At 43.4% G+C, this 288,358-nt stretch overlaps 4 protein-coding genes across 6 annotated transcripts; 3 read left to right on the forward strand and 1 right to left on the reverse strand.

The window, feature by feature from the left end:
- The first annotated feature begins 15,882 nt into the window (after positions 1-15,882).
- On the forward strand, positions 15,883-28,486 carry znf593 (zinc finger protein 593). Its single transcript, XM_063034916.1, has 4 exons — positions 15,883-16,023; positions 20,752-20,965; positions 22,746-22,808; positions 25,900-28,486. The coding sequence occupies exons 2-4, from the start codon at positions 20,766-20,768 to the stop codon at positions 26,027-26,029; spliced, it is 393 nt and encodes a 130-aa protein (XP_062890986.1). The 5' UTR covers positions 15,883-16,023; positions 20,752-20,765; the 3' UTR covers positions 26,030-28,486.
- A 5,568-nt stretch (positions 28,487-34,054) lies between these two features.
- Positions 34,055-79,838, forward strand: selenon (selenoprotein N). Its single transcript, XM_063034682.1, has 12 exons — positions 34,055-34,683; positions 37,243-37,360; positions 39,811-39,941; positions 44,900-45,112; positions 52,441-52,565; positions 54,517-54,654; positions 56,372-56,453; positions 65,096-65,284; positions 66,137-66,242; positions 69,834-69,946; positions 71,747-71,848; positions 75,471-79,838. Exons 1-12 carry the CDS (start codon positions 34,480-34,482, stop codon positions 75,636-75,638), a joined length of 1,689 nt encoding a protein of 562 aa, XP_062890752.1. The 5' UTR covers positions 34,055-34,479; the 3' UTR covers positions 75,639-79,838.
- Positions 79,839-79,908: 70 nt separating this feature from the next.
- Positions 79,909-190,222, reverse strand: si:ch211-15d5.11 (nuclear receptor coactivator 7). 3 transcript variants are annotated; one of them, XM_063034679.1, is made up of 16 exons: positions 189,746-190,222; positions 186,777-186,878; positions 169,375-169,554; positions 162,577-162,647; positions 161,662-161,769; positions 160,458-160,571; positions 156,685-156,822; positions 155,358-155,542; positions 147,300-148,069; positions 125,453-125,621; positions 95,262-95,421; positions 88,246-88,368; positions 85,067-85,219; positions 84,210-84,305; positions 82,179-82,252; positions 79,909-80,065 (listed from the first exon to the last, which is right to left on the reverse strand). In XM_063034679.1, exons 3-16 carry the CDS (start codon positions 169,487-169,489, stop codon positions 79,930-79,932), a joined length of 2,412 nt encoding a protein of 803 aa, XP_062890749.1. In that variant the 5' UTR covers positions 169,490-169,554; positions 186,777-186,878; positions 189,746-190,222; the 3' UTR covers positions 79,909-79,929. The 3 variants fall into 3 exon arrangements, with proteins under 3 accessions (XP_062890749.1, XP_062890748.1, XP_062890750.1); XM_063034678.1 differs by lacking the exon at positions 186,777-186,878; XM_063034680.1 differs by lacking the exons at positions 162,577-162,647; positions 186,777-186,878; positions 189,746-190,222 and adding an exon at positions 162,379-162,530 and having other exon boundaries at positions 169,375-169,497.
- A 129-nt stretch (positions 190,223-190,351) lies between these two features.
- On the forward strand, positions 190,352-221,758 carry mtfr1l (mitochondrial fission regulator 1-like). The gene is made up of 7 exons (XM_063035075.1): positions 190,352-190,476; positions 200,216-200,320; positions 208,876-209,000; positions 213,853-214,079; positions 216,508-216,835; positions 218,891-219,048; positions 219,727-221,758. Exons 2-6 carry the CDS (start codon positions 200,216-200,218, stop codon positions 219,003-219,005), a joined length of 900 nt encoding a protein of 299 aa, XP_062891145.1. The 5' UTR covers positions 190,352-190,476; the 3' UTR covers positions 219,006-219,048; positions 219,727-221,758.
- The last annotated feature ends 66,600 nt before the right edge of the window (positions 221,759-288,358 follow it).

Below are 288,358 nucleotides of genomic sequence, written 5' to 3' on the forward strand. Positions count from 1 at the left end.
TGGTTAATGAAAATTGCCTGGTGCACGTTCAGATGTATTCTGGAGTTAGGGTATATAACAAATATTAAGTTCAACAGCAGCCATTGATCAAACATGAACATGGATTGTAGATTAAATTTAGAATGCAGCCCTGAACATGCTTTCTTGAAGCTGTGGACACCAGTTGATTGGAAACCAGACAATGCTGATTAGCATTCATTTTAGGTGACTGGAGTGTGGGTGTGAAGAAGGTGGTGTGTGAAAACTATATGTAATTCAAAGGAAGCATTGTAGATACATTGTAACGATAGAATTGACCTGCTGTTCCCTTTGATCTTCAGCATATAAAAGGTTGTGTAAAATTGGGTCAGTCAGGCCTTTTTCTCCAAGAGTGTCTCATTTTGTTGAATAAAACACTTCTGTATCCACTAACTTCAGTGTCTCTTCGATGACTTTGTCCACGTTACTCCAGCGCAGAATATACAATTCAACAGTGACAACACTTCTAAAATACTTTGTTGGCTGAAGGGTTCTTTGAGATATTCTGAATGGGATGTGAAAGACTAAATATTTTCTTTCTTATGAATTGGCTCCATATAACCTTATCATTTGTTTTAATTTTGCTTCTGAAGCAGTACAGCAACAGTGAAAACACCATTAGAGTCATAGTCATAGAAAAGTACAGCACAGAAACAGGCCCTTTGGCCCATCTAGTCCGCACCAAACCACTTAAGCTGCCCATTCCCATCGACCTGCACCAGGTCCATAGCCCTCCATACCCCTACCATTCATGTACCTATCTAAACTTCTCTTAAATGTTGAAATTGAGTTTGCATGCACCACTTGCACTGGCAGCTCATTCCACACTCAGAGTGAAAATGTTTTCCCTCATTTTCCCCTTAAACTTTTCACCTTTCACCCTTAGCCCACGATCTCTAGCACTAGTCCCACCCAACCACAGTGGAAAAAGCCTGCTTGCATTTACCCTATCTATACCCTCATAATTCTGTATACCGCTTTCAAATCTCCCCTCAATCTTCTATGTTCCAAGGAATAAACTCCTAACCTATTCAATCTTTTCTTATAACTCAGATCCTCCAGACCCGGCAACATCCTTTGTAAATTTTCTCTGTACTCTTTCAACCTTATTTACATCTTTCCTGTAGGTAGGTGACCAAAACTGTACACAATACCCCTAATTAGGCCTCACCAGTGTCTTAGACAACTTCAACATAACATCCCATTTACTGTACTCAAAAGTTTGATTTTTGTAGGTTCATTCTGATTTATTATTGAGATTCATTCTGAACCTCTGGGTGTAACTGGAACACTGTGATGCTTATTTTTACTGGTTATGTAGATTTGCAACTTAATTAAAAAACACAGAATGTCCACAAGGCCATTTTAGCAACACACAGATCTTTTCACCCTATATTTGAAATTTTCTTCCACGGTAAGTTTGAAAATTAGGAAGGGAAATAAGATGGGATGAGCACTGGTAAAATAGGAAATAGTAAGGATTTAAAAAAAAAGTTTCAGAATATTTCCTGAAGGAGGATGGTGGGTCTATATATGAATGTTTTTATTTCTCCCATGATTTGGCTCCAGATCACTTTACCAATTTTTATACTTTGCGAAGGATGTGATACAGCAACAGTGAATAATATCATTTTATACCCGACAACAGAAAGAAAGAAATCCATGTATTGAACACAGGAGATGCAATGTTATTTAAAGTTGTATAAGACTTTGGTGAGGCCTAATTTGGAGTATTGTATGCAGTCTTGGTCACCTACCTACAGGAAAGATGTAAATAAGTTTGAAAAAGTATAAAGAAAATTTACAAGGATGTTGCTGGGACTGGAGGAGCTGAGTAAGAGGAGAGATTGAACAGGTTAGAACTTTATACCTCGGAACTTGGAAGTTGGAAGTGAGGGGAGACTTCATAGAGGTATACAAAATTATGAGGGGTATAGATGGGGTGAATGCAAGCAGACTTTTTCTGGAGGTTGGGTGGGACTACAACTAGAGGTCATGGGTTAAGGGTGAAAGGTGAAAAGTTTAAAGGAAACATCTTCACTCATAGGGTGGTGAAATGTGGTACGAGCTGCCAGCACGAGTAGTGCATGCAAGCTCAATTTCAACGTTTAAGAGAAGCTTGGATCGGTACGTGGATGGTAGGAGTATGGAGGGCTACGGATCTGGTGCATGTCAATGGGATCAGGCAGTTTAAATGGTTTGGCACAGACTAGATTGGCCAAAGGGCCTGTTCCTGTGCTGTACTCTAAGATTCTAAGATTAAAGATGGTGCATCAGGGCAGGAAGGTTGGGGAGAAGTTATCCTGGACACAGTTTCAGGAAGTAATTATATCCCTTAGATTAAGTACTGCTAACACCTACACTGGATCCCCTACAATTCACCTATTGACAGAGCCAGTCTAACAATGATGACATAGCTACAGCACCGTTCTCACTCACCTGGAGAAGAGGGATGCATATGTTAGAATGCTGTTCCTGTACTACAGTTCAGCATTCAACACCAGAATTCCCTTCCAGACTTGACAGGAAGCTCAGTGACCTCGGCCTGCAGCTGCATCCTAGATGTCCTAATGGATCACCGACAGGTGATAAGGATGGGCTTCCTCAACTCTGCCCCTCAACACGGATGCCCCCCAGGGTTCTATTCTGAGCCCCCTCCCCTTCTCCCTTTATATTCATGACTATGCTGTCACACTCAGCTCCAATCTGCTGATCAAATTCGCAGATGACACAACTTTTATCGGCCTTATTTCTAACTGTAATGAAACAGCCTACCGAGGAGAGGTTGCCATCCTGACACAGTGATGCCAGGATAACAACCTCTCCCTCAATGTCCAAAAAACAAAAGAGTTGATTGTGGATTACAGGAGGAACAGAGACAGGCTCGGCCCGATCAGCATCAATGGGTTTGCGACTGAGAGGGTGAGTAATTTCAAATTCCTCAGTATGCACATCACTGATGATCTCACCTGGACTGTACACACTGGCTTTGTGGCAAAAAAATTTTAGCAGCATCTCTTCTACCTCAGGTGACTGAAGAAATTCAGCATGAGCCCCCAAATCCTCAAGACCATCTAAAGGGGCACCATGGAGAGCATCCGGACTGGCTGTATCACCTCCTGATATGGGAACTACACCGACCTTGATCACTGGGCACCGCAGAAAGTGGTATGGACAGCCCAGCACATCCATGGAGGTGAACATACCTCTATTGGGGACATTTACAGCAGCAGATGCAGAAAGAAGGCCTGGAAGATCATCGGGTACACCAATCACCCCAACCATAAACTGTTTCAATTGCTTCCGTCTGGCAAACATTACCACAGCATTAAAACCAGGATCAACAAGCTATGGGCCAGCTTCTTTCTACAAGCCATCAGTCTTATACATTCACATGTCTATACATTGCAACAAAGTCATAACACAACGATTTTTACTCACTTACGTTGTGGGATGGATGTAAGAGTTAAATGAATTTTTTTTTTGGCGTGTGCCTGCGTGCGTCCATGATGATGTCTTTTTCATGGCTTTTACAAGGCGCGGAGTGAGAGAGAGACTGTGTGGCATGCCACTCCTCACATGGACATTTTCACAGTATCTTCCCTTTATTTTACGGGTCAAGTTGCGATCTCGACACTCAACCCGGCACGGATGGAAAGTGTACTCGGGAGCGGACCCGACTAGTTTCGAACCCGGGAATCTCCGCTCCCAGGTCCGGCGCTGATGTCGTTGCGCCACCAGCCGGCCCGAGTTAAATAAATTCTAATTCTAAGTTCTAAATCATGCAGAATTTGTCAGTCAAAGGGAGAGGGGAAGGAAACTATAAGTGAAGCTAATAGGAATCCAGAAGGCGTCACTAGAGGAAAATCAGTCTTTTTAGTTGGCCAATAGATTTGGAATTCTAGTCTATGTAATCAAGAGCAGAGAAATACGTGCAATCCAATCACCAAACCATGAAAGATTCATTCAAGACAAGAGAATGTAAAGGACAGCAATGATATGGGATTGTTGATTGAGAGATAGCTACCATTCTAAGCAGCTATGAGTCCTGAGCCAAGGTTAAGGGCATCTCTGTGGGACTAGAGAGGAACTTTAAGGGGAAGGGAAAACATCCTGTTGATGTGGTCATGTGGAAACCAACACCAAAGGCAAAAAAAATGAGGAAGTCTACTCAAGTATAAAAGGCTGGAGCCCTTATTAAAAAGAGATTAACACAATGTGTTCTGCCTTACAATGTGAATCATGCATAAATCAGAGTTGGATGCATGATTCAAAGATTGGTGTGGGAGATTTACTGCCACTAATGCCATTGGCACTTAAGGCAGTAATGAAAGTCCTTCATCTGTCTGTTGGTAGGTTGTGACAACGCATTTCTGCAGTTAGTTCTGCTAGCTTGCCGGTGTTGTACAGTTTGTACATCCCAAAGAAAAAACACTTGACAGTGTTCAGGGCTTCCTTCATCGTGCCAGTAGCTTTCTCTTGGTTTTCACTATTGTCAGTCATGCAAGTCCCAGGTAGAGTCTCCAGATTACAGATTATTGTTATGGGGGACTTCAACATGCAGGTAGACTGGAGGAATCAGGTTGGTACTGGACCCCAAGAAAGGGAGTTTGTGGAGTCCCTCCGAGATGGATTCTTAGAACAGCTTATACTGGAGCCTACCAGAGAGAACGCAATTCTAGATTTTGTGTTGTGCTATGAACCGGATTTGATCAGGGACCTCGAGGTAAAGGAGCCATTAGGAGGTAGTGACCATAATATGATAAGTTTTAATCTACAATTTGAGAGGGAGAAGGGAAACTCGGAAGTGTCAGTATTACAGTTGAACAAAGGGAACTGTGGTGCTATGAGGGAAGGGCTGGCCAAAGTTCGATGGAACAATACCCTAGCAGGGATGACAGTGGAACAGCAATGGCAAATGTTTCTGGGAATAATGCGGAAGGTGCAGGATCAGTTCGTTCCAAAGAGGAAGAAAGATTCTAAGGGGAGTAAGGGGAGGCCGTGGCTGACAACGGAAGTAGTGGACAATATAAAAATGAAAGAGAAGAAGTATAACATAGCAAAGACGAGTGGGAAGCCGGAGGATTGGCAAACTTTTAAAGAGCAACAGAAGGTAACTAAAAAGGCAATACGCGGAGAAAAAATGAGGTATGAAGGTAAACTAGCCAAGAATATAAAGGAGGATAGTAAAAACTTCTTTAGGTATGTGAAAAGGAAAAAAATAGTTAAGACCAAAATTGGGCCCCTGAAGACAGAGGCGGGTGAATTTATTATGGGGAACAAGGAAATGGCAGATGAGTTGAACAGGTACTTTGGATCTGTCTTCACTAGGGAAAACACAAACAATCTCCCAGATGTAATAGCGGCCAAAGGACCTAGGGTAATGGATGAATTGAAGGAAATTTATATTAGGCAGGAAATGGTGTTGGATAGGCTGTTGGGTCTGAAGGCTGATAAGTCCCCGGGACCTGATGGTCTGCATCCCAGGGTACTTAAGGAGGTGGCTTTAGAAATCGTGGATGCATTGGTAATCATTTTCCAATGTTCTAGATTCAGGATCAGTTTCTGTGGATTGGAGGGTGGCTAATGTTGTCCCTCTCCTCAAGAAGGGAGGAAGAGAGGAAACAGGGAATTATAGACCGGTTAGCCTGACGTCGGTGGTGGGAAAGATGCTGGAGTCAATTATAAAAGATGAAATTATGACACATCTGGATAGTAGTAACAGGATTGGTCCGAGTCAGCATGGATTTACGAAGGGGAAATTGTGCTTGACTAATCTTCTGGAATTTTTTGAGGATGTAACTATGAAAATGGACAAGAGAGAGCCAGTGGATGTGGTGTACTTGGACTTTCAGAAAGCCTTTGATAAAGTCCCACATAGGAGATTAGTGGGCAAAATTATGGCACATGGTATTGGGGGCAGAGTACTGACATGGATTGAAAATTGGCTGGCTGACAGAAAACAAAGAGTAGCGATTAACGGGTCCCTTTCGGAATGGCAGGCGGTGACCAGTGGGGTACTGCAGGGTTCAGTAGTGGGACCGCAGCTGTTTACAATATATATTAACGATTTAGATGAGGGAATTAAAAGGAACATTAGCAAATTTGCCGATGACACAAAGCTGGGTGGCAGTGAGAAATGTGAGGAGGATGTTATGAGAATGCAGGGTGACTTGGACAGGCTGGGTGAGTGGGCAGATGCATGGCAGAAGCAGTTTAATGTGGATAAATGTGACGTTATCCACTTTGGTGGTAAGAACAGGAAGGCAGATTATTATCTAAATGGAGTCAAGTTAGGAAAAGGGGAAGCACAACAAGATCTAGGTGTTCTTGTACATCAGTCACTGAAAACAAGCATGCAAGTACAGCAGGCAGTGAAGAAAGCTAATGGCATGCTGGTCTTCATAACAAGGGGAATTGAGTATAAGAGCAAAGAGGTCCTTCTGCAGCTGTACAGGGCCCTGGTGAGACCACACCTGGAGTACTCTGTGCAGTTTTGGTCTCCAAATTTGAGGAAGGACATTCTTCCTATTGAGGGAGTGCAGCGTAGGTTCACAAGATTAATTCCCGGGATGGCGGGACTGTCATATGTCGAAAGATTGGAGCGACTGGGCTTGTACACGCTGGAATTTAGAAGGCTGAGAGGGGATCTTATTGAAACATATAAGATTATTAAGGGATTGGACATGCTGCAGGCAGGAAGCATGTTCCCGCTGATGGGTGAGTCCAGAACCAGAGGCCACAGTTTAAGAATTAGGGGTAGGCCATTTAGAACGGAGTTGAGGAAAAACTTTTTCACCCAGAGAGTGGTGGATATATGGAATCCTTTGCCCCAGAAGGCTGTGGAGGCCAAGTCTCTGGATGCTTTCAAAAAAGAGATGGATAGAGCTCTTAAAGATAGTGGAATCAAAAGTTATGGGGATAGGGCAGGAACTGGATACTGATTGTGGATGATCAGCCATGATCACAGTGAATGGCGGTGCTGGCTCGAAGGGCCGAATGGCCTACTCCTGCACCTATTGTCTATTGTCTACAGTCGCACTCAGAGGTAGAAGGATTCCTCACTGTAGTTTCCGTAACAATTTTTTTTGACCTGTCAGAGTTGTTAGCCCTGAGATGAACCCCTGAACCTGTTGGACCAGCGGACCACTCCTAGTCTGGCCTCTACCCTTTGACCTGTTTAGCATGGGTGACCCTACCAAGAGCCAAAGCACAAGACCCTGACTCCAGCCAGCATAGCTCTCCGGGTCACTGAAGCACGCAAGTTTCCAAACCCTATGGCAAGGTTGAGGTCCTCTTGGATGTGGTGTAAGAGAAATGGGTCTCAAATCATCTGCCTATTATTAGGACAAGGGAGGGCTTCGTAGATCAATAAAAGGCCATGGATAAAGATTCAAAGAATCAAAGTACAGTTATTATCAAAGTATGTATAAGTTATACAACCTTGAGATTTGTCTGCTTACAACTAGCCACAAAGCACGAAACTCGAAAGAAGCCAATTTAAAAAAGAAAGACCAACACCCAATGCACAGAGAAAAAAAACACAAATCACACAAACAATAGAAGCAAGCAACAGCATTCCGAAGCAAACTGAGTCCATAGACACAAGCCCCCGGAGCAGCCAGAGTAGGCCCAAAAGCCTCGGTCTCAGTCATCATATTAGTGGGTGGGTGAAGGGAGGGCTCTCGTGAGGAGGAATTTAGATTAAAGAGAGTGTACGCAATGATGGGTCATGAAATGGGTATTGAGAACGTAAAACAATCAAGATTTTACCTCCATTTATAATCAAGAAGGATGAGAATATGGTTTAAAAAGACAAAACTGAATGCTGTACCTTTGTAACAATATAGATTAGTTAATGACACAGATTTAAACAAATTGCTTCAATAGCCTGTAGGAAAACATGAACACAAAGTGACTGAAGTTGGGAGTCGGATATTTAACGTAGCTTTGAGAAGGGATGGGATGGGTAGTAAAGGAGGAGCAGTATCACAAATAATAAATGGCAGGATGGAGGCAGAGGAAGGATTTTACCTCAGAAAATTATGGAGTCGGTTCGGGAGGAGCTGAGAAACAGCAAAGGGCAGAGCACATTTGATGGGAGTTGTCTATAGGTTGGCAAAGGGCAGCAGTGATCAGAGTATATAACAGGTGGTGGGGTACCAAAGGAGGTGTAAGGCGCTCCCTCCTCCGCTAGCCTGCAGGTCACCCTTGGGCAATCTGCTTAGCCTCCCCTCCCCTCAGTCAGAATCACATGAAGCCATGGGAGCAGGTGGTGACGGTCATAGGAGCATATCACGTCCTGGTAATATAACGGTTGATGCCAGTCAGACAATCTATGAAGAGTATTGATATTGGCTGGAGTCACCCGTCTTGTAAAGACACTGTCCAGGAGAAAACAATGCAGAAAAACTTGCCTAGAACAATCAAGGTCAAAGACCATGATCATCTACCTCATATGAGGCGGAACATAATGAATAAATGAATGAATACATCAGGAAATGAAAAGGCTAATGTAACAAACATAATACAGTAATGTTGAGAAATTCAATCTGCATATAGATTGGGCAAACGTGATCACCAGTAATCATGTGGATAATGAACCCATGCAGTGTATATCAGATAGTTCTCTATTGGTATATCGCAGAACCAGTGGCACGGTAGCATAGTGATTAGTACAACGGTTCACCGTACAGGAGACGGGTTCAATTCCCGTCGCAGCCTGTAAGGAGTTTGTACGTTCTCCCCGTGACTGTGTGAGTTTTCTCTGAGAACTCCAGTTTCCTCTCACAGCCCAAAAACATATCGGTTAGTAGGTTAATTGGTCATTGTGAATTGTCCCGTGATTAGGCTAGGGTTAAATTGGGGTTTGCTGGGCAGCGCAGCTCGAAGGGCCGTATGCACCTACTGCACGCTGTATCTCAATAACTAACAAATTAGATTGATAGGTAAACAAACGAACTGTACATTATGTACCACTTCGTATCAATGGGTGATCATGGTCTTTGACCATGATTATTCTTGATAAAATGTTCTTCTTCTGGGCAGAGTCTTTACAAGATGGGTGACACCAGCCATTATCAATACTCTTCAGAGATTGTCTCCCAGGCATCAGTGGTCGCATAACCAGGACTTGTGATATGCACCAGCTGTTCATACCACCTCCTCCCATGGCTTCATGTGGCCCTGGTCAGGGGGCTAAACAGATGGTACACCTTGCCCAAGGATGACCAGTAGGCTAGCAGAGGGAAGGAGCACCTTACACCTCCTTTGGTAGAGACGTATCTCCACCCTGACACCCAAACAAGAATAGAGATTGTTTTAACACTGCACAATGAGAAGTGGTTAATTAGGTTTTGAGTTAATGATCTTTAGAAGAGTGATCATAATATTATAGTAATTTACATTAGAAAGTACTGAAAACTAAATGCTGGAAGAACTCAGCCAGTCAAGCAGTATCTATGGAAGAAAATGGACAGTCTCTATTTCATGCCAAGACATTTCATCTGGACTTGATCCAAAACATCAGCTGTCCATTACCCTTCACAAATGCTACCTCCAGCATTTTGGTGGTTGCTCAAGATTCCAGCAGCTGCAGTTTCTTGTGTCTTCATTTTAAATAAAATGATTTAGCACTAAGAGTCGACCTTGGCAAGCAACTAAAGTTCCCGGATTTCATCACATCATCATCCCTGAAGCCCGAGATGGTCATCCAGTCAGAAACCTTGAAGCAGGTGGTCAGCATCAAGTTTAATATTGCCGGCATATTCCATGAAATTTGTCATGGTAGAACTGGCAGTTCCTCGTGAGACCGCATTGAGGTGGTATTTGAGCGTGAGAAAGCTAAATACCAGGAGCTGGCAGAGCAGTACCAGAGACAGTTGTGGAGGGCATGACGTGAGGCTATAGAGGTGGGGTGTAGGCGTTTTGCTGGCTGCTCACTGAGCAGAACATACTCTCTCCCTGGCAGAAAAGAGCCATCAGAACCGTCACAGAGGCTGCTGAGCGAGCCTCCAGATGGCGATGGATCGAGAGGTGTGACCCATGGATCAATGGTGCTGGGACACAAGCCAGAGCCCGATCAACCCTGGCTGGGTCGCCTGGGTGAGAGTGTGTGATGTTGAAAGACTCCTTGCTCCAAAGACTACATTGCTGATGATATGCCCCAGTGCATCCCAGGATGTGGCTCAGCATCAGAACAGGCTGAAAGCAGAGTTCAAGTCTAAAGAAACAATTATAAATGTGTGTGCTGTTTCTTGGCTAAGAGAGACTGGAATATCACTTTGAAACATAACAGTAAACTAGCCACGGCTAACGTTGAAGGAGTTAATACAAAGTTTACAGTAAATATATGCTTTAAGGTACGAAACAAAAAACTGCTGATAGTATTTCACTCAAGGCATGAGAAGTTTGGTAGCTGATGTCCTCGTTGTGTTCTGTTATTTTTTTGTGTGTGGGGAAGGGGGGGTTGCAGGTCGATGTTCTTGGTGCGTTATGTGCGAGGGAGAAAGAGTTTGGGAGTTGACGTTCTTGTTGTGCTTTGTTATTTTTTTTGTGCTGGGTTCCGGGGGGGTGGGGTTGGTGGTCAATGTTCTTGTTACGTTTTGTGTGAGGTGAGGGGGGGTTTGGTGCAGGGTTGATGATCATGTTGCCTTCTTTTCTTTGTAGGGTGGGTTTGATGTTGCTCTTTGAATGACTTCCATGTTTTTTTGTTTCATGGCTATCTGGAGAACACTGCATACATACTTTAATAAATATAACGACAATAATAATAATAATAAATTAGCCTTTGAATCTTTGACTGGGAATATTTTAGATTTCAACAATGGAGAACCAAGAAATTGAGGAGGGAAGGGAAATTTGGATGGAAGGCTCATTTAATCAATTAAGTGGGAAACAATGTAAACCCTTCTGGAAATTTATTAAAAGGGTGGTGGTGGGGCGGGGGGGAGAGAGAGATAATTGCTGACGTTAACACAGGTCTCTCACAGATTAGAAAAAGGAATATTATTTTATGGAGGAAATGGCAGAAATATTAAACAAATGTTCAAAGTTTAAAGTACATTTATTATCAAAGTATGTATCCTTTATACAACCTTGAGATTTGTCTCCTTACAGGCAGCCACAAAACAAGGAAACCCAATAGATCCCATTTCTGTATCTTTACAAAGGAGACAGAGATAGATAACCTTCTGGAAAAATGTTCAGAGTGAATGAGGGACAATAAATTAGGAACACTACATTTTAAGAAATTAAAATCTTTGATAAGCACTGTAACTAGCAATCACCGAGCAGAACCAACAAGAAGTCATTAGTCAAAGTTAGAGTATAAAGGATTCATCATCATTGTGTTCAAATTACAAAGTATTGTAAACTTTATTATCAAAGTACATATATTTCACCATATACAACCCTGAGATTCATTTTTCTGCGGGCATACTCAACAAATCTATAGAATAGTAACTGTAACAGGATCAATGAAAGATCAACCAGAGTGCAGAAGACAACAAACTGTGCAAATGCAAATATAAATAAATAGCAATAAATAACAAAGAACAGGAGATAATGAGATAAAGACTCTTTAAAGGAAGGTTATTGGTTGTGGGAACATCTCAATGGATGGGCAAGCGAGTATAGTTAACCCCTTTTGTCCAAGAGCCTGATGGTTGTGGGGTAGTTACTACATTGAATGATGTGGGCGATCATGGTCTTTGACCATGATTGTACTTGAAAATTTTTCTGCAGAAGTGGTTTGCCATTGCTGCCTTCTGGACAGCGTCTTTACAAGACGGGTGACCACCCCCCAGCCATTATCAATACTCTTCAGAGATTGTCTGCCTGGTGTTAATGATTGCATACCCAGGACTTGTGCCATGCACCAGCTGCTCATTCGAGCATCCACCACCCGCCCCCATTGCTTCATGTAACTCTGACTGGGGGGGAAGGGGGGAGGGAAGGTGCTAAGCAGGTACCCAAGGGTGACCTGCGGGCTAGTGGAGGGAAGGAGCACCTTATGCCTCCTTTGGTAGAGATGAATCTCCACCCTGCCACCCAATAGGATTAGGGGTAACATACTGCTCTACATACAGAATTTGTTAATCTATATTAAAAAAAGGAATAAACTAGCAAATAGCATTTGGTGGGAGAGATTAAGCAGACAGGATCCATCCACATTTTCATGAATTGGAATAGAACGTCTTACCTTGCTCGACACAATAAATACCGGACGAAGTGAGGAAGATCATAATGCCTAAAGGAATCTGATATTCACAGGATTGAGACAAGAATTTCTTCACTTATGAGCTTGTGGAGGCTCAGTTGTTGGGGATAAGCAGTCTTCAGATTACATAACTCTTCCATTCCTGAGAACTATCAATGAATGTGGAACAAGCTACCAGCGCAGGTGGTGGATGCAATTTTGATTTCAATTACAAGAGAGGTTTAAATAGGTACATGGATGGGAGGGGTATGGATGGCTGTGGGAGCAGGTCGATGAGAGTAAGCAGATTAAAAGGTTCAGCATGGACTGGATGGACCAAAGGGCCTATTTCTCTGCTGTAGTTTTCTACGACTCTCAGCTAATTTCTCCACAAGTCAGAAACACCAATTTTCCATTGCTACCTATACTGTAATGATCTCCACACAATGGCTACAATTAATTCATTGCATAATTACCAATAACTAATTTAACGAAATATAGCACCCAGACATCCAGTTAATGCTTTTTTTTTGAGAAGGAAAGATTTTGCAATAAAGTCAGATGATTTGTAACCCAGGGAGCCTCATTACATTCAAGATAGAAATGGGCAGATTTTTAAGACCATAACACATAGGAACAGAATTAGAGGCCATTTGGTCCATCAAGCCCACTCCGTCCATTTCATCATGGCTAATCCATTTCCTTCTCAGCCCCAGTCTCTTGCCTTCTCCCTGTATCCCTTCATGCCCTGAGGAATCAGGAATCTATCAACCTCTGCCTTAAATATACCCAATGACTTGGCCTCCTCACGGATTCACCACTCTCTGGCTAAAGAAATGTCCGTTCTAAATTCTGTTTCCATAACAATTTTGTTGTACCATTCATGGTTATTAGCCTGAGCTGAACCCCTGGACCTGCAAGACGGGTGCAGGACTCTCAGACTGGTGTCTACCCTTTAACCTGTTAGGCACAGGTGGCCCTACCAAGAGCCAAACTATAAAGCCCCGACTCCAGCCAACATAGCTCTCCAGGTCATTGAGGCACGCAAACCTCCAAACCCACGACAAGGTTGGGGTCCTCTTGGAGTCTGTTCTAAATCGTCAGGACGTCCCTCTATTCTGAGGCTGTGTCCTCTGACTCTTAAGACTCTCCCATCATAGGAAACATCCTCTCCACATCCACTCTATTGTGGCCTTTCAATATTTGATAGGCTTCAATGAGATGCCCTTCCATTTTTCTGAATTTCAGTGAGTACAGTCCCAGAGACATCAAACACTCCTCACATGATAACCCTTTCAATCCTGGAATCATTTTCGTGAACCTCTTTTGAACCCTCTCCAGTGCCTGCACATCCTTTCTAAGATGCCCAAAACTGCTCACAATACTCCAAGTGAGGCCTCACCAGTGCCTTATAAAGTCTCAACGTTATACTCTTGCTTTTATATTCTAGCCCTCTCAGAATGATTGCTAACATTGCATTTGCCTTCCTCACCACAGACTCAACCTTTGGGTTAGGAAAATAAGGAATATGGGGAATGGCACAGACATAAAGATTCAGTCATGATTGTATCTGTTCTATTCAGTTAGAGTGATTTCGCTCTTTTTTAAGTTGAAGTGAAGGGTTTGATAAGGAGATTCAAAGGTCACAACAAGATGAGGTTGGTGGAACTAAAAGTAGAAAAGGCATTAGATCAGGATGAAAACTGACATAGAAACTTCAAAGAATCCTTAGCACACATTAAGGCATCCAACTACACTCAGACAACAGGAATTCTGCAGATGCTGGAAATTCAAGCAACACACATCAAAGTTGCTGGTGAACGCAGCAGGCCAGGCAGCATCTATAGGAAGAGGCGCAGTCGACGTTTCAGGCCGAGACCCTTCGTCAGGACTAACTGACGAAGGGTCTCGGCCTGAAACGTCGACTGCGCCTCTTCCTATAGATGCTGCCTGGCCTGCTGCGTTCACCAGCAACTTTGATGTGTGTTGCAACTACACTCAGAATAGTTCTGATAAAAGACAATCAATTTGAATATCAAGCCTGTTCTCTTTATCTCATCTGCAGTGAGTTTTACTGCACAAACAAAAATATTCAGTAATAGAACAGTTCCCTGTTTGATTTCTCACACGAAAATTAGTATTTTCCAGCTGTGTTGTACTTCATCGATTTCATTCTGAAGTGCAGTGTCTCTGGAGTGAGATTTAAACTACAAAGGCAGGCTTTTTTTCAAATTTCATTACAAATTATTCCAAAAGTTTTATGTAAAAGTACACTGAATGCACCAATAGCAATGCTTGGATACTTCACAACTTTTCACTCTGAAGACACTCAACTGTGACGACAGCCATGACGGAATCAAATATCCTACTCTCCGATGAGATTTTAACCATATTAGCTAGGGCAACCGGGGAGGAGCTGAAAATATAATTCAACATCAAACCTTTTGTTTGTAAAGGTGGGGAGGGAATGTAAAACAAAGAAGAGGAGACTTTTACATTGCAGGGTCTCCAATTACACCAAAAACTTCCTTGTAACTACTTTGTAAACATTGTTTTTTTTGTTTTGGAGACACAAGAGACTTCAGAGATTGGAAACAACAGAAGGAAGACAGCGGGGCCGGTCAGCCTCTGTGGCAGCAGAAGAATGGTCCATACTGCACAACAGAAGCTAGGATTGTTGGTGGAGGGGTCAGCAGGGACAATGAGGTGTGAATGAATCCTGAAAGGGAAGGAGAGCCTGCAGATGTTGGAAATCTTCCTCTTCTTCTTTGAGTTTTTACGGCATTTAGCATCCACATTGTTGCATTGCTGCCATCTTCAGGATTTATTGTCCTTCAATGTCCTTTCAGCTTAAAGCCGTCCTTCCAGTCCCATCGCCCTTAAATAACTAAACAACCCCTGATCACTCTCCCCACATTCCAATAAACCTTTAACACTGTTCTCTACCAGTCCTATTTTGCGTAATTGTTGTAACATTTGTTGCCTTTCCTATGCAAATTTCCGGCAGGAAATAAGGATATGCTCTACTGTTTCAGTCTCCTGACACAGATCGCAAAAACCTGTTGGATGCTTATTTATGATGGCCAGTGCCATTAAGGTTGCTGTGCCCAATTCTCAGTCTACTTATAATTACTTGCTCCTTCCGCTTTACTCCCCTACTTCTTCCCATATCTACTCTGTTCTGAATTGAATGTAAATGTCCTCCTTTTATTGCTCTATCCCAATGCTGCTGCCACTGTTGATTTATCCTTCTCCACACTATGCTCTTCCCCTCTGATTTTGATAGTTTAATATTGACCTCTACAGATCCTTTTTTGACTGCTGCTTTTGCCAGCCTATCTGCTGTCTCATTTCCCACAACACCCGAATGTGCTGGAACCCACATGCTGGAAATCCAAGGCAAAACGGGCACAAAAATGCTGGAGGAACTCAGCAGGCCAGACAGCATCTATGGAGAAGAGTGAACAGTCGACGTTTCGGGCCGAGACCCTTCCTTCATCAGGAGAGGCCTGCTCTTGGTAGAGTTTGTAGTTTATCCTCCATAAATCGTTGCGTGGCGGGAATCGGCGCGACTCCCTCACCTCGGCTCCGGAGCGGGCGCTCACTCCCGCGTGACCCGGTGAACTTGCCCTCGGAGCCGCGCGGGAGCGCGCTGACCCCGGAAGGAGACGCTTCTCCTTCCTGCCTTCCTTTCCCTCCCGCTGTCGGTGGCGGTGGCTGTGGGTTCGCTCTTGTCCGGTCTCGCCTCCCCGCCGTCTCTGTCCCCACCCCAGCCGCTCCGTCCCACGGGCGTGACTGATCGGACGGTGAGTGCGAGAGGGCAATTTAACAGATCAATTTAAAAAACCGGGGGAACTCGGCGCGTCAGGCCGCGTCCGCGGTGTGGTGGTGGTGGGGAGATGGACAGTCGACGCTTTGGGTCGAGACCCTTTATCAGGACAATCGGCCCGAACTAGCGCCTGTCCATTTCCCTCCACAGAGGCTGCCTGACTTGATTCGGTTCCTCCCGCATCTGGTGTGCGTTGCTGTAGATTCCCAGCCTCCGCAGTCTCTCTTGTGTCCGGTCAGGCAGCCTCTGTGGAAGGAAATGGGTGGTCAGAAACCCTTCATTTGGTCTGAGAGAGGGGAGGTGGTCAGTGTAGGGAGGTGAGGAGGACGGGGAGAGTTGGAATAGCCTCAGAAACTGGGAGGGGAAGGATGGGTGGAGGCGACAGAGTGTTGCAGATGGTGGAATCTGATGAGAAAGTACGGGGGAGCGTGGCATCAATGTAGGGAGGGGGTTGGAAAACCAAGTGGGTTCCTCTGAATGGAATTTAGGCTTTGTCAGATTCCCTATTTGGCCAAGTGTAGGTGATGATGGAGTGGGTGGCTGGGAAAGGTGCAGGGTGAGGGGGGCTAGGATAGTTGTAGGAGTTGGTAGGTTAGGTGGAGAGGCAGAGGGGGAACATTTTAACGAGTGTTCATGCTGTCCAGCCTCTGTCCCCATCTCCACTTGCTCCTTCTCCATCTGCCTATCACCCCTCATTGCCTGGATCCACTTGTCATTTCCGAACCCTTGCTCCATCCCTGCCTTCCACCTTTTATGCCCGCCATCTCCCCTTTACCATTCAATCCTGACAAAGGGTCTCAGCCCGAAACATCGACTGTCCGTTTCTGTCAGTAGATGCTGCCTGACCCGCTCGAGTTCCTCCATGTTTTGATAGTTGCTCCAGATTCCCACATCTGCAGTTTCATGTGTCTCGAAAGGCAACTGAATAACGAGAAGCTGCACATTTCATTATGAACTGCATCAATGCAACTGTGCATAAAATGGGAGGGAGAATCGTTCCTGCCTTAACCTGCTTAATCCTGCTAAGGCCTGCAATGGACCATTTTCTAGCAGAAGATTCACACTTTTGGGAGTTAAAGAATGTTTTTGCTGATCTTATAACTTTCATGTCTCTAGGACAGGGTCTCCACCCAAAAACATTGACCATTCCTGTCTCCTCAGATGTTGCCCGACCAGCTAAGTTCCTCCAGCAGTTTATTTTCTGCTGCATATTCGAGCAGCTGTGGTAATTTACCTCATCTGGACCACCACTTCTGCATTGTCAGTGGTTTGATCTACTTTAAAGCCATTGACCAAAGATTTAAAGATTCATGATCAAAGTATGTGTGCAGTCCTGAGATTCATCTTCCCAAGATGGCCACAAAACAAAACCACCATGGAACGCATTTCAAACACCCAACGAGCAAAAAAAAAAGGAACAAATTGTGCAAGCGTTGAAAAAATGAGTGAAAAACACACAGAACATAAAACATCAGACCGCAGAGTCCTTGAAACAGTCTGGGAATGTTCGGCTTACCTTAGTTCAGGTCTGTTTTTCATTGTCTGCAGGGGATAGAGCCAGTCGTCTGATCAAAATCGCATAAAATAGCAATCAAAAAGGAGTAAGCAGTAACGTGCAGCCCTGCCAAGGGGTCTCAGCCCAAAACGTCAACTGTTTTTTTTTCCCCATAGATGCTGCCTGGCCAGCTTAGTTCTTCCAGCATTTTGTGTGTGTTGCTTGGATTTCCTGCCTCTGCGGGGTTTCTCTTGTTTGTAACATGACTTGCATTATCTGCGGAGTCTAATCCACAAACTGCGTCGATTAAACCTTGCCCGAGACTCTGGCAGCCGTGAGCGAGAGGGAGAGAGGGATTGCTCAAGCGTAGGCACCTCCTTCTGGCAGGACAGAGAGAGAGAGAGATCAGTCACACGCAGGGTGATGGCACTGAATACTTGCTGGCCTTCCGCTCTTGTCCACATTGATTTCAGTCTTGCTCGACACTCTAATCAGCAAGTAGGAGCGAAATACTGCAGTTAATAGTAAGTCAAAATAAAAACAGGAAATGCTGGGAATACTTTGCAGATCAGGCAGCACCTGTGGAGAGAGAGGGGAAAAAAACCCTAAAGATTATCAGCTTAATGAGTAGAAAAAGTTAAAAATAAAACATGCTTTTACATTTCAAAGGGAGGAGGGTAGTGAAAACAAAATATCTGATGCGAGGTTGGAAGCTGAGTGACGGGGTGGTGGTGGCTGAGAGGAAATGTTTAGTGCCTGCTGAATCACTGCTAATTGGAGGAGACAAATAGTGGGAAAGATGGAGAGATTTAAAAGATATATCTCTGTCTGTGGGTAGCAGGGTGGAGATACGTCTCTACCAAAGGAGGTGTAAGGCATTCCTTTCCTCTGCTAGCCTGCTTTAGAATGCTTTAGAACAGAGGGATCTAAGAATAATGGTGTATAGTTCCCTGAAGTTGGAATCTCATGGGGATAGGGTGGTGAAGAAAGCTTTTGGTTTGCTGGCCTTTATTAATCAGAGCATTGAGTATAGGAGTTGGGATGTAATGTTGAAATTGTATAAGGCATTGGTAAGGCCAAATCTGGAGTATTTTGTACAGTTCTGGTCACCGAATTATAGGAAGGATGTCAATAAAATTGAGAGAGTACAGAGGAGGTTTACTGAACTGTTACCTGGGTTTCATCTCCTAAGTTACAGAGAAAGGTTGAACAAGTTAGGTCTTTATTCTTTGGAGCGTAGCAGGTTGAGGGGAGACTTCATAGAGGTGTTTAAAATTATGAGGGGGATTGATAGAGTTGATGTGGTTAGACTTTTTCCATTGAGAGTGGGGAAGATTCAAACAAGAGGACATGGGTTGAGAATTAGAGGACAAAAGTTTAGGGGTAACATGAGGGGGAACTTCTTTACTCAGAGAGTGGTAGCTGTGTGGAACGAGCTTCCAGCAGAAGTGGTTGAGGCAGGTTCGATGTTGTCGTTTAAAGTTAAACTGGATAGATATATGGACAGGAAAGGAATGGAGGGTTATGGGCTAAGTGCAGGTCGGTGGGAATAGGATAGGGTAAGAGTTCGGCATGGACTAGAAGGGCCGAGATGGCCTGTTTCCATGCTGTAATTGTTATATGGTTATAGGTCACCCTTTGGCAAAGTGTGGCACCTACTTAGCCCCCACCCTGAATCAGGGTCACATGACCATGGAAGCAGGTGGTGGATGGTCGTACGAGCAGTTGGTGCATATCACGAGGCCAGGTTATGCGACCACTGACTCCAGGCAGACAATCTCTGAAGAGTATTGATAATGGCTGGGGGTCACCCGTCTTGTAAAGACACTGACCAGAAGAAGGCAGTGGCAAAACACTTCTGTAGAAAAATTTGCCAATAACAATCATACTGAGGACCATGATTGCCTGCATTATATGATACAAGGTGTAATGATATGTAGGTTTGATCGCAAATGTGGGGAGAGGTGACTAACATATATTGATGACCCATCCACATTAGAAAGGTTGGCTGACTGTTGTCTGTTATGGTGGAGGGACCACTGAAGTAAAAGGAAGCCATTCAGAGTGGCTAATTGTGAGCTTAAGATTAATTCCTGTTGGTGTGTATATCAAACTTTGACCCTACACTAACCAATTTCAAAAAAACTAAAGAAGTTAAATAACTGAGCAAGGACATGTTGTAGAAAACTTAGTTGAGAAATATATAATGAGAGGATTAGTTTAGAGAAGAACTGTTTAAAATGGAATGTAAGAACCGAGGTTTCAAGATTCAGGTACATAATTTTTACAAGCAATAATGTATAATTATCACTTATAATTATGATGTATTAAGAACTGAATATGCCTGGATTCTTTCGATTTTGTGTTTTTCGCTTGTTTTTTGTTTTGTTGCTGTTTGCGTAATTTGTTTTTAGCGCGTGTGGGGTTTGATGTTTTTCTTTCAGCGGGTTCCATGGTGTTTCTTTGTTTCGTAGCTGTCTGAGGAAGGTGAACCTCAGGGTTGTATACTGCACACATACTTAGATAATGTACTCCGAAACTTTGAAGAAAGGCAATCTTTGAATCAAGTTGAACACTTCGCATCTTTGACATTCTAAATAGGGAATTTTGCAAAGCCTAAATTCCATGCCAAGGAAATCTTTGGGGCTTACTGTCTACTTAATCAAGGAAAGTACCAGATATACAAGTTGGAAATAATGTGGAAAGTGAGTAGCTCAGTTGGTTGGTGGTTGGGTTGAGTTGTTCTCTGATCTTGGCAATCCAATCTTGGAGAACTACTCAACCCAACCAGATACCTAGCTTTGACTCATCTGGTCTCTCTTGCATCAATTAATTATTTCTCTTACTTGTATGACTACATCTTCCTATGAAAATATATCCACGGTGAATTTAAGATCTGACAGTTTAAGATAATTTTAAATATGACAAATTGAAAGGCAGAACAGATTCAAGGGGCCAGATTATTTATTGATTTATTTTCCTTGTGTTATGAAATAATGTGATTATTTGCTATATACTACCCTGAAAGTTAAGAATTTACTTCTTAAATTGAGTTCAAACCGATGTCAAAGCAACTGGGGATCAAGATTCCGGCACACCATTGGCAATTGAAATTCAAACCTCAAAAACAAATTTTGAGGTTCTTATCAGAAGCAGTGGTGGAAATGGAATCGAAAACAAATGTTAAAGTTAAGTTTTTTTTTGTTTCAGGATTGCTGGTGGAGATGACTCGGTCAAAGAGGATTGGCAATCATAACAGCGACAAAAAGAAAAATGTGTCAAAGCTGTGGAAGACGAAAAGGCGAACAAAAGACTTAGATCAGATCCATGATGATATGAAACCTGAAAATGCCAGCAAGTTACTGCACCAGGAAGTAGATTGTGACGTCACTGGAAATGCACAGTTTTATTGCTTGCACTGTGCGTAAGTAGCTGTCATTTGTGAACAATATGTTCTCTACTTTTATGTGCACCCTACCAACGATGTACATCTGTGTCCTGCTGGAATGGTACTGTACTCATTTGCAGTGGAGGGTCTGCTGTGGACAGTTCCATTCTGCTCAGGTCTGTGCTTAGAATTTTAACTGGTTTTACAGAAGACTGAGTTGTTACTCACCCGTAACTCGGTCACATGGAGTAGGTTACATGGTTGGCACGACATTGTGGGCCGAAGGGCCTGTAATGTGTTCTAGCTATCTGTGTTCTATGAGCCTGCTTGTAAAGACACTGATGATATGCCCTGGTAGTTTTTCTATAATTATAAATCAAATATATCTACAACCTTTAACTTAAAAAGCCTTTTCGGACCTTAAAATAATTTGGGTGGCAAGGTGGAGATCCTTCCCTCTGCTAGCCTGCAGGTTACCTTTCGGCAAGGTGTAGCACTTATTTAGCATCCTCCCCACCCCCACTGATCAAGTTCACATGAAGCTATGGTCGTATGAGCAGCTGGTGCATGTCACAAGTCCTGGTGATGCGACCACTAACGGCAGGCAGACAATCCCTGAAGAGTATTGATAAAATCCAGGGTTACCTGTCTTGTAAAGACACTGCCCAGAAGAAGACAATGGCAAACCACTTCTGTAGAAGGATTTGCCCAGAACAATTGCATTCATGGAAAGACCTTAATTGTCTACGTCATTCGACACAGGGCACAACAAACAAAAAACTAATGAATGGCTTTAAAGTCAATTTCTCCATAAATTGTTTTGATCTCAAGTTCAGAAAAGAAGCTGACAAAGCAAAACAACTAAGAACAGTGAAAATGAAAAAGTTTTTTTAATATACTACTAAATCTCATATATTCTGTGCACACTTGGAAAATGGTGATAAGCTTTTACACACAAGTTTGATGTTCTCAATCACCTGGCTAACTTTATATTGAGCTTTCCGCTTGCTGCCTCAGACAACGACTGTAGGGAGATGAGAGCAGAGGTGTGTTAGTTACAGCATAATGGCCAAAGCAGAAGTTTCTGAAGAGATAATTGGCAAAAAGTTTGATTGGTGAATGGAATAAAATAATGTTGTATCTCCCTTTATTTTCTGATCCTTACGGTTCTACCAGGAGTCAAGAATGGCAAGGAATCCTAATTCTAAGATTTCAGTTTATTCTAGAGTACAAACAAAATACAAACACTAAGCAAACTAAATAAAGAGCTGAGAAACGATGCTAAGGGGAATTAACATTAATGGGTGTAAGACAATGTAATAAAAGATGGTGCTTCTGAAAATTCTATCACTTTTATAGATAAGATGAGGGAAATTCCTTGGATAAAGATGAATTAATTAATAGGCTACATAATTAAAACAATTACAAGATGTGGGTGATGTGCTAATACTTCCCCAATGAAAAATATGTAGGGTGATAAACCCGACAAAATCTGCAGAAGCTGGAAATCCAAAGCAACCCACACAAAATGCTGGAGGATCTCAGCAGGCCAGGCAGCATCTTTGGAAAAGAGTAGACAGTCGACATTTCAGGCCGAGACCCTTCACCAGGACATAAGGTGATAAACTGTTAGTTTAGCTGCTATACTGCTTTCTGTCAGTGAGTGTGAAAAGTACTTGAGTTTGTTAAAAAGTACAAATCTCACAGGAAAGTGTAATTTAAAAATAACAGTGGTTTCCAACAATATTAAAAAAAAATTATGGACGTCCACATGGGTTTAATCACTTCAGTAACTTTTCTTTTGTTCCATTTGCAGGCGATACTTTATTGATCAGAGGACTCTGAAAGAACATTTTAAGACAAAAGTTCACAAACGAAGGTAATTGTCTTCAAACACGGTCTTAGGCTCAGTCACGATGTAGGAAGATGAGTGGAGGAGAATGAGGCATTGAATTATAGAACCATACAGCCCACCTTGTCTATGCCATTGGTGATACCTATCTATGTTAATCCCATTTGCCTGTGAAAACTTGCCCCTTCTATATCCTTTAAATATCTCCCCTCTCACATTAAACCTGTACCCTCTAGCTCTAGGCTCCCGTGCCCTGGGAAAAAGACTGACTGTGTATCCTATTTATGACCCTCAGAATTTTATAAATCTCTATAAGGTCATAGAGTGCTACAGCACAAAAACAGGCCATTCGGCCCATTTGGTCCGTGCTCAACTGTTATTCTGCCTAGTTCCATTGACGCACACCTGGACCATAGCCTTCCACACCCCCCTCATCCATGTACATCCAAACCAGTCAGCCCTCCATGTTCCAGTGAAAATATATTCAATTCAATCTCTCCTGGAATAGAGTCACAGAAAAGTACAGCATAGAAATGGCACCTATGGCCCGTCTAATCAGTGAACCATTTAAACTGCCGACTCCCATCGACCTGCACTGGGACCATCGCCCTCCATACCCCTACCATCCATGTACAGTAACTGGCAGTTCATTCCATACTCTCACCATACCCTCTGAGTGAAGAAGGTTCCCCTCGTGTTCCCTTTCAACTTTTCATCTTTCACCCCTAACCCAAGAGCTCTAGTTGCAGTCCCACCCAACCTCAGTGGAAAAGGTCGGCTTGCATTTATGCTATTTGTATCCCTCATAATTTCATACACCTCTATCAAATCTCCCCTCAGTCTTCTACGTTCCAAGGAATAAAGTCCTAACATATTCAATCTTTCCTTATAACTCAGGCCCTCCAGTCCCAGTAACATCCTTGTAAATCCTAATCTGTAACTCCCTTTATACCAGGCAACATTCTGGTGACTCTTTCCTGTACTATCTGTGTTGTTACCGCACCCTTCCTCTGAAGCAAACAGAACTATACACACCCAAATGTGGTCTGACCAATGTTTTCTTCAGCAGCAACGTGATGGCCCAACTTTTACCCTCAATGCCTCGGCCTATTAATACAAGCTTAGCAAACACTGCCTTCACTACCCTATCCACCTTTGTGCATTGATGCTCCCAAGGTCCCTGTCATTCATTCTAAGCTGTATGTTTCACTTCCAGAGGCACATTATTACTCATTTGTCTGGATTAAATTCCATCTGCCTCTGCACCATCCAACTATCCAGCCAGTCTATACCCCACACTATTCTCTGACAAACTTTTTTGATGTCTACAACTCCATTACTTTTCATGTCATCTGCAAACTTACTAATCATACCACTTACCATTCTCATCCAAGTTGTACATATACAAAAATCAAAGATCTCAGTACCAACTCTTATGATACCACACTTGTTATAGACTTCCAGTCAGAAAAACACCCACTTAACCTCTGACTCCAATCACCCAGCCCTATTCTGAAAGTTTAAGATGTGCAGTAGTCAGGAATGCTATTGAAATTGAGTTATATTAAATCATCATTTGGTTTTGATTAATGATGAGTCTAATTGATGACTTAGCTGGCTGGTGGTTAGTGGCATCTGCACCAAGCTGAGGCGAGTGGTCCCTGTTTCGAATCCGGCTGGCTACTTGCACGCTTTCCATCTGTGCTGGGTTGAGTGTCAAGTTAGTCACTCAGCCTCGTAAAAAAAATCCTAAAGAAATGGCAAGGTTGCTGCCTGATGCGCCATAAGGCGCAGAGAGGAACAACAGCTTTTGGATGATGCAGTTCAGCAACCTTCTGCAACTTTTATGCATTTGGCCACCCTGGCAGCATATGGCTGGGGGGGTCGTAGATTACCTGAATCTTTATGCCTCTTTAGGAGCCATATATCTATTTTCTGTCTGCTTTGTATTTATGTGGCACATTTATTTTGGTTAATTTGTCATGTGGGTTGGGGGTGGTAGGAGTGAAGAGTATAGTTATGTATTTACGTTTTGTCTTCAGTTTTTTATCTGGTTGGAGTTGGAAGCAGCTGGGAATGATATTTTTTTGAATGTTTCGCTTATCATTTAAATACATTTGAGAAAATGCTTGGCTTACGTACATTTGAATACTCTTGGGCTGCTTATTTCATTATATCATTAGTTTCATCGTTACAAGATCGTTTGTCTTTGCTGGTTACTCAATAAGGGATAAGATGTACTTTCATTGACTTGGAACTTTGTTGTTTGTGGAGAGAGCATCATACGGTGTCAATCCTTCCCTCTTCCCCCCCCCCCATCGTGTTTAGCCTCTGAGGGGGGGTGGGTTTGCTTGAAAGTAACGATTACACTCCCTTTTGACTGAAGGTAAGGTTACAGATAAGTTTGGGGTATCTTGTACTGTTTGTCCACTTTCTCAAACCTCCTTCAACAAGGCAACAAAAGTTAGCTCCACAACGTCTGTACAATAATTATTTAGGTGAGCTTTGACCATGAACATTTGAACTGAGGAAGGCTCCAAATTCAAATGCGATCTCACTATTTTGTGATGTTTGTTAAAGATCAGTTTTATTTGTCACATGTACATTGAAATGTGTTTGCATCAAATCAAATCAGCGAGGATTGTGCTGGGCAGCCTGCAAGTGTCGCCACGCTTCTGGCGCCAACATAGCATGCCCACAACTCACTAACCCTACCCCATATGTGAAGGGAAACCGGAGCACCCGAGGAAACTCAGGGTGAGACGTGCAAACTCCTTACAGACAGTGGCAGGAATTGAACTCTGATCTTTCAGCTGGATTCCGTAAAGCGTTGCAATAATTTAATGATTGATTATTTAATTTCTAGCTTGTCTTCACTTTCCAAAGCAGGTATTGTGCTTAACAGAATAAAAACCCAACTTCACCTGCATCAGGGGATTTGTTGAATAAACTGACTGAGTTATTGGGGTAGTCTGCTTTGATTTAAAGTGTTAATTTCAGTGCCTGAGGTGCAACAAATAACATTCACTAGTTGAATAAAACAATGAAAAAAAAATTGATGATCAAAAATCAAAGACATTGAGTCTTCATCCTGTATTTTTGTATGCTTGTTTTCTAGGCTAAAGCAATTGAGTGAAGAGCCATATACCCAGGATGAAGCAGAACGAGCAGCAGGAATGGGCTCCTACGTACCAGCAAAGAAAATCAAAGTCGAGACACAGGCTGTAGAGGAGGATATGAACATATAATAATTCACGGATTTAACCTTTCAATGAGATATGTTTTGAACTACTTCCAAAGACTAACTGTTGATTTAGCTGACCTTTGTATTGTTAAAATTGTAATACAAGTTCAATTGTCATTCAGTCATACATGAAAACCCATGATTCCAGCCAAATGAAACAGTGTTACTCTGGGGCCCAGGTGCAAAACACAGTACCAACAGTCATACACAGCACATATGAAAGCAAGCACATATAAGAGATCAGTAAAATACAGTCACACTAAAAAATACAGTCCAAGTCCCTGTGTCCATGAATGTTGCAGCAGTCTGCAGTCGAACACAATATTGCTTGTCTTCCGCTGAGCAAACACTGGGGGGCAGCACTGACTCCAACGCCTCTCTCCTTGTGCGGCTTGAGGCTTTGTCCTCACTACAACCAAGACCACGCAGCTCCCCCACCACCAATAAATCAGCGAATCAGACTTGCAGCATTCAGCATTAACAATATCCAACAGGGTCTTATGATCGCAAGAAAAGCGACTAAGACGATCGCTCGCTGTTAGGGTGCACACTGACTCCTCTGAACCCTCTCCGATGCAGGCAGCAGGGCGAGCCGCACTAAGACCAGCTCCTTCACTTTCTCTGCTAACAAGCAACTCGCTGATGGGGTAGTCCTGCAGTACTCTAAATTCTTAATGTCCAGCAGGGTCTTGCAATCATAACAAATACATTTAAAAAAGACAATAGCCCCTTTGGTTGGCCCTCTAGAAGCCACTGCGACCAAATGCGACACCATCTTATTGGAAAAAATAGACCCAAAGCCAGTAGCTTGAAGTTAGGCTGTCTTGCTTCATCTGCTGGCTGTGGTATCTCTTGTGTTAACTGATTAACTCCAGTCTACATTATTTTGGTGATCAAGATCCATGCTTGATTGCATTTGCACTGCCAGATATCAACTAATAGCGGAAGATAGGAGTTCAGCTCTTGGGTCTGCACGACAGCCAGCTAGGAAGGAGATAGAAGGAAATTACTATTTCATACCGACTCAGTTATAGTGTATCGTGATATTTGAATGATGCTAGGATAGAAGTGTAAAGGCAAGCATGAGGAATTTTAAAGGATGTATGTTTGCAGAGTAACAACTGTGGGCAGTACAGTGATGAGACAGCAGACTAGAATCTGGACAAGCAAAAAAAAAATCGGGGAATGTGTGGAATTGAGCAGCATCTGTACAGGGGGTGGGGAGGTGGGGAATTGTTTGTCCCTTGGGTCAACACCCTGCATCAGGTTCATGGAAAACATGAACAAATGAAGACTGTTTAGAGCAGGGGCTTACAATCTCGGGTCCACGGACCCCTCGGTTGATGGAGACAACAAACTGAAGATTGTAATATATAGGAGCAGGGCTAGGCCATTTGGCCCATCAAGTCTGCTCCAGCATTTCATCATGGCCGATCCTTTTCCCTCTCAGCCCCAATCTCCTGCCATCTCCCCGTATCCGTTCTTGCCCCGACTAATCAAGGATCTTATCAACCTCAGCCTTAAATATACCCCAATGCCTTGGCCTTCACAGCCATCTGTGGTAACCAATTCCACAGATTCACCACTCTTTGGCTAAAGAAATTCCTCCTTGTCTCTGTTCTAAATGGACATCCTCTCCACATCCACTCTATCGAGGCCTTTCATGGTTGAAGACACTTAATGGGGGTGGGGGGGGGAGGAAGAGGAGGATAAAATTCAATGAGCTGGAGATACCTGACCCAGGAGACTGAAAGCAAAGAGCTGAGAACGGAGACCCTCCGATGAAGGCCAACGAGGTTCACCGGGCCATGCCTTTATTCATTGGAACTTTGGAGAATGGGGCGGGGGGGCAGTGCAACCCTATAGAAATGTTTGAAATTATGAGTGTAGGATAGGAACAATCCTCCCTGGGGTAGAGGAGTTTAATTTGGGTTGAGAGGGGAAACTTTCTCTCAGTATGTGGAATGATCTGGGAGATTGCTGGGCGGCGTGGTTAGAAGGGCCTGGGAAGGGTCTCGGCCTGAAACGTCGACTGCACCTCTTCCTACAGATGCTGCCTGGCCTGCTGCGTTCACCAGCAACTTTGATGTGTGTTGCTTGAATTTCCAGCATCTGCAGAATTCCTGTTGTTTACTGTAGTCAGAATCAGGTTTAATATCACCAGCATATGCGTGAAATTTGTTTACTTTCCAGAAGCAGTACAATGCAATACATAATTAAAAAACCATGAATTACAGTAAATATATGTAAATAGTTAAGTAGTGCAAAAAAAAGGAAATAAAAAAGTGAGGTAGTGTTCGTGGGTTCAGTGTCCATTCAGAGTGGAAGAAGCTGTTTCTGAATCGAGTGTGTGCTTTCATGTTCCTGTACCTCCTCCCTGATGGTAGCAGTGAGAAGAGGCTTAGACTTGGATTGTATTTGTGCTATGACCATAAATGAGTTAATTGTCGTTTTTTCAGAATTTCTTGTGCTTTGATAATGATTCTTTTTCATGATAGCTAAGTTTCATAAGTCAGTGTGTATATTCAGCGACAGGAGGCTACAAAGCTGATGGGTGCAACATGAAGCAATATTCAGGAGGTTTCTGCATCTCTGCCGAACTCATGATTAATAGGACCAGTTACATCAAAACATTAAAAAGCTCAGGATGACAAACAGTAGGAAAAAGGCATGAAATAACTTTCCAAGAATTACAGGAAGCCATTCAGATATCTAATTTCTGACTCCCTATTGCATATTTCAGGTTCCACAAATCAAGCTTCTGTCTTCTGCCTCTGAATTCTATTACAGAGTATCTGGATGGCTGACATAAGCTGTGGCTGCCAAATGTTTGAATTTTTTTTGTAGTATTTAAAGTCGACAATTAACTTATTTGTAAGTTGTCCTCAAGGCTCTGTAAATCACAGGATAGGAGAGTTTTAAATGGGAATAATAGGTTTGTTATTTTAAACAATCCACTTTCTGTAATTTAAATATAGACATACTGTCAATTATTTATTCAGTTGCTAAAATAGATTCTGGCACTTCATTTCTCCATTATTTGACATACATAGAATTGTGAAACTATAAAAAAGTTATAAGAATATTGTTAGATTTACATTATTTCTATATATTTTGCCCCTTTTGTCCTTTCCTAGTTCCATTGTCAATCCCTCCCTCTGTTCTAAGGCAGATGTTGACAACGAATTATGGAGAGAGAGGCAAAGTTAAAATATTAACGTTTCCTCTCGCCTTGACCTCCTGATTTTTTTTGTGTTACCTTATATTTCTGGCATTGCTTTTTTAAAATCAGTAATTTCAGACCAAGGTTCCTTAGATCCGACATTGAGCACAAATGGATTATTCGTGTACGCTCTGGTGTGAGCCTTCTCTTGTCATTTGGTGTCAAGATGGCGCAGGAATTTTGTCCTGGGCTGAATTGTAAGCAAGATTTTACTCCTAAAATCTCATTTAGTGCATGCCACTCAGAGTTGGAGCCTCAACTTTATGTTAGCAAGACGCCACCATATCAGGTTACGATCAGATCAGCTCATGAACTATCCAAATTTGTGTGAATTGGGTTTGCAGAAAGATAGAGAGAGGTTGGTAGAGAAAAGGAACTATTGTACTGGTTGGTGAGAAGCAGAAAGATATTGGGCAGGCCAATCTGAATGTATTTATATTCACGTGAAGTTCCAGTCGATAACTAAAGTATGCATGCCCATTGAATTCCTTGTCTCCAGCAGGGTGCACAATCACGAGATGACGAGCTCAAATAGAGTCTGCTTATTTATACAAGACTTCATAGATTGCTTTTGGAGCTTTCTATAAATATTATTGCAGCCCATGAGTTGAAATGACAAAATTTAAAAGGGGTGAGAGCTTTAAAGTAACCGATATTACATATACTACTCTTCTGGTAGAGGGAAAGAAAACACTGATTCAATGCATTTTCAACTTTAAAAATTTAAGCAAGTCACCAATTTTTAAAATTCTCTGCACTCTTACCAGAGATGCTGATTTTGCCTTTGCTGAACTAACAGATTCAGTCATACAGCATAGAAAAAGGCCCTTCAGCCTATCTTCTCAATGCTGACCTGATCTGCCTAGTCTCATCCACCTGCACCAGACAATATGCCTTTAAATCTCTCCCATTCATGTACCTATTCAAACTTCTCTTAGATGTTACATCTGAACCCACATCGACATCTTCTGCTGGCAGCTCATGCCACACTCATACCACCCTCTAGCAGGGCTTCCTAACCTGGGGTCCATGGACTCCTTGCTTAATGCTATTGGTTCATTGCATAAAAATGGTTGGGAACTCCTGCAGGTTCCCCTCAAATTTACCTATGCAAGCAAAGTAACATCCATTTACTAACTTTCATCAGAAATACTATCTGACAATTCTTAATGAACAATTGTTGTAGCTCCTTTAGGATCATCTCCTGACTTAACTGCAATTTTCCTGGGCCGTACACACTTGGATCAAGTGGTCTCCACACATCTCTGCGCGCGTGTGTGCACACACACGGGTTAATTATTTAGAACTGAGGTGTGTACAAATTTCTTCTTTCATGGGGTAGTGATTCTCTGGAATTGTCCACCCCGAGGGTACAGAAGGCCAGATCATTCAAAATATTAAATGTGCGGACAGATAAAGATTGAAGAACTGGGGTTCACAGACTTAAGAGAAAATCTGCAGATACTGGAAGTCTGAGCAATACACACAAGATGCTGGAGGAACTCAGCAAGCCAGGCAGCATCTATGGAAAAGAATACAGTCGACGTTTCGGGCCGAGACCCTGCAGCAGAACTGGAGAAAAAAACATCTAATGAAATGCATTGTGAGTGTCAAATCAGATCAGTAAGGATTGTGCTGGGCATCCCGCAAGTGTCAACATGCTTCCAGCACCAACGTAGCAAGCCCGCACCTCACTAACCCTATAACCCTTTCGTCTTTGGAATGTGAGAGGAAACCCGAGCACCCTGTGGAAACCCATGCAGTCACAGGGAGAACATACAAACTCCTTACAAATAGTGGTGGGAATTGAACCCTGATCTTACAGCCGCCACAGTAGAACATTGTGCCAACCGCCACACATACCATGCCTGGGGAATCGCAAGTAATCAGTGCTGCCTTTTAAAGCCCTTAAGTTTGGTCCGCTGTGTCTACTCACCTGCCTTATTGCTTTGATTCGCCATCAGTGAATTTTCCAAAGTAGACTTTGTTTGCAGAACAAAGAGGGTGTGGTGTAATCACTCTTCCCAGCAAGATTTAATGAAACTTTGTAACTCCAATGTCACCTCCTCTATATAAGTGTATTTTTCTTTGTTTTCAATCAATGTGCATGTGTGTAAGCAATAGGGTTCAAAGGGCCACAGCACACAACATGGTTAGTTAGTCCAACTCTGCGTTCAGATGCATGCTTTATCTCGAGTTGGTGTGGTACACCCAAAGGAATCATTATTAAGGCTTATTTATTTATTGAGATACAGTGTGGAATAGGTCTTTTCAGCCCTTCAAGCTGTGCCACCCAGCAACCCCTGATTTAACCCTAGCCTAATCACGGGACAATTTAAAATGACCAATTAACCTACCAATCTTTGGACTGTGGGAGGAAACTTTACACAGATCCCACATCTTCTTGATCTTTCTTCCCATCTCAGTGGTTTCTCTTCCCTTAATGGTTAATAATAATAAAAATAAAGGTATCTGTTAGTCTTGCGAGACCATGGACCTGCACCTGGAATGTCTTCACTCACTAGGGCGCAGGCCTGGGCAAGGTTGTATGGAGGACCGTCAATTGCCCATGCTGCATGTCTCCCTTCTCCCACGACAGGGGAGCGAAGGGCAAGGGCCGATACAGCTTGGCACCAATATCGTCGCAGAGCACTGTATGGTTAAGTGCCTTGCTCAAGGACACAACACGCTGCCTCGGCTGGGGCTTGAACTCATGACCTTTGGGTTGCTAGTCGAATGCCTTAACCACTTGGCCACGTGGTTAATAAAGTGCAGTTAACATTGAGGCAGGTTTGTCTGGAAGTCAAGTGTAGTATTTAATCAAGTTCAGAAATGACTGGAGCCTAGTGACATCAAGTTTTCAGGTTCTGATAAAAGTTGCAGTCCAACTTTGCTCAATGATAGACCAAAATAAGTCACCTCTTTCTGCAAGGCCTGCAGGAGGACCACAAGTTTGACATAGGGTTTGGAGGCTTGTGTGCCTCAATGACCCTGAGACCTACGTTGGCTGGAGTCAGGGCTTTATGCTTTGGCTCTTGGTAGTTAACACAGGCCAAGCAGGTCAAAGGGTAGGGGCTAGACTAAAAATGGCCCACCAGTCCTCCAAGTTCAGAGATCCAGCTCAGGGCTAACAACCCTGACTGGTCAAACAAAACTGTTATGGAAACAGCAATGAAGAATCCTTCTACACCCAAGTGCAATGAGTCCATGCCTGGGATTTGCATGACTGACAGTAGTGAAAACTGAGAGGAAGCTACTGACATGATGAAGGAGACCCTGAACACCACCAGAGATGGTCCTTCATTGCTGCCCCTAATGCCAGTGGTATAATGGGCAATTGCTTGCTTTCTGCAAGGGAGGCACATCATTTACATTAAAGATTGACAAAATTCTGAACACCTTCTCAGGCAGATAAAGGCGTCCTTCCTCCATGGTGGTTCCTATTAGTAAGTCACCGCGATTCGCAGATATTACTGTGCCCTTCGCAGCAACAAAGCCATGGTTATACACCATACATCTGCTTTCAGGGTCTCAGCATCCACAGATGCTGCCTGACTCTCTTGAGGTTCTTCCTCAGTCTGCTTTGCAATTAAATGAGTACAACTTATCTTTGTTCATTGTCAAGCCATGCTTTATTTTGTTTATGCCACTAGACACAAGTGTTCATTTGTTATATGCCATGTTGTATGATGTGGGCAATCATGCTCTTTCCATGACCATGACTGTTCTTGGCTAACTTTTCTACAGAAGTGAGTTGCCGTTATCTCCTTCTGGGCAGTGCCTTTACAATACGTGTGACCCCAGCCATTATCAATACTCATCAGAGATTGTCTGCCTGGCATCAGTGTTGCATAACCAGGACTTGTGATCTGCACCGGCTGCTCATATGACCAGGTGCTGTTCCCCTGGCTTCATGTGACCCTGATCAGGGGGCTAAGCAGGTGCTACTCCTTGCCCAAAGGTGACCTGCAGGCTAGCGGAGGGAAGGAGCACCTTACACCTCCTTTGGTAGAGACGTACCTCCAACCCGCCACAAGGGAAAGAAGCTGTTCCTAAATCGTTGAGTGTGGATCTTTAGGCTCCTGTACCTCCTCCCTGATGGTGGTAACCAAAAGAGGGCTTGTCCCACCCCCATGGTCTTTGGTGATGGATGCTGCCTTCTTGCGGGACCATATCTTGAAGGTACCCTTAGAAGGTCATGCCCACGAAAACCTATTATTTGCAAACATAAAGCAAGTTAGAATAATACACACAAAATGCTGGAGAAACTCAGCAGGCCAGGCAGCATCTATGGAAAAGAATGCTGTGGATGTTTCGAGCGAAGGTCGAGGATTTTGGCCAGAAATGTCGACTGTACTTTTTACCATAGATGCTGCCTGGCCTGCTGAGTTCCTCCAGCATTTTCTGTGTGTGTGCTGTATGGATTTCCAGCATCTGCAGATTTGCTCTTGTTTGCCAGTTAGAATAATGTAAGGTTTCCTTTTCCATCAGTATTTTCTCTCTTTTTTTTAAAAGCATTAGCGATTCCTGACTCCCCTGGGACGGTGTGATGCGCTCCCTCCACACTGTCTCGCTTCAGAAATCAGAGTTCTTTCAAAAACGGGACGAACTCCAAAACTCAGCGGCTATTTTGAAAATGTAATGCGACAAAGTAATACACACAATCACATTCGCAACCCACTGAACGCAAAGTATCTCAAAGCAAAACTGAAAAGCGCCGACCCCCCCGCCTCCCCCGACGCCGATTTTCCGCCAGCAGGCTGGGTTTTGTTCAGAGAAACACAGGGATTGAAGCCATATGTCCCACCGGATGTTCGGCCTTTGCTTTTTACCGCAATCGGATCGGAGGCAAAAATCTGCTCCTTCCACGGAGCCGCTGCCTACGATTTCGGACTTTGCAGAACAGAGCCGCGCACAACGCTGAATTTCCAGAGCTCTGCGTTTATTTTAAGAGGGACGGGGGTGTGGATAATCGGGTAACGGAGCAGCTGTGGGAGGGATGTGGAGGATTTGGGAGAGTTTCCCGGCTGCTGATTGGTAACCGTAACGGGCCCCATTCCACTGCGATAGTTCCGCTCCTGTTGCGGGCTCTCGTCTCGCTTCGTTCCCGGCGGCACGTAACCCTCTCCCGAGCAGGGGTGATGTGAGGACGGGCGGAGAGCCGAGAAACCAGCTCGTCCGATGCGGCCGGGAAGCGGCGAGGGCTCGGGCACGGACGGACAGCGGGACAGATGGCGTCGGATGTAAGGCAGCGCAAGAGCCCGCGGAACGGGCAGCGGGACCGAGGTCCGGCCCCGTGGCGAGCGGTGGCCGGCGGAGAGCTGGCAAAGAGCGGCCGCTCGGGGCTCCTGCTGCTGCTGGGGCTGGGACTCGGGGTCGGAATCCTGGCCGCCGGAGGATGGAAATATTACACAGATTCCCAGCGAGCGAAGCAAGTGAGAGAAACCGCCGGCTTTATTTTCCCTTGTTCATTTTATTGCCGAAAGCAAACGGACAAACCTTGAAATTAAATAAAACCTGGCGGATTGAGTCGATTAAGGGAAGAATGAGGGGATTTGGGCTGAGTTTTCTGCATTGCATTAGCCCGCCGGCTCGAAGGGCACTCGCCGTGTCTCCCGCCCGCCCCCATTCGCCGTGTTTTTGCCATTAGATCACACGGAGTCTTTCTCTGTTAAGTCATAGTCACAAGAGTCTCACGGCACAAAAAGGCCCTTCGGCTCATCTAGATCTAACCAACACACACAAAACGCTAGCGGAACTCGGCAGGCCAGGAAATGAATAAGCAGTCGACGTTTCGGGTCGAGACCCTTCCTCAGAACTGAGAAGGGTGGGTAGCTGTAAGGTGATAGAAGAAGGCAGGTGGGTGGGGAAAAGATCAAGGGCTGGAGGAGAAAGAATCTGACGGGAGAGGAGAGTGCACCTGGACCATGCCCCTCAAGCCCATGTACCTATCTAAATTTCTCTACAAAATGTAGTAGATTCAGCGCAGTACATCACCGGTAAAGCCTGCCCAACCATTGACATCTACAGGAAATGCTGTTGTAGGAAAGCACCATCCGTAATCCGAGATCCTCACCACCCAGGCCATGCTCTCTTCTCGCTACTGCCATCAGGTAGAAGGTACAGGAGCCTCGGGATTTGCACCACCAGGTTCAAGAACAGTTACTACCCCTCAACCATCAGATTCTTGAATACAAAGGTGATAACTACACTTGCCCATCCATTGAGATGCTCCCACAACCTATGATCTCACAAGGACTCCATCTCATTATCTCATGTTCTCATTATTTATTGCTATTTATTTATATTTGCATTTGCACGGTTTGTTGTCTTCTGCACTCTGGTTGATCTTTCATTGATCCTATCCTAGTTACTATTCTATAGATTTGCTGAGTATGCCCACAAGAAAATGAATCTCAGGGTTATATATGGTGATGTACTATACGTATATGTACTTCGATTTACTTTGAACTTTGAAATCAAACCCACATCCACTGGGAGATCTTTCCACCCTCTGAGTGAAGTTTCCCTTCAGACATCCTTTAAGCATTTCACCTTTCACCCTTAACCCATGACCGCTCTCCAGCCAACCTCAGTGGAAAATGCCCGCTTGTGTTTACCCTATCCATACCCTCATAATTTTGTATACCTCTATCAAATTTCCTCTTGATCTTGCTAACCTTGTTGCCAGTTACAGGGAAAAGTTGAAATTGTCTACTTGAAACTGCAGAAGTTGGGTCTGGTGTTTAGTGCAGCTGGAACCAATTTCAGGGAGGATCTTTTACCCACCGGTGACCCAGACTGCCAGTGAGTTCCTCCCAAATTACAACCCTTGCCTTTCACTCTTGTAACATTGCCTGCAACCGCCCCATTTTGACACCATAGGAAGTTGTCAATATGTACTGTAGGACAGCAAACAAGGGCATTAATCTCATTTCAGAGTGGTCAAGTATGGGTGGACACCAGGGTTGGTATAGTCCCACACCACCAGCTTCAGGAGCACCCCTTAATGATCAGGCTGCTGAACAGCGTGGATAACTTCATTCATCTCAACACTGAACTCATTCCACAAACTATGGATTCACTTTGAAGGACTCTACAACTCGTGTTCTCAAAATTATTAATTTTTCATCTGTTATTATTTTGTTTTATTTCTGTACTTACACAATTTGTTGTCTTTTGCACATTTAGTTTTTCATTGATTCTATTGAATTTCTTTGTATTTACTGTGAATGCCCGCAGGGAACTGAGACTCGGGGCTGTGTATGGTGACATATATGTACTTTGATAATGCGATACCTGGTATGGTGATAGAGGCAAACACATTGGAGGATAAGCTCATGGATGTAAGGAAGATGGAGGGATATGGACATGGTGTGTAGGTAGGAGGGATTAGTGTTTGATGGGTGTTTTTGATCTGCTTTTTAGCTGGTTTGGCACAACATTATGGGCCGAATGGCCTGTTCCTGAGCTGTACTCTTTTTCTAAAAAAAAACTTTTTTATGCTGAGAAGTCTGTATCCCCACTGCCTTGCTCCAATACTACCATCTAGAATCTGGGGTAACGCACACAGACCATAGGGCATAGGAGCAGAATTAGGCCATTCAGCCCATTGAATCTACTCTGCCATTCCATCATGGCTGCTTTATTTTCCTTCTCAACCCCATTCTCCTGCCTTCTCCCTGTAACCTTTGATGCCCTTACCAATCAACAACCTATCAACCTAACGGCTGTGGAGGCCAAGTCATTGGGTATATTTAAAGTGGAGGTGGATAAAGTTCCAGATTAGAAAGATTATGGGGAGAAGGCAGGAGACGCAGGAGAGAGGGATAATAAATCGGCCATAATAGAACGGTGGAGTAGATTTGATGACCCAGTTGGCCTAATTCTGCTCCTATTCTTGTCTAAAATTTTATTGCAAAATACTTAATGCTGTTTATTATGTTGACTTTTTGATCAATGGTTTGATTTTTAACTGGTATTTATTTTTATAGGATAATGCTCTGAAGTCACTCGGCAATGAAGGCTTGTTCTTGTTTTCCTCATTTGACGTTAACAACGACTTGTACCTCAGTCCAGAAGAATTTAAGCCTTTAGCTGAAAAACTAACAGGTACAATGTGCTGTCTTTAGTGTGGAAACTCACCGATGCAATATAGATATTCAGCATTTAATGGCGTATGCTGAAAATCCGATAAATGTATTCCTTTATTGTTTGATACAAAAAATTCTGATTTGAGTCCAACCCAGATCAGCACTTTAATTAGTTGTGTAGGAGCCATGTATCTATTTTCTGTCACGTGGGTTGGGGATTGGTAGAAGCAAATGAGTTATAGTTATGTACTTGTTTCGTTAGTTGTCTAGTTTATTTGAGAGGGGGTGTGCCCATTATTAAGGACCTCCAGCACCCAGGGCATGCCCTCTTCTCACTGTTACCGTCAGGGATGAGATACAGAAGGCTGAAGGCACGCACTCAACGATTCAGGAACAACTTCTTCCCCTCTGCCTTCTGATTCCTAAATGGACACTGAACCACTACCACACTTTTTTTAATATGCAGTTTTTCTGTTTTTTGCACTTTTTAAAAATCTATTCAATACATGTGTACTGTAATTGATTTGCTTCTTAATTTATCATTACTTACTTTATTTTATTTATTTATTTTTTTCTCTTCTATATTATGTATTGCATTGAACTGGTGCTGCTAAGTTAACAAGTTTCACGTCACATGCTGGTGATAATAAACCTGATTCTGAATGATTTTTTTTGGTCGCTGTCAGTACGTTTAAATACGTATAGAACTCTTGTTTAGTTCAACTGCTTAGTTACGCCTTTTGGGATGTTATTGGAATGCTAACTTCGCTTAAGTACATTAATTGGAACATTAACTTCGTTACTTTGCTAATTTGAATGTTACACCGCTAATTTAATTCCATTGGTTTTTGCATTGCTGCAAAGTCATTCCTCTTTGCTGGTTTCGTGATAAAGGATCGAAAGTTCCTTTTCTGACTTTGGAACTCCGTTATTTTGAAGTGGGTTACACAGTGTCGATCTCCTGGCTTCGTCTCTCAGCGTTTTTGGTTTGTTTTGGGGTAACCGCTACCAGTTGATTGCACGAGAGAGAGAGAGGGAGAGGGGGAGGGAGAAAGAAAAAAAGAGAGAGGTTTACCCGGTCATTATAACAGCAAACGATGGAGGAACCCAGCAATCGAACAGCATTTGTAAGGGGGACGGAGTGGCTGTAGGAATCGTTGCTGTTTTGGGTTGAAACCCTGATATGCCGACAATTCCTTTCCTCCCACCGATGCTGCTTGACGTGCTAAGTTCTGCCAGCAGATTGTCGCTCCAAATTCCAGCATCTTGTCTGGAACAGAGGACTTCAGTAGTCATGGGGCAAGATTGGGCTGGCTGAGACTGTCTTCATTGGCGTGATAGGGAGATAGAAAACTATAAGGGGCATAGTTAGGATATTTTTTCCATGGTAGGGGTATCAGAAACAAGATTTAGGGTGAGATGATGGCATGGTGATGGAGTGGTTAGCACAGCGCTGTACAGTACAGCCGAACCTGGGTTCAATTCCCTTTGCTGCCTGTAAGGAGTTTGTACGTTCTCCCCGTGACCGCGTGGGTTTCCTCCGGGTGCTCCAGTTTCCCCCCACAGTCCAAAGACATACTGGTTGGTAGGTTAACTGGCCATTGTAAATTGTCCTGTGATTGGGCTAGGGTTAAATAGGGGGATGTCAGGACAGCGCAGCTCGAGGGACCTGCTGCATGTCATATCTCGATAAATAAATATAACTGGATCTCAGATTTTGCAGATGCTGGAACTCCAGAGTAACACGTGCAAAACACTGGAGGAACTCAGCATCTATGGAACGGAATAAACAGTCGACGTTTCGCGTGAAGTGTAGGTGGGAAAAGGCTAGCGGGAAGGGACCCGAAATGTCGACTGTTTATTCTACGCTGTAGATGCTGCCTGACCTGCTGAGCTCCTCCAGCGTTTTGTATATAGTAAAGGCATCTGTTAGTCTTGCGAGACCATGGATCTGCACTCTCCAGGGCTCAGGCCTGGGCAAGGTTGTAAGGAAGACCAGCAGTTGCCCATGCTGCAAGTCTCCCCTCTCCACGACACCAATGTTGTCCAAGGGAAGGGCATTAGGACCCATACAGCTTGGCTCCAGTGTCGTCGCAGAGCAATGTGTGGTTAAGTGCCTTGCTCAAGGACACAACACGTTGCCTCAGCTAAGGCTCGAACTCACGACCTTCAGGTCACTAGTCAAATGCCTTAACCACTTGGCCACGTGCCCACATGTGGTGTATATATGTTCCTTATAAATGGGTATGAGCGCTGCTGATATCTGGAGTGCTCTGCTAGAGTTATAGACTCGGATGTAATCATTACATTTAAAAGGCATTCGAACAGACCCTTGAGAAGGCCAGGCAGAGAAGGATACAGTCCTAATGCTTGCAGATTGGAGCAGACAGACTGAGGGGTCCGCATGGGCACGGTGGGTGGGAGTACTGTCAGGCTCTCTCTGATCCTGTGTGTTTTGTATGTGTACAGGAATTATGCAATCCCCTGTTTATGACAGTGATGTGGAGACGGACCCTGATGCGGAGACGTTGACGATCGAAGCTGCTTTCCAGCCACTGCTCCTGGAATCAATGACCAAGAGCAAAGACGGATTTCTCGGAGTGAGTGGACTTTGTTTCCTACTTTTTCTTTCTTCATCACCATCTTTATGTGCCGTGTCGTATGATGAGGGTGATCATGGTCTTTCCGTGTTTTTGGCAAATATTTCTACAGAAGTGGTTTACCATTGCTTTCTTCTGGGCAGTGCCTCTGCAAGATGGGTGACCCCCAGCCATTACCAATACTCTTCAGAGATTGTCTGCCTGCCGTCAGCGGTCGCACAACCAGGACTTGTGATGTGCACCGGCTACTCATACAACCACCAACCATCTGCTCCCATGGCTTCATGTGATCTTGATTGGCGGGGTGGGGGGGTGGCGGCTAAGCAGGTGCTACACCTTGCCCGAGGGTGACCTACAGGCTAGCGGAGGGAAGGAGCACCTTACACCTCCTTTGGTAGTGACATATGTCCACCCCACCACCCACATGTGTTCTGACCGTGGTCTCGTATTTTGCCAGAAGGCTGTGCTTTGGAAGCCATCCCCATTCGGGACACAACTAGGAATATTCTGGGCCATTTTCTCAGGCAGTCAATGATAGAGCTTTGTATGCATCCAGTGCGATGCATCATCTGCATCAATGACCTAGTTCAAAGTTCAAAGCGCACAGTCCGCGTAGGTGCTGGGGGGGGCAGCCCGCAAGTGTCGCCAACATGGCGTGCCCACAGCTGAGCTATCCATAAACGTCTTTGGAATGTGGGAAGAAACCGGAGCACCCGGAGGAAATCCACGCGCTCATATGAGGAGCGTACACACTCCTTATGGACAGCGGCGGGAATTGAACCCCGATCTGTCATTGCTGGCACTGTAAAGCGTTATGCTAACCGGTAATTGCACAGTTATCTCATTTTGCACTACTTCTGATTGCATGTCAATCTTTGCACCTTTCTGTAGTTTTCTGCTTGTTTTAATTATTATTCTGATATATATTAATTATTTTTGTTATTATTCTGATATACACATAGTTTATTCCGTGAGCTTCATGTGAACAAGGAATTTTATTGCACCCCAGTGGATATAACAGTAAACTACTGTGATCTATTTAGCCGGCTGGTGGTGTAGTGACATCCACGCCAGACTTCAAGGTGAGCGGTCCTGGGTTCAAATCCGGCCGGCTCCATCCGTGCTGGGTTGAGCGTCGGGCAAGCATCTTGGCCTCATTAAAGGCATCCATTAGTCTTGCGAGACCATGGATCTGCGCCTGGAAAGTCTTCACTCTCCAGGGCGCAGGCCTGGGCAAGGTTGTATGGAAGAGCAGCAGTTACCAGTGCTGCGAGTCTCCCCTCTCCACGACACCGATGTTGTCCAAGGGAAGGGCATTAGGACCCATACAGCTTGGCACCAGTGTCGTCGCAGAGCAATGTGTGATTAAGTGCCTTGCTCAAGGACACAACACGTTCCCTCGGCTGGGGCTCGAACTCATGACCTTCAGGTCACTAGTCCAATGCCTTAACCACTTGGCCACGTGCCCACTTGGCCTCATAAAAACAGATAAAAATGCTAAAGAAATGGCAAGGTTGCTTGTGCGGAGGGGAACCACCATCTAATCTGTTAGTATTGGTTTATTAGAATTGGAATTGGTTTTTTTGCCGTCACATGTACTTAGATACAGAGATAAGTGTATAAAAGAACTAGAAGTTATCTGGTCATTGTCACACTGCTGTACATGGGATCTTGCTTTGTGCAAGGTCAGTGTTAAATTTTGACTTCATCACAACAATAGTTATGTTTCCACATTCCCACCGTGGCTGGAGCATTGAGTGGTTGTAAAAGGCACCAAATAAACACCAGGTATTTTGGAGAATTACACGGGACTAGTCAATTGCTTAAGAGCTTTATTTGTTTAGTGGTTTCTTGAAAATCTCTGAGAGTCTGAGCAAGGGACTTGGCACTGTATGACGTGATTGCAAGTAACTGAGTTCCAGGTTGTGAGAAGGGTACAGTGCCTATAAAAAGTATTCACCCTCCCCCCCCCCCAGGAAGTTTTCATGTTTTATTGTAGTGAGAGATAGTGAAGTAAGTGTAACAGTGGAAGTCAACATATCAGTGATCAATAAAAACAATCCATGTCCCCTACTCCCCCTCTCTTTAACTAAAGGAGTAAATACGTGACTATACTCAGCATCTGCCATGGCCCAAACTTTCAGACCATAAGATATAGGAGCAGAATTAGGCCATTTGGCCCATTGAGTCTGCTCTACCTTTTCACCATGGCAAATCCACTTTCCCTCTCAGCCTCAATCTCCTGCCTTCTTCCCGTATCCCCTTGTGCCCTGACCAATCAAGAATCTATCAACCTCTGCCTTAAATATACCCAAAGACCTGGCCTCCACTGTTGCCTCTGGCAGCGAATTCCACAGATTCAGCAAATCCGTAACTGAAGCTTTTTCTCTTTGTTTTGACCCTCCGTCCACATTGAAACAGCGTTTTCCTCCCCCCGAAAACAGAGCTTTTCTAAAACACTCTCCAGAGTGTTTAAATCCGAAAACGCCGGTTGGCGGTTGTAGTGTGTACGGGGTATCCGGCTAATTTTAAAAACGCTGTCATGACGTGTCGGGACAAATGGTGGCAACAGCGCGGCATTTCATTGTTTTCCTGAACGCAACCTCCAATACCACAGCAACATCTGACAATAGATGTGTAACAGCCTAATGTAACATTGTATGGAAATACAAGATAACACTGATGCAGACATGCTTTATACATTTAACAAGGTGCTTTATTAATGTATTGCTTGTGCAAACATTCAATAGATGTAATTGTCACTTTTGCCCAGTAACTCGTTTTATTGCACATGTTAAATACAGCAAAATAATACATGGCAAAAGTAAAAGCAAACAAATGAGCTAACAGCAAATTTCACTTTTGCCCAGTAGCAAGCCTTATTGCATTTAGTTGTAGCTGTCATCCCTTTCATCGGTGAAGAGACGATGGCTGTGGGAAATGTTTCTGGACAAACGCGCACCAAGTCTTTCGTTTGGCAATGTCCTTTTAAGTTTTTCTAGTGTGTAACTGGACAGATGCGCACCAAATACACCGTTTCCTCTTCGCTTGTTTTCTGTGTGTCCTGCACATGCCCAGTAGGAGGAGATTCGCCCAAATATTCGTTCTAATGTGGACGGAGGTATTTTCAAAAACGCCTGGTGTGCACGCCTATCGTTTATATGTGAAACCGGCGTTTTCAAAATTATCCGGTCTAGTGTGAACAGGCTAAAGAAATTCCTTCTCATCTCTGTTCTGAAAGGACCTTCCTCTATTCTGAGGCTGTGACCTCAGGTCCTGCACTCCCTCACCATAGGAAACATCCTCTGCACATGCACTTTATCGAGGCCTTTCTGTGAGGTTACCCCTGATTCTTCTTTTGTTGCACGTCACACAACAAACAGCCACAAATTCCTAACGCACAAGGACCTGAGTAACAGGGAAAAGTTGATTGACTCCTGAGTCCCCGATAGCAGCGGCAAAAGCCAACTTGCCGATGCCTTGGAAGCAGCCGACCACAGCCGACACTGAGTCCGTCCGAAAACTTCGAGCCTCTGACCAGCCCCTCCGATACAGTCTCCCGAGTGCCATCCTCTGCCGAGCGCCTTCAACCTAACCCCGGCCGCCGAAACAAGCAAAGCCGAGGATTGGGGGCCTTCTGCTCCGGAGATTCCGGTTACCACACGGTAGCAGCGGCAGCGAAGTGGGCATTTCAGAAGTTTTCCAGATGTTTCTCTGTACTCTCACGTCCGTCTCCATCAAATCAGAATTGTGCACGGTCCCCTACTTTACAGATTACAGATATTCATCACCGGACAGGCTGCGCGCACTGCCGTTGTGCTGCCATCTTCTCCTCCATCAGTAAGAATATATATATTAAATAATTAACCAAAATAAGTAGTGCAAAAAATTGGAGATAAAAATAAGAAAGTAGTGAGGTAGTGTTCATGGGTTCAATGTCCGTTCAGAAATCGGATGGCAGAGGGGAAGAAGCTGTTCCTGAATCATTAAGTGTGTGCCTTCAGGGTCCTGTACCTCCTCCTAGATGGCAGCAGTGGGAAGAGTGCATCTCCTGGGTGATGGGGTCCTTAATGATGGACGCTGGCGTTTTCAGGCACCGCTCCTTGGAGATGTCCTGAATACTACGGAGGCTGGTGTCGGTGATGGAGCTGACTGAGTTCACAACTCTCTGCAGCTTATTTTGATCCCGTGCAGTAACACCTCCCCCCACACCAGACGGTGACGTAGCCAGTCAGAATGCTTTCCGCAGCATTGTTGTCTTTGAAGAGACTTCAATTTCGCAGTGATTTAAGTTTTGAATATGAGTATAGCTTGGCAGAGTTACAAAAAATATAGAACCATTTCCATGGATTGGCAACAAACTGAACTTTATTACAAGTACCTGATAAGATAACAACAGTTTACAAGCACTGAAAGGAATGCCTGACACTGGACAAGCAACAGCTTATATTCCGTCTGGGTAGCCTCCAACCTGATGGCGTGAACATCGATTTCTCGAACTTCCGGAAGTTGCCCCCCATCCCCCCCCAACCTTCTTCCCCATTCCTGTTTCCCTCTCTCGCCTCATCTCCTTACCTGCCTATCACCTTCCTCCGGGGCTCCTTTTTCTCCATGGTCTTCTACCCTCTCCTGTCAGATTCCTCTTCCTTCAGCCCTTTATCTCTTTCACCAATGAACTTCCCAGCTCTTTACTTCACAACCCCCCCCCTCGATTTCTCCTATCACTTCCAACTTGTACTAATCCCCTCTCCTCACCTTCTTGGTCTAAGAGTCCTTCCACCCTTCCTTTCCAGTCCTGATGAAAGGTTTCGGCTTGAAACGTTGACTGTTTATTCCCGTCCATTGATGCTGCCTGACCTGCTGAGCTCCTGCAGCATTTTGAGTGTGTTGCGTTAGATTTCCAGCATCTGCAGATTTCCTCTTGCTTCAGAAATCGTGACTATCTCCTTGTGTTTCAGGTCTCCCATGGCTCTCTGTCGGGTCTGAGGAACTGGAAAACTCCAGAACTTTCCTCCAGTGTGTTCAGTACCAGCCTGTTTAAAGCCTTCCTTCCCGTCAAGGATAAAATGGCGCTGGGAGAGGTGTGGTGGATAATCCCCAGTGAGCTCAACATCTTCACGGGATACCTCTCGAACAATAGGTTTTACCCTCCAACGCCGCAAGGAAGAGAGGTAACGTAAGGAGCTTTATGAAAATGATTTCAGGATTGAAAGGCTTGTCTGGTGAATGCCTGATGACTCTAGGGCTCTAATCACTGGAATTCAGAAGAATGAGGGGTGACCTCATTGAAACCCATTTATTGAATATTGAAAGGCTGCGAAAGAGTCGATGTGGAGAGGATGTTCCCTATGGTGGGGGAGTCTTAAGACCAGAGGACACAGCCTCGAAATAGAGGGACGTCCTTTTAGAACGGAGATGAGGATTTTCTTTAGCCAGAGAGTGGTGAATGTGTGGAATTCTTTGCCACAGGAGGATGGGTATATTTAAAGCGGAGGTTGATAGATTTTTGATTAATCAGGGCATGAAAGGATATGGGGAGAAGACAGGAGATTGGGGCTGAGGGAAAATGGATCAGCCATGATGAAATGGTGGAGCAGACTCGATGGGCCAAATGGCCTAATTCTGCTCCTGTATCTTTTGGTTTTATGGTCTTTTACTGCTTCCTGCCCCCAACTCGCCCTGGCCATCTGGACTGCAGAACTGCAGTCTTCACTGTGACAAGGAACTGGAGTTAACTAAGTTGTCTGATTATGTGAAAACAGTTACAGGCGGTGCCCCCCCCCCCCACCCCCGTGACGATTCACACTAAATTTAGCTCAGTTAAAGATAAATAAAGTGCTTAACAAAGTATTTGTTGTGTATGCAGCAGTCTCCCCATTATGACTCAATGCCTGAAGATCGAGTGGTTTAAAAGTACTTCTATTAATGTAGTATTTACACTGTTTCAAGGCTGTTCTTCAGCTCAGGCTGTTTATGCTCTCGGTAGAGTAGTGATTCTAAGGAATTTTCATTCCTGGAGGAAGATGGAAATGGGGATTCCACTGGCAGTGGCAGAAATCCATTCCACTGGTTGACATCCATCTACTTCCTTAGAGGTTTGTGGAGGTTCGACATGACATCTAAAACTTTGACAAACTTGTATAGTTGTGTAGTGGAGAGTAGATCGACTGGCTGCATTACAGCCTGGTATGGAAACACCAATGCCCTTGAACAGAAAATCCCACAAAAAGTAGCAGATACGTCCCAGGCCATCACGGGTAAAGCCCTCCCCACCACTGAGCGCACCTACGTGAAACACTGTGGCAAGAAAGCAGCAGGGTCCCCCACCATCGAGGACATGCTGTCTTCTCACTGTTGCCATCAGGAAGAAAGTACAAGAGCCTCAGGACTCACCACCAGGTTCAGGAACAGTTATTACCCCTTAACCATCAGACTCTTGAACCAAAGGGCATAACTTCACTCGCCCCCATCAGTGAAATGTTCCCACAACCAATGGACTCACTTTCAAGGAGTCTTCATCCCAGGTTCTCAATATTCATTGTTTATTTATTTTTCAATAGTATATCTATCTGTCTGTATTTGCACAGTTTGTTGTCTCTTGCGCTCTGGCTAAACGCCCTAGTTGGGCGGTCTTTCATTGATTCTGTTATAGCTATTACTCTATGGATTTTTTGAGTATGCCTGCAAGAAAAGGAATCTCAGGGTAGTACATGGTGACATATATATATGTACTTTGATAATAAAATTTACTTTGAATTTTGACTGTTTTGAACTGTGAAATCCATTATCCCAGGTAAATTCATTGGCAATGGATTTACCACTGGTTTATCTATTAAAATTGGATTCACCACTGGTTAATCTATCGGATTTACCACTGGTTATCTATCAGCATTGGTAATTCCATTAGCCCTGGCGGAAATTCCGGGGAGCTTTCATTCTGGGAATAAGGCTCGCTGGTGACTCCATTGGCATCGGCAGAAGTAGGATTACTAGCAAAGCAGAAGGTGCTGTCTGCTCAGCCTGTTTGTGCCCTTTTGGAGGGCCTGGTTTGAGCCCCAGGGCCTCGTAGGGACAGAGGTAAGTGTTCATATTTACAAAACCCACACTGTGCAAAGAAACTTGCATTTGAATCTCAAACAAGAGAAAAATCTGCAGATGCTTGAAATCCAAACAACACGCCCACAATGCTGGAGGAACTCAGCAGGCCAGGCAGCAGCTATGGAAAAGAGTACAGTCGGTGTTTCAGGCTGAGGCCTTTCAGCAGGGCTGGAGAAAAAAAAAGATGAATAGATTTAAAAGGTGAAGGGAGGGAAGGGTGATAGCTGAAACCAGGAGAGGAGGAGGGGGTGAAGTAAAGAGCTGAGAAGTTGTTCGGTGAAAGAGATACAGGGCAGAGAAGGGGGAATCTAATAGCAGAGGACCGAAGGCCATGGAAGAAGGAAAATGGGGTAGAGCACCAGAGGGAGGCGATGGGCAGGCAAGGAGATAGGTGAGAGAGGGAAGAGGGGATGGGAAATGGTGGGGGGGGGGGGGCGTTACCAGAAGTTTGAGAAATCGATGTTCATGCCAAAAGGTTGGAGGCTACCCAGATGGAATACCCCCCATTTTCCCTCTCTCACCTTATCCCCTTGCTTGCCCATCGCCCCTCTCTGGTGCTCCTCCCCCTTTTCTTCCCCCCTCACCCTTTTCTTTCTTCCATGGCCTTCTGTCCTCTCCAAAGAGATTCCCCCTTCTCCAGCCCTGTATCTCTTTCACCAATCAACTTCCCAGCTCTTTACTTCAGTCACACTCCTTCCGGTTTCACTCATCACTTTGTGTTCCTCCTTCCCCTCTCTCCACCTTTTCAATCCACTCCTCAGCTTTTTTTCCCTCTGGTTCTGCTGAAGGGTTTCGGCCTGAAATGCCGACTGTCCTCTTTTCCATTGATGCTGTCCGGCCTGCTGAGTTCCTCCGGTATTTTGTGTGTGTGCGTTGGAATCTCAAATGTGGGAGGCAGCTGTTTGCCCGAGTTCCCCTGATATTGTAGACCAGAAATAATTTATTTTTTTACTGCCTGTTGTGCTACTGGCGATGTTCAGGGCTTCCTTCATCAGGTCAGTAGCTTCCTCTGGGTTTTCACTACTGTCAGTCATGCAAGTCCCGGGAATACCGTCACACTCAGATGTAGAAGGATTCTTCACTGCTGTTTCCATAACAACTTCGTTTTACCAGTCAGTGTCGTTAGCCCTGAGCTGAACCCTTGAACCTGGAGGACTGGTGGACCACTCCTAGTCTGGCCTCTACCCTTTGACCTGTTTGGCATGGGTGACCCTACCAAGAGCCAAAGCATAAAGCCCTGACTCCAGCCAACATAGCTCTCCGGGTCACTGAGGCACACAAGCCTCTAAACCCAACAACAAGGTTGTGGTCCTCTTGGAAGATTCAAAATAAAACATCAAATTATTTCGAAGACAGGTTTTCTAAAAATCCATAGAGCGGAAACATTGGTATCTACCAACATGGGGTTTCGGCCCGAAACATTGACTGTTTCTTCATTTCCATAGATGCTGCCAGGCCTGCTGAGTTCCTCTAGCATTGTGTGTGCATGTGTGTTGACTTGGATCTCTAGCATCCACAGATTATCTTGTGTTTCTGCCTCGGTCCGAACCCACTCCTTAGGATAATCCCTCAGTTACTGGGCTGGCTCACCTCTCGGGCAGAAGGTGTGGGTTAGAATCCCACTGGATCACATAAACTCGCAAGCAACTCCATTAGTGAAGGGAGTCGGTGGTGCTGTCCTCTGGATGAGAACTTTAACCCCAGGCCTTGCGTACTCTGTCAGGTGACGTTAGAGATCCCTCAGCCCTGTTTAAGGAAGAGTGCGGCAGTCCCCCCACTCTCAAAGAAATGTCACGTTGCTGCTTGTGGGATCTTGCTTTGTCTGATTTGGCTGTGCCCTTTCTGTCGGGCAAAAGCCACGCTTCAAAATGTTCGTTAGCTGTAAAGACCTTTCACTTCTACTTTCCCAGGGTCGAAATTTTTGGTCTCTTTATTTAAGAAAGGACGTGCTGACGTTGGAGAGGGTACAGAGAAGATTCACTAGAATGATTCTGGGAATGAGAGGGTTAACATATGAGGAACGTTTGTCCGCTCTTGGACTGTATTCCTTGGAGTTTAGAAGAATGAGGGGAGACCTCATAGAAACTTTTCGAATGTTAAAAGGCATGGACAGAGTGGATGTGGCAAAGTTATTTCCCATGATGGGGGAGTCTAGTATGAGAGGGCATGACTTCAGGATTGAAGGGTGCCCATTCAGAACAGAAATGCGAAGAAATTTTTTTAGTCAGAGGGTGGTGAATCTATGGAATTTGTTGCCACGGGCAGCAGTGGAGGCCAAGTCATTGGGTGTATTTAAGGCAGAGATTGATAGGTATCTGAGTAGCCAGGGCATCAAAGATTATGGTGAGAAGGTGGGGAGTGGGACTAAATGGGAGAATGGATCAGCTCATGATAAAATGGCGGAGCAGACTCAATGGGCCGAATGGCTGACTTCTGCTCCTTTGTCTTATGGTCTTATGGAAATGGCAAATACTGGTGAGCCTGAGGTTGAGAGAGCGAAGTTCAAAGGTTATTTGTGGGGCAAGAGCATGGCGAGTGTCTGGAGGTGTCCAGGAGGCTATCAGATAGGCAGAGGTTCAGTGAATGTGGATATTGTGTAGTCAGGCGGGGGTAGCTGAGTCGGCTTCTAATTACTAGTTTAATTAGTTTGGTACGTCGTAAAAATAAAGTTGTTGTTCCTCTCCGCCTTCTGGCACAACAGGCGACAATCTTACTGGTTCTTTGGCGTTTGTCTGTTTTTCCTCGAGGCCGAGTGGCCAGCTTGCCGGATGGAAAGTGTGTAAGGAACCGGCCGGATTTGAACCCATAAACATAGGGATTAGCTTTATTTGTCATACGTGCATCAAGGCGTACAGCAAAATGTACCGTGTGCGTCAGTGACCACCGGCGCAGTCCGAGGATGTGGGCTGGGGGCAGCCCGCAGGGGTCGCCATGCTCCCGGCAGCAACGTAGCTCACCCACAACTTACCACCCAGCCCGTCTCAGGGATGTGGGAGGAAACCGGAGCACCCGGAGGAAACCCACGCAGTCACAGGGAGAACATACAGACTCCTTACGGGCAGTGGCGGGAATTGAACTTGGGTCACTGGCGCTGTAATAACGTTGTGCTAAGCGTGCCGCCATTGTGGGCTGAAGGGCCTGTTTACTGTGTTCTATGTACGTTGTTAACTAACTTCCGAAAAGTACTTTAAATCAACACTTAGTGAAAACTCTTCATGTCTTTGTTCCTGATTATGATGAGGACATTGTCTTGTGATCAAGGAGGCACTGAAGTTCCAGAGAAAGAATGCTGTTCCTTTGTCTCGGGCAGCTGTGTTGTGTGTGTCTGTGTGTTGGGACAGGGTTTGTTGAAAGTTCAAAGTATGTATACTATACACCAGGGGTCCCCCAACTTTTTTTGCACCACGGACCGGTTTAATATTGACAATATTCTTGCGGACCGGCCGACTGGTAGGGGGGAGGTTGTTCAAGTCGGGTTAAACTCACCTCAACATGTCTTTTACAGCAACACACATCAAAGTTGCTGGTGAACGCAGCAGGCCAGGCAGCATCTCTAGGAAGAGGTACAGTCGACGTTTCAGGCCGAGACCCTCTACCTCTTCCTAGAGATGCTGCCTGGCCTGCTGCGTTCACCAGCAACTTTGATGTGTGTTGCTTGAATTTCCAGCATCTGCAGAATTCCTGTTGTTTATGTCTTTTACAGTTAGGGTTGCCAACTTTCTCACTCCCAAATAAGGGACAAAAGTAGCAGTCAAATCCCAGGACACTTTACCCCGGGAAAGACTACCTTGACCATGATGCCTTGCGCGGGCACCTGTCTGCGCATACGTGCCGTGCACATGTGTGTACGTGCCGATCTTTCCCCCCACAAATCGGTTTTTCCTTCATCTTTCTGACTACACTGTACATACATTATTTCTACTTTATATAGGCTGTGTATTTATCATATCATTCCTGCTTTTACTATATTAGTGTTATTTATTTTTGGTTTTATATGTTATTTGGTATGATTTGTTAGGTTAATTTTTGGGTCTGGGAACACTCAAAAATTTTTCCCATATAAATGAATGGTAATTGCTTCTTCACGCTATTTTGGCACGAAAGGTTTCATAGGAACGCTCTACCTTAGCGGGGAAATACGGGACAAACCAATTTAGCCCGATATACGGGATGACCCGGCTAATACGGGACAGTTGGCAACCCTATGTTCAAGTTCAACAGTGCGTGACAGGGAATGAGGAAAGGTGCAGCTGACTCATATCGTTCCCTCGCGGCCCGGTAGCGCATGCTTTGCAGCCCGGTACCGGTCCGCAGCCCAGTGGTTGGGGACCGCTGCTATGTACAACCTTGAGATTTGTTTCCTTACAGGCAACCATGAAACAAAGAAACCCAATAGAAATCCCATTTCTAAAAAAAGAAGACCGTCATTCACCCAAAGTGCAGGGGGAAAAAACCATGCAAACAATAGAAGTCAGCAAATAAGATTCAGAACTGCAGTTCACGAAAGTGAAACCACAGTCACAAAGCCAGTCGTCACTGCAACCGATTCAGGAGCACGTTAGTTGCAGGCCATGGCCTCAGTTCAACGCAGAAACGAGTAAACCTCACGGGGTGGTGAGCTATACTAGACCGTCCATCACCTCCGGACCCAACACACTGACCTTTTCAATCTGGCCTGGTGTTTAAACCGTCCAAACCTTGGGCTATTCTCTGCTCTTGGACTTGGGCCCTACCACTTCAATATGCTCTTGGGTTCAGGCCGTACTGCCTTGATTTGGCCCGTACCCAACCTTTCCAATTTGGTCTGGCACTTAAATCAATCAAATTTGGGTCTTTCTTCAACCTTGGGCCTGGGTTGGGCCCCACTACCTCAACTCTATTGTCTCCGCTCGCCTCAGTTCTGCCGTATTGAATCGCCTCCAAGTCCTCTCCAGCAATGGCCAAACACTGGGTTATCCCTCGCTCTCAGGCCTGGGCCCTGCCGTCTCAATTCAGCCCCTACCTGACTTTTTCAATCTGGCACGGTTCTTATATCATTCAAACAATGGGTTGTTCCTTGCTGGGGCCCCGCAGCCTCGACTCTGCCTCACCTCGCCTCAGTTCTGCTGCATTGAATCCCCTCCCAAGTCGGCTCCAGCAACAGCCAGGCATTGGTTCACTCCCTGGCCTCGGGCCCGTAACCGCCACGCCGCAGCCTTTCCGCACCTTCGAGACTTCAGTTCACACCATAAAAATGCCGGGTCGTACAGGCGGTTCAAAAGCTCGACTCCGAAAGGGAAGTTGCAGGCTGTTGGTTGCAGTGATCGTTTCCGAGGGATAGTGTGGTTAATACAGTAGTTTTTTGTTTTGCTTGCTACCAGCAAGTTGTCGCATCACCTCAGAGTGTCTCCTTTTTAAGCAGGTCCTTATTCATAAACTCCTTGGCATGTTCCACCCTCGGCCCTTTGTGAAGACGCGATTCGCTCCACAGGGAGCAGTGGCCTGTATCCGAGCCGTCAGCGACTTCTACTATGACATCGTGTTCCGGTGGGTACAATTCCTCTGTTAGTTAGCTTTTCGCTTGTTTATCCCTGTGCTCAGGTGCGAGCAGAGTGTGCTTGGGGAATGTGAAACACGGAGCCACCTTCGGGAGATGTGGGTGCAGCTGCTAGAGCTGCTGCCTCACGGGTCAAATGACCCGACCTCTGACCCAATCCCTGACCTCTGACCCCAATCCTCCTCCGACCTCTATCCTGGCCTCCGATGCTGCCTGTTCTGGAATTTTCCACATGGGTCCCTTCCAGGTTCTCGGTTTCCTCCCACACCCGAAGACACAGGTTGGTAGACCAATTAGCCGCTGTAAGTTGCCCCGAGGGTGTAGGTGACTGGTAGAGGGATGGGGAAAGACCCTTCATAAATCGGGGGAATGCTTTGCCAAGCACCTCCGCTCCATCCGCCAAAACCGGAACTTCCCGGTGGCCAAACATTTTAATTGCCATTCCCATTCCAGTTCTGACACGTCAGTCCACGGCCTCCTCTTGTGTCAAGATGAGGCCACCCTCAGGGTGCAGGAGCAACACCTTATATTCCGTCTGGGTAGCCTCCAACCTGATGGCATGGATATTGATTTCTCCTTCTGGTAAAAAAAAATCCCTCCTTTTCTATTCTCCACCCTGAGCTCTTACCTCTTCTCACCTGCCTATCCCCTCTCCTTGGTTCCCCTCCTCTTTCCCTTTCTCCTCTCCTATCAGATACCTTCCTCTCCAGTCCTTGACCTTTCCCACCCACCCGGCTTCACCTATCAACTTCTAGCTAGCAACACACATCAAAGTTGCTGGTGAACGCAGCAGGCCAGGCAGCATCTCTGGGAAGAGGTACAGTCGACGTTTCGGGCCGAGACCCTTCATCAGGACATGATGAAGGGTCTCGGCCGGAAACGTCGACTGTACCTCTTCCTAGAGATGCTGCCTGGCCTGCTGCGTTCACCAGCAACTTTGATGTGTGTTGCTTGAATTTCCAGCATCTGCAGAATTCCTTGTGTGAACTTCTAGCTATCCTCCTTGCACTTCCCCTAGCTTTTTATGCTGGCATCTTCCTCCTCTGTTTCCAATCCTGAAGAAGGGTCTCGGCCTGAAGCATCGACTGTTTATTCATTTTCGTAGACACTGCCTGACCTGCTGAGTTCCTCCAGCATTTTGTGTGCGTTGCTTGGAATAAAATGGGATTAGTACGGGAGTGGTGTCATTGGCCTCACTGGACTCAAGGGGGCTCTGCTGCTCCACTGCAAGGTGCCTGCCCTGAAGAAGTTGGAGTTCAATGAGACCCTCCCTCACTGCTCCCCCTCGGTCTTCCAGGCCGGTGATCTTTCAGGCCGCCTTTCTGCACCTGCTGCTGTAAATGCCCTCAGTGGAGGGAAATTCACTTCCACAGATGCTCTGGGCTGTCCGTACCACTCTCTGCAGTGCCCAGTGATCAAGGTCGGTGCAGTTCCCGTCCCAGCCGGTGAAAGAGTCAGTCAGTATGCTCTCAATAGTGCTCCTGTTGGAGGTCGTGACGAACTTCTTCAGTCGCCTGAGGTGGAAGAGACGCTGTCGTGTTTTTTTTGCCGCACAGCCTGTGTGTACAGCCCAGGTGAGATCTTCGGTGATGTGTATACCGAGGAACTTGAAATTACTCACCCTCTCAACTGCAGTCCCATCGGGGGTGAGCCTGTCTCCGTTCCTCCTGTAAGCCACGATCAGCTGTAATATTTTTTGAACATTGAGATTGAGATTGTATGGAAGGTTGGATTAGTTACAGTAATTGGGATTTCCGCCGTCAGCTGTGCATGAGCGGAAAACCCTTCACCCCCCACCCCCAGTTTCAACATGCAGAAAGTTTAATCCTTGAAACTGACACGGTGACATTGGTTTTACTGATTAATGAGTGTCCACGGTGAGCGTATCTTGCGAGCGGTGGCCATCAGTTTAACTGACCGGGAGTTGCAATTGTGTTTCAGGATCCACGGAGAATTTCAGCTGAACGAGCCTCCGGATTTCCCCTTCTGGTTCACACCAGGACAGTTCACTGGGCACGTCACCCTCTCCAAGGATGCCTCGCACGTTCGAGACTTCTGGATGTATGTTCCCAATGGCAGGTTGGTGTAATTTCTCTCTCAGGTTTGTTTCTCGGTAAGATAGCAATGGGCGCTCTCCAGAAGTCCCACCGCTTGTCATCACGCTGCAGGGAAGCTGGCCATTCAGCCCATCACATCCATGCTGAGGAGGCATTTGTCCGTATCAATCCCATCTTGGCCTGTAGCCCGTGTGCCTAGTGAATTTGTATAGGATTGGTGCAGGAACTGAAATAACTTTTTCTTAAACCGTTATCCACAAACACATGTGCATCCCTCATTTCCTTAATCGTTAAAGGGCAGGTCAGATATGCGTGTAACTGTTGCTTTGGTTAGTGGCTTAATATAGGGGGTGATAGCCCCTGGCCTGGCCAAACTTAAGAATTTATCTCGTTTGGGTGGATGCTGCGCGATGTGTCCCCTGTTACAAATCAGTATCCTGAAATAACAAACAGTACACAATATGCGATTAAACGATTGAGCTTTATAATTCTTACTTTGACTATATGGTTAGTAAAGAAAACAAAAAGAAAGAAAAAGGGCCCACTCGCAGGAAACAGTCTATTGCACAATGATGGAGCTCACTGATAAGCCAATCACCCACCATCGATCTCCTCCGATCGTCGCTGCCCTTCGGACCCTCGCTCCAAGTCCATTCCGTCCAGCGGTCTACCAACTCTCTCCATTCACGTCTTCTGTCCTCATCTCTGCCCAGCAAAAGACCGCGAAAATCTCTCTTCCAGACTCACAAGAAAGAACATTCGGTAGCCCCCGCATTCCAAAATCCCGTTATCCCTAGTCATAAACCAAACATTGCTGCTACAGAGAAACCATTACATTACTTTACTTTATACTTTATTGTCGCCATTGATATTAGAGCGTACAATCATCACAGCGATATTTGATTCTGCTCTTCGTGCTCCCTGGAGTACAAATCGATAGTAAATATTAAAAATTTAAGTTATAAATCATAAATAGAAAATAAAAAAATGGAAAGTAAGGTAGTGCAAAAAAACCGAGAGGCAGGTCCGGATATTTGGAGGGTACGGCCCAGATCCGGGTCAGGATCCGTTCAGCAGTCTTATCACAGTTGGAAGGAAGCTGTTCCCAAATCTGGCCGTACGAGTCTTCAAGCTCCTGAGCCTTCTCCCGGAGGGAAGAGGGACGAAAAGTGTGTTGGCTGGGTGGGTCGTATCCTTGATTAGCAGTGAAACCTTACAGCAAGTTACATGCATACACCGGACTGGCTGTAAAGTGCCCTCTAAAGACATTGAAGTGCTGTACAGTACAGCTCAGAATCAGAATCAGGTTTAATATCACTGGTATATGTCGTGAAATTTGTTGTTTTACTGCAGCAGTACATACTAATAAAAGCGCTATAAATTACAATAAGAAATGTATATAAAAGTCAAATTAAAATAAGTACTGCAAAAAAATACAAGGTTGGGTTCAAGGGTTCAATGTCCATTCAGAAATCAGATGGCGGAGGGGAAGAAGCTGTTCCTGAATCGTTGAGTGTGTGTCTTCAGGCTTCTGTACCTCCTTCATGATGGTAGCAATGAGAAGAGGGCATGACCTGGGTGATGAGGGTCCTTTCTGAGGCATCGACTTTCGAAGATGTCCTCGTTGCTGTGGAGGCTACCGCCCACGATGGAGTTGGCGGAGCTCACAACTTAGCTGCAGGTTTTTATTTTCCCCCGACCCCGCGCAGTAAATGGCTTATGTTTGTGATCCTGGCCAGGTCTCTGAACGTGGACATGGAGTGGCTGTACGGGACGGGCGACAGCGGAAACATGGAAGTGGACATAGGTTACCTGCCCCAGGTGCGCTCTCGTGGCCAGGTTGGACAGTGGTTCAGTGGACAATGAAGTAAATCTCTCTGAATGAGGTTGGACCTTTTTCCATTAGAGTGTAAAGAGTATGACCTTATGAGGTGTATAAAGTTATGAGGAGCACGGACAGGATGAATGCGCCGGTTAGGGAATCAAGAATTAGTGAACATGGGTTTAAGGTAAGAGGGGAGAGATATCACAGGAATCCGAGAGGTAATTTTATTTTTTTGCCCAGAGGGTGGTCTGCATATGGAACCGGCTGTCAGTGGAAGTGGTTGGGGCAGTTACAATTACGAGCTTTAAAAGGCACCCTACCAGCCGGCCAGTGGTGTAATGGCGAGCGGTCCTGGGTTCGAATCCCCCAGCTGCCTTCTCACTTTCCATCTGTGCTGGGTTGAGCGTCGGGTTAGCAACTCGGCCTTGTAAAAAAACCCCACAAAGTGCAAAGGAAATGGTGAGGTTGCCGCCCGATGCGCCACAAGGCACGGAAGGGGACAACAAGGTACTCTACTGCCCGTTACACTGCCAGCGTTTAGGGCAGCAATGAAGGTCCTCCATCTCTAGTGGTGGTCAGGGCTTCCTTCATCGTGTCGGTAGCTCGGTTTTCACTACTGTCTGCCATATAAGTTCTGGGTGGAGACTCAGGAATACCATCACACTCAGATGGAGAAGGATTCTTCATTGCTGTTTCCATAACAATTCTGTTTGACCAGTCAGGATTGTTAGCCCTGAGCTGAACCCCCAGACCTGGAGGACTGGTGGACCACTCGTAGTCTGGCTTCTACCCTTTGACTTGTTTGGCGTGGGTGACCCTACCAAATCAGAGTCCTCACTCCAGCCAGCATAGCTCTCCAGGTCATTGAGGCACACAAGCCTCCAAACACTACGACGAGGTTGCCATCCTCCTGGAGGACTTGGGTACATGGAGAGGAAAGATTTAGATGGATATGGGCCAAATGCAGAGAAATGGGCCCAGCGTGATTTGGAATCTCAGCTGGTCTTTCTGTGCTGTATGACTGTTGATGTTCCCAATAGGAAGACCGATAGACAGCAGAAACAGAGTTAAAATGGATAGATCGATAGATAATTTATTTATCCCAAAGGAAATTACAGTGTCACAGTAGCATTACAAGTACACAAATATATAAATATTAGAAGAGAAATAGAAAGAATAAAAAAAGTTAATTCAAACTGTCTAACAGGAGGGTGAATCACTTCCCCACCTGAAGGTTGACTCATTATAGAATCTAATGGCCGAGGGTAAGAATGGCCTCATATAATGTTCTTTGGAGCAGCACAGTTGTCTTAGTCTACTACCAAAAGTGCTCCTCTGTTCAGCCAAGGTGGCACGTAGAGGGTGAGAAACATTGTCCAGAATTGCCAGGATTTTCCGTAGGGTCCTTTGTTCTACCACAGCCTCCAGTGTGTCCACTTTGACTCCTATAACAGAGCCAGCCTTTCTAATCAGTTTATTGAGCCTGTTGGCATCACCCGTGTTGATGCCATTGCCCCAGCACACCATCACATAGAAGATTGTATGGGCGATAACAGACTGGTAGAACATGTGAAGGAGAGGCCTGCATATTCCAAAGGACCTCAGTCTCCTCAGGGCGTAGAGGTGATTCTGGTCCTCCTTGTACACAGCCTCTGTGTTGGTGCTCCAAGTAAATTTCCTATCGGGAATGTCAGCAGTCATACAGCACAGACCTTGTTCTCCCTGGACTCGATGTCCAGAAGAACACAAGAAGACTGAAGCAGGCGTTACCCACCTGGCCCTGTTACGTCTGCCCCAACGTTCACTGTGATCACGGCTGATGACCCCCACACCAGAAACTCTGCTAACCTTGTAAAGGTCGGCTGGCTGGCAGTAGGCAAAGAGTGGGACTAAAAGGGAGCCTTTTCTGGTTGACTGCCCATGACTAGCGGTGTTCCACCAGGGTTGGTGTTAGAACCATTTCATTTTGTGGCACATGTCAATGATCTGGATGACGGATTTGATGGTTTTGTGGCCAGGGTTAGACCATAAGACATAGGAGCAAAATTAGGCCATTCAGCCCATCAAGTCTGCACCACCATTCAATTATGGCTGATTTACTATCCCTTTCAACACCATTCTCCTGCGTTTTTCCCATAATCTTTGATGCTCTAACCTATCAACCTTTGCTTTAAGTAAAGCCAATGACTTGGCCTCCACAGCCTTCTGAGGCAATGAATTATATGGATTCACCATCTTCTGGCTAAAGAAATTCCTCTTAATCTCCGTTCTAAAGGGATGTCCTTATATTCTGAGGTAGTTTCCTCTGGTCCTAGACTCCTCCACTATTGGACACATCCTGTCCACGTCCACTATCTAGGCCTTTCAATATTCAATAGGTTTCAATGAGATGTCCTCTCACTCTTCTAAACTCCAACAAGTACAGGCCCAGAGCCATCAATCGTGCCTCATGTGTTAACCCTTTCCTTGCCTGAGGCCTTCCGTTGGTTGGGATCGACCATGGATATTGCGTCCTAGTTGTCTACGTGATACGCAAGTTGGTACCTAAGCCAGGGTGGTACAATATGGAGAGCAAGCTGTTGCCCGTGCTGTAGGCTCCTCCACCCCATGCAGCTGAAGCATCTAAAGGAAAGGCAGAGACTGATACAGTTCAGCACCAGTGGTGTCGCAGGAGAGTTAAACTCAATGTTGGACTGCCTTAGAAATTCCAGCTCTGGGTGTTTCCTTCGGGGTTTACACCCAAAGCCTTCCCCAGGAGTGGGTATAGCCGCAAGGCAGCGGAGGTTTCAGATCTCCTAGATGAGCTGAGAAACCTCACCTTCCCAAATCAGGGGGACAAGGAAATGGCGGAGTTTGGTGTTTGTCTGCACTGTGGAATACACGGGCAGTATGCTGAATGTTTGAGAGTGTCTAGGGGGGCGTGCAGGAGCAAAAAAAACCATTGTTAATACTGTGGAGAAGGAGCTTGGGAAGCTGAAAGGTCTGAAGGTGGATAAGTCACCTGGACCAAATAGACTAACCCTAGGTTCTTGAAGAGGTGCGGAGGCATGAGTAATGATCTTTCAAGAATCCCTAGATTCTGACATGGTTCCAGAAAACTGGAAAGCTACAAATGTCACCCCACTCTTCAATAAGGGAGAGACGCAGAAGAAAGGAAATTATGGGCAAGCCAGTCTGACGTCTGAGGTTAGGATTCAATTGCTAAGGATGAGGTCTCTGTACTTGGAGGCAAATGATAAAATAGGCTAAAGTCACCATGGTTTCCTTAAAGAACAATCTTGCCTGATAAATCTGTTGGAATTTGAGGAAATAACAAGCAGGATAGAGAAAGCAGAAATGGTAGATTTGTGTACTTGGATTTTCAGAAAGCCTTTGACAAGGTGTCACACATGAGGCTGCTTAATAATTTAAGAGCCCATGATAGTACAGGAAAGATACTAGTACGGGTAGAAGGTTGGCTGATTGAAGGCAAAGTGTGGGAATAAAGGGAGTCTTTTCTGTTCGGCTGCCGGTGAGTAGCGGTGTTCTGCAAGGGTGGGTGTTGGGACTGATTCTTTTCATGGTATATATCAATGATTTGGATGACGGAACTGATGTCTTTGTGACCATGTTTGTGGACGATACCAAAATAGGTGGAGGGGCAGATAGTGTTGAGGAAACGGAGGCTGCAGTAGGACCTAGACAGATTAGGAGAATGGTCAAAGAAGTGGCAGGTGGAATACAACGTAGGGAAGTATGTAGTCATGCATTTTGGTAAAAGGAATAGAAGTGTAGACTATTTTCAAAATGAGAGAAAATCCAAAAGTCCAAGGCGCAAAGGGAATTGGGAGTCCTTGTGTAGGTTAAATTGCCGGTTGAGTTGGTGGTGATGAAGGCCAGTACAATGTTTGCATGCATTTTGAGAGGACTAGAATGCTAAAGCTAATGCTGAGCCTTTATAAGGCATTGGTCAGACTACACTTGGAGTATTCTAAACAGCTATGGGCCCCTTACCTCAGCAAGGATGCGGTGGCATTGGAGAGGGTCCAGAGAAGGTTCACAAGAACGATTCCAGGAAAGAAAGGGTTATCATATGAGGAGTGTTTGATGGCTTTGGGACTGTACTTGCAGGAATTCAGGAAAATGAGGGGGAATCTTATTAAAACCTATGAATGTTGAAAGGTCTTGGTAGAATGGATGTGGAGAAGATGTTTCCTATAGTATGGGGGGGTTGAGGACCAGAAGATACAGCCTCAGAATAGAGGGACATCCATTTAGAACAGAGATGTGGAGGAATTTCTTTCGGCAGAAGGTGGTGAGTCTGTGGGATTCGTTGCTGCAGGCGGCTGTGGAGGCCAAGTCATTGAGTGGAGGTTGATAGATTCTTGATTAGTCAGGGCGTTAAAGGTTACGGGGAGAAGACAGGAGATTGTGGCTGAGAGGGAAATGTTTCAGCCATGATGAAATGGCAGAGCAGACTCAATGGGCCAAATGGCCTAATTTTGCCCCTATATTTTATGATCTTATGGTCTTTATGGAAGTGACAGGTTTCAAGATGCCGGTAGCTTGCCTTTGCTCCTTCTCCTGTCGGTGGAAATGGTTCTGCTGGGCTTAGTAGCTGGACTCGGTTGTTAGAGGCTGTTTGAGATGCACGCCATTGGAAGCATTTAATAGGTAGTTGGGGCTTATCCCCACTACTGTCCCTGGCTGTGACTACCTTAAGGAACCACCCTTTCATTATGATCTGGATCTACTGGTGGAAGAAGCTTCAAAAGGGACTTTCCCCAAAGGGAATTGTGTACATTCACTCAAAGCATAGCATTTCCTTTCCGGAGGTGTGGAGTGGTACTCAGAATCTGAATCTGTACCAGGTTTGTTATCACTGACATGCATTGCAAAATGTGTGGTTTTGCGGTAGCAGTACAGTGCAATACATAATTTTTTTAAAAAACTAAGTTACGACAAGAAGTATTTAAAAAGCACTGGATAAACAGATGAAAATAGTGAGGCTGTGTTCATGGGTTCATGGACCGTTCAGAAATCTGATGGTGGAGGGGAAGCAGATGTTCCGAAAATGTCAGTGTGTGTCATCAGGCTCCTATACCTCCTCCCTGATGGTTGTAATTAGAAGAGGGCTTGTCCTGTATTGTAAGTGTCCTTAATCCTGGATAGGCATCGCCTTTCGAACTTGTTCTTAATGCTGGGGAGGCTGGAGCCCATATCGGAACTGGCTGAGTTTACAGCCCTCTGAAACTTTTTCTGATCCTGTGTGTTGGCCTCTCCACACTAGAGGGTAATGGGACCAGTTCAGAGGTTCAAAGGTCAAATTTAATGTCAGAGAAATGTATACAATATACATCCTGAAATGCTTTTTCTTCACAAACATCCACGAAAACAGAGGAGTGCCCCGAAGAATGAACGACAGTTAAACGTGAGAACACTAAAGTCCCCCCCCAGCTCCCCCCTCCCACGTGTAAGTGGCAGCGAGCAACGAGCCCCTCTCCCCCAACAACAAAAAAAAGCGCATTGTTACCATCATCGAGTCCAAGCGTGTGCCAAGCAATAGCGAAGACACAGACCAAAGTTACCCCCAAAAGCTTCGCATTTCATCCGAAATTTGACAACCCACAGGTTCTCTGTCTCCCTGGCAAGGGAGAGGGAGGGGTCCCCCATTTTCACAGTAAGCGGAAGACATAACAATAACCCGCTGGTTTACGATGTTAACAGTCCATTTTGTTGTTTTTTTTCTGAGCTCTGTGTCCGAAGATCACAAAGACCTCGGGTCTTCGGGCCCACAGCGAAAGATTTTCCGGCCTCCCCAATGACACAAGAGTCTGCTGCCATGACACCGACCCTCGATCCGCCCATCTCCAGAGCCCCGAGATCTTAGGCTTCCGAACACGGATTGAGATTCTCAGGCCAAACCCTTGGCATGTTGAATAACAGCCAGTCATGGAACCCCAAGAACAGGTCCCATTCCTGCAAAGAACCGAAGCCCGCGTGTAACTCCAGGTCAGGGTCTTCAAAAGAACCCTGAAAGGGAAAAATAAAGATATTAAAGATGGAAGTAGAGCTGTTTCTGAAGATGCAAACAAAGGAGTCATTGTTAGGTGCCATTATCCTTCCTAAGCTCCACCTTCAGAATGCTCTCCATGGTAGATCTGTAGAAATTTGCTAGAGTCTTTGTTGACATATGAAGTTTCCTCAAACTCCTAATAAACTAAGTCACTGATGTGCTTTCTTTGTAATTGCATTGATACGTTGGGCCCAGGATAGATCTTCAGAGATATTGACACCCAGGAACTTTGAGCTGCTAAACCTTGCAAGAGTGGACCGATTGAAGAGGACTGGTGTGCGTTCCCTCGTCTTCCCCTTCCTGAACTCATCAATCAGATCCTCAGAGATGTTGACACTCAAGAAGTTGAGTTTGCTCACCCTTTCCTCTTGACAGGGGTTGGTGTGTGTTCTCTCGTTCTTACCCTGTCTGAAATCCATGATCAATTATTGGGTCTGACTGACGTTGAGTGCAAGGTTGTCTTTGCAGCACCACTCAACCAGCTGATTTAGCTCTCTCCTGTACCCCTCTTCCTCACCATCAGAAGCTCTGCCAACAGTTGTGTCATGGGCAAATTTGTAGATGGTGTTTGAGCTGTGCCCAGCCACACAATCGTGGGTGTAGAGGGAATAGAGCAGCAAGTTAAGCGTATTTTCTTGAGGTGGGCCAGTGTTGGTTACCAGCGAGGAGGAGAAGCTATTTCCGATCCTCATTGACAGTGGTCTCCCGGTGAGGAGGCTGAAATCTATGGTCACAACCGCAGGTACTGTACTTCAGTAAGAAACTTTGTTTTAAAGGCTCATTGGACCATCCTATCAGACTGTTGGCACTGGAAATGCAGGGTCATGCAGTGACCTGAAGTCCATGGTTCCGTGAAACTACGATCGTTTCAATGAACATGGGGTCGGGGGGAGAGGGAAAATGAGTCGTACTTTTAAAGTTTATTTCTGGAATCGTGATCTAGATGTGTGCAACTTTACCTGGAAAACTTAAGGTAAATCTTCTGGAGGAATGAGCATCATTTCTGAAGAACAAGCGTTTGGCAGGGTGACCTTCCCTATGCTGGTTGTAAATACTGTCGTCAGCTATCTGATTCAGATATGGTTTCCTCCATGGATTCTTTACCCCGAAGAAACTGACCTCGCCTTTCACTCTCTTCACTCGTTAGGCAAGGGATTGTACAACATAGTCCAAAACTCTTCTGTGAAGAACAACTCTAGCCAAGTGTGCAATGAGGAGATGACTGGGGATGAAGGAGATATTTGTGTAATTGAGGAAAGGGACTCAATAGTTGGATTATCTTCTCCTTTTCAGTCATACTTCCTTACTGCCCATGATGCTGCTGGCTTTCAGGACAGCAATGAAGGTCCTCAGTCTCTCTCTGTCCTTGGCCATCTTCTCTGTTGTGTCCCAGGTGTGATTGAGTGTCCTTATTCCTGTCTGTATGGTACGGTGCCAAGTTGTTTTTGGTCCCCCGCATTTCCTCCGCCCCTCAGGGGTCCAGTGAAGTGCTGTCTTGATGATGGAGTCCTCTCTTCTCATCACGTGCCCAATCCATCTCCAACGTTTCCTCCCGATTTGATTGTGCCCCTGTTCTCTTGATGACACGTGGCTGGAGATCTTTCTTGGCCAGAATATATGCAGGATCTTCCGGGGGGTCGGAGTGTGGAGTGACGGTGGCTTTGCAAGGTTTTTTGAGTCATAGAGCACAGGAACAGGCCTGTCAGCCCATCTAGTAGGTGCTGAACTGTTATTCTGTCTCGTCCCCTTGACCCACACCTGGACCCCTCATTCATGTTTCTGTGCAAACTTCTCTTAAATGTTGCAATCCTCCACTTCCACTGGCAGCCCGTTCCACACTCGTATCACTCTGAGTGAAGAAGTTCCACCTCAGGTTCCCTTATTTCACCTTCCGCACTTAACCTGTGACTTCTAGTTTTAGTCTCACCCAACCTCAGTGGAAAAAGCCTGCTTCTCTGCCCCCTATCTATACCCCTAATATACCTCTATCAAATCTCCCCTCATTCTCCTACGCACCAGGGAATAAAGTCTTAACCACTCATTCAATCTATTGATATATTTCCTGTAGATATAATTTTGGGTGGGGATTGGAATGACCTCTAGTTGATCTCAGTGGCGCCACCTATCTTTATACTTTATTGTTGCCAAACAATTGATACTAGAACGTACAATGATCACAGCGATATTTGATTCTGCGCTTCCCGCTTCCTGGATTACAAATCGATAGTAAATATTAAAAATTTAAATTATAAATCATAAGTAGAAAATAGAAAAATGGAAAGTAAGGTAGTACAAAAAAACTGAGAGGCAGGTCCGGATATTTGGAGGGTACGGCCCAGATCCTGGTCCGTCAAGTTTTACCAGACGATAATGGCAGAGGTTGTGAGTGATAACCCGGTTAACTTTGCAAATGTTTGGAAATGCTGGATGAGATTGTCACTCTGTACATGTGACTTGAAAGTAACAGCTGGGAAGCGTTTTGTGTCTGGTAGCAAAGCAAATTGTCACGATGAGAGGCGTCTTGTGTTGCCTCAGACATCTGTCTTTCTCGCTCAGTGCCCTGTCCCTCTGTCATCCATTCAGATGGAGCTCAAAGCCGCGGGCCCCTCCTTTCCGAGTGTTATTCTCGATGAGAATGGAAATGTAATCGACACAGCCGACCCATCGGGGGAGCCCATTCAGTTTGTTTTTGAGGAGATTCACTGGCAGTCTGAAATCAGCTTTGAAGAGGCTGCCAAGAAGCTGGAGGCAACTTTGTATCCCTTTAAAAAGGTAATTGAGAATGGAACCTGATGCTGCGGGGGGGGGGCATGGTGGTGCCGCGGTGAGTGGGACACTATTACAGCTCAGGACGTTAAGAGTTCAGAGTTCAGGTCCTGCGCCGTCTGTAAGGATGGGGATTGGAATGGTCTCGGTGGCACCGCCTATCGGTCTCCTCACCACCATGTGGGTTTTCTTTTAGATGCTGCAACTTTCACCCACAGTCTAAAGGCGTACCAGTTAGTAGGTTAATAGGTCATTGTAAGTTGTTCTGTGATTACCGCTGGCGTTTAGGGTAGCAGTGAAGGTCCCCCATCTCTGGCAGTGTTCAGGGCTTCCTTCATCGTGTCAGTAGCTTCCTCTTGGTTTTCACTAGTGTCAGTCTCTGGGTGGAGACTCAGCAATACCGTCGCACTCAGATGTAGGAGGATTCTTCATTATTGTTTCCATAACAATTTTGTTTTACCAGTCAGGGTTGTTAACCCTGAGCTGACTCCTCCCCCTCCCCCCTCCCCCGCCGAACCTGGAGGACTGGTGGACCACTTTTAGTCCGCCCTCTACCCTTTGACCTGTTTGGTACGGGTGACCCTACCAAGAGTTAAAGCAGAAAGCCCTGACTCCAGCCAACAGCTCTCTGGATCATTGAGGCACACAAGCCTCTAAACCCAATGACGAGGTTGTGATCCTCTCGGAGGTGTCCTGCGATTAAATAGGTGGGTTGCTGGGTGGTGAGGCGCATCGGGGCCTGTTCCTCGCTGTATCTATAAATACAGAAGTTCCCAGCTTGTGACGGTTGCCTTGATCTCGGCTTTTCTGTTGATGGCGAAGGCAAAGCTAATTCTCGTTGGATTGTTCCTTTTCGAGGTTTCCTACCTTCCGTTCACCGAAGCCTTTGAGCGCGCCAAGGCAGAAGACAAGTTGGTGCATTCCATATTACTGTGGGGGGCACTCGATGACCAGTCCTGCTGAGGTAAGTCATCACCTTCAGTCTGCGCGTACGGAAATGGACCCGGCGGCTTGGCACACTGACCGTGAATAGTCTTTGGTCGCCATTGAGGGATGGGGATTCCTCCTTCTATGAGCTTGTTTGGAAGGTGGGCGAAGTCTGCCACAGCTGGTGTGAGGTTGCTCGCAGTACCAACCATGACTGAACAACAGCCCACACTCCCTTTTGCTTTTAAAGGAAGTCAAAGGCAACAGAAAAACAATGGAGAGGGCTTATAATAGAGCAAAAATTAGTGGGAAGTTAGAGGAAACTTTAATTAGTGGGAAACTTTTAAAAACCAACAGAGGACAATTAAAAAGCCATAAGGGAAAAAAAGATGAAATATGAAGGTAAGCTAGCCTGTAATATCAAAGAGGATACCAAAAGTTATTTTCAGATATATAAAGAGTAAAAGAGAGGTGAGATTGGATATTGGACCACTGGAAAACGACGTTGGAGAGATAGTAATTGGGGATAAAGAAATGGTGAATGAACTTAATAAGTATTTGGCACCAGCCTTCACTGTGGAAAACACCAACTGTGTGCCAGAAATTTGAGATTGTCAGGAAGTGGGTGTCGTTGCTATTACTAAGGAGAAGGTGGAAGGTCTGAAGGCAGATAGGTTGGCTGGATCAGATGGACTACATCCCAGGGTTCTGAAAGAGAGAACTGAAGAGATTGTGGAGGCATCAGTAAGGATCTTGCAAGAATCACTAGAGTCTGGAGTGGTTCTGGAGAACTGTAAAAATTACAAATGTCTCTCCACCCTTTAAGAAGGAAGGGAGGCACAAGAACGGAAATTATGGACCAGTTAGTACGAATTCAGTGGTTGGGAAGATGTTGGAGTCAATTATTAAGGATGAGGTTTTGGGGTACTTGGAGGCACAAGATAAAGTAACCCAAATTCAGAATGGCTTCCCTGAGGGGAAATCTTGCCTGACAAATCTGTTGGAATTTCAATTTCCTCAAAGACAAAGGGGAATTGGTGGACGTTGTGTACTTGGATCTTCAGAAGGCCTTTGACAAGAAGCCACACATGAGGCTGCTTAACAGGATAAGATAATGAGCTCAAACTGTTGCTGCTGCTGCAAATTTGGCTCAGGATGAGGACCCGCTCACCTGCAGGGAATTGCGACAATGCCAATTTCCGTATTTTCCAGCACCAGCGTTTCTCTCCCTCGGAGACAGAAGCCATTTTGAAACCTTGGTTTAGGCTTCCCCCGTGTGGTTTGGATCGTGAGGAAGGATTGCAGCTCCATCCCTCGGAGCCGAAGTGCTCTCCCAATAAGCAATGGAGGCAAAGTGCGAGGTTAATGACGGGATTCTTGGCGGGGTGGAGGAACAGAGGGATCCTGGGGTCCGTGCCCTTAGATCCCTCAAAGTTGCCGCGCTTAAGAAGATGTGTAGTGTATTGTCTTTTATTAGTCAGGGGTTCGAGTTCAGGATCTTGTGCGGTGATGTTGCTCCTCTATAAAGCTCTGGCGAGACCACACTTGGAGTAACAATCATCAGAGTTGCTGGTGAACGCAGCAGGCCAGGCAGCATCTCTAGGAAGAGGTACAGTCGATGCTTCGGGAGTATTGTGTTCATTTCTGGTCGCCTCATAGGGGAAGATTGGCCAGTTATAGGCAATAGATTTTGTATTGGCTTTTGTTATTCAAGGGATTGAATTCAAGAGCCGTGAGGTAATGAATTCCATAGATTTACCATTCTCTGGCTAAAGAAGTTCCTCACCATTATGTTTCAAAGGGATGTCCCTCTATTCTGAGGCTGTGCCCTCTGGTCCTCGACTCACCCACTACAGGAAACATCCTCTCTACATCCACTCTTCTGAGGCCTTTCACACAGTCAGAGACATTTTCCCAGGGTCGATATGGCTAGCATGAGGGACCGTAATTTTAAGGTAATTGGAAGGAAGTATAGGGGTGATGTCTGAGATAAGTATTTTTACACAGAGAGAGGTGGGAACATGGAATGCACTGCTTGAAGTGGTTCTAGAGGCAGATACATTAGGGACATTTAAGAGACTCATAGATAAACACACAGATAGAAAACAAATGGAGGGTTATGTGGGAGTAAAGGGTTAGATTGATCTTGGAGTAGTTTAAAAGGCTGGTACAACATTGTGGGCCAAAGGGCCTGTACTGTGCTGTACTGTTTTATGTTCTAAGCTATGGAATAATACCATTAAGCAAGGGGTCCATGACCCCAGGTTGGGAATCCTCGTTCTAAGCATTGAGCACTGATTATAAAAAAGGAGTGGCAGGAATACTCAGCAGGACAGGCAGCATCAATGGGGAGAGAAACGTTTTTTTTCATTGATGGTCCTTCAGAGCCTAAAAAGCGAGAAAGCAACTGCAAAGGGGTCTGAAATGGAGAGAACAGAGAGGAAGTCTGTGATTGGCTGTTGTTCGGGTGACACAATTGCTTCCAGTGGTCAAGCGAAATGATTGGTTGTAGCTGATGCGACTGCTCAAAGGCGGGGTGAGAGTGTTGAAGCAGAGAGATTTGACAAAGGAGCTGTCTTTGCTGAGGGACGATGACAATGTTGCTGATACCTGATCCACACCTTGCCCAAGGGCCAACACTGTCCATGGTAACAGAGTGGGACACACATTCCACAGTACCTGTGGGGCCCCCTATCCTGCCCTAGAATAAACAACAGAGGTCACCTATCCAAATAAAAGTGTGTGGAGCTGGAGCAGGCTAATGAAGGCTTGGGCCAGATCGAAGTGAGACTGAATCTCCAGTTATGAGATCATATCACTGGCATATGTTGTGAAATTTGTTGACTTTGCAACAGCAGTACAATGCAATACATGATGATAGAAAACAAAACTGTGAATTACAGTAAGTATATAGGTATTAAATAGTTAATTAAATAAGTAGTGCAAAAATAGGAAAAAGTAGTCAGGTAGTGTTCATGGATTCAATGTCCATTCAGAAATCATTTGACAGAGGGGAGGAAGCTGTTCCTGAATCGTTGAGTGTGTGCCTTCAGGCTCCTGTACCTCCTCCCTGATGGTAGCAATGAAAAGAGGGCACGTCCTGGTCCTTAATAATGGATGCTGCCTTTTTGAGGCACTGCTCCTTGAAGATGTCCTGGATATCACGGAGGTGACACAGCCAACTGGAGTGCTCTCCACAGTACATGTGTAGAAATTTGTGTCTTTGGTGACATACCAAATCTGCTCAAAGTTCTAACGAAATATAGTCCCTGTCATGCCTTCTTCATAGCAAGCACAACACATACACAGCAAACTTAAGAGGAGGGATTGTTTCTCTATTGCACGCAAACAGAATCCCTAAACCTGAGGCTAGGTAGGAAGACCGTGGATTATCTGTTCCATAATTTAGGCTTTGTGGCACTGCTGTAAGGAAATTTGGAGTGAAATGTTCTATTTTATGTTATCTGTGGGGAAAAATTCTACAGGTCTGCGCGAATAAGTTCACTTCACAGGTTATTGCCTTCATAAGTTTGAATCTCTCCTTTTTTAAAAATTCTGTGTAAAACAAAGCTTCCCTCTTGCTGACAGGCTCGTTTTAATAAACCTTCGTTTCTCTTGGCTCGTGTAGGTTCGGGGCGGACTCTGCGAGAGACAGTTCTCGAGAGTTCGCCCGTTCTCTCGCTGCTGAATGAGAGTTTCGTCAGCAGCTGGTCCCTGGTCAAGGAGCTGGAGGATCTCCAGGTAAAGGGATGGCAAAGCGGCAATCTTGTGGGACCGGTTCGAAACCGACAACCGGATAATAAATTATACAGTCTAGACTGAACTGGGACAGTGTAGGAAGTCTGAGAACGATGTGATTAAGTCCATGTGTGTTTGGAAGCTACCTTATTAAATACATAAGTGAGGGAAATGTTTAAAATGTACTGTTATTATTGATTAATGGTGTGGCGGGCTGGGGATACATCTCTACCAAAGGAGGTGGAAGGTGCTCCTTCCCTCTGCTAGCCTGCAGGTCACCCTTGGGCAAGGTGTAGCACCTGCTTAGCCCCCGATCAGGGTCAGATGAAGCTGTGAGAGCAGGTAGTAGATGGTCATATGAGCAGCTGGTGCATATCACAAGTCCTTGTTAAGCGACCACCGACGCAAGGCAGACAATCTCTGAAGAGTATTGATAATGGCTGGGGTCACCCATCTTGTAAAAGAAGGCAATGGCAAACCACTTCCGTAGAAAAATTTGCCAGGAACCGTCATGGTCATGGAAAGACCACGATCACCCACATCACACGACACGATACAGACCGAACTAACGAATGGTATGGGATGTAATAGCATGTCCAGCGTTTAATATTGATCCCTTTTTGCTCCTGAGAACTCAGCAGTGAGCTGTTGCCCTGAAGCAACACAGAGCAAATAGTAGTCTGAAGGAAGAATGGAGAAAGTGGGATTTCAGTGGGTGCTAAGGTGTGGAGGCCATTCAGCCCATCAGCTCCATTCTAGTTCTCAGCAGCAATCCCACCAGTCCTATTTGCTCTCCTGATTTCCCTGTGGTCATTCTTTGCAGGCTTTCCCTGTGGCTATCTGTCACTTGCCTTCACTGAGGATTAATTCAATACCAGTAGTGCAGAGGAAGTCAGTACCGTCACGGCAAGCGTGCGAACTCCACACAGAGAGCACCGTGGGTCAGGGACAAACTCGGCCCCTGGATCTGCGAGGCAGTGCTAGTAACTGTGTCTCTGGGTAACGAAGCTGGAGATCGAGTAGACAGATAATGCAGATTAGCTCCTACTACACTGGGTGGGAGAAAAGTGTCGTATCCCAATGTATTAAAATACGACATCTCTGAGGTTGAATATGAAGATCCCAGTAACCAGGCAAGTACCTAGTGAGGTCGGGACATGGTTGGGAATTTCTCAGATTAATGGGTTATAAACTCATTTGAGGGTTTCTGTGGTAGATGAGCCAGAGGGTGGGGTCAGGCTTTATGGGAGGTGGGAGAGTCAATCCGGGTGTCGTGGGAGCTTGTCTTTGGGGCCAAACAACATCAGAAAAATCTGTTTTAGTTTCAGCCAGCTAACATGAAATTAGTGATTAAGGAACAATTGGGATGGAGATGGAGCGTAGTTTGAGAAGGTGCAGTTCAGAAAAGGCAAATAAAATACAAGAGCAGAATTAGGCCGTTTGGCCCATCGAGTCTGCTCCACCATTTCACCATGACTGATCTGTTTTCCCCTCTCAGCCCCAATCCCCTGCTCTGATTAATCAAGAATTTATCAACCTCTGCCTTAAATGCACCCAATGACTTGGCCTCCTCAACCGCCTGTGGCAATGAATTCCACAGATTCACCACTCCCTGGTAATGGCTTTGTTTAAATGGAATATATCACTCTAATGTGTTAACACACTGTGAAATTCCTGCAATTAGTTAGTTTCCTGCTCCGATCTTTGATGTTTGACCAGATGGTTGGTGTTGGGGGTCAAGGAAGAGTTGGGTCCTTGAAGTATTGACATCGGTGAATCTGATTTCTTGTTCTCTCTCTCCAGAGCAAGCAGGAGAATGAAGAACATGCCCAGTTAGCGAGCCTGCATTTAGAACACTATAACTTCCCTGTCGAGATGCTCATTGCTTTACCAAACGGTGTGGTGGTAAGTTCGGTAACCCGTTGTGGTCAGTCAATGGCAGCTGGCCATATTATCGGACTGTCTTAGATCCCAGGACCAACTGTATCTCATGGTCTGAATGCACAATGCTTTTTTGGGGGTGGGGGGGGGAATATTCTAGGATACAAGTTGGTTGCAGAGGAAAGTTCAAGTTTATTATTCAACTGTAAACACAAAATAATCTGCAGATGCCGGGGTCAAAGCAATACTCACAACACGCTGGAGGAACTCAGCAGGTCGGGCAGCATCCGTGGAAACAATCAGTCAACGTATCGGGTTGGAACCCTTCATCAGGACCTTCCTCCGGCGTGTTGGGACTGTTATTATTCAACTGTGATGCTTTGTCTTCCTCTCACAGCCCAAAGATGTACCGGTTGGTAAATTAATTGGTCATTGTAAACTGTCCCATAATTAGATGCGGATTAAATCGGGGGATTGATGGGTGGCATGGCTTGAAGGGCCAGAAGGGCCTATTCAGCATTGATTCTCAATAAAATATTTTTTTAAATCATCTACATTTGTACCACCAAACAAAACTTCCCTCCAGACCAACGTGCTCAATACAGTACATATTACTCACACACAACACATAAAAGTAATATTGCCACAAATAAATAAATGTATGTATGTATGTATTACAGGAGACTGACACCTAGCCCAAGGTGCATTTGCAACACAAGTTAAAAAGGAAATAGTATAACGGCTACCATATGCGATGAAGCGTAGGTGGTGGCAGGCAGTTCAGGAGCCTCTCGGCCTAGGGGAAGGAGCTGTTTCCCATCCTAGCAGGCCTTGTCCCTAATGCTGTGGTACCTCCTGCCCGATGGTGGGGGGTCAAAGAGATTGTGCAGACTGAAGTTTGTGTTGTAGTGTTCCCTCCTACTGCAGCTCTGCTGTCCAGCTGTTTGCTGTCGGTGGGGTGGGGGTGGGGGCGGAAACTAATTCAAAGGAAGGTGCCACTCCAACTGAGCAAATGGTTTTGTTTAAATAATGTCGGCGTTTCAGACAAACGTGTTCGCACTGTGTCAGCTAGCAACAAGCAGATGGCAGAGGTCACCAGAGGTTAGGTGGTGATCAGTTCCTTTGTTGCAAATCCCTTCCCTCTTCGCTGCTGAAGCTGTTGGTGTTCCAGTTCTCAGAGTTCAAAGTGAATTTATTATCGAAGTGCTGATTGTGTATCTGACTGTATACAATCTTAATGTCGGGGCAATATCCTCCCTTATTTCCCTTCTTTATTGCTCGTACATTGCGTTGGAGATGCAGCAATAAGATTTTTACGCCCTTGGATGTAACAAATAAAATAAGTACAAGTATAAGACTAAGATATAGCAGCAGTATTAGGCCATTTGGCCCTTTGAGTCTGCACCGCCATTTCATCATGGCTGATCCATTTTCCCTCTCAGCCCCAATCTACCTTCCCCGTAACCTTTTACGCCCTGACTAATGAAGAATCTATCAATCTCAATGACTTGGCCTCCACAGATGCCTGTGGCAACACATTCCACAGATTCACCACTCTTTAGCTAAAGAAATTCCTCCTCATCTCTGTTCTAAAAGGACACCCATCTATTCTGAGGCTGTGCCCTCTGGTCTTGGACCCCCCCACCAGAGGAAACGTCCCCTCCACATCCACGCCATTGAGGGCGTTCAACATTCGATAGGCTTCAATGAGATCCCCCCTCATCCTTCTGCGTTCCAGTGAGTACAGTACAGTGTTACCATATACTACCCTGAGATTCATGTCGGGAGTCTCAGTAGAACAGAGGAAAATAATGAAGTCAACGAGTTTAAATGTGAAATGCTAAGTCTTGCCTGAGGAATGCATCCAGGAGCCCTCCAGAGTTTAGAGGAATGAGAGGTGATCTAATTGAAAAATTAGAATGGTGGCTACGTACGATTGAGGACGGCCAGTCAGTCCATGGATGAGAAGGCACTTTTTCATTCAGAGTTAGATACGCTTCAACACAGAAGATGGGCAGCACAGCAGCGTAACACTATTGCGGCTTCAGTTCCGCCGCTGCCTGAAGGAGTTTCTGTGTTGTCCCCATGACTGCGTGGGTTTCCTCCGGGTTCTCTGATTTCCTCCCACATTCCAAAAGAGTGTGGGTTGGTCACCTGGATGTAAAGCGGCATCATGTGCTCGTTGGTCCAGACGGGCCTGTTACCGAGCTCCATCTCCAAGTAAATAAAATTCATGACGTGGGCAACCAGGTCTTTTGACCATGATTGTCCTGGGCCAGTTTTTCCACAGAAATTGCCATTGTCTTCTCCTGGGCAGTGTCTTTACAAGATGGATGACCCCAACCTCCTCCCCAGCCATTATCAATACTCTTTATACTTTATAGCCGCCAAACAATTGATACTAGAATGTACAATCATCACAGCGATATTTGATTCTGCGCTTCCTGCTCCCTGGATTACAAATCGATAGTAAATATTAAAAATTTAAATTATAAATCATAAATAGAAAAATGGAAAGTAAGGTAGTGCAAAAAACACAGAGAGGCAGGTCCGGATATTTGGAGGGTACGGCCCAGATCCGGACGGCGATCATCTGCCTAGCATCAGTGGATGCATAACCAGGACTTGTGATCTTCACCAACTGCTGATACGAACATCCACCTCCTGCTCTCATGGCTTCACGTGACCCTGATCGGCGGTGGTGGGGTTAAGCAGGTGCTACGCCTTGCCCAAGGGTGACCTGCAGGCTGGCGGAGGGAAGGAACGCCTTAAGTAAATAGGTTTCTTTCGAATATCTGAGGTAAGTGGGAGGTGCATAGTATAGAACACGGACTGCTGTATAAATCAGTGGGTTAAATGACATAAGTTTCAAATCCTGAAAACACAAGTCAGTCTGTGTAATTGTTTCTCAGCTTAAAATGTAGGAAGAAATGAGGTTTATTTTCGAGAACCAACTAGACATCTTCCATCGCCGTAAAGAAGTACAGCACAGAAACAGGCCCTTCGGCCCACCTAGTCTTTGCCGAGCCATTTAAACTACCTTCTCCCATCAACCTTCACCAGGGACCATCGCCCTCCGTATCCCTCCCATCCACGTACCTATCCGAACTTGCTTAAATGTTGAAATCAAAATTGCATGCACCGTTTGTGCTGGCAGTTTGTTCCACACCCTCCCAGCCCTCTAAATGAAGGTGGTTCCCATGGGTGGAATGCGATGTTCCTCTATGGTTCCCATAGATTAAGGTTCCCCTTAAACTATTCACCTTTAACCTATGACCTCTAGTTGTAGTCCCAGCCAACCTCAGTGGAAAAAGTCTGCTTGCGTTTACCCCATCTATACCCCTCAATTTTGTACACCACTATCAGATCTTCTCTCATCTTCTACATTTTAAGGAATAAAGTCCTAACCTATTCAATCATCCCTTATAACTCAGGTCCTCAACATCCTTGGAAATTTTCTCAATCTTATTTGCATCTTTAGGTAGGTGACCAAAACAGCACACAATACCCCAAATTAGGTCTCACCGATGTCTTATACAACTTCAACATAACATCCCAGAGGTGTCATGTCTGACGTGTTCCTGTTCTGATTGGGTTTGATGTGGTTATTTGACTCCAGTTGGTGACTCGTGTTTACTTTTAACAGGTTCACCACATCAATGCAAACTATTTCCTTGATGTCACTTCTATGAAGCAGGATGAGATGGACAAAGGCCTCTTCCTCTCTTCACGATTCGAGGACCCTTCCACGGCAGCTTATGTGCAATTTCTGAAGGAAGGACTGGAAAAGGCCAAGCAGTTTGTACCGTCCTAACCAAGAGGAACACGTCAGAAATGTGGTTCAGACTGACCGCACTGCTCCCTCCCTACAGGCCTTGATGCACAGTCTGCACTGATAATTTACCCAGGGAACCAGGTCGTGTGGGCTTCAGACATTTGAGAAAATGGACGACGTGTGTTGCTGAAGTGTGTGTGCGTGAGTGAGCAGAGGCATGGAAATGTTGGGATGTTCCCTGCTGCATCGGGTGATGAATCGATCATTTGTGTGTGGAAATGTTGCTGGAAGCTAGGAGGACTGTTGGTGAGAAACCAAATGATTTTTAGATGCTGAATGTAAAACTCTCCCTGTCCCAGTATTAGTCATCAAAAAAAAATGAATATCCCGTTTCAACACTTAGGGTTACTTCAGGAACATTATTTCCACTTTGTTTTCTGCTTACAATCAGGTGAATACTGGCAGACCCCAGAGTCTAGTGAGACACTAGATTAGATTATGAGGACACGCAGTCCTTTTTTATTGTCATTGACTGAGTTTCAAACTTGCAATACAATAACCTTAAATGTCTCATTCCTTGCTTTCACTTCCTGCGGCGCTGGTGATGGCCAGTTGCTGAAGCAGTTCTGGGGGGAGGAACTCATAGCCCCTTCCCATTCCCTCCTGTGAAACACTTCCATACTCATAGGATCTCACGGTTAGCTGCATCTTTGACTGATCGAGCTTGAATCTTCCCATCCGTCATCCCCGTAGCCATAAATATGATTGGTGGCCCGGCTGAATTTCTGGTCGTTATCTTGTCTCATTTCCTGTTTGAAGAAATTGTGCTCTTCCACATGCAAAAATTTAACCCAGTATGTTGTATCTTCTAGCATGTTAGCAAGAGGAGGGGAGGGAAAGACAGAGAACAAAACACATGGTGTCAAATGATCAATTTCCTTGAGACTTTCTAACCCAGGACCACTATTTTTTTTTTAAATAAGTGCTAAGATTCAGTTAAGTATGAATTGATGCAGAAACAGAATTCAGGCTTGGCTGTGGATACTTTGCTCATGGATTATTCAGAATGATAAGTTCCTCCAGGTTACTTTGTACCATTCTGGTAATGCCGTAATAATGAAGTCATTATCCAGTCAGGTTCAGGTTCGACATCAGACTGCATGCTGGGATAGGAGAACAAGAGTTGGAGTGCTTTGGGAACAGATGATCCAAAGTTCTTCATATCTGTCCCAAAATGGTATTTTTGACAGAAATCTTAACTGATTTAAGTAAATCTATACTAAGTGCTTCCACCACTGCCCTAAAGACTGCTGTGACCACATTAACACTTTTGTCTGTTAACAAGGGATCCCGGCTCACATTACAGGATGTTTAGAGTCAAAGAAAAGTACAGCACCGAAACAGGCCACCTAGTCCGTACTGAAACGGCCCACTCCCATCCGACCTACACTGGAACCATAGCACTCCACACCCCTCCCATCCATATACCTATCCAAACTCCTCTTTAAGTGTTGAAATTGAGCTCAACGTGCACAACTTGCACTAGCAGCTCATTCCACTCACAGTCCCGAGTGAAGTTCCCCCTCATGTTCTTATTAAAGTTGTCACCTTTCACCCTTAACCCATGGCCTCTGGTTGTAGTCCCACCCAACTTCAGTGGAAAATGCCTGCTTGCATTTGCCCTATCTGTACCCCTCAATTTTGTATACTTCTATCAAATCTCCTCTCAATCTTCAACTCAGGACAGACATCCATTCACCTGTCCTAATCCATCAGCATATACTAAATGGGATTTTATCCAAGGGATTGGGTCTTCAATGATGAACGTCAACTGGTTTCATAAAATCCAGGTACGCCCACTGCCGGTGTGGGTGGGTGTATGAAAGGCAAAGGCATACCACCATCCTACTTGGACAAGTAGGAAAGAGCAGCCAGGTCTACTTGCAACCAGAACAGACAGTGAACAAGGTAAATGGAACTGTGCCTCAAGGTTTTCTGCAGGCTGACCCATGTAATTTAAAGGCTGTTACCTGGCCAACTATTACTGTACCTATGCAAAGATTGCTTCTCTTTCAAACTATTTTATCAAGTCTACAAAATATTTATAGTCAGAAGTAGATAGGTTTGACATTTTGAAATTTGACCTCATTTTATACATTTACAGATGGTGTTATTTTGTATGCTGGTGATAAGGGTATCAAGGAAGTGGCAGTGGGGAGAATCTAGATCTGGTCATCTAGAAGCCAAGGTCAAGAATGGCAGAGGGTTGTTGTCCTTTTCTCAGGAGCCGCATTTATGAAGGCTCTTCCCCAAAGCCTGTGAAAGGATTGGGTTGAGCCTGATGCCCAGCGAGCTGCTCTCGAGAGGGAACAGCCTCATGCCATCCCTTGCAAAAGAAATTTAAAAAAAGACAAGAATCCTGTTCAAGGCCTTTTAGGAAAAAAAGCAAGAGCTGCCAAATGCTACAGCAGCTAAAAAGTTACAACAAAAAGTTACAATAGATTAGCCTAGGGAGGCTCAATTTGAATTTAATGCAAAATTTAGATTTATTTATCATATGCAAGTCAAAACAAACTCATTACTGCTGCCTCCTTTTGGGATTTTATCTCACTGGGCAAGGACAGTACATCCTCAGCTACATAACTGCAATCCATTGTGCCTAAGCTACTTGCTTTTAACTGGTACGCAACTCCATCTCAACACAATGTTTCAAGCAATTCTAACCACAGATATAACATCATTTACACTAAAATGATGAGTATTTGTCTCCTTTGAACTGCAATGAATGGTTTAGATTTACACTCAGCCACTTTATTGGGTACATCTGCTTGCTTTTGCAAATATCTAATCAGCCAATCACATGACAGCTGCTCAGTGCATAAAAGCATGTAGACATGGTCAAGAAGTCCAGTTGTTCAGACCAAACATCAGAATGGGGAAGAAATGTGATCCAAGTGACTCTCACCATGGAATGATGGTTGATGCCAGATGGGGGTGGTTTATGTATCTCAGAAACAGCTGATCTCCTGGGATTTTCAGGCACAGTCTTAGAGCAGGGGTTACCAACTTTACATCATGGACCCCTATATTTAACTGAGGAGTCAGTGAACCCCAGATTGGGAATCCCTGCTCTAGAGAATGGTGTTTGGGGGGAGAACAACATCTAGTGAGCAGCATTTCTGTGGTCTTAAACACCTTGTTAACGAGAGAGGTCAGTGAAGAATGGCCAGACTGGATCAAGCCGACAGTGACCCAGATGACCATGTAATACAACAAGGGTGTGCATGAGAGCATCTCTGAATGCACAACACGAACCTTGAAGCAGATGGGCCACGGGCAGAAGACCATTTCAGATTCCACTCCTGTACCCAATGAAGTGGCCACTGAGTAGGTCAACAGCTCAATAAGATTTATACAGCAACTATTTCTGCCGTTGAGGATGTACTGGTCTTAAATACCAAGTTATCAATCTCATGGACAGATGATAGTTACGTCACATAGCAAACATTTTCATTTGAAAATTGTACTTTTGGGATTGTGAGTTATTATTTCAGTAAAGCAAGTTTAAAATAATGGCAATGGACTCAGGTGGTTAAAAAGGAAAGGTTCTTCACAGCTTGGATAGCACACGTGTACATGTGGCTTTGGTACTTAATGCTTGAAGTTTATTTTTGTAGTGACTGCAGTTCCCAACATTAAATCACCTATACCTCTTCGATCCAATGCAGTGATGTATGATCACAAGGTCTTTATTATGAACTTACAGATACACATTTGACAATTCTCACATTAGTCTTCGGTAACAACAGGAGATTAAGGCCATGTAATCAACATGGAATACCTCTCCTGTAACAAAAATATACACAGTGATCAACTAGTGGCAAAGTGCAAGTCAGTAACCTTCCTCATCCCCATGCTTTGCTTGGATATTATATCAGTACTATGAATGGATTCACATATTGCAGAAGCACACTGATGCTTCATTTAAAACTACATCCAGTTTCATTTTGGCAGTGCAAACCCATCTTTCTAGATAAAGTGGGTAAATTGCATCAGGGTCTCCTGAGCTACTAGAGACAAGGTATCCACCTGCTCACGTACCAGGAGTTAACTTGTCCCTTCTTTACTAAAGAAATGCCCAGCTGCAGACAATAAAGCAGTCTGTTTAAAGTGGGAACGGCAGGTCCTGTTCCTTAAAACTATCAGTGCACAAATTGGAAAATGGGCCTTGTGCCATTTCCTGCAACATCTCCCCCCCCCCCACCCCCATCCCCAGGTGCTTCATGCATCAGTAGTCATCAGCCGGTAGACTGAGGAGGTTCCTGCACAGCTAGCGAAATGTCCACACTTCAAGATCCTGCACCATGAAATCTTCGGTTTTCGACAGAATGGAGTTGTTGAATGTTGTACAAGGTTTGCTCCTTCCATGATTGAGATCTTCATCCAACCACAAACCAAAATGTCCACTTAACGGAAGGAAAACATTACATTTGTTACCAAAAACACAAAAGAGTTTCTCAGTCAATTTGGATTGGAAATACTAAAAAAGAGAAAATATTGGCTCAGTTTGACCTGCCAGACATCTTCCTGGTCTGCATTTACAACTTTTATATTCTTCAGTTAATATTCTCACTAACTCAATGATCAGATATCCCCATTTACAGTTTTACCCTTTCAGACACATCTTTCCTCCCCACCCTTTCCGAAGGTTAAATGAGCTTTAAGTTCTGACAAGGACCTTGGACTGTTTCTCTCCCCACAGATGCCGCCTGGTCTGTTGAGCATTCCCATCGTTTTCTGTTTTTTAAAAAAATATATATTTCTTTAAACATTTTACTCCATTGATGCAGGTGAGCTCTTGTTTCAGAACTAAAAGTATAGACTGATTACACATTGTTGCCAGGATGAACTTACTGTTCATTGTGCCACTGGCATTTAGGGCAACAGTGAAGTCCTCCATCTGCCTGTCCTCGGCCGCACACAGATGTAGGAGGACTCTTCATTGTTGTTTCTGCAGCAGTTTTGTTTGACCAGTCAGGGTTGTTAGCCCCGAGTTGAACCCCTAAACCCAGAGGACCGGTCTTAGTCTAGCCTCCACCCTTTGACCTGTTTGGCAAGAGCCAAAGCACAAGGTGCTGCCTCTAGCTGGCAAGACTGCTGCATTTCAGAGGGATTATGCATTCTGCACATTCAAAAAGGCTGAAGGATTTTATGCCTTATAGTTGCTGATCGACTGGAATCTGAAGGGGGGAGGCAAACATCTGAATGGAATGTGGGCTTTAGACTACATTCTCTCCTCCTTTGCCTACTCCGCAAAGTGCGTCTTTCAAGCAATGCCCTGAAAAGAACTTGGAGAGGATGGTTTGTGGTAGGACACAGACAGTCTAGAGCAGGGGTTCCCAAACTTCCACCCCCCCCAAAAGATTCAAGTACATTATTTAAATTATTATGTAATATACAACCCTAAGATTCATACTCCCCCCCACCCCCCGTCACAAAACAAAGAAAACCATGGAACCTGTACAAGAAAACAAACACCTAATGTGCAAAAAAAATACAAAACACAAAAATCGAAAGACTCCAGACATTCATTTCTGCTCAGTGCAATTCACCCAAAACAGCAAAAACATGACCAGAAACACGTATGGCCCCCCTACCTTTAAATGAGGGGTCTGTGGACCCCAGGTTGGGAACCCCATTCTAGAGGCAAACTTATTCCCGTACCAGACTGAAGTTTAAAGGCGTATCATTCAAATTAAAGGTAGCAATAAATACACTTAAATTAATGCAGCAGTATATCCCAAATAATTAGACAGTGACAAATACCCAACAGGTCAGGCAGCATCTGTGGAGAATGTAACAGTTAACATTTCAAAGTCACTGATCTTTCATTAGATCTCCACCGATGCTGCCTGACCTACACCGAGATTATCTGTATAAAAATGGAAAATATCAACTTTCTTTTCCCGAAACTGGCCAAATGCAGACACTGCCCTTTTAAAAAGATTTTCCCAGTTAGATACAATCCTCCAAGAGGACCACAGCCTTGTCTTGGTTTTGACATTTGTGTGCCTCAGTAACCTGGAGAACCAAGTGGACTGGAGTCAGGGCTTAATGGTTTGTCTCTTGGTAGGGTCACTCACGCCAAACAGGTCAAAGGGTAGAGGACAGACTAAGAGTGGTCCACCGGTCCTCCAGGTTTGGCGGCTCAGCTTAGGGACAACAGTGACTGGTAAAACAAAACTTATGAAAACAAATGTAGAATCCTTCTGCATCTGAGTGTGACGGTATTCCTGAGTCTCCACCTGGGACTTGCATGATTGACAGTAGTGAAAACTAGATGAAGCTACTGACATGATCAAGGAAACACCAAACACAGTCAGAGGACCTTCAAAGCTGCCCTAAATGCAATTGGGATAACAGGCAGCAAGTGTAATAGTTGGTTAATGGTTTCAAAGGTATCTGGTGTCCTGAACAGGCAATGCTGGGGACTGAAAGCCTTCCTCCAGTTGCAGGTATGCAACTTAAGCACCTCCCCACCATCAAAAACAGCGGAAATCATTTTCCAGAGAAAAATACCTGCCACCTCCTAATGCCAGTGAGTCCAAGCTTCCTTTTATGAAGAAAGAATTCTCTCCAGTCCACTGGAAAACCTGGAAGACAAATGTTTCAGAAGCAGCTAGTTCTTTCGTGAAAGGAAAAAAAAACTTCCATCAGGACATTACACAAAATGCTGGAGGAACTCAGCAGGCCAGGCAGCATCTATGGAAAAGGGTACAGTCAGTTTCAGGCCAAGACCCTTCATCAGGATACAATCACATCACAGCCAATGAAACTTTTGAAATGTGGTCACTACTTAGCTAGCAAAATAACTTCTCTTTGCCAGTTATTAAATCTATGTTTGCTTGATATTGATCTTTTAAAAAAAAGACCCGTTTATTTTATGCCTCTCAACTAAATCTCCCACTCAATCTCCTTTAACTCCACCATGGATAGTCCCAAACCCAGATGTTAAAGGAGGGGGAGATTTAGTTGAGAGGTATAAAAACCTAGATCTATAAAAGCACCAACAGAAGCTCTGAAGACCTCATTCCTGGGAAGGGAAGAATCTTCAGTCTCCTTCATCAGGGCTGGAATTAGATCAGTCTCCCCTCAGTTTTAATTCCCCACTCCTGGAAACCTTTTAAAGACTCTGCACACTTATGCTACCATATCCTTCCTGTAATGCAGTGACTAGAACAGTACATCCTATTCATGTGGTGGTCTAGTTAATGTTTTACTAAGATAAGAATTACAGATGTCAGAATACTTCCAGCAGGTTTGTGTGTGTGTTTTTTTTTTAATTGAACAGTTCTAATACAACTGCATGTGTTCTGTATCTAAGCCAGAGAAAAGCATCCTCCATGCCTTCACAGTCACTTAATTATTTTCTTTACTTAGCGACAGAGCCAAGTAGGCCCTTCTGGCCTTTCAAGCCACACCAGCAACCCCACAACCCTGATCAACTCTAACCTAATCATGGGACAATTTGCAATGATCAATTCACCTATCCAGCAAGTCTTTGACCTGTAGGAGGAAACCAGGGCACTGGGGGGAAATCCCCATCTATTCCACTGGGAGGGCACACAGAGACTCCTTGCAGAACGGCGCCGGAACTGATCTCTGCACTCTGGAATGCCCCGAGCAGTAATAACATCACACTAACTGCTACCGTGGCACCCCAACCCATCCTGCCATCAGTGGCAACTTGTCAGCCGTGCACTCGGGGATTTCCTGCTGCTCCAGTCTGCTGGGTGTCGTCTTGGAGAAGAGAGACTGCAGATGCTAGGCAGTGGAGCAACAAGCAATTTAGAATCAGTCTGGATGAACTCAGTGGGCCAAGCAGGGAAGGAATGTTTTGGATTGAAATGCTGCATCACAAGTCCTGAAATCAAGGCTTTAACCTGGAACATCAATCTCCCCCTCACCCCATCATAGATGCTGCTCAACCCACCGACTTCCCCTAGGAGATTGTTCGCTGATTTAGTGCCTGGCCATGTTTGCCCTCCAATTGTATCATCTCCTTTTGCCCCTTCCATGTCCATCAAACTAGTCCCTCAATAGCTTCCAAGAGCCTAGAAACTTCCTCCCTCAGTCACACCGATTTTGACAAAAATGAACTTAAATATAACACATACAAATGCTGGAGGAACTCGGCAGGCCATGCAGCATCTACAGAAAAGAGTAAACAGTCTACATTCCAGACCAAAACTCTTCATCAGGACTGGAAAGGAAGAGAAGGATCTCGGCTCAAAATGTCGACTATTTATTCATTTCCATAGATGCTGCCTGACCTGCTGTTCCTCCAGCATTTTGTGTGTGTGTTGCTTTACATTCCCAGCATCTGCAGATTTTCTTGTGTCTGTGGAACAACTTAAATGTGGCCCCCATATGTAGATCAGATCATACATCACAAAGAGAGTTCAGTTTCGAGCCCAGTTGCAGTCTGGGCTCAATGCCAGACAGCCATCACGGATCTTTGAATTATAACCAGCAAGGAGTCAATAATGGAAAAAGAAATCCACATTATATTTGATCCAAATGTCTAGAACCTGACTTTGATGAACATACCTTAAAATCCAGGTTAAAAGTGTACAGAAATGTTTCTCCTGTCCCAAAGTAATGGTCACTTGGCCTTGGAGGATGTGAAGTCAAAGCACCAAACACCTGTAATTATAACAGCGTAGTTAGGCACTTATGTGCATCAAGTTCCTGGGAGTTCACATCAGAGAGGACCTCACCTGGTCCCTTAATGTCACCTCCCTGAACAAAGTGGTACAGCTGTACCTTCACTTCCCCAGGAGATTGAGGGAAGCAAGGTTTCCCCCCCAGCCCAATCTTAATTGAATTTTATAGGAGTGCCAGTGAGTGTCCTGACAAGCTGTCTCTCCACCTAGTATGGGAGCAGCCAAGCAATAGGCCGGAGATCCCACAAAGGATTGTGAAAACGGCTGAGGGGATCACAGGGGGCTCCCTACCATCATCAGGGACATTTATCTGCATACACAGGGCCCTTAGTATTATTAAGGATTACACCCATCCAGCCAGCATCCTCTGGCTTTCTACCATCAGGTGGGAGACTCCGATGCACAAAAACAAGAACATTCAGGATGGGAAACAGTTTCTTCCCTCAGGTCATTAGGCTTCTGAACTCCCTGCCACATCGCATTCACAGTGTCACCGGTTACTCTGTCCTACACTTTACAACATCTAATTTATGTACTTTCATTTGTTATGTGATTCATCTGTAGATTTTATCCTCACCTTCACAAGTTATTGTGTTATGTGTGTGATATGTACTACTGTGTTTTACGCCCTGGTTTGGAGAAACATTGCCTCGTTCAACTGTATACAAGCATGTAGTTAAATGACAAAATTTGACTAGACTTGATGCCAGAGGAAGGAGTTGTAACATCAATGTCTCTTACCTGGCCGCAGGTATCTTTTATAACCAGCAGTACTGGCGAGTCAGTGTTAGCTACTTTGCGGTACAAGGTCTTTAGGCTGAAGCCATGCAAGGACGTGCTGAATGCCAAAAGCCACGGATGGCCCACTGTGCTGGGTGGGAGATACTTGGAAATCTACAGATCAAGGGAGAATTAAAATTAAAGTTAATCTGAAACTCAAAAAAGACATTATTGGGACAAACATCACAGAACAGGTTGCTGGAACCTATTCACTTTCAGCTGCCATTAAATTGGTCATGGTCAAACTAACAGTTCCTTGGGAAGACCTGATTGAGGAGGCATTTGAATACAAGAAAGCCAGATACCAGGAGCTGGTAGAGCAGTACCAGAGACAGGGGTGGGCCCTATAGAGGTGGGATGTAGAGGTTTTGCTGGCTTCTCGCTGTGCAGAACCTACTTTCTCTTTGGCATTGCAGGTGCTGCAAAGGAAAGGGACATCAGGGCTGTCACAGAGGCTGTTGAGTGAGCCTCCAGATGGCTATGGATCAAGAGGTTGAATCATGGAGCAATGCTGTTGGGTCACAAGCCTGATCAACCTTGGCCGGGTTGTCTGGGCAAGAGTGTCTGATGTTGAAGGACCTATAACACCCGATGGCCCCAGGTTACATCACTGATCACATGTTCCAGCACATCCTAGGACATATCTCAGCATCAGAGTTTTTTGTAAGGAGCTTTCTATCATCTCCAGCTCACTACATTTATTCAGAGGAATTTCATAGCTCCAGAGAACCTTGCAGGTCTTTGGACCTTCCACAATTTTAGATAAGTATGAGTTGGTGGATTCTATCAGCAATTTCTGTCCATCACCTTCCTAGAACCTGAAGCAAGCAACAGGAACAGCTGATGTGCTCGCTTTCATTTTGGGAGGGCAGACATGAATCTTCAGATGGCAACCAGCAAGAATGAGATTTGTCAAATCGAGCCGCCAAGGAAATTCTTTCTAAAATATTGACAAACTGGGTTCAGAGGAGGTTCACGAGAATGATTTCAGGAATGAAACAGTTAACATATGAACAGGGGTTGAAGGCTCCAGGCCTGTACTCATTGGAATTTGGTCAAGTTGGGGGGGGGGGGGGGGAAGAAATTCTAATTGAAACCTTTTGAATTTTGAAAGGCCGCGATAGAGTGGATGTGGAGAGGACGCCTCCTTTGGTGGGGCAAGTCTAGGACCAGGGGCACAGTCTCAATAGAGGGGCTCCATTTAGAACAGATGAGAAGGAATTTCTTTAGCCTGGGAGTGGTGAATCTGTGGAAGTCATTGCCACAGGTGGCTATGGAGGCCAAATCATTGGGTATATTTAAGGAAGAGGTTGATAGGTTCTTTATTAGTCAGGGCATGAAGGGATACGGGCAGATGGCAGGAGCTTGAGGCTGAGAGGGAATATGAATCAGCCATGATGGAATGGTGCAGCAATATCAATGGGCCAAATGGCTTAACTCTGCTCCTATCTATAGGCATCCGTTAGTCTCATGAGACCATGGATTTGCACCTTGGAAAGTTTCCAGGGTGCAGGCCTGGGCAAGGTTGTATGGAAGACCAGCAGCTGCAAGTCTCCCCTCTCCACACCACCGATGTTGTCCAAGGGAAGGGCATTAGGACCCATACAGCTTGGCACCAGTGTCATCGCAGAGCAATGTGTGGTTAAGTGCCTTGCTCAAGGACACAACATGCTGCCTCAGCCAAGGCTCAAACTAGCGACCTTCAGATCACTAGACGAACGCCTTAACCACTTGGCCACGCACCAACACTATATAACTGCTCCTATATCCAATAAATAACAGGATACAGCAATGTTGGAACCATCTAAAGCAACACCACTATCCCACCCCTCCAACCCTTTTCCATGGCTCCTTTGACTTGTGCTAGTAAACCCCCAAGTTCACAATCATATTCCAAAAAATGAAAAATATTTACAAACAATGCTCTTATAACTTCAAGATTATTTCTGCCAGATTTCTCCTCCTCCCCAAAGTGCACTACTCACCTTGATAACTTAATGTGGAACTCTTTGACAGCAGTTAGCAAGTTTTTGATCTTTGGTCACAAGATACCAGAGCACAATTCTGTAATTTAAGAGTGGCTTCCCTTCTTAATTGAATCATACAAGCACTTTTAAGTCTGGCAGCGACTTTGGAAAGAGAAATTGAGTTAATGTTTCACACTGAACGCTCTTTTAATTCTGTTACTCTTTCCACAGGTGCTACTTGACCCAAGAGTTTGAAGCACTTCTTTTTGATTTCATTGCAGTGTCAGCAGTTTGGTTTTCAGGTTGAGGGCACAGTGCGAGCCTCTGGTGGTGGGGTGTAGAGGTTTTGCTGGCTGCCTGCCTGCTGTGCAGAATCTACTCTCTGCCTGGCATTACGGGAGCTGCAAAGAAGAGCTATCAGGATTGTCATAGAGGCCGCTGAGCAAGCCTCCAGGTGGCTATGGATCAGGTGGTGTGGCCCATGGACCGATGCTGCTAGGACACATTGGTTGAATCAGGCCCTGGCTGAGAGTGTCTGATGTTGAAAGCCCGATGACCCCAGGTTACATCACTGATGATGCCCATCCTAGGATGTATCTCAGGATCATGAATTCCTTCAGCAAATTTAACTACTTATCTTGACATTGCTCTGCCTGGGGAAGAAAGGAATATCAGGGCAAGGTGTTCAACGTGAGATAAAGCAGAGGGGAAGCTCACTCAATGGCCCATGGCCCATTTCTACAATGCAACTTAGACCAAGTCATACAGTATGGCTTTCACTTGCAATTTTCATTTTTCAATTTGTTAATTTCTTAAATTCTGAAGTCCTATTTCACTCCTCAATGATGCTGTTGATGTTTCCAACATTTTATGATATGCTGTTTCCTTGTTTAAACAGTGCACTCTTAGAGAGATGGACAAGATCCAGCAAAAGAACAAGAACATTAGAAATAGGGGCAGGAGTCGGCCATCTGGCCCGGCGAGCCTGCTCCGCCATTCAATAAGATCATGGGTGATCTGGCCATGGACTCACCTCCACCTACCTACCTTTTCCTCATAACCCTCAATTCCCCTACTATCCAAAAATCTACCCAACCTTGTCTTAAATATATTTACTGAGGTGGCTGCCACTGCTTCATTGGGCAGAGAATTCCACACAGTACTGTGTCATACCTTCTCAACGTGGAAAGATTCCATTAAGCTGCTTTTCCCCTGAAGGACAGGTGCCATGTTTCCAAAGTCTGGATCAAAAATATCTTTCAAGTGCTTCAAATGGTCATCTTCCTCCGTTATAATCTAAAAAAAAAAGCACGAATTTCAAGTGAATAGCTATTTACGTTTAGAACGTTCAGACTACCACACTTCCAGAGCGCTGCTGGAGAAATATTGATTATTGGAACCCAGAGAGACTTAGTTACAACTCTGTGGCTGCATTTACAACACAAGTATGACAATACTGAATTACTTAGTCCATAGATATTGTTACACCACATGTTCAGTGTAATTTCTTAATATTCACAGACCTAAAAGAGTCCATTCAGATGAAGCAGTATTTCACTTGCACTTTTCCAATTTAGTCTGTTATATTTAGTGCTCTCAATGTGGTCTCTACCCAGCCTAGTTTGACAACCCCATTGTAGAGCACTGCTATTGAGTCTACAAGGCACCCTGAGCTTCTAGTTACCTGTCACTTTAACACTCAACCCAACTCACTTCTACACAGACTCTGCCTTCAGCTTCCGACATTGTCCCAACAATGGCCAATGTAAGCTCAAGGAACAGCACTTCAGTCTTTATCGGGATAAATGAATTCCTGAGACAAGAGACTAAATTATATCCCCTCACCAACCTCCATTTTGCCAGAGAGATTGTTGTATGTTCCTGTTTTAAATTATTTGTTTCCTCTGTCTTGGGAAATTTTACTTTAAAAATTGTCAATGATAGTTTTTGGGATCTGCACCCACCTTAGGCATTCCTGTTCTCTATACGATCACCACTACAACCTATAACAGGCATTGCTTTCCCATTTTTCCAGGGCTTACAAAAAAGGCCTTGCCCTGAAACAAACTATTTCTCTCACCATTGACCCATTTATTGGGATACAGTACGGAATAGGCCTCTTCCGACCCTTTGAATTGCACTGCCCAGCAACTCTCGACTTAACCCTAGCCTGATCATGGGACAATTTACAATGACCAATTAACCTACCAAGTGATACATCTTTGGACTGTGGGAGGAAACCAGAGCACCTGGAGGAAACCCACATGGTCATACAAAGAATCAACAAACTCCTTACAAGCAACGGTGGGTATTGAACCTGGGTCTCCTGTCCTGTAAAACCTTGCCATTTCTACTTTAAGAATTTTTAAGCAGCATTTTCTATTTGTTTTGTTTGAAATTAGTTGATGAGAAATTCCATACACTTGCAGATTATGGACAGCGTTACTTTTCTGTGGTGAGATTTCTGGATCCAAGTGAATGCCTGCACATTAAGTCATAGTTCCCAAATACAACAGGTCAGAAATAGAGTCACAGAACACTACAGCACAGAAATGGGCCCTTTGAACCATCTAGTCTGTGCCAGACTTATTCTGCCTCGTCTCATTGACCTGCACCTGGACCATAGCCTTCCCCACTCCTCCAAACCTAAAGTTTGGATATACCTATCCAAGCTTCTTAAATAATCCAATTGAATCTCCATTCAGCACTTCCCTTTCTCACACCACACCGAGCAAAGAAATTCTCCCTCAGGTTGCCCTCAAGTATTTCACCTTTCACCCAATCTCAATAGAAAAAGCGTGCTTGCATTCACTCCATCTACATATCCCAATCTCTGTCAAATGCATACCTCATTCTCCTCTGCTTCAGAGAATAAAGTCCTAACCTTTTCGAAAGCCATCACTAGATATTCTGCATGTGCTGTTAATCCAGAGTAACATAGGAGGTCAGGCAGCACCTATGGAAAGAAATAGGGAGTCAACTGTTTCAGACCGAGACCCTTCAGGACACATGAAGGGCCTTGGTCCAAAACGCCAACTCTTTATTCCTTTCCATAGATGCTGCCTAAACCTTCTGAGTTCCTTCAGCAGTTTGTCTGGGCTAGCCTATTCAACCTTTCTAGGATTGAAAGGCTTGTCATATGAGGAGCATTTGATAGCTCTGGACCTGTACTCACTGGAATTCAGAAGGCAGGGTAGGGTAGAATCTCATTGAAAATTGAAAGCCCTCAGAGTGGATATGGAGAGGATGTTTCCTGTGGTGGGGAAGTCCAAGACCAGACGGCACAGCCTCAGAATAGAGGGACATCCCTTCAGAATGGAGATGAGGAAGGATTTCTTTAGCCAGAGAGTGCTGAATCTGTGGAGGCCAAGTCAAATGGAAGGCAGAGGTTGATAGATTCTTGATTAGTCAGGGTGTGAAGGGATACAGGGAGAAGGCAGGAGATTGGGCTGAGAAGCTATGAAGAAATGGCGGAGCAGACTTGATGGGCCAAAAGGCCTAATTCTGCTTCTATATCTCACGGTCTTTCCTTACAACTCAGATCCTCAAGTCAAACCTTATTGATAGATGGATTCCACACCCCCCACGTTCTTGATACTTATTGCTTATTTATTATGTGTGTTTGCACAGATTGTCATCTTTTGCACATTTGCTGCTTGTCCATCCTGTTGAGTGTGAACTTTCATTGATTCTATGGTGCTTCTTGTATTTATTGTGAAAGCCTCAGGGTTGTATACGGTGACACATGTACTTTGATAATACATTTACTTTGAACTCATTAGCTGAATGGCCATGCATTTTATTTTCAAGCAAGTTGTTCCCACATAGCAAAGTTCCAAGTAAATTTATTATCAAAGCACATACATAGCACCATTTACAGCCCCATGATCCATTTTCTTGTGGGCATACTCAAGAAATCTATAAAAGAATAACCATAATGGAATCAATGAAAGGCCACACTCCCCAACTTGGGCATTCAACCAGTGTGCAAAAGACAACATGCTGTACAAATATTAAAAAGAAAGAAACAAGCAATAAATATCAAGAACATGAGATAGAGTCTTTGAAAATGAGTCCATAGGTTGTGGGAACATCTCTATGATGGGGAACCTGTCACCTGTTTTGCACTGTTGGAGAGCTGCGTTCAACTTGGCATCACTTCCCCATCTCAAGCACTCCTTAAAAAGTCACTTTCTGATGTTAATTCATCAGATTTTCTGAACATTCCAACACATGAACCTCACGTTCAGGTGGATGCCACAGGGGACTCGTACTTTAGCAAATTTATTCCTTCAGGAACTTCATTGACAGACCTTCACTAATCATTACCGGCAATTTAGGCAAAAGGTCTCCAGCAGGCTTGCCCAGAGCTCTTGCCAGTGGAGTACAACTAAAGTCAGACAGTGCAACCAAATTACTACTTGGCAAAAATCCAAAATATTTACTGCTTTCAACTCAAATAGCAGGTGATTTGATTAAAGTCTGGAAGAGGACAGGTTGTTTTCTTGCCCTATTTTAAGTAACCCCTGCACAATAATTTACATTTTGAACCCATTGCCTTTGTTAAAAGCAATAGGAAAGGCCAGGTCATGCTCTGTTCTTGCTGCTTCCATCAGGAAGGTGGTACAGGAGCCTCTGGACTCTCACCACCAGGTTCAGGAGCAGTTATTACCCCCCAGCCATCAGTTTCATGCACCAAGGGGATAATTTCACTGCCCCCCCCCCCCATCACTGAAGCGTTCCAACAACCTCTGGACTCACTTTCAAGGACTCTTCATCTCAAGTTCTCAATATTTATTATTTCTTTTTGTATTTGTGTAGTTTGTCGTCTCTTTTACACTGGTTAAACACCCTAAGTAGGTGTGGTCTTTCATTGATTCTATTATGAAATTATTGAGTGTGCCCACAAAAAAATGAACCCAGGGTTGTATATGGTGACATACATGCACTTTGATAGTAAATATATTTGAACTTTGCAAATTACCAGAGACCTGCACATAGGAAGTGATAATTCAATCACAGACTTCCAATACCAAAGGCATATTTTAATGTGTCTGCTTATCCCAGTACTTCAATGTTAGTTGGTAGTCAGCTGTGCAACACTCTTACATCACTTGTGCGAAGATTGGATATTTACTGCAGTTCTGGCATTGAGGTAAAACACGGGACAGTGCTCACTCTGGTATATTGATCCGTTGCAGAGCTGGGCTGAGGAGTGGTAGTTCAGCCACAAGGTGATGTTGCAGCTCTGGTTAGACCACACTTGGAATATTGTGCTCATTTCTGGTTGCCTCATTATCTAAAGCCTCTGGGATGTGGAAGCTTCAGAGAGGCTGCAGAGGAGATTTATCTGGAGGCTGTCTGGATTGGGGAGCATGTCTTAGGAGGTTAGTCTGAGTGAGCTAGGGCTTTTCTCTTTGGAGTGATGGAGATTGAGAGGTAACTTTTAAAAAAAATGAGGTGTACAAGAGACATCAATTGGACATCGAAACATTTCTCTCTCCCCCAGCCCCCCCCCCCCACAGGGTGGAAATGGCTAATACCAGGGGCATAACTTTAATATGACTGGAGGAAGGAAGTATAGTGGGGGGGGGGGATGTAGTTTCTTTAAAAAGTGGAGGAAGATACATACAACACATTTAAGAAACTCTAAGATAGGTACCTGGATGATAGAGAAATGGAGGACTATGCGCCAGGGAAGGGTTAGATTGATCTCAGAGTAGGTTAAAAGGTTGGCCCAACAATGTGGGCCAAATGGCCTGAACGTTGTGCTGTAACACTATGTTCCATTATCCCTGAGGTTTTCCCACATTCCGGACAGTCACATCAGTAATAGCGGCTGCACTTTGCTGTAGCTGGTACTTAAATTACAACTCAGACCTTTTGTACCTCAAGCTTTCACAGTCAATTTAAAATTGGAGGCTTCAGGAGAATGAGAATAATATTTAAAACTGACAACACACCATGATATTTTCACTAACTAGAACACCTCAGATGTCAACTGTATGTGCATGAGAAAGTACATGAACTTTGACCCCTAACCAAAAGCTGAGAGAGTTACACTCTGGCCACTTTATTCAGCACACCTGCACATTAGTGCAAATATCTAATCAGCCAATCATGTGGAAGCAACTCCATGCATAAAAGCATGCAGACATGGTCACGAGGTTCATTTGTTCAGGCTGGGGATTCCCCATCAGAATGGGAAGAAATGTGATCTAAGTGACTTTGACTATGGAGTGATTGTTGGTGCCACACAGGGTGGTTTGAGTATCTCAGTGACTGCTGTTCTCTGGGGATTTTTTATGCACAGTCTCTGGTGTTTACAGAGAATGATGCAAAAAAAAAACACACACAAATCTGGTGAGTGGCAGTTCTGTGGGCGAAAATGCCTCATTAATGAGAGTTCAGAGGAGAATGGCCAGACTGGTTCAAGCTCTACAGGAAGACAGCAGTATCTTAAATAACCACACGTCACAACAGCAGAAGAGCATCTCTGAAATGCACAACATGTCAAACCCTGAAGTGGATGGGCTACAGCAGTAGGACCTCGATCAGAGGACACAGCCTCAGAATAGAGTCGTCAGTTTAGAACAGATGAGGAATCTCTTTAGCCAAAGGGTGGCAAATCTGTGCAATTCATTGCTATGGATGGCTGTGGAGGCCAAGTCATTGAATATATCTAAAGAGTGTTGTGCATTTAATATTTCATATATGTTTTTTTAAGTTAAAAAATACACGTGGACTAAGATGTTAACTGTCCTGTGCTATCACCAGCGGGATCATCAGTTGATCTGCCACCCGTCTTCAGGAGTTTCGGCCCGCTTATGATCAAGACTCCCTCGAGGTGGTGGGCCAGCAGTGCTAAAGCACCACCTCCCACTGGTGAGCTTAAAAACTTAGCGTCTGCCTCTATCAGAGTTGTTGGTCACTTCCATCCAACAGATAGTCTGCTCTTCAGAGGGGACACACACACTATTTAAGTCTTGTTCAAACAATTCATTGCAGGTTATATGTAAAAATACATGATTTGCATGATCACAATGCTACCATGCAGTATGTGCACACACTTCACTTAAAGTAAACATGAAGTTAGACCCACATTTCAGACTCCCATGTCTTTCTTTGAATTAGCTTAATGTTTTGAAGTTACAAAACATTAGAGGTTGCTCGGTTCTTGATTAGTCAGGGCATCAAAGGTTATGGAGAGAAAGCAGGAGAATAGGGTTGAAGCAGATAATAAATCAGCCATGATGGAATGGTGGAGCAGACTCGATTGGGCAAGTGACCCAAATCTGCTCCTATGCCTTGTGGTTTAACATATTTTGAGACTGAATAAATAGGCAATTTCACACACACAAAATGCTGGAGGAACTCAGCAGGCCAGGCAGCATCTATGGAAAAAAATTATCAACGTTTCAAGCTGAAATGTCAACTGTACTTCCCCCCCCACCCCCCAACAAATAGATGCTGCCTGGCCATTTTGTATGTGTCGCTTGGATTTCCAGCATCTTCATATTTGTATATCCAGCATCTCTGTTTGTAAATAGGCAGCATGATTAGATTAATCAGAACAGGAACACAGAACTGGTGTGTGAAAGTAGTTAGGCATTCTAGTTGGCAGAGAAGAAACTGCCTCACAAGCCAGATTCAAAATGAAATTTAATAGTTTGCCAATCGATCCAACATTTGGTTCATTTTACCATAGCTAATGTCATTATTTGACATGCATTTGTACACCTTACCCAAATGGTATATAATTGTCATGTGTACCAACACAGTGAAAGACTATTGTATGCCATCCATTATACAAATGACCTGAGGTAGTACAAGGCAACAGAATGTAGAGTAAAGGGTTAAAATTACAGAAAAAGTGCAGTGGACAGCAAGATGCAAGGGCATAAATGAGGTTGGTTGTGAGGTCAAGTGCCCATCTTATCATACCGAGTGGTTTTATAACAGAAGCTGTCTCGAGCCCAGCAGTACATGCTTTCAAGTCTTTTATCTACTGCCCTGTCAGGGTGGGGGAAGGAGGAGAGAATGTACAGGGCAAATTGTGTCTGATTCTGGTGTTCACAATTCAGCATCTTGCTGGTGCACTCTGGCCGGCAGTGAAAGTATTAACACTGTCTAGTGGATGGACATGAGATGATCTGTACCTATGATCCAGAGAAGACGATTTGACTCACCTCCCAATCATCAAACAGTCTATCGAAAAGCTTCTCATTCAAGGAGAATGGACACTTTACATCCAAGAGAACAAAGTCATCTGCATGAGTGTCTCCCATTCCTTCAAATAGATAAATATCAGGTCTCCACTGCTTCAGGTATTTGTGGAATTCAGACACCCTGAAATGACAGAACAGGAAGTGGAAGTTGGATACATTTTCTGTTGTAAAAGTTTTTAAAAATTAAAGTACATATGTCACCATATACTACTATGAGAATCATTTTCTTGCAGACATTCACAGTAGAATAGGGGTTCCCAACCTTTTATGCACCATGGACCAATACCATTAAGCAAGGAGTCCATGGATCCCAGGTTGGGAACCCTTGCCATAGAACAAAGAAATACAATAGAATCAATGAAGAACTACACATAAGCAAAGACTAACAAGCAAGCAAAGTGCAAAAGGTAACAAACTGTATAAATAAAGGCATAAGCAAACACAAATACTGAGAAAATAACTTGTAGAGCCCTTGAAAGTGAGTCCATAGGTTGTAGAATCAGTTCAGGTTTGAAGCGAGTGAAGTTATCCACACTGGTTCAGAGTTCCTGCAACTGGTGTTGTGGGACCCAAGACCGTACGAAGCAGAACAGAGCAGTACAGGCTCTGGCTCATGAAATTGCAACGACTAATACAAGCACAGTCTATGATCAATCCAAGCCTTCCCTCCTACATAACCCTCCATTACCCTTGCATCCATATGCCCATCCAAGAGTTTCCCAGATGTCCCTATTGTGTCAGCCTCTATCACCACTCCCGGTACCATTGGGAAAATGACGCTGGCTGTCCACTCACTCTACGCCTCTCAATGTCAGAGACTTCTATCAAGCAGCCTCACTCCCACCTTCATTCCAAAGAGAAAAGCTCCAGCTTACTCAACTCTCACCAGACATCCAGGGAGTATCCTGGTATCCCAGGGTGACAAGATGGAGGTACATCTCTACCAAAGGAGGTGCAAGGCACTCTTTCCCTCTGCTAGCCTGCAGGTCACCCTTGGGCAAGGGGTAGCACCTGCTTAGGCCCCTCATTCAGGGTCACTTGAAGCCATGGGAGCTGGTGGATGGTTGTATGAGCAGTTGGACCATATCACAAGTCCTGCTTATGCGATTACTGATGCCAGGCAGACAACCTCAGGAGAGTATTGATAATGGGGTACCACAAGGCTCAGTGCTGGGACCCCAGTTGTTTACAATATATATTAATGAGGGAATTAAATGCAGCATCTCCAAGTCTGCAGAAGACATGAAGCTGGGTGGCAGTGTTAGCTGTGAGGAACATAGAACATAGAAAATAGGTGCAGGAGTAGGCCATTCAGCCCTTCGAGCCTGCACCGCCATTTATTATGATCATGGCTGATCATCCAACTCAGAACCCTGCCCCAGCCTTCCCTCCATACCCCCTGATCCCCGTAGCCACAAGGGCCATATCTAACTCCCTCTTAAATATAGCCAATGAACTGGCCTCAACTGCTTCCTGTGGCAGAGAATTCCACAGATTCACCACTCTCTGCGTGAAGAAGTTTCTCCTAATCTCAGTCCTAAAAGGCTTCCCCTTTATCCTCAAACTGTGACCCCTTGTTCTGGACTTCCCCAACATCGGGAACAATCTTCCTGCATCTAGCCTGTCCAATCCCTTTAGGATTTTATACGTTTCAATCAGATCCCCCCTCAATCTTCTAAATTCCAACGAGTACAAACCCAGTTCATCCAGTCTTTCTTCATATGAAAGTCCTGCCATCCCAGGAATCAATCTGGTGAACCTTCTCTGCACTCCCTCTATGGCAAGGATGTCTTTCCTCAGATTAGGGGACCAAAACTGCACACAATACTCCAGGTGTGGTCTCACCAAGGCCTTGTACAACTGCAGCAGTACCTCCCTGCTCCTGTACTCGAATCCTCTCGCTGTAAATGCCAGCATACCATTCGCCTTTTTCACCGCCTGCTGTACCTGCATGCCCACTTTCAATGACTGGTGTATAATGACACCCAGGTCTCATTGCACCTCCCCTTTTCCTAATCAGCCACCATTCAGATAATAATCTGTTTTCCTATTTTTGCCACCAAAGTGCATAACTTCACATTTATCCACATTAAATTGCATCTGCCATGAATTTGCCCACTCACCCAACCTATCCAAGTCACTCTGCATCCTCCTCACAGCTAACACTGCCACCCAGCTTCGTGTCATCCACAAACTTGGAGATACTGCATTTAATGCCCTCATCCAAGTCATTAATATATATTGTAAACAACTGGGGTCCCAGCACTGAGCCTTGCGGTACCCCACTAGTCACCGCCTGCCATTCTGAAAAGGTCCCGTTTATTCCCACTCTTTGCTTCCTGTCTGCCAACCAATTCTCTATCCACATCAATACCTTACCCCCAATACCATGTGCTTTAAGTTTGCACACTAATCTCCTGTGTGGGACCTTGTCAAAAGCCTTTTGAAAATCCAAATATACCACATCCACCGGTTCTCCCCTATCCACTCTACTAGTTACATCCTCAAAAAATTCTATGAGATTCGTCAGACATGATTTTCCTTTCACAAATCCATGCTGACTTTGTCCGATGATTTCACCGCTTTCCAAATGTGCTGTTATCACATCTTTGATAACTGACTCCAGCAATTTCCCCACCACCGACGTTAGGCTAACCAGTCTATAATTCCCCGGTTTCTCTCTCCCTCCTTTTTTAAAAAGTGGGGTTACATTAGCCACCCTCCAATCCTCAGGAACTAGTCCAGAATCTAACGATGCTAAGAGGATGCAGGGTGACTTGGATAGGTTAGGTGAGTGGGCAAATTCATGGCAGATGCAATTTAATGTGGATAAATGTCAGGTTATCGATTTTGGTGGCAAAAAACAGGAAAACAGATTATCTGAATGGTGGCCGATTAGGAAAAGGGGAGGTGCCACGAGACCTGGGTGTCATTATACACCATTCTTTGAAAGTGGGCATGCAGGTACAGCAGGTGGTGAAAAAGGCAAATGGTATGTTGGCATTCATAGCAAGAGGATTGGAGTACCGGAGCAGGGAGGTACTACTGTAGTTGTACAAGGCCTTGGTGAGACCACACCTGGAGTATTGTGCGCAGTTTTGGTCCCCTAATCTGAGGAAAGACGTTCTTGCCATAGAGGGAGCGCAAAGAAGGTTCACCAGATTGATTCCTGGGATAGCAGTACTTTCATATGATGAAAGACTGGATTGACTAGGATTATACTCGTTGGAATTTAGAAGATTGAGGGGGGGGAATCTTATTGAAACGTATAAAATCCTAAGGGATTGGATAGGCTAGATGCAGGAAGATTGTTCCCGATGTTGGGGAAGTCCAGAACGAGAGGTCACAGTTTGAGGATAGAGGGGAAGCCTTTTAGGACCGAGATTAGGAAAAACTTCTTCACACAGAGTGGTGAATCTGTGGAATTCTCTGCCACAGGAAACAGTTGAGGCCAGTTCATTGGCTATATTTAAGAGGGAGTTAGATATGGCCCTTGTGGCTAAAGGGATTGGGGGTATGGAGGGAAGGCAGGTACAGGGTTCTGAGTTGGATGAATGGCGGTGTAGGTTCGAAGGGCCAAATGGCCTACTCCTGCACCTATTTTCTATGTTTCTATGTAATGCCTGGAGTCACCCATCTTGTAAAGTCACTGCTCAGAAGGCAGCAACGTCAAGCCACATCTGTAGAAAAAATTGCCAAGAACAATCATGCTCCTGGAAAGACGACGATCGCTCACATCATACAACACAGCACAACACAAACAAATGATCCAGGTAAATCTCCTCACCAAAGCTTCCTCATCTTTCCTATAATGTGACCACAACTGAACATCATCCTACAGTGTTATTTAAACAGCATTCTATAGAAGTGTAACATTCCCTCTGATTCTTGAACTGTCTCCTGACTAATGAAGGCCAGCACACCATATGCCTTCTTAACCCCCACCCCATTAACTAGCTCAGCAACTTTGAGGGATCAATGGACTTAGATCCCAAAATCCCTCCACTTCTCCACATTACCAGGAATCCTGGCATTCACCTTCTATTCCACCTTTCATTTTCCAACCGAGAAAGATCTCCAAACACACCCTACTCCTTCAGTGTCATCAAGAGGACATTGCCACAATGATCATGAGGAAATACTGCAGATGGATTGGGTACATGATAAGAAGAGACCAACTTCATAATCAAAACAGCACTTCAATGGACCCCTGAAGGACGGAGGAAATTCGGGAGACCAAGCACAACTTGGCTCCGTACTCTAGAGGCAGAAATGGGGACCCTGAACTACACCTGCGGCACTATAGGAAAGATGACCCAAGAACAGTCAGAAATGGAGGACCTTCATTACTGCCCCAGACACCAATGCATAACAGGCAATAACTGACTAATAGGCTTAAAGTTCAATCTTCCAAAGTGTAACACTTCACACTTCTCTCCGGACTGAACGCTTTTTGCCACTTCACCCAACTCTACATCCTGCTTATACACATCCCGTTGTAACCTACAGCAACCTTCTACACTATCTTCAACTCCAACCTTCAAGACAATTAATAATTTGTAATGAAAGTCTGCAAACTCTCTGCTGCATTTACAAAAGGGAAAGCAAAACAACTTTAGGTGGTTCGACAGTAAGAGGAGACCATATACAGAAAGTATTACATATTTAATCAAACATCAGACATTGCCAGGAGAGTCAAATGAGGGTAATAATAGCTTCCATTTAATTAAACATCAGACATTGTCAGGAGTGGTCAATTTCCTTAATAACTTCCATTTACATTGCTTGCAACAAAGGAGTTCACATTGTTATTGCAACAAGTCAATCAAATAAAATTCATCTCACGTCTAGACTTGCACAAAGTGCTTGGATTGAGTCCTTCCTGTAACCCTGAGTCAACAATTTATTCACTTCTTCCTAATGAGATACAAACTCAATTCACAGAACTTACGATATACTATACCAAGCAAATCTTTAAAGCCATGATACAACTGAATTAATGTAAGAATACTCCTTCCTAATTTTCTTAGAAACTGCTTGCTTGCTGGAAACTGAGCTACAAATAGAAGACTTGTGTCAATTTAATCACAATTAGGTTCAATATGTTGTGAAGTTTGTTGACTTTGAGGCAGCAGTACAATGCAATATATAATAGAGAAAAAACATGAATTTCAGTAAGTTTATATGCTTAGTTAAATTAAATTAGTGCAAAAATGGAAATAAAAAAGTAATGGAGGTAGTGTTCATGGGTTCAATATCCATTCAGAAATCTGATGGCAGAGGGAAAGAAGCTGTTCCTGAATCATTGAGTGTGTGTCTTCAAGCTTCTGTACCTCCTCCCTGATGGTAGCAATGAGAACAAGGCATGACCTGGGTGATGGGGGTCCTTAATGATGGACACCACCTTTCAGAGTAATGACTCCTTGAAGAGGTCCTGGATATTACAGAGGCTAGTGCCCATGATAGAGCTGAGTAAATTTACAACTTTCCGCAGTTCCTTTTGATTCTGTTCAGTAGCCCCACACCCCATACCAGAAGGTAATACAGACCGATGTAGATAAAAACCATTATTAGTACTATTAAAGTAATAATTATTAGCACTATTATTAGAACTTGCAACTCCACTTCAATTCACTTTGTATACATTCACATTCTAATAAAATACAACCAGAAATATTAACTAAAATGCTAATTTGTTCTTTCTTTGGATAGATCTATGCAGTGCTTACCAAACAGACTCTCCTCAGCCAAACCTCTCCAGTCTTGCAATTGAAGTAACCAGCAGAAGAGACTGGGCTTTGAAAGTAGGCTATGAACAGGGTTATAAATCTTTCACTGACTAATCAGATGCCTGTTCCAGTTAACAGAAAGATAACATAGGTAATCATTCACAGCCTCTGTTCTCAGTTTTAAGTCTTGCATACCAGCTGTTTAAACAATGCAGCAGGTAAGGTATTTAAAAGTCACTGCAATTTATATAAAAAGCATTGGACCACATCTTAAATCCTAAAAGCAGGTGTGTTGAAGATGAAAGATTCAACAAACAGAACAGGAAGCAAAACCACCCACTTATGCATATAACGAGCATGAGCAGTTAGCCAATCTACTTGGGGGATATGGGTGGGTCATGCAAATATGACAATGAGACTGATTTCCTTAAATTGAACAATTATTTTGCTTTTATACCATAAAAGAGCTAGGTATATCATCTGAGAGCTAACAGGCTGAATGCTTATGAGAAGTGCTTTTATAAGCATTCAAATCTTGTTAAAGCAATGTGAAGTATAAAGAAAATTAAATTTCATGCACAGTCCCTTTGCATTACAATCTGCAATAGGAGGGTTAATTCAGGAAAAACTGCCCATCCAGCTCCCAATTACTCCTTAAAAGTTTACACTACTGAATATATTGACCACAAGTGCTAGGTTTTTTTTGCAGTTTTACTTCAACTTCACTCGCCCCATCATTGAAATGTTCCCACAACCTATGGACTCACTTTCAAGGACTCTTCGTCTCATGTTCTCGATATTTATTGCTTATTTATTAATTGTTATTTTTATTTCTTTCTTTTCATACTTGTTATTTTCTGGCCCCATTTTAAGAAAATTTGGCACAATATTCTGCACTTTAAAAGCATTTCCTTTGTTAAAGGCATTAGGAAGAACCAGGACATGCTCTCTTCTTGCTGCTGTCGTCAAGAAGAAGGCACAGAAGTCTCAGGACTCGCACCACCAGGTTCAGGAACAGTTACTACCTCTCAACCATCAGGCTCTTGAACCAAAAGGGATAACTTCACTCAATTTCACTTGCTCTACCATTGAAATGTTCCCACAACCAAATGACTGGCATGCATTTGATGAGGAGAGCTGCCGATCTGCAATCATTCTGTGGCACCTCTGCATCAGCCTGGTGGTGACCGCGTCTTTGCTGTGGTCTCCGTCCCAATCCCTTGGGGCAGTGCAGATGTGGTGCATCGCTAACACCCCATTGGTGAGCACCTGTACCAGATGTGCTCTGCCCAGGGTCAGATTGCACCCCACTACTACTTTTTTACTACTTGATGACTACTTTTTTTTTCTAAATGTGTTCTTTCTTGTAAAAAGTGTGTTTAATTTATATTCACAAACACCAGCTGCACAAGGCCTTGACCCTGCCTTGTGCAGATGGATCTTGGACTTCCTGTCAGATCGCCGGCAGGTGGTAAGAGTGGGCTGTGCATGAAGTCCCCTCCTTTACTCCCTGTATACCCATTACTGTGCCGCCGTCCACAGCTCTAATCTGCTAATTAAATTTGCCGACAACACTACATCGATTGGCCTTATCTCAAACAATAACGAGGTGGTCTGCAGGGAAGAAGTCATCTCTCTGACACAGTGGTGTCAAGAAAACAACCTCTCCCTCAATGTTGCAAAAACAAAGGAGCTGGTTATGGATTACAGGAGGAATGGAAATGGGCTAACCCCTATTGACATCAATGGATCTGGGGTTGAGAGGGTAAACAGCTTTAAATTCCTCGGCATCCACATCACCGAGGACCTCACGTGGTCTGTGCACACCAGCTGTGTGGTGAAGAAGGCACCACAGTGCCTCTTTCACCTCAGACGGTTGAGGAAGTTTGGCACAGGCCCCCAAACCCTAAGAACTTTCTACAGGGGCACAGTTGAGAGCATCCTGACTGGCTGCATCACTGGCTGGTATGGAAACTGTACCTTCCTTAATCGCAGGACTCTGCTGCAGAGAGTGGTGCGGACAGTCCAGCGCATCTGTAGTTGTGAACTTCCCATGATTCAGGACATTTACAAAGACAGGTGTGTAAAAAGGGCCCATAGGATCATTGGGGACCCCAGTCACCCCAACCACAATCTATTCCAGCTGCTACCATCCGGGAAACAGTACCGCAGCATAAAAGCCAGGACCACCAGGCCATCTGACTGATTAACTCACACTGATTTGAATGTATTTTATGTTACATTGACTGTTCTATTTATTATAACTTATTATAAATTACTAGGAATGCACATTGCACATTTAAACGCAGATGTAACATAAAGATTTTTACTCCTCGCGTATGTAAAGGATGTAAGAAATAAAGTCAATTCAATTCGATTTCTGCATCAGCAGTCCTGCACCCAGCACATAAGCGCAATTGGGAAGAAAGCCCGGCAGCACTTCTTCTTCCTTAGGAGTTTGTGGAGATTCAACACAACATCTAAAGCTTTGACAAACTTCTATAAATGTGTAGTGGAGAGTATATTGACTGGCTGCATCACAGCCTGGTATGGGAACACCATTGCCCTTGAATGGAAAATCCTACAAGAGGTATTGGATACAGCCAAGTCCATCGCGGGTAAAGCCCTCCCTACCATTGAGTGCATCTACATGAAACGCTGTTTCAGAAACCAGTGTCCATCATCAGGGACCCCCACCATCCAGGCCAAGCTCTCTTCTCACTGCTGCCATCAGGAAGAAGGCACAGGAGCCTCAGGACTCGTTCCACCAGGTTCAGGAACAGTTACTACCCCTCAACCATCAGGCTCTTGAACCAGAGCAGATAACTTCCTGCAACTTCACTTGCCCCATCACAAATATTCCCACAGCCAGTGGACTCACTCTCAAACTCTTCATCTCATGTTTTCGATATTTATTGCTTATTTATTATTATTTCTTTCTTTTTATATTTATGGAGTTTGTTGTCTTCTGCACTCTGGTTGAATACCCAAGTTGGGCGGTCTTTCACTGATTCTGTTGTGGTTATTATTCTATAGATTTATTGAGTATGCCCACAAGAAAATTAATCTCAGGGTTGTATATGGTGACATATACTGTATGTGCTTTGATAATAAATTTACTTCGAACTTTGAACTTCTTTATATACTTTTTAATTATTCATAAAGTCAATTTCTGAGATAAGGAACCTCACTGGTGGATAACAATGACTCTTTATTTGTATATCCAATCTTGTAAAACAACAAAAACGCTGAGCTTCAAAGCATTGTGTTCCTGCTTGCAATTAGAAAAGGGTCTGAAGTTGTTCTTTTTAAGCATCGAAACTCCAAATATGTGAGAGATATGACAATTGTGGGGAATGAGAACTGAGGGGATATAGGCTGTGTGCTTGGCTTTAATCGAGGGTGATAGGGTAGGTTAGTGGTTAGCGCAATGCCTTACAGTGCCAGCAATCAGTGATCAGGGTTCAATTCCCACCCCTGCCTGTAAGGAGCTTGTACTTTCTCCACGTGACCACATGAACTTTCTCCGGGTGCTCCAATTTCCTTCCACAGTCCAAAGACATACCAGGCAGGGTTAGCAAGCCGTAGGCACGCTATGTTGGCACGGGAAGAATGGCAACACTTGCGGGCTCCCCCAACACATCCCCAGACCGTGCTGGTTGTTGACGCAAATGATGTATGTTTCCATGTACATGTGACAAATAACTTTAATCTTTATATCGTTGTCCCCTTAATCAACTCCAGGCCAAGTTACCCACCAGCATTTATTGTTGAGAATGAATCATTAGCACTGGACTTTGCAGGGATAAGGAGTAGAAGCACTGGAGTTTTGCCATCGCTTCCGAACTTTGCCAATTTTAGACCTGATGCGAGGTCAGGAAGTTTGCATGCTCTTCCTGTGCGCGTGTGGGGTTTCTCCCGGTGTTTTGGTTTCTTCCCACATTCCAAATCTTGCTGGTTAGTAGGTTAATTGGTCATTGTAAATCGTCCTGTGGTTAGGCTAGGGTTAAATAGGTGGCTGAGCAGTGTGGCGTGTTGAACCAGAAAGACCTGTATAGCGTTGTATCTCTAACGAACTAACTGACTAGATAGAGATAGGTAAATAAACCATTTTATACAACATAACCAAAACCTTACCCTTTCATCTAACTATTATATTATAGGTTGGACTAGATGCACACTACTTAAATAGTTTGACAATCTTCTTAATTTATTATAGGTTAGATCGTTACAGACATGACCACTCCCAGCAAGTTCAATATTAAAGACAAATGCTGCAATTGTTAAAGGAGGTCAGGATGATCTACAGTGGAAGAGACAAAGGCAAGGGTACAAATCCATAACCTTTCATCGGATCCAGCATGTTTTAAGCTGCAAAGTGAGAAGTCAGTTAGTGCTTTTGCAGGTACTGTTCAACTTACTGAGTTACATAACCTTACGCTGGGATTTTTGGTTCATTTTTTCTGAGCTTTAACGACCCCTGGGCACAGCTAAAGAAACTTTTACATTACAGATATGTCACCATCTGACAGCTGGTGTGCAGTGGGCTGGCCATTTCACACTGAAAGAATTTACTTAGAGTGTCAGAACTGATGAGTGGCGGGGTGGAGATACGCCTCTGCCAAAAGAGGTGTAAGGTGCTCTGTCCCTCTGCTAGCCTGCAGGTCACCCTTGGGCAAGGTGTAACACCTGCTTAGCCCCCTGATCAGGGTCAGGGGAAGCCATGGGAGCAGGTGGTGGATGGTCGTTTGAGCAGCTGGTACACATCACAAGCCCTGGTTGTGCGACCACTGGCACCAGGCAGACAGTCTCTGAAGAGTATTGATAATGGCTGGGGTCACCCATCTTGTAAACACACTGCCCAGAAGAAGGCAATGACAAACCACTTCTGTAGAAAACTTGTCAAGAACAATGTTGGTCATGAAAGACCATGATTGCCCACATCATATGCCACGGAACAAAGTGATGATGGTGACGATGTCAGAACTGAAAGAGAAGCAACCCATCCCCAGTCTTGAGTAATTGCCGAATAACATAACTCTTAATCCACCAGTTGTGCTTAAGACTCAGCTTAAATTAAGATTTTTTATCTTAAATCTTTCTGATTCTTTTGCAAGATGCTCCTTGAAATTCCTCTTTTAATCAATTACATCTAACTGCAAGTTCTTTAGTGGCTCAGAGACAAATTTTGTATGATAGAGCTCCTATGAAGTGCCATGAGTCACTTGGATATGCAAGTGTTATAGAAATGGAGGCTGTGTCAGTGAAGGAACCCATCTAAGGTAAAGAGATGAACAAAATGGAAAAGCCTGTTTCAATACAGGATGCAAATTAGTTCAAAGTTAAAAGTAAAATGTATTATCCGAGTACATACAGTGGTGTTAGAAAGTTTGTGATGGGCCGGCTGGTGGCCCAACGACATCGGCGCCGGACCCGGGAGTGGAGGTTCCCGGGTTCGAAACGAGTCGGGCCCACTCCCGAGTACGCTTTCCATCCATGCCGGATTGAGTGTCGAGATCGCAACTCGACCTCGTAAGATAAAGGGAATATACTGCGAAAGTGTCTGTGTGAGGAGTGGCGTGCCATACAGTCAGTCAGTCTCTCTCTCTCTCTCTCTCTCTCTCTCTCTCTCTCTCACACTCGTTCCACACCTTGTAAAAAAAGCCATGAAAAAGACATTATCACGGACGCGCAGACTCGCTGCATGCAGGCACATGCCAGGCTCACACGCACACGGGCACACGTCAAAAATAGGGAAGTTTGTGAACCCTGCATTATTTTCTCTATTTCTGCATAAATATGACCTTAAACGTGATCAGATCTTCATGTAAGTCCTAAAACTAGATAAAGAGAACCCAATTAAATAAACAACAAAAAAAATATACTTGTTGAGAAAATGATCCAAATTACATGCTTTTGTTGGAAGAAGTATGTGAACCTCTGGGGTAATGCCTTCTACAAAAGCTATTTGGAGTCAGGTGTTCCAATCAATGAGTTGAGATTGGAGATTGGAGGTGTGGGTTGTAGAGGTGCCCTGCCCTGTTACAAAGACACACAAAGTCAGGGCTTGCTCTTCTCAAGAAAGACCTGCTTATGTGCACCATGCCTCGATCAAAAAAACTTGCAAAGGACCTTAGAAGAAGAATTAGAGAGATGAATGAAGCTGGAAAAGGCAACGGAAGTGTTTCTAAAGACCTGAATGTTCATTAGTCCACAGTAAGAGAAATTGTCTGCAAATGGAGGAAACTCAGTACTGTTGCTACTCTCCCTAGGAGTGGGCATCCTGCAACAATCACACCAACAGCACAACGTGCATTGCTGAAGGAGGTGAAAAAGAACCCAAGGGTAACAGCGAAAGATCTGCAGAAATCTCGAGAACTTGCTAAAGTCTTCATTCATGAGTCCACTATATGAAAAACACTGCTTCATGGAAGGACACCATAGACGAAACCACTGCTCTCCCAGAAAAAAAAGCATTGCTGTATGTATTAAGTTTGCAAAAGACCATCTGGATGTTCTACAACACTTCTGGGACAATGTTCTGTGGACAGATGAGTCAAAAGTTGAACTTTTGGCAGAAATGCACTATGTATGGAGAGAAAAGGGAACTGCCCATCAACACCAAAACCTCGTCCCAACTGTGAAGTATGGTGGAAGGTGCATCACGGTTTGAGGGTGCTTTGCTGCCTCAAGGCCTGGACAGCTCGAGGGAACAATGAATTCAAAATTGTATCAAGACATCTTATAGGAGAATGTCAGGGTAGCAGTGCATCTCCTGAAGCTTAATGAAAGCTGGATAATGCACCAAGACAATGATCTCAAAGACAAGAGTAAATCAACAACAGAATGGTTTAAAAAGTAAAACATTTGTGTTTCGGAATGACTGAGTCAAAGTCCTGACCTTAATCCTATAGAAATGCTGTGGCAGGACCTGAAGCAACCAGTTCATACAAGAAAGCCAACCAACGTCCCAGAGATGAAGCAGTTTTTAAGGAAGAATGACCTAAAATTCCTCCAAGCCGATGTGCAGGATGACTCATTTATCTTGTTATTTCATGCTCGTAATTTATTGCTATTTATTTATTACCTGTATTTGCATGGTTTGTTTACAGTTTACAGTTTCTGTTCTATAGATTTGCTAAGTATGCCTGTAGAAAAAGAATCGCAGGGTCACCACAAACATGTGGTGCAAACACTGCTACCCTGACATGTTTGTACACTGATAATAATTCTTACTTTGAACTTTGAATTTTCATACTTGAATTCAAAAAACTTAAGTGGATTAAGGAAAGATCTTCGGTTTTGAGGGTTGCCAGTTCTCTACTAATAGGTTACAGATACGAAACACTGGACAAATTCATCTGAAATCCATTCCTTCAATCAACATTTTAAACAGCTTCTTATGATTCTTCTTCATCATCCAGACCATACTCTTTTCTCCTCACTGCTGCCATCAAGAAGAAGGAATCCCACCACCAGGTTCATGAACAGTTATTACCCCTCAACCATCAGGCTTTTGAAGCAGAGGGGATAATTTCACTCAGCCTTACTCACCCCATCACTGAAATATTTCCCTAACCTATGGACTCACTTTCAAGGACTCTTCATCTCATCTCATGTTTTTGATATTTATTATTATTATTATAATTATTTCCTTCTTTTTGTATTTTCACAGTTTGTTGTCTTCTACACATTGGTTGAATTGAATGCCAAAATTGGGCGGTCTTTCATTGATTCTATTGTAGTTATTATTCTATAGATTTGTTGAGTATGACCACAAGAAAATAACTCTTAGAGTAGTACATGGTGACATATATTGTATGTACTTTGAGGAAACAAATTGTAGCAGCAGAGATGTGGTTTTTGAGGAGGATGCAAAGAATATCATGGACGAAACGAATATCTAACGAGGATGTCATGAACAGAGCAAACACAAAAAGAGAAATAATGTATGAGGTCGTGAAAAGGCAACGTAACTTCACTGGACGTGATTAGGAAAGAGGAGTTAGAAAGCATGGTAATTATGGAAAAGATTGAAGGGAAGAAAGCAAGAGGAAGACAAAGACAAATGATGATAGAGACAGCAGCCAGAGAACTGGAAATGAATACCAATGAATTGATCCACTTGACCCGAAGCAGGAGTATTTGGGCCATGGCAGTCAAAGCTCAAACTGGGCATGGCACCTGATGATGATGATGATGGCTTTGATAATAAATTTACTTTGAATTTTGAACTTTGCTTTTTGTCCTTAAGACAGAGTTGGATATTACCCTATCACTGTCTGTATGAATAGCAAGAACTTCATTTGCTAGGTTTACAGAAGAACAGCATCAGCTTCCCCATGTTAGACCAGGTTGAAGTATACAGTCTCAATGTTCCCAGTTGCAATCTTTCACAGCTCTCTGCATCCAGCAAAGTTTGTGTGTTTTGGAGCCTGTTCTTAAATGGTAACTCACAGTGCAAACAGTTCCCCTCCATCCGTAGCAATGGTAATGGAGATGGAACTGTATTCCCAGTGTACCAAAAGGACTGGGCAGGTTGCTGCACGTAGGAAACCTGCAAGTTCTTTGTGCATGGGTTACTGCAGCAAGAAAACAGGCCCTTCAGCCCAACTGGTCCGTGCTGACCAAGATGCCCCATCCAAGATAGTCCTCACCTTAACCTTCTAAACCTTTCCAACTGTCCAATTGTCTTTATTGTACCTGCCTTAACCAGCTTCCTTTGGCAGCTCCTTACACATATGCAACAACCTTTGTGTTAAAAAAAAGTTACCCCTCAAGTTCTTATTAAATCTCCCCCTCTCACCTTTTAGATCTTGATTCCTTAATCCTAGAAAAAAAGACTGATTGCATTTACTCTAACTACACCCCTCATGGTCACCAGAACTTGCTATGATATATCATCATCATTATGTGCCATGTCATATGACGTAGGCGATCATGGTCTTTCTACGACCAAATTTTTCTAGAGAAATAGTTTGCCATTACCTCCTTCTGGGCAGTGGCTTTACAAAGCGGGTGACCTCAGCTGTTATCAGTACTCTTCAGAGATTGCCTGGCGTCAGTGGTTGCATATCCAGGACTTTCACCAGCCACTCATACAACCATCCACCACTTGCTTTTACCCTGTCCATGCTATTATTGTGAAGAAAAAAATTGGCTTTATTTGTTACTTGTACATTGAAACATACGGTGAAATTAGTTGTTTATACCAAATCAAATCAGCGTGGATTGTGATGGGCAGCCCACAAGCATCACCAAGGTTTTCAGCACCAATTTAGCATGCCCACAACTCACTAACCTCAACCGTACATCTTTGGAATGTGGGAGGAAACCCACGCGGTCATGGGGAGAACGTACAAGCTCCTTACAGGCAGCAGCGGGAATTGAACCCTGATCAGTGATTGATGGTCCTTTTGATGGTAAAGCAATGCGCTAGCCACGATGCTACCATGCTACCCACTCGAAAAAATATTGATGAAATACAACTCGATTCTGTTGAAAAAGAGTTAATTTGGAGTGGAATAATTTCACTTGAATTTCTGGATCAGGAAGTTCACCTTCTCATTTTACAGTGGAATTTTCATTCACTCTCACATGTTGTTATTCTTTTTGTGTTAAAAACCTTTAATATTGGTGTAACACAGAAAATTTTCATCCTCAGTGACCTGAAAAGTGAGCTTATTCACAAATCAACCAGGTTTTCCCAACCCCATTTTTCCTGAAACTGTTCTGTTTAAAGGATCTGTGACCCCAGATTCAACTACTGGTTTTCCCATGGGGGTCAGGTCCTGCTCATTCCTCATTTCAGGAGGGTCAGCTAAATTCCATGGGGATTGGGCAACATTCCCTCTAAATTTTTTTACAGCTGTGCAGACCAGCCATTGCTCCGAGCAGGAAACATTTACACGGCCTGAAAACTGCCCAACACTTTAAATGTTTTTTTTTGTAATATGCATATCAAATAAATACAACCCACAATTCACAGCACAAGTAAACGATGTCAGATATTCAGAAAAACTGACAGATACAATGGTAAAAGTAAAATCTTTTGACTAGGCGGCGTTGGCATTCAGCGGGCAGGCAGTTTATTAACAATGAGCTACCAACTTCCATTCTGTGTTTATTGTTAGAATTTGTAACTTGAAACACTGACAATGTAAATACATTGACGTTCTAAAATGCTTCAAAGTCAAGGTTGTGGGACGTTTATTATTTAGAAAATTTATGGATTATATTCATTAATATAATTAATTATAGGGTATTTCACAATTATATGAACATAGATTTCATTTAATATTAATATATTAACATAATATAAAAGAAAGTTCCAGCTGCATGGCAACAAAGGCTATGTGCGCAGGAGCATTTCAGTTACTGTGTAGCCATGCACCCACACAGCATAGAAGAAACAGTGGATTGGCGACTTTTCCTTCATCCTACAGGTGTGAGCAGGAATATTTGCCTGCATTGCAGACCTCCCCAGAGTGCATGCACTCAGAGACTGTGTTAAAGTCCTTACAGAGACCTCCCGGGATGACTATGACTCTGTGACCTTGGAAAGTCAATCCTTAAACGGTGTGAAGTGACTTCACAAGCCAGAACAAAAAATTCTTGGGTAGAACCGGCTTAAGGTAGCCTTGTGTCAACGTGGAACTGTTGTTTTCACACATGGGCAAACCTTCGTTATCATCTCTCATGGAAGCTGAGTTAATGATTAGGTTTTCATTGAGACTGTGTCCTGGAGCCATGAGCATCACTATCAGAGTGTCTGACGCCTTGAGACCACCAATTGGTTTACTGTGCTTGGTTAAATATAGCTTGCTGCTGAATGATCACGGACAGTACGGTGACAGACAGGTTTCCACACTCTAACCTGCATTATTTACCATTGCAGAATAGTTGATCACTGAAGAAATGGAAGCTCTTTTCATTCAGATTCCAGCCTCTAACCTGCATTATTTACCTTTGCAAAATAGCCCATCACTGAGGGAATGAATGCTCTTTTCATTCAGACATAAGGTAGAGTTGAAATGTCGTTAATGTTGTGAATATTTGGTGTGCACATCTCAATCTGGGCAAGGGTTTATGTTTAGTCCATCTGATAATTAAATTCATGTTAGCTCTTTTCAGGATGGAACATCAGAAACCTAATTCCTAGAGTGAGCTCCATATCAAAATTATTCATTGGGATGAGAAGATTTGCTTGTAATTCACTACTGAATAATTTCCATCTCTGGTTTACACCTTCAGGATCATAGAAAATAAATAAAAAATATCTACCCATTAAAGTTCTGTGGGTGTCACCCATATCTTTCTGACCCTCTTTTCACTTTGGCCCTGCTCTTCCAGATTCAGCGAAGGTAAAGATAGGCTTCAAAAGGCTTAGGCACACAGCATGCCACAGACTTTTACACAGTGCTGTAGTAATTTTATGTATTGCATTGCACTGCTGCTGCTGAAAAAAAAGATCTCATGACATATGTGAGTGACGATAAAGCTGATTCTGATATGGGTCTCTACTGTGGACTGAGAGTGGTAAGGGGGCAAGGAGAGGGGAATCATAAGACCATAAGACTACAAGACATAGGAGCAGAATTAACTCGATTTGGATCATTGAGTCTGCTCCGCCATTTCATCATGGTTGATCCCTTTGTCCTTTGGGGGACATGATTGTCAAAAATCACTCCCATTATGATTGGGTAGGTCAGAAACTGCAGCTGCTTTTCCCATTGATTAGCTCCAAACCTATTCTGGTACTGCTTCCCAACTTTTCCTTCGCTACGTTGACGACTACATTGGTGTTGCTTCCTGCACCCATGCTGAGCTCGTCAATTTCATCGACTTTACTTCAAACTTCCACCCAGCCCTCAAATTCACTTGGCCTATCTCGGACACTTCTCTCCCCTTTCTCGATCTCTCGGTCTCCATCTCTGGAGACAGACCGTCCACTGACTCTTCTACAAGCCCACTGACTCTCATATCTACCTTGACTATACCTCTTCCTACCCTGTCACATGCAAAAATGCCATTCTCTATTCCCAGTTCCTCCGTCTCCACCGCATCTGCTCCCAGGATGAGGCTTTCCGTTGCAGGACATCTCAAATGTCCTTTTTCTTTAAGGATCGTGGTTTCCCTTCTGCCGTCATCAATGATGCCCTCACCCGCATCTCCTCCATTTCCAGCACTTCGGCCCTCACCCCATCCTCCCGCCACCACAACAGGGACAGAGTTCCCCTTGTCCTTACCTACCACCCCACCAGCCTCCAGATCCAGCACATTATCCTCTGCAACTTCTGCCACCTTCAACAGGACCCCACCACTAAGCACATCTTTCCCCCTCCACCCCTCTCCACTTTCTACAGGGATCGGTCCCTCCGCGACTCCCTGATCCACATGTCCCTCCCAACGGATCTCCCACCCGGCACTTATCCCTGTAAGTGCAAGTGCTACACCTGTCCCTACACCTCCTCTCTTGCCACCATTCAGGGCCCCAAACAGTGCTTCCAGGTGAGGCAACACTTCACTTGTGAGTCTGTTGGGGTCATCAATTGCATCCGGTGCTCCCGGTGCAGCCTCCTCTACATCAGTGAAACCCGACGCAGATTGGGGGACCGCTTCGTCTAGCACCTCTGCTCCATCCGCCACAACAGACAGGATCTCCCGGTTGCCACCCACTTCAACTCTGCTTCACGTTCCCATTCAGATGTGTCCATACATGGCCTCCTCTACTGCCATGATGAGGCTAAACTCAGGTTGGAGGAGCAACACCTCATATACCGTCTAGGTAGTCTCCAGTCCCTTGGTATGAACATAGAATTCTCCAACTTCCGGTAATTCCCTCCCCCTCCCTATTTCACTCTTCCCCCTCCCCCAGCTGCCTATCACCTCCCTCATGGTTCCACCTCCTTCTACTACCCATTGTGTTTTCCCCTATTCTTTCCTCACCTTTCCTGCCTATCACCTCCCTGCCTCCCCTCCCCCACCCCTTTATCTTTCCCCTTACTGGTTTTTCACCTGGAACCTACCAACCTTCTGATTCCCACCCTCCCCCCACCTTCTTTATAGGGCCTCTGCCTCTTCCCCCTACAGTCCTGACGAAGGGTTCCGGCCCGAAACGTTGACTGATCGTTTCCACGGATGCTGCCCGACCTGCTGGGTTCCCCCAGCATGTTGTGAGTGCCCATTGGTTAGCTGCCTGATGTCCAGTTTCAAACATCTCGGGTATGAAACAGCACGTGGAGGAGGCTTGTTCTCTTCCTTTGTTTAAGGCAAGCGATGCTCTGCATGCACATTTATGTTTGTTGAATGTATGTTTGCTGAATATTCAGCTTTGCAGTTTCTGTAACTTGTGGAACATGAACGTCTGGTCTAATTTTTACTGTTTGTAAATAAATGATTAATATACTTCTTCGCAGTCGGTGTGTTCTGTCTCACTTGCCAGACCCGTGAACCTGATTCAATGTTACACCCTCTGAGCCCCGATCTGCTGGGTGGCAGAAGGAGAAGGGAGTGGGGAGGGAGCGGGCATCACCAGTAATGATCAATAAACCAATTATTTGGAATCAAATTACCTTGCCTGGAGTCTCAGGGCTGGGAGTGTCCACACCTGCAACAACCCCTTCCCCGCCCTGGCACTCCTTCTCTGCCAGCTGTCCCACACCCCTCCTGTGGCTCTCCACCCTCGCCATTCCCAACATTACTCCCGCCAGATTTACAAACTCATTCTCTGCTCCATGTTGACAAATAAAGCACTGCGCAAAATCCTTAGGCACCCTAGCTTTATATATATATCCAGTACTCTAATTACACCTGAGATAAACATAAAATGTTAATCTGTCTTCGAACTGTATTGCACCGTGATGCATTTCACTGTATGTTACAATATACACGTGACATAATTATCTTAATCTTAAATCTTAACAATTCAGCCTGAAATTGCCATTAAGCCACTTAATCACCTGAATGTGGTCAAGTGTGCCTTCAGGACAACATCCATACACCACTAATCTTCAGGTCATGTCACTCAGGGACTGGTAGCAATATTTTTTTGCGACTGTATGTGCTATTGTAACTATTGGTGCTGTGTGTGACTGCATGCACTGTTTTTTTCCACCTTGGCCTCAGAGGAACCATGTTTCGTTTGGCTGTGCATAGTTGAATCACAATTAAGCTTGAATTAATACCTTGTGCAGGAGCCACGCATCTATTTTCTGCCTGTATTGCACTTTGTCTTGCTTGTTTATTATGGGTAATCTGTCCCGTGGGTGGTAGAAGCAAATGAGCATAGTGAGGTTTTCACGCTTCGTCTTTTGTTCAGTTTAGTCTAGGTACAGCCAGGGTGATTTTTTTTTTGTTGACTGCTAAATTAAATTAAATACAGATAGAATGTTAATGCTACTGCTAGATTGCTATTATACCACTTAGTATCATTATATCACTAGTTTTAGTTTCGTTAGTATTTTATCGCTACAAGATTGTTCATCTTTGCTGGTTTCTTCATAAAGGATTGAACTTCATTATTGTGGCTCACGCGTCATACAGTACCAACCACCATGCTTAGTCTCTATGTGGTTTTGGTCCGGTTTCAAGGAACCACTACACCACGTGAGAAGATATAGACGCTGCCCCGAATGCCGAGATATCAGGCTCAGTGATAGTCCAGTCCATGTCGGAAATGTATAAAAGCAACAGAATCAGACAATAACCATCAATGTGAAACCAGCCTGAAGTCAAGCCAACAAGGTTCAAAGGAATCCATTTTTTGACTGTGTAACTTTATTTTGAAGATTCTACAGATACTGTAGGAATTTCTACAGATGTACTGTGGAGAGCATTCTAACTGGCTGCATCACTGTCTGATTTTGGGAGGGGGGTGTGGACTACCTCATAGGATCGAAGTAAGCTGCAGAGAGCTGCAAACTTCGTCAGCTCCATCATGGGCACTAGTCTCCGTAGTATCCAGGACATCTTGGGTTGGCATGGTGGTGTAGTGGTTAGCACAACTCTTTATAGTACAGGCGACCTGTATTCAATTCCCACTGTTGCCTGTAAGGAGTTTGTACGTTCTCCCCGTGACTGCATGGGTTTCCTCTGGCTACTCCTGTTTCCTCCCACAGTCCAAAGAAGTACTGGTTCGTAGGTTAATTGATCATCATAAATTGCCGCGTGATTAGGCTGAGGTTAATATCAGGGGATTACTGGGTGGCAATCAGGGGATTACTTCGTGCTATATCCAAATGAATAAATAAATCAATAAATCTTCAGAAAGCAATGCCTCAGAAAGGTGGTGTCCATCATTAAGGACCCCCACCACCCAGGTCACGCCTTGTTCTCATTGCTACCATCAGGAAAGAGGTACAGGAGCCTGAAGGCACACACTCAACGATTCAGGAACATATGCCATCTGATTTCTGAATGGACATTGAACCCATGATCACTACCTCACTACTTTTTTATTTTCATTTTTGCACTACTTATTCAATTAACTATTCAATACATATATACTTATTGTAATTCACAGTTTTTTATTATTTCATGATATTGGTTGGTTGGTATCCGTCTGCCTTGAAGGACAATGGGTGACGATGATCATCATCACAAGCCTGGGCAGGAGGTATGGGGATCCTGAGATGCCCAGTCGTCAAGATCCCCCTCTTGGCCTCACCAGTGTAGTCCAAAGGAAAGCTTATGAAGCAATACGTTTGGCACCAGCTTGGCTGCAGGAGCTGCCGGGAGGATGTTCAATGACGTCCGGCCGCCTAAGAGGCTCCACTCTGGACTTGCTGTCTGGGTTTACTCCCGTAGCCTTCGTCTCTCCCGAGGCTGCCCACAAGGCAGTGGAGCAATTTACCCACAGCTGGGGATCTGGTTCACGAGCACCAGGGCGTGTCCACACACCGGTGGGTCTGTGTGCTACATCTGCAGAGGCCAGACCTCCTCCCCGTCCTCTGTAGTTCAGCCTGAGTCCGAAAGGAGCTCAGTTTCCGTGTGTCGCCAGCGAGGAGGCACTACATGAGGCTTGCTGTTGGAGAGACGATGTACTGGCAGGGAGAGACTTACACACTCAGCTCTCCTTTTCCCGAGACAGCTAGCCAGCGGTGGAAGCTGAAAATGAGAGTGACAAGCTCTACCCACTACACTACCACACTAGACGCATCTCAACAACCATTTTGACACGACATATGCCGGGGATATTAAACGTGATTCTGATTCTTCTGCTACTCCAGCTGTTCTTAAGTGAAACTGCAGAAATGTATTTATCCCCCAGCAGTTGCTAGACTCGATATAACTAAACCCATTAATATGAATACAGCATGCAGCATGAGAAAAGATGCGCAAGCAGCTGTATTCTAGCACCTAAATATAAAAAAGCCATGAATGTAAGTCATGCATCTCCTAATAATGGATGTCACGGTAACGGTTGAAATATTGCCGACAAATATTCACATTACTTCCCAAGCTTGAAGAGGGCCTCGACGATGCTGCAGGTTTAGTGGGTTATAGTTAGAATTAGGCAGTAAAATATGAAAGTGGTGTAGCAGATAGAATTATTTGTTGAAGTTATTCAGAACTTCACTTAATTTTCTTTTACTTCTATATGAAATTTTTTTGTTGTTTGCTCTGGAGTGGCAGAGGCAGAGTTCAAGGTTCAAAGAATATTTATCATCAAAGAATGTGTATTACATGCAAACTTGAGAGTCATCTCCTTACAAGCAGCCGTGAAGAGACCTGATAGAAGTTTATATAAGACTATAAAAAGGGTAGACAGCAAATATCTTTTTCCAAGAGTCGAAATACCTAATACGAGAGGGCATGCTTTTGGGTGCGGGAGGTAAGCACAAAGGAGATGTGTGGGGGAAGTTTGTTTTTTGTACACAGAGGATGGTGGGCGTCTAGAATGCACAGGCACATCATTACTGATGTAAAGCTACAAGGTGGCCCACACAGCAGAGACCAGACCACTAGCTGGAATAGTCAGAGACTCTATATGAGCAAACAAATATCCTGGGACCACTTTCTGTGCTTCCATAGCTGATGTCACCTGAACTATCTAGATACCCCGTGACTGGCCGTCAATGACACTCTTCAAAAAATGCACGTGACCTGCGTCCTAGCTGCACACAATGTCCTACAATCACTTCTTGCTATCTCATGAATTGGATGAGGAGAGCTGGCAATCTGCCATCATTCTGTGGCACCTCTGCATCAGCCTGGCGATGAACACATCATAGCTGTGGTCTCCATCTAGATTTTTTGGGGCAGTACAGCTGTGGTGCATCACTAAACTCCATCGGTGAGCCCCTGTACCAGATGTGCTGTGCCTGGTGTCAGATTGCACCCCGACAAGTTATTGATGACGACTACTCTTCTTTTTAACTAAATATGTTCTTTCTTGTAAAAAGTGTGTTTAATTTATGTTCACAAACACAAGGATTTCTGCATCAGCAGTCCAGGGCCCAGCCCGTAAGTGCAATTGTGAAGAAAGTACGTCAGCACCTCTACTTCCTTAGGAGTTTGTGGAGATTCAACACAACATCTAAAACTTTGACCAACATCTATAGATGTGGAGTGGACAATGTATTGACTGGCTGCATCACAGCCTGGTATGGAAATACCAATGCCCTTGAATGAAAAATCCTACAACAAGTAGTAGCTAAGGCCCAGTCCATCACAGGTAAAACCCTCCCTACCATTGAGCACATCTCGTCGTCGTGGCTATCCCTCGAGGTCGAGGATGATGGTCTTCATTCTGTTGATCTACTTATGGGCTCTCAAGTGGCTTATGAGTCCAATCTTGGCTTTGAAAGTTCTTCCGCATTCAGGACAGGTAGTTCCAGATGGCAGATCGGACTTTGGCTGTTGCTGCCTCTCTTTCCATTTTCTTCTCTTTTCTTCTAATTCTGCACATCTGTTGGCTTCGAAAGTTGCTGTTCCTTCTCGGATGATGGCTTGCCAGAGTTTCCTGTCCTTGGCATTGGTTTCCCAATTGTTGATGTCGATGTTACATTTCTTCATGTTGGCTTTTAAGACGTCTTTGAATCTCTTCTTTTATGTTTTTATGTCCGCCTCTTTTATGTTTTCCTTCTTTAAGCTGGGAGTAGAAGATTTGTTTCGGCAGACGTTCGTCTTTCATCCAAACACCATGACCGCTCCATCTTAGTTGGTTCTTGATGATGTAGGCTTCAATGCTTGTTGTTTAAGCCTTTTGACTCGGTATCAAGGGAACTCCTATGAGATGTCCTATCCACCTATGGATGCCCTGAAAAGTACATTCAAATCCTGCGACGACTCCACAATGGCATGCTTGCCACAGTCATGAGCAGCAACAGTAACTGTGAGTCTTTTCAAGTTAGATCAGGAGTAAAACAGGGATGCGTGATTGCCCCAACTTTGTTCACCATCTTCATTGCGACAATCATCCACATTATCAAGGACGACCTACCCCTAGGAATCGAAATTGTCTACAGAACAGATGGCAGACTTTTCAATCTTGCCCGTCTCAAATCCAAAACGAAGACATCCACGAGTTCCCTCATCGAGTTCCAACACGCAGATGAGCACATCTACCTATCGCAGGAAAGCAGCATCCATCATCAGATACCTCCACCACCCAGGACATGCTCTCTTCTCACTGCTGCTATTGGGAATAAGGTACGAGAGCCTCAGGGCTCGCACCACCAGGTTCAGGAACCTCAAACATCAGGTTCCTGAACTAAAGGGAATAACTTTACTCAACTTCACTTGCCCCATCAGCGAAATGTTCCAACAACTCACTTTCCAGGACTCTTCATCTCATGTTCTTGATATTTATTGTTTATTTATTATTATTATTATTATTCTTTTTGTATTTGAACAGTTTGTTGTCTTTTGCACTGTGGTTGAATGCTGTAATGGGCAATCTTCCATTGATTCTGTTATAGGTATTAGTCTACAGATTTATTGAGTAAGCCTACAAGAAAATGTCCTAAACGCCAGTGGTGTAACAAGCAGTAAGTAAGTATGTTTGTGAATGGACTGTTCATAAATCTGACGACAGACAGGAGAAAACTGTTCCTGTAATGTTGAGTGTATGTCTTCAGGCTCCTGTTCCTCCTCTTTGATTATAATTATAATAAGAGGCATATCCTGTGTAACAGCAAAACCAAACCAAAACAAAACAATTGCTGCTGCCCACAACTGCTACGGATTTGTTATATTTGCATGATGTGTCCCCAGCTCCAAATGATTGTTCCAAAAGCCGAATCCTTTATTCGACCTTTCATTAGCAATTGACAATCCTGAAGTGATGAAACTTTAGCATACCCAAGAGTAAGCTGAGCATTATCTCAGGGATCAGCAAAAGATACACCTGCCTGTCCCAAGCTACAAGCTGCCACAAGATAAGCAAGAATACGGAACTTATTCCCTTCACCTTTACCACGCCTCCACTTGTATGACTAGTTACCATAATAACCATAATAAACGTGCAACACACAGAATACAATGCAGATAGAGAACAGATACATCCTGGACGGTGCGCATCCTTACAGATGGATGCTGCCTTCTTGGGGCATCATCATTGATGTCAATGTAAGGAGATGTATTACATGTGTCTGTCATAAAAGAGCAGAATTTCAGGATTCAAGCCTGAAGTTTATTTATCACATGTACATTGAAACATACAATGAAATGCATTGTTTGCGTTAACAGCCAACACACGCAAGGGTGTGCTGGGGGTAGCCCACAAGTGTCACCACATGTGCATAGCTGAACAGAACAACACAAATCACAACAAGTAACGGAACATCAACAGCCAAAACAAGTCCTGTTCCTCCCTCCTTCCCATGCTCATATACAGTCCTTTAACCACAGGGTAGGCCTCCAGCCTCCAACCTTCAGCGGACTTGAACTTGGGCTTGTAGACATTGGGCTTTGGTTTCCACAGTGGATTCACAGACTTGGCTTCGGCCAAGGGGTCTCGACTTCCGGGCTTCCAATTCATCCTTCGGGCCTTGACCCTCACCATCGATTCCAGGTCATGCCAATCACCGAACACTAGGCCTCAAATTCCAGACTCGCTAATGATGGGATCCTGAACGATAGGCCTCCAGCTCCAGTCTCACCGAATGTAATTGGGACTTGTTCCTCTTGCCTATATGGACCTCGGACTCTGGAACCGCTGACAACTCGCTGATCGGTGGGTGGGGGTTCAGTGAGAGGGATGTGGAGGAATTAGAGATCAGAGTCTAAATCTCGGCTTCATGTTCTAAGGCCAGCAATGTAGGTGTGGGACATCCCTGGATTGATGTAAACTGTTGGGCTCGCAGAAAGCAGACGAGGCCACCCTAATAGTCAACATCCAACCGTGTATGTACCTGGTCCGTGTCCCTGGTCTTTAAACGTGAAGTCAAGATTTAGACTCTGGCCTGATCTCTAATTCCCCCATATCCTTGTCCCTGAACCCTAAACTGATCCTTAACTTCCCTCTCTATCCCCAAAACCATCCTTAGAACCTAAAAACACAACTAAACTTGAGACATGACTCAGTGGAGGTCATGGCTTCAAAGTTCGAAGTAAATTTTATTATCAGAGTACGTATATGTCACCACATCCAACCCTGAGGTTCATTTTCCGACAGGCATACTCAGCAAATCTATAGAATAGTAACTGTAACAGGATCAATGAAAGATCAACCAGAGTGCAGAAGACAGCATACTGTGCAAATACAAATATAAATAAATAGCAATAAATAATGAGATAATGAGATAAAGAGACCTTAAAGTGAGATCATTGGCTGTGGGAACATCTCAAAGGATGGGCAAGTGAGTGTAGTTATCCCTTCGAACACAGAACATAGAACACATAACATAGAAATCTGCAGTACATTACAGGCCCTTCAGCCCACAATAGTGTGCTGACCATGTAACCTACTCTAGAACCTGCCTAGAATTTCCCTATCACATAGCCCTTTTTCTAAGCTCTATGTACCTATCTAAGAGTCTCTTAAAAGACCCTATTGTATCCACCTCTACACCTTCGCCGGGAGTGCATTGCATGCACCCACGTTCAAGAGAGGTAAGAATTGTTCCTGAACCTGGCGGTGCGAGTCTTGAGGCTCCTGTACCTTCCACCTGATGGCAGCAGCAAGAAGAGAGCATGGCCTGGGTGGTGGGCATCTCTGATGACGGATGCTGCTTTCCTACGACAGCATTTCAAGTAGTTGCGCTCAATGGCTTGGTGCTAACTTGGACGCGTTGGTGAAAAGCTCAGCTTCATATAACCACGGTACATCTAGTAAGGTCACGCAATTCCTTCTGGCATTGCAATCATTTCTATTCCTTCAAGGGATGTGGGCTTCACAGGCTGGGCCAACATTAACTTATTCATCTCTTATTGCCCTAGAGAAGTTGGTGGTGAGCATGGGCACTAGCCGCGATAGTATCCAAGACATCTTCAAGAAGCGGTGCCTTAGGAAGGCAGGGTCAATCTTTGAGGACCCCCACTCCCCACCAAGACATGTCCTCTTCTCATTGTTACCATCGGGAAGGAGGTACAGAAGCCTGAAGGCACCCACTCAGTGATTCAAGAAAAGCTTCTTCCATCCAATTTCTGAATGAACATTGAACCCATGAACACTACCTCACTACTTTTTTATTTCTGCTTTTCTTTTGCACTGCTTATTTTAAGTTAACTATTTAATAGACATATATATATACTTACTGTAACAGATTTTTTTTCTTCTCTATATTTATCGTGTACTGCTATTCTGAAGTTAAAAAATTTCTCGACGTAAGCTGGTGATATTATGCCTGATTCTGATTTTTGAACTGCTGCACTTCCTAAGGTGTGGATACACCCACAATACTGCTGTGGAGAGGGCTCCAGGATGTTGACCCAGTAACCATATAACAACCATATTACAATTACAGCACGGAAACAGGCCATCTCGGCCCTTCTAGTCCGTGCCAAACTCTTACTCTCACCTAGTCCCACCGACCTGCACTTAGCCCATAACCTTCCATTCCTTTCCTGTCCATATATCTATCCAATTTAACTTTAAGTGACAACATCGTAACAATGAAAATCTGCAATGCATTCCGAGTCAGGATGGTGTGGAGGATGGAGGAGAACTTCTAGGTGGTTATTCCTCTCCATAGATGCTGCCTGACCTGCTGAGATCTTCCAGTACTTTGAGTTTATTTCTTTAATGTAGATATATGTTTTTTTTTTCCTTTTGAATGCTGCATACAGGATCCTATGTGCCTGTGATGCTGTTGCAAGTAAGATTTTCATTGCACCTCTGAATACATGCGCTTGGGCATATGACAACAACCACAACTTTTAACCTTTACACATTGAGTTTCACTGTAACACTCTTCCCTGTAAAGCAAGGGTTCCCAACCTGAGTTCCACGGACCCCTCGGTTAATGGTAAGGCTCACTGGCATTAAAAAGGTTGTGAACCCCTGCTGTAATGTAACCTGATGATCACTTGCAGTGCCAAGTGGCCAAGATGGTTCTGTGGGGTATTGGGCACAAAGACGTACAACGTGCTTCATCGTGACCACTCCCACCCCCTTCGTCTCCTCTTCCCTCAGAAACCCCTCCATCTCCATCTTCTGGGTTGTATCCCAATAACCTGAAAAAAAAACTCATCATACACAGTACTCCAAGTGCAGTCCCACCAACAACTTCTGAAAATGCAACACAGTGTTCCAAATCTTATACTCAGTGCCATGACTGATGAAGGCTAATGTACTAATGCCTTTTTGTCCACTATGCCTACTTGTCATGCTGTTTACAATAGACTATGCATTGTACTTTGAGTTCCTTCTATCCCACTACACTCCCCTGTGCCCTCCTATTCATGATATAAATCCTATAAGACCATCAGAGCATAAGACAGAGGAGCAGAATTGGGCCATTCAGCCCATCGAGTCTGCTCTGCCATTCCATCATGGCTGATCCCAGATCCCACTCAACCCCATACATCTGCCTTCTCACCATAACCTTTGCTGCCCTGACCAATCAGGAAACGATCAACTATCACCTTAAATACACCCACAGACTTGGCCTCCACTACAGTCTATGGCAGAGCATTCCACAGATTTACTACTCTCTGGCTAAAAATATTCCTCCTTACTTCTGTTCTAAAGGGTTGCCCCTCAATTTTGAGGCTGTGCCCTCTAGTTCTGGATACTCCCACCATAGGAAGCATCCTCTCCACATCCATTCTATCTAGTCCTTTCAACATTCGGTAGGTTTTAATGCATTCTTCTAAATTCCAGTGAGTACAGGCCCAAAGCTGCCCAATGCTCTTCATATGTTAACCCCTTCACTCCTGAAACCATCCTCCTGAACCTCCTCTGGACTCTCTATTACGACAACACATCCTTTCTAAGATATGGGGCCCAAAACCATTGACAATACTCCAAGTGCAGCCTGATTAGTGTCTTATAAAGGCTCAGCATTATCTCCTTGCTTTTATATTCTACTCCCCTTGAAATAAATGCTAACATTGCATTTGCCTTCTTTACCACAGAAGCCTACCTTGGCTTCACTTTCCAAAGTGCATTACCTCACACTTAATTTCATTGAAATTCATTTGCCACTCCTCAGCCCAATCCCCTAACTCATCAAGATCCCCCTACGCCAGGAATTCCCAGCCATTTTCATGTCATGGACCAAAGCCATGAAGCAAGGGGTCTGTGGACCCCAGGTTGAAGACCCATGCCCTACGATAACCTTTTTCTCTATCAACAAACCTCCAAATTTTGTGTCTTTTGCAAACTTGCTGATCAAGCCTTGGGCATTCCCATCTATGTCCTTTCGTTTGTAATGTGCCGTGTCGTATAATGTAGCCAGTCATGGTCTTTCCTTGACTATGATCGTTTTTGGCACATTTTTCTACAGAAATGGTTTACCAATGCCTTCTCCTGGACAGTGTCTTTACAAATCAGATGACTCCCAGCCACTGTCAATACTCTTCAGAGATTGTCTGCCTGGTGTCAGCGGTCGCATGACCAGGACTGGTGATACGCACCAGCTGCTCATACGACCATCCACCACCTGCTTCCGTGGCTTCATGTGACCCTGATTGGGGGGTTAAGCAAGGGGGTTACACCTTGCCCAAGGGTGACCTGCAGGCTAGCAGAAGGAAGGAGCACCTTAAACCTCCTTTGGTAGAGACGTATCTCCACCCTACTATCTGCATTCCCATCTGCAAATAATGATTAACAAGAGCACCAAAACCGATCTTATTGCAAATTATATTTCTATTTCCCTCCATAGTTTAAAAGAGAAATCACAATTGAGAAATATAACATGTAATGTCAGCTAGGTTGTACTGTGTAAATCGTCAACCAATATTTAATTGTGGTGTATAGCAATGCAAGTTCCACAGGTCATGTTCTGAGACAAGGATTCCCGTCCATAAACTTACTTTTCTTGGGACATTGCAAACCAGTATTCCTCAGATTTGTTCCGGTCCATATCCCGAGATGTAGCCACTCCAAACTTAAGCAAACGTGTCTTTTTTACAGTAAGTCTGACCTTTAGGCATAAAAACATCAATCGTAGTTTATCTTCATCTTCTTTAGAAGGACACTTGTCTGCAATTTAAAAAAAATAAATTTTTATAATTCTTTAATTGGTATTGGTTAATGTGGTATTGATAGAGATAGGAGGAACATAAACATACAGTGTTCTAGATTATGCAATAGGATTTTTCACAAAACAGTTTTTGAACATTTAAAAGTAAACTAAAAATTAAAGCAAGTTACAATAAAATTCCAATTAGCTGTTCACTTGCATTTTATTTATTGAGAAACAGCATGGGATAGGCCTTCTAGCCCTTTGAGCCATGCCGTCTAGCAATCCTTCGACTTAATCCTAGTCTCCTCATGGGACAATTTACAATGACCAATTAGCCTACCGACCAGTATATCTTTGGACTGTGGGAGGAAACCAGAATGCCAGGAGCAAACCCATGGAGTCACAGAAGAATTCCTTACAGGCAGCAGTGGGAATTGAACCCAAGTTGCCTGCACTGTAGAGCGTTGTGCTAACCACTACGCTACCGTGCCGCCCTTGATGGTGCTGGGCTGGCAGATATTTCATGCTATTGGATGTCACAGCCAAACAACCTTTAACATACAGAACCTTGTCTTTGATGTTACACAGTAGTAAAATACCTTTTCCAGAAAACGAGGAATGAGTCTAAAGAGAGCATGGGAAACAGAACTGTTGATTTTGAGGGAATGTGGGAATCAGGACCCTGGTTATTTTATAAGGATTGTGGGAAGAAGGCTCTGTGAATTTAAAGGAAGTGTGGGGAAAAGTCATTTGGTTAGCTGGATGTTGAACTATCGTGATATTTGAACAATTACTAGATTACTGGAGTGTTACTTATTTATTTTAAACTCATTGTGTCACCTCCAAAGAAAGTAGTAGAGGTAAACTGGTAAAATCCTTCATTAAGATGACATAACAGGGGCCGGCTGGTGGCGCAACGACATCGGCGCCAGACCTGGGAGCGGAGGTTCCCGGGTTCGAAACTAGTCAGGTCCGCCCCTCAGTACGCTTCCCATTCGTGCCGGATTGAGTGTTGAGAACACAACTCGACCTCGTAAAACAAAGGGAAAGTACTGAGCAAAGTGTCTGTGTGAGGAATGGCGCACCACACGAGCTCTCTCTCGCTCTGCACCTTGTAAAAGCCATGAAAAAGACATCATCATCCCCGATGCACACACGGACACGCAGACGCACACACACACGCACAGACTCGCACGCACGCAGGCCGCGCCAAAAAAAAGATGACATAACTGACGTTATAGATAGGGATTTTCATTTAAATGATAATCTTCATAAGCAGAAAAATTGTTAATGAGCTGACATCCATGTGCTTTCCATGTGTCACGTGGCCATGGCAACTGGCATTTTGAAATCTTTATGAAATATTCACTTCAAAAGCAGCCTGTTGGGTTCATTATCAGATGACTTCAGCAAGTTGTAGGGCAACATTTGCGCTTTAGTATAAGTGATGTGCAGGATCAAAGGTATCAGTAGACTCAGTCACTTCCATCATGGGCACAAGCCTCCTCACCACCGAGGAAACCTTGAAGAGGCAGTGCTTTAAGAAGGCGGCATCTTTCACTAAGGACCCTCACCATCTGGGCTACACCCTCATCTCTTTACTACTTTTGTGACTGTCAATGAAAACCACTGGAGAAACATGTAGCTGGTAGTATAAAAGTCTTTACCTGTGTTGGGCACACACAAGCTGACAGCATTTTGGAGTCACACTTCCTGACCCAACGTTACATCACATTTTTATATGCTAACGATCAAAGGTAACAGCAGGACAATTTCTCTAATTACAATGCATTGATAATGCTTCCTTTGAGTTATATATAATTTTCAAACAGTCAGATCTTCACACTAACGCACCCAAAATAAGTATCAATCACTGGTGTCTCTGAGATGCATTCATGCATATGCAGACATCTCATGTCAATTGGGTGTCTCCTGGTTTGCAATCAACCCCAGTATGAAGCTCCAATGTCACCACTGAGCTGAGCTGCATTTTAAATTCAATCTATAATCCAAATTCAGATCTGAAAACTGGTTGCTGTTGAAATTAATATTTTACTATATTCCATAACTCCAAAGCAAATGACTCAAAGCACATTTTATCAAAGAATGTATAAATTATACATCTTGAAATTTGTCTGCTTGTAAGCAGCTACAAAGCAAGGAACTCAATTAACTTAAATTAAAAAAAGATAAAAACCACTGCGCAGAGAAAGAGAGGAAGAAAGAACACATTATTCAAACAATAGAAGCAAGCCAATAGCATCCTGACTGAGTTCCAGATCCAGTCCCGAAGCGGTCGGAGTAGGCCCAAGCCAAGCCTTGGTCCCAGTTTTCACACCAGAAAGGAAAAAATGCACAGCAGCCAGATCAGTTCACAGCCTGGGTGCCACGGAGAAAGGAATGAACATTCGCAGGAGGGCGAGCAAAACCAGCCCAGCCCTCACCTCCGTTCCCAACACCTGGGCTTCCAGTCTATCTGCACTAGTGCTGAAATGGTCCAAGCACCAGGCAGTGCTACGTTCTAGGACCTGGATCCCAGCACCCTGATATGCCTGGGCCGCCCCGCCCGAAGCTGTTCTCGATCTCACCAAATCAGCTCGGCGCTTGAAGCGAACCAACTTCGCACCCGGCTCAGGTGGACAGGCATCAGATCTCTTCCGCATCGACTCCCCGCCAAAACGCTCACTCCATCTCAGACAGAGATACAAACTCCAGCAGCTTGAACACATTGCGTCTCACAATGCCCCAGCGTGGCTCATCTCCAGAACCGGCCACGCCTCCGCCTGCCTCCTTACTGTCTGCGGCAATAGTTCACCACAATTTCCCTCATGAAAGATGTTATAAGTAATGTTTTTAGTCAAATCTCTTGCCTTATGATCTACCAGTGGGCTGTTGCACATCTTCGGTAATGCTATCTTAAACCGGAAGTATAATTCTCCAGAATATGCCCTAACAACTGCTATTATGGTGGAGGTACAGGAGCCTGAAGACCCACACTCAATAATTTCTTAATAGTCTATGAACCGAAGAATACTACCTTTATTATTCCTCTTCTCTTGCACTATTTATTTACTTTGGTAACATATAGGAATTGTATGTCTTTGCGCTGTATTGCTATTACAAAACAACAAATTTCATGTCATATATGTTAGTGGTGATAATACATCTTATTTTGATTCTAATTCTGATTGGCCTCATATTCACATCTAGCTATTGGCAGGGGGAGTGGGTGGGAAAGGAAAGTGTGAGGGGTGGTTGTAGAACAAAGAAAGCTATTAAATATAAAACATAAATGAACAAAATATGTACAAAGTAGCTAGAAATGAAATTTTAAAGGATGAGAATACCATGATAATCAATCTTCTATCCAGTCAAGATAATCTAAGATATAATAACGGGTGATGTAATAAAGTGAGTTACTGTTTCACAGATATTGTTAGTCATTTCTAGTTTGCCAGTAACAATTTCCTGTTACTTTGTTTGAAGGAAATGGTGGACAAGATTATTTTACATTTGTTTATACATGACTAACAATCTCTCTTTACATTTTTACGCTGCTGACGTTTATTGCGGCAATGAAGTTCCTCCATCTCTGTCTCCTTCTTTTCTATCGTGCCTCAGGTTTGGTTTTCATTTCTGCCTCTAAGGTACGGCACTAAGTTGTCTTTGGTCTCCCATACCGTCGCACACAGATGTAGAAGGATTCTTCATTGCTGTTTCCCTAACAATTTTTGCTTGACCATTCAGGGTTATTAGCCCTGAGCTGAACCCCCAAACCTGGAGGAATGGTGGACCTCTACCCTTTGACCTGTTTGGCATGGGTGACCCTACCAAGAGCCAAAGCATAGAACTCTTACTTCAGCCAACATAGGTCTCCAGGTCATTGAGGCACGCAAGCCTCCAAACCCTACGACAAGTTTGTGGCCCTCTTGGAGGGAGTTTCTGAGTGCATACAAATATGGAATAAGTGTCAATAGACAGGACAAATTAATTTTCCAAAAATAGACTATAAGTTGGATGATGTCATAAATCTGGTATGATGATGTAGTTCCATCTGACTGAACGTTACATTTATTAGCAGGATTGACTCAATTATAAAAGAACAACCAAATCACCAAGGGAAGTTTTACTGGTAGAGCATCACTTTATCCTTCAATATTCTCTGGTTGATCTGATAGAGGTTTACAAGATTATGAGAGGCATACATAGAGTAGACAGAGAGTATCTGTTTCCCAGGGTTGATATATCTAATACCAGAGGGGATGCGAGAGGGGGGTAAGTTCAAGTGGGATATGAGAGGTAAATTGTTTTACTCAGAGAGCAATGGATGCCTGGAATGTGCTGCCTGCTATGGTAAGTATATTAGAGGCAAATACATTAGAGGCTTTTGAGTAATATTTGGATAGGCACATGGATGTAAGGAAGATGGAGGGATATGGACATTATGCAGGTCGGAGGGATTAGTTTTTGGATGTCTTCAATGTACTCTTTTGCTGGTTCAAAAGGACTTTGTACATTCTCCCCATGACCATGTGGGTTTCCTCCAGGTGCTCCAGTTTCCTTCCACAGTCCAAAGACGTACCAGTTGGTAGATTAATTGTCCCGTGATTAGGCTCAGATTAAATTGGGGGATTGATGGGAATGAGTCACCAGAAGGGTTTATTTCATGCTGAATCTAAAAAAAAACAAATCTCAATAGATAAACAAATAAATAAACTAATGAAATTCTGTGCTATTTTGTGAGTAATAATTCATCTTATAACGTAAAGCAAAGCTGACTTCTGATGCCAGAATTTCTCGAAGACATTTTGGTTAAATTGAGCAGCTACACAAACAGCAGCTTAAGTTTGCTTAGGACAAGGGCAATTTTTATAGTCCTTTACAAACTTTGTAATTATGCTCCAGTTGTGTAAATATGCCTGGACCTTGCTGGATTTGAATATCTAGATAAGCGAGCTTATTGTGCTGCAACTGTAATTCAATGATGATGCTATTCAGACTATTCAGTTAAAGAGATTAAAAATCAGAATTTAAGAAGATAATCTTCCAATATTACACTTCCTTCTCAGGCCACACCAGTCAGTACTGCAAGATATTTTTCCCCTTCATTTTCCACACCATTTTAACACAGGGGTTGAACAGCATGGAAACATCTACTCCATACCAACCAAGATGCTTACTCCAAGCTAGTCCCATCTACCAGCATTTGGTCCATATCCTATGAACCTTTCCAATCTATGATGGTCTGATCTTCACTGACAATGATGAAGATGTCATCAGCAAGCTGCTTTGTTAACCCACGAACACTACCTCAAACAAGAGAAAATCTGCAGATGCTGGAAATCCAAGCAACACACACAAAGTGCTGGGGGAACTCAGCAGGCCAGGCAGGATCTATGGAAAAGAGTTAACAGTCGACGTTTCAGGCCGAGACCCTTCATCAGGACTGCTTCACTACTTTTTATTTCTATTTTTTTGTACTACATATTTATTTTAACTATTTTATATATATATGTTTACTGTAATTCACAGGTTTTTCTTTACTACTATGTATTGCAATGTATGGCTACCACTAAGTTAACAAATTTCCATGACATACACTGTTGATATTAAACCCAATTCTGATTCTAATTTCAGATTTTCTTATTCTAAAACTAACGTTTATTCACAAAATTTGCAATTCTACAATATGGATTATTCATTGGTTCTTATTCACTGCACCCAGCATATCATTATATTATGATATGTTGATTATGTTAGCATGATTTTAACTTTCCTTTCTGAATCAATTCATGTGGTGTATATGGATTTTAGTAAGGTATTTGATAAGCTTCCATTCGGCAGTCTTATTCAGAAAGTCGGGAGCAACGGAATCCAGAGAGACTTGGCTAGATTCAGTATTGGTTTGCCCACAGAAGGCAGGGGAAAGTTGTAGACAGTTGTAGACGGTTGTATTCTGCCTGAAGGCTGGTGACCAGTGATGTTCCATAAGGATCTGTCCTGGGACCCCTGTTAGTCAGCTTGCAGATGACATGAATGTTGGTGGCGATGTGGATTGAGTAACAGGTTGTAGTAGGTTACAATGACATATCGATAATACGCAGAGCTGAGAAGTTGAAAATAGAGCGGTGACTTGATAGTAAGAGGCATGGAGAAGATAGCCAATGTCTTTTCCCAGGGCAGAAATGTCTAACATGAACGGACATACTTTTAAGGTGATTCAAAGGTTCAAAGGTTCAATTTAATGTCAGAGAATGTATACAGTATACAACCTGAAATTCTTACTCTTCACAGACATCCTCAAAACAGAAAACCCCAAAGAGTGAATTACAGAAATGTTAGAACCACAAAGCGTCCCTCCCCCTCCCATGCACAAGCAATAGCAAAGCATCAACACTCCACTCCCCCACTTGTTCCACCAAAAAGCATCAGCCTCACCCACCACCCACTGTGCAAAAATAGCAAGCCCCCAGAGACCTTGGTCTAGGGTCCATCAAAAACTATGGTCCATCCCAACACTTCAAAGTCTCAACAGGCTCTCTCTCTCTCTCTAATGGGGGGGAGATTTATTGCTCGTGCTACAGCGAGAAGGGAGGCCAACAGATCACTGTTTCAATGTTACAATCTATAGCGCCACTTATTTTGGGACGCTGACTCAAGAATCAACAGATGAATGAAGGAAAGTGTGGGGGGTGGGGTATCAGAGGTTGTTTCTTTTTAAACACAGATGTTGGTAGTTGAGGCAGATAGATTAGGGAAATTTAAGATGGGCACACGCATGAAAGAAAAATGGAGAAGTATGTGGGAGGGAAGGGTTAGATTGACGTGAAGTAGGTTAAAATGTCAGCACAACGTAATGGGCTGAAGGGCCATGTACTATTAGCATTCTATCATCAGTGTTCAGTGAAGGTGAGCTCTAAACTGCGCCCTTTCCCTTTCACCTTGTGGTGCTTGCACTACACCTCAGTATGTCCCTCGGCACGCACTCCTGCACCTTTTTATGTGCCAGTCAGTGACACTTGGTTGTGGACAGCTCCTTGCACTGGAAGACCAGCGAGTCTCAATGTAGAGTCCATTCAGCTGACGACCTGCTAGCTGGAGTCAATGTTTTACTTGGTGCACGTCCCCAGGGTCAACCTACCCTGCATTGGAGCCCTGTGTTTGTGTTCTGCTTGGGATGAATCTCAAACAAGATAATGCGGTTGCAAGCCATCCGTACAGATTATTTCACTAAAACGGTGCATGGTAGACACAGCCAACTCTTAATCAGATGATGGTGGACTGGGACATGAACCTAGAGACCTGTTTAGAGGTACAGCATGGTAACAGGTCCTTCCTGCCCAACAAGCTCATGGTGCCCAAATACGCCCAAGTGACTGATTAATCTTTAATCTGTACATCTTTGGGACGTGGGAAGAAACCAGAGCACCCGGAGGAAACCGACACAGTCATGGGGTGAATGTACCAACTTCTTCCTGGCAGCGTCGGGAATTGAACCCAGGTCACTGACACTGTAAAGCATTATGCTAACCGCTAGGCTGCAGTGCCACCCCACAGGCACTAAGTGGTGAAGTTTTTTCTTTGTGCTCAGTTTTTATTAAGGGTCCTATCTTTTGAGTGAAATTTTAAACTGAATGCTCCCTCACACAGATCTAAATGATTAAAGGACAATACTTCATGAAAGAATGTGGGGGTTATCTCTACCATCCTGGGCAATATCTACCATTCAATCTGTATTATTAAGAAATATGGTATGGGTTTTTCAAGGTTCTGTTCATGGTAGCTTCTTACATTAAGGGGAACATGAGGGGAAACTTCTTCAGTCAGAGGGTCCTGAGAATGTGGAACGAGCTGCCAATGCAAGTGGTGCATGCGAGCTTGTTTTCAATGTTTAACAGAAGTTTGGATAGGTACATTGATGGGAGGGGTATGAAGGGCTATGGTCGCAGGTTAAATGGGAGTAGGCAGTTTCAATGGTTCAGCATAAACCAGATGGGCCGAAGGGCCTGTTTCTGTGCTGTATTTTTCTATGACTCTATTAAAAAGTACTGAAGTTTGAAAGAAGCTAAAAAAAATAAAAGTCTTCCTTAAATAATGTCTTGGGTTCATGGGTTCCTATCAAACATAAATAATAAATAATACTTCACCATTAAATAATATTCTGCCAAATGGATTCAAGTATTGTGGGTCAAAAGGAAGACTGCCTCTTTTTTGGGAGGGCAGAGTTCCTCTTCCGTTAGTAAAATCAAAAGACTGACAATATAAAAGTCTGGAATGTCATATTGAATCTGGCTCAGAGAAGGATATCTGCCTTCCTTGTCTGCTGTCAGAGCCACCAATATAGTTGACTCTTAATAGCCTCACGTGTTCAGGGGCAACTAGATTTGAAAAAACATTTCCAGTGACATTTGTACAATTAACCAATAAATTAACAAAAGCCCAGGAACTGAATTGAACTCTACAATTAGAAATAGTTCATCAATAGATTGCTGTAGACGAGAGGCAATTTCACCATTTTTACCCTGGTACTGGAGAACCATTGTCCAAGACTGGACACAATCAGTGTCCTTGCCAATTTGAAAGATGCTATTCAACCTAATCTCACAATCAATTGAGATACTGTCAGGATTTAACCTTGCAAGTTCTATTTAGTACTTTCATAGCAAACCGTGCTGAGACACTCTCAAAATATGATGATGGCTTAGGTTTCCGACTTGTTTGAGATAGCTAATATTGTACCAATGAAGCCATCTTGATTGTCTGCTTTCTCTAAGCATCCTCAAGAGGAATTTCTTTTGTTGAAGAACTCGACACTAAATTCTATCATGAATTTATTACCACACAGAAGATTACAACAGTAGCTACATCTTTAAAGTACTTAATTAGTTACAAAAGACCACACTCTCTCTCTCTTTCTCTCGATGGTAGGGAGAGTTTGCGGCCGGTTCTGGAGTTGGAGAATCTTGGAATAAAAAGCCATGCAGCAGGCTGTAACATCATAACAGCGATTGCTGGTTTCCCTTTCGCTGTGAAATGGGAGACATCTCTCTGTCCCTCGTTAGTAAGAAAGAGAGGCCGTGGCGTGTCAAAGCATCGGGCATACAATAGTTTTTATGGTCTCACTTTGAGTGCTTTGCTATTGGTGGGTGGCTTTTTGCTGAAATGGATGGGGGGAGGGGGAGAGTGATGTGCTGATACTTTGCTGCTGCTTGCGTAAGGGGGGGAGAGGAGGCTTTGGGGTTCTAATGTTTTTTCTGGCGTTCATTCTTTTGGAGTTCTGTTTTTCGTGGATGTCTGTGAAGACTACATATTTCAGGTTGTATATTCTCTGATAATACATGGAACCATTTGATTTGAACCATTTGAAAATGCTTTGAGACATCATGGGGTTCTGAAAGGCAATATATAAATAACAATTCTTTAACTTACTTTGAATTCATTAATGTGTTTAGACAAATTTCAGATCATTTCCATCTTGCCAATATTTCAGTTTGGACTTGGACAAATTGGCATCAATAAACCATTTCTCTTATCTTGCTGACAGAGATTGATAAAAGTTGATTTGATTACAGTCAAACAATAATCAAAGACCACACCCATATCAGACATTCTGTCTTCCGCACCCCCCACCCCCACCATCGGGCAGAAAATGCAAAATCCTGAAAGCACGTACCATCAGGTTCAAGAGCAGCTTCTATTCCTCTACAATAAGATTACTGAATGGTCCCCTAGTACAATGAGATAGACTCTTGACCCCATAGTCTACCAAGTTAAGGCCTTACACCATATTGTCCAGCTGCACTGTACTGTTTCTATGGGTTGCCACGGTAGTGTAGTGGTTAGCACGGCACTTTACAGTACAGGCAACACAGGTTTATTTCCCGCCGCTGCCTGTAAGGAGTTTGTATGTCCTCCCTGTGATTGTAGGGGTTTCTTTGGGGTGCTCCAGTTTCCTCCCACAATCCAACAACGCACCAGTTGGTCGGTTAATTGGTCATTGTACATTGTCCTGTGATTAGGCTAGAGTTAAATTGGGGGATTGTTGGGTGTTGCGGCTTGAAGGGCTGGAAGGGCCTATTCCTCACTGTATCTCAATAAATAAATGAATAAATAAATAAACTGATAAATAAATAAGCAAGTAAACAAATAAATAGACGAATAAATAAATAAATTAATTAAACAACATTTTATTCGGCATTTTATTATTGTCTTCTCAATGCACTGTTGTAATGAAATGAGCTGTACAGATGGCATGCAAAACAAGTTTTTCTCTGTACCTTGGTACATGTGACAATAATAAACCAATTTAAGAGAAGTTAAATCAGTCATTTAAAAAAGCGAGTTCATGAACTCTGGTCCACTGGAATCAAAGCATCAGGAACAATTTAGGATTACAGTTATAGCTGTGATACACTTCTGTCTCATGTTTGCACAGCTTGCTTTCTAAATAGCAGCTACTACTTGTTAAGATCAGAAACAGATGTAATTAAACTTCCAGCTAACAGCTTGTTTAGTTTTTGGTCATAAAATGGAAATCAGTCTTCGGTTCTTAAAATGTAAATAGAAACCAGTAATCAGCTTGAAGTTATAAAAACACTCTCTATAGAACAGCTTTGAAAACAAGCTCTGTATTTTGCAGACACTCTGTCTGAGAGAAAGCAGATGCTAATCATGACACTTGCTTTATTACTGTTCAAGGACAGAGTATTAGACAATAGGTTGTTTAACTTGGGGGTCTTTCAAACAGACAAACTGACTCTTAAGTTGCTTAGTTCAAGGAAGCTTGCAGAGCAGATAGATACTATAATTTAGCACATTAATAACTGATGTACTTATAGTTTGAAAGGTTTTTTTGTGCTCAAGGAATGTGCTGTGATGTGTTTCACAGCATTTACAGCATTAATTGTGAACTGTGAGCATTAAACTAAGGTCTTCTTCTCCAAAAGATGCTTTTAGACTGCTTGTGTTAAAAGGATCACTGAGGAAATACCATATGCATGTGAAGTCATCCAAGTGGGAGAAAAAGGATACAAACGTAGAGAGCAGTTTAGGCTTATTAGGAATGGGGTAAGGAACACCAAGAAGAAACGTGAAAGAAACACGAAGTGAACTAGAATCCTCTCCTCCAGCTTTGGTTTCTGTAATGGACAATTTGTTGTCTGTATCTTTGGTATGTCATTTTAGTTTATAAGAATGGTACCTGTGTTTTGGAAATCCTTTATCCTTTGAGTTTAAGAAATCATTTATGATTTTGTGTTTTAGGAATACTCTGTGCTTTGTGTTTTAGGAAATGGTTTGTGTTTTAAAAATGGTTTGTGATCTGAAAATGTTTATGATAGAGAAGTCCTCCAAGCTTTAAAAGTGTTTTACGAATGTTATTTTGACTTAAATGAGTATCATTGAAGTGAACTGCTACTTTCATAGCTGGAAGTATCTTCTCCTTGGTAGGGAGAGGGGACCCACTGCTCAAATTTTTGGCAGCTAAACTCACCATGGAGAATAAACAGGGAAGTAAAGTAGTCTTTGACGATTGGATAGTTACATATTATCTTCCTTTAGTGAGAGTATTCATGGCTATTTATATCTGATAGGGCTTAAAGTCTTCATTTGAGTGAAGAACTTTGTAGTCAGCAAACCCAATACCATCATGCAACTCGAGATGAAACAGAAATAAAATCAATGAAAGATTATAAATGTAAAATTCAAAAATTAAAACCATCTCTTGATGATGGATTAAGTTGTCCTTAGTTGAGTACATTTATTGTGATTCAGGGCTGTATTCTATTGATGGGTTTAAATGAGATTGATTATCTGTATTGAACAATGCAGTAAGGTGGGGAAGATGCTGTTAGCTTGCATTTATCTGTTGTGTAACATTATGACTCGCTGACGTCACTATTACAAAGCTGTAGAAAATACCAAAGAACTACTGTAGATGTCTTAATTTAAGACCGTGGACTAAAAGAAAATGGGACTAGAATATTGGCTATTCGATGAACAAAATCTGATTTGGGTGAACCTATGGATTACATCCTGTCAGCAGTCACTGATACATCAGGGAGCTTGAGTAGAGAGAAGACTTCAGTGACTGGTGCCTGATTCATTCTCCTGACTGAGGCTGGCACCGTCACCATTAACCATTAACACACACACACACACACACACACACACACACACACAATGCTGGAGGAAGTCAGCAGATCAGGCAGCATCTATGCAAATGAATAAACAGTCAACATTTTGAGACGAGACTCTTCTCCAGGACCAGAAAGGAAGGGTGGGGGGGGGGGGAAGACGCCAGAATAAAAAGGTGGGGAGAGGGGAAGGAGCATAGCTAGAAGGTGATAGGTGAAGCCAGGTGGGTGTGAAAGGTCAGGGGCTGGAGAGGAAGGAATCTGATTGGAAGGGAGAGTGGCCCATAGGAGACAGGAAAGGAGGAGGACACACAGGGGGAGGTGATAGACAGGTGAGAAGAGGTAAGAGGCCAGAGTGGGGAATAGGAGAGGGGAGAGAGAGGGTTTTTTTTACCGGAAGGAGAAATTGATAATCATGCCATCAGGTTGGAAGCTACCCAGACAGAATATGAAGTGTTCCTCCACCCTGAGGGTGATCTCATTGTGGCACAAGAGGAGCCCATGGACCGACATGTCAGAACGGGAATGGAATCGGAATTCAAATGTTTGGCCACCGTGAAGTTCCACTTTTGGAACCAAGGCGCTCAACTCAGTCCCCCAATTTATGACGGGTCTCACCAATGTAGAGGAGGTCACATCCGGAGCACCAAACACAATAGACGAGCCCAGCAGATTTGCAGGAGAAGTGTTGCCTCACCTGGAAGAACTGTTTGGGGACCTGAATGGAGGTGAGGGAGGATGTGAATGAGCAGGTCTAGCCCTCTGGCCACTTGCAAGGATAAGTGTCAGGAGGGACAAATGGACGAGGGAAACACGGAGGCAGCCATCCCTGCAGAAAGCTGGGGGGGGTGGTGGTTGGAAGGTAAAGATATATTTGGTGGTAGGAGCATTTTGGAGAGGGCCAAGGTTGTGGAGAATGACGTGTTGGTTGTGGAAGCTCATGGGCTAGTAGGTAAGGACAAGAGCAACTCTGTCACTGTTAAGATGGTGGAAGAAGGGGTGAGCACGGATGTTCGCAAAATGGAGGAGATGCAGGTGAGGGCAGCATCAATAGTGGAGGAAGGAAAACCCTATTCTTTGAAAAAGGAGGAGATCTCTGATGTCCTGGAAAGGAAAGTCGCATCCTGGGAACAGATGTGGCAGACATGAAGGAACTGAGAAACAAGAATAGCTTCACCTTTAATTCACAGTTAGTGTGAGAATGGGAATTTACTATACAGCAGATCAGGGTAAGCTGTTACAAATTACAGAATTCTTGATTCAATCTATGAGGTTTTGTTTGTTGGTTCACAAAATGTGGACATCACTGAATGTGTTTGCATTTCATGTTCAACTCTAATTGGCCATGAAAAGATGAGGTAGTTAAGAGTCTGGAGTCACATACAGGACAGAACACATAAAGATGACAGATATCCTTCCCAGAAACCATATTACTGTGGCAATCCAGTTGTTGCTAAATTTAATTTCAGATATATTTAATGAATTAAATTTAATTTAGAATTTTCCATTTCCCATGGTAGGATTCAAACTTGCATCACTCGAAAAATGATTCAGCACTACTGGTTGCCGGTCTTGTACTTAATAAACTGTGCTTACTATCAAAAAGCAAAAAGAAATACCCAAAATATCATTTCTATTTTCAGAAAAATGTTAACACTTTGCAATGTTTTTTTTATTTAATGAGATATAGCATGGAGTAAACTGCCCCTTCAAGCCGTGCCACCCAGCAATCCCACGATTTAACACTACCCTAATCGTGGGACTATTTACAATGACCAATTAACCGACCAACTGGTACATCCTTGAACTGTGGGAGGAAATCAGAGCACCCAGAGGAAACCCACGCGGTCATGGGGGAGAACATACAAACTCCTGACAGCAGTCACAGGAATTGAACCCAGCTCGCTGGTACTGTAAGGCAGTATGTGAACTGCTATGCTACCGTGCCATTGTAAAAGTGTGTACTAATGTCAAATAGTTCTTGCTGTTTAACTAATCCATTGGAAGATACTCTGACTAGAAATTCAGTTGCAAGTGAGTGCTATTGATACACTTCTAGATTAAGAGAACACTCAGTCCTCTTTTTATTGTCATTTAGAAATGCATACATGCATTAATAAATTATACAATGTTTCTCCAGAGTGATATCACAGAAAACAGGACAAACCAAAGACTAACACTGACAGAACCACATAATTATAACATATAGTTACAGCAATGCAAAGCAATACCATAATTTGATGAAGAACAAACCATGGGCACGGTAAATAAAGTCTCAAAAGTCCTTGAGTCGATCGACTCCCGAGTCCCCGATAGCAGGCGGCAAAAGGGAGAAACTCCCTGCCATAAACCTCCAGGCACCGTCAACTTGCCGGTACCTTGGAAGCAGCCGACCACAGCCGACACTGAGTCCATCCATCCGAAAATTTTGAGCTTCCGACCAGCCTCCCCGATACAGCCTCCCGAGCGCCATCCTCTGCCGAGCGTTTTCGACTTCGCCCCGGCCGCTGAAACACACAAGGCTGAGGATTTTGGGGCCTTCTGCTCCGGAGATTCCGGTTACCACACAGTAGCAGTGGTAGCGAAGCAGGCATTTCAGAAGTTTTCCAGATGTTTCTCCGTGCTCTCACATCCGTCTCCATCAAATCAGAATTGTGCACGGTCCCCTACTGTTAGCATTTAGAATTATTATTCGAGATAAAGTCTTTAAGAATTTTTTCTTTGTGTATTCCTATGCCCATAGTTACTAATTAAGTGTTTTGACTGATTATAAAACAGTGGATTGGAACACAAAACTTTAGAATGCAGCAATCTCCTGCAGTAACTGTGTTATCCGAACCACTGAAATTTTGGTAGGTTAGATATCAATGTTGTTTCTTTCATTCCTGCTCCTGATAAGTTGCCAATGTCAGATCAAACTGGTTTCATGGATAGAAGAATGGGAAGGTCCTGTTTTGATCTTTGGTCCGTGCTGAGTTAGCTGATTGCAGCTGAGCACAGTCATACAGTCACAATAACTGGATACATGCCCCTGAGTTAGCAAAATCTCCCCTGGTTCTTGCTCCAAGCTGAAGCCAGTTACATCCAGTGCTATATCACCAAAGACTCTAGCTGGAAAATATGAATGGAACCATGCGCGGTGATAGTGGTTTTTGTGGGCAAATGGAGATTTATGTGGTTTCACCATTTGAGCAAGGAGGCTGCTTAACTAGAAAGGTGGCTGGGTAGAGATGCGTCTCTTCCAAAGGAGGTTTAATGCATGTCTTCTCTCTGTTAGCCTCCAGGTCACCCTTTAGCAAGGTGTAGCACCTGCATACCCCACCCCACCGATCAGGGTCTTGTGAAACCATGGGAGCAGCTGGTGGATGTTCATATAAGCAGCTGGTGCTTATCACAAGTCCTGGTTATTCAACCACTGATGCCAGGCAGACAATCTCTGAAGAGTATTGATAATAGTTGGGGTTGCCCATCTTGTAAAGGCAATGTCCAGAAGAAGGCAATGGCAAACCACTTCTGCAGAAAATATGCCAAGAGCAATCACAGTCATGGAAAGAACAGGATCGCCCATGTCACACGACATGGCACGTAATGAATGAACAGAGTGAACTAGCAAAAGGTGGAATATTTCATATGGGAAGGGACAATGAAATAAAGCAAAACAGAGTAACAGAAATTTACGTATGACACAGACAGCAATTTGGCTACCATCTCAATGACGGACAGGCACAACCTATTTTCCAGCTGTTAATCTGTGGGTTCTTGGAAAATATTGATCTCAGGATCACAATGAAACCTAAAGAATGTTGAAAGGACTCAGTAGAGTGGATGTGGAGAGGATGTTTCCTATGGTGAGGCTGCTTAGGACCAGAGGGCACAGATAGAGGCATATCCTTTTAGAACGGAGATGAGGAGGAATTTCTTTAGCCAGAGGGTGGTGAATCTGTCAGGCCACTCGTCTGAGTGCTACTGGTACCATGTAACCCAGTGCTACCTGTCGCATGGTCGGGTGGTCGGCGACTAAACCGGCTCCCCCACCAGGCTTGCCTGGTGAGGAAGGTGGCTAGACACCCTGCAGGACGAAAAACAAGACCTGTCAAAGGGCGGATGAACCCTCTCGTAGGGCCAACGGCCATCTAGCAAACACGTGCCATGAAGCACGGAAAGGGCATCCCTTGCATCGAAGCTTGGTCTGGCCATTCACTGCAACAGAACTTCCCCCAGCCGTCTTGGACCCCACCATCCTGCTGGATCGGGGAGAGGATGTCCAGAGGGTGGGTCTGGACCTGTGCAACTCACTACTCACCTAAAATCCACTCACGCACAAGCTGTTCCTTTCTGAGGAGTGGGGTACCACCCCACTAACTGACTGTAAGGAACCATCATCATCCTGTGGGATGGATGGCCAAAGAGAGAGAGGCGAATCTGTGGAATTCATTGCCACAAGCAACTGTGGAGGACAAGTCACTGGGTATACTTAAGGCAGAGGTTGATAGATTCTTGGTTAGTCAGGGCATGAAGAGTTACGGGGAGAAGACAGGAGATTGGGGCTGAGAAGGAAATGGATCAGCCATGATGAAATGGCGGAGCAGATTCAATGGACAAATGACCTGATTCTGCTCCTATATCTTATAGTTTTATGGTAACTCAAACTTAATTTTCCAACTGGCATAATGCTGCACACTTAAAGTCATACTGATTTTTCCTTTTTAAGTAATAACTGAAGTCTTAATGCCATCGATGAGATGGAGGAGCAACAGGTTCTTCAATGGCTGTTTCTTCCAACTTTCTGATAATGAAGGAAGACCACACTAGCTTCTTTATCTCAGTAAGTTCTAGGTGACTTCACCTGGTAGGTAAGAAACTTGGTAAGCCTCTGAGCAAAAATTAATTACTCCAAGCTATTTCTGCTCATTGCATCCTTCCCTCCCAGATTCTCACGTTCCAGACTTTCAAGAGAAGGCTGCCACTAACAACACCTTATGTTCTATCTGGGTAGTCTCCAACTTGAAGGCACGAATATCAAGTTCTCCTTCCAGTTAAAAAAAAAATTCCCTCTCTCTCCCCTCTTCTTCTATTCCCCAGTCTGGCCTCTTACCTCTTCTCACCTGCCTATTACCGCTCCCTGGTATCCCTCCTCCTCCCCTTTCTCTGATGGTCCACTCTTCTCTCCTATCAGATTCCTTCCTCTCCAGACCTTTACCTTTCCCACCTACCTGGCTTCACCTAGCGACCTTCCCCTTCACCCACCTTTTCATTCTGGCGTCTTCCCCTTTCCTTTCCAGTCCTGAGGAAGGGCCTCAGCCCAAAACATCAACGGTTTATTCATCTTCATAGATGCTGCCTGACCTGCTGAGTTCCTCCAGCATTTGTGTGTGTTACTAAAAATACTACTTTGAGTTCCTTTTGTCCGTTGCCCACTGAGGGGATAAATATTAAAATAAAATGAGTAAAATAAAAATTAACTTTTCCCACTAATTGAGGTTTTTATTTTTTTATTCAGAGATACATCACGACACAGTAACAGGCCTTTCCACCCCAATGAGCCCACACTGCTCAAATACACCCATGTAACTAATTAACCTACCAATCAGTGTACCTTTGGACCGTGGGAGGCCAAACCGGTTCACCCGGAGGACACCCACGTATGTGGAGAACGTATAAACTCCTTAGATATAGTGGCGGAATTGAAGTTCAAAGTACATTTATTATCAAAGTATTAATGCAGTATACAACCCTGAGATTTGTCTTCCCTACCGAGAGCCACCAAACAAAGAAACACCATGGAACCAGGTCAAGGAGAACATCAAACACACAGCATGCAAAAAAAAAAGAACAAATGGAGAGAGTCCAGAGGAGGTTCACAAGGATGATTCCGGGAATGAAGGGATTAACAGATAAGGAGCGTTTAACAGCTTTGGGCCCGTCCTCACTGGATTTTAGAAGAATGCGGGTGGATCCCATGGAAACCTACCAAATGTTGAGAGGACTAGACAGAGTGGACATGGAGAGGATGTTTCCAATGGTGGGGGTATCCAGAACTAAGGGGCACAGCCTCAAAATTGAGGGGTGATCTTTTAGAACAGAGGTAAGGAGGATTTTTTTTAGCCAGAGAGCAGTGAATCTGTGGAATGCTCTGCCACAGACTGTGGTGGAGGCCAAGTCCATGGGTATATTTAAGGCGGAAGTTGATAGCTTCCCGATTAGTCAGGGCATCAAAGGATATGGTGAGAAGGCAGGTGTATGGGGTTGAGTGGGATCCGGGATCAGCCTTGCTGGAATGGCAGAGCAGACTCGAAGGGCTGAATGGCCTAATTCTGCTCCTGTGTCTTACGACCTAAATTGCGCAAAAGGTAGACAAATGAGCGAAAAACACAGAATATAAAACATCAAACCACAGAGTTATTGAAACAGTCTAGGAATGTTCAGCATTCTTCTAGGGTGTATCACAACCTGGTATGGAAGTTGTCCTGTCCAAGACCGAAAGAAGCTGCAGAAGATTGTGAACACGGTGCAGCACATCACACAAACCAATCTTCTGTCCGTGGACTCACTTTACACCGCACGCTGTCAGAGCAGTGCTGCCAGGATAATCAAGGACACGACCCACCCAGCCAACACACTTTTCATCCCTCTTCCCTCTGGGAGAAGGTTCAGGAGCTTGAAGACTCATACAGCCAGATTTGGGAACAGCTTCTTTCCAACTGTGATAAGACTACTGAACGGATCCTGACCCGGATCTGGGCCGTACCCTCCAAATATCCGGATTTGCCTCTTGGTTTTTTTGCACTACCTTACTTCCCATTTTTCTATTTTCTATTTATGATTTATAATTTAAATTTTTAATATTTATTAATTTTAACTATTTTTTATATTTATAATATTTAATATTTGTAATCCAGGGAGTGTGAAGCGCAGAATCAAATATCACTGTGATGATTGTACGTTCTAGTACCAATTGTTTGGCCACAATAAAGCATAAAGTATAAAAATCAATTTAGTGCTGTGCCATTTGTTGACTGCAGGCCACAGAGCCAGCCCGCCCCGATCAAAATCACATATAATAGCAACTAAAAAATTGAATTCATGTCACCGGCACTGTGGTAGTGTTACACTAACAGCTATGCTACCTTGTCACCGTTATAAACCTCACTGAAATGAACGGGGTCTACAAGCCTATGAGGGACACGACTGGTGTAGGATCAGAGAGGTGGCCTCCTCAGCATAATGGTGGGGAATCCCGGAGAGTACGAGTTCACATGGAATCGAGTGACTGAGTGGTGATGTCCACACCTACCTCTCACGCTTATGGGAGCAGCTGAGTTACAGCAGTTCTTTGTGGCCAGGGCCAATCTGATTGTCCTGACACTTTGCAGGGTAGGAGAAAATTACCACACACACACACACACACACACAAAAAAAGTTGTTTGGAATTGGTAAAAACCAAAAAAGTGACATAGCATCCTTCTGTTAAGGGAGAACTTACCATTTTGTCAGCTATCGCAGGTATTTAACTGTAGGTTAAGAAATAAAATTAGCTTTATTTGTCACCTGTACATCGAAACATCAAAACGTACAGTTTTGTGTCAACGACCAACAGTGTGAGGATGTGTTGCAAGTGTCGCCATGCTTCCGGTGCCATCATAGCATGTCCACAATAATCCTCCTTGGAAAGCAGGAGGAAACCAGGGCACCCAGAGGAAACCCACACAGTCATGGAGAGAATGTACAAACTCTTTAAATACAGCGGCGTGTATTGAACCCGGATCACCGGCACTGTAAGGTGCTACACTAACCACTACACTACTGTCCTGGCCTGCTTGTAACCAAGTCCTGATCTGGGGCCAGATGTCTTCTGCCAATAAGGAAGTTATAACCTCTATGCACATCCCTGAAACTGTAACACTTTATGAGAGGCAGAATCTGAATTAATACCACCAACAAATTAAAATTTGTTGTTATGTAGCAGCAGTACATAGCAATACATATAAAAACTGTAAATTATAGTGTGTGTGTGTATATATATATATATATATATATATATATATACACACACACATATATATGTATACACATACATGGATATTATATATATTTATTAAAAGAAGTCAAATTAATTAAGTAGTGCAGAAAGGCAAAAAAAAAAGTAGTGAGGCAGTGTTCATGGGTTCAATGTCCATTCAGAAATCAGATGGCAGAGGGCAAGAAGCTATTCCTAATTCATTGAGTGTGTGCCTTCAGGCTCCTATTCTCCCTCTCTGATGGCAGCAATGAGAACAGGGCATTTCCTGGGTGATGTGGATCCTTAATGATGGATGCTGCCTTTTTGAGGCATCACTCCTTGAAGATGTCCTGGATACTATGGAGGCTAGTGCCCATGATGGAACTGACTGAGTTCTCAACCTTCTGCAGCTTATTCCGATCCTGTGCAGTTGCTGTACCCACCTCCCCCACCATAGCAGACAGTGATGAATCCAGTTAGAATGTTCTCCACGGTATTCTGCATTCTATTATTGTTTTCCCTTGTAGCACCTCCACCTCAATGGATTATTTCAATGAAATGATCCTTATGGATGGATTGCAAAACACAATTTTCACTGTACCTCAGGTCATGTTGCTCTGCCATGGACAGTCCCATGCCCGGCTGCGACAGGAGCAGGTTGGATGCGGGGCTAGCAACCCCATTCCATTAAAATGCACAGAAATGCCAACAGATGCTCTAAGGAGCTCATTCCTAGGACAGGAAGGATCTTTGCCTCGAAGATGGATGCTGACAGCTGCTAACCCATAAAAATCCAGGACCAATCAACCTTCTATCATCCAGGAGCACCACCAGACTGGCCTAGGACAGAAGACTCTGGCGAGCTGCTGTCAGTGGCCTAAAGGGGTGACATGTTTAACTAACTAACAGTACCCGTGACAGTAATAAATTCATTTACCATTAGATCTCAATTCCTAGAGTCTGTGAACAGCGTTTGGGAGAAAGAACTGAGAGCTAAGCAACGGCCTTCTCTCAGCTTGGAAGTTTTTGGAATGGATTGATTTCACAAGTAAACACCTCCAAGAGGACCACATCCTTGATGTGATTTGGAGGCTTAATGAGCCGGGAGAGCTATGTTGGCTGGAGCCAGGGCCTTGTGCTCTGGCTCTTGGTCGGGTCACATATACCTCTCCCGGCATACCAACAGGTCAAAGGGTTGAGGCCAGACTAAGAGTGGTCCGCCAGTTCTCCAGGTTCAGGTGTTCAATCAAGGCTAGTAACCCTGACTGATAAAACACAATCGTTATGGAAACAGCAATGAAGAATCCTTCTACATCTGAGTGTGACGGTATTCCTGAGTCTCCACCCGGGACTTGCACGACTAACAGTGGTAAAAACCGAGCTACTGACATGCTGAAGGAAGCCCTGAACATCACCAAAGATGGAGGACCTTCATTGCTGCCCTAAATGCCAGCGGTGTAATGGGTAGTAAGTACAAGTAAACAAATCTGGGAGAAAAATACAAAGATGGAAAAATGAAGGTGGTGTTAAAAACTGCCAAAACAGTAGCAATTATCACCTACCTTGTTGGAATCCAGGTCTGCTTGTCAATGTGGGTAATGTATCATTTGATTTAACACCTTGTTTATTACAGAATCCACATGGATCATCTTTGACTTTGTCTATGGTAGAACAAGCTTCTTCGGGCTTCAAGCTTGACATTTCAGTATAAAGCCTTTTCTCTCCTGCTTTCTCCACCATAGACCACAGATATTTACACCCTTGATCTGATAGATTTATCTCGCAGAATGATGCAGTTTTATCATCTGTATTGTTGAGTGGATCACAAAGCATCTCTCCCTTATTTTGCTTACACAACTGCTCCTCTGTCAATATCTGGGATAAATACTGGTTGCTGCCAGGATTTGCCTCTTGTTCCAATAATCGTTCTCTTGTAACCTTTTCAGAATAATCGCATCGTTTGTTCCCTGATATAGAAGTTTTCCCTCTGTATTTTCCTTTGTTTGTGAAGAGAACTGTACCTTCATTCTCAGCTTTGTCATTTTCTTTCAGGTCCACGCACAGTACATTCTTCTGCAATTCCGTCATCTCATTGCACGATTTCATATTAACCTGACAAACAGAATCTAGACAGGAGTAGGGGATGCCAGAAAATTTTGTCAAAGTTTTAGATTGTTGGTCGGTGGAAAATAAATCAGTTTCTTTGATCCCTGCACGCCATGATTTGCCTTTGATCTGAGCTGCTGTAAGGATATAAGGTTTTTTCTTTTGGCTGGAGTTTGCAGTTTCTCTTCCTGTCTGTTGTACTTTACTTTGGATAGGAACTTTTCTTCTATAAGAGAGACAGAAAAAGACCATAAGATATAGGAGCAAAATTATGCCATTTGGCCAATTGAGTCTGCTCCACCATTTCGTCATGGCTGATTCATTTTCCTCCTCAGTCCCAATCTCCTGCCTTCTCCCCATATCCCTTCATGCCCTGTCTAATCAAGAAACTATCAACCTCTGCATTAAATACACCCAATAACTTGGCCTCCACAGTCACCTGTGGCACCGAATTCCTCAGATTTACCACTCTCTGTCTAAAATAAAGAACCTTCATGTCCATTCAGGCAAAGCAGAGTGAAGTTATTTAATGTGGAGTTTAACAGTTAAGTCAGAGACTACCAAGTACACTCACTGGCCACATAATTAGGTACAGGAGTGGAGCCCAGTGTGGTCTTCTGCTGCTGTAGCCCATCTACCTCAAGATTTGATGTGATGTGCATTCAGAGATGCTTTTCTGCACACCACTGTTGGAAAGCATGGTTATTTGAATTACTGTCACCTTCCTGTCAGCTTGAACCAGTCTGGCCATTCTCCTTTGACCTCTCATTAACAAGGCATTTTCACTCTCAGAACTACCGCTCACTGGAATTTTTTTTGTTTTGGTTTTTGCATCATTCTCTGTAAACTGTAGAGACCGCTGTGCATGAAAATCCCATATTTATGCATTGAGTTGTTGCCACGTGATTGGCTGATTAGATATTTGCATAAGCAAAGTGTACAGGTTACCTATTAATAAAATGGTCAATGAATATACATTAGAATGAATTTAAATTCTATTCCTTACCTATTCTAAATACTAAGAACCACAACTCTGAGTTTACTCTGGCTGTATTTTGTTTTAAGGTTGCGCAAGAAACCTTGTATGCTGAGACAGAGTGGTAATTGTCAGATATGGAGGCTATATACTTCAGATTAGGGTGTCCAGGCAGGGGTAGCACCTCTGGTGAAGGGGTTTGTCGTGTCCATTCTGGGGCAGCTCACTCACCTTTGGTCCCCACCAGACACTCAGTCGTCACCTGTGGCTCCAAGTAGCTGTTTGCATGCGGCCACACCTCGGTACACAGCTTCGACGGGCAGGCTAAACCAGTGAGTGTAGCCGGTGGCCTCACACCCCGGTGAGACAGGGACATGCCTGTCCCATCACCTGAAGTCAGCTCTGGTGGACTGGGTGGGTGAGATCTACAGTGAGATCCAACGGCCAGAAAGGCAGTTTTGCAATGCTCCGTGGAGAACAAAAGGGCACAACAAGGCACAGAAGATGCCATGGTCATCCACTGCAACCAAGGAAGACCCTAGTTTGTGATGCTTGTTCATACCGCTGGAGCAGAGTTCTGAGGTCGAGAGAGAAGAACTGCTCCAGTGCAATGGCTTCTTCACTTTAAAAACTCTCCCACACAGGTTTCCTGTCGTTGCCGGAAATGATGGACAACCACCATACCTGGGATTTTATCACTGATTAGATTTCAATGGCTGTGGACTGTTTCCAAATGCTTGGGAAACCTGTCAGGAGCAGAAGCAGCAGCAGCAGCAGGTGACTGCCCAATAAACCCCAGGAGCATTGTGCTGAATCGTTACCAGAGCAATCCAAAATTAACGGCAAGCACTGCTCACTTCCTGGTATGTCCTCAGCTCCATACATACAGTACAGCCATCCCAGTGAAAAACATTAATTTGGATGTTCACAGGTTCTGGGCTCTCTGTGATGGCTGTAGGAGGTCTGCAGAAAGTAACTTTGACAGCTCTGGACACATTTCTTCTCTAACAATTGACTCTGCTCTCCTCCACTGATCGATATGTCATCTCTATCAGGCTCAGTCTCCACTGTGTAGGAGAGTGGTCCAGTTCTGTCCTTAATCTTTCCGAGTACCCGCTTTTGATCAGCTCTGTAGTCCCAGACAAGGACTGATCATTCAGGAATGAAACATCAAACCTCCTTGTTTGAGGAGCCCTCAATTTGTCTCAGCTGTTTGTCCTGCAGACTGTTTCTGAGATTGGGCTTGAGGAGATCCTAGCGTGAGCCTGGAACAGCACAGCTGGCGGGTTGTTGGTTGTCGAGTGGGTTGCACTGCAATATGCAAAGAGGAACTTGGTCAGCTTCCGCTTCAGCGTCAGCGTAGTGTGTTCTTCTGAAATTGCTCGCAGTGTGTTCTTCAGACGCTGGACAAACCTTTCTACCAAGTTATTTGTAGCTGGGTGGTATGGGCCAGGTGTAATATGCCTTATTCCATTCACATTTAGGAATGACTGAAACTGTTCTGCAACCAACTGTGGTCCATTGTTAGTGACTCAGTGTTCTAGAACAGGGGTCCCCAACCTTTTTTGCACCGCGGACCAGTTTAATATTGACAATATTCTTGCGGACCCCCCGACCCCGGGGGGGGGGGGGGTGTTCAGATAGGGTTAAACTCACCTCAACATGTCTTTTACAGTTAGTGTTGCCAACTTTCTCACTCCCAAATAAGGGACAAAAGTAGCAGTTAAATCCCAGGACATTTGTGTTTACCCCAGGAAAGACTACTATGACCATGAAGCCTTGCGCGGGCACCTGTCCGTGCATGCATGATGTGCGCATGCGTGTACGTGCTGATTTTTTCCCATAAATCGGTTTTCGCTTAATCTTCCCGACTATACTATACATATATTTCTACTTTTTATAGGCTGTGTATTTATCATATCATTCCTGCTTTTACTATATGTTAGTGTTATTTTAGGTTTTTTGTGTTATTTGCTAGGTTATTTTTTGGGTATGGAAACGCTCAAAAATTTTTCCCATATAAATTAATAGTAATTGCTTCTTCACTTCATGCCATTTCGGCACGAAAGGTTTCATAGGAACGCTGTACCTTAGCAGGGGAAATACGGGACAAGGGCAGTCCAATATATGGGATGTCCCGGCTAATATGGGACAGTTGGCAACCCTATGTTCAGGTTCAACAGTGCATGACAGGGAATGAGGAAAGGTGTAGCTGACTCATATAATTTCCTTGCGGCCCGGTACCGGTCCACAGCCCGGTGGTTGGGGACCGCTGTTCTAGAATACCAATCCTTAATAAAAGGCTTCCCAACACTTCGCTACTGTGAGAGGCTATAGTGGAGGCTATTTGGAACATTTCTGGCCACTTTGTAACTCCATCCACAACTATCAGGAAAGTTGTGCCCATGAACGGCCTAGCAAAACCCACATGAATCCTCTGCTAGGGCAATGCAGGCCATTCCCAGGGATGGAGAGGCACTGCTCTTGTCATCTTCTGGATGTGCTGGCATCCTGAATAGTGTGTGGCGGGCTGCGCGATCTGCTGATCTATCCCAAGCCAGCAGACAAAGCTTCGAGCCAACACTTACATTTTGACCACACCTGGATGACTGGCATGTAGGTCCTCCAACACTTTAGACTTCAGCTTGGATGATACAACAATTCCTAATTCCTACATACGGCAACCCCCGTCAAAGGGAAGTTCATTCCAGCACTGATAAAAATGGGAGAACTAGAATTTCAGCTGCACATTCCAGCAATTTTGGGTTGCCCGTAGACCTAAGACAGTGTAGGTCTTTTCTGGTTTCCCTTTGGATCATCTCTGCCGTAATAGGGAGACGTTTGATTTGCATTAGGGAGAATATGTCAAGAGGAGTGTCCTCTTTTGAGAATTTTTCAGGTATTTCCTTTTCCAACAGTAAACGGGACAACCCATCAGCACTTCCATGATTAGATATCCTCTTGAATTTGATCTTGTATTTGTATCCTCCAAGAAACAGAGTTCATCTCTGCATTCGTGCTGCTGTCGTTAGTGGAACATCTTTCTGTGGACTAAAAACGGACACCAGTGGTTGATGATCAGTAATGAAGGTAACTTTCTCCCATACACGTAGTAGTTGAAACATTTTACACCCCAAACCAGACTCAAAAGCCTTTATGTCAATATGCGTAATTTTTCCCTGCAGCAGTACGGGAACGCGATGTGAAGGCTATGTGGCGTCCACTTCCATCACTCATAGCATGTGACATGACTGCACCTGTACCATAAGGTGAGGCACCACTGCAAAGCTTCACTGGACGATATGAGTCATAATGTGTGAGTACAGAATCTGACCTCACCATTTCCCACGTATTTTGGAAAGCTACCTAACACTGCTTTGTCCATTGCCATTTCTTCCTGATCTGTAGTATTGAGTTCAAGGGGTGGAGCACAGTAGCCAGGTCTGGCAGGAACTTGTTATAGTAATTGACAAATCCTAAAAAGGACTGCAACTGTGACTCATTCTTTAGCCTTGAGGCATCCGCCACTGCCCGAGTTTTCTCACCACATTTGTGTAAAACTTGTGTGTCAATGGTGTGACCACACTAAGTGATGATTAAAGGCTTTACGCTTGTCACATCATACTCTGAGCGCATAATCTGCTATTCTTTTCAACACAGTCTTGAGGTTTTGGAGATGTTCCTTGTCATTCTCACTGCTAACAATGATGTCATCCAGTCAATACTGAGTGCCTGCGCTGCCTAGACCATAATTCTCTGACAGAATGTAGGTGCAGAAGCTACTCCAAAAATAAGCCTATTATACCGATAAAGCCCTTTGTGAGTACTTATGGTGAGCAACACTTTGGACCCTGCTTTCATCTCCATCTGCGGGTCAGCCTCAGCTAAGTCACTTTGCTGAAGTGTTTCCCTCCAGAAAAGTTTGCAAAGATATTTCTATCTCAGTAGAGGGTATTGATCTACTTTCAGTACTGAGTTTAAAATCACCACAGATCCTGACAAACACATCCTTCTTGGCTACTGGGACCACAGGCTCCACTCAAACTTGTCCATGGGCTCCACTCAGTTTCCATGCGACCTTGCTCACTGACTACTTTATCATGGATGGTATTAGGAACCAGGCGGGCTCTGTAAAACTTGGGTGTACCTTCCTTAATTTGCTTTCAGTTCACCCTATTGGAGAGATGTGGCATGCAAATGGTGGATGGATCGCCAATCGAGTTGTAGTTGTCTCAGCCAATTGCGGCCCCACAATGCTGGGCCTCCTGTTTTTACCACATACAAACCCAATGTGGTTTGTTGGTTGTTGTATTTCACTGAATATCATCCCCACAGGAGTTATCTATTCTCCATTATACGTTCTTAGTTCGATATCTGCAGACTTCAGTTCAGTATCTTTGAAATGTCCTTCAGACTCATTTTGTGGAATGACTGAAACAGCCAAGCCTGTGTCCAATTCCATTTTAATTAATTTGCCTTTCATGCTCTGGTGGAAGCCATTCTGCATATCTCTTGTTAGAGATATTTTAAGTCTCAAGGCTACCCTGTCCTGTGTCACTCTCGTCATTATTGTATTTTTCATCAACAGCATGCAAGTTAGTGCTCATTTTGAAACTGCAACTTGACTTTTTATCTTTTTCTCTTCCCTGTGCAGCCTGTTTAATTTTGCCTGCCCAACATGCTTTTTGTATATGTTTTACTTTGTTGCATTTTCTGCAAGCTTCACCTTTAATTCAGCTTTGGTCTGGTACATGTGAGCCCCTGCTACAACGATAAAACAATTGTTTGGCCAGGCTGGATTTTGTTCACACTCACTTTCATTTCTGACTGTAACTCAATTGCATCTCTGGCTGCTGTTTCCATTGATACAGTGATTTCAGCTGTTCTTTTAAACGTGAGTTGTACTCCGTTTAGGTTTTGTGTTTTTGAATGCGTTCTTGTAAGATTGCACAAACGAATTAATCTCTCAGCACATCATTAAGCCCAACACTGAACTCATAATGCTCGGGAAATTTCTTCAATTCAGCCATGTAAGCTGAAAAGGACTCCCCTTCAAGAGAAAATGTGCAGAAGCTGGAAATCCAAAGCAATACACACAAAATACTAGAGGAAAATCTGCGCTTAAAAAAACTCTATCGTCTCTCTCTCTCTCTTCCCTCCCAAAGAAAAACATGTTGAGCTTCAATAGGTAGGTAGTTGTCTCGGGTTTGTTTTAAAACTTCCTCATTGCCACTGTTATGCTTTTAACTCAAAAATAAATCAAAAGAAAACCACAGGAGCCCAAGATAATTTGCCTACGTAGTTTTTCTTTAGTGAGGTGCTACATACGATGTGGGGGCATAATGATGTATGTCATTCACATACTTTTTACATAAAACCCATTATGAATTATGTAAGTAAAAAATGCTTTATCAAACAATATTTACTATATTACTCAAATATTACTGAAGTAATACAGTACATTCTTCCCTGCTTAGCTATAAGCTCCAACTCAATGTAGAATGCACCTCAACTCAAATATACAACATATTACTTGAGTCATACGGTGCAGAGGAGATTTACAAGGATGTTGCCTGTATTGGGGAGCATGCCTTATAAGAATAGGTTGAGAGAACTCGGCCTTTTCTCCTTGGAGTGACAGAGGATGAGAGGTGACTTGATAGAGGTGTACAAGATAATGAGAGGCATCGATCGTGTGGATAGTCAGAGGCTTTTCCCCAGGGCTGAATTGGCTAGCACGAGAGGGCTTAGTTTTAAGGTGCTTGGAAGTAGGTGCAGAGGAGATGTCGGGGTAAGTTTTTTTATGCAGAGAGTGGTGAGTGCGTGGAATGGGCTGCCGGCGGCGCTGGTGGAGGCAGAAACGATAGGGTCTTTTAAGAGACTCCTGGATGGCTACATGGAGTTTAGAAAAATAGAGGGCTATGGGCAAAGCCTAGGTAGTTCTAAGATAGGGACATGTTTGGCACAGCTTTGTGGGCTGAAGGGCCTGTATTGCGCTGTATGTTTTCTACGTTTCTATATATACACAGTATATTCTATTATACAATTACTATATCGACATCCACAGCATAGTAAATTTTAAATTGTCCAATTTAGGCCTAAAAATTTAATTGCTGTGGAGGATATCTTACTCTTGTGGGATAATACAAGGGCAGGGGTCGCTACATGTGAGAACGTTTCAGCTACTGCGCAGTGTGGCCACAAGATGCATTGCTGGAGGGTGCCAAGTTTCCTTGACATAGTCATGATTCATACATCCTGGAAGATTAGAGCAATTGATCTGGGGATATAGTACACTTTGCTCTTTCGTCATGCTGGGTCATACTCCCACAATCCAGTACTTAACAACACTGTGGGAGGGCTTTCACCACATAGTTGTCTGTGGTCAGGAAGACAGCTCACTCCTATTCACGGAAAATTAGGGATGCACAATAAAGGCTGTTCCTGCCAAAGGTCCTTGTGTCCTGCAAGTGAATGGACAAAGATAAATTTAAATAAACACAATGGTTCCAAATGAGTGATTTTAAATTATACTCACAAGGGAGAAGATGTGTAGAGCTTCATTTGCGAGATGTCTTTGTGAGATTCAGCTGAAATAATTGATTGTGTGCTGCAGGAAAAGAAGTAATCTTCACAGCCATTTTCAATGATCAGAGGATGGGATTTGTATGGGTCAAAAAAGATCTTTTTTGGAGTGACATACAGGATTCCCATTACAACACCCTGCAAACAGATCACACAGTGCAAACACAATGAGAGATTACTGACCAGTATCACAGTATTTTGTTAAGGGACTCAAAACATCGTAGCCTATAATATAAATCATTTATCTTTGACAGCTTGATACTAAAGTTCAAAGTAAATTTATCATCAACGTACCATATATATGTCATCATATACAACCCTGAGATTAATTTTCTTGTGGATGTACTCAATAAAACCATAATAGAATAATAAACATAATAGAATCAATGAAAGACTGCACCAATTTGGGGGTTCAACCAGGGTGCAAAATACAGCACACTGCAAATACCAAAAATTATAATAATTAATAAATAAATTAATAAACAAAAATATCAAGAACATGATATGAAGAGTCCCTGAAAGTGAGTCCATAGGTTGTTGGAATATTTCAACAATGGGACAAGTGAAGTTATCCCCTTTGCTTCAAGAGCCTGACAGTTGAGGGTAGTAACTGTTCCTGAACCTAGTGGTGAGAGTCCTGAGGCTCCTGTACCTTCTACCTGATGGCAGCAGCAAGAAGAGAGCATGGCATGCACTCTTCTGTACTAGGATTGCTGTGAAACTATTTTGTTATTACATCATTTGACCATTAAAATAGTTTATTTATACTTCTGAAACAAAAAAATCCTTTTCAAATTTACAGACAGAATTATCATTTTATGCAAATATTCCCTTTAAGCCAAGTCCCATTCTTGCTGTTTAATAGGTTCACTCAGATAACGATCCTAAGATGATATTAGAAGATAGGCCCTGAAGATAACGCATAGCAGAGAAATGTCAATCTTGTGAAATGGTCAATTTTCTTCTTATTTTCAACATCTATCACTTCCCTGTAAGACTCTCTGTGCACTTCTAGAGTAATATGCCTGCACTCAGGTGTGATTTCAATAAAGATAATGCAGGTGAAGTTATACCAGCACATATTCTGGAACAGGTGCTGTCCAGGAGACAGCCTCCCATGCCCTAATACTGTCACTTCAATAAATACGAATCAGTGATGAAACCATTTTGTGTAAAGTATGCGGAATATTTTCTGGCTGTTACATGCCTATAACTTTCAGAATGTTAAAGAGGGATACCTTTTTAAAGTTAGTTCTGTTGTTATAATTAAAAGATTTTACCTTTCTGTCTGTGAAATACTTGCAACAGATTTTTAGGAATCTTTCGGAAGTAGGGATTTCAGCCCTGATTTGACCTGAGGAGCTGACAATCTGTGAGCCGCACCACTGCACACTGGACATTTCTGCAGAATCAGCATCCTGAAAATTCACAGAATGATTGTTAGTACAATGAGTCAATGGTCGTGCTGCTGCCATACTGTTCTAACGAACCAGGTTCAATCCTGGACTTTGTCGGGGTGTGTGTGTGTGTGTGTGTGTGAGAGAGAGAGAGTGTGAGACAGAGTGTATGAGGATGAGAGAGAATGAGTAAGTGAGAATGTAAGAGTGAGAGTGTTTGAGAGAGAGTGAGAGAGAGGGAGGGAGAGTGAGTGAGAGGGAATGAGGGAGGCAGAGGGAGAGTGAGAGGGAGGGAGGGAGTGATTGAGAGAGGGAGTCAGTGAGGGGGAGAGAGTGGGGAGAAAGGGGGGAGAGAGGGGTGGAGAGAGGGAGGAAGAGAGGGAGTGAGTGAGAGTGAGAAAGGGAGGGAATGAGGGTGTGAGAAAGGAATAGAGTGAGGGAGACAGAGAGAGAGCGAGATTGTGTGTGGAGTTCATATGTTCTCCTTGTGACTGTGTGGGCCTCATCCCACATCCGAAAGGTAGGTTAAATGATCACTAAAAATACTCTCTGTGTAGGTAAGTGGTAGGAGAACTGGAGGTAACTCTTGGCTGTGTGAGAAAGAATAATGTACAAGGCACTAAGCCTGGGCAATTGAACTGGTAGGATTTCTCTGAGAACTAGCACAGACAGAATGGGCTAAACAGCCTCCTTCTATGTCATGAGCAGATATGAGAAACACACCCATTAGTTCTCCCATATGTTTGAAACACATAGCTTTGGAATTTAATCATTCCAACAACAGAATGCATATTTTAAAAAATACTTCGTGGTGATGGTGGATCATGGGGATATTCATTCTCAGACCTCACTGGGAGAAAGCTGGCAGCCATGTTTTCTACACTTCACCACAGATTAACCCAAAAGTAGGTCTTGCAAGTACAAATGCATGTCATTTTCCCAGGTGAAAGCTGATCTGAAGGTCTGTGCTTGGGCCTTTTCCACTTTTACATATTACCTAGGCTAAAAATGGCCAATCTGTTGTCAAAATAGCTGTGTGGTTATGACTGCTAACACATTGGCTTGAGGTTTATTTCCAATAAGAAGAAGATAAACACCTACACTTGTCAAGATAATCTAACAACAAACAAGGTACTGAAGGCACTCAGTGGGTCAGGCAAAATCTGTGGAGGAAAATGGATAGACAAAAGTTGGATTATGCACATTGGCCACCCATGTCCATCCACAGATCCACTGACTTCCTCCAATATCTGTTTGATGTTCCAGATTTCAGCATCTGCAGTATTTTACATCTATGGGATCTCTACCACCTTTTCTTTGTACAAATAACACCATGGATAAATAGTGCCACCTTTAGACTTCAGTGCGAACAGAAAATACTCTGAAAGGTATGCATTGTATCCAAAGCAACACACACAAAATGCTGGAGGAACTCAGCAGGTCAGGTAGCATCAATGGAAATGATTAAATAGTTGACGTTTCAGGCCAAGACCTTTCCTCAGGACTGGAAAGGAAGGGGAAAGATGCCAAAATAAAAAAAGGTTGGGCGGGGGGGAACAGGAAGGACTCTAGATAGAAGGTGAGGCCAGGTAGGTGGGAAAAGTAAAGGGCTGGAGAGGAAGGAATATGATAGGAGAGGGCAGTGGACAGTAGGAGAAAGAGAAGGAGGAGGGGACCCAGGGGAAGTGATAGGCAGGTGAGAAGAGGCTAGAGTGGGGAAATAGAAGAACAGGGGAGGGTGGGAAAGTTTTATTGTTATTTATTTTTTATTTTTTTCACCAGAAGGAGAAATTGACATTCATGCCATCGGGGTGGAGGTAACCAGACAGAATACAAGGTGTTGCTCCTCCACTCTGAGGGTGGCCTCATTGTGGCACAAGAGGAGGCCATGGATCGACATGTTGAAACGGGAACGGGAATTGAAATGTTTGTCCACTGGGAAGTCCCGCTCGTGGCAGATTCAGTGGAGGTGCTCGACCAAATGGTCCTCCTATTTTCAATGTGTCTCACCAACGTCAAGGAGGCCACATCAGGAGTGCTGGACACAATAGACAAACCCAGCAAACTTGCCTCACCTGGAAGGACTGTTTGGGGCCCTGGGTGGAGATGAGAGAGGAAGTAAATTCTGCATTTCTTTTTTCTTTGTTCCTTTGGTCTTGGAACAGCTGTAACCACCAATTTTTACATTTCATTACTGACTTTCAAACCTCTGGATTGCACAAATACAGTATTTCATGTTGGCTATTATTTAACCCTCGATCAACATAAAACAGATGATTTTGTCATTTTCAAACTGCTGATCATTGTACCTTACTGTAGGAAAATTGACTGCTGTGTTTTTTTAAAATTCCAACCTATAAAATGGTCCTTTATTGGCAGCAGGCATGAATGGTAGTGTATAAACACGTCCTTTTCCTTCAGGTTGGAGGAGTAACACCTTATATTCTGTCTGGGTAGCCTCTAACCTGATGGCATGGATATTGATTTCTTCTACCAATAAAAAAAATAAACAAATAAATACTTCCCCCCCCCCAGTCCCTTTCATCTATTACCATGGAAGTGTTTCTATGTACACGTGACAAATAAAGCTAACCTCTTTACCTTCAAATTGGCCCTCATAATGTTACTGCCTCTGCAGTTACCCCAAATATCTACATCCTGTCTGAAGGTAGTATTATTGTAACTATATACAGCGGATTCTAGTTAACTGGGACACATCAGAATCAGTACATTTTGGCTGCAATTAGCCAAAGTTTCATGGAAATAGTTAAAAAGGTATAAAAAAGACAAACTGAGTAACAACACACAGTAACATTGGCCTTTATACAATGCTATCGATGATTCATTTCATTTTCATTTTAATATTCAAGACAACTATTGATACCTTCAGATTCTTCATGGTTCCTATCTTGTTGTAGTAGTGAAATTGTTTCCATTTTTACTCCTGACCGTTTCTGGCACTTCCAAGCCTGAATGCTTGAAACCATGGTGAACAAAATAGTTCCGATTCGTCTTACTGCTCATTTCTTGCCAACTACTAGTGACAAAAATCACTACTTTTTGAACAGAGTGCACATAACAGACACCATTTAAAACCTGTTCGCTCTAAGCACAGCGAACTGTCTAACGGCTATGTAAATGCACATGACTGATGCTAGTTAGCTGTTTGGCAACAGTTCCCTGCTCCAATTAACCAGCACGCTGGCTCAATAACTGAAAGGAATCCTGGTTATTTTCTCAATTAGCCTTTGTTCTTTACAAGTTGTCCCAAATAAGTGATGTCCTGATTAACCGAAGGCTCAATTTAACTGGAATCTACTGTATTAATATTACAAGTATTAACTTTTTATATCAGGGTATATAATAATTTGGGCTCTATTTCATTGGTACTATCAGTTTTCTTATTGTGACTCTAGGGCTAGTAACACTTCATGTATTTTCCCAAATTAAATATATTCTGTTTCTATTTTTAAAAATTGACAAGCTTTCTGTTTCTCCTCACCTACCATTTCCATTTCCATTGTCTGTTCAAATTTTGCAAGGTATCTTTCTAACTCCATCCACTAAGAGAAATTAAATGATTATTTTTAGGGAGGCCTGCGTGAAAGCCAGGTGAGTGGGGGGAGGGATACAGGAAATTAATCAGCACCACTTACCAAGAGTTTGTCGTATTCAGCGTCGGATGAAGACAGACTTAGAGAATGGGTTGGACTTGAGGACAAGGGGCTGTCTTCACTCTGTGCAGTGACAGGAAAAGGAATGTACAACCGCTGCAGGGGGAAAAAATTATTCAGAGTTTGTTCACTTAGGCATAACATTGCTTCGCCACTGATCCAGATCTGAAGTAGGTGTAAATGCAACATCCTTGTCAATTTTCTATTCAAGACAAGCAAGACAGGGCACCACTGCTCAATACAAAAGGACATGGCTTTAAGGTAAGGGGTGGGAAGTTCAAGGGGGATATTAGAGGAAGGTTTTTTACTCAGAGAGTGGTTGGTGCGTGGAATGCACTGCCTGAGTCAGTGGTGGAGGCAGATACACTAGTGAAGTTTAAGAGACTACTAGACAGGTATATGGAGGAATCTAAGGTGGGGGCTTATATGGGAGGCAGGGTTTGAAGGTCAGCACAACATTGTGGGCCGAAGGGCCTGTACTGTGCCGTACTATTCTATGTTCTATGAAATGTACTGTACATAATGGGATTTCCATTTTATACCATTTGGCCTCTATTATCTTTCCAACATTTGATCAAAGTTCAAAGTCAATTTTATTATCAGAGTACATACTGTATATATTACCACATACAACCCTGAGACTCTTTTTCCCTGCAGGTATACTCAGCAAATCTACAGAATAGTAACTACAACAGGATCAATGAAAGATCAACCAGAGTGCAGAAGACAACAAACGGTGCAAATCCAAATATAAATAAATAGCATAAAAAATGAGAGTATGAAATTATAAGACAAAGAGTCCATAAAGTGACACCAATGGTTGTGGGAACATCTTAATAGATCAGTGTCGTTATCCCCTTTTGTTCAAGAGTCTGATGGTTGAGGGGTAGTAACTGTTCTTGAACCTGGTGGTGTGAGTCCTGAGGCTCTTGTACCTTCTACCTGATGGCAGCAGTGAGAAGAGAGCATGGCCTGGGTGGTGGGGGTCTTTGGTGATGGACGCTGCTTTCTTTTGACAGCGTTTCATGTAGATGTGCTCAGTGCTTGGGAGGGCTTTACCCGTGATGTACTGGGCTGAATCCATTATCTTTTGTAGGATTTTCTGTTCAAAGGCATTGGTGTTCCCATACCAGGCCATGATGCAGCCATTATACATCTGATAGTGGAGACTTAGCAATGCACATACCTGCCCAGGGACAATACTTTGTGAGTAGAGCTTGTTTAGATGAACCAGTTTATTTGGTGTGCTGTTGAACTTCAGGGCTATGCTGCAGAGAGTATCCTCCATTCCTGCCTATAAAGGAAAAAGAATCACATTGTATATCTAACATGAGAAATTTTGCCGATGCTGGAAATCTAAAGCAACACACACAAGATGCTGGAGGAACTCAGCAGGCGAGGCAGCATCTATGGAAAAGAGTAAACAGTTGATGTTTTGGGCTGAGACCCTTCATCAGAACTGGAAAGGAAGGGGCAATAGAGGAGACTATAGGCTGACATGTCGGAATAGGAATAGGAATAGGAAGTAGTATTAAAATGGATGACCACGATGAGGGCACATTCAGGTTGGAGGAGCATCAGAACACCTTATATTCCATTTGGGTAGCCTCTAACCTGACAGAATGAACATCAACTTCTCAATCTTCCGGTAATTGCACCCCCCCCAACCATTCCCCATTGTTGTTTTCCTCTCCTTATCTCCTTACCGGCCCATCACCTCCCTCTGGTGCTCCTCCCCCTTCCCATTCTTCTATGGTCTTCTGTCCTCTCTTATCAGATTCCCCCTTATCCAGCCCTTTATCTCTTTCACCAACCAACTTCCCAGCTTTTTACTTCACCCCTCCCCCTCTGCCAGTTTCACCTGTCACCTGCCACCTGCCACCTTGTACTTCTTCCTCCTCACCTTCTTACTCTGACGTTTTATTTCTTTTCCAATTCTGATGAAGAGTCTCGGCCGAAACGTCAACTGTTTATTCTTTCCCATAGATGCTGCCTGGCCTGCTGAGTTCCTCCAGCATTTTGTGTGTGTTGCTTTGTATCTCTATTTCTAATGCACTTATAAAGAGAGACAAATAAAATTATATAATTGGAGAACACTTACTCTATATTCTATTGTGCCTTCCAGTTTCCCTTGGATTAGTTTTCTACTATTATTCTGCTCGTTTTTATTTTCTGAAAGATATAGAACATAAAAAATAGTAAAGTACATGCCCTTGAGCCCATGATATTGTGCTAACCTTTTAACCTACTCCAAGGTCAATCTACCCTTCCCTCCCACATAGCTCTGTTGGAAACCGCTGTTTTTTAAAGTAATACTTGTATAAGATTTGTTCTTTTTAACAAACTCATGTATTTTTCACACTCACTGGTAGAAAGCGGTATAGCAGCTAAACTAACAGTTTATTACCTTTCTCAGTTTTCATTGGCTAAGTATTAGAATATTACCCATACGATGTAATTGTTTTAATTATGTAGCATATTAATTCATTCATTTCTATCTAAGGAATTTTCTTATATATAAAAGTGATAGATTTTTCATAAGCACCATCTTTTATTCCTTTGTCTTAAACTCATTAGCATTATTTCACCTCTTAGAACCATTTCTTGGCTCTTTATTATGTTTGTTCGTATTCTAAAGTAAACTGAAATCTTGGAATTAAGACTGGTTGCCATTTCTGACTCCGGGAAGAACCCTAAGGATCAGAAATATAACAGTCCACAATCCTCCATTTTTCTTTCATGCATGTACCTATGGGATTTTGTGAATAAAACATGCAAGATTCATTTTAAGTGCTGAACAAAAGCCGCAGCCCTTTACTTCCATTTTCAACAAACCAAAAGCAGTCACCTTACACTGACGACATTACATCAGACACCATTTCTTAAAGTGAACACAACTCAATGATGATGTATGTGAATTATGTAAAACATTTTTTATTATGAACATCTGTTGTCTGTCACCCATTACATTACCCTATATACTGTGCCTATCTAAGAGTCTCTTAAATGAACCTAATATTCCAACCAGGTACTTACCACTTCCTGTGTAAAAAAAAACTACCTCTGACATCTCCCTTAAACTTTCCTCTGCTCACCTTAGAGTTCAAAGTTCAAAGTAAATTTGAACTGATGCCCTCAGGTATTAGCCATTAGCCTACACACCTCTATCAAATTGTCTCTATTCCTCCACCACTCCAAAAAGAAAAGCCCTAGCTTGCTTAACCTCTCCTCATATTTAATGCTTTCTAACCATGGCAACATCCTAGTAAATCTTTGGAGAGGGTACTGAGGAGATTTACCAGGATTCTGCTTGGGTTAGAGAGCATGTCTTATGAAGAAAAGTCAACTGCATGTTCTTCTCCATAGATTCTGCCGGGCTTGCTGAGTTCCTCAAGCATTTTGTGTGTGTTGCTCAAGATTTCCAGCATCTGCAGAATCTCTTGTGTTTATGGACTGCTTTGTTAGGTCACTTTGGTGGTACTAAAGTTTTGACAGAACCATCGTGAGTTTGGAGGATTCCAATATGTAATCCAATTCCAGCAGTTAAACTAGGTGAGTGGTCGCAGCTCTATAAAAGAGATATCCCATGCTCACACAACACATCTGCACTCATACCAGCCATTCAGTCACTATGGGCAGGCCCATTCAGTCAGTGAACTCATCTTACAAGGCTCTGGTCCAGACCGTGTTCCATAGGCATCTGAGCATTCTCAGTAGCTATGACCTGCCAGGATAATTTGCATATTTTCTAGTGAAAAGCTGATTAGTAAATGATGGATGATGGAATTGATGGCTTTGTGGCCAAGTTTACGGATGATACAAAGAGAGGTGGAGGGACAGCTAGTTTTGAGGAAGTGTAGAAGGACTTAGACAGATTAGGAGAATGGACAAAGAAGTGGCAGATGGAAAATAGTGTTGAGAAGTGTGTGGTCATGCACTTTGGTAGAAGAAGTAAAAGGGTAGACTGTTTTCTAAATGGAGAGAAAATTCAAAAGTCTGAGGTGCAAAGGGACTTGGGAGTCCTTGTGCAGGATTCCCTAAAGGTTAGCTTGCAGGTTGAGTTGGTGATGAGGAAGGCAAATGTAATGTTAGCATTCATTTCAAGAGGGCTAGAATATATAAACAAGGATGTAATGTCGAGGCTTTATAAAGCACTGGTGAGGCCTCACTTAGAGTACTGTGAGCAGTTTGGGGCCCCTTAGCTAAGAAAGGATGTGCTGAAACTGAAGAGGGTTCAAAGGAGGTTCACAAAAATGATTCCAAGATTGAACGGCTTGTCATATGAAGAGTATTTAATTGTTCTGGGCCTGTATTCACTAGAATTCAGAAGAATGCAGGCAGACCTCATTGAAACCTACTGAATGGTGAAAAGCCTTGATAGAATAGATGTGATGAGGATGTTTCTTATGATGGGAGAGTCTAAGACCAGAGGACACAGCTCAGAATAGAGGGGCTCCTTTTGGAATGGAGATAAGGAGGAATTTCTTCAGCCAGAGAATGGTGAATCTCTGGAATTCATTGCCACAGGTGGTTGTGGAGGCCAAGTTATTGGGTATATTTAAGTAGTGGTTGATAGAGTCTTGATTAGTCAGTGAATGAAGGGATATGAGAAGGCAGAAGATTCGGATGAGAGTGAAAATGGATCAGCCATGATGAAATGGCAGGAGCAAACTCGAGGGGCCAAATGGCCTAAAGAATTGTCAAATCATTAATGTCAATTTAAGCCCTCAAATATTTCCATTCCCATTGCAAATCCTTCCTTTTGTAGTCTGATTAAAATCAGAGAGAAGTTTTACCCAGTTGAGTCAGAAAGTATGATGTTAATTCCGACATGTTCTGAGTCGGAAATGTGGACAGTAAATCATTGGGGTAAAACGATCTCCTTTATGTATCTAACTCAATAACTTATCAGCCCTCAAGAGAATAATTTTGGAAAGGTAAAAATGCACACGTGAAATTAATTTTACTAGTGCCATAAGGATCCCACAAAAATGTTTAAAAACTGGCTTTTGAAAGAAATATTAGATTGACTTTTCTTCATTCAGATCAGGGGTTTCCAGCCTTTTTTATGCCACGGACCCTAACTGTTAGACGAGGAATCAGTGGATCCCAGGTTGGGAATCTCTGATTAAAATGATGAGAACTTGCAGGAACACACAAACTTTGCAATTGACGTGAATTGACCTGTTTGTGCGTAGCTCTATTCAAGGTTCAGGTATCCTAACAAATTTCATTTGTGAAATTCTTCTTGTAATACATATTTCTGTCCTTTTCTAGGTAAGACTTCCAAAATCAAACAAGAGCATGAACGGTAAACACAAGGGATTAGGCAGGCTTTAGAAATGGACTTCAAGCTGTCTGGTGATTTAGTTGCATCCTCACCAGACTTTGGGGCAAGTGGGCCTGGGGTTCGAATCAGCCCAACTCCTTGCACGCTTTCCATCTGTGCTGGGTTGAGTTAGCAATTCGGGCCGATGCGCCACAGGGCGCGGAGAGGAGCAACAACGGGCTGACCGGAAGTGCACTGAGAGCGGTAAGTGTAAAGGAGGGGGGCTTGCTGTTCTGATTAACAACAGATGGTGCAATCCTGGTCATATTACAATCAAGGAACGTGTTTGTAGCCTGGATATTGAACTTTTTGCTGTTGGACTCTGGCCATATTCCACCGAGATGCAACACTGGACGTCATGGGAGGTTGTTCTTGCCTGTGGCCATTGAACTTTGCAGCTCCTCCCGTGGAGGGTCAGACACCCTGAGCCAATGGGCTGGTCCTGGACCTATTTCCATCTGACATAGTTTGCATATTGTTGTTTGATTGTTTGTGGTTTTGTATTTCTATATTTATGCTCTATTCTTGGTTGGTGCAGCTGTAACGAAACCCAATTTCCCTCGGGATCAATAAAGTATGTCTATGTCTATGTCTATTTCTAACAATAAATGGACTCCAGTCATTCTCTGGTTGGTGAATGTACTTCTAAAAATTAACACTTCTAAAGGCTGCCTTTAATAGAGGATTGTTTGTAATTCAAGTTTCAGTGATTCTGGATATACTGTATGAACATGTATAGCCAGAGAGATGACACTAATTAAACAGTTCGGATAAAAGTTCAATCTGAAACAGTAGCTCTGTTTCTCTCGTCACAGATCTTCACTGACTGCAGTACTTTAGATCTCCAGTACTTGCAGTTGGTGTTTCAGTTTATGAGTAAACTTACTGCTTTTACAACGACCACTTTTTGTAATCTTTTTATGTACTCGAGCGATTCCCTCTCTCTTTCAATGAAGAATGTGAACCTGTTCATGCCTGAGACAGGGGATTTGCAGAAGATTGTAACATTGGGACAGTGAGTTGCTGGTCTCTGCTCTCATTGTTGTACCAACCTCTCGGCTGGAGGGGGTGAGAGAGACGGGAAGAGAGACGGGGGGGGGGTGGGGGGGAGAGAGAGAGAGGAGAGAGTCTGTCTGTGCATTTTGTGTGTGTAGCTTGGATTTTCAGCATCTGCAGATCTTCACTTGTTTGAAATACCAAAGTGCTGGTTTGTGGACTGTAGTTTGATGGACTGTGGATCAATGGACTGTTTGGGGTTTCTGCTACTGCTTGCAAGGTTGGTTGGGGGTGTGGGGGTGGAGTGGGTGGTCGATGCTTTTTGCTGATGCTTGTGCAAAGGGAGCAGCTTCAGGGCTTCGATGTTTTTATCGTTCTTTGAGTTTCTTTGTCTCATGGATGTCTGTGAAGAGCATGAATTTCAGGTTGTATACTGAATACATTCTCTGATATTAAATGTACATTGAACTTTGATCATTTTAACTTATCATTACATTGGATTTGACACCATTATGTGCATTTGGTGTCAAATGGATCATGTCATTTACGACATGGAAGTCCTGCGATTGTTTCACAGCCACAAGTCTCACCTGCTAAGCAGAGTGATTCCCTTGGTCAGGGAAGACGTTACCCCATTCTCGATGCTTTATACCTTCAAAACAATAAATTAATTCAAAGGAAGACACGTGGCCAAGAAATGTGGGACAAGAAACTATGTTTTTATGTTTCGAAATGTGGGTGTAACTTCGTCTTTACTTTAAGCGAGGCGCACCCATTTTATGTGGTAGTGTGGTGATGTATTCAATTAATGCATTTTTACATATAACCTTTAATTAATTGTTTAAACAAACACGAATACTTAATAAACCAATATATGTACACAACAGTATAGGCAGCATCCATGGCGTGGGGGGGGGGCGGATTCCGTTTCAGATTCCTGGCCCAAAATGTTGCGTGCTCTCTTCTCTCTGCAGGTGTTGTCTGACCCACTGAGTTCCCCCAAAATTTTGTTTTCTGCTTCCAATTCCAGCATCTGCTGTCTCTTGTATTTTGTGTCGTTATTGTACTACCATTCTGACAAGAGCAAATGATCAGGTTACCTGTGGGCTACAGTCACTCATCGATAAATAAGAGAATGTCCTTTAATCACTGGTTCTAGGGTAGTCAATTTTTGCAGGTTGTAAATACAACTTACGATTGAAACTTTAAAGCAGGGGTTCCAAATCTGGTGTCCATGGACCCCTCAGTTAATGGTAGGGATAAATGGAATAAACAGGGTTGGGAATCCTCAGTTAAAATAAGCTGCAGAGAGTTGTAACTCATCCAGCTCCATCATGGGCACTAACCGCCATAAAATTCAAGACATTTTAAAGGAGCGATGCCTGAAAAAGGCAGCATCTATTATTAAGGATCCCCCATCACCCAGGTCATTCCTTGTTCTTATTGCTACCATCAGGAAGGAGGTACAGGAGCCTGAAGGCACACACTCAGTGATTTAGGAACAGCTTCTTCCCCTCTGCCATCCAATTTCTGAATGGACATTGAACTATGAACACGACCTCACTACCTTTTATTTCTATTTTTGCACTATTAAACCTGATTCTAATTCTAAAGCCAGGTGCAGCATAACAGGAACAACATAACAACTACAGCAGCATTTCAAATGATAATTTAATCATTTTCAAATAATTTTTAAACATCCAATTACCCTTCTCTTCAAAAGTAAATACCTTCTCAACAGAGTGTAGCTTCATCAGCAAAATTTACTCCCATTACCTTGCTCAAGTTGTCATGAGAAATTTTCATGAAGGACATCCAGACCTGATCTTATTCTCACCCAGAAACATAGCAGAGATGAAATTAGGAACAGGAACCACGCACAGTTTCTTCTCTTTAGTGAGAGCCCCGTAAATAAGTGTCTTACTTTACTCTTGCTCCTTGTTTGATTACTAGCAGACAAGATAGTGATCTGGGAGTTTTCCTAATGTCCAAGCCTCAACTAATAAACACATAGACATTGACTTTAAAGGGGTAGATTTATTTTCCCCAGCCTGGTAGATTTCAGATTGGCGGATATTGTGGTATTGCAGAGTGCAGGAAGTGGGGAAATGAGGGAAGAGGGAGAGTGGGAGAAAGGGGGAGATGAGGGGAGGGGATTGGGGAAAGAAAGGTAACAAGGGGAGGAGGTCAAGCAAAACGCAACACCACCTGACCCAATACATTTTGTTTCTTGATACAGCCATCTGCATCAAGGACACATGCCCCAGAGCTGGTGAGGTCGATTTAAACAACAAAACTAAATTTTACTCTAGCACGAGAGTGGCCTTTGTTTCACAATCAGACTGTGCTAGAATGTAAGCCAAAGTCAAAGGAGCCTGGTAAGGTAATTTAAAAAAAAATGTTATTTCCTTGAAGATGAGGAGGATATTGGAGTCAATATCTTCAAAAAGATACGGCAGAAGTTGTGTGAAATAACTATTTTGTTCCCTTTAACGACTATTTTGTTCCTAAAGATATAGTAAATTCCACATACTAACGTGAATACTCACGAGCAAATATATTTTTAAAAATTACCTATTGTATGGAGTTGTTGAAGATCAGTTTTCTGTCTTCCTGATGGATCCGTTACTGGTGTGGACTGTGCACTATTAAACACAGCTGCTTTGTTTGTTATGGAGGCCATCTCCATGTTTCTGTGCTCAATCCCTGGAGACTATTGAGGTGACTTCAATTTGCTCAATTTTCTTCTTTGATCTTGTGGAAAGAAATTATTCAATTAAAACTCTTTCAGCAGATTCTGTCCATACACGCCCACCATAAACCTTACAAATGCCGGCCTGTCCGCACGATAGAAGAGATACCTTGAAGGTTCTTTGAAATTTCTGATGCTGAGTTGTAAACTTAAAGTAATTAAGTAGATTTATTAGAGTTATAGAAAAGTACGGTATAGAAACAGGCCCTTTGGTCCATCCAGTCTGTGTTGAACCTATTAAACTATCTAGTCCCATTGACCTGAACCCAGACCATAGCCCTCCATACCTATGCTATCCATATACCTGTCCAAATTTCTCTTAAATGCTGAAATTGAGCTTGCATGCACCACTTGCTCTGGAAGCATATTCCACACTCTCACGATCCTCTGAGTGAAGAAGTTTCCCCTCATGTTCCCCTTAAACTTTTCACCTTTCACCCTTAACCCATGGCCTCTAGTTGTAGTGCCACCCAACCACAGTGGAAAAAGCCTGCTTGCATTTACCCTATCAATACCTCTCATAATTCTGTATACTGTACCTTTATCAAATCTCCCCTCTAGAGTCTTACTTTAGAATCTCAGTGTTGAACCTTTGAACAACAAGGACACCATGTGGGTGACATGGAAGTCTTGCTACCCTAATGGTTAGCTCACCAGAAAAGATTTGTGATCCAGAATTAAAAGACATGAGAGAATGTTGCCTTTTACATTCTCTGAAATATAAATCTTTCAGGAGGAAAATAATTAGAATGGCAGGTGTTGTATCAAGGCTATTTTTCCTCCAGAACCATGAGCTTTCATGGGGAAAAGGTATAGAAAACGAAGAAGCACAGAAAACGGGAGCAGGAAAAGGACATTTGACACTTCAAACTTGCTCCATTTTCAAAGTGATTACAAATTGACCCATTTACTGACATGTTCTCTTATGCTCTCCTTCGTACAGAATTCTACTCTCAGGGTGAGGAATTTTTTGTCATCTCAATCCTAAACATCACCCTGTGTCCTGAAACAGTGACCGCTGGTTCTATACTCCTCAGTCATGGAAAATATCCTCCCCTCATCTATCTGTCTAGAAAATCACACTTTTCAATGAGACTCCCTCTTATTGTTCAAAGTCTAGTGAATAGAGGCCAATCACTTCTCATACAACAGTCCTGATATCTCAAGAATTAGTCTGATAAATTTCACTGCATTCTCGCCATGCAAACACTGTATGTCCGTATATGGATATCATGGTAACGTAGTGGTTAGTGCAACACTATCAAAGCTCAGGACATTGGCATTCAATTCAGAGGTCTTCTGTAAGGAGTCTGTCCCCGTGAATGCATGGGTTCTTTCCGGGTGCTCTAGTTTCCTCCCACATTCCAAAGATGAACCAGTTAGTTAATCGGTTAATCAGTCATCGTAAATCATCCCATGATTAGGCTAGCGTTAAGCTGGGGGATGCTTGAAGGGCCAGAACGGCCTATTCTGCACTGTTTCTCTAAATAAAAATCTTTCCTTAGATAAGTAATATATTTTCTTAGGGTAAAAGTAACAATACAATGCAATTGACTGTGACATACTAAACAGCTAATATTTGACTTTCTAAAAAAAAGTTAATATTTAATTAGCGTTGTAGGAAAACATGGAAATGTGTGATTCTCTATCAAACAATTAAATTGCTTTGCAAATAGCTTCAATGCAAATAAGAAGTACGGAGTTCCAAAGAACATCATAAGTTTTTAAAACCAACAGTGGAAATCCTGCCTGACAAATCTATTGGAATTCTTTGAGGAAATAACAGGCAGGATAGACAAAGGAGAGCCAGTGGATGTTGTTTACTTGGATTTTCATAAGGCCTTTGACAAGATACCACACATGAGACTGATTAACGAGAACCCATGCTGTTACAGGAAAGAAACTAGAATAGATAGAAGATTGGCTGACTGCAGGAAGCAAAGAGTCAGAACAAAGGGGGCCTATTCTGGTGTTCTGCAGGGGCCAGATATTGGCACCACTTCTTTTCACATTCCATGTCAGTGATTTGGATGATGGAATTGACAGCTTTGTCACCAAGTTTGCAGATGATACAAAGATAGGTGGAGGGGCAGGTAGTGTTGAGGAAGCAGGGAGTCTGCAGAGGGACTTAGACAGATTGGGAGAACGGGCAAAGTAATGGCAGATGGAATATAGTGTAAGGAAGTGTATAGTCAAGCACCTTTGTAGAAGGAACAAAAGCATAGTCTATTTCCTAAATGGGGAAAGAAATCAAAAATCAAGGTGCAAAGGGACTTGGGTGTCCTCGTGCAGGATTCCCTAAAGGTTAATTTTCAGGTTGAGTTCATGGTAAGGAAGGCAAATGCAATGTAGCATTCATTTCAAGATGACTAGAATATAAAAACAGGGATATAATGCCAAGGCTTTATAAGGAATTGGTTATACCACACTTGGGAGTATTGTGAAAGGTTTTGGGCCCCTTTATCTATGAAAGGATATACTGGCATATGAGAGGGTCCAGAAGAGGTTCATAAGAATGATTCTGGAATTGAAAGGGTTCTCATATGAGAAGCATTTTTGGTGGCTCTTGGCCTGTAATTACTGGAGTTTAGAAGAATGAGGGGGATCTCATTGAAACCTATTGTATATTGAAAGGCGTAAATAGAGTGGATTTGGAGAGCATGTTTCCTGTAGTGGGGGAGTATAGGACCAGAGGGAACAGCCTCAGAATGGAGGAACATCCATGTAGGACAGAGATTAGGAGAAATTTCTTTAGCCAGAGGGTGGTGAATCTGTAGAATTCATTGCCACAGACGGCTATAAAGGCCAAGTCATTGAGTATATTGAAAGCTGAGTTTGCTAGGTTCTTGATTAGTCAGGGCGACAAAAGTTACAGGGAGTTGGCAAGAGAATGGGTGTCAATAAATGATGGAATGGTGGAGCAGATTCGATAGGCCTAATGGCCTAATTCTGCTTCTACATTTTATGGTCTAATAGAATGCTGCTTATCTTATCTTATCTTATCCATGCTGCACCAACCGCCGCCGCTGGGCTATAAACGTGCAGGAGCAATGTGTGGTTAAATGCTTTGCTCAAGGACACAACACGCTGCCTCGGCTGAGGCTTGAACTCGTGACCTTCAGGTTGCTAGTCCAACGCCTTAACCACTTGGCTACGCAATGTGATTGTGCTGCTGCTGCAAGTAAATTTTTCATTGCACCTGCACATTCATATACTTTTGCATTTGAAATTAAAGTCGACTTTGAAACTATTCACGTCAAGTGTTCCACAACTCCCTCAGATGCAGCTTTCAAAATATTTTACGTGCATATTATCTCTCTGCAGTCATTCTAGAATTTGTGTTGGAGAACATTTTGAGTTATTGACAATATATTGAGCTATCTGATGACTGTGCTTTTTTGGTAACAGTTTCAGGCTTGTATTAATGAGTAAAGGATGAAAAATAAAACATAATATCAAGGATCCTGTCCCCATGATTGTTATTCCTTGAAGGGATAGGAAATTGTTTAATGGTTTATTTCTGTGCCCTTTTTGGTATAAGGAAGATGTGCCCATGAAAGTGGGTGGGGGGGGGGATGCAGTGGGAGAATGGAGGTGAATTAATATGCAAATATTTTCATCTTACTGATATATTTCATCATGCTTTCTTTAGGGAATATTTTGAACCTCTGTCTCTCTAGCTCTCTCCTGCACAATTGCAAACACACCAGCGAAAAATCACAAGTATCCACTTGAATGGTAGATACAAAGTCCATGTAAGATTGGACTCAAGGATCAACCTCTCTGAACATGCAAAATCCAGAAGATCCAGAGCAGGAGTTCCCAACAGGGGTCCACGGACTCCTCGGTTAATGGTAGGAGTCCATGGTATAAAAAAGATTGGGAACCCCTGATCTTAAGGAAGAGCTAAATTCTCAGAGCTTCCATCTCTGCCTGTCTGTTCAGGTGTACCAAAAAGATTCTACAGTGGTGTTTTTCAGAGTTCATCTTATGTCCTGGCTAATTTCCATCTCCAATCTCCCACAAATACCATCAAAAACAGATTCGGTGATCAGTTAGTGAATTTGCTGTTTGCCAGAACTATCTGAAAACATATTTTCATTCACAGTAACTTACAATTTTGATAGAAAGTAATTAGTTAAATGCGAAACACCTGGGTCTTTTTGAATTTTTTTAGTTCAATTTTTAAAACATAATTTCATTCCTTTTTTAAACTTCTTGGTAACACAGCAAATTCTCCTAAGCCACTGACCAGCTCAAGTTCGCCGTCATCCAGAATTATTTCAAATTTCCACTATATTTATCACCACCATATTAAAAAATACTAGAACACTTGCATCACAGAAGTAAAATAAATAGGTGTTAATTTTTATTGCTTTATTTATAATGAAATGTTGACATTAAAATAGTTTTATTTCTCTTCTTGAAGATGAAGCACTACCTGGCAATTTTCAAGTTGTCAAGTTTATTGTAGACATATACTGCCAAACGAGACGACGTTTCTCTGAACCAGGGTGTAAAACACAGTAGTACACATAACATACAATAATTTAGGAAAGTAAGGATAAAATCGACAGATAAATTATGCATAAATAAATAATGTAAACTGCACTAATTAAATATTGTAAAGTATATAACAGATTAACCCGTGACACTTTGAATGTGATGCAACAGGGAGTTCAGAAGGCTAATGGCCTGAGGGAAGAAGTTGTTTCCCATCCTGACTGTTCTTGTTTTCGTGCATCGGAGTCTCCTGCCTGATGGTAGAAAGTCAAAGAGGATGCTGCATGAATGGGTGGGGTGCTTGATAATACTAAGGGCCCTGCGTATGCAGAACTCCTGATAAATGTCTCCGAAGGCTGGTAGGGGGACCCCTATAATCCTAAGACCCCTAAGGCCGAAAGAAGCTGCAGAAGATCGTGAACACGGTGTAGCACATCACACAAACCAATCTTCCGTCCGTGGACTCACTTTACACCGCACGCTGTCGGAGCAGTGCTGCCAGGATAATCAAGGACACGACCCACCCAGCCAACACACTTTTCATCCCTCTTCCCTCCGGGAGAAGGTTCAGGAGCTTGAAGACTCATATGGCCAGATTTGGGAACAGCTTCTTTCCAACTGTGATAAGACTGCTGAACGGATCCTGACCCGGATCTGGGCCGTACCCTCCAAATATCCCGACCTGCCTCTCAGTTTTTTTGCACTACCTTACTTCCCATTTTTCTATTTTCTATTTATGATTTATAATTTAATTTTTTAATATTTACAAATTTTAACTATTTTTAATATTTAATATTTGCAATCCAGGGAGTGTGAAGCGCAGAATCAAATATCACTGTGATGATTATACGTTCTAGTATCAATTGTTTGGTGACAATAAAGTATGATCCTGTCAACCGTTCTCACAATCTTCTGTAGGGACTTCCGCTAATGCTTGGCTACTCCCATACCAGATGGAGTTGCAGCTTGTCAAGACATTCTCAGTGGAGAAAATAAGACCTGTGACATCTGCACACAAATGAATGTGCTTGGACTTACTGTACACAGCCATGGGCTGCTTCAATTGCTGAGGAATTGCAAATGAAGTTAAGCATGCAGGATGAAAGCTCATTGCTGAAGCAGCTGAAGATGGCTGTGCCTGGAACAGGGGCCTGAAGGATTCTTACAATGATGTCCAGGGATAGGGAGGACTGATGTCCGATGAGATTACAGGGTTACGATCCCAGCCACTGCTTTTCCTTAGAAGTCCACTGATTACAACTTCACCAGAGTGCCTACATGCCACACTAGATCACATGATGCCTTGGACAGTCACTCTCATTTCCTTTTGATAATTTAGGGCAAAGAGATGTTTGTGTCAAGGCTGTGATGACATATGCAGCTGAGGGATCCTGGCAATTCAGAGGGTTCCGGCCTGAAACGCCGACTCATCGTTTCCACGGATGCTGCCCGACCTGCTGAGTTCCTCCAGCGTGTTGTGAGTGTTGCTTTGACCCCAGCATCTGCAGAGTATTTTGTGTTTACTGGCAAATCAGAAACTGAGCACCATTTGGCAAGAGGCAATTGATAATGCTGTTGATGATGGGCTTCTTTCACTTGGGTTGTGATTAGGTGATAATTACCTGGATTGGTTGGATTGGTTAGTTCTGCTTTTGTGGTACCTGGGTAACATTCTACATTGTCAGTTAGATAACAGTGTTATTTATTTATTGAGATACAGCACGGAATAGGGCCTTTGAGTTGTGCCATCTAGCATCCCCCTATTTAACCCTAGCCTAATTATGGGATAATTTACAACGACCAATTAACCTACTAACTGGTCCGTCTTTGGACTGTGGGAAGAAACCGGAGCAACTGGAAGAAACCCACAAGGTCATGGAGAGAATGTACAAACTCCCTACAGGAAGTACGGGAACAGTGTGGTTAAAGGCACATTTCCAGAGCAAAGGCAAGATCATTTTAGGTCCCTTATCCTATGCTGTATCCAGTACTTGAAACAATTTCTTGATAAACATGTGAAATTTAACTAAACTGGCTTCTATGATGGTAGGGATCACAGGAGGAAGTCAAGGTTAGTAACACAAGGGAAGTGGGAATTCATTATATATCCCTTTGCAATTTCCACACAACATTGTGGCCTGAAACATACCATGTGATGCTGTATGTTTCAGAAATACCAGGTACTGTATTTCTGAACATTAGTTAGTCAAGATTTGTTCACTCAAACGTGAAGTTGCATTTTTCCATTTGGTGCGGCAACCCGCTTTGAAGGCACCATTTTGGTATGCCTGGGCATCCTGCTCAGGGCGGCATTCTCCAAAACAAAAAGTAAATTGAAGTATAATGCAGGTTTCTGCTAAATGTTTACTCCAACTATTTTTAGTTATTTATTTAGAGATACAGCCTGGAACAGGCCCTTTCAGCCCAGCAACTCACCTATTTAACCCTAGCCTAATCACAGGACAATTTACAATAACCAATTAACCCACTAACTGGTACGTCTTTGGACAGTGGAAGGAAACCGAAGCAGCCAGATTAAACCCACATGTTCATGAAGAGGACCTACAAACTCCTTACAAGTGGTGTCTAAATTCAACTCCGAACCCCAGTGCCCTGAGTGGTAACAGCGCCTTGCAAACCACTATGCTGCCATTTCGCCCTGTCATTTGGAACTTGACTGAAGTTGCTTTTTTTTTAAACATGTGATATTGTAGGTTTACAAATAAACAGCGGAGGTGTTTTATGTTTTAGGGAAGCCGCAACAACTCATTTACTGAACACCAAAAAACGGAACTCAAAGTGCACTAAAAGTCCTTTATGTAATTACCTCATCATGTCAGACCCACCTCTTAAAGTGAACTCAAACCCAATGTCAGTAGTTGTGAATTCTGTACATTTCCACCAATTACATTACCCTACAATATGAAGCATTGGCAGGATATTAAGTCAAAAATTGGAACTCTGTTTCTCCGATATTTGACAGTTGAGTTCAGTGAAGAGTGGCCATCACTTCCTCCTGCCAAGTCCAAGGATTGTTGCTTTTCCTCCACTCAGTCTGAGATCCAGCCTCAGACTAATATCCATTTCAGATAGTCTCGACTCCTTCTTAAATAGCTGCCCAAACCTTGTTATCCTTTAGCTTTAAAAACAATTACATTTAGCAAGAAGATTTGACAATATATAGGAGCAGCAGATTGTCGGTTAAAATAACTAGGCCAATATAAACCTAAAAAGGAACTGAAAACTGCCAGGGCTATCTATTCCTTGCATTAAAAGCATTCACTGATGATTCACTGGGAGCAATTTATACCATCAAACAGTCTGTACAAATTTCCAATCATGTGACATAGTGACACAACACTTAATACTGTTGTGTCACAGCTCTAGAAACATGGTGACCTGACCTTGGGTTCTGATTATTTGAGTTCTCCCTGGATTCCCTGGTCCTCTCTTGTTGGAGCCGTATATCTGTTCTCTATCTCCTTTGAATTCTGTGTTGCGCATTTATTAAGGTAACTAATCTCATGAGTTGGGGGTGGGGTGGTAAAGGCAAAGGGAATAAGTTACATATTCTTGCTTATTTTGTGGCAGTTCTTATCTTGGGACCGGTGGACGTCGTATCTTTTGCGGACCACTGAGATAACGCTTAGCTTATGTGAGCATGCTTAAGTTTCATCGTTTCAAGATTGTACATATGCTAATTGCTAATGAAGGATCGAATAAAGGATTCAGTTTTTAGAACAACGATTGGAGCTGGGGGATGAGTCACGCAAGTATAACAAATCCACAGCGGTCGCAAGCTAGTGGCAATTGTTCTTGTTTTTGCTTTGGTTTCTCCACTAGACCCCCTCCCGCCAAATGCCAAGGATGTGCCAGCTTGCAGTTTGATTGGGTACTGTTGTAAATTATCCCTAGTGTAGGGTACGGCAGGAAAAATCACAGCTGGAAAGGTGGTGGTGGCGGCAGGTGAATAACAGGTAATAATAGAGGCTGAGGGCAATTTATGGGAATGAGTGAGGAAAAATGTGATTGGTGTAGGTGATTGCTTGATAGTTGGCATGGGTGTCGTAGGCTGAAGAGTAATATGACACAAATTATTATTTTTTTTAAACTATAGAGGGCTACAGTCTAGGTGCAAGTTGATGTAACTAGGCAGAAAACCAAGGTAGACTAGATGGGCCGAAGGACCTATCCTGTTGTGCTCTGTGACTCTATTACTTATTTATATTACCCAGTTTAAAGTATATGAAGTTCATAACAGAAATAATTTTTCCAGTGTTGAATAATTATTTGTAAGATATTGTTGTGTACCCTTCCTTTCCTCCATTCTGGCTGAACACCCAAGACAGCTTCCTGACCCTTGGTTCAGTGCATTCATCCTTGGATAGAACAAATGGCACAGCTTGGCTGCAATTTTAAATTAATGTCCATTTACTCTGGATTAGACCATCTCAAGAAAGTACTGCAAAGGTTAGTTCAGCATCACATCGTGGGCTGAAGGACCTGTTCCTGTGCTGTACTATTCCATATTCCCTGTTTTCCCCATTTCCTCCAACATTCCAAAGACATGCTGATGTAAGGGCATATTCTGGAGTTAGGGTATATAACAAATATTAACCTCAACAGTAATCAACCTTCAGATCTGAATAGGGATTGTAGATTAAATTTAAAAGGAAGCCCGGAACAGTAAATTATAGACCAGGAGACATTCAACTGACTGAGATGTCTGCATATGCATGAAAACAATCAACATCCCTTTGCATGAGTATGATCACAGTAAGTAATTAACACTCATTTTGGGTGTGTTGGTGGGAAGATCCAGGAGTCTGAAAATTATGTGTAACTCAAAAGAAGCATTATAAGGGCATAGTAACCAAAGAAATTGTCCAGATTATTTTATATATATAATCACACAAACACAAAGGATGTCAGCATGTGTGTGTCCCAAATAAAGTCATTTACATCTACCAGTTGCGTCCTCTGGTAACTTTGTTCGCAGTTACAAAACTGGTAGAATAACTAGGTATTTTAAAATTACCCACAGCATTGCTACTTTTTGATATTAACCTAAGGCGAGTTGGTGGACTTGTGTGAGTGAACAATCTGCAAAGGTAAAGGGAAATAGACAATAGACAATAGGTGCAGGAGTAGGCCATTCGGCCCTTTGAGCCAGCTCCACCATTCACTGTGATCATGGCTGATCATCCACAATCAGTACCCCATTCCTGCCTTCTCCCCATATCCCTTGACTCCGCTATCATTAAGAGCTCTATCTAACTCTTTCTAGAAAGTATCCAGAGAATTGGCCTCCACTGCCTTCTGAGGCAGAGGATTCTACAGATCCACAACTCTCTGGGTGAAAAAGTTTTTCCTCAACTCCATTCTAAATGGCCTACCCCTTATTCTCAAATTGTGGCCTCTGGATCTGGACTCCCCCAACATCGGGAACATGTTTCCTGCCTCTAGCGTGTCCAATCCCTTAATAATCTTATATGTTTCAATCAGATTCTCTCTCATCCTTCTAAATTCCAGTGTATACAAGCCCAGTAGCTCCAATCTTTCAACATATGACAATCCCGCCATCCCGGGAATTAATGGTGTAAACTCCTGCTGTACTCCCTCAATAGCAAGAATGTCCTTCCTCAAATTTGGAGACCAAAACTGCACACAATACTCCAGGTGTGGTCTCACCAGGGCCCTGTACAACTGCAGAAGGACCTCTTTGCTCCTATACTCAACTCCCCTGGTTATGAAGGCCAACATGCCATTAGCTTTCTTCACTACCTGCTGAACCTGCATGCTTACTTTCAGTGACTGATGAACAAGGACACCTAGAAACACACATAAAAGTTGCTGGTGAATGCAGCAGGCCAGGCAGCATCTCTAGGAAGAGGTAGTCGATGTTTCGGGCCGAGACCCTTCGTCAGGACTAACTGAAAGAAGAGCTAGTAAGAGATTTGAAAGTGGGAGGGGGAGGGGGAGATCCAAAATGATAGGAGAAGACAGGATGGGGAGGGATGGAGCCAAGAGCTGGACAGTTGATTGGCAAAAGGGATATGAGAGGATCATGGGATCATGGCCTAGGGAGAAAGAAAAGGGGGAGGGGGGGAAAAAGCCCAGAGGATGGGCAAGGGGTATAGTGAGGGGGACAGAGAGAGAAAAAAGAGAGAGAGAAAAAGAATGTGTGTGTATAAATAAAGAACGGATGGGATACGAGGGGGAGGTGGGGCTTTAGCGGAAGTTTGAGAAGGACACCTAGATCTCGTTGTACTTCCCCTTTTCTAACTTGACACCATTCAAATAGTAATCTGGCTTCCTGTTCTTGCCACCAAAGTGGATAACCTCACATTTATCCACATTAAACTGCATCTGCCCACTCACCCAACTTGTCCAAGTCATCCTGCATTATCTCATCATCCTCCGCACATTTCACACTGTCGCCCATAAATAAGGAGTGTCAATGGGATTGCTTCTATGGGAACTAGCATAGACCTAAAGAGCCGAATAGTCTCTTCCCATTTTCTGATAAAGGAGACGGTGTTTAACTTTAGTGTGGCACTAAAGAGGCAGTTTTATTTATTTCTCTTTTAGCGGAGAGTACAAAGGACTGAATTCAATCCTAAAAATATTTCTTCAGGGAGTAAGATTGGATTTCTGAAATAATTCATTGTTGAGATGTACAGAACTTATTCTCATTTCCTAAGCCAACTTATCAGACTTCTACTGCTTTATTTTGCCAAAGGTGAATGACAATTTGCCTTCACGTGAGAAGAATAATCTTATTTCCCCTTCTGTTCATTGTAATCCATTGTTATACTGACACTACAATGCAAAAATGTTTGCTATTTTAAAATGTACTCTATCTCACTTCCGACTCCAGTGGAACACTTCCTTATTAATGCAAAATTAAACATGTGTATTGGTGCCCAGGTGTATTTTCTTCTAAAGATACTAAACAGGAATTAAAATAAAAATCAATAAGTTAGAAAATATTCAAAAATAGATTATGATCAACTAAAAAGATAAAATATAAATGATTAAACCATCACTATTTTGTTTTCACACCAAGCATGTGAAAACTAGTTATTTCTGGAGTGAAAAGTAATGTCAATGTTATCTGTCACAAACAAGAGAAAATCTGCAGATGCTGGAAATCCAAGAAGCGCACATGAAATGCTGGAGAAACTCAGCAGGCCAGGTAGCATCTATGGAAAAAAGCACAATCAACATTTCAGGCCGAAACCTTTCAGCAGGATCCCTCCAGCATTTTGTGTGTGTCACTGATACCTGGATACTTCAAAGGCTGTATATCACTTTGGGATATACTGAAAAGGTTATGACAGCTATTTCTTTCAAACTAACTGAAATGAGCAAAAGGCTCAAGAGGCTGATCGATCTGCTACTACGTGCTAACGTAAGCCTGGTTTCTGCCTCCTCACCCCATCACCATCCCAACTGTTCCTAGTAACGGAGGGGGGGGGAGGGGAATTGTGGGGAAAGAGGAGGGGTTGTTTGCAGTAGCAGACAGAAGGAGAAACATATTCAAACAAATGTACAATCAAAACTTAAAAATAGCCTTTTACATTTTGATTTATTCTTAATATATTATTCTTTCACACCCACTGCATATACTGTACTAATCTCCGTGCCCCAGTCAACGGCTCCCAATCGAAATCCAGTAATCCACCTCCACAAAATAACAGCCTTCAATCATCCTTTTTAATTATCAGACTCCCAACACTCCCTCAGACCACCTGTAGAACTCAAATATCTGTCCCCAATCCAACTGGAATGCTAATCTCCAGTTCTTTCACGTTGACTGGACTTAAGGCTTCCTCCACTGGTCGGGGTCAACCTTGGGTGCTGCTTCCTAGCTGTCTAGATATACAAGTCAGGACAGTACAATATGGAGAGCAAACTGTTACCCAGGCACCAGGCTCCCTCTCTCCACGCAGCTGATGAATCCAGAGGAACGGCAGAGACTGATAGTTTGGCACCAGGAGTTGCCAGCAGGTGTTGGACTCAACGTGGGCACTCCAGCTCCAGATATTTCCCTCGGGGTTTATTCCCGAAGCCTTCCCCTGTCCCTGAAACGCACTCTGACCCAGCAGGAGTGTTGGAGCACCCATCTCACGCACCTCTAAGAATGCAATAGAACTTGTAGTCTTAAAGTACTTGATAGGGTAGATGCTAACAGGCTGCTTCCTCTATCCAAATACCCTGGAACTTATCATAAGAGATCGACAAGTGAGAAATTATACAGGAGAAAAATTCTTCATTCAATATGCTGTAAATACTCAATCACTGGGTGTAGCGACTACTTGAAAACAACTAAAGGTCACTGGGAGGCTAAGAGAGGGAGTACCGCAATGTATGGCATGCTTCCAATTAACTGAGTTCCAAGATGAAAAACTACATTTAATACTCTATTACAAGTCAACAATACAATCATAGGACTCTTCTGTATTTCATGTAAAACAAAGATGAGCGTAATTGATGAACAGAAGTCTGTTAATCTCAGATTTAAAATTGGTAACTGAACCACAGTCGTAACAAATGTCATTTTTCTGAAGAAAATTCCATATTTATAACATTTGATCATGTAAAGTATTTTTTCTTTCCTAAAACTCTTTGCTATAATATAGAGATTATTTCCTCCAGCCAAAGGTGCCTCAAGGGTGGCAGGGAAGGGAAGTGTGCGCAGTCACAATTACGACAGAGAAAGTACTCAGGAAGCTGAGTAGGCTAAAGGTCGATAAATCTCCTGGACCAGATGGAATGCACCCTTGTGTTCTGAAGGAAGTAGCTGTGGAGATTGCGGAGGCATTAGCGACGATCTTTCAAAAGTCGATAGATTCTGGCATGGTTCCGGAAGACTGGAAGATTGCAAATGTCACTCCGCTATTTAAGAAGGGGGCAAGGAAGGAAAAAGGAAATTATAGACCAGTTAGCTTGACGTCGGTGGTTGGGAAGTTGTTGGGAGTCGATTGTCAAGGATGAGGTTACAGAGTACCTGGAGGCATATGACAAGATAGGCAGAACTCAGCATGGATTCCTTAAAGGAAAATCCTGCCTGACAAACCTATTGCAATTTTTTGAGGAAATTACCAGTAGGCTAGACAAGGGAGATGCAGTGGATGTTGTATATTTGGATTTTCAGAAGGCCTTTGACAAGGTGCCACACATGAGGCTGCTTAACAAGATAAGAGCCCATGGAATTACAGGAAAGTTACATACGTGGATAGAGCGTTGGCTGATTGGCAGGAAACAGAGAGTGGGAATAAAGGGACCCTATTCTGGTTGGCTGCCGGTTACCAGTGGTGTTCCACAGGGAACAGTGTTGGGGCCGCTTCTTTTTACATTGTACATCAACGATTTGGATTATGGAATAGATGGCTTTGTGGCTAAGTTTGCTGACGATATGAAGATAGGTGGAGGGGCCGGTAGTGCTGAGGAAACGGAGAGTCTGCAGAGAGACTTGGATAGATTGGAAGAATGGGCAGAGAAGTGGCAAATGAAGTACAATGTTGGAAAGTGTATGGTTATGCACTTTGGCAGAAAAAATAAACAGGCAGACTATTATTTAAATGGGGAAAGAATTCAAAGTTCTGAGATGCAACGGGACTTGGGAGTCCTCGTACAGGATTCCCTTAAAGTTAACCTCCAGGTTGAGTCGGTAGTGATGAAGGCGAATGCAATGTTGGCATTCATTTCTAGAGGAATAGAGTATAGGAGCAGGGATGTGATGTTGAGGATCTATAGGGCACTGGTGAGACCTCACTTGGAGTACTGTGGGCAGTTTTGGTCTCCTTATTTAAGAAAGGATGTGCTGACGTTGGAGAGGGTACCGAGAAGATTCACTAGAATGATTCCGGGAATGAGAGGGTTAACATATGAGGAACGTTTGTCTGCTCTTGGACTGTATTCCTTGGAGTTTAGAAGAATGAGGGGAGACCTCATAGAAACATTTTGAATGTTAAAAGGCATGGACAGAGTGGATGTGGTAAAGCTGTTTCCCATGATGGGGGAGTCTAGTACGAGAGGGCATGACTTCAGGATTGAAGGGCGCCCTTTCAGAACAGAAATGCGAAAAAATTTTTTTAGTCAGAGGGTGGTGAATCTATGGAATTTGTTGCCACGGGCAGCAGTGAAGGCCAAGTCATTGGGTGTCTTTAAGGCAGAGATTGATAGGTATCTGAGTAGCCAGGGCATCAAAGGTTATGGTGAGAAGGCGGGGCAGTGGGACTAAATAGGATAAAATGGATCAGCTCATGATAAAATGGCGGAGCAGACTCGATGGGCCGAATGGCCTGCTTCTGCTCCTTTGTCTTATGGTCTTATGGCGAAATAACCTGTTTTATATAAATTATCTTTATTTTGTTGAAAACTTGAAGAAAATGATCCCCTAGCCTTCTCCCAATAATTTAACCCTGAATTCCGAATAGCACGGTACAAATTTATCTTACATTTCCTCACAGCAACCACAGTTACATGGTTCCACATTCAACTAAAATGACAGACAAGATACTTCAAGAAATTACGATGGATTATGTGAAAGCTGAAGAGAATTAATTTGGATTTTTCAACATTAAAAATGGAGGAAATGAGTCACTTTCAATTCCTCATCAACAGCTTCTGAGCTTATTTTCTTATACCCTTTATATTCCTTGCAACACATACAGAATGCTGCATTCTATCATAAGACCATAAGATCCAAGAGCAGAATTAAGCCAATTGTCCCATAGCATTCCTAACGCCATTTCATCATTGCTGATCTAGTTTCCCTCTCAACCCCATTCTCCCGCCTTCTCCCCGTAACTTTTCATCCTGACTGATAAAGAACCAATCAGCATCTGCCTTAAATACACCCAATGACTTGGCCTCCATAGCCACCTGTGGCAACAAATTTGATAGATTCACCACTCTTTGGCTAAATAAATTCCTTTTTGTCTCAGTTCTAAATGGACAACCCTCTATTCTGAGGCTGTGCCCTCTGATCCTATAGGAGATATCCTCTCCACATCCACTCTATCTAGTCCTTTCAACATTCGAAAGGTTTCAATGAGATACCTCTGTCATTCTTCTAAATTCCAGTGAACAAAGGCCTAGAGCCATCAAATGCCCCTCATATAAGAAGCCTTTCATTCCCAGAATTATTCTCGTGAACCTCCTCTGGATCCCTCCAATGTAGGCACATCTTTTCTTAGATAAGGGGCCCAAAACTACTCACAATACTCTAAGTGAGGTCTCTCCAGTGCCTTATATATCATACCAACATCAGTCCTGCTACTTCTTAATTTTAGTAGACATAAGCGGATCAGGGTTTACTAGTCTATTTACTATTTTCTGAACATCTTCAACATCCTTACCATTTTAACGATCATCTGGCTTGATCTTCATTCTACATTACCACCACCAAACTGAGCAAGGGCACACAAGTACACCTTGAAATTTGCATATGCCAACAGCATTAATCATGGGCTAATTCCCTTCAAAAAGTCAAAGACATGCTCGTGTAATATTTGCCAATAATGGCAAAATATTTTTGCAAATGGAGTTTGCTACATACGTTCAGCTTGATGTAACATGGAGCAGACTTTGCTGGCCTTTTTTTCCCCAAAGGTGATTATGTATATATAACCAATTGCAAAAAGACAGAATATATGGTGATATCCAAAAAGGAGAATCCTATCTGCAAGCTGAGTATAAACAGGGAAGACATAAAAAAAAGTATAGAACTTTTGCTACTTAGGAAGCTGGGTCACAATAGACAATAGACAATAGGTGCAGGAATAAGGCATTCAGCCCTTCGAGCCAGCACCACCATTCACTGTGATTATGGCTGATCATCCACAATCAGTACCCTTTTCCTGCCTTCTCCCCATATCCCTTCACTCTGCTATCTTTAAGAACTCTATCTAACTCTTTCTTGAAAGAATCCAGAGAATTGGCCTCCACTGCCTTCTGAGGCAGAGCATTCCACAGAACCACAACCCTCTATGTGAAAAAGTTTTTCCTCAACTCCGGTCTACCCCTTATTCTTAAACTGTGGCCTCTGGTTCTGGACTCCCCCAACATCGGGAACATGTTTCCTGCCAATCCCTTAATAATCTTATATCTTTCAATCAGATGGCAGGTGCAACATGGACATAAAAGAAGAATAGGGATGGCAAAAGACACCTTTACGCGAATAAAGAGTATACTGACCAACACTGAACTAGGCATGACAACCTGCCTCAGAGCACTGAAATGTTACGTTTATCCAGTTATGTCATATGGCTCAGAATGTTGGACAATATCTAGTAATGTGAGGAAACGAATTGAAGCAGCAGACATGTGGTTTTTGAGGAGGATGCAAAGAATATCATGGACGAAATGAATATCTAATGAGGATGTCATGAACAGAGCAAACACAAAAAGAGAAGTAATGTATGAGATCATGAAAAGGCTACGTGACTTCATTGGACATGTGATTAGGAAAGAGGAGTTAGAATGCACAGTAATTATGGGAAAGATTGAAGGGAAGAAAGCAAGAGGAAGACAAAGACAAATGATGATGGAGACAGCAACCAGAGAACTGGAAATGAATACCAATGAATTGATCCACTTGACCCGAAACAGGAGTGTGTGGGCCATGGCAGTCAAAGCTCAAACTGGGCTCGGCGCCTGATGATGATGATGATGATAATATTGTATACTTTTCATTGACATTAAATTGTACCTTTGAACCTTTGAGAAGCTGTTAAACGAGAAAATCTGCAGATGCTGGAAGTCCGAGCAACACACACAAAATGCTGGAGGAACTCAGCAGGGCAGGTAGCATCTAGGGAAAAAAGTACAGTCAACGTTTCGGCCATTTTGTGTGTGTTGCTCTGGTAAAGCTGTATAGGCCAATCCCTGTACAATGGATGCAATGTATTGTAGAAGCACTGATGTATTCCAACCATACCATCAACTTCAGAGGATAATAGGGACGCGAGATCATCGATAGCCTGTGCTCCACTGGGAGCTAAAAGCCCAAGTAAGTAAGTAGGGTCATAAAGTCATTGTTTACAGAACGTGCCTTTGGCCAACCATGCCTATGCTGACCAATATACTTATCTATACTAGTCCAATGCACCTGCATGTGGCCTGTAACCTTCTATGTCATGCCAATTCAAGTGATTGTTCAGGTAGTTTTAAATTGTTATGAGAGTATCTGCTTTCACTACTTCCCCAGGCAGACTTATCACTATACAACATCATGTAATAAACAATCAAATGTACTTTTTTCAACTTGGGACTCAGCTATTCTGAAGCACTTCAGCCAGTGGTTTTGGTTTTTTCCAAGTAACTGTTATACTTTTTAAATCTTAATGGTGGCAAACTTCCATTGTACCTGCTCTAGCCTTTGCCATTCTTTCTCATAATGTTGGTTCGTTGGAATATCTTCTCTCTTTCTTCTTGAAACAACATTTAGGAATGACTTAAGTAGACCTCCCAATACTCTATTGTTGTCTTCTATTCTTCTCACCTTATGATGAAAACATTTTGATCTACCAATATACTTAGAGCTTCAGTGCCAGGAATGATAAAATTTTTTAATTGCCAATCATGCAAAATTAAAAGGGTTAATATTCCCACTCCTTGTAGTAACTGAATAGATATAAATATCATAAATATGAGAAAGTCTGCAGATGCTGGAAATCCAAAGATGAAGTCAAGTTTATTGTCGTTTAACCCTATACATGGAAACTGCAAAACAAGGCAAAGTTTTCCTGGACCATATTGTTAAGTACAGTAGTACACATAATAGATATATAACACACAATAATTTAAGAAAGTAAAGATAAAACCTACAAAGGAATTATGCATAAATAAACAAAGTAAAGAGTATAATTTAAATATTGTAACAAATGTCAACTTTGGTGACATTTTGAATGTGATGTGGCAGGGAGAGTCAGAAGCCTAATGGTCTGAGGGAAGAAACTGTTTCCCCATTCTGACTGTTCTTTATCAGAGTCTCCTGCCTGATGGTAGAAAGTCAAAGAGGATGCTGGATGGATGGGTGGGATCCTTGATAATACTAAGGGCCCTGCGAATGCAGTTCTCCTGATAAACGCCCCCAGTGGATGCTAGGGATACCCCTATGATCCTCTCAGTCGTTTGTAAGGCCTTCCAGTTCACACATAAAACGCTGGAGGAACTCAGGTCAGGCAGCATTTACTGAAATGAATAAACAGTCAACAGTTCGGACTGAGACTCTTCTTCAGGATATAAATATCAACTGAAACCATAACCAGCTGGCATCTTCCCCCTTCCTTCTCAGTCCTGAAAAAGTGTCTCAGCCCAAATTGTCGATGTTTATTCATTTCTATAGATGCTGCCTGACCTGCTGAGTTCCTCCAGTATTTTCCATGCATTGCTTTCGATTTCCAGCATCTGCAGACTTTCTCATGTTTATGACACATTATTATGGATTATGGATTCTACCAGAACGAGAGATTCCAATCTTGCTTGGATATTTGAGATGCAAGAGCCTTTACCATACAGCTCCAAAAGTGAAGCTTATTTTCAAGATTATAAATGATTTTGACATTTTGATAGATTGTTTCACCTGGTCAGCAAGACAATAATGAAAAGCTACAAATTTCAAGTTTTAAGCAAATTTCTTTGCACAAGGTAGTTGTAATTAACATATCTCCATCACAAACTACTTTAAATGAAGGTGGAATGGTAAATAACACAAATTCAAAAACATCACAGCATTTTACAGGCATTAAATTGCATATAACATCTTCAAGGAGCAATGCCTCAGAAAAGTGCCTCATTATCAAGGACACCACCCAGGACATGCCCTCTTCTCATTGTTACCATCAGGAAGGAGGTACAGAAGTCTGAAGGCACACACTCAATGATTCAGGAATAGCTTCTTCTCCTCTGCCATCTGATTTCTGAATGAAACCAGTAATACTACCTCACTACTTTATTTTTAAATTTGTTTTTGCACTAATCTTAATTTAACTATTTAATACACAAACACACACACACACACACACACACACAGTAATTCGATTTTTTTTCTCTATTTATTATGTATTGCAATGTACTGCTGCCGCAAAGTTAACAAAGTTCACGACACATGTTGGTGATATTAAATCTGATTCTGATTTATGAACAGACATACAGTACTACAACTTGCGCTCAACAAGCCACAATCAATGACCAGACTGAAAAGCAAAACACTGCAGGTTAGAAATCTGAACTAAAAAGAGAAAATTAGGGAGATTTCGGTTCGTCAGGCAGAATCTCTGGATGAGAAAAATGGTCAGTGTTTCATCATGAGGTTATCAACCCAAGTTAATAATGACCAGAAAATCTGCTTCAGCAGTATAAACCGGTAAGTACAGCTGCTAGACCTCCTGAACAGGACAGTATATTCAGTTGAGAGAAAAGATATGACAGTACACCTTTTGGTGCAGTACACTCTTGGTAATGCACTCGATTTTCTTTCACGTGCCTGTAGTGAGATGTGAACATTTTACCTCACAAGCATGATTGCCACTGCAAAACAATAACCTAAATGCGGAATTAGAGCGCGTCTCAAAATGCCATTAGAGGTTGAAAGAAGCCACGAACTAGCTACAAAGCGGTGTGCATATCATGTAGAAAGATTATTTCTAAATTAGAAATCAATGCTTTCACACTCACCTACATCCTGTCGCATTTTAGTTATTAGATTTTCATTCAGTGGAACGGACTAGTATTTGCATGTATTTCTTAAGTGCCACCAGATGAATTCTGAACAGATTCTGGAAAAATACTGCATTCTGACATACGCCACTTTTTTTTAAAGCACCAGCACTATAAAATCGAGAGGAAGCGAAAATATTGATGAGTAGTTTTAAGCATTAACAAATCATCTGCCACACACAAAAAAAGCCTTCACTTGACAAAACGTCACTCTCTGTACCGCCCAACTGGTTGATCACCGGCGGGCGAGCGACAATAAATGACCGATTAGTTACAATTGAAACAAGGAGATCGTTTCTGAGGTACAAGAATGGGGAAGGGAAATAGCCATGGGTGGGCAGTTTGTGAGGCAGATGGTGTGATGACCCCCATGCACCGTATAGCAACCGTGTCTCTGTCTCAAGTCAGGGGACCCTTTAAAACCGCAGGCCGACATCTTTGTTCTTCCCCTTCCTCCGGCTGCCAGGGCGCCAGCCCCTCCGTCCCAGGCAACCTATTGGCTACAAGCAATCGGGAACCTCACCAAGGGTCCAATAGGAGACGGGGTTGTTAAAACGCCCATGGAAACGACTTGCCAGTCTTCTACACCAAGCGGCCTAGTCGAGCCGGAAGCTACGAGCTCGGTTTAGCTTGACAACCCGAATGTGTTGGTGTCCTTAACGCACGAGGGCCAATTCTTTGTTGGCAAGGTACATTTTGCATCTTTAATGCGCAATAAGTATTTCAGCACTAGACTTTAAGGCTTGTGGCTTTAAAGTCTAGTGGGATAGGAACACTATTGTTTAATTGAACTGCGCTGTCGTACTAAAAGGGTATAAGATATTTCAGTTCAGCTTAAATAATTAATATGTAATGACTTCATGAACTAGTGGTTTGGTCCAAACTTATAACTTGGACAGTGTGTTCATCTTTTATTATTATAAAGTAAAATTCAGTAAGCCTTTTGAAGGGATGTACGATCTTTTCCATCAGGAGTTGTTGGTATTGGCTGACCTTGATGTGTTTTGACCACGCATTTAAATAGCTTTCCAAAATCCCCAGGCTCACCAAATACCAACTGGAACAAACCAGCAAATTCTTGGTATAGTTCTGACTGCGTTGACTAGTTTCTAAGATGTGATTGCCAGGGCCCAGTTGATAACGCTGTCTCAGTGCGGTTATAATATTGCCCATGTTCAAAATGTGATTTATTTTTAATCTGTTAGGGAACAGGCGACTTTTTAACAAGTTATCACCGTTTATGATTGAAAATGTTTGCACTTAAATGAGATAATAGCATGTAAAGCTGCCCAATTTTTTTCACTGGAACAAAAACGATTTTGTACTCAAACTGTGGTAACTGTGCTATGCAGGTTGACTCTGTGGAAAGCTGCTGCGTAGGTTGACTCTGTGGTTAAGAAGGCATTCGGTGCATTGGCCTTCATCAATCGTGGGATTGAGTTTAAGAGCCGAGAGGTAATGTTGCAGCTATATAGGACCCTGGTCAGGACCCCACTTGGAGTACTGTGCTCAATTCTGGTCGCCTCACTACAGGAAGGACGTGGAAATCATAGGAAGGGTGCAGAGGAGATTTACAAAGATGTTGCCTGGATTGGGGAATAGATTGAGTGAACTCGGCCTTTTCTCCTTGAAGCAATGGAGGACGAGAGGTGACCTGATAGAGGTGTACAAGATAATGAGAGGCATTGATCATGTGGATAGCCAGAGGCTTTCAGAGCTGAAATGGCTAGCACAAGAGGGCATAGTTTTAAGGTGCTTGGAAGTAGGTACAGAGGAAATGTCAGGGGTAAGTTTTTTACGCAGCGTGTGGTGAGTGCGTGGAATAGGCTGCCGGCAACAGTGGTGGAGGCGGAAACGATAGGGTCTTTTAAGAGACTCCTGGATAGCTATATAGAGCTTAGAAAAATAGAGAGCTATGGGTAAAGCTTAGGTAGTTCTAAAGTAAGGACATGTTCGGCACAGCTTTGTGGGCTGAAGGGCCTGTATTGTGCTGTAGGTTTCCTATGTTTCTATGTTTCTAAATCTCCAGTGGTCATATTTACTGTTCAAAATGAGAGGGGCTCATATTGCTTGTAGGGGGAAAATATTGATTTTTGAATGCAAACGTTATAAAATAGACTTAAAATAGTACATATGTATCGCCATATAACCCTGAGATTGATTTTCCTGTGGGCATACTCAGCAAATCTATAGAATCGTAACTATACCAGGATCAATGAAAGATCAGCCAGAGTGCAGAAGGTGACAAACTGTGCAAATACAAATAAATAGCATTAAATAATGAGAACATGAGATTATGAGATAGAGCCCTTAAAGTGAGATCATTGGTTGTAGGAACATTTGAATTATGGGGCAAGTGAGTGTAGTTATGCCCTTCTATTTGAAGTCAGATAGTTGAGGGGTAGTAACTGTTCTTGACTCAATTGACTGAAGATCCTCAAGGAATTATGGACAAATATTTACTTATTTCTGCTCCATTTCAATTTATTAAATGTACTAGACACACAAACAAAACTATTAAACTGCCTTCACAAACAAGAGAAAATCTGCAGATGCTGGAAATCCAAGCAAGACACACAAAATGCCGGAGGAACTCAACGGGTCTGGCAGCATCTGTGGAAAAGAGTAAACCGTCAATATTTCGGGCTGAGACCATTTTTTAGGCTGAAACGTTGATGGTTTACTCTTTTCCATAGATGCTGCCTAGCCTGCTGAGTTCCTCCAGCATTTTGTGTGTTGCTATTAAACTGCCTTGCTGTGGGATTATTCTGATGGCTTCATCTGAGCACCTGACCTTAATTATATCCTCAGTTCACATTTTTCCATGTTCACCACTCTTGAAATTGCTGAGAGGTTTGTTCTTTCTTGTACTTTTGAGTGCTTCTGAGCATATGGTTTATGGTCTTGTGCTTAACCTTGTGCTAAATTTAAATTGTCTGTTAATCTCTTATAGAATATCTTGGCACATGCTAAATGTGCCCAATCTAAAATAATGCTAGAAGTAGCTTGACATCAGTAATATTTTCAGTACATTTTTAATCACAATGATGGGTCTTTTGTCATGTTTCCATCATTTTTATCATCAGTACATTCCCTTGGTTGTGATAATTTTCCTTGTGATTGCAAATATCTTTCTTTTGTTTATTTTCTCAACTCTGTTGTTATCTTATCTGTTAGTATCTGATCTTGTCCTAGATTGTAATGCAGTTCCTGCATTATTTCCTTCCTCTTGTAACTTACAAATAGACGTTTTAAAAAATCTAGTGAGGTAGTGTTCATGAGTTCAATGTCCAGAAATCGGATGGCAGAGGGGAAGAAACTGTTCTTGAACTGCTGAGTGTGTGCCTTCAGGCTTTAGTACCTCCTTCCTGATGGTAACAATGAGGAGAGGGCATGTCCTGGGTGGTGGGGGTCCTTGATGATAGAAGCCGCTTTTGAGGCATCCCTCCTTGAAGATGACCTGGATGATGGGGGTTCTTAATGATGGACACCAGCCTTATGAGGAATCACTCCTTGAAGCTGTCCTAGATACTGTGAAGGTTAGTACCCACGATGGAGCTGACTAATTTTACAAATCTTTGCTGCTTATTTCGATCCTGTGCAGTAGCCTCCTGCCCCCATACCAGACAATGATGCAGCCAGCTGGCATGCTCTCCACAGTACATCCGTACAAATCTGCAGTGTTTTTGGTGGCATACCAAATCTCCTCATACTAATGAAATATAGCTGCTGTCTTGCCTTATTTGAGGCTGCATCAGTATGTTTGGACCATGTTAGGTCCTCCGAGATCCAGGAACTTGAAACTGAAAGTCATCAGTCTGAAAGGTAACTCTTTTGCTTTCCATAGATGCTACTTAACCTGCATATTTTGTGGTCATAGCCAAGCGTGAACTTGACACTTCCCTGATTTCCATCCGCTTTTCCTCTCTCATGTTTTTCCTTACCTCCCTCTGGTGCTCCTCGCCCCCCCCCTTCTTCCATGGCATTCTGTCTCTTTCACCAACTTCCTAGCTCTTTGCTTCATCCCTCCCCCTCCAAGCCTCCAAGTTTCACATATTGCCTGGTGTATCTCTCTCCCCTCCCCCCACTTATCACATCTACCCCTCAGCTTTTTTTCCCTAGTCCTGCCGAAGAGTTTCAGCCCGAAACATCAACTGTTCTGTTTTCCATAGATGCTGACTAGCCTGCTGAGTTCTTCCAGCATTTTGTGTGTGTTGCTCGGATTTCCAGCATCTGCAGATTTTCTCTTGTTTGTGATTTGACACAATTCTTTCATGGTTTTCAAATTTGTAATTAAAAGAAGGGTGTGAATATTCGCTGCTATATAAAGCATCAAACCAGAGATCTGAGTGTTTTAAAAACCATTCAAATTCAATATGTAGATTGATTCTGTTTTTGCAAACACTCCAAAGCTGTTTGAGTATGCCTGCAAGAAAAGGAATCTCAGGGTTGTGTATATGGTAACATATATGTACTTTGATAATTTTACTTTGAACTTTAAATACAAATCTGTTAGTATTTTCCCTTTTAACTGAGTAGGGTTTCTGCCTTTTTGTTTCGTGTGAATACAGTGCATCATCATTGCTCCTGATACGATGCCCCAACCACTTGGGCTGTCTTGCCTCTGATTTTAAAATTATGCACTTGTGTTTATGGACTTTTATTTTTGTAACTTTAATGACTCAGCCAAGATGGTAGAGAGGGCATTTTTGGCTACTGTGTTAACATTTTGACTGCTGTTATTACATGGCCTAACCTCTGAGGCTGTTAACCTGCAGATGGCAAAAGGCCGCGTGTTTCCTACTTCTCTTGTTTCTGCTTAATTTGCAGTATTTTTACGAGAAACGTAAACTCAAAATTCTGAGTGGGTAATCTGTCTGAAATTTTATTGTGTTTAACTGGTTCTAGAAAGCCAGTTGATAGAACAAATTCAGCATTTTTTTATCACAGGAAATCTGTTTCTAACCAGATGAGGGAACTATTTATAATTTTCACCACTTGGGTTCATGAAGATAATAGACAATAGACAATAGGTGTAGAAGTAGGCCATTCGGCCCTTCGAGCCAGCACCGCCATTCACTGTGATCATGGCTGATCATTCACAATCAGTATCCAGTTCCTGCCTTATCCCCATAACCTTTGATTCCGCTATCTTTAAGAGCTCTATCCATCTCTTTTTTGAAAGCATCCAGAGACTTGGCCTCCACAGTCTTCTGGGCCATATATCCACGACTCTGTGGGTGAAAAAGTTTTTCCTCAACTCCGTTCTAAATGACCTACCCCTAATTCTTAAACTGTGGCCTCTGGTTCTGGACTCGCCCATCAGCGGGAACATGCTTCCTGCCTCCAGCGTGTCAAAATCCCTTAATAATCTTACATGTTTCAATAAGATCCCCTCTCAGCCTTCTAAATTCCAGAGTATACAAGCCCAGTTGCTCCAATCTTTCGACATATGACAGTCCCGCCATCTCAGGAATTAACCTTGTGGACCTCCGCTGCACTCTCTCAATAGCAAGAATGTCCTTCCTCAAATTTGGAGACCAAAACTGCACACAGTACTCCAGGTGTGGTCTAACCAGGGCCCTGTACAGCTGCAGAAGGACCTCTTTGCTGTTATACTCAATTCCCCTTGTTATGAAGGCCAGCATGCCATTAGCTTTCTTCACTGCCTGCTGTACTTGCATGCTTGCTTTCAGTGACTGATGTACAAGAACACCTAGATCTCGTTGTGCTTTCGCCTTTCCTGACGACTCCATTTAGATAATAATCTGCCTTCCCGTTCTTACCACCAAAGTGGATAACCTCACATTTATCCACATTAAACTGCATCTGCCATGGATGGCTGCTATGGAAATATGTGGGTAACACTATAATGGGAACTGTAAATTTGAGGTTAAAGTGAAAGTGTGTGGTTGATGTATGGACAATTAAAATCTAGTCTGTTAATACATGAGCTTCTGAATACCTATCTACTGCCTGTTACTGCACTGGCGTTTAGGGTTGCAATGAAGGTCTTCCATCTCTGGTAGTGTCCGTAGCTCAGTCGTCACTACTGTCAGACATGCAGGTCCTGGGGGGGAGACTCAGGAATACCATTGCACACAGATGTAGAAGGATTTTTCATTGCTGTTTCAGTTTTGTTTTACCAGTCAGGGTTGTTAGCCCTGAACTGAACCCCCCCCCAAACCTGGAGGAGCTGTGGAGTCTGGCCTTTACCTTTTGACCTGATTGGCATGGGTGACCCTACCAAGAGCCGAAGCATAAAGCTGTGACTCCAGCCAACGTAGCTCTCTGGTCACTGAGGTACACAAGCCTCCAAACCCTACTACAAGGTTGTGCTTCTCTTGGAGCAAGCTTCTGAGTGCATATATTTACCGTTACTGATCAGTTTGAATGTACAACTTTTATTGTACATCTATTTTACGGTATTGAGATTTGTATGTATTTTTAGCAAATGCTTAAGCTTTGGTATTGAACAAAAACCAATGAATTATTAATTAAAAATGAACTCCCATAGCTTTGTTTTTTTTTTAACCCAGTTCCCAAGGTTGGTTCCTTAGTTTCTACTTTTAAGGCCAAGTGACTAAATTGAGAGGGCTGTGCCATGGATTAGTTAAGAAAATTCTGACACAGTTATACTTACAGAATCATAAACACGAGAAAGTCTGCAGATGCTGGACATTAAAAGCAACACACACAGGATGCTGGAGGAACTCAGCAGGCCGGGCAGCAGCTATGGAAAAGAATAAACAGTTGGCGTTTTGGGCCGAGACCCTTCTTCTGGACTGAGCAGGAGAGGGGAAGGTGCCAGAATAAAAAGGTGGGAGGAGGAGAAGGAAGGTAGCTAGGTGAAGCCAGGTAGGTGGGAAAGGTAAAGGGCTGGAGAGGAAGGAATCTGATGGGAGAGGAGAGTGGACCATAGGAGAAAGGGAGGGAGGAGGGGACCCGGGGGAAATGATAGGCAGGTTAAAGGTCTGAGTGAGGAACAGAGGGTGGGGGAACATTTGTTTACCGGAAGGAGAAAGTGATATTTTTGCACAAACAAGAGAAAATGTGCAGGTGCTGAAAATCCAAGTAACACACACAAAATGCTGCACGAGCTCAGTAGGCCAGGCTGCATCTATACAAAAGAGTACAGTCAACGTTTCATACAGTCAAGTACAGTATGTAGGGACCAATTCGGTCCAAACAGTATGGAGGGAACAAACGAGCAACCTCACAAACATAAAGTCCAGTTGTGGTTCTGTAGTTCTGCCACATCTGGTTGTGTAAGAGGGTGAATAATTCAACGACTAATGGAACAAGTGGCATTAAAAATAACCCCTTCTGCAATGGTTGAACCTAGCACGAGTGCTGAAGACGAGGATGAAGCATTCACAATCACATTCAGCCAGAAGTGCAGAGTGGATTATCTATCTTGGTTTTCTCCAGAGAGTTTCACCTGCATAGTAGGCAGTCTTCAGTTAATTGGATTTGAACCACATGACATCAAGAAACTGCATACCTGAATTTGAGAGCTGGCTGCCATTTTAGCTAGGCATCTATTACAGTTACTACACTGGGAAATGCCCAGCAATATGGAGAATTGCAAATACGATATGACAAAGCAGAAAATGGAATTAATTGCCACCCAAGCATTCTACTATAGTCAGTAAAGTGAAGTTATGATCACCTCTACAGTCAAGTGGCATTTGCTCGCCAATAATCACCTTATAAAAGTCCAGTTTTGATTTTGTCAGTAGAATTTAACTCCAGATTTTCTCACATTCGTAATCCAGGCATGGACCATACAGCTAAATTCCAGAGGTGAACTGTAAATGACTGCCTTTATATTAAGGCAGCATTTGACAATGTGTGACATCAAACAGACCTGGTAGAATGGAAATTATTGGGCACCGAAGGGAACACACTTGGAGACTGACTTCACGGAAGAGAAGCTGGTTGTCATTGTTGATCATCGATGATCCCAGTAAAAATACATTGCTGCTGGAGTTCTTCAGGGCAGTGCCTTAGGCCCTATCAACCAGCTCCTTAATCAATGACCTTTCTCCCTTTATAAGGTCAGAATGGGGATGTGCTGTTTTCAGTTTCTTGATTTTCCGTTGGAACTCCTCTGCAAATCAAGTGGGTCTTCACTGAGACTTGCATCAGGAATGGGCTGGTAAGTGAAAAATAAGTTTCAAGCCACAGAACTGGCAGCCAGTGAAAAGAATGATTAACCACTTACCCTTGTCATTGAGAATCTCTTTCCTACCACCCACCATCAACAACATTCTAGGGTGTGTCACCATTGATCAGACTCTCAACTGCATTGCTGGATATCCTTTGGTAAATGGTGCCTCCAAGCCTTTCCGGTGTATACTGAGACTACTTAGGAGTGTGATGGGATACTCTGCACCAGCCTCTGTACAGCTGCAGTAGTACATGAGGAACTCAAACAGGATTGACTCTGATCCACCATTTTAAACACTCATTCTATCATGTATAAAATATATTCCTTTTACTCACCTGGGCAATTCTGATAACATCTCCCAACCCCAGGTTTCTTCACTGCCCTGAAGAACTACAGCAGTAACCTTGGTCACCAATATCCAACGACTACAACCAGCTTCCTTTCTATGAAGTAGGACTCCAAATGTTTTCCCCTTGTTGCCAACTACAGAGGAAGACAAGGACTTTGGGCGTGTGGGATAGCACTGCAATCTACAAATGACCCTCCAACTCGTGCACTACTCTTCTTAGAAACATATTAGCATTCTATGATTGTTTGGTCTAAATTTACTGGTTGAAATACAGTGTGAATAGGCCCTTCTGGCCCTTTGAGCCATGCTGCCCAGCAATCCTCTGTTCAATCCTAACCTAATCATAGGTCAATTTACAATGACCAATTAACCTACCGACCGGTATGAATTTGGACTGTGGGAGGAAATCCATGTGGTCACGGGAGAGAACATGGAAATCCTTGCAGGCAGTGGCAGGAATTGAACCCAGGTCACTGGTACTATAAAGCGTTGTGTTAACCGCTACGCTACCATACTGTCCAATTCCAGAAGTCCTGACAACAATTTGGAAGTATATTCACTGGATGGACTGCTCCTTCCACTCACTCTCTTCTTCTTGGATTTTTTTTAGGAACAGGGATTAAAGGCTGATGTTGTCAATATCCAGATCCTGAAAAATAAACACAAACTGAACTGCTTCCGTCATTTGTGTTGAATGCATCCTCACTGCATAAGTCTCGCTTCCTGACTTGTCTGTAATCATCCCGCTACACCTCATTAATACAACTGCATTCTGGCTAGATTTCTGGCCGCTCTTGTGGAGAAATCTGAAACTTTTTATATGCTTTCCTTTTCTCATGTATTATTCATCATGATTTGAGTTTCTTCCGTTTTCCCCCTAGTTGCACTTCCTTTTGAGTGCAAGCAGAGTTGATTTGTTTTAAACCACTGAGGAGGATATGATGAACACGAGACTTGAGTACAGGTATTTCATGATTTGAAACACCCATTAACATCATTTACAGACTTGCAGGCATTGCTCCCCCAGAGATCCGAAGACACACTACAACAAAAATTGGAAAAAGGTGAACAGAACTCGTATCCACGGCACCCACTACATCATCATGTGCCAGTTTCCAACCGCCTAAAATCGAGGAAAAGCTTTGCTACAGTGGAAGAACTACCGCACGGAACATCCCCCCAAACATACAGGATTGACCTCTGGTAAAAAACAGAAGCCAGAACCCCACCAAACAATACAGTGCAAGACCCCACAGAAATGTTACCAGACAGGACACTGCTTGACAGACGGAAGTGGTGCATTCTCAACAGAGCGAGAGCGGGAGTTTGTAGGACGGGAGACAATGTGGTGAAGTGGGGTTTAAAGACCAGCGAATCCTGTGAGTGCGGCGAAAGGGTGCAGAACATTGAACGCGTTCTGCGCAACTGCCCACTCTCACCTGATTTAGCTGACACTGACCTGCTCAACATCAACCAAACAACACTGGAGTGGCTGGCTAGTGTGACAAGCTATGATGATGAATTGCACTATTGTTGGAGCAATATGTTGTGATCCATTCTTTCATGAATGCATGGTTCAAACCTACACATCAAATTAATTTTGTAAAGGAGATAAAAATTACTTTGTTAGCTCTTGGAGATCTTTCCTTATTGCTTGTTGGTGAGGAAGACCTGGTGAGGTGAATTTTCTTTTTTTTTTAACCATCCTTTGAAACATCACTTATGTTGATGCTTGCTGGTTATGAGTGTTTTCTATTGGCTCCTTTACAGATAGATACTTGTATTTAAAATTCAGTATCTTGCATTAAGCTGTTGAGTTTTGTGCAAAGTGTTAAAATTGTTCGGACAACTCTAGAAAATTTTCCCATTGTTCTCAAAAAGTGTTGTGACAATTTTTGTTTTCCAGATGATTCCAATATGGCAAAATAAACCTTATGGATCTTCCCGCAGTGTTGTTCGAATGATCGGATCAAACCTCCCACTGAGACCATGTCCTAGAGTTTGTTTTCAGGTAATGCCATTTAAATTAAAAATACCACTACATGCTTGTAAAACAGAACACAGAAGAGTACAGCTCAGGAACAGGCTCTTCAGCCTACAGTGTTGTGCCGAACCAGCTAAAATGCAAATCAACAAAACCCAAATACTAATGCCTCCTACATGCACCACGTAAATATCCCTCCATCTTCCTTGCATCCATGTATCCAAATATCTCTTAAAAGCCTCTAACGTATTTACCTCTGTCACCATACCAGGCAGTGCATTACAGGCACCCATCACTCTCTAAGTAAAATAACTTGCCCCTCACATCTCCGTTGAACCTACTCCCTCTCACCTTTAGTGCATGCCCTCTGGTATTAGACATTTCAACCCTGGGAAACGGATATTCTCTGTCCATTATATCAATACCTCTCATAATCTTGTAAACATTTATCAGATCTCCCCTCAGCCTCCAGCGCTTCAGAGAAAACAACCCAAGTTTATCCAACCTTCTGTGATAGCACATGCCCTCTAAATCAGGCAGTATCCTGGTGAACCTCTTCTGCACCCTCTCCAAAGTCTCAACATCCTTCCTATAGTGGGGTGACCAGAACTGTACACAATACTCCAGATGTGACCTAACGAGAGTTTTATTTAGTTGTGTTTGGGAAAATATTTATTATTGTTGTACACTTGGAAATGTCAATAGTCCAATTAAAGTGCAGAAACATTTTGTGTTGCTGCTTAACTTGGCAAGACAGTTTTGTTTTTTTCTCATATTCGTTCTTTAAGGAACTGCAAAAACTGGCTGTGTTGGTCTTGTCCTGTTATTAAACAAGTCTGTGTGAAGCTTCATAGCATATAGTTGATCATAGCAGGTATGGTGTATTTTATCAAACCACACGTTTAACTACCTAAATAATGATATCTCCTTCTACAAACGTATATGGGTCCAAGTACATTGACTTCTTTAAGAACATCGAAGACAGAGGGTAGTGATTAAAGGGAGCTGGGGGTCTGTAATTAGCGGTGTTTCACAGGGATCTGTGCTAGAACCTCTGCTGTTTGTGAATGATCTGGATGAAAATGTAAATGGGTGGGTTAGTAAGTTTGCGGATGATACCAAGATTGGTGGAGTTATGGGTAGCTCAGAAGACTGACAAAGAATTCAATGCGATATAGATCAGTTGCAGATCTGGGCTGGGAACCCAGATAAATGTGAGGTGTTGCACCTTGGTAGGGCAAACGCAAGGAGACAGTACATTGGTAAGGGAAAGTTCCGTAACCGTGTTGCTGAGCAGAGAGATCTTGGGATCCAAATTTATAGCTCCCTGAAAGTGGCTGCGCAGGTCGATAAGGTGGTTAAGAAGGCTTATGGAATGCTCGCTTTTATTAGTTGAGACATTGAGTCAAGAGGTTGTGTTGCAACTTTATAAAACTCTGTTTAAGCCGCTTGTGGAATATTATATACACTATAGGAAGAATGTTGAGGCTTTGGAGAGGGGTGCAGAAGAGGTTTAGCAGGATGCTGCCTGGTTTAGAGGGCATATGCTATCAAGAGAAGCTAGATGAACTTGGGCTTTTTTCTCTGGAGTGGTGGAGGCTGAGGGAAGATCTGATGGAGGTTTATAAGATTATGAGAGGCATAGAGTGGGCAGAGAGTGTCTGTTTGCCAGGGTTGAAATGTCTAATACCAGAGGGCATGCATTGAAGGTGGAAGGGGATAGGTTCAGTGGGATAGGAGGGGTAGTTTTGTAAACTTAAAAAGGTTGCCGGACCAATAATCACACCACACAGTTATTACTTTAACCTCTTCACCAGTTTATTGTGCTCAGTTCAGCCGGAGAGAAAGACTCGGAGCCAGTTATCAAAGAGAGACAGAGACTCACTCTCTCTTAGAGGCGCAGACAAGCTTTCTGATTTTAGAACAGAGATGCTACAATATATAGAATGAGCAGACAAAGAATGCTCAGTTACTATGGTATGTCAAGGTCAGTTAGAGCAAAACCCAATTACTTTGATAAGAGAGTCCACTAAATAACTGGTTTTAATTACAGACAAATTCTTGCCTTATCAGTAAAACTTGAACAGACAAAGGTGGGAGCATAGATCAATATGTGAACTCATAAGACATGATGTATGCAGCATGTCTGAATATAGCTCACAGATCATTCTCAAAGGGACAGCTGTGAGTTGTTTTAAAAAAAACCACTGAAGGCAGTTTTTTCAGTCAAGAACAGTCTCTCCAACTTTTCACAGAAGAGAGCAACGACAAGCTGGCACCTAATTTTAACCCGCTATTTACCAGAATCAGAGAATCATTTCTTACTTCCCCAACACCCTTAAACTCCATCAAACGCCCTTAAACTTCATCAGTCTTTTTTTAACGCGGAGATGTTAGATGCCTGTAATGCACTGCTTCATATGGTGGTAGAGGCCAAATACTTCAGAGAATTTTAAGAGACGTTTAGATAGGCACATGGATGTAAGGAAGATGGAGGGATATGGACATTATGCAGGTAGAAGGGATTAGTGTTTGGATGTTTTTGATTTGCTTTTTAGTTGACCAAATTGCCTGTTCTTGTGCTGTTCTGTTCTGTTCTAAGTTCTATGGACAGATTTTTCTTTGTGACTTTTTGCACTGTGCTATATAAATGACGCTTGTCAAATGCTAAGAGTTCTGGTTGGGTTGAGTTGTTCTCTGATCTTGGCAATTTACTTTCAAATGCTTCAGTGCGCTGTTGATTGTGGTGTGTCCTCCGAATGCTTGGCCTTTATATTCTCAGTCAGCTAATTGGATGTGATTTGGGAAACTCAGTTGTGTTGTGGGGAGGAAATCTCGTCACTGTTTGGCTGTGGGGCGAACTTCGTGCGTTGTGGTCTGGAATTGTTCATGGAAAACCATACTTCTAGGAATTTTCTTGCATGCCGCGTGTTTCCTTGCAAACAATTCTATAAAAAAACATGGAGACCTCAATCCTATTTATTAGCCAATGCAGGCAAAATTCCAGACCACGATGCACAAAGTTCACTGCACAGCCAGTCAGCGAAGTGTCCTCCTCTCCACCTCAGAGTTTCTGAAATGACGTCCAGTCAGCTGATTGAAAAGTATATAAAGGGCAAGCATTTGGAGGACACACCACAATCAACAGTGCACGGACAGTGTCTGTTCGCATGGTAACAAAATGTTTGCAAGTAAATTGCCAAGACCAGAGAACAATTCAACCCAACCATCAACCACCCAAGATACACAACTTCTGAATTATTTCCGACTAAGAATTCTCTTTGGAGACCTGAGATGTGCTTTATGTTATGTGTTAGAATGCAGATTTCCAGGGAGCAGCCCCTTTGAGCACTTTAAAGGTCTGTCGAGTAGTAAATCTGCACCTGGCTTATTTTCTCATTTGGATGTGTTGGGAAAAGTAGTCAAGCTTACTGAACTTGCATGATAAAAAAAAATGTATTTCAAGCATTTTTCATAGCAGTATTTTAAAATTCAAAGTAAAATTTATTATCATAGTACATATGTGTCACTGCATACAACTCTGAGATTCATTTTCCTGTGGGCTTACTCAGCAAATACAGAGAATTATAACTGTAACAGAATCAATGAAAGAACAATTAGAGCACAGGAGACGACAAACTGAAATGCAAATATAAATAAATAGCAACAAATAACGAGAGCATGAAATAACAAGCGAAAGAGCCCTTAAATTGAGGTCATCGGTTGTGGGAAAGTCTCAATAGATGAATGCAGTTAACCCTTGATGTTGAAGGGTAGTAACTGTTCCTGAACCTGGTTCAAGTCCTGAGAATTCTGTACCCTCTACCTGATGGCAGCAGCAAGAGCATTGCCTGGGTGGTGAGGATCTTTGGATGCTGCTTTGATGATCTGTTAAAAGGCATTGGTGTTCCCGTAGCGGACCATAATGCAGCCAGTCAGTACGCTTTCCACTACACATCTATAGAAATTTGTCAAAGTTTCTGATGTCATGCCGAATCTCCGCAGACTCCTGAGGAAGTAGAGGGGCTGTCATGCTTTCTTTACGATTATATTTACATGTTGTGAACCCAACATTCTGAACCGGACAGGCAAAGTGTACAACTGTTGATGGTTTGTGGCAAGTTTGTGTTCTGAAAGGGGTAGAAAATTTCTTGCGTACACAGGATATATGGCCTTCATCCTACAATGCAAAAGGGTAGGTCATATTGAATTCTCAAATGATCCAGATTCAGTAAGTGGTTTAATGAGATTATTGAATACTGAAAGAGGTATTGTAAAATGACCGACTTTACATTTGTTAAGGTCAACTTCAATGAACTAGAAGCCATGCACAATCTGGGCAAAATCTGCAAATGGATTAAATACACAATGGAGTGGTGGGGATGATCAAGGCATTTACTATGATTCAGAACCATTCTATAATCCCTAGAGACAAGTACAATAGCTGTCAGAAAAGTACAAATGTGGGTGATCAAAAGTATAATCAAAACATACAAAAAGACAACTGTCACTGAAAAGAAGCTAATGGTGATTAAAAATAACCACAACTACGAAAAAGATTATGTGAAAACTTGAAAGGGGTGTAAATTTTACAGTTATATGAGGTGAATAAAACAGGATAAGAACAACTGGACACATTAAAAATTGATAGTCATACTGTAAAATGAAAATATCGGAACTTGTCAAATGATTACTTTGCATTAATGTCTGTCATGGGGAAGAGGGAATTTCAATTTGTGAGCTCATTTTCAACAACTGTAGTTAAGAGGTTAGAACTGTTCTGTGACAACCTCAGCAATACTGTAATGCATACATGAGGAAAGGGAATATACTCAAAGTGTTGATGCTTGCAAAATCTATGCCTGGATTCCCAAGGCTTGGGAAATGAGGTCATTATTCTTGCAATCTTAATATTTCATCAACTCTAACTCTCTGTACGAATTTCACGAGCATTGAAGACCCTGATGGGAAATGTATTGCTGGTACCTTTGGCAGAACATGCCCTCTTCTCATTACCACCACCAGAGAGGAGGTACAGGAGCCTGGGGACACACATCCAAGATCTTAGGAACAGCTTCTTCCCCTCTGCCATCAGATTTCTAAATGGTCTAATTCACTATTTTGCTTTCTTTTTACTCTCATCATTATCATTATGTGCCATGTTGTATGACATGGGCAATCATGGTCTTGACCATGGTTGTTCTTGGTAAATTTTTATACAGAAGTGGTTTCCCGTTGCCGCCTTCTAGGCAGCGTCTTTACAAGACAGGTGACCCCAGCCATCATCAATACTGTTCAGAGATTGTCTGCCTGGTGTCAGTGGTCGTAGAACCAGGACTTGTGATATATGCCAGAGCTACTCGTATGACCATCCACTACCTGCTCCCATGGCTTCACATGAACCTGATCGGGGACTGAGCAGTTGCTACACCTTGCCCAAGAGTGACCTGCAGGCTAGCGGAGGGAGGGAGAGCCTTACACCTCCTTTGGTAGGTGGTATCTCTACCACGCCACCCTCTTTTTATATGTAATACCCTGGTTAAGAATATTTTATTACTACAACTATGCTGTTGGGTATTTTCTGTAACATTCCTGTGAAACATTGTGTTCTGTTAATCAAACTTTACAGCACAACATTTTGGTTTCTGTTAAGATAAGGAATCATTTGATCCACTTAGGAATGCTGCGTCAGCCAATCGGGTTTGTCTTGATAACATTTTGGCCAGTGAGTTGCCATGGGACATAGAGAGATTGCTGGCACCCAATTTCTAGGAGAACATGGGTTTTGGGAGAGGTCTCTGGCAGTTGTTGGAGGAAGATGGAGGTGTAGAGCAGAGCACAAGGGAAGATGCTCACGGTGCCCTGCCCAAAGGAGAAACTCCATTGTAAGAGGTGCTTTGTGCAGACAAATGGTTCCATGGAGGAAATGCCAATTCTTCCGAGTTAGCCAATTCGTTCAGAATGGATTTCGTGGGAAGTTTGAACTGTGGCTGACCTCTTTCACGCAGAATGTGGGTTCAGCGTCGTGAATAATTAAAGCAAAGCACCCAACTACCCAGGAATGAGCTCCAATGTTTATGTGCACATTATAGACTGGTTTAGCTGTTATGGGCCTTTTTACTGTTAACTGTTTGTCGAATTTGAAATATATTTCCACTTTAACTTTATGACAGTGTAAGTTCGTTATTTCGTGACGAGCGATAACTTTGCATGGGGCAGTATTTACACAGCATTCACCATAATTTCCATTCCCTCATTAGAACATTCCAACTTTCCTGTTTGGTTGAGCCCGAAAGATACGGACTCTAGATGTGTTGCTTGTTGAAGGTGGCCGACTCACCATTACCTATGCAGTGCTGAGTCACGGGGCTGTTAGCCAGCAATAGCTAACAAGCCCAATCTATTATGAGCCATGGTGAAAGGGTTACGTACACCACTTTTTGGTATTTATTATTATAACTTGTATATTTTTATGTGTTGCCTTGTGCAGCTGCTGCAAACCAATAAATTTCACAACCTATTCTTCTGATTATGTGAATTAATCTTCCATGAATGTCATTTTTAATAATCCAAGTTTATGCATTTTGTTTCTGATTGATGAAATGTCAAACACACAGAATTGTAATGAGGTTGAAATTTTAAAATATTTACAGTGGAAAGGAGGCCCATTAAGGCCAGTATGCTTAATCTAGGCTTTTGTTTATTATAGAAGCTATTTGAGCAACTCTGACATTCCTCATCCTGGTTGTTGTAAAATGCACTTGTAGTGTTGTAAAATAGCCATCAGCTTTTCTCATCCGGAATATCTGATTTGAACGTAGAATAAATGAAGGTATTAAAATAAAGTATATGGGAGTGCTGGGAGCTTTCAGTTGGTTGCTACAGAATTAATGAAAAAATTGCCTTGAGAAAACGGATAAAATTTGAGTATGTTCACATACAAAGTAAATTTTATTATCATTGTACATATATGTCACTAAATACAACCCTGAGATTCTTTTTCCTGCGGGCATACTCAGCAAATCTATAGAATTATAACAATAACAGGATCAATGAAAAATCAAGTAGAGCGTAGAATACAACAAACTGCATATGCAAGTATATAAATAATGAAAACATGATTTAGATTTAGATTATGAGGATACACAGTCCTCTTTTATTGTCATTTAGTAATGCATGCATTAAGAAATGACACAATATTCCTCCGGTGTGATATCACAGAAACACAGGACAGACCAAGACTGAAAAACTAACAAAAACCACATAATTATAACATATAGTTACAACAGTGCAACAATACCATAACTTGAAGAACAGGCCATGGCACAGTAAAAAAAAAAGTTCAAAGTCTCTCAAGTGTCCCACATCTCACGCAGACGGGAGAAAGAAGAAAACTCTCCCTGCCATGCCATGAGATAACAAGATTAAAAAGTCCTTAAATTGAGATCATTGGTTGAGGGAACATCTCAGTGGATGGGCAAGTGAGTGTAGCCATCTTTTTGCTCAAGAGCCTGGTGGTTGATGAGCAGTAAATGTTCTTGAACCTGGGGTCCTGAGGCTCCTGTACCTTCTATCTGATGGGGACAGTGAGAAAAGAGCACTACATGGGTGCTGAGGATCTCTGATGATGAATGCTGCTTTCCAACGGTAGCGTTTCATGTAGATGTGTTCAATGGTTGGAGGGCTTTCCCTGTGATATACTGAGCCTAATTCATTAGCTTTTGTAGGATTTTCCATTCAAAGGCGTTGGAGTTCCCTTTCCAGTCTGTGATGCACAGATATTGTTTGGAATGGGAAAGGTTTTACAGTATATAAAGATCACTTTAAATCAAATGACTTGGGTTGCAATATCATAACTTTGTATTTATATAGTAAGCATTAGTTTTATTTTTGTATTCACATTCTTACAATTGTAGAAGAATAATATTTAGCTCATCAAGATGTTGCTGAATCTCAGAAGTCCTATTTATCCTTTGCCCCTACCTATTTTGTTGTAACCTGTTCTCTCCCTCGGGCTCATCAGACCTCCACCCACCTACACTAGGGCTAAGTTTACGGTACCCAATTAATCAGCATGCTGCACATCTTTGCAGTGTGTGAGGAAACCAGAGCAAATGGAGGAAATCTGTTTTGTTACAAAAAGAGAGTGAACATCTCCACTGACAGCACCAAAAGTTAGGAGTGAACCTGTCTCACCGAAGTTGTGAGGCTGCTTGCTAAACTACTGCGCCGCCTCTTTAAGCAATATAAATATTAACATAATATAATTGAATGTAAAGGGTGAGGTGGCTGCAGTAAGGAATGAAAGCTGGAAAATAACATTGTGCAGGTTTAAGTTCCTAGTATTTGATTCATTCATTTCAATCATTGAGTCTTCAATAATTTAAATACTCTGCATATCTTGACTTCACATACTGTTGGGCATGTATTAACTGGATTTTTAAAATTTAAATATGATAAGAAGGCCCATATGTCTTTTTAAAACCCCAATCCATTTACTTATTTAGTTCAGCCAAATGTTTCTAATTCAATTAATAAAATCTTCTTTCGAATTCCATTAATGCAATTTCTTTTCCCCTCAGCTTGTTCCTGGGCTTACTGCAGCTGAGACTTTAAGTTCCATCCATGGAGATAAACCAGCCGTTCCGACCCTGGCAGACATTGCATGGATAGCTGCAGATGAAGGAGAAGCCTTTACAAGGATGAGGTATTCACCAATAGGACTGAATCTGTGTTGGGTGGTTGTGTGTGAGGTTATGTTGCAAAGAAGTTAGTCAAAACAAAAGGAACCAGTTAATTCTACTTTTAAAAGAAATGGGGTATAAAGTAGGCAGCAAACTGAGAGAAAAATGTTGCTCACTTAAGTATTAAAATGAGTCTGTCTGGCCTTGCTGTCATTTCTGATTTTGACTGTTGGTGGCAAGGTTCCCAGACCTCTGGACACTGGTAAGAATAACTGAATTTATAAAATTGATTTTTTACGAATCAACATCTTGTTGAAGGATGTTTTTCTCCCTTTTCGTGTCAATTGATCTGCTCTCCCATCCCGTGTCCACCCTTCTTCAGACAACTTGGGGTAGTAAGTATCCCTGTACTGGTCAGTATGTTCTATTTAAAATAAAAGTTGGTAGCTCAGTACAATACAGTATTGACTTGCAGTATTTTTTTAAAAGCCTTTGTAGCGACCAAATCAAAACCAAAACAATTGCGACCCTACGGATTTGTTATACCTGCATGATATGCCTTCACTCCAACAACGTTTGCTCCAAAGGTCAATGATATGTATTTGATCCTTTATGCACAATTAGTAGACATGCAATCTTGAAGCAATGGAACTTAAGTGTATCCAAGTGTAAGCTAAGCATTATTGAGCATTTAGCTAAAGATATGACATCTGCTGGTCCCCAGCTACTACTGCAATGAACAAAAGTGTGAATATGTGACTTATTCCATTCGCTTTTACCACGCCCCCAATTATGTGACTAGTTACCATAATAAACACAGAACATAGAATATGAGGCAAGTAGAGAACAGACGCAAGGCTCCTGCAGCTTTGGATCAGTCTTAAGCAGAATTTTCTATTTCTGGATGTGGGTTTCACTTGCTTAATCTTTATTGAATTGCTGTTGTTAGTATAGTGGTGAACAACTTTCTTGAAACACTTGCAGTCCTTTTGGTGTTGATACTGGGCAGGGAGTTGCAGGACTGTGTCCAATGATAAAAAAGGTACCAGCAAATTATTTCCAAATCTGAATGGTTTACAGTATGAAAAGAGAACTTACAGATGGTGGAGGTCCCATGTGCCTGTTGTGCTTGTCCTCTCAAAGGCAAGGCCATGGATTTGGAAGCTCTTGGTCTGGTATAGCCTAGGTAAGTTACTGCAGTGCAGTTTGTAGGTGAGAATACAAACAGAAGTAGGAGCAGGCATTTCAAAGGTTCATTTATTAAAGTATACAACTCTGAGATTTTTCTTCTCCAAATAGTCTCAAAGCCAAGAAAAAAAAAGAATGGCACCACAATCAACAACCCCCAAATCCCCCCGTCCCCCCCGCACAGAATGCAACAAGAACATTGGCCCCCAAATATCCCTCACCCCGCACAAAAAAATGCAACAAGAACATCGACCCCCAGACCCCCTCTCCCTGCACAATACTTAAAAAGAACATCGACCACCCCATCCCCCTCCCCCACACAAAAAAAGGAGAGAAAGAATGGGTGAAAACACAGAATATTAAAAAAACTGTAAGAGTGGGGGAAAACGTCCATAGTCCATAGTCCAAGTCCATATCCATATCCAAAACGCAGAAAACCTTGGTAACATTCTCCAGGTACAGCAACAGGTTACACAGGCTCCCTTCTCCGGTAGCAGAGTGATCCCACCAGTGATCAGAAGGCAGGCAGGCAGCCAGTTCAGAAATACCATTGATCTTCTACCTTGGTTTCACCAGCCCTGTGTCTAAACATCCATTTGTTTCACCTTGAACTCTCCACAGTCTTCTTGGTAGGAAAACCCAATGGCTTAGCATCATCTTCTTATTTGTTTGCATCCACATCCCTAACTTTGAGATTGTGACCCTTGATTGTCGGCACCCCGTAGAGCAAGGGTTCCTAACCTGGGATCCGTGGACCCCTTGCTTAATGATATTGGTCCATGGCAGAAAAAAGATTGGGAACCCCTGCCGTAGAGGAAACTTTATCCCATATTTACTCTTAAGCCATGTGAGATTTTACACAAAGCTGTTATGTTTATATTCATATATTACTTGCCAATTAAGGCAGTCAGTTTGTCTGGGACGATATCAAGCTGCTTGATTATTGTTGGAGCTGCAGTCCTCTCGGCGTGTTGAGAGCATTCTATTGTTCTTGCCATCTGTAAGATACAGGTTAGGGAAGGTTTCCAGGGTGGTTTCAGGTAAGTCATTTTTCACAGATGTGCCCAGCCTTTGACCTGCTATTTAGTGACCACAATATTTGTGGCTAGTGTACTTGAATGTCAGGTTAAGCGTGACTCTCATAATGATGCTGAGAACTTGGGAATGTTAATAGCAAGAGTACCTGTCAGACGATGGCCCAGATTTTGTGATTACTTGCAAACAGCTCTTATTGAGTGATAAACAATTACTAAGAACTTCAAGACGAATCTTACTTAGTGAGCTGCAAAAGTATAGTTACAAGACTTCGACCTTTGGAGGAATAAAATATTATCTCATCTGTCTTAATTGGGTGACTCAATTATTTTTAAACAGTGACACCTAATTCTAGATACTTCCACGAGGACCAACATGATGTAATATCTTATATGATTTTTTTTTGTTACCACCAAGATCCCCCCTCTCAATTTTCCAGTCAACACAAATCTGACCACTTCAGACGTAATAGCCCATTTCAGATATTAATAAATTACGATTATGAGGACACGCAGTCCCCTCTTAATGTCATTTGGTAATGCATGCACTAAGAAATGATAAAAATGTTTTTCCAGAAGGATATCATGAAAACACATGACAAACTGACTTAAAAACTAACAAAAACCACATAATTATAACGTAGTTACAACAGTGTAAAGCAATACTATAATTTGATAAGAACAGACCATGGCACAGTAAAAGTCTCAAAGTCTCTCGAAAGTCCCATCATCTCACGCAGACGGTAAACCTCCAGAGCCACCAACTTGCCGATGCAGCATCCTGGAAGCATCCGACCACAGTCTGACTCAGAGTCCGTCCGAAAAACTCTGAGCCTCCGACCACCTATTGGACACCGAGCACCATCTCTGCTGAGTGTTTTGACCCCAGCTCTGGCAACAGGCGATATGCAAAGCCGAGGATTTGGGGCCTTTGTCTCCGGAGATTCACGATCGCACAGTAGCAGCGGCAGCGAAGCAGGCATTTCAGAAGTTACTCCAGATGTTCCTCTGTGTTTTCCCGACTGTCTCTATAAAATCCGGATTGTGCACGGCCCCTAGTTACACATATCGATATTCATTCGGAACAGCTGTGCACGCTGCGTCGCGCCGCCATCTTCTCCTCCCTCCTTCTCTGGAATTAGCTCTTCTCTGAACTGCTTCTCAGTTGTTAACATCCTTTCTTAAATAAGAAGAGTAATGTTGCACATGGTACTGCAGATGTGATCTCATCACTGATCATTTTTCCATTCTTTTCTTCTCCCTCTTTGCCTCATTATCACTCTCGGTCCAAAGTCGATAAGGGACTAGGAGACTGCTACTGTTAAATGGGCTTTCTGTCTCAAGGATGTCAGCTTGTCCATCAGACCCTTTGAAAAGGAGCCTTAAAATTTAATTTTGTTGGCTCTTTTACAAACTCGTTCTTCCATTTTCCTGTCTTCACTATAGCTTGCCACTTTCTTATCACCTAACTCCTCTTCTTGGATGGGTGACTTCTGCAATTGTCATGAAATTGTTAACTGGTATTAACATCTAGGTTAGTACCAAAGTACATTCTACTACGGTATTTCCCAAATGAGTGCACTTTTTTGGTTTGCCTTTGTGGAAATATATTTGAAACTGAGATTTTAATGTATTTAATCTCATAATGTGACAAAGTGAAACCTGTATAATTCCAAAGTGCTTTGCTATAAACTAAGTGTGTATGTGTTAAGAGGCATGTAATGTCCTGATCATTGCTCTTGTGTAACTAAGGGGAGGTTGATATACTGCTGGCCTTGAGTACTGCAACTGTACTGCAATGAGGTGTGCTGACCTCCAGACAGATAACAGCCAAAGAATATTCTGAAAATTTGTATTTTTTTTTTAAAAAAAAGAACTTTCAGAAGCAGCCTGACACCCATGAGGAGTGGAGGTGTTTCTCCTTGCAAATAAGAAACATGTCTTTGAACAGATCAACTTTTTTTTTTAATTTTAGGACCTAGTGAAAGGTACATGACCCCTTTTACTAATTAGCACATGGTGTTGTTGGATTTGAAAATATCTTGCATTTCCTCAGTTATTTTACATGTTTATACATATATTTTCATGCCGAAGATGCTATTAATTCATTCTGAATCCATTCTAGGTCTTTTAGGTGTCCCAACTATTTGCTACCTAAAAATACTTTTTCCCTGTGACTGAAACCAACATTTTATCCATAATGGTGTAAAGGTTCATATTGCCATTATTTATTTATTGAGATAGAGCAGAGTAGACCTTTCTGGCCCTTCGAGCTGCACTGCCGAGCAATTCCCCGATTTAACCTTGCCCTAATCATGGAACAAGTAACAATGACTAATTAACCTACCAACCGGTACGTTTTCATACCGTGGGTAGAAACTGTAGTACCCAGAGGAAACCACATTATCATGGGGAGAACGTACAAACTCCTTATGTGCAGTGGCTGGAATTGAGCCCGGGTCACTGGTACTGTAAATCATTGTGCTATGCTACCATGCCACCCCAAATCAGACAATCACTTGACACCTGTGTGTTTTAGATTTGTAGTTTTAATAGATATCTCTTGAACTATGGGTTATGTTTTGATTTAAAGAAATTATTCTGAAAACTTTCCCTCTGATAGTATTTGTAAATTATCCGATTTGGATTACAGAGCTGATGCGAGACCCTACAGGGAAGAATGGCATCCGACACCACTGCTTATAATGCATAGAAATTCTTCAGTGCCTAACTTCCGAAGGGAAGGGAGGAAATACGAAAGCCTGAAGAAGCCGGGTCTGACTGCACTGAATCACACTGTGGCACTTCAAGATGAACTTAGCCGCTTGCGAGAGCAGATTGCTAAAATTGTTGCTGTGCCAGAGGGTAAAATGGAAACTGGTGAGTCAGTGAAAGTATTGTCTCCCACTGATAGCTTCAGATACAGTTAGAAACAAAAGAATTGAGGTTTTTTGAAAGAACTAGCCCAAGCTGTTGGTAATAAGTGGCGGTTTAGGAACAAAGTTCAGAATTGCTTAGTGGTTGAAGATTCTTGCAGATTGTTGTGTATGGAAGGGAAATTCAATAACAAAAGATTATTTCTATTCTCTATTTCCCATCCCCCTTTCCCTCTTTCATCTTGTCTCCTTGCCTGCCCATTGCCTTCCTCTGGTGCTCCTCCCCCTTTTTTCTCCCGTGGCCTTCTGTCCTCTCCTATTAGATTCCCCCTTCTCCAACTCTGTATCTCTTTCACCAATCAACTTCCCAGCTCTTTACTTCACCCCTCCTCCCCCTCCCAGTTTCATCTATCCCTTTGTGTTTCTTCCTGCCCTACCCCACCTAAATCTGACTCCTCATCTTTATTTCTCCAGTCCTGCTGAAGGGTCTCCCCCCGAAGCGTCAACTGTACTCTTCTCTATAGACGCTGCCCGATCTGCTGAATTTCTCTAGCGTTTTGTGGTTGTTGCTATGAAGATTTGGAGTTGCTTAGGTGTTGTGAATGGAGAATTTGAGTGATGATGTATTTTGCAGAGAGAAAAGTAGGGCACACATGAGGGGTATCTATAATTAATACTGCTTGGATTATTAGTAGTCTTTTAGTACATTGGACCAGTAACTGTAGATGTCTAAAAGAACAGTGAGGCCAAGCCAGTCGGGGATTGAAGGTAAAAGATTTTACCTTCTAAGACTTTTTAAGTCTCGATCCTGTACAATAGCACATGGTTTAGTAGTCTTGTACCATTGTTATTAACTTGTCACATCTGGATACTGAACCATTAGGTACTTGAACATACCTGTTATGTCAGTGTATATAGAGTCATAGTCATAGAAAACTACAGCACAGAAACAGGCCCTTCAGCCCATCTACTCCATGCCAAACTATTAATCTGCCTAGTCCCATCGACATGCACCTGGATTAAAAACAGAAACTTCATGACATATGTGAGTGAGATAAACCTGATTCTGATATGGGTCTCTGTGTACTGAATGTGAGAATGGGGCACAGAGAGGGGGATCATGGTTGGGAAAAGGGGAAGGGAAAGAGGAGGGAGCAGAAACCATCAAAGAAACATTCTGTAATGACCAATAAACCAATTGTTTAGAACCAACCCTCAATAGCACTCCTTCTCTGCCACCTATTTCACACCTTTCTGCATTCCACCATCACAATTCCCAACACCCTTTGCTCTCGCCGGATTTGGTCTCACTCTCTGCTCTATGTTGACAAATACAGCATTGTGCAAATGTCTTGGACACCCCAGCTAAATATATTTGCCTAAGAGTTTTGCACAGTAGTGTATCTATGCCCCTCTTTATTTTGTTTACAGCTTTCTTGTAGGTAGGTGACCAGCTCTAAATTAGGCCTCTCCAACGTCTTATGCAACTTCAACGTAACACTCCATTTCCTGTACTCAATACTTTGATTTATGAAGGCCAACATGCCAAAAGCTTTCTTTACAACTCTAACTACCTGTGACACCACTTATAAAAAATTATAGATTGATATTCCCAGATCCCTTTGTTCTACCGCACCCCTCAGTGCCCTATTGTGCAAGTCCTACCCTGGTTTGTCCTCCCAAAGTGCAACACCTCATACTAGTCTGCATTATATTCCATATGCCTTTTTTTTAAAGCCCATTTTTCTAGCTGGTTGAGATTCTACTGCAAATTCTGACAGTTTTCTTTGCCCACTACACTCTCAATCTTGGTGTCATCCACAAATTTACTGATCCAGTTTACCACATTATCATTGCCTTAGGAAGGCAGCATCCATCATTAAGGATCCCTACCACCTAGGACATGCCCTCCTCACGCTGTTACTGTTGGGAAGGAGGTACAGAAGCCTGAAGGCACACATTCAGTGATTCAGCAACAGCTTCTTCCCTTCTGCCATCCGATTCCTAAATGGACATTGAACTCATGAACACTACCTCACTACTTTTTTAAAATTTCTGTTTTTGGTCTACTTAATGTAACTCCATTTTTTTTTTAATTTATTTATCATCTACTGCTGCCATAAAGTTAACAAATGTCAAGGCATATGCCGGTGATATTAAATCTTATACTGATATAGATGACAAACAACAAATCCCTGCGGCAGTCCACGTATCACAAGCCTCCGGTCAGAAGTAACTATTTATTACCACTCTGTCTTCACCCACAAAGCCAATGTCTAATCCAAATGATGACCTCATCTTGAATGCCGAGCAACTGGACCTTCTTGACCAACCTCCCATGCAGGACTCAATATATTTGTTTTAGGGAAAAAAAAGTTCATCCAACATGTGCTGGCTTAAAGAGAATCTAAGATTTCCCTCTTGTCTTCCAGAATCTGCGCCTTTTACACCAGAACTTGGTTCTCCTGACACGTCAAGCGTTGCCTGCTCTCTACCAGATTTTGAATCTGCATATCCTCCATTAGCGTCGTTTACCTTAAATGATGATATTCCAGAAAATGATCCAGCTGAATCTTTAAGCATTGCATCATTTTCCATGGCTGCTTCATCAAACTTTGACCTTGATTTTGAAAGTAAAAGGCAGGATATAACTGCAAATGAAGACGACGAAACCTCCTGTCTATCAAAGTCCACAAGCTTTGCAGATATGATGGATATTCTGAAAGATATGAACAGGGTCAAATTAAACTCCTTACAAGGGTGAGTTGGAAGTGGAGATAACCTGATGGTATAATTACATATTCATGTTAATAATATTAGACTGTTTATGTTCTAAAGTTGAAAGCTATTGTATAAAATAATAATGACTGAAACTTTAAAGCACAAACATTCCATGTTTCTCTGCCATTTTAATAGAACCATAGTAGGAGGCTTCCACTCTAGCGCTCTACCAGAGCAATTCTTCCATCTACCAGCCCATTCTCTGTAGCCTTGCAAATTTTCTCTACTGTTTGGTTATCTGGTTCCCTCTTGAGGGCTATAATGGAAGTAGCCTCCACCATGTCATCAAACAGTGCACTCCAGATTCCAACCATGTTGCATTTTTCCCAACAATAAGTTTCTTTCCATGACACTCCTAAGTCTCTTCCCTTTTATGCCCATGACCTTTAGGCCTCGATGCCTCCACCAAATGGAGCAGCCCTAAACTATTCATGCTTTTCAGACCCATCATTTTACATCCCATCAAATCTGACTTCAGCCTTCTCAAGTCATGTCAAGTCAAGTTTATTGTCATTTAACTATATACATGTATGTAATGTATATAACCATGTAGTGTATATAGAAATGAGACGAAGTTCACTTAACATATGAAACTTGTGAAGGTAAGGATAAAATCTACAGATGAATCGCACATAAATAACAAACTATAGTGTATTAATATTAAATATTGTAAGGTATGGAACAGATTAATCAAAGAAAGCTGTTCCAGTATCCTTTTTATATTTTCAACCCTCACTCCAGGAACTATGTTCTTAATTCTTCTCTGGAGCCTCTAAAGCTGTCCTACAACAGGTCAATCTATTGATCTCTGTAGGATTTTGTAAGGCTTCGGCACAATTTACAAGATCTACATAGTATTCATCACATGGAATGTTTCATTTTACAAATATTTTTATTCTGAATAATCCATTTGTTTATATACATCTAAAGCCATCTTTTTCTGTTCTGTAACAAGAGATATTTGTACCACCAGTGTTTTTTTTTCTCTTGATTTGACAACCCTTATAATTATTCAGTTATGTGGCCATTATACGCAGAAAGCCATAACTCCATGGAACTTTATGTGTACAAAAGAAAATATTACAGCTGCTGGAAAACTGGAGTCAAAGCAGAAAATGGTAGAAATACTCAGCAGGTCAAACTGTGTGTGGAAAGAGCAAAAAGCTTGATCAGAGCTAACCTGATGCATAAGCTCTGTTTCTCTCAGGCACTGCCTGATCGATCCTGTCCATAAGCATCCAAAATATAAACAAAATGTTGGAGATACTCAGGAGGTCAGATTCCATCTGATATTTCACAGAAGCATCTGAGCTGATGAGTGCAACCAGCATTTTCTTGGTTTGTTTTCAGATTTCAAGTATGTGCAGTTTTTTGGCCTTCTCTCCCTCCCCCCCCCCCACCTCCCCCTTTAACTATAATTTGTGAATTAGCTTACAATTCAAGTTTAATTGTCATTCAACCATACACGAATACTCAGGAATACAGCCATACGAGGCAGCATTACTACGGGGTCAAGGTGCAAAACGCTTTTACGGGATAAGAGTCCTGGCGCCCCTCCCCTCTCAGTGAAACCGCGGCTTGATGTCCAGTCTTCGCACGTACAAGTCAACAAACCCATATAGAATATCAGTAAGATACAACGATGCAGAATGTGCATGTATATAGTCCAGACCTCCCAGCCCATTGAGATCATCTCTTGACTGGTCCTGATGTCTGACACCCGCTAGGTGATACCACGGTTTTGAGGCCCAGTCCTCGCAAATACAGGCGCAAATAGAATGTTAATAAAAACACGACCAGGCAAATATACGCGTATATAGTGCAGAACCCTCAGTCCAACTAAAAGCTTCAATCAACCACAACTGAGCTGTGTCGCCTCCGGTAACAAACTAACATCACTGGTAACAGTATTAATAAATGTCAGACAAACCTTGCAATATGTTGCAGCTACAATAAATATCCATCAAAGAGTTTATTTTACAACAGCTTGTTTGATTGGAAAGACAAGTTTTAACTAAAATTGTGTTACTTTAGGTCCAGGAGAGGCTCTCAGCTTTTGAAAGAGAATGACCCCTCGGTACTCATATCAGAGGCATTGAAACGCAAGTTTACTGTATCAGACAGTAGTATTTTTATGAAGGAAGACTGATTTACGCAAGTTCTTCAAACATCAAGTAGTACCCACAACTCAAGTAAGTCACAATTACGTACACAGTGAAAATTAGGTCATTGTTTAACTAACCCTTTCCATGAATAACAAAACAGCTTCTTGATTTCATGCATAAATGACTTAAGTGTTCATCCTTTTCTTAGTCTCTTTCTTAAACAAGTAAAAAGTTGAACTTTTTCCTCACTAAAACTAGCTGCTGTAGTTAGGAAGTATGGTCAGATTGTCAAGTGAAAATTTCTTCAAGGGGCTGCAATATTTCTGATTGAATGCTTTGGGCGTGGTATATTATAAGATTAAGGCAAAAGTTTGTCGTGAAGATGGGCAATGTTACTGGGATGAGGTAGGGGTACAGTGGGAAAGGGAGAGAGCAAGGCTTTCTAACCAAGCAAAGAAGCAGTGTTTTTAATGATGTAGTGTGAGGGCAAATTTAGTGTTGTATTAGGAACTCCCATCATAGGGGAAGCAATTAATGGGGATGTTTAATGGCAGGCATTTTACTTTGGGAATTGAATGGGGGGTGTGGGGGAGGGAATACAACAATGGAGGTTTTGGCTTCCAGGTGATTCCAAGAATCGGTGATTTTCATGAAGCTGAGAAAAAGTTATTTCCCATATGGACTTTTCCCAGTAAGTTAAACGTTAAGCATTAAAACACATCTGATAGTTTTGTTTTTGTCTTAATATTTCTGTCTTCACATTAGGTCTCATAACAAGACCTGTTGATAGAAAACTGCAGTTATTTGGGAAGGACTGCTGTACTCCAGTATGCCCTGTGGACCCTACTATTAATACATAAAGGACCTGGAGCACAACTGTGCCGGACAGGACATTCCTGTTCACTTTGCACTGCAATATTACAGGTTGCGGAAACAAGGTTATAAACGGAGCAAGCTTGTATTTGTGCCTTGACTGTTGGAAATAGAGGAATGTCTTCCTTACCTCAGTTTTTCTTTGGGGGAAGGGGTGGGGTGGTAGACTTAGGGTGGTAGAGGTGGGGATAAATTGGGCATTTGATTTAAGAAATAATTTTCCCCTTATCTATTTTACATTCTCTCAACCACCATACTGCGCCCTCAGGGAACTGGGATATCCAAGGAAAATTCACCAGTGAGAGGCTTTGTGGTTTCCTCTACTTTAAGTGACGACTTCTCTGTTTAACATCCTTGATTTTTGCATCCAATTGTGCAAAGCAGCCCTGCAGATTTCCTCTTGTTTGTCACACCAAAGTGGATGGCTGTTTGAAATTTGAGAGTGTAGGTGATTGCAGCATAAAAAAGAAACTTGTGGCCTATTTTACCATATCCACTCAAAATTGATTTCCGCTGCTTTTAAAAAGGAATCTAATGGCTTTGTGCATTTCCAAGTGTTATCCACTTGCACTATTAAAACAATTATCTGTAAAGAAAATATTGAGAAATAAAACCCAAGTATGGTCGGGTTTGCTGAATGTATTTACATGTATTGTCCCTTTAGCAACATGGGAGTAAAGATTTGATAGGAGAAATGATCATTGGAGCAGTGAATCACATCACCATCCTTGTGCTTGGATTGCACTTTTAATATTCCCTTCTGCCGATACTAGTGTATTATCAACAAAGGTGGAAAAGGCCCCATGGTGGCATAGTGGTTAGTGCGATGCTGTTACAGTTTGGGGCGTCCTGGCGTTGGCAGTTCAATTCCGCTGCTGTATGTAAGGAGTTTGTGTCTTCTCATGTGAACTGAGGTTTTCTCTGGGTGCTTCAGTTTCTTCCTACAGTTCCTACAGTCCTACGGTTAATTGGGCATTGTAAATAGTTATTGCATATGGTAGGATTAAATCGGGGTTGCTGGGCTGCGTGGCTCAAAGGGCCTATTCTCAATAAATAAATAGGTTGCTGGGTGGTGTGGCTCGTTGAGCCAGAAGGGACTATTCCGTGCTGTTCGCTAGATAAATAAGTAAAATTAATACTTATTTCTGAATGGATTGCTTTCCTCTTGTTCTGTTTTTTTTTTAAGGAAAGACATTACACAGTTGCACAGAATTTACCGCCAATGTTTTTGTGCACAACTTGCACCTCCACTCACACTTATAACTTATTTTAACTAATGTGTTTAAAATGTTGGGAATAAGTTGCTCATCATAGTGCCATAAACTTTGTTGATGTGTTTGCAGCTCTGTTACACAAACCAGCTGGAGTAACTTTTCCTAACACTTTTTTTCTCCACCTACTACCACCACCAACCCTTACTCCCCACAGTTTTGTTGCAATTATAGAACTTTTCTTTTGTTAGTGACTGCATTTTTAATTTCAGTGGGATTTTTTTATGTTAACTTTTTTTTTGTCAGCGAGCGAAGAAGTCTTTGGATGTGCTGGCAGTAAATGCTTCAATTGATAAATAAACAAGCTTTGGTTTTGGGAATGTAACATTTTGGGCCCAAGTACTTCAGTCGTGCACTATGGACATGCACAGGTAACTGAGCTCAACCTGCATGTTTATGGTGCCACCTCAGATCGGATGGGTGAGACTTTGGCATATTTATTCAAAACTATTTTAGTATTTAAATGTAAAACTGCATTATTGAATGTTAATCTAGATTTAAATGCTCATTTTACTCAATGTTAAAAGCAATAAAGGTATCAGCATGATTGGTTAACTATTTATTACATTTAAGAGGGAGATCTATTGAAATGGTTTTTCATCCTTGTACTAAAAAGATTTTTTAAACATTGATATTTCTGAAAGTACCAATAAAAGAACTTAAAATATTTTGAGGTCTCTGAACTCGTTTAGTTATATAATGTGTTTCTTTTGCAGCCAACCAATTATTTAGCATTATCCCAGCACACACACAATGTTGGTCTGTGGTTAGATGAAGGTTTTATTGTCTAACTTGTCTAGAACCAAGTAAAGGAAATATTTGTAAGTATAATCATCTTGGGGATTGGTTAGCAAGCTTGTCCAGTGAACACAACTGCTGTGATAATTCATCTCAGTGGAGGTTACGTCAGTGCAGCTACAGATAGCCTCAGCACTGTAGATTGGAGAGGGCAAACTTGTACTAGGGTAGCTTTCCCTGATGAATACTAGGCCTTCTGAGAAGCAGTGCACAGACTAAGTCGGATTTAGATTTCATTTAATTATCATGTGTATGTCAAAACCTGCAGTCAAATGTGTCACTTGCACCAACAACCAACACAAACTAACGATGTGCTGGGGCAGCCTGCAAGTCGACACACATTTTGGGGCCTACATAACATGCCTACAACGCAAGCAACAACAACAGCCACTCTTAAACTGCCTTCCCATACGATAGGGTGGGAATAGGCAGAGAGGTTATGTGTGTGTTTTTTTTGGTTGGAAAGTTTTCCACTCCAGATTTTTCTTCTAAAGTGTTTATTTCCATAACTACTTTAAAAATGGGTCTTTCAGGTCATACATCATTGGAATGTTTTTTTTTTGGCTTGGGGAGACTGGCGTGAGCAAAATTCTAGTCGTATGTTGCCTCCCTGGAGCCAGGGTCAAGGATATCTCTGTGTAGGCACAGGGCATTCTGAATGGGAGTGCGAGCCTTGGACGTCGTGGTCCTTACTGGTTCTAACCGCATAAGCAGGAAGAGAGATGAGGCTTGGAAAGTGAAATTGGGAATTTATGCAGGAAGTTAAAATGTAGGGCCAGGGATTACTCCCTGGGCTATGTGCTAGAGAAAGAAATGGGAAGATAGTACAGTTAAAAATTGTGGCTAAGGAGGTGGGGCTAGCAAAAGTGTTTCAGTAACATAGATTACTGAGCTCTCTTCCAGGATAGGTGAGACTAATACAAGAAGAAAAGGTTGCACTTGAACTGGAGGGGAACCATATCCTTGCAGGAAGATTTACTACTGCTACTAGGGGAAGGCTTAAGCTAGTGGGGCAGTGAAAATAAGAACCAGTGGTGTAGATTAGCAAGTGAAGAGACTGAAGTGTAAAGTAAGGGTCAGCTTAAGCACTGGTGAGACCTGTTGAAATTTGGGGGACTGCTTCATCAAGCACCTCCGCTCCTTCCGCCACAAGCAGAACTTCCCAGTGGCCAAACGTTTTCATTCTGATTCCCATTCTCGTTCTGACATGTCGGCCCACGGCCACCTCTTGTGCCGAGATGAGGCTATCAAGGTGGAGGAGCAACACTTTATATTCTGCCTGGACAGGCTCAAACCTGGTGGCATGAATATTGATTTCTCCTTCTGGCTTAAAAAAAATATTACCACACCTCCTTTCCCCCTCTTCTATTCCCCACTCTAACCTTTTACTTCTTCTCACCTGCCTATCACTTCCCTCAGGGTCCCCTCCTTCCGTTTCTCCTTTGGTCCACTCTCCTATTAATGCCTTCTTCTCCAGCCCTTGACCTTTCCCATCCACCTTGCTTCACCTATCACCTTCCATCCTTCCCATCCCCACATCAGACGTCTTTCCTCCTTCCTTCTCAGTCCTGAAGAAGGGTCTCAGGCCGAAAAGTCAACTGTATATTGATTTCCATAGATGCTGCCTGACCTATTGAGTTCCTCCAGTATATTTTGTGTATTACTTTGAGTATAGCTGATAGGAAAGGCAGACAGTGAGCACGTTGGAGCTGATGGGCTGAAGCATATGCAAGGTGTCTTATAGGTACAGTAAGTCAGATGAACTTATGGCTAGATTAGTATATGGAACTCTAATACTGTAGCTATTACAGAGATTAGGCTGAGAGAAGGCTTATTACATTATTAGGTTGGAGCTGGGGAGAGTAGGTTGGGAGCAGCTATTACTTGGTAACTTCACAACTGGCATGTGGGATTCGTTTTAAGGCCAACTGATCAGAATTCAGGGCCAGCACGTTCCCACGAGGAAGAAAGCCAAGGATGGCAAGGTTCAGGAAACTTGGATTTGAGAATTGTTGCAAATTTAGTCCAAAGCACTTGGGAAGCTGAAATTAGACAGGGCTTTTGAAGAAATATAAAAGAAGCAGGGAGGGAACTTAATTAGGGATTCAGGAGAGCTAAAAGGGGCCTTGAAAAGTCCTTGGCAAATAGGAGTATGGAGAATCACTATGTATTTTGCTGCATACATTAAAAACAAGGGTAGGACCATTGAAGGACAAAGGAGGACATTTATGCCTGAAGAAATGGATGAGGTACCAAATGAGTACTTTGAGACAGTATTCACCAAGGAGAAGGACATGGATGATGAGATCACAGGGCTTTACTGATGTTCTAGGACAAGAAGTTGTTGAGTTACTTGAAGCATTTAGTATCAAAGTATACAACTCTGAAATTATTCTTCTCCAGATAGCCACGAAACCAAGGAAAAAAAGAACAGCAACACGACCATCAATCCCCAAATCTCCCTTCACCCACACAAAAAAAACAATGAAATAGGAACATAGACTCCCAAATCCCCCTCTCCCACCCCCCAAAAAAAGTGAAGTGTGGCCAAAAAACACAATTATAGAAAACTGTGGTTGAATTTTTTAAAGAAGTCCATAGTCCAAGTCCATATCCATATCCAAAATGCAGCAAACCATGGTAACATTTTCCGGGCACAGTGGCAGGCCACACAGTCTCCCCTCTCTGGCAGCAGAGCGATCCTATCAGCGATCAAAAGGCAGGCAGCCGGTGCGCTCACCTGCATTTGCCTTAATTTTTCATGATCCATCTCTGCTTTAATCAGGGAACAATGGAAGCTTTAGTGAAATGGAATGGAGTTGAACATCGGCTGAATGGAATGGAGTTGAACATCGGCTGAAGCCGCCCCCCCCCCCCCGGCAGCCTCCTCGCCATTAGGAATTCACACTCACTGCCTCCTGGAATCCTTTCGAGACAGCAAAGCAGTGGATCACCAAACTGCGCGGCTGGTGGTGCAGTGAGATCAGCACTGGACTCCAGAGCGAAGGTTCCTGAGTTCACCCGAGCACGCTTTGCATCCGTGCTGGGTTGAGCGTCGAACTAGCCACTCGGCCTCGTAAAAAATACAAGGGTTGAGTCAGAAACGTTCATAACGTGACCCAGTTAATCCTGACACCACGTGCCAGACAAGAATGACTGAATGTCTGGTACGATACGCTTTAAAAAAAAAGAAACTGCAAATCACAGGCACCAACAGTTCCAGATACACATTCAAGAGGAAAAACAGATGAAAAGGACATAAAAGAAGTGAAATAAATAGTTTTGTGGTCTATCCAGAAGGTGGCAGCAGTGGGGCTGTTGTAAAACAGGTGCCATCTTGACCAGAAGGTCAAGAAATTGAAGAGTATTATGATGGGAAAGTCCCAGGGTCCTGAGGAATCTATCCCAGGTTATTGAGAGAGGCGAGAAAGTAGATTGCTGGGGCCTTGACAGAGATATTTGTATCCTCTCTAGCTTCAGGCAAGGTCCTTGAAGACTGAAGAACTACATGAGTTCCCCTGTTCAGGAAGGGAAATGGAGACAAACCAGGAAATTATAGCCTGACGAGCTTTGCATTAGTGGGATGGAGATTATTTGAGAAAATGCTTGGGGATAGAATCTGGACAAGCATAGACTTATTAGGGATTGTCAGCATGGCATTGTGCAGGGGAGATGTCAGATGACTGATGAGAGTAGAGCAGTTGATGTAGTGTACATGGCTTTTGATAAAGCTTTCAACTAGGTCCCTTGTAGGCTGATCCAGAAGAATAAGGCACACGGGTCTATGGGATCCATATACTCTGTAGTTCGAATTCAGAGTTGGTCACAGAGCACACGAGAGTGGTGGAAAGGGGTTATTCTGATGTGAGGTCTGACTAATGGTGTTTTTGCAGGGATCGGTGATGAGACCTGTTGGTAATGTGCATGATTAACTTGAACGAAAATGTAAGCTGGCTGATTAGTATGTGTGCATATGACACAAAAATTAGCTGAGTTATGGATAGTGATGATTAAAAGATTCAGCAGGATGTAGAGCAGTTGGACATATGGGCAGAGAAATGGCAGATGGCGTTTAGTTCAGGCAATTATGCGGTGTAAGAGGGAAGTGTTCAGTAATTAGCAGGGCCCTTTGGGGCATTGATTTACAGAGTGATCTTAGGGTGCAAATCCATCGCATCGAGGAAGTTGCAATACTGGTAAAGAAGGCTTGTTGCACACTTGCCTTCGTTGGTAGGGGTGTTGAGTATAATTGTCAGGAGATGTGCTGCTGCAGCTGTCTCAAACTTTGGTCAGGCCATATCTGGAGTATTGCGTGCACTTCTGGTCATTACAGGAAGGACGTGGAAGCTTTGAAGAAGGTGTGGAAGAGCTTGGCCGTGACATTGCATGGATTGAGAGCATTAGCTGTAAGGAGAGGTTGGACAGTCTTAGATCATTTTCGCTGGAGCAACAGAGGCCGAAGACATATCTGATCGAAGTGTGAGAGGCGTAGACAAACAAGAGTAGTAGATAGTCAGTCTTTTCCTCAGGATGGAAATGCCGAAACCCACAGGCACTAGATTTCAGGTGATGGGGTGGGAGTTAAAAGGAGATTTACATGTCAAGTCCTTTTTCCTGACTCAGAGTGGTTGATGCTTGAAATGTGCTGTCAGGGGAGATAATGGAAGTAGATATGGTAGCAATATTTAAAAGACATTTAGACAAGCATGTGTACAAGTGGACCACATGCAGGCAATGTTGCAATTTAAATTGGCATCACGTACAGCACAGATATTGTGGGCCAAGTGGCCTATCCCTGTGCTGTACTGTTCTAAGAATTTTAATATAAATCTGCAGGGAAAATACGTGCCAGCTGGGGGCAGCATTTCACAATAGTTGATTGAAAGGTGACAAGGCCAGAACAGCAATGTACAATGTGATCTGAAACAGTAGCAGATGTTCTTTCCACAGATGCTGAACATTTCCAGCTTTTCCTGTTTTTAATTTCGGATTTCTTTCTCCCACTGAGGAGAAACAAAAACTACAGACGATATAAACCTGAAGTAAAAATTGCCAGTGATGGAAATGTTTGGCAGCGTCTGTGGAGAGATGGAGCTGAAGTTTCTTTCTTCTACAGATGTAGATGTACAGTTCTACAGAAAACCTCCACAGATGTACTGTGGAAAGCACTCTTAACTAGCTGCATTACCATCTGGTATGGTGGGGGGGGGGTCTATTGCAAAGGAACAAAGTTGCAGAAGGTCATAAAATTAGTCAGCTCCATGGGTACTAGCCTCCATAGTACCCAAGCCATCTTCAAGGAATGTTGCCTCAGGAAGGTGGCATCTATCATCAAAGACCCTCGTCATCCAGGGCATGCCCCCTTCTCATCAGGGAGGAGGTACTGAAGCCTGAAGTCACACACTCAGTGACTCAGGATCAGTTTCTTCTCCTCTGACAGCCGATTTCTAAAAGGACATTGAACCCATAAACACAACCTCACTACTTTTTAAAAACTTCTGTTCTTACACAACTTAACTTAACTGTTTAATATATGTATGTATATACTTGTAATTCAGTTTTATTTTCTATATTTATCATGTACTGCATTGCACTGCTACTGCAAACTTAACAAATTTCACAACATATGCTGGTGATATTAAACCTGACTCTGATTAAAATTCCTTGAAGAGCGAAAGAGCACATGTAAGTAATTCTTCATTCTTTCTATGTTTACTAACATACGTAAATACGCCAAGAATTTTCCATTGCTTTAAATGACCTAAATCAAAACATATTTTCCTTACTGAAAAGATATTCTTATCCTCTTACTTAAGTTGTAAACATTTCCCTTAATAATTTCCTTATGAATAGACAGTGCTGTTTGCGGCTTTGTGTTACAGCTACTGTAATTGCCAGCAATATGCTGAAGAGACACAAGTAAAAGTGAAACACTCCTGATCTGCCATTTAACAAGGTCATGACTAATCCAATTTTTGGTGTCCACTCTCTTCTCTGCAAAATTGCTGATTCATTATAGTTTAAATATTTGTCTTTTTTTTTACCTTGAACATTTTCAGTCATCTCACCTCTACAACTCTCTGGGATAGAGAAGTCCAGAGATCAGTAACCTTCAGAAATTCCTTCTTGTCTGCTGGAAAGGGTAACTCCTTACTCTGAATTTTGATAATCCCACTGGTGGGGGAGCATCCACTCTCAATCTCTTTTTCAAATCTTTTTTATTATTATTATCCAAAATTAACAAGAGTACATCGAAGTAGGCAACACTTACAAAGTCATAAGGAAAAAAAACATTGTTTCAAAGATTGAAAAAATTTTGATGACAAGAGGGAGAAAACCCTACTAAAGCAAAGTGAGGGGGAAAAACCCATTAGGTGTTCAACCCCGGAGCCACATACAAAAAGTTTCTAAAGATAAACATTAAACCGCCAGCAAGGAAAAAAAAATGTATCAAAAATTTACAATTAGATCGTGGAGGAAATCTATCAATTAACTCAAATGATAGTAACGAGCAAATGAACCCTATCTTTTCTCAAAATCAAACAGGTTCAAAGGTTCGACTTCTAATTTTCTCCACACTAAGACATAGCATCACTTGAGAAAACTATTGTGATGAAGTGGGAGCTGATGTATCCTTCCACTTCAACAAAATGGCCCTCCTAGCTATCAATATAATAAGCAATAACATGTTGGTCAAAGAGATACCGCAGATATTTTGAGGAATTATTCCAAAAAGCACAGTTAATTTGTTAGGTTGTAAATTAATTTTAGTCTCAATCTCATTGGCTTTAATAAATTCTCTTCTCAGTCCCCTAAACTTCAATGGGTAAATGCTCAATCTCTCCAGACATCATCAACCCCTTCAGCCCAGGAGTCAACCTACTAAGCCTTCTCTGCACTACCTTTCGTGTAAGTCTACTTTTCCTCAAGTGTCTATCTGAAGTGTCTATACTTCATGCAACGCATAGACACTCGAACAGCATTCCAGGTGAGAGCTTGCCTGCAAAGAAATTCTAAAGGACAAGATTCCTTCCTATAATGAGGTGACCAGAACAGAACACAATACTGCAAGTGTGGCTTAACCAGAGTTTTATAGAGCTGCAACATTACCAAAAAATAAATATTGTTTTAATAACTCTTAATCTTTCAGTATAGTAACAAGATTAGACAAGAGAAAAGCAACACACACAAAATGCTGGAGGAACTCAGCAGGTCAGGCAGCATCTATGGAAATGAATAAGCAGTCAACGTTTCCAGCCAAGACCCTTCTTTGGGACTGAGAAGGAAGGAGGAAGATGCCAGAATGAAAAGGTGGGTGGAGGGGAAGGAGAATAGCTGGAAGATGATGGGTGAAGACAGGTGGTTGGGAAAGTTGAGGGCTGCAGAAGAAGGAATCTGAGAGGAGAAAGGGAAGGAGGTGGCCCATAGTGGCCAGGGATGCTTGGATAAATTTCTGGTGATTTCAACTTTGTGTTATATAATACAAGGGGTGATTGATAAGTTTGTGGCCTAAGGTAGAAAGAGTCAATTTTAGAAAACCTGGGCACATTTACTTTTCCTACATTTACACACTTAGTCCAGCGGACGTGGAGCATACGGATCCCTTCTTTGTAGAAGTCGGCGTCTTGGACCTCCAGAAAATGGTCCACAGCAGGGGTGATTGATAAGTTCATGGCCTAAGGTAGAAGGAGATGAGTTATTAACTTCAAACTTTCTGCATTTTTACTCAGAGTTGAACTGCACGTGCATGTAACGAGAGTGGTATAACTCATCTCCTCCTACCTTAGGCCATGAACTTATCAATTGCCTCTGCTGTGGACCACCTGGAGGTCCAAGATGCTTTTGTTACATGTTGCACATGCAGTTCAATTCTTTGAGTGGTTATGCAGAAAGTTTGAAGTTAATAACTCATCTCCTTCTACCTTAGGCCACGAACTTATCAATCACCCCTGCGGTGGACCACTTCTACAAAGAAGGGACCCGTATGCTCCACGACCGCTGGACTAAGTGTGTACATGTAGGAGGGGACTATGTTGAAAAATAAATGTGCTTGGCTTTCTAAAATTGACTCCTTCTACCTTAGGCCACAAACTTATCAATCGCCCCTCGTCTAGAACATTGAAGACTACAACACAGGAAGACTCTTCAACCCATAATTTTTGTCGACTGTGATGCAAATTAAATTAAGCCCATCTGCCTGGAGATTATCCATATCCCACCATGTGCCTGTCTAAGTGCTCTTAAATGCCACTGTTGTTTGATTACACCAGCTCCCCCGGCAGCACGTTCCAGGAACCTACTGATCTATGTGTAAATAGACTTGCCCCACATGTCTCCTTTAAACATTCCTCCTCTCACCTCACAGCTGTGCCCTCTAGTGTTTGACGTTTCAACTGCCCAGTTACTATAATTCTCGACGATTACAGAGTTAAATGCATGGAGCTGCAGTATTTGAAGACCAGAACACGAGCTTAGCACTCTTTAAACATTGCTGAACTTATTCCCATTTTAACAATGTGACTGGACAACTTGTAGCTTTAAAAGGAAATACCTACCACATCATACCTTTTACCTTTTGGATTCAAAGAATGATTCATCGATCTGGCTTGCCTCCACCAGATGCTTAGCCCAGTGCCCAACCCTGATGCATTAGTTTCACAATTACCTCACTTATTGCCTTTTGAATGACATCATTGATCTGAAATGCATCTGGTAGATCGAGTGAATGGCCAGAGACTTTATCCCAGGGGCCGCAATGGCTAATACGAGGGGGCATGAACTTAAGGTGATTGGAGGAAAGTATAGGGAGGATATACACCCATGACTGTGTGGCTCAGCACAGCTCAAACGGCATCCATAAACTTGCTGACGATACAACCATTGTTGGTAGAATCTCAGAGGGAGATGACAGGGTGTACAGGAGTGAGATGTTAACAACTAGTGGAGTGGTGTTGCAGCTGATTGTGGACTTCAGGAAGGGTAAGTCAAGGAAATATGAACCAATCCTCAGAGAGGGATCGGAAGTGGAGAGAGTGAGCAATTTCAAGTTCCTGGGTGTCAATATCTCTGAGGATCTAACCTGGTCCTAACATATCGATGGAGAGCATTCTGATAGGCTGCATCACCATCTGGTGTGGAGGGGGAGCTACTGCATAGAATCAAAGAAAGCTCTGTCATGGGTGCCTCCTTAGTATCCAAGACGTCTTCAAGGAGCGATGCCTCAAAAAGATGGTGTCTATCATTAAGGACACCCATCACCCAGGTCATGCCTTGTTCTCATTGCTACCATAAGGAAGGAGGTACGGGAGCTTAAAGGCACACACTCAACTATTCAGGAACAGCTTATTCCCCTCTGCCATCCGATTCTTCAGGATTGTTAACCCTGAGCTGAATCCCGGAATCTGGAGGACCGGTGGTCCACTCTTAGTCTGGCCTCTACCCTTTGACCTGTTTGGCATGGGTGACCCTACCCAGAGCCAAAGCACAAGGCCCTGACTCCAGCCAACGTAGAACTGTGAATCACTGAGGCATGCAAGCCTCCAACCATGACAAGGTCGTGGTCCTCCTGGAGGGACGTTGTACATAGAAACTCTCATATCCTTACCAGAACATTCCTAAATGCTCTGTAGCTAATGGAATATTTCTGACATGCAGCCACTAATTAGGCAATCACCCACATGCATCAATATGAATAATAATACATTTGTGGTGATATTGATTGAGGGAAAGTTTTGATGTTGGCTGGATCTCCAGGGAGGTAAGTTCCTCCCCACACCTTGTTTGGCGCATTGTGTGGCAACCTTGCCATTTCTTTAGCATTTATCTTTTTTACGAGGCCGAGTTGCTAGCTTCATGCTCAACCCAGCAGAGATGGAAAGCATGCAAGGGGCCGGCCGGATTCGAACCCAGGACCCCTTGTTCCGAAGTCCGGTGTGGATGCCACCACAACACCAGCACTGACAACTTCAGGGGGCTCAATGACAAAAACTGAGGGACTCTCATCAGATTTTATTACTTTTGACCTAACACAGTAAAATATGTCCCAGCTAAAAGTGGGAAAACACAAATGTTGTAAATTCATGTGGTGTCTCGTTATTGCCAATGCCAGTATTTGCCATTTCCAAATGCCTTTGAACTTGGCTGGTCAGGGGCTTTCAGAGACCAATTCAGAACCCACTCCGTAGTCACCCTTGGGCCAGGCCTGGTCAGGAATGTCGACTGCCTGGACAACCAGCGAGTTAATGGTCACCACTGCTGATTAACCATTGTTATTATTAGGGCGGCCCTGTAGAGTTCCATTCCCTCCGCACTCTGTAAGGCGTTTGTATGTTCTTCCCATCACCACTAGAGTTCCCTCTAGGTGCTCCGGTTTCCTCCCATATAGCAAACTTTACGGTTAGGGTTAGTGAGTTGTGGCACGTTGTGTTGGCAGCGGAAGACGCGACCAATGCATTTCGCTGCATGTTGGGGCAACACAGTAGCATAGTAGTCAGCACAACGCTCTACAGTTCAGGCAACCCGGGTTCAATTCCCGCCGCTGCTTGTAAGGTGTTTGTACGTTCTCCCGTGACTGCGTGGGTTTCCTCCGGGTGCTCCGGTTTCCTCCCACAGTCCAAAGATGTACTGCTTGGTAGGTTACTTGGTCATTCTAAATTGCCTCGTGATTAGGGTAGGTTTAAGTTGAGGGGTGTCGGGCAGTGTGGCTCGAAGGGCCAAGAGGGCTTATTATGTGCCTAAGACTTCTGCATGGTGCGTACGTATGACAAATAAAGCTAAACTTTTAAAAATCTATTGGGTGACTTCTTCTCAGCAAGAGTGTGTATCATAGTGAATAGAGATGATAAAACCAGGTTGTGTATGAATACTCTCAGGAGGTGCCTAATAAAGTGGCCACAGAGTGTATGTTTGAGGTCTTCTGCGGCTGTAGCCCACCCACTTGAAAGTTCGCCTTGTGCATTCGGAGATGCCCTTCTGCACACCATTGTTATAACGCGTGGTTATTTGAGATGCTGCCTCCTCCCTGGCAGCTTGAACCAGTCCAGCCAATCTCTGCGTAGGTCTGCACAAGTAGATTTGCTCCAAATGTTATTTCTGAATAAACCAGTATTAATATCATCTGCATGCCGGCCGGTGGGGTAGTGGCATCAGCAGCACTTCGAGGCGAGGAGTCCTGGGTTCGAATCCGGCAGACTCCATGCACACTTTCTATCCATGCTCAATCTACAGCACCGAGCTCGCAACACAGCTGAAAAGCGAAGAGGAATAAAATTAACAATATTATAAAATGTACTCTTTCATCGTAAAGAATATTTGTTCTACCCTGATGTAAAGGATGAGTCATTTAGCCTTTAGGAAGTGAAATATAACAATGAACACCTCGTATTTTCATTGATTAATTGAGTAATGAACTTCCTGTTGCTATTACACAACTCATAAAAGTACACAGTGCTAAATTTAGATCTACAGTCTTCAGCATACAATAAAGAGTAGGAAGCAATCTTATTTCCTGCGCATCATTTATAGAAGAGAACAGAACTTCGAACTGTCACCTGACCTGAATACTTCGGAATCTTCTACCAAAAGTTAGCATTAAAATTGGCTCAGAGACATCAGATGCCGTGGTGTTTAAACTGACTTCTCAGGGGAAAAAAAAGTACCCCCAGTCTCACCCCCACAGGTTGCAAAATATCGAACTGTAAGAAGGATAGTGATAGATAAAAGAAGGATAGGTAGGATTGGACAGGGACGTGGCAGATAAAATTTAATACTGTAGTGAAAAATGCAAAAAAAATTGCATTTGAAAGGCAAAATGAAGTGAGTGGAACAATCCTATGACTTTTGGAAATAGATCTGTCAGTTCAGGGTAAGTGCAAGCAGGTTTTTCTCCCCCACTGAGGTTGGGTGAGACCGCAACCAGAGGTCATGGGTTAAGGGTGAAAGGTGAAAGTCTGAGGGGACTATGAGGGGGAACTTCTTCGCTCACGGGGTAGAACGAGCTGCCGCCGCAAATGGTGGATGCGATTTCGATTTCGACGTGATAGAGAAGATAGAATAGGTAGGTACATGGACAGGAGGGGTATGGAGGGCGATGGTCTGGGTGCAGGTCGATGGGACGGGGCAGTTTAAATGGTTCAGCATGGACTAGATGGGCCGAAGGGCTTGTTTCTGTGATGGCATCATGGCATCCGCATCCGACTTCGAGGCGAGTGGTTCCGGGTTCGAATCCTTATATGCTGGGTTGAACATCGATCGAGCTAGCAACTCGACCTCATAAGGAAACAGACAAAAATGCTAAAGAAACGGTAGTGAGGCGCAGGAGGATATTATTATTACTTACCGTTGCTGTTGAAGTAACAGCAGATGGCTACTCTATCAAAATAAAATGCCTTTAGAATCTTCTTTCAACATCCTCCAACTAAAAGGACGTGGTCTGTGATGTTTAACAACAGCATTCCAATCACGCTCAGGAAGTGCTGAAGTTAGATCCTTGACAACAATCGGCTTTTCTGAAAGAGTAAACATTCTCCCAGGACTAAAAATACAACGCAGCTTCTGGCAGGGTAATGAAAAACGATCTCGTGCAGTAAAATTGGGAACCAAAGTCTTCTGACGTGATCTCCTTACCTACAACCCCAGCATGTCGAACTTACTTCTGGTTTGGATCCAAAAGGTGCTTCCACCATCAGTGAAAGTTTAGCAAAACAAGATAACAAAAGATTAAGAGGAGATTTGATGGAAGGCATCCGTAGATCTTGAAAAACCATGGACCTGCGCCAGGAAAGTCTTCACTCTCCAGGGAGAAGGCCTGGGCAAGGTTGTATGGAAGACCAGCAGTTGCCCATGCTGCAAGTCTCCCCTCTCCACAACACCGATGTTGGCCAAGGGAAGGGCATTAGGACCCATACAGCTTGGCACCAGTGTTGTCACAGAGCAATGTATGGTTAAGTGCCTTGCTCAAGGACACAACACATTGCCTCAGCTGGGGCTCGAACCCATGACTTTCAGATCGCTAGTCGAATGCCTTAACCACTTGGCCACGTGCCCATGGAGATTTGATAGAAGCATATAAAAAAAATATGAGGGGTATAGATGGGGTAAATGCAAACAGACTTTTTTTCCCACTGAGATTGGCTGGGATTACACCTAGAGTCATGGGTTAAGGGTGAAAGGTGAAAAGTTTAAGGGGAACATGAGGGGAAATTTCTTCATTGAGAGGATGGTGAGAGTGTGGAACCAGCTGCCAGCGCAAGTGGTGCACGTAAGCTCGATTTCAACATTTAAGAGAGTTTGGATAGGTACAAGGATGGTAGGGGTATGGAGGGTTATGGTCCGGGTGCAGATCAATGGGAGTAGGGAGTTTAAATGGTTTGGCCCAGACTAGATGGGCCAAATGGCCAGTTTCTGTGCTGTACTTTTCTATGACTATTAATTCAGTGTCATTGTAACCTATTTGACTCTGCTTAGCTGTAAACTGGAATAATTGCTTGCATGCAAAAATTGGTGTAAGGTAATTTTTCACCCGAAGCTACACTCGGTGAGGGTTAGGAGTGGAACCTGGTGTGGTATTCTGCTGCTGTAGCCCATCCACTTCAAGGGTTGATGTGTTGTGTTTTCAGAGAAGCACTTCTGCACACTAGTGTTGTAATGCATGGTTATATGAGTTAATTTTCGCATTCCTGTCAGCTTGAACCAGTCTGGCCATTCTCATCTGATTTCTCTCATTAACAAGGTATTTTCAGAAGTGCTGCTCACTGGATGTTTTTTTTTGTTTGTTTTTCATATCATTCTCTGTAAACTCTAGGGACTGTTCTGTGTGAAAACCCCAGGAGATCAGCAATTTCTGAGATACTCAAACCACCCCGTCTGGCACCAACAATTATTCCACAGTCAAAGTCACTTAGATCACATTTCTTCCCCATCCTGATGTTTGGTTTGAACAACAGCTGAATTTCTTGACTATGTTTGCATTCTTTTCCCCACCGCTGCCTGCAAAGAGTTTGTATGTTCTCCCTGTGACCACGTGGGTTTCCTCCGGGTGCTCCGGTTTCCTCCCACAGTCCAAAGACCTACCGGCTGGTAGGGTAATTGCTCATTGCTCATTGTCCCGTGATTAGGCTAGGATTAAATCGGGGAATTGCTGGGTGGTGATGGCTCGAAGGGTTGGAAGGGTCTATTCCACACTGTATCTCAATAAGTTAAATAGAGAGAGAGATAGTGAGGGAGAGAGGAAAAATAAATAGAGAGATAGATAGAGATAGAGAGATGGATAAATAAATAATGCCTTGAGTTGCTGCCACGTGATTTGCCAATTAGATATTTGCATTAATAAGCAGTTGTACAAGTTGTACCTAATAAAATTGCCAATGAGTGTATAACAGCATTAATGTAAATACATAGAAGCCTTTCATCCTTACAAAAAGATGCAGAAACAGTTAGATTAGATTAGCAAATCAATATTACCCAACCTTCTTTGTGACATGGAATTATTCACAGAAATAATAAAATAACAAGCAGCATTTTGTGGGTAAATTAGTCCCTTCAATGTGCCCACATATCTTGATTCAACGTGAAAATCAGTTATCTTGCTTAAAACTAAATTAAACGGAAATAATTTGTAATTATTCTTTGCAATAATTCTACATCGTTATGGAATTAAAGAAAATCCATTAATAAATCTCTTTGTAAACTTGTTTTGAGACAAACTAGTCAGGACAGTTGAAAACAGAAATTAATCAAACAGTGCTATACAAATTAATTGTTGCAGATACCTAGGGTTAGTTATATTAATGATAAAATGTTTTTTTATGTACAGTGGATTCCAGTTAATTGGGACACATCGGGACCAGTATATTAAGTGGCTCCCCAATTAGCCAAAGTTTCATGGAAATAGTATATAAGGTATAAAAAAGACAAACTACTAAAGATCCTGCATTTCTGGACAATGTTTCTCACCCTCTGCATGCCACCTTGGCTAAATGAGGAGCACTTTTAGTAATAGACTAAGACAACTGCACTGCTCCAAAGAGCGCTATATGAGATCATTCTTACCTTTGGCCATCAGGTTCTATAATGAGTCAAGCTTTAGCCAAGGAAGTGATGAACCCCTCCTGTCAGACTGTTTGATATAACTTATCTTTTATCCTTCCTTACTTCTATTCTAGTATTTGTATATCTGTGCACTTGTAATGCTACTGTGACATTATAATTTCCTTTGGGATCAATAAAGTAACTGAGTAACAAATTATAAGACCATAAGATATAGGGGCAGAAGTAGGCCATTCAGCCCATCGAGTCTGCTCCACCATTCCATCATGGGCTGATCCAATTCTTCCAGTCATCCCCACTCCCCTGCCTTCTCCCCATACCCTTTGATGCCCTGGCTAATCAAGAACCTATCTATCTCTGCCTTAAATACACCTAATGAGTTGGCCTCCACAGCCGCTTGTGGCAACAAATTCCACAGATTTACCACCCTCTGACTAAAGTAATTTCTCTGCATCTCTGTTCTAGATGGACGTCCTTCAATCCTGAAGTCGTACCCTCTTGTCCTAGGCTCCCCTACCATGGGTAATAACTTTGCCATATCTAATCTGTACAGACCTTTTAACATTCGGAATGTTTCTATGAGATTCCCCCTCATTCTCCTGAACTCCAGGGAATACAGCCCAAGAGCTGCCAGACGTTCCTCATACAGTAACCCTTTCATTCCTGGAAACATTATCGTGAATCTTCTCTGAACCCTTTCCAATGTCAGTATATCCTTTCTAAAATAAAGAGCCCAAAATTGCACACAATACTCCAAGTGTGGTCTCATGAGTGCCTTATAGAGCCTCAATATCACATTCCTGCTCTTATATTCCATACCTCTAGAAATGAATGTCAACATTGCATTTGCCTTCTTCACCACCGTCTCAACCTGGAGATTATATCCTGCACAAGGACTCCCAAGTCCCTTTGCATCTCTGCATTTTGAATTCTCTCACCATCTAATAATAGTCTGCCCATACACTTTCCAACATTGTACTTCATTTGGCACTTCTTTGCCCATTCCCTTAAACTATCTAAGTCTCTCTGCAACACACATAAAAGTTGCTGGTGAACACAGCAGGCCAGGCAGCATCTTTAGGAAGAGGTACTGTCGACGTCTCAGCCCGAAACGTCGACTGTACCTCTTCCTAGAGATGCTGCCTGGCCTGCTGCGTTCACCAGCAACTTTTATGTGTGTTGCTTGAAATTCCAGCATCTGCAGATTTCCTTGTGTTTGTGAAGTCTCTCTGCAGGCTGTTTCCTCAACACTACCCGCTCCTGCACCTATTTTTGTAATATGTTTGATGTTTCGGTGTTCACCGAGCTTGGCAATTAGGTAGCAGATGTTTCACCACCAGCCTCAGTGTGCAGTTTCTTTCTGGGAGTACTTGCTTTTATATAGGCTTCTGTTCACTTGCCTTGGTCCTGATTGGCCACCACTTGTGTTGACCTTTAAATGCGAGCACTCCCAGAGAGAAACACCAACAACTGTGCACTGAGGATGTCACCTCGACTGGTGATGAAACGTCTGCAAGCTAATTGCCAAGCTCAGCGAACACTGTTAAGGTCAAACTGAGCTACCAATATTCACCACCATCCTAAACGAATTATGTATTTAAATGAAATACAGAACAAATTAGAAAGTCGTCCATACTACTACAGTATTATAAAACTGTGTATTAATTCCTAATAGTTATCAATGGAGGAATTAATCCAGTATATGCTGGCATGTTGTTTTGTTTGACTGCAAATGTACAAAATCACCACAGACACCTTGTGTAGATAATGGATTGCCTTCATACAATGCTTTCAATGATTGCATCCTCCAAATCTTCATTTTCATTGTAACATTCAAGACGACTGTTGATACCTTCAAATTCTTCGTAGATCCTAACTTGTTCGGAGTTAGTAGAGAAATAGAATCATTTTCAAAGCCGGCCGTTTCTGGTATCTGCAAACCTGAAAGCTTGAAACCGCAGTGAGCAAAACCATTGTGACTCACCTTATCGCTTATTTCTCGCCAACCATCAGTGACAAAAATCGCTGCTTTTTTGAACACAAGCACACGCAACTGACACTATGTAAAAACCGTTTGCTCCAAGCATGGTGCAATGTCTAATGGTTACACAAGTACACACGGACTGATGCTAGTTAGAAACAGTTTGGCAGCAGTCTCCTGTCCCAATTAAGTGGCTTAGTGTCCCAAATAAATGAAGGGAATCCCGGCTATTTTCTCAATTATTGTTCTTTAAGATTTGTCCCAAATGAGTGGCTGCCCTGATTAATCAATTAACCAGAATCCACTGTATTTAATATATCAATTGGCACTTTTAGATCCAATAAAGAATATACAAAACTTCTCCACCTACTGTGTTTAGGAAGTGTAACTCTCTATAAAAAAGAGTAATTGTAACAAATGGGGTCTGTCCCTTTAAGTGGCTTCTAAGTTGGTGCTTGAGGAAAGGAGTAGGAAGATATATTAATGGAGAAAGGAACAAAAGGGGAGGAGGTTGTTCGGAGGATCATAAATGTTCATACCTGGTTGGTGATTCCTCCAAGAGGGCCACAACCTTGTTGTAGGGTTTGGAGGCTTTGTGCCTCAATGACCCGGAGAGCTATGTTGGCTGGAGTCCGGGCTTTAGGCTTTGGCTCTTGGTTAGGGTCACCTATGTGAAACAGGGTAGAGGTCAGACTAAGAGTGGTCCACCGGTCCCTTGGGTTCGGGGTTTCAGCTCAGGGCTAACAACTCTGACTGGTCAAACAAAATTGTCGCAGAAACAGCAATGAAGAACCCTTCATTGATGGTATTCCTGAGTCTCCACCCGGAACTTGCATAACTGACAGGAGTGAAAACCAAGAGGAAGCTACTGACACGATGAAGGAAGCCCCGAACAGAGCCAGAGATGGAGGATCTTCATAGCTGCCCTAAATGCCAGTGGCGTAATGGGCAGTAGAGCAGGGTTGATGAGACAAATGGTTAGTTTCAGTGAGGCAAACAGGGAGAATGTGAATTTAGAATGTTCCAACTTGCAGGGCTGAGAAAGCAAAATCCTTTAATTAGCTTTTCATATTGTTTGGAATATTTCACTTATCTAACCACAGTGTTGGCTATGGCTCAATTCCTCAAAATAAAGAAGGAGGCCTTTTGACCCTCTGAGTCAATGCTAGCTCAGGAAAATTCAATCAATCCTGTTGCCCCACTTGTTTTCCTGTAACCCATCGGTTGTGTTTTTGTAATTAATCCAGAAACTAATCAAAAGAAAACACGGGAGCTGCGGTACTCGTGAATGTTTAGTTTCATTTTAGTGAGGCGTGCACTTATGATGTGGTGACGTAATGACGTATGCCATTCATGTACTTTTATATATAACCCATAATGAATAATGTAAATGAACAAAGAATGCTTAATCAAACAATATTACTCAAATATCGGTGGTTGTCCATCGTGTCCGATGATGACAGGAAACCTGTGAGGGAGAGTTTTTAAAATGGAAAAGCTATTACACTAGGCCAGTTCCACTCTCTTGACCTCATAAGTTTGGGTCCAGAGGTACGAACAAGTGTCACAAATTTGGTTGCAGTGGATGACCGTGACGTTTTCTGTGCCTTGTCATGCCCTTCGCTCTCCACGGAGTGTTGCAGAACCATCTTCCTGGCCGTTGGTTCTCACTGTAGATCTCACTCGCCCAGTCCACCAGAGCTGACTTCACATGCCGGGACAGGCATGCCTCTGTCTCACCGGGGTGTGAGGTCCCCCGGTTACACTCACCGGTTTAGCCCGCTGTTGAAGTGGTGTACCGGGATGTGGCCACGGTCATGGATAAACAGCTACTTGGAGCCGCAGGTGAGAGCTGAGTGTCCGGAGGGGACCAAAGGTGAGTGAGCTGCCCCAGAATGGACACAACAAGCCCCTTCACCAGAGGTGTTACCCCTCCCTGCACACCCCAATTATTACTGAAACAGTACTCAAATATTAAATACACAACACCATCCTCGCTCACTTGTCCATTATCTCCACTGATTCTCCCGCCACCGATCTCCTGTGGGGTGATTTACAGCAACCAATTAACTCACCGGTCAGAGTGTTATCAGGAGGTACGTGGAGGAAGCCCCCACAGCTACAGGGAGAACATGCAGACTCTGAACAGTCAGCACCACGAGTCCGGATTGAACCCGTCCATGGATCATACCTCCCTTTTGGTAGTCCTGTCGCTTTTGGGCCAGAAGGCTGTGGGCCTGAGGTCATTGCGAAGAAGATCCCAAACTGACCGTGAATAGGACGTGCATTGGCTGGACTGCCCCTCTTGATCACACCTTTTGTTATGATACAACTATAAAATGTGTCCATTGTCTGAACTCTTGATGATGCAGATCGACAGATTGGTCTTTCTCGTAGAATCCCCAGCATTTAGATTATGAAGACACGCAGTCCTCGTTTATTGTCATTTAGTAATGCATGCGTTAAGAAATGATACAATATTTCCTCCAGTGTGATATCACAAAACACAGGACAGACCAAGACTGAAAAAAACTAACAAAACCACATAATTATAACATATAGTTACAACAATGCAACAATACCATAACTTGATGAAGAAGTCCATGAGCACAGTAAAAGTTCAAAGTCTCTCAAATGTCCCACATCTCACGCAGACGGGAGAAGGAAGAAAACCTCTCCCTGCCATACCCGACCACGGTCCGACTCTGAGTCTTCCGAAAACTTCGAGCTCTGATCAGCCGTCCGACACCGAGTACTGAGCGCCATCTCTATCCGAACGATTGGACCTCCATCTCGGTCACCAACAGCAGGCAAAGCCGGGGACTTTGAGGCCTTCCCTCCGAAAGATTCCCGACCACGCAGTAACGACAGCAGCAAACGAGCGTTTCAGAAATTTTTAGGTGTGCTGGAGTGATCACGAGACCAGCCTACTTGGACACTGACGATGTCAAGGTGGCAGGTAGTGTAGTGGTTAGCTAAATGATTTACAGAGCAGGCGACCCGGGTTCAATTCTTGCTGCTGCCTATAAGGAGTTTGTAACGTTCTTCCCTGTGACCATGTGGGTTTCCTCCAAGTGCTTCGATTTCCTCCCACAGTCCAAAGACCTACTGGTTTGTAGGTTAACTGGTCATTGTAAATTGTCCCATGATTAGGGTAGGATTAATTCAGGTATTGCTGGGCAGCATGGCTTAAAAAGCCAGAAGGGTTTTTTCTGCTCTGTGTGTCAATCAATCAATCAATCAATTTATTAAACAAATAAATAAACAAACAAATAGATAAATAGGCAGATAGATAGAAAGAACCACCCACTTGCCCCCCCAACCCCTCAATACAAAACCTCATGGGGTACAAACAAGGTAATTAATATCAATGTATATTAGAATATGGGAAGTTATTTATTGCACATATGTAATTACCTGTACAAAACAGTAAATGATCCTTTCTTATTCATTTTACGCCTAAACACAAGAGGTTCCACAGATGCTGGAAATCTTGAGCAACACACAAAATGCAGGAGGGACTCGGCAGGTCAGGCAGCATCTATGGAGGGGAATAAACCTTTGACGTTTCGGGCAGAGACCCTTCATCAGGACCTTCATGAAGGGTATTGACCTGAAATGTTCTCCTCCATAGATACTGCCTGACCTTCTGAGCTCTGCCAGCATTGCATGTGTGTGATAGTCACTTTACTGTTTGTTTAAACCACTAGTTCATCTGTAATAGACAGCTACACTCTGCAGGTTACAGAGACAATTTTAATGGTAAACAAAAGTACGTATTATAAAGAATTTGGCAGATTAAGCATCCTATGAGTTTGCAGCCTGGTGCCAGGCTTTCTCAATGTAAACAAGACAAAGGAGATGGTTATTGACTTAAGGAGAACTCCTCCACTCACCTCTCTCTTTACATCAGTGGCACAGCAGTGGAAACTGTGAGCAGTTTGAAACTCCGGGAGTGCACATCTCGGACAACCTGTCATGGTCCCGCACCACATTCTACACCATCAGGAAAGTTCGCCAAAGCCTTTATGCTCAGAGGTGGCTGAAGACAGCTGGAGTATGCATATCTATACACACGTCATTCTACAGATGCGCAGTAGAGAGCATCCTAACAAGCTGCATCAGTGCATGGTGTGGATCCTGCACTGTGGCGGACTGAAAAGCTCGACAATGGGTGGTCAAAACTGCCCAGCACATAACCGGCATCAACCTACCCGCCATCAAGGACATATATACCGAAAAGTGGCAGAAAAGGATCAATAACATCATGAAAGATCCCACCCACCCTGCTCACAGACTGCTTGTCCCACTGCCATCAGGGAGGAGGCTACGTGGCATCCAAACCAGGACCACCAGACTCAAAAACAGCTACTTTCTGCAAGCAGTAAGTCTGATCAGCACCTCCACCCACTAATCCGCCCCTCCACACCCCCAACCACCACTACTTTATCATTTTCTGTCAGCCACCTTCTGTACAGACACTCCTGTGCCTAGCGTCACTTTACGGACATACAATCAATCCATGTATATAAGCTATGTGGCGGGAGGAGAAGATGGTGGCGCGACGCAGCTCGCAGTGGCCACTCCGGTGGTGATGTCTGTTATTTGTCAAGTAGGGTGCCGTGCACAATCCTGATTTGATGGAGACGGACGTGAGAGTACGGAGGAACATCTGGTGAAACTTCTGAAATGCCTGCTTCGCTGCTGCCGCTACTGTGTGATCCAGAATCTCCGGAGGGGAAGGCCCCGAGTCCTCGGCTTTGCTTGTTGCTCGGTGGCCGGGGAAGGGTCGAGGCGCTCGGCAGAGGATGGTCGGAGGCCCGAAGTTTTCGGACGGACTCAGAGTCCGCTGCGGTCGGGTGCTTCCAATGGTGCTGCATTGGCATGTTGGCAGGGCTTGGAGGTTCATGGCAGGGAGAGTTCCTCCCTTCTGCCGCCTGCGTGGGATGATAGGCTATCAGGACTTTGAGACTTTATTTTACCGTGCCCATGCTTTAATTATGGTATTGCTTTGCACTGTTGTAACTATATGTTATAATTATGTGGTTTTATCAGTTTTAGTCTTGGTTTGTCTTGTGTTTTCTTGAGTTATCATTCTGGAGGAGCGTTGTATCATTTTTTAATGCATGCGTTTCTAAATGACAATAAACGAGGACTGAATGTCCTCATAATCTCATCTTATGTATCTAAATTTATTTTTTTTATTGTGTCCTTTATCTTATAGTGTTTTTATTGAGCTGCATAAGATCAGGAGTAACAATTATTCTTTTCTCCTTTATATTGGCATACTGGAAACAACATGAAACAATCTTGGGTCTTGAATGTTATGGAAGAATTAACGTACTTCCAAAGGATGAAATAACTTTCACAGACTATTTTGGGCCAAACCCAGATATGTTGCAATATTGCAGATGAATTCTCTGTAAGTGATGGGAAATAAACCTCAAAAGCTATAAAATAGAATGGTCCACAGGCACCAACTAAATAATTTGCAGTATGTTTATTTTTCTAAAATGGTTGAAAACTCCAGTCCATTTCCTCCATCCCAGAGGCAAAAAACTGAGCTGGAGGCCCCATTGCTTTGTTTAGCTGCGCTGGAAAATGGCAGCACAGCTCGGATCACCTTTTCATTACCAAATGGGCGGAAGGTTAGAGATTCAAGCATCATCTGCAATTCCTCCTATTCTGGGTGTTTTGATTGGGGTCCAGGTACTTTTGGACTGCAGGTCAAGTCCATCACAGGTACAGCCCTCCCCACCATTGAACACACCCACAAGGAGCACTGCCACAAGTAAGCAGCATCCATCACCAAGGACTCCCGCCATCCAGGCCGTGCGCTCTTCTCACTACTGGCATTGGGTAAAGGAGTACTGTCATGATGTGTGCTGGTGGTATTGGAACCCAAGTGTGGAGAAAAGGCAGGCTCCAATGTAGAGAGGTGATCAGAATTTACTCATAAGAATTCCAACTGAATATCAATGGCTCGGCCGAGCGACACCGTGGGACGTAATATTCTCAACACCAGGACCCCGCGATTAGTACTAATCTGGCGTCCGCTTAAATACAGGTAACGTGGAATCCCCAAGCCTATCAAAATAAACTTGACAAGCTCAAACAGAAAGCACCAGGAGACCACATTACAAACAGTGAGTCGCTTGAGAAAAAACACTAAGATTTCTAAATGATTAACGACTCTCACTAAACAACAAATAACCAATTCAGGTGCTCTAAAGTCCTTGGAGCCCAACGCTCTGAGGCTACATGCAAAAACCCAAAGAGCTCATTAAAAGTACAGGAACTTTAAAATCCCACACCACCAAGTTCAGGAGCAGTTTTTAGCCAGAGCCATCAGGCTCCTGAACCATTGTGGATAACTTAACTCACCTCAACTCTGAACAGGCTCCACAACCTACAGCAACACACACAAAATGCTGGAGGAACTCAGCAGGTGAGGTAGCATCTTTGGAAAAGAGTACAGTCGATGTTTCGGATCAAGACCTTTCGGCAGGACTGCTTCCACAACATACAGATTCACTTTCAAGGAGTCAAATTATTTCCGCAGTTTGTCTCCTTTTGCACATTGGTTGGTTGTCAATCTCTGTCTAGATATCCTTCATTCATTCGTTCATTATGTGCCGTGTCGTATGACGTGGACAATCATGGTATTTCTATGAGTATATTTGTTCTTGTCAAATTTTTCTACATTAGTAGTTTGCCATTGCCTTCTACTGGGCAGTGTCTCTACAAGACAGATGACCCCAGCCATTATTAATACTCTTCAGAGATTGTCTGCCTGGCGTCAGTGGTCGCATAACCAGGATTTGTGATATGCACTGGCTGCTCATACGACCATCCACCACCAGCTCCCATGGTTTCACATGACCCTGATCAGGGGGGCTAAGCAAGTGCTATACCTTGCCCGAGGGTGACCTGCAGGCTAGCAGAGGAAAGGAGCACCTTACACCTCCTTTGGCAGAGAAAATATCTCCACTCTGCCACCTTTAGTCATAGTTTTTCATGAAGTCTATTACATTTCTTTATTATCAAGAAGGGTCAGAGCCGTCTCTATTTCCTGAGGAGACTGAGGTCCTTTAACATCTGCCGGACAATGCTGAGGATGTTCTATGAGTCTGTGGTGGCCAGTGCTATCATGTTTGCTGTTGTGTGCTGGGGCAGCAGGCTGAGGGTAGCAGACACCAACAGAATCAACAAACTCAATCCTAAGGCCAGTGATGTAGTGGGGATGGAACTGGACTCTCCCACGGTGGTGTCTGAAAAGAGGATGCTGTCCAAGTTGCATGCCATCTTGGACAATGTCTCCCATCCACTACATAATGTACTGGTTGGGCACAGGAGTACATTCAGCCAGAGACTCATTCCACCAAGATGCAACACAGAGCGTCATAGGAAGTCATTCCTGCCTGTGGCCATCGAACTTTACAACTCCTCCCTTGGAGGGTCAGACACCCTGAGCCAATAGGCTGGTCCTGGACTTATTTACTGGCATAATTTACATATTACTATTTAATTATTTATGGTTTTATTACTATTTAATTATTTATGGTGCAACAGTAACAAAAACCAAATTTCCCTCGGGATCAATAAAGTATGACTATGACTATGACTATCCTGTAACTGCCCGCAATAAAATGAATCTCACGGTAGTGCGTAGTGACATATATGTACTTTGATAATAAATTTACTTTGACATTGATTTTGACTTTGAGATGATCCAACCTATGGTTTTGGTGGGATAACATGCTAAGCGGAGGCTTGTTGCAAAATGCTGGCGATGGAGTCAACATGTTTTGGAAAATAGTTTTATTAGTAGCAAGGGTTGCCTGATGAAAGTAAACACAACTCTCATACCATTACTGCTGTTGGAGAGCCCTGGAAACAGCAATTGTAAGAATCATTGAATAGAGCTTAATAGTGCCAGTGATTATTGTTCAGAAGAGAGCTCCGCTCAATTAATCCCAGACACAACCCGTTCTCAAGGGAAGTAGTGTTCTCACATTGCTCCTGCTGTTCTAGACTCCTAGCAACAGCAAATATAGAAGCATCTTCTCTGTTTATAGCCCTTGGTGTCATTCACAAACCCAGACCAAAGGTGAAGTCACACCATCAGTGGAAAATTTGTTATCCACATGATCATACAGCTCCTTGCCAGATGACGAATCGCAACAGAATCAGAATCAGAATCAGGTTTATTACCACTGACATGTGATGTGAAATTTCTTCCTGTGCAACAACAGTAAGTGCAAAACACTTTTAAAAATTACTATAGTTCACAATAAGGTTGCTTCATGCTTTGTGTCCACGAGCTTTGCAATGATTCGCCTTCGCTGTGTGGTGAACTGAGGCTTTGGGCCTACTCTGGCTGTTCCGGGATTTGTGTCTACGGACTCGATTTGCTTCTGAATTTTGTTGCCTGCTCTTATTATTTGCAAGATTTTGTGTTTCTTTTTTCCCTTTCTCTGCACAGTGGGTATTGGTCTTTTGTTTAGGTTGGCTTCTTTCGGATGCCTTGCTTTGTGGCTGCCTATAAGCAGACGAATCTCAAGGTTGTACAATTTATACATACTTTGATAATAAATGTACTTCGAATCCTTTAAAAAAAACAAATAAAGAGAACAAAAAAGTGAGGTAGTGTTCATGGGTTCATGGTCTGTTCAGAAATCTGATGGCGGAGGCGAGGAAGCTGTTCCTAAAACAGTTTCAGACTCCTTTACTTCCTCTTTGATGGTAGGAACGAGAAGAGGGTGTGTCCCAAATGGGGAGGGCCCTTAATGACGGACGGTGCCTTCTGGAGGCATCGTCTGTTGAAGACAGGTGTTAGCAAACCAACTTTAATAAAACTTTCTAACTTGCTTTATGTTACCTCACCCAATGTTCCCTCTACAGTGCGCGCGCACACATCTTTTGCTACTAGCGCACAAAGGAATTTAAACTGCGCACAAAAGGTTGTCACCCTCTACCTTGTTGGCGTGTTAAGTATATTTCACGACCGTGCACAATCACATTTCCTTCTCCAGTTTCTGATGTGGACGGTGTTGACAATGTGGCGTCTGTGACGATTTGTCTGCAGATTTTAGAACTGGCTGATTTATAATGTTTGTATTGAACAACTTTAATAACATGTGAAAAAATGGATATTATTACACACTGTCATATAGTCTATGAGAAATAAGACCCATTGATATGAATTATTTTATTTCTTTTAAACAATGAACAACAGACTGGACTTGGTAGTTTATTATCCTTAGGATAATAAACCTTCAGGTTTACTTCCACATCAAAATTCAGTGCGGACATGTTGTTGTCACTGGGCAAAAAAATCGCACTGCGCAAGATTTTTGCGCACACTGGTCATTACAAATTAGAGGGAACATTGGCCTCACCAATTGTCTTAACAAAATTAGTAGCACACATCACAAAGTGTTAATAAACTAAGAATGTGTAATATCACTGGTTAAAATCGATTATAAGGTCCTCGTGCTGCAGGGCTCCATCAGTTTGCTAAGATCTAATGGAATTATTTTAAAGACAAGCAGGGAGCGATCACTGGACAACGAACGTTTCAGGCAACACCGGTGAAACAAAGCGCTCGTCGTCACATGCCTGTACTTGGGAACTTGCCAACTCTAGACTAGCTGTGCCTTCCACTTCCAAAGTACTTCAGTCTAGCTACTTGTGTGCAGTTAGAGCCTCGATGTTGAGGATGGGGGTTTGGAAGAGGTCACCGATGTCCTCTCACATCCTTTCAGTGAACTTGGAAGACTTTACAGTGATAGCATTAATGATATTTCTCAGTGTCCTTGAGTTGACTTTCTTTAAGCATTCCAAGTTTCAGATCGTATAGGAGCAGAATTATATAGGACCCATGGAGTCTGCTCTGACATTCAATCATGGCTGATTTAATTTCCCCATCACCTCCATTATCCTGCCTTCTAACCTTTATCACCCTTACTAATCAAGAATCTATCAACCTCCACTTCAAGTATACCCAATTGACTTGGCCTCCTCAGCAGTCAGCGGCAATGAACTCCACAGGTTCACCACTCTCTGGCTAAAGAAATTCTTCCTCATCCCTGTTCGGAAAGGTGAGGGGAAAGGTGGGTGGCCGGGGGAGCGGGGACTGAAGTGAGAAGAGCACATGGTCGAAGAATCAGACAGCAGCAGATGTTCACAGAGGGGGAGCGATGAGAGAGGGTCTCACTGAACTCCCGTCAACAAGAAGATTTCAGCTTCTTCAGGGTAGACCTACCTTGAAGAGACTTCACAGAGGAGCAGCAAATCATAAACACGAGGGATTCGGCAGATGCTGGAAATCCAGAGTAACGGACACAAAATGCTAGAGGAACTCAGCAGGTCAGGCAGCATCTATAGAGAGGAATAAACAGTTGATAGTTTGGGTTGAGACCCTTCTTCAGGGAACAGGAAGGGGGAAGAAGCATTGCAATACTGAGAGGGGGCTCCTTGGGTCAAATGAACTGATTCTGCTCCTATGTGATCCAAAACTTGGAATGCCTATAGAAAGACATCTCAAGACACTAAGAAGATACCCTTAATGCTATCACTGTAAAATTTTCCTAATTTATTGAGTTGGGTGGCACTGTTGAACCCTCTGAGTTAGGCCGTGAAAGATTACCATGGCATTAGTCATAGTCATAGTCATACTTTATAGATCCTGGGGGAAATTTGGTTTTCATTACAGTTGCACCATAAATAATAAATAGTAATAACACCATAAATAGTTAAATAGTAATATGTAAATTATGCCAGGAAATAAGTCCAGGACCAGCCTATTGGCTCAGGGTGTCTGACCCTCCAAGGGAGGAGTTGTAAAGTTTGATGGCCACAGGCAGGAATGACTTCCTATGACGCTCTGTGTTGCATTTCGGTGGAATGAGTCTCTGGCTGAATGTACTCCTGTGCCCAACCAGTACATTACGTAGTGGATGGGAGACATTGTCCAAGATGGCATGCAACTTGGACAGCATCCTCTTTTCAGACACCACCGTGGGAGAGTCCAGTTCCATCCCCACCACATCACTGGCCTTACGAATGAGTTTGTTGATTCTGTTGGTGTCTGCTACCCTCAGCCTGTTGCCCTAGCACACAACAGCAAACATGATAGCACTGGCCACCACAGACTCATAGAACATCCTCAGCATCATCCGGCAGATGTTAAAGGACCTCAGTCTCCTCAGGAAATAGAGACGGCTCTGACCCTTCTTGTAGACAGCCTCAGTGCTCTTTGACCAGTCCAGTTTATTGTCAATTCGTATCCCCAGGTATTTGTAATCCTCCACCATGTCCACCCTGACCCCCTGGATGGAAACGGGTCACCGGTACCTTAGCTCTCCTCAGGTCTACCACCAGCTCCTTAGTCTTTTTCACATTAAGCTGCAGATAATTCTGCTCACACCATGTGACAAAGTTTCCTACCGTAGCCCTGTACTCAGCCTCATCTCCCTTGCTGATGCATCCAACTATGGCAGAGTCATCAGAAAACTTCTGAAGATGACAAGACTCTGTGCAGTAGTTGAAGTCCGAGGTGTAAATGGTGAAGAGAAAGGGAGACAAGACAGTCCCCTGTGGAGCCCCAGTGCTGCTGATCACTCTGTCGGACACACAGTGTTGCAAGCACACGTACTGTGGTCTGCCATTTCAAAGACTAACAGCAGAATTATTCAGGTATCCTGCCCAAAATTCCCACAACCAATATCACATAAGCAGATTATTTGATTTTTTTTTGGCACAATAGTGCTTCGGGGAAGTATTCAGGAAATTTAATTGTACAATCTTTAAATTTCTAACAAAGGTGAAACCGTAAGATGAAAGCTTCGCTTTGGGCCATCCAGATTATTAGAGTTCACCTCCAGATCGAACCCAAAGGAAGCCAGTGGCTCTGTTAATCATGTTATTGATTTTCAGCTGTACTCCTTCAGTCTGTATTAGACTGCGTATTTTGACTAGGGACCTCACTGACCTGTGACAACTTGAGACATGCTGTGCATCTGGTCTTTCCACAATATCACAACTTTGACTGCAGTATTTTTAGAAACAACTCAACCTCGCACCCACAATATCCAAAGTCAAATACCCCCTTCCTCAAGGTCCAATAATGCCTACAAAACACTTCATTAGGGGTTATGTGAAGATGAGTTGCTTGTCTCCCATAACCGAGACCTGCTCACTAAAATATCAAGAGGAGAAAATTCCCAACATAATAGTTTTAAAAGTTGCCTTGGCCCTTTATTTTGTTTCCATTTTTATTCCAACTACAGCATAGAAACAGGCCCTTCGGCCCTTCTAATCTGTGCTAAACCATTTCAACTACCTAGTCCAATTGAGCTACACCTTAGCCCTCCATACCTCTCCCTTCCATGGACCTATTCAAACTTCTCTTAAACGCTGAAATCGAAATCGCATGCACCAGTTGTGATGGCAGCTCTTTCCACACTCTCACGGCCCACTGAGTGAAAAAATTCCTCCTCACATTCCCCTTAAGTATTTTGCCTTTCACCCTTAACTCATGACCTCTCGTTGCAGTCTCACCCAACCTTAGCTGAAAAAGCCTGCTTGCACTTACCATGTCTATACCCCCCCATAATTTTGTATACCTCTATCAGATCTACCCTCAATGTTCTACTTTCCAAGGAATACAGTCCAAAGCTATTCAACCTTCAATCTGCAGGCCACGACATTCAGGGACTTGGGTGCTATGATTACTTTTTTAATATTCTTTTTGTAACTGTATACTTTTCTGCTATCAGAATTATATGAGCTCTGTTTTGTGAGTGACTGTTGGTTCTGTGTTTTTCACCTTGCCCGTGAGGAGGAGTGCTTCATTTGGCTGTATTCATATGTACAGTTGAAGGACAATTAAATTTGAACTTGAAATTGAACTTTCAATTGCAATCTTTTTAGAAATTACTCAACCCTCCCACCCATAGAGTTGCCAACTGTCCCGTATTAGCCGGGACATCCCGTGTATCGGGCTAAATTGGTTTGTCCCATATGGGACTGCCCTTGTCCCGTATTTCCCCTGCTATGGTAGAGCGTTCCGGTGAAACCGTTCGTAAGCCGAAATGGCGTGAAGCGAAGAAGCAATTACCATTAATTTATATGGGAAAATTTTTTGAGCATTCCCAGACCCAAAAAATAACCTACCAAATCATACCAAATAACACATAAAACCTAAAATAACACTAACATATAGTAAAAGCAGGAATGATATGATAAATACACAGCCTATATAAAGTAGAAATAATGTATGTACAGTGTAGTTTCACTTAACAGAATCGGGAAGATTAAGCCAAAACCGATTTGTAGAAAAAAATCGGCACGTACAGGCATGCACACACAAGTGTCCGTGCAAGGCTTCATGGTCATGGTGGTCTTTCCTGGGGTAAACACAAATGTCCCGTATTTGACTGCTACTTTTGTCCCTTATTTGGGAGTGAGAAAGTTGGCAACCCTACCCACCCACAATCACTATTCAGTGAATATTTTTCTCCAAAGTCAAATAATTCCAACAACTCTCTTCATTAGAGGGCAATGTGGAGATTATCTCCAGCACTGGAAGACATTTGTACATCTGCTCACTAAACCATCAAAAGGAGAAAATTAAGACAAACATAATAATTTTAAAAGTTAAACACAAAAAAATCAGCAGATGCTGGCGATCCAGAGCAACACACACAAAATGCTGGAGGAACTCAGCAGGCCGGGCAGCATCCATGGGGATGAATAAACAGTCGACAATTCGGGCTGACACCCTTCTTCAGGACTGGAAAAGAAGGGGGAAGATGCCAGAATAAAAAGGTGGGGGCAGAGGAAGGAAGATAGCTAGAAGATGATAGGTGCAGCCAGGTGGGTGTGAAAGGGCTGGAGATGCTCGGAGGGAGCAATCTCCATGAAAGGGGGAGGGGGTGGTGTGATGTGGTGCAGATATGTTTGGTGGTAGGATCCCTTTGGAGATGACGGAAATTGTGCAGGATGATGTATTGGATGCGGAGGCTCATGGACAAAAGGAACTACAGTGCCAGCGACCCGGGTTCAATTCCCGTCGCCGCCTGTAAGAAATTTGTATGTTCTCCCCATGACCATGGGTAGTGGGTTTAAGGGGTAGTGGAAGTATAATTTGTCCATCTGTGCTGATCACCCCATCCTTGACCAAGCTGTTCCACCGTGAACACGATCTGTTATGAGTCAACACGATGCTTTCAGATCAGGTCATGCATAGCACGTACCTCCGCCGCATCGCTCAGGTGTGTTTCTGGGGTACAGGGGCTAGCGACCCTTGTGCCTATTATCGCCCTGAGCGGCAGTGAACCATCTGATTGGCCAATCAGAGTTCTGTTTGGGAACTAGTTGACTTGATCAGCATTTCTGATCTGGCTATTGTACACCATTGCACTTAATAAACAAAAATGTGTGTTTCCTCCAGGTGCTCCAATTTCCACCCACGTTCCCAAGGAATACCGGTTGGTAGGTTAATTGGTCATTGTAGACTGTCCCGTGATTAGGCTAGGGTTAAATCAGGGGATTGCTGGGTGACATGGCTCGATAAATAAATAAACTCTGTCACTGTTAGCAGCTGGAAAATGGGGTGAATGCAGAGTTAAAGTTGCTTTGCCCCTTTCAGTTCGTTTCCCAGGAGGAGAAGAAGATGACAGCTCGCGTGGCCTCTCCGGTAAATGATATCTGTAATCTGTCAAGTAGGGGACTGTGCACAATTCTGATTTGATGGAGACAGACGTGAGAGTGCGGAGGAACATCTGGAGAAACTTCTGAAATGCCCGCTTCGCTGCCGCTGCTACTGTGTGGTAACCGGAATCTCCGGAGCAGAAGGCCCTGAATCCTCGGCTTTGCTTGTTTCAGTGGCCGGGGCGAGGTCGAAGGCGCTCGGCAGAGGATGGCGCTCAGGAGGCTGTATTGGAGGGGCTGGTCGGAGGCTCTAAGTTTTCGGACGAACGAACTCAGTGTCGGCTGTAGTCGGCTGTTTCCAAGGCATTGGCAGTTGTCGGTGCCTGGAGGTTTATGGCAGGGAGTTTCTCCCTTTTGCCGCCTGCTATCGGGGACTCGGGAGTCGATCGGAACTTGAGACTTTTTTTTACCGTGCCCATGGTTGGTTCTTTATCAAATTATGGTATTGCTTTGCACTGCTGTAACTATATGTTATAATTATGTGGTTCTGTCAGTGTTAGTCTTTGGTTTGTCCTGTTTTTCTGTGCTGTCAGAATATTCAGAGAATTGAACACCGGATTATTGGAGTTTAATCTAGCTTCTTTAGGTTAATTACGCATCACAGAACTCTCAGTATGTATGAAATAGGTGAAAGGTGAAGGGTGAAATATTTCAGGGGAACCCGAGGGGGAATTTCTCCACTCAGAGAGTGGTGCGAGAGTGGAACGAGCGTAAGTGGAGGATGTGGGTTCAATTGCAACATTTAAGTTTGGTTAAGCACATATTTGGGAGGCGTATGGAGGTAATGGTCCAGGTGCAGGTTGATGAGACTAGGCTGACTAGCAGTTTGGCGCACATCAGATGAGCTGAGAGGCCTGTTTCTGATCAAGAGAAAGTCTGCAGATGCTGGAAATCTGAGCTACACACACGAAATGTTGGAGGAACTCGGCAGGCCAGGCGGCATCTATGGAAAAAAGTACAGTTGACATTTCAGGCCGAGACCCTTCGGCAGGACTGGAGAGAAAAAAAGCTGAGGAGTAGATTGGAATGGCGGGGGAGGGGAGAGAGAAACACCAGGGGATAGGTGAAACTTGGAGGGGGACGGATGAAGTAAAGAGCTAGGAAGTTGGTTGGTGAAAGAGACAGAAGACTGTGGAAGAAAGAAGAAAGGGGGGAAGGGAGGAGCACTCGAGGGAGGCGATGACAGGCAAGGAGATAGCAAGAGAGAGTGACAAGGGGATGGGAAATGGTGAAGCGGGGTGCAGGCATTACTGGAAGTTTGAGAAATCGGTGTTCGTGCCATCAGGTTAGAGGCCTGTTTCGGTTCTTGTAGAGCTCTTGGAAACTTTAGAAACTCAAGAGATTCTGCAGATGCTGGAATCCTTGAGCAAAAGACACAAAATGCTAGAGGAACTTAGCAGGCCAGGCAGCATCTATGGAGGGAAATAAACAGTCGTTTTAGATCAAGCTCCTGTGAGTGAAGAAGTTCCCCCGAAGGCTCCCAGTAAATATTTCACCTTTAAACCTTAACACGTGACTTCTAGTTCTAGCGTCACCTGACCTCAGAGTAGGAAGCCTGCATGCATTTACGCTAAGTATACGCGCAGACGTGTCAAAAAATTTCTCCTTGGAGCTGTAAGGCAAGTGATGGATAAAGCAATGCAAAATATGAAGTTATAATCAACCGAAAGGTACGCTGGAATGGAAACACAAATCTCAAGAAAAGGTGGTGGATTTTGACCCTGGCAAAACATGTAACCTGGAATGAATGTGTGAGTCTGTGTTAAGAGGAACTTTCTGTCTGAATCACTTAACGACAGAAATGCTCCCACCCTCTATTGAGTCCAGTGCTGTTTCTGCTTACAATGACGGTGAGAATTAGGGCGGTCTTCATTGTTCTTTGGAAAATTGCCTCTTCCTCATTATGTAAATACACAGGAGACTGTTACCAAACCCCCTATCACTGAAATAGCATAATTTGATGAATAACCTTCAAAAAGCTTTTCACACTTTCATGAGATTCTCCTGTGTGAGAACAGCTTTCTCTGGGAACCTCACTAGCACTGGGTGATGTCAGAGAGGGAAGGCTGTCCAATTTTGAAAATAACATCTATACTCATACATGGAAGCGAACTCAGAGCATGCTGGGATATATAAGGTCAAATTGTGAGGCGAGTGACAAAGTTCAAAGTAAATTTATTCTCAAAGTACCTATATGCCACCATATACAACCCTGAGATCCATTTTCTTGCAGGCATACTCAATAAGTCCATAATGGAAGAATCGTCATAACAGAATCAATGAAAGACTGCACTAACTTTGGTGTTCAATCAGCGTGCAAAAGACAACAAACAGTGCAAATACAAAAAGAAACAAATACGAAATATGAGGCGGGAGGAGAAGATGGCGGCGCGCCTGCATGTGCACAGCCCTCTGGTGAAAAATTATATCGTATCTGTTAAATAGGGGCCGTGGACAATTCTGATTTGATGGAGAATGGACGTGAAAGCGCAGAGGAACATCTGGAGAAATTTTTAAAACGCCCGTTCGCTGCTGTCATTACTGTGTGGTTGGGAATCTTTCGGAGGGTAGGCCTCAAAACCCCCGGCCTTGCCTGCTCTTGTTGACCAAGAAGGAGGTCGAATCATTCGGACGGAGATGGTGCTCAGTACTCAGTGTCGGAGGGCTGATCAGAGCTCGAAGTTTTTGGATGTGGTCGGGCATGGCAGGGAGAGTTTTTCTTCCTTCTCCTGTCTGTGTGAGATGTGGGACATTTGAGAAACTTTGAACTTTACTGTGCTCACGGACTTCTTCATAAAGTTATGGTATTGTTGCACTGTTGTAACTATATGTTATAATTATGTGGTTTTGTCAGTTTTTTCAGTCTTGGTCTGTCCTGTGTTTTGCAATATCACACCAGAGGAAATAATGTATCATTTCTTAATGCATGCATTACTAAATGACAATAAAAGAGGACTACATAATCTAATCTAATAATAAATAAATAAATAAGCAATAAATATGGAGCACATGAGATGAAGAGTCCTTGAAAGTGAGTCCATAGATTGTGGGAACATTTCAATGATGTGGCCAGTGAAGTTACCCCCTTTGGTTCAAGAGCCTGATGGCTGTGGGTTAATAACTATTCCTGAACTTGGTGGTGTGAGTCCTGAGGTTCCTATACCTTCTTCCTGACGGCAGCACTGAGAAGAAAGCATGTCCTGGGTGGTAGGGGTCCCTGATGAGGGATATCCATCAGAATCTGTCTAAAACTGGAGGAATTCAACAGGTCAGGCCGCATCTAAGGAGAAGAATAAACAATTGGGATTTCAGCAAAACAGACAAAAAACGCTGGTGAACACAGCAGGCCAGGCAGCATCTCTAGGAAGAGGTACAGTCGATGTTTCGGGCCGAGACCCTTCGTCAGGACTAACTGAAAGAAGAACAAGTAAGAGATTTGAAAGTGGGAGGGGGAGGGCAAGATCCAAAATGATAGGAGATGGCAGGAGGGGGAAGGATGGAGCCAAGAGCTGGACAGGTGATTGGCAAAAGGGATACGAGGCTGGAGAAGGGAGAGGATCATGGGACGGGAGGCCTAGGGGGAAAAGAAAGGAGGAGGGGAGCCCAGAGGATGGGCAAGGAGTTATAGTGAGAGGGACAGAGGGAGAAAAAAAGAGAGAAAGAAAGGGGGGGGGGAGAGAGAGAGAGAGAGAGAGAGAGAAAAAAAAAGGGGGGAAATAAATAAATAAACAAACAAACAAATAAACTAATAAATAAGGGATGGGGTACGAAGGGAGGTGGGGCATTAACGGAAGTTTGAGAAGTCAATGTTCATGCCATCAGGTTGGAGGCTGCCCAGATGGAATATAAGGTGTTGTTCCACCAACCTGAGTGTGGCTTCATCTTGACAGTAGAGGAGGCCGTGGATAGACATGTCAGAATGGGAATGGGATGTGGAATTAAAATGTGTGGCCACTAGGAGATCCTGCTTTCTCTGGCGGACAGAGCGTAGGTGTTCAGCGAAATGGTCTCCCAGTCTGCGTTGGGTCTCGCCAATATATAGAAGGCCGCATTGGGAGCACCGGACACAGTAGATCACCCCAGCCAACTCACAGGTGAAGTGTCTCCTCAACTGTGACTACAACCCTCTGCGGCCTCTTGCAAGCCTACAGAATGGAGCCTCAACACCAAGCTGTGATGCATCCAGTCAGAAAGCTCTCCACCACACAAATATTGAAGATTGGTGAGATACCAATCTCCTCAAACTCTGAACAAAATGTGACCTGGAGAGCTCTGTTAGCTGGAGTCAGGGCTTTATGCTTTGGCTCTTGGTAGGGTCACCCATGCCAAAGAGGTCAAAGGGTAGAGGCCAGACTAAGAGTGGTCCACTGGTCCTCCAGGTTCAGAGGTTCAGCTCAAAGCTAACAACTCTGACTGTTAAAACAAAACTGTTATGGAAACAGCAACGAAGAACCCTTCTACATCTGAGTGTGATGGTATTCCTGAGTCTCCACCCGGGACTTGCATGATCAACAGTGGTGAAAACCGAGAGGAAGCTACTGACACGGTGAACACCACCAGAGATGGAGGACCTTCATTGCTGCCCTAAATGCCGGCGGTGTAACGGGCAGTAGGCAAGTAGGCCCTATCAAAATATAGCCACTGGCATCAATGTGCTGGGACCAGGACAGATCCTCTGCAATGGTGACACCCGTGGGACTTGACACTGTTCTCCCTTTCCACCACTGACCTCTCAATGATAACTGGTGGGCGACCTCCCAAATTTCCCTTCCTGAAGTCCACAAACAGTTCTTTGGTCTGGTTGACACCAACACTTCCACATTCCATGGAAGTTGAGTCTCTTCATGTATTGCAAGGAAGAACAGAGGAAGGTTGCTTTCTTACTAACAGAACAGATGCAACAGAATTATTTTCTCTGATGGGAAAGTTAAAAATACAGGGACCTTACTTTAAAGTCAGTCTGGTCACACAGCCGGGGCGTGAAACTGGCGTGCACTTGAACTCATAATGGGCAGCAGAAATCTAAAGTTCCTTCTGGTCGTTGGAACTGTTAGCATTTTGATCTAGGCAAGGGGCTTCAGAAGAATTGAAAGGGTTAACACACGAGAAGTATTTGGAGGCTCCGGAAGAATGAGGGGGGTGGGGATCTCATTGAAACCTATTAAATATTGGAAGGACCAGATAGAGTGGACATGGAGAGGATATATCCTACAGTAGGGGTGGGAGGGGGTCTAGGACCAGAGGGCACCACCTCAGAACTGAAGGATCTCCCTTCAGAACAGAGATGAGGAGGAATTTCTTTAGCCAAAGGATGGTAAATCTGTGGAGCTCACAGCCACAGATGGCTGTGAAGGCCAAGTCATTGGTTTTTTTTAAGGTGGAGGCTGATATGCTTTTGATTAGTCAGGGTGTCAAAAGTTACAGGGAGAAGATAGGAGAATGGGGTTGAGAAATATAATAAATCAGCCATGTTGGAATGGCGGAGCAGACCCAATGGGCTTCGTGGCCTAATTCTGCTCTTTTGACTTATGGTCTTAAGGATATAGGCCATGAAACCATCAATAAACATGATAAACTGAAGGTGCAAAAGGACTCATTCAAGAAGGTTACACAAGGGAGCAAGTATGGAGATGTACAGTACAGAAACAGGCCATTTGGCCTACCTTATCCATGCTAACTTCTTTGCCTGTCTACTTTCGTTCTATTTGCCTACACAGGTCCGTCACCTTCTTTGAGTTGCTGCAGGTGGTAGATTTGTGGAATTTATTGCCCTCAGAGGTCTGTGGGGGTGTATTTAAGGCAGAGATTGATAAGTTCTCGACTGGTAAGGGGGTTTAAAAGTTACAGAGAGAAGACCGATGTGTGGGATTTTAAAAAGCCATCATTGAATGTCAGAGCAGACTAGATAGGCCAAATGGTTTATATTTATTCCTATATCCTATGGTCTGTCTTGTCTATTCAGGTGCCTTTCTACATGTCTCTAAATATAGCTGTAGGACCCATGCATCTGTTTTCTATCTGCATTGATCTTTCCAATGATTTCAAGTTCCCTGGCCCCGATCATCTAATTTTCACCATGGATGTCCAGTCCCTATACACCTCCATCCCCCACCAGGAAGGCCTCAAAGCTCTCTGTTTCTTTCTGGACACCAAACCCAACCAGTTCCCCTCCAGCACCACTCTCCTTCGTCTAGCAGAACTTGTCCTCACTCTTAACAAGTTCTCCTTTGGCCCATCCCACTTCCTTCAAACAAAAGGTGTAGCCATGGGGACTTGCAGGGTCCCAGCTATGCCTGCCTGTTTGTTGGCTACTTGGAACAGTTTGTGTTCCAAGCCTATACTTCTATCACTCCCAACTTTTCCTACACTACATCTAAAGTCCTGATGCATCGAAACATCGGCTGTACTCTTTTCCATAGATGCTGCCTGGCCTGCTGAGTTCCTCCAGCATTTTATGTATGTTGCTTGGACTTCCCGCATCTGCAGATTTTATCTTGTTTGCACTGATTTCCTGTTGCTTTAGGCCACCAAGTTTGCTGTTTCTTTAGCATTTTGTCTGTTTTTATGAGGCCGGTTTGCCAGCTCAGCACTCAACCCAGCACGGATGGATAGCGTGCAAGGAGCCGGCCAGATTCGAACCTAGGATCACTCGCCTCGAAGTCCGGTGCTGATGCTACTACAACACCGGCCAGCAGGTCGTATTCCCCCTTAGCACATTTATCATGGTAACTAGTCACGTGGCTGGGGGTGTGGTAAAAGCAAAAGGAATTGAGTTACGTACTTGTGCTTTGTTCTGTGCAGTGTGGAGGTGGGGACCACCGGGTGTCAAGTCTTTTGTTGACCGCTTAGTTGTGTTTAATTTACTTCTAACATTTAAAATTGCTTAACTCTATTTAACTTTGATTACATCTGCTTAAGTACATTTAATATTGCTAGGCTTAGTTTCATCGCTTCAATATCGTATGTTTTATTAGTTGCTAATAAAAGATCGAATATAGTTCTTCGACTTCGTTACCAGATTGATCGGAGGGCGTGTCGTACAAGGATAACAATCCGCGGGGCTCGTCAGCAGCAGCGAGGGTTTGTTTGAATCGGAATTAAGTTTAATATCACTGGCATAGGTTGTGAAATTTGTTAACTTTGTGGCAGCAGTACAATGTAATACATGACAAATATAGAAAAAAATCTGAATTATATTAAGTGTATATATGTGTATTAAATAGTTAAATTTTTGCATTAAATATGTGTATTTAATAGTTAAAGTTATTGAAGCGATGAAACTAAAATATGTAGTGCAAAATCAGAAAATACTGAGGAAGTGTTCATGGGTTCAAAGTCCACTCAGAAATCGGATGGCAGAGGGGAAGAAGCTGTTCCTGAATCGTTGAGTGTGTGTCTTCAGGCTCCTGTATCTCCTCCCTGATGGTAGCAATGAGAAGAGGGCATGTCCTGGGTGGTGGTGGTGGTGGGGGGAATGTCCTTAATGATGGACGTTGCCTTTTTGAGGCACCGCTCCTTGAAGGTGTCCTGGATATTACGGAGGCTAGTGCCCGTGAGGAGCTGACTGAGTTTACAACTTTCTGCAACTTACTTTGATCCTGCGCAGTAGCCCCCACACCCCCATGATTCAGCTTGTCAGAATGCTGTCCACTGCACATCTGTAGAAATTTGCAAGTGTTTTTGGAAGCAATTAACTCTGCTTAACTTCGATTACACCCACTTAAGTACGTTTAATATCGCTAGTCTTAGTTTCATAAATTTGACTTTATTATCGGATTTATCGGAGGGCATGTCATACAAGGATAACAATCCGTGGGGGGGGGGGGTCACCAGCAGTAGCATTGGTTTGCTAGAATTGGCCGTTTCAATAGCTTGGACGCATTTAGGCAACTCTACCACCTCTTCTGACAGTGAGTGGTAGATGTCAAACTCTATCTGTGCAAAATACATATTCCTCAAATCCCCTTTCTCTCACCTTAAACCTATTCCCTCTTGTTTTTCATATCCCTGCCCTGAAAAAAGACTCTGATAACACATCTTTCAGCCCCCACGGAAAAGAAGGTTAAGGATTTGCTTTATTTGCCGCGATGAAACACATCATTTGCGTGAAATGAATTCAGCGAGCATTGTGCTGGAGGCAGCCTGCAAGTGTCGCCATACTTCTGGTGCGCCCACAATCTACTAACCCAAACCCGTACGACTTTGGACTGTGGGAGGAAACCGGGGCACCGGGAGGAAACCCACATGGTCAAGGGGAGAAGATACAAAGTCCTTGAATCAAACCACAATCGGTGATCACCAGCGCTGAAAGAGCATTGTCCTAATTGCTATGCCTATCCAGTTTCGGGTGGCAGGGTGGAGATACGTCTGCACCAAAGGAGGTGTAAGTCACTCCTTCCCTCCATTCCGGGGCAGTTTACTCACCTTTGGGCCCCACTGGGCACTCAGCTCTCACCTGTGGCTCCAAGCAGCTGTTCACATGCGACAGTGGCCACGCCTCGGTATAAAGCTTATGGGGTGTTAGCTTTCATAAATCGAGGGATAGAGTTTAAGAGTCGCAATGTAATGATGCAGCTCTAGAAAACTCTGGTTAGGCCACACTTGTGGAGCACTGCGTCCAGTTCTGGTCACCTCACTATAGGAAGGATGTGGAAGCATTGGAAAGGGTTCAGAGGAGGTTTACCAGGATGCTGCCGGGTTTAGAGAGTATGGATTATGATCAGAGATTAAGGGAGCTAGGGCTTTACTCTTTAGAGAGAAGGAGGATGAGAGGAGACATGATAGAGCTGTACAAGATAATAAGAGGAATAGATAGAGTAGACAGCCAGCGACTCTTCCCCAGGGCACCACTGCTCAATACAAGAGGACATGGCTTTAAGGTAAGGGGTGGGAAGTTCAAGGGGGATATTAGAGGAAGGTTTTTTACTCAGAGAGTGGTTGGTGCGTGGAATGCACTGCCTGAGTCAGTGGTGGAGGCAGATACACTAGTGAAGTTTAAAAGACTACTAGACAGGTATATGGAGGAATTTAAGATGGGGGCTTATATGGGAGGCAGGATTTGAGGGTTGGCACAACATTGTGGGCCGAAGGGCCTGTACTATGCTGTACTGTTCTATGTTCTATGTTCTAACACTTCGACAGGCGGGCTAAACCAGGTGAGGGTAACCGGCGGCCTCATACCCCGGTGAGATAGGGACACGGCCGTCCCAGCATGCAAAGTTGTCTCCGGTGAAGTAGGCAGGTGAGATCAACAGGGAGATCCAACGGTCAGGAAGGCAGTTCTGCAAAGCTTTGTGGAGAGCAAAGGGCATGACAAGGCACAGAAGACGTCATGGTCATCCACTGGATTTATTCGTAACACTGGATCCAAACTTCCGAGGCCGAGAGAGTGGAATTGCCGATATGCCGTGGTTTTTCCACTTTAAGAGCTCTCCTATACATGTTCAAGGTAAATTTATTATCAAAGTACATATATGTCACCTGAGGTTCATTTTCTTTAAGGCATATTCAATAACTCCGTAGAATAATAACCATAACAGAATCAATGAAAGACCGCACCAACTTGGGTGTTTAACCAGTGTGTAACACACAACGAACTATGCAACAAACAAAAATAAATGAATAATAATAATAATAACTGTCAGAAACATGAGATGAAGAGTCCTTGAAAGTGAGTAGATAGATTGTGGGAACATTTCAATTACAGGGCAGTGAAGCTGAGTGAAGTTATCCCCTTTGATTCAAGAGCCTAATGGATGAGGGGTAGTAACTGATCCTGAACCTGGTGGTGTGAGTCCTGAGGCTCCTGTACCTTCCGCCTGATTTCACTGTCATCATTTGACATCAATTAATCATTTTACTTGTAAATCAGTCTAGTGGCAAGAATATTTTCTGGGTCCCGTTAGAGCTGAAACCCCAACAAACCAAAAAAATTAGATAATGTTTGCTGCTCTCCTATCTAAAGTATCCAGTCTATAACATCCTGCATCTGGTGCACCCGGTGTGGCCTGCTGTATATCAGTGAGAGCCATCGTGGAGTGGGAGACTGCTTCGTTGAGCACCTTCTCTCCGTCCGCCACAAAAAGCGGGATATCCCAGTGGCCACCCATGTCAATTCTACTTCCCATTCCCAGTCCAACATGTCAGTCCATGGCCTCCTCTACTGCCACAATGAGGCCACACTCAGGTTGGAGGAGCAGGTCTCAGAGATGGTGATAAGTTTACTTGGACTTATAGTATTGAAGGCAGAGCCGTAGTCAATAAACATTCATCTATCATCCGTTTGGGTAGCCTCCAACTTGATGGCATGAACACTGATTTCTCAAACATCCGGTAATTACACTCTCTCCTCTCCTTTCACTATTCCTCATTGCTGTTTCCCTCTCGCACCTTGTCTCCTTACCTGCCCATCACCTCCCTCTGGTGCTCCTCCCCCTTCCCTTTCTTCCATGGTCTCTGTCCTCTCTTATCAGATTCCCCCTTCTCCAGCCCTTTATCTCTTTCACCAATCAACTTCCCAGCTCTTTACTTCACCCCCTCCCCCTCTCCTGGTTCCACCCATCACCTGCCACCTTGTACTCCTTCCTCCCCTCCCTCCCACCTTCCTATTCTGACTTCGCCCCTTCCTTTCCAGTCCCGATGAAGGGTCTCGGCCCGAAACGTCGACTGTTTGCTCTTTCCCAGGTACTGCCTGTCCTGCTGAGTTTCTCCAGCATTTTGTGAGTCCCGTCAATATCCATTCTCTTCAGGCTCCGATTGTTGTTGTTTGTCACCACGGAAACCATCAGTGTGGGTTTTGTTCTGATAAGTTTTCTTTTCAAGTATAGTTTCTAGAGTTTTGAACGATCATTCCCTCGGGATATTCTCCTCTGTGCCTTCTTCCAAAAGGCGGCTGAAAGATGTAGGATTCTTGTCAGAGGGAACTGAGTCCCCATTGACAGAGCCCATGTAAGCGCTGTGGAGAGCTGAAAGTCAAGGGCGAAACGTTAGAAGTTCTGCTGAAACGAGACACACAGCAGCACTTGTAAACCCTACAAGAATGTTCCTCAGATCACTGAAATCCTATAAGGCATGCTGAATGAGCTGGTGAAATCCTACTTTTTTTTCTGAGAAGCTTTCAGCAGCTTTAAGAAAAACAAATGTTTGTTTATAGTAATCTGCAGTGGAATTCAGCCATTAACCCATTACCTCACTAATTTTCCAGTGTGCCTTGCAATATACAGGGAATTAGTGAATTTCCATGCAATATTTACGCTCACCAGTGGTTCCCTTTGCCAAATATAATTTTTTTAAAATCCATTCATGGGTTCGAATATTGCTGATTTCTCACTGAGTTAAATGCCTTTCTGCATCATTTCTGTAGGGGGTATTAGGACTGAATGAAGTTATTGTGTCTGGAGTTATATATGTGCCAGTTTGAGTAAGGCCAGAAGATTTCCTTTCCCAAATCAGAATGGGGTTTAATATCACTGACATATGTCATGAAATTTGTTAACTTAGCGGCAGCAGTACAATGCAATACATAATAATAGAGAGAAAATGTGAATTACAGTAAATATATATATATAAATAGTTAAATTAAATCAGTAGTGCAAAAAATAGAAATAAAGAAGTAGTGAGGTAGTGTTCATGGGTTCAATGTCCATTCAGAAATCGGATGGCAGAGGGGAAGAAGCTGTTCCTGAATCATTGAGTGTGTGCCTTCAGGCTTCTGTACCTCCTCCTGGATGGTAGCAGTGAGAAGAGGGTATGTCCTGGGTGATGGGGTCCTTAATGATGGATGACTCTTTCCTGCGGCAACAATCCTTGAAGTTGTCCTGGATACTACGGAGGCTAGTGCCCATGATGGAGCTGACTGAGTTTACAACTCGCTGCAACTGACTTTGAACTGTGTAGTAGCTCCCCACCACCCCCCCCCACACACACACAAACACACACACAAACACACACACACACACATACATACACACGCACACACACAAACACACACACACACACACTCACACACAAACACACACACACAAACACACACACACAGACACAAACACACATACACACACACAAACACACACACACACACACACACGCACACACACACACACACACACACACAAACACACACACACACTCACACACAAACACACACACACACACACACACACACACACACACACACACACACACACACACACACACACACACACACACACACACACACACACACACACACACACCAGACAAGTGATGCAACTGGTTAGAAAACTCTCCACAGTACATCTGTAGAAACTTGGGAGTGTTTTTGGTGGCATACCAAATCTCCTCAATCTCCCCCACCCGCCCCAAGAACATTACTAACATTTTGCGACTTTTTCTCACCCGAAACCTGCGGATCATGGACACAATAATTGATGTTATGATTTCATTTCAAATTTATTGAATTTATAAGTCCATTTTGCTATCTTCAAGACCATTCCTGTCCCATCTGATCTGGTGTGACAACCGAAATGACATCATGTCAAAAAATAATTGGAGGATGCAGATCTGAGTCAGTGAAGCCAAATCCAAAGACTCTTATCTCAATATACAACCAGCTCTGGATCTGTCTGAGATGGATATTCTAAGGCCTTCCTCCCAGAGTGAGCAATTTCAAGATCCCGGGTGTCCAGATCTCTGAGGATCTAACCTGGTCCCAACATATAGAAAGCAAGACCATAAGACGTAGTAGCAGAATTAGGCCATTCAGCCCATCAAGTCTGCTCCACCATTCCGTCATGGTTGATCCTGTATTCCACTCAACCCCGTACACCTGCTTTCTTGCCATATGCTTTGATGACCTGACCAATCAGGAAACGATCAACTTCCGCTTTAAATATTTGCTCAGACTTGGCCTCCACCGCAGTCTGTGGCAGAGCATTCCACAGCAGCGATATTTCATTCGGAGCTGGAAGAGATTTGGTTTGTCGCCTAAAGCACTGGAAAACGTCTACAGGTGTACCATGGAGAACATTCTGACAGGCTCCATCGCTGTCTGGTATGGGGGGGTGGTAGGTGGTGATGGTACTGCACAGGACCGAAAGAAGCTACAGAAAGTTATAGAATTTGTCAGCTTTGTCTTGGGTACCAGCATCCATATTATCCAAGACATCTTCAAGGAACGGTGTCTCAGAAATGCGGCGTCCACTATTAAGGACCTCCATCATCCTCTCCTCATTGTTGCTTTTAGGAAGGAGGTACAGAAGCCTGAAGGCACACACTCAGCAAATCAGGAATATTTAATCAGGTTGAATACTTAAGGGGAAACTGAGGGGGAACTTCTTCACTGAGAGGACAGGGTGATTGTGGAATGAGCTGCCAGAGGAAGAGGAATCCTGCACAAAGACTTGGAATGTGGGAGGAAATCAGAGTACCTGGAGGAAACCCCAGCAGTCATGGGGAGAAAGTACTAACTGCTTGAGGCAGCTCAAGAAAGCTCTGGCCAATGCTCTCCACCACCACGGACTCAAGGGCAATTAGAGACGGGTAATTAAATGCCACTTCACCCCTTGATTGAATTATAAAAAGCACAAGATATTCTACAGATACTTGAAATCCCAGCAACACACACAAAATATTGGAAGAACTCAGCAGGTCAGGCAGCATCTATGGAAATGAATGAACAGTCGACGTTTCAGGCTGAGGGATCAATAACCACAAGTTATTCACATGGGAACAGCCAAGACTTCAGGAATCAAAGTGAGGGCTGAACTGAAGGGAAGGTTGTGCATCTCTGAAGGGCTGTGGGTGGCAGGAATCGAGCCCCGATCAGTGATCGTGGGAAGTTTCGTAGGAAAGGGGACAGAACCAGGGATTTCCCTCCTTTGCCAGCCTCCAGTACTCACTAAAGAATTGCAAAGTCATTGAGGAAGCTGCCAGTAATCAGCTTGGATGTGTTCCCTCTAAACTGGGCTTCCCTTCATTGTCACGTAGCGACCAGCACAGTGAAAGCCTTGTCTGTGGGCGTGGAGGAAGTGAAATGAAGATACAAATTGCTGATAGAATTCATATACACTTGTTTAGGAACCATCTGACACTGGGTGTTTACTACCATGTTTTGTAACTTCAAAACATTAAACTAATTCGAAGGAAGACACTGGAGTCCAAAATACGGTCTAACTTTGAGTTTACTTTAAGCGAGGAGCGCACATATGACGTGGTAGCGTGATGACGCATGCAATTCACGTATTTTTACATATAACCCATAATTAATTATTGAAACAAAGAATGCTTAATTAACTAACATATATATACAAGATTACTCAAACATTACTTAAATATTCTCTGACGGTGGTGTCTGAAAAGAGGATGCTGTCCAAGTTGCATGCCATCTTGGACAATGTCTCCCATCCACTACATAATGTACTGGTTGGGCACAGGAGTACATTCAGCCAGAGACTCATTCCTCCGAGATGTAGCACAGAGCGTCATAGGAAGTCATTCCTGCCTGTTGCCATCAAACTTTACAACTCCTCCCTTGGAGGGTCAGACACCCTGAGCCAATAGGCTGGTCCTGGACTTATTTCATAATTTACTGGCATAATTTACATATTACTATTTAACTATTTATGGTTCTATTACTATTTATTATTTATGGTGCAACTGTAACGAAACCCAATTTCCCCCAGGATCAATAAAGTATGACTATGACTAAATATTAAATGCACAACATTTACCGAGACTTAATTAAATTTAGAACTTAATTACTAGGACAGCAACAATATACTGAAAAATCTCTGCTTGCAGTGAAATGAGTTGGCCAAGGAACTTGGCCTGACCTTTGAAAAAAGTGGTCATGATCACAGTTGCCCTGATGAAAAGTCTCAGCCTGAGTAGTTTATTCCACTCCGTAGATGCTGCCTGATCTGCCGAGTTCCTCCATCATTTTGTGTGTTTTGCTATGATTTCCAGCATCTGCAGAATCTCTTGTGTTTGTATTATTGATCATATTTACCCTTGTCAATCAATTTTGGGGAATGGGGGTGTAAATTATTAAAACTGTGACTAATAGTGTTACAGTGAAGGTAAGCAAGGACTCTGTGACTTTGTGAAAAAATTCGGTTTTAGGAAGTGCAAAATGAGCAGGGAACCGGCAGAGAAAAATTAAAATCTTCGTCATTATTGTGTGCCCTGGGTGATCATGGTCTTTCACCGTGGTTGTTCTTGGCAAATTTGTCAACAGAAGTGGTTTTGCCATCGCCTTCTTCTGGGCAGTGTCTTTACAAGATGGGTGACCCCAGCCATTATCAATACTCTTCAGGGATTGTCTGCCTGGAGTTAGTGGTCGCATAACCAGGACTTGCGACATGCACCAGCTGCTCACATGACCATCCACCACCTGCTCCCATGGCGCCACGTGACCCTGATCGGGGGGCTAAGCAGGTGCTACACCTTGCCCAAGGGTGACCTGCAGGCCAGCGGAGGGAAGGAGCACCTTACCCCTCCGCTGGTGGAGACGTACCTGCGCCCCGCCACCCTAGAGTAAAATATGTAACACGTGGGAACATTTCAATGACGGGGCAAGTGAAGTTATCCTCTTTGGTTCAAGAGCCTGATGGTTGAAGGGTAATAACTGTTCTTGAACCTGGTGGTGTGAGTCCTAAGGCTTTTGTACCTTCTTCCCAATGGCAGCAGCGAGAAGAGAGCATATCTGGGTGGTGGGGGTCCCTGATGATGGATGCTACTTTCCTGCGGCAAAGCTCCAACTAGGTGTGCTCAACGGCGTGGAGGGTTTTACCTGAGACGGACTGGGACGTGTCCACTGCTTTTTGTAGGATTTTCCATTTAAGGGCGTTGGCATTTCCATACCAGGCTGTGATGCAGCTGTCAATATGTTCTCCACCGCACATCTATAGAAATTTGTCAAAGTTTTAGATGTCATGCAGAATCTTTGCAAACTCCTGGGGAAGTAGACACACTGGCATGTTTTCTTCATAATTGCACTTACGTGCTGGGCCCAGGACAGGTCCTTTGAAGTGATAACACTGAGGAATTTAAAGCTGCTGACCCTCTCCACCTCTGATCCTCTGATGAGTTCTGGCTCATGGTCCTCTGGTGTCCTCCTCCTGAGGTCAATAATCAGCTCCTTGGTCTTGCTGACATTGAGTGAGAGGTTGTTGCTGTGGCACCACTCGCCCAGATTTTCAGTCACCCTCCTATATATACTGATTCATCACCATCTTTGATTTGGCCAATAACAGTGGTGTTGTCAGCAAACTTGAATATGGCATTAGCCGCACAGTCATAAGTGTAAAGCGAGTGCCTGTTCCAGACAGTTGAACCAGCATTCAACTAGGAGGGTTAATGGCGCCTAACAGCGACTCCTTTGTTTGCATCTTCGGAGCAGCTCTATTTCCATCTTTGATATCTCTATTTTTCCCTTTCAGGGTTCTTTTGAAGACCCTGACTTGGAGTTACACGCTGACTACGGTTCTTTCTGGGAATGGGACCCGCTCTCGGAGTTTCACAACTGGCCATTGTTCGGCACGCCAAGGGCTCGGCCTAAGAGCATCGCTCGCCTTCAGAGGACCAAGTTTTCATGGCTCTGGAGACCAGGGGATTGGAAGTCGGTGTCCGAGCAGAAGACCAGTGTGTCGTGGGAGATGGAGGATCTAAGGCCATGTGCCCAGAGACCTGAGATCTTTGGGCACAGAGCTCAGAAAAAGTGACACAATGGACTTTTAACATCATAATCCAACAAATTGTTATGTCTCTCCTCTCTCTGTGAAACGGAGACGCCTCTTTCTCCCTTATTAGGGAGAGAGAGAGCCTGTGTTATGTTGAATGCCGGATGAAAAATGTAGTCTTTGGGGTACTGCAAGTCTGTGTCTTTGCTGTTGTCTTGCTCATGCGTGGGTGCTCGGTGGTGGGTGCCAATGCTTTTTTTGCCTGTGGGAGGATTGTCGCTTGCTGCTGCTTATGCGTGGGAGGGAGGGGACTTTGGGGTTCTAACATTTAACTGTCATTCATTCTTTGGGGCACTCCTCTGTTTTTGTGGATGGTTGCGAAGGAAAAGCATTTCAGGATGTATATTGTATACATTTCTCTGACATTAAATGTACCTTTGATACCTTTGAACTACCTCTCCCGCATTGCCCTTGAGAAGGTGGTGGTGGGGGTGAACATTAGGCCTTGCGTCAAGAAGGCAACATCCATCACGAAAGGTCCCCGCTGTCCGGGCAACGCTATCTTCTCGCTGTTACCATCAGGCAGGAAGTACAGAAGCTTGATGTCCCACACCACCAGGTTCAAGAACAGCTATTTATTTTCCTTCAACCATTCCGTCCTTCAACCAACCAGCACAATCGGATGCAATGTAGCACCACTTTGATCACTCTGCATTAAAACGGCCATTTTTGCCTATTTGCGTTCTTTCTTGTAAAATTGCGTTTATGCTTATGTTTTCCTTGTGAATGCTGCTTATATGATGTCATGTGCCTCCAACTGCTGTAAGCAGTCTTTCACAGCACCTGTGCATACGTATGACAACAAACTTGACTTTGACTTTTGACTATGTTGAATCTCTTGAGCTGTGGTATAACCACATTACTGTTAGGGAGAGAGTTCCTGGATTTTGATGCAGCAATAATGAAGATATAAAATATGAAAAATTTCTGTGTCACTTGGAGGGCAACTTCCAGGTAGTGTTCCCATATTTTCACTCTCTTGGGTGGCGGGGTGGAGATATATCTCCCCAAAGCAAAGTGTAAGGCTCTCCTTCCCTCTGCTAGCCTGCAGGTCTCCCTTGTGCAAGGTGTAGCACCTACTTAGCCCCCCCGATCAAGGTCAGGTGAAGCCATGGGAGCAGGTGGTGGATGGTCGTATGAGCAGCTGGTGCACATCACAAGTCCTGGTGATGCGACCACTGACGCCAGGCAGACAATCTCTGAAGAGTATTGATAATGGCTGGGGTCACCAGTCTTGTAAAGACACTGCCCAGAAGAAGGCAGTGGCAAACCATTTCTGTAGAAAAATTTGCCAATTTGTCAGAGACCATGATTGCCCATGTCATACAACACATAATGATGATGAAACTATGTTACTAAGCTCTCTATCTCCTTCCTATTCTCTGACTCATTGTTATTTGAGATACGGACCGCTAGGGTGGGGTACAAACTTGTAAATAAAGTTAGACCTTAAGAACATGAGTGTACAATATGGGGAGTAGAGTGGAGGGCTTGAGGGCTCAACTTTGTGAAGTACCTGCTATTCACCCAGGCAATTGGAAAGTATTCCATCAGACATAAGACTTGTAAATGATGGGAAGACTTTGTGGAGTTCAGAGATGAGTTACTTGCCATGGGACTCCTTGCTTCCAGTCTGCTCTTGAGGTCATGTAGTGTAGTTCGTTCAGTTTCTGGTCAATGGTAAAATCTGGGATATTGATATTGGGGGATTCGGTGACGGTAACTTATAATTACTGTAAGCACTAGAACGTCTGTAGACGCTGGAGGTCCACACAAAATGCTGGAGGAACTCAGCAGGTCAGGCAGCATCTATGGAAATGAATAAACAGGCAATGTTTTGGGCCGAGACCCTTCTTCAGGCTGGAAAGGAAGAGGAAAGATGCCAGAATAAACATAGAAACATAGAAACATAGAAAATAGGTGCAGGAGTAGGCCATTCAGCCCTTCGAGCCTGCACCGCCATTTATTATGATCATGGCTGATCATCCAACTCAGAACCCAGCCTTCCCTCCATACCCCCTGACCCCTGTAGCCACAAGGGCCATATCTAACTTCCTTTTAAACATAGCTAATGAACTTGCCTCAACAGTTTGCTGTGGCAGAGAATTCCACAGATTCACCACTCTCTGTGTGAAGAAGTTTTTCCTAATCTCGGTCCTAAAAGGCTTCCCCTCTATCCTCAAACTGTGACCCCTCGTTCTGGACCTCCCCAACATCGGGAACAATCTTCCCGCATCTAGCCTGTCCAATCCCTTTAGGATCTTATACGTTTCAATCAGATCCCCCCTCAATCTTCTAAATTCCAACGAGTACAAGCCCAGTTCATCCAGTCTTTCTTCATATGTAAGACCTGCCATCCCAGGAATCAATCTGGTGAACCTTCTTTGTACTCCCTCTATGGCAAAGATGTCTTTCCTCAGATTAGGGGACCAAAACTGCACACAATACTCCAGGTGTGGTCTCACCAAGGCCTTGTACAACTGCAGTAGTACCTCCCTGCTCCTGTACTCGAATCCTCTCGCTATAAATGCCAGCATACCGTTCGCCTTTTTCACCGCCTGCTGTACCTGCATGCCCACTTTCAATGACTGGTGTATAATGACACCCAGGTCTCGTTGCACCTCCCCTTTTCCTAATCAGCCACCATTCAGATAATAATCTGTTTTCCTATTTTTGCCACCAAAGTGGATAACTTCACATTTATCCACATTAAATTGCATCTGCCATGAGTTTGCCCACTCACCCAACCTATCCAAGTCACCCTGCATCCTCTTAGCATCCTCCTCACTGCTAACACTGCCACCCAGCTTCGTGTCATCCGCAAACTTGGAGATGCTGCATTTAATTCCCTCATCCAAGTCATTAATATATATTGTAAACAACTGGGGTCCCAGCACTGAGCCTTGCGGTACCCCACTAGTCACCGCCTGCCATTCTGAAAAGGTCCCGTTTATTCCCACTCTTTGCTTCCTGTCTGCTAACCAATTCTCCACCCACACCAATACCTTACCCCCAATACCGTGTGCTTTAAGTTTCCACACTAATCTCCTGTGTGGGACCTTGTCAAAAGCCTTTTGAAAATCCAAATATACCACATCCACTGGTTCTCCCCTATCCACTCTACTAGTTACATCCTCAAAAAATTCTATGAGATTCGTCAGACATGATTTTCCTTTCACAAATCCATGCTGACTTTGTCCGATCATTTCACCGCTTTCCAAATGTGCTGTTATCACATCCTTGATAACTGACTCCAGCAGTTTCCCCACCACCGACGTTAGGCTAACCGGCCTATAATTCCCCGGTTTCTCTCTCCCTCCTTTTTTAAAAAGTGGGGTTACATTAGCCACCCTCCAATCCTCAGGAACTAGTCCAGAATCTAACGAGTTTTGAAAAATTATCACTAATGCATCCACTATTTCTTGGGCTACTTCCTTAAGCACTCTGGGATGCAGACCATCTGGCCCAGAGGTGGTAAAGAGGTGGGAAAGAGGCAGTAGAGTATCTAGAATGTGATAGGTGAAGCCAGGTGGGTGAGAAAGGTCAAGGGCTGGAGAGGAAGGAATCTGATAGGAGAGGAGAGTGAGCCACAGGAGCAAGGGAAGGAGGAGGGGACCCAGGATGAGGTGATAGGCAGGTGAGAAGAGGTAAGAGGCCTGATTGGGAAATAGAAGAAGTGGGGACAGGGAGGGAAGTTTTTCACTGGAAGGAGAAATCAATATTCATGCCATCAAGTTGGAGGCTACCCAGACAGAATATAAGGTGTTGCTCCTCCACCCTGAGGGTGGCCTCACCTTGGCTCAAGAGGAGGCCGTGGACCAACACATCGGAATGGGAATGGGAATTAAAATGCTTGGACAACGGAAGTTTCACTGTAGGCAGCTGGAGGAAGCGCCTGTAATCTACATTACGAAAGGGAGTTAACTTGCAGGTAGAGTCGGTGGTGAGGAAGGCAAATGCAAAGCTAGCATTCATTTCAAAAGGTCTAGAATACAAGAGTGGGGATGTGGTACTGAGGCTTTATAAGGCACTGGTGAAGCCTCGCCTTGCTTATTGTGAAGTTTTGCACTCCTTATCTAAGAAAAGAAGTGCTGGCGTTGGAGAGTGTTCAGAGGAACTTCACAAGGACGATTCCAGGAATGAAAGGGTTGTCATACCAGGAACATTTGATAGCTCTGGGTCTATACTTGCTGGAATTTAGAAGGATGAGGTGAGATCTCACTAAAACATTTTGAATGGTGAAAGACCTAGACAGAGTAGACATGGAAAGGAAGTTGCCCATGGTGAGGGAGTCTAGGACAAGAGGGTACAGCCTCAGGCTAGAGGGGCATCCATTTAAAACAGAGCTGCAAAGAAAGTCCTTTAGCCAGGGGATGGTGAATTTGTGGAATTTATTAGCACAGGCAGCTGTGGAGGTCAGGTCATTGGGTGTATTTAAGGCAGATCTTGATAGGTTCTTGATTGGACATGGCATCAAAGGTTACGGGGAGAAGGCTGGGGAGTGGGGCTGAGGAAGGGAATAAAGGATCAGCCATGATTGAATGGTGGAGTGGACTCGATGGGCCAAATGGCCTAATTCTGTTCCTATGTCTTACGCTGTTAAGAAGAAGACTTCATTCTCAATAGTAAATCAAAATAGCAGAAATTGAAGGAAAAACTCAGCAGGTCACACAGCATCAGTGGAAAGAGAAATGGTTAATATTTACAGTCATGTTCCTGGACTTGAAATATTAACTACTTGTCTTGCCACAGATGCTGCCTGACATGCTGGGTTTTCCTCCAGCATGTTCTGATTTTGTTTCAGCTTCCCATCATCTGCAGATGTTTTTGGTTTTCCATTCACTCCCCATGACACTCATTTCCTATTTGTAACAGGTGTGTCATATGTAACATTGGTCTGTGGACAATATTCACTTCTTTAAGGACCATTTCATGTGATAAATGCGGACTGGTATTGCAATGGCATCTTGTGACAAAGTTTTCACAGGAAGCTGGTTAGGTGGAGAGCAACTGCAAGGAAGCAGGCGGAATCCACGATGTGGCGGTTACTTTAAAACAACAGAAAACTGCCTAGAGTACTCGACACTGTACAACATACTTCCAAATAATGAATTTCCAATCCGATCCTTTATTAGGAAACCAGCAAAGATGAACAATCTTGTAATGATAAAAAACTAACAAAACTAAATTAGCGATATAATGGTCTAACAGTGATGTTAGCGAAACTAAGTGGTATAATAGTGTAATTAGTGGTCAAGAAGCCTAAGTAAATGAAGTTAGTGAAATAACGAAGTTAGCGATTTTAAGTGGTCTAATATCATTCTAATTAGCATATTTAAAAGGTCTACGGAATAATATCATTCCCCGTGGTTCACTGGCTAGCACCCAACTAACCCCAAGTGTGAATATGTAGCTATGATGGTGAATATCGGTAGCTCGGGTTCAGGTGTTTGATGTTGCAGTGTTTGCCGAGCTTAGCAATTAGCTGGCAGGTGTTTCATCGCCCATTGAGGTGACATCCTCAGTGCATAGTTGTTGGTGTTTCTCTCTGGGAGTGCTCACGCTTATATAGGCCCCCTGTTCGCTTGCCTCAGCCCTGATTGGCTACCCCTTCAGTTGACCTTTGGATTCTATTGGCTCCCGTTTCCTTGGCTCTTAGGAGTTCGTAGATGGCGCCTATTTCAATATGTTTGTTTACGGAGTTATCAGAAGAGAACCGTGCTTCTAAAAATTCTCATCCCTGCTTCGTGTTGCCCTGCCCCAGAAACTCCATGGTGTCCAGTCTTTAACTGTGGTGTCCTTCTCAGTCTTCATGTACTGAGATCAGCAACAGTGGATCATGTTTCCGTACCTATCAAAACATATCAAAATAACGTATCATATCATCTACGAATCCCTAAGGGTGCGTTAAAAGCATGAGGTGAAACAGAGCGGGGAGGGGCTTTGGAAGTGGTTCTGTCCCCACTACCCTGCAGGCAATGGGTTCAAGGTCAGAAAGGTTTGACTGTTTCTCTCATTCAGGGATGAGGAGGAATTTCTGTAACAGAGAGTGCTGAATCTGTAGAATTTGTTGCTGCAGGCAGCTGTGGGGGCCAGGTCATTGCAAGGCAGAAGTTGATATATTCTTGATTAGTCAGGGCACAAAGGGAGGAGGCAGGAGATTGGGGCTGAGAGGGACACGGATCAACCATGATGAAATGGCGGAGCAGACTCAATGGGCCAAATGGCCTAATTCTGCTCCTATATCTTTTGCTGAAAACTTTTTAAGTCTGCAAACCCCCAGTCTCGATAAACAGACCGTTTCTCCCACCGAAACTCGTCATGATCTTGCCTACTTCTGTCTGATTTCCTCTCAGCCTGTGCCACCCGAGTCCAGGCAGAAGTCCACCATCCCTGGTGCTGCTCTAGTAAATCAAATGGTGTAACCGATATGCAGTTCTAATATGCCTGACTCGCCAGAAAGAAGTACTGCGAGACCCTTCATTATTATTTCAGTAGGTATCCTTATCTTCTTCTGCTGCGGTTACGTGACAAGAATTGAATTCTAAAGTACTACTTTGATGTGCCTGGCTTTCCAGCTGAGTGATTGGTGTTATTTAAAGCTGCAACACCCCGTAAATGGAACCACGATACCTTTTCATGACGTACATATGAGATAAGGGAGCCAATCTTGGTACAACTGATAGGTCCTTCACGTCAGCGTCACTTATGAAGATACTCGAAGACAGCAGGGTTTCAACAAAGTATGTTTGGGTGGGGAACCATCATGGAACTAGCTGAAGGTTTGACTGCAGAAGACAACCCTTATCTGTAGTCTGATATTAGTTAGGGAGTTAATAAGATCATGTGATCATAAAACGTACAAACAGGAGTACGCCATTCAGCTCCTCAAAGTGATCCAACTTTCAAGTCCCTTTTCAGCCATTTCTCCATGGCCCTCCATTCCCTTACTGAATAGATAAGTAAATTGGCCTTAAATATATCTGAGGATTCTGCCCCACAGTTATCTGAGGCAAGGAGATGCGTGGACTCACATCTCTCAGGGAGAAGAAATTCTTGCTCATCTCGCCATTAAATGGGCAGCTCCTTATTCTCAGACTGTTCCCTTTGGTACTGACTTCATCTGCCCACCAGCCTTCACCTCTCCTGGGTCCACCAATCACCTATTTGCCCTGGCTAACAATGACCTCACTGAACTTCCTCTCTCTCTTTCTCTCTCTCTCTCTCTCTCTCTCTCTCTCTTCCTCTCTCTCTCTCTCTTCCTCTTTCTCGCTCTCTCTCTCTCTCAAACACATCCTCGCTATCTCTCCCCCCCCCCATATATATATGTGGGCATGTGGCCAAGTGGTTAAGGCATTGGACTAGCGACCTGAAGGTTGTGAGTTCGAGCCCCAGCCGAGGGAACATGTTGTGTCCTTGAGCAAGGCACTTAATCACACATTGCTCTGTGACGACACTGGTGCCAAGCTGTATGGGTCCTAATGCCCTTCCCTTGGACAACATCGGTGTCGTGGAGAGGGGAGACTTGCAGCATGGGCAACTGCTGGTCTTCCATATAACCTTACTCAGGCCTACGCCCTGGAGAGTGAAGCCTTTCCAGGTGCAGATCCATGGTCTCGCAAGACTAGCAGATGCCAAAATATATATATATATCACTCTTTCTTTATCTCTCTCACACCCTCTCTTCCTCTCTCTCCCCCCTCTGTCTATCTATCACTATCTCTATCTCTCAGAATCACCGGTGGTCTTATTTTTAAGCCAGTAAATGACCTGACTGGTATACGATCACCGAGGAGTTTGCATTTACAAATAGCGCTGTCTTGGAGAGTGTGAATGTGAATGGGTGCCAATATGATGAGCAAAAGCACAGGCTGGAGGCTAGCCATGTCAAATCAGAAACTTCACGTGAGCATACAAATTAGGATCAGGAACTGGCCACTTGGTAGCTCAAGCTTGACCCACCACTTAATAAGGTTGTGACTGATCTGGTGATAACGTCAACTCCATAACCCTGTTTGCACACGGTAATGTTTCACAACTTGCTTATCAACTATCTGTCTACCTTTACTTTTAAAATATTCAAAGACTTTTTCCACTGACCTTCTTCCACTTACACATTTATCATCCTTCCTCAGATAGGGAGACCAACACTCTAAACTAATATGTTTTCATCTTTATCCTTTTCGGGTATAACTGAAGCGCAACCTCTCCAGCTTTGTATTCCTGCATGGGAGCCTTTTGCGGATCATGAACGGGATCACTCAGAAACATCTGCATCTGAGATAATATTTTTGCATTCAATGTACGTGAGACCAAAGAACTTGATTGTGGACTTCAGAAAGGGTAAGTTGAGGGAGCACACCAATCCTCATAGAGGGATCCGAAGTGGAGAGAGCGAACAGTTTCAAGTTCCTGCATGTCAATATATCAAAGCAGCTACAAAAAAGGCGAGGTAACAGCTATATTTCATTAGGGGTTTGAGGAGATTTTTAGTGTCACCAAAAACACTCGCAAGCATCTACAAATGTACCTTGGAGAGCATTTTAACTGGCTGCATTGCCGTCTGGTACGGGGGGGGGGGGTTGGGGACTTTGCAGCTACCACACAGGATCGAAAGAAGCTGCAGAGAGTTGTAAACTCAGTCAGCTCCATCATGGACACTAGCCTCCGTAGTATCCAGGACATCCTCAAGGAGCAATGCTTCAGGAAGGCGACGTCCATCATCAAGGACCCCCATCACCCAGATCATGCCTTGTTCTTATTGTTACCATCAGGATGGAGGTACAGGAGCCTGAAGGCACACACTCAACGATTCAGGAACAGCTTCTTCCCCCCTGCCATCAGATTTCTGAATGGACATTGAACCCATGAACGCCACCTCACTACTTTTTTATTTCTATTTTTTGCATTACTTATTTAATTTAACTATTTGTTATATAAATATACTTGCTGTAATTCACAGTTTTTTTCTCTCTATTATAATATGTTGCATTGTACTGCTGCCACAAAGTTAACAAATTTCATGACAAATGCCGGTGATATTAAACCTGATTCTGACTCTTTTACACTTTTCTGGCTGAAATAGACACTTTCACATTTTCTCACATCACACTCCACTTGCTAGATCTTTTAAAAAAAAGATTAGCTTCATTTGTCACATGGACATGAAACGTAAAGAGAAATGCATCCTTTGTGTCAGTGGCCAGCAGAGTCCGATGATGTGCTGGGGACAGCAAGCAAATGTTATGTTTTCGGCACCAACATAGCATGCTCAAAACTTATTAACCCTAATCTGTATGTCTTTGGAATATGGGAGGAAACCAGAGCACCTGGAGGAAACCAAGGCATTTATCGGGATTGCATATAAACTCCTTGCAGACACATTGGTGGAATTGAAGCTGGGTTGTTGGCAATGTAAATGTTATATATTTAATATTTCAGTAATATTTGAGTAATATTGTAAATATGTTATTTGATTAAGCATTCTTTGCTGTTTATATGATTCATTACAGGTTATATGTAAAAGCACGTGAATGGCATATGTCATTATGTCACCACATCATACGTGCGCACCTCAGTAAAAGTAAAAATGAAGTACACATGTTTGTCCCTGGGCTCCCCGTGTTTTTCTTTTGATTAGTTCTGGCGTTACATAACATTAACAGTGGTGATGAGGAAGTTCTAAAATGAACCCAAGATGACTTCCTACCTGTTGAAGCACAGATGTTCGAGTTAAAAAAAGGTGCAGCGAGACATTTGAGTTAAAAATATACACAGCACGTGATGACTTTGGAAAAGGAGAGAGGCGGTCATGTTTAAAAAAAAGTGGTAGAAAATTTAGAAATTCATGAGTTTATAATCATGGAGACCTGGGTGATAATCATCAGAACTTAACAAAAAAGAAGAAATGGCTGGCTACATTGTAAAGATAGACACTTTCAATTGTGCAAGAGATAACTGGATATAGTATACTGCGCAAATTGAGCAATATTTTGAAGCAAATGAAATAACCAATGAAAAGCGAGTACCAGTTGAAAGACATACAGTTTGTTTAGAAGATTGAATGCTCCAGCCAAACCAGCTGAAATGGGCTTTGCTGATATTGTGAACATAATGCAAGAACATTTAAAACCAAAACCATTGTAAATTACAAAACATTTTAGGTTTCATAAATGGAATCAAAAGGTAGGGGAATCCATTTCAGCATCTGTGGCTGAATTGAAGAGCATTGTCAGTTCAGAGATGGTTTTAATGATGCACTGAGATCATTTAGTTTGTGGAATCTTACATGAAATCATTCAAAATAGGCTCCTAACTGAAGCACAACTCACATTTAAAAGAGCAGTTGAAATAACCATATCAATGGAAGAGGCAGCCAGAGATGCAGCTGAGTTGCAGTCAGGAATGAAAGTGAGTGTGGACAAAATTGCAACGTCTAAGTAGAAACCTGCCCGGCCGAACAAATGGTGTTACCATTGTGGCAGGGGATCACATACACCAGATCAATGCAGATTGCAGAAAATACAACAAAGTAGGACACATACAAAGAGCATGTTTGGCAGTCAAAAATACATGGACTGCATAGTATAGAGAAAAAGATAAAAAGTTAAGTTGAAATTACAAAAAGAACATTAATCTGCATGTGGTTGATGAAGAATCTGATAATGATGAGAGTGATACAGGACTGCATAGCCTTGAGATTTACAGTGTGAAAATTTTTATGGCAGAGAAGATAACTCCTGTGGGAATGATATTTGTAACAGTGAAATATAACAACCAACAAGCTATATTGGGCTTGTACGTGTGAAAACAGAGGGCCCAGCATTGTGGGGACATGGTTGGCTGAGACATCTACAACTTGATTGGAGATCCATCCACCATTTTCATGCCACATGCCCTGCAACAGAGTCATCTGAAGGTGAACTGAGAAAGGTACTGGATGATGCCACAGCAGTGTTCAAGAATGGCATTGGAAAACTCAAGCATATCAAGGATAAAATAGTGTTTAATGAAAACGCTACATCCAAGTTTACAAAGCCCATCTGCTTCCTTATACCATCTGTGATAAAGTAGCCAGTGAACTAGATCGCATGGTGGCTGAAGGAATTCTTTCCAAGGTGGAGTGGAGCCCATTGACAACACCAGTGGTTGCAGTAGCCAAGGATGGGTCTGTCAGGATCTGGGGTGATTTTAGGGTCACCATCAACCCAATATTTAAAGTAGATTAACAACCCCTGCGCAGTATAGGCTTATTTTTGGAATAGCACCTGCACCTGCACTCTGGCAGAAAGTTATGGACCAGATGATGCAAGACTGCCCAGGCACTGCCCTGGATAATATTATTGTTACTAGTAAGGATAACAAGGAACATCTCCAAAGTCTCAAGACAGTGTTAAAAATAATTCGAAGATTATGGGCTTGGACTACGACACAACAAATATGACTTCTTTCAACCAAGCATCACTTACTGTGGTCACACCATTGACGCACAAGATTTACACAAGTGCACTGAGAGAAATCAAGCAGAATTACACACACCAGGGAGGACTTGAGTCTGGTTTGGCATGTAAAACATTTCAACCAGTACTTGCGTGGGAGAGAGTTTACCTTCATTACTGATCATTGACCTTTACTGTCTGTTTTCAATCCACAGAAGGGTGTCCCACTAACAGAAGCAGCACTAATGCAGAGATGGACTCTGTTTCTTAGAGGAAACAGTTCCAAGCAGACAAGAAGACAACCAGTCATAGAAATGCTGAGGGATTGTCCCATCTACCCTTGGAAAAGGAAGTACCTGAAAAATTGACGAAAAGGGACACTCCTCTTCACGTATTCTCCCTAATGCAAATCAAAATTCTCCCTATTACAGCTGAGATCATCCAAAGAGAAACCAGAAAAGACCCCACAGTGTCTCAGGCCTACGTGGCCACCCAAAATAGCTGGAATGTGCAACAAACATTCCAGTTCCCCCATTTTTTTTTTACCAGCACCAGGATGAATTTGCCCTTGACCGAGGTGGCCTTATCAGGGGATTGAGAGTTGTTGTACCGTCTAAGCTGAGAACTAAAGTGTTGGAGGAGATACATGCCGGTCATCTGGGCGTGGTCAAAATGAAAGCATTGGCTTGAAACTTTGGTGGCTTGGGATAGATCAGCAGATTGAGCAGTTTGCTGTGCACTGTTTGGGAGGCCAACATGTCCAGCAGAAAGGTATTCGGAGCTGTGAGAGCCACTTCCTGCAGTCCCAGAGTCAACTCCTATAAACACCTCAGAGGAGGCCCCAGAACCTGAGATTGTTTCACCGGCCGCAAGTCTCACCTGCCAAGAAGAATGTCCTCCCTGGCCAGGAAAGATGTTATCTCACAAGCGTAAGAAATCCTCCCAAGTGATTAAATTTAAAATTGTCCCATTCAGAGACTAAATCTTTAAAATTTACTGTGCCATGGAATTGTATATACAGTAGTAATTGCATTGTAAACTATACTGTGTGTCTATATATACTCAAGCCATATATATATACGACTAGATAGGGGAATACGTTACATATTTGAGCTGAAATGCATTCTATCTTTTGGAATTTATAGTTAAGCAGGGAGGAGTGTTGTATATTTAATATTTTAGTAATATTTGTGTAATATCATAAATATATTGTTTGATTAAGCATTCTTTACATAATTTATTACAGGTTATATGTAAAAGTATGTGAATGACATACGTTATTACGCCACTTGCGTCATATGCGCATTCCTCACTAAATGTTAAAACAAAGTGCACACGTTTACCCCCGGGCTCCCCGTGTTTTTCTTTCAATTAGCTTTAGAGTTATAAAACATAACCATAAAGTGTTCTGCTATCCACACGCTTTTAACTTCGGTAGGTTCAGTTCTGGTTGCCTCCTTACAAGAAGGATGTGGAATCTTCCAAAAGGGTGTAGAGGAGACCGACCAGGATGCTGCCTGGATTTGAGAGCACGTCTAATGAGGAAAGGTTGAGCAAGCCAGGGCTTTTCTCTTTGAGTGAAGCCGGATGAGAGGTGACTTAATAGAGGTGTGTAAGATGAGAAGAGGCATAGACAGAGTGTACATCCATTTTGCCGGGGCAGAAATGGCTAATATGAATGGGTATAATTTTAATGTGATTAGAGGAAATAATGGGGGGGAGGGACATCAGAGGTAGGTTTTTTGCACAGAGAGCTATAAGGACATAGAATGCAGTGTTGGGAGTAGTAGTAGAAGCAGACACATCAGGGAGATTTAGTCGACTCTTAGATAGACCATTTGACACAAGGCGGACCACATGGTTGAAAGAAAAATGGAGGCCCATGTGGGACGGAAGTGTTAGATTAATCTTGGAGCGGGTCAGATGGTTGGCACAACACCGTGGGCTGAAGGGCCTGTGCAGTACTGTTCTATGTCCTGTGTTCCATGTTCTGCATGTCCTCTTCATTACCTGGCTATCTCCAGTTTGGAATACAATGATCAAGCCTCTGGCTAAGTTTAATGAGCCCAGTTTTGAGTTCCATTTGTTCAGTTTGCTGGTGTCAGGAAATGATAGAGGCTCCACTAATGGTGCCTGGGTTCCAGGATAGGGAAGGGAAAGGCCCTACATGAGCCCTCTCCAGTGGGCACATGGCCAAGTGATTAAGGCATTGGACTAGCGACCTGAAGGTCGTGAGTTTGAGCCCCAGCCAAGGCAGCATGTGTTGTATCCTTGAGCAAGGCACTTAAGCACACACTGCTCTGAGACGACACTAGTGCCAAGCTGTATGGGTCCTAATGCCCTTCCCTTGGACAACATTGGTGTCGTGGAGAGGGGAGACTTGCAGCATGGGCAACTGTTGGTCTTCCATACAACCTTGCCCAGGCCTGCGCCCTGGAGAGTGAAGACTTTCCAGGCGCAGATCCATGGTCTCGCAAGACTAACAGATCCATGGGCCCTCTCCTGAATGTGATTCACACATCCTTTCTGAAAGGTGTCCATGGTGCTGGAACCAGTTCTGTTAACGATTCACTCTTATTTCATACCATTAACATCTTAAGAACATACCAGAGCTCTTTATAGTGTAGTCATGATGGAAAACAGCAATCTTAATGTAACCAGCAATCCCATGACCTGTAACTCATTTCTTTCACAATTGTTAATAGACCATGGTTCAAAGGTTAGTTTATTATCAAAGTATCCATCTATCTACAACTCTGAAATTCATCTTCTGCAGATAGCCACAAAGCAAAGAACATGAAAGTTGTTCGGAGAGAAACATCAAACCCACCCCACCTCGCACAAACGGAACAAGAACATCAACCCCTAAACAACCTCTACCTCGCGCAAAAAAATTACAGAGTATCAGCTCCCAAGCCCCTCCCCTCGCACAACAAAACGGAAAAAGAACAGATGATAAAAAACATAGAATAGAAGAACCATAAGTCTGAATAAGTCCACAGTCCATAAACGCAGGACCACGATACCATTCTCCGATATCACCGACATTCATCGAGAGAGAGATACCACACAAGGCAGGGGCCTACCCGCCTGCCGCAGCGATAGGCCACTCACAGACAAGGCAGGCAGTCGGCGCAGAACTCTCACTCGCCTTCCACGTTCGCTTCGATGTCTCCATCTTCCTTGATGCTTTAATTGGCGATTAATGGACGCTTTCACCGGTGAACATCAGCTCATGCCCCATCTCGAAGTTTCTTCACATCGAGGCTGTCGGAGTATGCAGTCACTTCCTGGAATCTTCTTGGAGCCAGCAAAGCGCTGCATCACTCGATCGATCTCCAAACTGTAAATCGTAGGTTCTAACAGCCCCAGAAACACATTTAAAGTGAAAAAACCAGACATAAAAGAAATAAAATACCCATTTTCTTGGGCTATGTGGAAGATGTCGACTGAGGGAGTGTTGCAGCTGGCGTCATCTTTGATGTGTTATGATCAAAACAAGAGTCAGAGGAATCCTTTACACTAGTGGATAGCAGAGTGCGGAAAGATAGTTTACGATAAAAGTCAATCTGTGTTCCGTCTCAGCACCTCCCTGGGTGGGTTGGTTCTTAATGCAAAGGACACATTTCATTGATATACATGTGATAGGTAATATCTGCATCTGAGTCTGAAAAGAAATAAAAAATGTACTGGGCACTCCCACAGGTCAGGACTTGGGTCTGCCAGTAGTCTGTGTGAACCAACAAGCAGTCCAGCTCTCGCAAAGGAGCTCAGAGGGAAGGAGGAGGGAGGCTGAATGTGGCCAGTGTTGGGTATTGACGCAGCAGAGACCAAACCCGTAGGTGAGGAACAGCCTGAGGTTTGGACGATTTAAGCGCCGGGCCAGATTGAGATGGTCAGGGTTGGAGGTTGGAGGTTTGGCTCATGTCTGAGCTGGACTGAGGCTGTGGACTTCTGGATCGGCTGCAGTGACGCCTGGCGTTGTGAGCTTTAGTTCTGAATGTTGTTTGCTTGATTTTGTTTGCATGGTTTGTGTTTTTTCTCTCTCTGCAAACTGGGTGTTGGGATGGTTTTCTTTTTGTTTTTAAATCGGTTCTATCGGGATTCTTTGCTTCACAGCTGCCAGTAAGGAGACGAATCTTAAGGCTGTATAAGGCAGCGGTCCCCAACCACCGGGCTGCAAAGCATGTGCTACCGGGCCGTGAGGAAACGATATGAGTCAGCTGCACCTTTCCTCATTCCCTGTCATGCACTGTTGAACTTGAACATAGGGTTGCCAACTGTCCCATATTTGCCGGGACATCCCGTATATTGGGCTAAATTGGTTTGTCCCGTATTTCCCCTGCTAAGGTAGAGTGTTCCAATGAAACTTTTCATGCCAAAATGGCGTAAAGCGAAGAAGCAATTACCATTAATTTATATGGGAAAAATTTGTGAGCATTCCCAGACCCAAAAAATAACCTACCAAATCATACCAAATAACACATAAAACCGAAAATAACACTAACATATAGTGAAAGCAGGAATGATATGATAAATACATAGCCTATATAAAGTAGAAATAATGTATGTACAGTATAGTCGGGAAGATGAAGGAAAAACCGATTTGTGGAAAAAAATTGGCACGTACGCACATGCGCACATCACGCACGCGCACACGGGTGCCCGCGCAAGGCTTCATGGTCATGGTAGTCTTTCCTGGGGTAAAGTGTCCCGGGATTTGACTGCTACTTTTGTCCCTTATTTGGGAGTGAGAAAGTTGGCAACCCTAACTGTAAAAGACATGTTGAGGTGAGTTTAACCCAACTTGAACACCCCCCCCCACAAGAATATTGTCAATATTAAACAGGTCCGTGGTGTAAAAAAGGTTGGGGACCCCTGGTATAAGGTATAATAATAAAATGTACTTTGAACTTTGAAAAAGGAGGGAGAGTGGGTCCAAACTGTGTCAGGAATGTGAACCCAACAGGAAAGAGGAAGAATGGGAATGAAGAATGGGAGTGAAGAAGGACATTGGTCAGGAATGTGATCCTGTTGGAAACGAGGAGGGAGAGGACAGACCCAATTAGCACTGAGATTGTGATCCCAGTCGGAAAGAGCATGGAGAATGGGTCCAACTAGTGTCAGGAGCAAGAATGCAGTTGGAGGAATAAGTGCCAAATATCCTGCAAACAGCAACGTTGGATTGCAGACTCGGGCGAGATTACAGGGGATAACAAATAACGCAAATGAAGATGTGGAATATAATCGCACAGTAGCAGAATCAAATGCTTCTGTATGGTTGACTGATATTATCTGACAGGGAGCAGGCCATTTGGTCCATCTGAATGTTACTGTGATGAAATTGTCACATGGGCTTATAAACTCGTATCTTGCACTCAGAGTCAGTAAGACCAAAGAACTGATTGTGGACTTCAGAAAAGGTAAGACGAGGAGACACACACCAGTCCTCACAGGGGGATCAGAAGTGGAAAGAGTGAGCAATGTCAAATTTCTGGGAGTCAATATCTCTGAGGATCTAACCTGGACCCAACATATCGATGCAGCTACAAAGAAGGCACGACAGTGGCTATATTTCATTAAGAGCTCGAGAAGATTTGGTGTGTCACGAAAAACATCTAAAACATTTCTACAGATGTACTGTGGAGAGCATTCTGAATGGCTGCAACACCGTCTGGTATGGGGGTGGGGGTGGGGGAGCTACTACCGCCCGGGATCGAAGTAAGCTGCAGAGAGTTGTAAACTTAGTCAGCTCCATCATGGGCACTAGCTCCTGTAGTATCCAGGACAGCTTCAAGGACTGAAGCCTCAAGAAAGCGGCATCCATCATTAAGGACCCCCAGCACCCAGGACAAACCCTCTTCTCATTGCTACCATCAGGAGGGAGGTATAGGAGCCTGAAGGCACACACTCAGTGATTCAGGAACAGCATCTTCCCCTCTGCCATCCGATTTCTGAGTGAACATCAAGCCCACGCACGCTACCTCACTGCTTTTTTTATTTTTATCTTTGCACTACTTATTTAATTTAATGATTTAATATATATGTACTTCCTGTAATTTACAGTTTTTTTCTCTCAATTATCATTGTACTGCTGCTGCAAGGACAACAATATATGCCCGCGATATTAAATCTGATTCTGATTCTTTTCAGATGATATCTAGAGAATCCGTGTCCCTATCTTATTCATGGGTGGGAGATGGTCCCCACCCTGTGTGTATAATCACTGGATCGTGGAATGGGCAAGTCTGGAAAATCCACAGCTACTCACTTCAATCTATATTTAGATTGATGCATCTGTGTCAGTCACTAACAGCCTGAGACCCCAGCTGATAAAACTCTACCAGACGAATACTTACATCTCAGAACTTCTATCATGGCCACATCCAGTTCAGAAACACGAACAAGTCTGCAGATGTTGGAAATCCAAAGCAACAACACACACAAAGTGCCGGAGGAACTCAGCAGGCCAGGGAGGATCTATGGAAAAGAGTAAACAGTCGAGGTTTCCGGCCGAGACCCTTCTTCAGGACTGAGGGGGGAGGGGGGAGGATG

The sequence above is a fragment of the Mobula hypostoma genome, chromosome 28 (assembly GCF_963921235.1).
Source record: "Mobula hypostoma chromosome 28, sMobHyp1.1, whole genome shotgun sequence".
NCBI classification, from domain to species: domain Eukaryota; kingdom Metazoa; phylum Chordata; class Chondrichthyes; order Myliobatiformes; family Myliobatidae; genus Mobula; species Mobula hypostoma.

Bases quoted from the DNA above. Each gene is read 5' to 3' on its own strand.
- mtfr1l (XM_063035075.1), top strand. From the start codon at position 200,216: ATGATTCCAATATGGCAAAATAAACCTTATGGATCTTCCCGCAGTGTT. The intron at 200,321-208,875 runs GTAATGCCATTT...TTTTCCCCTCAG, and splicing joins GTCCTAGAGTTTGTTTTCAG to CTTGTTCCTGGGCTTACTGC. The intron at 216,836-218,890 runs GTGAGTTGGAAG...GTGTTACTTTAG, and splicing joins AAATTAAACTCCTTACAAGG to GTCCAGGAGAGGCTCTCAGC.
- si:ch211-15d5.11 (XM_063034678.1), bottom strand. From the start codon at position 169,489: ATGGAGATGGCCTCCATAACAAACAAAGCAGCTGTGTTTAATAGTGCA. The intron at 148,070-155,357 runs GTGAGTATAATT...TCTCTCTTATAG, and splicing joins CTCTACACATCTTCTCCCTT to AAGAAAAGTTCCTATCCAAA. The intron at 82,253-84,209 runs GTATGTTCATCA...TTTGTCTTCCAG, and splicing joins CTTTTAACCTGGATTTTAAG to GTTTTCCAGTGGACTGGAGA.
- znf593 (XM_063034916.1), top strand. From the start codon at position 20,766: ATGACTCGGTCAAAGAGGATTGGCAATCATAACAGCGACAAAAAGAAA. The intron at 20,966-22,745 runs GTAAGTAGCTGT...TTCCATTTGCAG, and splicing joins TTTTATTGCTTGCACTGTGC to GCGATACTTTATTGATCAGA. The intron at 22,809-25,899 runs GTAATTGTCTTC...CTTGTTTTCTAG, and splicing joins ACAAAAGTTCACAAACGAAG to GCTAAAGCAATTGAGTGAAG.